At 42.4% G+C, this 228,294-nt stretch overlaps 2 protein-coding genes across 2 annotated transcripts; both read left to right on the top strand.

Moving 5' to 3' along the window:
* Positions 1 to 90,808: 90,808 nt before the first annotated feature.
* LOC126355424 (cytochrome P450 4d2-like) lies at positions 90,809 to 169,261 on the top strand. Its single transcript, XM_050005728.1, has 4 exons — positions 90,809 to 91,020; positions 107,543 to 107,744; positions 137,714 to 137,941; positions 169,070 to 169,261. The coding sequence occupies exons 1-4, from the start codon at positions 90,809 to 90,811 to the stop codon at positions 169,259 to 169,261; spliced, it is 834 nt and encodes a 277-aa protein (XP_049861685.1).
* Positions 169,262 to 171,507: 2,246 nt separating this feature from the next.
* On the top strand, positions 171,508 to 210,087 carry LOC126355423 (cytochrome P450 4g15-like). The gene is made up of 2 exons (XM_050005726.1): positions 171,508 to 171,606; positions 209,758 to 210,087. Exons 1-2 carry the CDS (start codon positions 171,508 to 171,510, stop codon positions 210,085 to 210,087), a joined length of 429 nt encoding a protein of 142 aa, XP_049861683.1.
* Positions 210,088 to 228,294: the final 18,207 nt, after the last annotated feature.

The following is a 228,294-nucleotide window of genomic DNA, read 5'->3' as shown; positions in this document are numbered from 1 at the left end:
ACACTGTTGCTCCTGGGGTATCGGCGAGGACCATTCGCAACCGTCTCCATGAAGCTGGGCTACGGTCCCGCACACCGTTAGGCCGTCTTCCGCTCACCCCCCAACATCGTGCAGCCCGCCTCCAGTGATGTCGCGACTTGCGTGAATGGAGGGACGAATGGAGACGTGTCGTCTTCAGCGATGAGAGTCGCTTCTGCCTTGGTGCCAATGATGGTCGTATGCGTGTTTTGCGCCGTGCAGGTGAGCGCCACAATCAGGACTGCATACGACCGAGGCACACAGGGCCAACACCCGGCATCATGGTGTGGGGAGTGATCTCCTACACTGTCCGTACACCTCTGGTGATCGTCGAGGGGACACTGAATATTGCACGGTACATCCAAACCGTCATCGAACCCATCGTTCTACCATTCCTAGACCGGCAAGGGAACTTGCTGTTCCAACAGGACAATGCACGTCCGCATGTATCCCGTGCCACCCAACGTGCTCTAGAAGGTGTAAGTCAACTACCCTGGCCAGCGAGATCTCCGGATCTGTCCCCCATTGAGCATGTTTGGGACTGGATCAAGCGTCGTCTCACGCGGTCTGCACGTCCAGCACGAACGCTGGTCCAACTGAGGCGCCAGGTGGAAATGGCATGGCAAGCCGTTCCACAGGACTACATCCAGCATCTCTACGATCGTCTCCATGGGAGAATAGCAGCCTGCATTGCTGCGAAAGGTGGATATACACTGTACTAGTGCCGACATTGTGCATGCTCTGTTGCCTGTGTCTATGTACCTGTGGTTCTGTCAGTGTGATCATGTGATGTATCTGACCCTAGGAATGTGTCAATAAAGTTTCCCCTTCCTGGGACAATGAATTCACGATGTTCTTATTTCAATTTCCAGGAGTGTATCTGTGGACTTACGAACCAGCTGCAGTGTCTTGTTGGCCGGAGGTGCGGCCGGCATGTGACTAGGCACCTTCCACTGGCTCGAATGTTCTCAGCAACTAGCTAGTCAGGCAGCGAGTTCATTCATGTGGGCCAGGGCCTTATGTTGGACGCAGCTTGTGATTTTTTAGAACTAATTGCCACTTACTTGAGTGTTAGTGTTCATATTATTTTCTTCTGCAAAAGTCTGCAGAAAATTTCGAAATATACAGGGTGAGCCAGAACTCCACCGACAAATTTTCAAAGGTCGTTCAGGATTACCCTCTGAGAATTCTGCTGTAAGGGACCCATGGTCTCCGGCACTTTGTTATGGAATAATATTGTAAATGACGATTTATTTTGTTTGCTATTGCAATCACCCTTTTTTGTATGAAAATGCCTTCACAACTGTGAACAACCGTACACAATGCAATAACCAAAATCTGGGACACAGAGTTACTTGTAGGTGAGTATGCAGATGTAAAAGAACTATGGTTGCCGTTGGTGCGGGAACAGCTCAGTGATATTTACCGAGGATTTAGGTGGAGAGGTAAGAGCCTAGGCCACAAAAATATTTAACGAAACTGAACAGTCACTTTATTGATCCTTGAGAATATTTAATACAGCTACAACAAGTAAATCAATGAACAAAGAGGACAACGTCTCATTATCAAAATTAACATTTAATAATGAGAAGAACACTTCAAATATAATTATACAGTGATGCATTTGCGACGCACAGGAAAAGGGTTCTCAGACTGGCCCCTTGGACAATTAAGGCACAACGAAAACAGAGAGAAGCTATACTATAAAATATTGGAAACATAAAATTTTAAAACCAATCACAATCTGCCACACATAGCCTAGATAGTAAAATTCTATGAATTCCTTTCAGCAACTGAGGAAGAAGACCTCAAATAATGAAACCTTTAAGTTTAGGTATATATAATAAAAAATCTTTGAAACAAGGTACCTTAAACTAAGCAACAAGTAAAATTTAAGACTTGAGATCGTAACTCTAGTTAACTAACTCTTTAAGAACATTCAAATAACTTTGACCTAGAAAACTTCAACTTCAGGAATTTAGTTAAGTTAAACTTTACAACAACTCAATATCTCTGTTGCTGCACTACAGCAGACTCATGATTTGCGGCAAATGGCTCACGTACTTGTGACAGCGCACAACAGTTCACAATGACATAAACAAGAAATCTGTGTTCCACAGCTTACAGACAATGGTAAGAATAGTGTTGATCAACTTAGAAGTTAAGCGGAAAGCAACTGGCTTTCAAGAACTAATGATTAAAACGACAAAAAATATATAAATGGTATTCAAGACGAATACTTAGGATAATAACACACAGAGAAAGTGGCCCAGACAAACTGTTTGCTTTCAAGGGAACAGTCCATGCATCAAAACCACGCGAAGCTCACCTTCCGCAAACAGCATCCTGCCAACCGATGAATCCTTCTGTTCGTGTCAACAGTTTTCCACAAAAGACCCCTCACTGCAGAGTGTACCAAGACACACCTCATCCGAAAATAACCAAGTACATTCGACTTTCTACAAATGACTCTGCTCTACCACAAAACCATCGCGTCACGTAAATCACAACTGATGCCAGACACGAGGACACACAGGTTACCCAGAACTGAGGTTTGCCCTTTGCAACTAGCAGACTAGGAAATCAGCGTTGCCACGGCTGCGCCTACACTCCGTACGGCCTCTGTCCGAAACTCCATCGATATACGTTGACAGATGCTGACAAGTCACAGCCATGGGGCGGAGCTTTACTGCTTCGCTTCATTGGCTGACTGGTCACGAGCGCCCCAGTTCACTGCTACATGACATTTCGCCAAAACCCACGGCGGCGCCAAAACAGCAGTACCTACCAACTTTATGCGAATGGCATCATCATCATCATTTAAGACTGATTATGTCTTTCAGCGTTCAGTCTGGAGCGTAGCCCCCTTATAAAATTCCTCCATGATCCCCTATTCAGTGCGAACGTTGATGCCTCTTCTGATGTTAAACCTATTACTTCAAAATCATTCTTAACCGAATCCAGGTACCTTCTCCTTGGTCTGCCCCAACTCCTCCTACCCTCTACTGCTGAACCCATGAGTCTCTTGGGTACCCTTGCTTCTCCCATGCGTGTAAAATGACCCCACCATCTAAGCCTGCTCGCCCTGACTGCTACATCTATAGAGTTCATACCCAGTTTTTCTTTGATTTCCTCATTGTGGACACCCTCCTGCCATTGTTCCCATCTACCAGTACCTGCAATCATCCTAGCTACTTTCATATCCGTAACCTCAACCTTGTTGATAAGGTAACCTGAATCCACCCACCTTTCTCTCCCATACAACAAAGTTGGTCGAAAGATTGAACGGTGCACAGATAGTTTAGTCTTCGTACTGACTTCCTTCTTGTAGAAGAGAGTAGATCTTAGCTGAGCGCTCACTGCATTAGCTTTGCTACACCTCGCTTCCAGTTCTCTCACTATGTTGCCATCCTGTGAGAATATACATCCTAAGTACTTGAAACCGTCCACGTGTTCTAACTTTGTTCCTCCTATTTGGCACTCAATCCATTTATATTTCTTTCCCATTGACATTACTTTCGTTTTGGAGATGCTAATCTTCATATCATAGTCCTTACACTTCTGATCTAGCTCTGAAATATTACTTTGCAAACTTTCAATCGAATCTACCATCACAACTAAGTCATCCGCATATGCAAGACTGCTTATTTTGTGTTCACATATCTTAATCTGACCCCGCCAGTCTATTGTTTTCAACATATGATCCATAAATAATATGAACAACAGTGTAGACAGGTTGCAGCCTTGTCTTACCCCTGAAACTACTCTGAAGCATGAACTCAATTTACCGTCAACTCCAACTGCTGCCTGACTATCCAGGGCGAATGGTAGCACACGTAAAATCAAATCGAGCTATTGCATTCGGGATCGAGCCAGTACCAAACTGGCTCACTCAGCATAGCATCGTAGGACCGCTCTTCCACTGCATTCACTGAAACCAGAAATCAGTTTCATATCGCCCAGCTCTTCATTGGTAAATCTATCGATAGTAGAGCTGTGTATCAATGTTGATGCACAACTGATACTGCCAGAAAACGAAACCCCAGACTCAACGGGGCAATACCGAATACAAATTTCAGGACAACGTGTTAAAGAGGGCTTTACAGCTTTGAATAGCGGATATTGTGAGCATATGGAAACAAGAGACACAGCACATACCTTCCACATTTCCACTCTTGTGCACTATTTTCAATGCAATATACACACTAAGCAAATTGGGCCAAAATTACAAACTAAGTGAAATAATTCTGCAATGAACTGCCGGAGACTGTGAGTCCCTCGTACCTAAATAGGCCGAAGGTATCTCTCAACAACCTCTGAATGTTCGTTGTTGGAGTTCTTCAACCTGTATGAACGTTTGTAGTAAAATGATATTTGATCAAAAATGGCTCTGAGTACTATGCGACTTAACTTCTGAGGTCATTAGTCACCTAGATCTAATTAAACCTATCTAACCTAAGGACATCACACACATCCATGCCCGAGGCAGGATTCGAACCTGCGACCGTAGCGGTCGCTCGGTTCCAGTCTGTAGCGCCTAGAACCGCACGGCCAGTCCGACCGGCCATGATATTTGATAGTGGAGGTAGATGGTGGGGGGAGGGGAGTTGATGAACCATCCTTTCTGTCCCTCGAACTTGAACAAAACTAAACTTTGATAGCGCTGGTGATGGATTTGTTTGAGATATGTCTCGCACAGTCTTTAACTGTAATCGTGCGGAGGCTGATACCCACGTAGACGAGCACCCACAATGGTATCGCACACGTGCCAGAGCAGCTCGTCTGGAGTGTACGGATGAGTGTGACGCCAACAGGTGCGCTCGGCTGACCTTGCTGGAGGCGCTGGCGCTGCGCGAGAGCACACCAGCCTGCCTCTCATAAAAAGCGATCGTGGCCCAGACACGTGTGTCACTTGTCAGCAACCGGTTGGGCAACCAGCAGCCGGCGTGCGTGTCTTGATCGGTGGCCCCACCGTCCCAGACTGCTTTTAAAAGACACAAAAAATGTGAGGACTCTCACAAACCTGTTGCATCAACCTCTGAAACCGGACGACCGGTTTCCTCACTGCGCAACTCCTACTGTACGCCGTGCTTGAGGCCCCTCGTTGCGCCGTCCTGCTGGTACACTTCCTCAAGAACCAAGACAATAGAACAGCCAGCGGTCGCATCTCGTGATCTAGCCTTTGTATTGTTCGTCATTGGATATCACTTAATATGAAATCAGTTGCTATTTCATTTGTATTTTGAATCACGCAATTGGAACTCGGGACTCGAATCCTGAACCTCACATTTCACACGCAGGGGCTCTTACTGACTTACTATCCGGGAACAACACCCACACCACAATAATAATGCCTCCCAGTGCCTTTCTCGAATTTTACAACGCTCCTCTACATACCATGGTGGATTACAACTCTCGACAGGGAGAATCTACTGACTGGTTTGATGCGGCCCGCCACGAATTCCTCCCCTGTGCTAACCTCTTCATCTCAGAGTAGCACTTGCAACCTACGTCCTCAATTATTTGCTTGACGTATTCCAAATTCCAATCTCTGTCTTCCTCTACAGTTTTTGCCCTCTACAGCTCCCTCTAGTACCATGGAAGTTATTCCCTCATGTCTTAGCAGATGTCCTATCATCCTGTCCCTTCTCCTTATCAGTGTTTTCCACATATTCCTTTCCTCTCCGATTCTGCGTAGAACCTCCTCATTCCTTACCTTATCAGTCCACCTAATTTTCAACATTCGTCTATAGCACCACATATCAAATGCTTCGATTCTCTTCTGTTCCGGTTTTCCCACAGTCCATGTTTCACTACCATACAATGCTGTACTCCAGACGTACATCCTCAGAAATTTCTTCCTCAAATTAAGGCCGGTATTTGATATTAGTAGACTTCTCTTGGCCAGAAATGCCTTTTTTGCCATAGCGAGTCTGCTTTTGATGTCCGCCTTGCTCCGTCCGTCATTGGTTATTTTACTGCCTAGGTAGCAGAATTCCCTAACTTCATTGACTTCGTGACCATCAATCCTGATGTTAAGTTTCTCGCTGTTCTCATTTCTACTACTTCTCATTACCTTCGTCTTTCTCCGATTTACTCTCAAACCATACTGTGTACTCATTAGACCGTTCATTCCGTTCAGCAGATCATTTAATTCTTCTTCACTTTCACTCAGGATAGCAATGTCATCAGCGAATCGTATCATTGATATCCTTTCACCTTGTATTTTAATTCCACTCCTGAACCTTTCTTTTATTTCCATCGTTCCTTCCTCGATGTACAGATTGAAGAGTAGGGACGAAAGGCTACAGCCTTGTCTTACTCCCTTCTTAATACGAGCACTTCGTTCTTGATCGTCTACTCTTATTATTGCCTCTTGGTTGTTGTGCATATTGTATATGACCCGTCTCTCCCTATAGCTTACCCCTACTTTTTTTCAGTATCTTGAAGAGCTTGCACCATTTTATATTGTCGAACGCTTTTTCCAGGTCGACAAATCCTATGAACGTGTCTTGATTTTTCTTTAGCCTTGCTTCTATTATTAGCCGTAACGTCAGAATTGCCTCTCTCGTGCCTTTACTTTTCCTAAAGCCAAACTGATCGCCACCTAGCGCATTCTCGATTTTCTTTTCCATTCTTTTTATATTATTCTTGTAAGCAGCTTCGATGCATGAACTGTTAAGCTGATTGTGCGATAATTCTCGCACTTGTCAGCTCTTGCCGTCTTCGGAATTGTGTGGATGATGCTTTTCCGAAAGTCAGATGGTATTTCGCCGCACTCATAGATTCTACACACCAACGTGAATAGTCGTTCTGTTGCCACTTTCCCTAATGATTTTAGAAATTCTGATGGAATGTTATCTATCCCTTCTGCCTTATTCGACCATAAATCCTCTAAAGCTCTTTTAAATTCCGATTCTAATACTGGATCCTCTATCTCTTCTAAATCGACTCCTGTTTCTTCTTATATCACATCAGACAAATCTTCACACTCATACAGGCTTTCAATGTATTCTTTCCACCTATCTGCTCTCTCTCTGCATTTAACAGTGGAATTCCCGTTGCACTCTTAATGTTACTACCGTTGCTTTTAATGTCACCAAAGGTTGTTTGACTTTCCTGTATGCTGAGTCTGTCCTTCCGACAATCATACCTTTTTCGATGTCGTCACATTTTTCCTGCAGCCATTTCATCTTAGCTTCCCTGCACTTCCTATTTATTTCATTCCTCAGCGACTTGTATTTCTGTATTCCTGATTTTCCCGGAACATGTTTGTACTTCCTCCTTTCATCAATCAACTGAAGTATTTCTTCTGTTACCCATGGTTTCTTCGCAGCTGCCTTCTTTGTACCTATGTTTTCCTTCCCAACTTCTCTGATGGCCCTTTTTAGAGACATCCATTCCTCTTCAACTGTGTTGCCTACTGCGCTATTCCTTATTGCTGTATCTATAGCGTTAGAGTACTTCAAATGCATCTCGTCATTAGAACTTCCGTATCCCACTTCTTAGCGTATTGATTCTTCCTGACTAATGTCTTGAACTTCAGCCTACTCTTCATCACTACTATATTGTGATGGAGTCTATATCTGCTCCTGGTTAATTACACAGTTAATTAATGTTCAAAGAAAAGTATTAGACAGGGTGAGTCACTAACTACTGCCACCAAGAATAACTCGGAAAGTATGATAGTAGCTGAAAAGTTTGTAGGACATATGCTGCATGGGACAACGGGGGCCACAATATGACGTTGGTTTATTTGTTGCTATGTGGGGTCGCATCACAGATATGAAGGTCAACTTCATTTGTTTGAAATGGGCTGCTATAGTTTGGTACTTATTTTCTGCTAGTTGCTATCGAGACGAATCCAATGATGTGTAACAGTAAGGTCTTTCAAGGTCAAAATGTCAAAAAAGTGGCTTGAACGTCCATTTACAGAAGGTGCTCGAGGTGATGACCATTTGTATCAATGCAGTGCTGCAATCTTCTTATCATGGACAGAGTGATATTCCTTATCACTTTGGCACTTATCGAAGCACATGCTCTGACAATTCTCTCTCGTATATCGTGCAAATAGTAAATATTCACCGAATATAGCGCATCCATCTAGCGTGCCATTGACATGTAAACACCATTCGACGGTTTCGCAATACAGCACTAATAGGAACGGTAAGACTAGTATCGCCGAATCAGGAGAATGTGAATGATGTATTCCTTCGAAGAACAAGTCGATACGCTTCTCATTTACGGATAATGTCAACGAAATTCAGTGAGAGCTAGAGACTTATACGCTGAAATATACCCTCAACTTATTCACATTAGACATAGAACATTTAAATATATGTATGATAAATTGAGAACAACTGGATCTTTAACGCATCGGAAACATATCCGGCAAAGGAAAGTTACTAACGAGGAAACGGAAATAAGTACTTTTTCTACTGTGGTTCCTGATCCTTGTGCTAGTTCGCGTCATCGCAAGGGAATCGGACATGAGCCAGAGTAGTGGTGTTCGTGTTCTGCATAGTCATAAATATCATCCTTACCATATCAGTCTCCACAAAGAATTAACTGGTACGATATGTAAGCGTCGCATTGAATTCTTCCGATGGGCTCAACTTCAGATTCAGAGCGATGACTCATTTATTAATTGGTTTTATTTACTGACGAGGCTACATTTACGAACCATGGAAATGTTAATTTGCATAACATGCATTATTCGGCAACTGAAAATCCATGTTTGCTGAGACAAGTTGCACACCTAAAACTGTGGTCGGTGAATGTATGGTGTGGGAGTCTGGAGGACAGAATTATAGTTCCTTATTCGATCGAAGGAAATCTTAATGGTAGGAAGTACACCACATTTCTGCAAGAAGTATTACGTCTGTTATTGGAAGAAATACCTTTAAGAACAAGGCACAGAATGTTGTATCAGCACGATGGGTGTCCGGCACATATTTCGCTGATGGCTAGAAATGAGTTGCAGAGACAAATCCCAAATTGTTGGATTGAACGTGGAGTAGATCTGTCGTGGCCGGTTTATTCGCCAGACTTGTCGCCTCTGGATTTTCTTTTTCTTGTGGGAATTCGTAAAAGAGTTTGTTTGTAAAGACATTGGAATTACAGCTAAAGATATTCGAGAAATAATTGTCAGATCATGTGCTTCGATAAGTGCCGATGTAATAAGGAATACCATTCAATCCATGATAAGATTGCAGCACTGCACTGATACCAATGGTCATCACCTCGAAATGGAGGTTCATGCCACCTTTGTAACCTTACTGTTACACATCATTGGATTCGTATCGATAGCCGCTAGCAGAAAATAAGTACCAAACTATAGCATCCCATTTAAAAATAGAACAAAATTGACACTCATGTCTCTGAAGCGACCCCACATAGCAACCAAAAACCAACGTCATATTCATTCAACACTCTGCAACAACACACTCTTCACTGCTTTAAGAGAACAGACACGTGTAGCAGACAGAGGTATACGCCACACAACCACCCACCCACCCACCCACCCACACACACACACACACACACACACACACACACACACACACACACACACACACAAACCGCACGATTTCCCTCTCCTTTGTTGTTGCTCGTCATATTGCCTCGCTTTGGTATGGCATGCAGTAGGGAAGTGTCAATGTTTTATAGTATCTCTATAGTTTGATGCAGAGTTTCTTCGGACATGCATGCATCTCCGAAGGAACTATGCATCGGACTATACAGACACTGTAAAGTACAGACACTGCCCAGCTTTATTATATATTTATCATTTATTTATTAACATATTTATTCAGCCTTACCCAATTAGGGCCATCAGGCTCTCTGTTACACCGAAACAGTGTTCACACGTAACCTTTTTTTACATAGTAGTTACCTAATAAATAAAAGTTTTTACTATCACAAATAATATTAAAATAATAAGTATGCCATGGCTACAAAGTAAAAAGCTACTATAAGGTTTTTCGCGCAGGTATCGGAAACCCAACAGTACGAAATACGTCAACGTTTCTCTTAATATAATATAACGAAGTTAATTTTCATATGCAGAATAAATGCAGCTACCGATGATGGCCACATTTCGCAGAAAATATTTTGTAAGATTAAAAACGAATGTTTGTATCAAAGTGGACCTGCAATCCTATAGCAAAAAAATTTGTTTGTTCAGGTTACTTATGTAGAGCGTAGGGGTGAATGTCAGAATAAAACATTTGCTCTGTTGCAACGCGTTACTTTGAAACTTCCTCAAAGTCTTAACAAAGTTTTGAGACTGTTTTAAGAAAGAATAGAGAAACATTAAGATGGTGATTTAATGGTTCAGGTGTTCTACATCGGCTCTCCCCGTTTGAGTACAGCACACAGGAACGTTCATAGTATCATGTGAACCTCGCAGAAAAATCCTTTTCTCAAATTTAGCTCAACTCGCGCGTCACTTTGGCTTCAATATTGGTTATGCCGTTGAACTGTTTTTGCTTAATATGAATTTCTGTGCTTCGTTTTGTGGTAGGTTCGAATTGATAATACCAAGTCTCGTCACCCATGACGATTTCTTCTTGAATAGACTTCTTCGCCTTTTGCATTTCCATTAATGCGCTGCAGGCGTCCGTGAGTCGTTTGCTATGTTTGGGAGTCAAATTGTGCTGAACTAACTTCGCACACATTTTCCTCTTCTTCACAACATTCTGAAGAGCATCTTGCACACTTGATTTAGAGATGTTGCCCCATTGCGATCTATGAAGGAACAACGTTAACACACTACGGTCGCACGTCCACTAGTTATTAGTGCCGGCTCACAGCTGAATGGTGGAATGCACATTTGTTGTTTACAGTTATTAGTTGAAGCTGTTACGATAGTTTCTGCGCTGACGTCGCTTATAGGCCTGGAGTGAAATAAGTCTAGGATATATTTGGAGGGGCTTGTGCATTAAAACTGTTTCAGATACCTAAGTGTGCTAATCCAACAAAGTATGGAAGAGAGCTTGTGTGAAGCTGCCATGAAGGAGAGAGGCTCTCTTAGAATTGAAGCTACTAGGGTGGAAACTTAGTCGCATCCCAACTCTGTTCACTCGATAAGATTATCGTTCTCGAGAAGCAACATGCACGTTCGACTCCCACTCTCCCATTCTAAGCTTCACAACAGTTCAGAGTGAAAGATTCATTCTGAAATCTGTATATGTCGAATAAACTGTGAGGTTGTGTGTGTGTGTGTGTGTGTGTGTTGATTTGCTTACATTCCGTGAAGCACGTGAGAGTTGTTACCTTTCGTAAAATTTGTGTACTGCTATGTGTTCAGCTCAGGTAGAAAACATAAATAATATTTTCTAATAAGATTAATTCTACGGATTCAACTGACGCTACTCGACTAATGCTACAATACTATAAACCATCACCACGAACTGTGTACCATCTGATGACGAGTCGCTAGGCGAAACTTAAAGCTGGTAGCACTAAAACAAAAATAAAAATAAAAATCGGACAAGTGCAAGTAGGACTCGTGTACTGATCGTTCCGTACAAACTTAATTATGTATACAGAGAATTAAAACATTCCGGAAATCGAGAATCTCAATAACTTTTGCCTGTTTTTGTCATTGTTTCTGGAAAGATATCGGTCCCAGGGATTCCAAGATTTTCGAGAATGTTTTAATTTCAGTAATAAAGATGTGCCATAAAACCATACAGGTCGACCGTAATTATAGTCATCAGTAAGTTTCCCATTCAGGAAGAATGAGTCACAGTGGTAACAGTCAAACATCAGGCAGGGAATGACTTAACGACTCGTAGATGTGACGTTTCAAGTTGCACGTGAAACACCATCTCTATTTGCAGTACTTGCAAATAAATTAGAAACTCGTCATATGAGCAAGAAAGTCATTTCTTGCCTGATGTTTGACTGATGTTTTACCTGTGCGACGCAGTCGGCCACAATGTACAACAACTGATTGTTTTAATTTCAAGTTTGAAGTCGGATAACAAATGACAAGAGAAACATGTTTGTCTCGTGATATGATTACAAATTAACAATTTTCTGATTTATTCCTTTACTTGTACTGTGAAACCGATCTTCTTGCCATATTTCATCATTCTAGACCAACGACTAGTGCTCTATACATTTCGATGAGTGAGTTTGTAGTTATTGAAATATGTGACATAAACGGACATATCTTTCATCTGCATTGATGCGCCAACCATCTCAGATTAGCACTTGCAACATACGTCCTCAATTATTTGCTGTATGTATTCCAATCTCTGTCTTCCTGTACAGGTTTTTCCCCTCCTCAGCTCCCGCTAGTACCACAGATGTATTAATAGACATCCTCCATGTCAGTGTTTTCCATATATTTCTTTCCTCTCCGATTCTGTGTAGAAATTCCTCATTCCTTACCTCATCAGTCCACCTGATTTTCAACGTTCGCTTGTAGGACCACATCTCAAATGCATCGATTCTCTCCTGTTCCAGTTATCCCACAGTCCATGCTGTGCTCCACACGTATGTTCTCAGAAAGTTCTTCATCGAATTAAGGTCTATGTTTGCTACTAGGAGACTTCTGTTGACCAAAAACACCCCTGTTGACAGGGATAGTCTGCTTTTGATGTCGTCCTTACTCCATCCGTCATTGGTTATTTTACTGCCTAGGTAGCAGAATTCTTTAACTTCATCTATTTCGTGACCATAAATCCTGATGCTAAGTCTCTCGATGTTCTCATTTCTGCTACTTCTCATTACTTTCTTCGATTGACACTCAATCCACATTCTGTACTCGTTAGATTATTCATTCCACTCAGCATATCATGTTATTCTTCTTCACTTTACTCAGGACAGCATCGTCATCAGCAAATCGTGCCATTGATATTCTTTCACCTTGAATTTTAATTCCATTCCTGAAGCTTTCTTTTATTTTCCATCATTGCGTATTCGATGTACAGATGGAATACCGGGGGAGAGAGACTACATCCCTGTCTTACACCCTTTTTAATCGTAGCACTGTGTTCTTGGTCGTCACTCTTATTACTATTTTCTCTTGGCTCTTGTACATATTATGTATTAGCCGTCGCTCCCTATAGCTTAGCTCTTTTTTCTCAGAATTTTTATTATCTTGCACTATTTTACATTGTCCATTGCTTATTCCAGGTCGAGAAATACTATGATCGTGTCTTGGTTTTTCCTTAGTCTTACTAAAATTATCAACCGCAACTTCAGAATTGCCTTCCTGGTGCCTTTTCCTTTTCTAAAGCCGAACTGAGCGTCATCTAGTAGATCCTCAATTTTATTTTCCATTCTTCTGTATATTATTCTGCCAGAAACTTGGATGCATAAGCCGTTAAGATGATTGTGCGATAATTCTCGCACTTGTCTGCTCTTGTAGTCTTCGGAATTGTGTGGATGATACTTTTCCGAAAGCCAGATGGTGTATCCCCAAACTCATACAGTCTACAAACCAATGTGACAAATCGTTTCGGTGCCACTACCCGCAATGATTGTAGATTTCTGATGGAATGATATCCATCCCTCCTGCCGTATCTGATCTTAAGTCCTCCAAAGCACTCTTAAATTCTGGTTCTAATACTGGATCCTCTATCTGTTATAAATCTAATCCTGTTTCTTCTTCTGTCACATCAGACACATCTTCCCCATCATTGAAGCCTTCAATGTACTCTTTCCGCCCATCTGCTCTCTCGCCTGCGTTTAATTTAACAGCGGAATTCCGGCTGCACTCTTATCGCTTCTACTCTTGTTTTTAAAGTCACCGAAGGTTGTTTTGATTTTCCTGTATGCTGAGTCAGTCTTTCTGACAATCATTTCTTTCTAGATTCCTTTTTATTTTTCATGCGGCCATTTCGTCTTAGCTTCATTTCCTATTTATTTCATTCTTCAGCGACTTACATTTCTGTATTCCTTAATTTATTTGCACATTTTAGTGCTTTCTTCTTTCATCGATCAGCTGACGTATTTCTTCTGTTACCCATGGCTTCTTCACTGGTACCTTCATTGTACCTGTGTTTTTCAGTCAAATTACTGTGGTTACATATTTTTGGAAATGTACATTCCTCTTCAACTGAACTGCCTAGTGAGCTATTCCTTATTGCTGTATCTATAGTCTTAAGGAACTTCAACCGTATCTCTTCATCCCTTACTACTTCTGTATCCCACTTCCTTGCACATTCATTCTATCTGACTAATCTCTTGAATTTCAGCCTACTTTTCATCACTACTACATTGTGGTCTGAGCCTATATCTGCTTCTGAGTACGCCTTACAATCCAGTATCTGAATTCGGAATCTCTGTCTGACCGTGATGTAATGCAACTGAAATCTTTCCGTATCACCTTTTCCAAGTATAATTCTTCCTATTGTGATTCATGTACAGAATATTCGCAGTTATTAGCTAAAATTTATTGCACAACTCAATCAGTCTTTCTACTCTCTCATTCGTTGTCCAAAGCTCATATTCTCCTGTAACGCTTTCCGCTACTCCTTCCCCTACAACTGCATTCCGTTCCCCGAATTCTACTAGATTTTCATCTCCCTTTAAATACTGTATTACCCTTTCAATATCCTCATATACTTTCTCTGTATTGTTAACTTAGAAGACTCAATATTATACATCACTAAGAGAGCATTGACTTCAGTATATTACTAGGATCGTTCAATAATTAAAGAGACAAATTGGTTGGAGAGAAAAGCGTATATTTTTACAAAACAATACTTTTCTACTTTTCAACATAATCCCCTTCAAAATTTATGCACTTGTTCCAACGAGCATCATGCTTTTTTATTCCGCCTTCAAAGAACTCTTTAGCTTGATGTTTGAACCAATTTCCCACAAACGTTCTCACGTTCTTGTTGTCCTAGAACCTCTTCCCACATAATGCCACCTTCAGTGGGCCGAACAAATGAAAATCACTAGGTGCTAAACCAGGACCGTAAGAGGGATGAGGCAGTAATTCCCATCCCATTTTGTCGATGGTAACTGGTTAGTTGAGCAATATGAGGTTGTGCGTTGTCTTGCTGGAGAATCACACCTCTCCTCTGAGATCCACGGCGTCTCTCTTTCATGGCTGGCTTCACCTTGTTTAAAAGCAAATCTGAGTAGTATTGGCTGTTCATTGTACCCTTCTCTTCGAGATGACCACAAAAATCTGGACCTGCAGCGTCCCAAAACACTGTCAACATGACTTTTCCTGCTGATCCCTGGGTTTTGAATTTTTTCTGACATTTGAGTTGATGTGCTTCCAACCCATGCTTTGTATTTTTGATTCTGGCTCTTAATAGTGAACCCTAGATTTATTACAATTTAAAATTTTGTTGAGAAGGTGCTCACCTTCTCTATTATAACATTCCTTTAGCTCTGTGCACTCTCTCAAACTTGGTTCCTTTCTTAGGAACGTCAGCTGCTTTGGGACCCATCTTCCACGTGTTTTATGGTACTTTCACTTGTTACAGAAAATGTTATGAACTCTACCAGTACTAACTTGAACCTTATCAACTATGATTTCCACAGTCACACGTCAGTCGGCACAAATAATGTCATCAGTTCGACTTTGAAGTGAGGGAGTTGAAAGTGCAACTGGTCGGCCAGAACGCTGTTCGTCAGTCACTGAGTCACGAACATTTTTGAACTGCTCTACCACTTGGAAAATTTTGCACTATTGATACAACCTTCACCGTAAGCTTTAACCATTCTAAGTGTGTATTCACTGTTTCTCACTTTCAGCTAGTAAAAGACGAATAACAGAACGTTGTTCAACTAATGTGGACGTTCTTGAAATGTATTTTTGTGGTTGTAAACAAAACAATGTTGATACATCAGCTGATCAGATCTAGTCCCAGTGATGCCAACTTAAAGCCATAAAAGTACCAAACTTGCCCTACTAACAGTTTTTCCCTAGACCAATTTGTCTATTTGATAATTGAATGACCCTCGTACATAAATTTCAGCTTGATAAATGTATCTGTTCCTGAGCAAAAGGGTTTTAAACTGTCGGACAGACAGACAGACAGGCTGACACACGGAGAACAAACTGATCCTATAAGAGTTCAGTTTTTACCCACATAGGTAGGGAACCCTATAAAGTTCTGCGATCACAAAAGAGGACTGGATATACTTATTTCTGAAAACCTTTATTCGTTACAGTCGCAGTGTTCCAAATCCGTAAAGAATGAATGGTTGGGTGGGGACGTCAACCACCTTCTTGCAAGCTGCGATTTCTGTACCTTAGCCACTGTGCAACTTCACTCTGAACATTCTTCAGCAGACAGCGTTAAACCGATACACAGATACTGCTTTGCTCCTGCGTTGAGTAAATACTGTATAGACGAAACCGTACGTCATGTTGCTACCATGGCATCATGAGGCCAGGTTCGGTTCCTGCTTATCATTGTGTATGACTGTCGTCCGTTCATCCACGATCACATACACCACTGCTCCAGCAGCGTACGGGGTACAAAACATAGAAATTGAATGGATGATAGAGGTAGAGCAAAGATTTCGCTTGGACTTACAAGCTTTTGGCGTCCTCTTCTGATGTATGGAGACTTTGTCGTTTTCCGTTGGATGGCACAAAGTACAAGCACTTAAAGAATGTAGAATTTCGAAAATATGCCGATGTTGGCGTTTGTTGAGTAAGAAATCGTCTGTCGGTTTCATCTTTTATGAAACAAGGAATACTTTCGTTTTCTTTTCACATTCAAGTGGCCAGCATGTACTAAGCGACAAGCCGCTTACTACAAGCCTGCAGTGTGACTGCGAAAGTCATGCACTTGGATTCTTGTAGTTAGTTTCAAGTAACATGAGTCACTGGTACAATAGACCATACTGATATGGAATGAATTATTTAAGAATAAGTGACATAATTCGTAATCAAAGGAAGGATTCTACGCCGCGGTAACTTCCAGTGTGTCCGCGACATTTCATAAGGCTTATGCTCTGATTCCGTCTTTTGGAGAAATTCCTGTGTTCCGTGCTGAGCGTCCTTGTACATTCAACGGCCGCTGCCTACACAGAACAAAAATTATTGAAACCGACAAACTCTAGGAGGTTCTAACACATTTTCTGTGAAAATTTTTTAAACCGATGCAGGGAGTTTCTCTGGATGAAAATTAATTAAGGTAACAAACTATCGGAGGTCTAATGGGACAACGAAAACACCTTTTTGATTTGTTTTCCTATGACGACAAAAAGTAACACAAACAAGTTTTAATTCTTTATTGCCAAGAGACAACATCAACACAACACAATTACTTCAATCACCCAAGGTTCAAAAATGCCTCCACCGAGTTGTAAACAGTACACCGGTGGGTCATGTTCTTCTAACACGGAAAGGAGGAATGAAGATTGCTTTTGACGTCCCGTCTACACAGAGGTCATTAGCGGCGGAACACACGCTCGGATTGTGTCAAAGAGACCACCGCGGCATTTGCCAAGACCGACTTAGGGACATCATGGAAAATCTAAATCTGTATAGCCTAACTTGGGTGTGAACCGCTATCATCCCGAATGCGAGGTCAGTGCGCTAACCACTGCCTATTTCGGTTGTCTAAGGCTACAGGAGTGTCAGTAATCCCTACTGCTGTTACTGCCGCTGCCGCCACTATCAGGGCAACCAGATCCTGTTACGACTCAACAGGGGTTTTGTAAGCAAGAGTCCACATCTCTCCACACATCAAATAGCCCAGAGGCGTCAAAACAGGGGATCGAGTAGGTCGTGGTATAGCAGCACCACTGACAATCCACTTTTTAGGGAACTGTCGGTCCAAGAATCGACGCACAGGACAACGGATATGTGCCAATATTCCGTCACGCTGGGAGCACATACTCTCTCATGTAGCCAGTGATACGTCATCCAGAAACTCTGGCGAAGAAATTGTAATAATGCCTGTCATTCAATGGTCTAGGTAGGACATATGGCCCAGTCAAACAGGCACCAACAACACCTGCCCGCATATTCACACTCACTTCCATGCCCGAGGAAGGAATCGAACCTCCGACGGAGTTGGGGGGAGGGGGGTTCAGGTGCGCGAACAGCGGCTAAACTGCGCGGCGCATATTATTCACTTAGAGCCGCAGCTCAACAATGTGGCATGTGATGTGAATTGTGGATGTTGAAAACCCCATCACGCCCGAACGTTGCTTCACGTGTAAAAGCACAGAGGACCGAAGTGTGAGATGCATCTGACACTGTTCCATCTACCAATGCGAGAAACGTTCTCTGAGAGGATGATCTTCTGGTTCGTGGTTGTGCACACGTTGCATGTCAAATGGATGAACGATTTTTCATAAGGAACGTTTCTTACATTTGTTTGATTCTTCCCCATGTTATGCGCAGTTACACGAGCGCTGAGAGCGGTATTCCCTCTACCGAATTAAAAAATGCCCCCAGATAATTATGACAGAGAATTTCTTATTTTGGTGCCCGTGCAACCTATTACATTTTATCGGTTTAAATAATTTTAACCCTGTTTAAGGAGACGGGACTTGGCTGACAGCAGAACTTTGCCAGACGATGGAAGGGGAGCTTACACCTTTCTAAACGTCGCGAACACCATTTGTGACATGACTTCGTGGCATCCTGAAGATGATCTGCGAAACAAACCGGCCGTATCGCAATAAATGCGTGGTAATTAAGCTCAGATGATTTTAATTAATAATCTGTAACAATGTAAACTGACACGGCAAGAAACCAGGGAAGATTTTATTACGTGGTCAGTGTCTAATTTCGTGACGGAAGTTATGTGGTTTTTTCCGTTACATAAGTTGCAACTCCGAAATAAGATTTCGGATATGGAGCAGAAGGAAATTCTCATATTATTTTAAAAACCTGCTTCGCCTTCAGTTGGCCTTTCCATACCACTAGATAAGTGATCGGAGATTTCGGTATCACTGCTGTAGTGAAAAAAAAAATCATGTTTATGGTTATGGTTGAGGGTAATCTCTTTTCTTCTAATACTGAAAAGTAGATGCAATTATTTCTTGTAATACATGTATTTTTAGATTAATAATGTGGGTCCGAAACGATATTGTTCAATAAGATCAGTAGATTTCTTCTGATGGCAACCATTATTGTATTATCAGCAAGCCAGACACTTCACTTAGCGAAGCACAACGATAAAAACGCTGCACAATAAGAATGGATAAAACACCGTCTATATCACTATTTATTTTATTAATGATTAGCAGTTTCCGTCTGACTAGCTGATAATCGTCACAGCTGGTGCTGCGTGATGCTGTTTGAGAGTAATTGTGTCCTTACCGCTACTATCAAACAGAAAACTCTCTGTAAGCAATGCCAGTAATAGTATTCTTACCACTACTAACAAAGTGGACCTTACAGCACCAGGTCTGAAAATGATTTGCTAGTCAGATTGAGACCGCTGTCCACTAATAAAAGAAACTGTGATCCAGTCGGTGTTCTTTCATTTATTGTAACAACGGATATCTCTGTTCCTGAAATAAGGCATCAGTTATGCTATATAGCTAATAATTGAAGTTCTAGTTGAAAACATTTCGTCAACTCAGTGATTTTCTAAATAACCTGGCCTACAACTGTGACGTGAGGTGTAGAGAAAGTTGGTGTAGTGATATTAATATTGCGCTTGCTTTCGGAAGAAGATTGGTCCAGAACGCGACCCTATGGTCTGATATCGGTGTGGCGCAATTTCTTTAATTTAATTAATGTCAAAAAACGTCAAAAGAGTTATTTCTTCCAGCCCTCCTATAAGTAACCAATTTTTAATTTTTCGCCACTCCACTCTCACTCTCTCCTTGCACAACACACACTCTTCCATCTATTTGCCTACGTATTCTCAGAATTAGCTTTATATCTAAATCTTTAAAGTAAGGGTTTCTCGATAATAACACTCGCAAGTCGACATACGGCTAAAATCTATAAAATGGCCTGAAAAAAGGAAGACTTTGACGTCATTTATGTAGAGGTATTGCAGCCGATAAATGCCATTTGTAATAGAGGAAAGAAATATTTGGAAGTAATGTCGCCTTTCCTTGCTTCCTCTTTTCATATTCACAGTTACGATACAAAGTCGCGCGAAAATCTCTATTTTTCTTAAATTAGGAAGGTTTTCTCTCTTGTTGATAGGCTAGACCATGTCACTGCCTGGTTAGGAGTAACAGGACTTTGATAATTTGGCTGTACCTATATGTAACCACAATGAGTAAGGCATGCTTGTGTGATGGCGCTAGACCAGTCGATAGCTGTTCGTGATGATGGATATGGGTTTCGCTGCCAGTATTTGCCCATTTATGGGAGTGAAGTGTGGTGCATAGTCCCCAGTTATTATTCTGTCGACAAGTATCCTCCCTTAAATAACAGGGTCTCAAACTGCCAGGGTACACATTACACTGTTGACGGGAAATTTGGGGTTGGCGGCAGTTTGATGCTATTAGGGAACAGTAGGCTCTATTTTCGCACTGGCATTTCACAGTCTAATTCCGTTTAACTTCCATAATCATCAATAATAACACTAACGCAGTTTGACACAGTAAAGCACACATCACATTTATCCGTATGACAAATCAGCACACTTGATACAATACTGAGGAAAGAATAGGGCCACATTTTTCAATATAAAGAGCTGTAACGTCGTGATTTGTAGTACTAATTCAGGAATGTGTAGTTCCAATTGTGGCATGTGGTGCAGGAAAAATCTATTTATTTTGTTTCGTATACTAATTTAATCATATTGTGATTAAAACAGTTACGCTCTTATTGACTGATACCCATTAACCTGTATTGTCTCCAAGCTACACTTCGATTTCTCGTTCTCCTTGACTATATTCACACGTTCTGATCTAGACAGGCGCCCCGTAAGCTTTGCCTCGAGATGTATAGGCGTCAGAGGCAGCAGCACGAGCTGTAGTTCCAGAGTCATGCGTCAGAGCCATGAGCCATGCGCAGGGACGCTTTCCCTTCTTTCACCTCGGCCTGGAGCTACTAACGCCGAACGCTTGCCGTGTACTTCAGCTAATGTACGGTACGCAGCTACCTTTCATCTGATAATGTCTGATACATACCTGCCTTGACATAATGTTCTGCATCATCGACTCGGGTTAGAGACAATTGGATTCAGATGTTTATTTTATAGATATTACGTCAGCGACCCGAAATACCAGCCTGTCCTATTTCAATTTCATTATGGCGTTAAGTTAGTTGAACTTATGGAGAAGGCTAAATTTTCTGAGCTTCTTATCTGTTGTGTGCACACTGTCTTCTCTTTCAGCCTCGGACGAAGAAAGATACAGACGTCCGCATCGTTCCTCGTGGCTGGAGATTAGGCAAACAATAGCAGATGCTAGTGGGTATATGCCGCTAAATTTACACATTCCACTGTCATTAGACATTGTGCAAGATTTGGTGCCAACCGTGTGAACCTCACTGTATGCGTTCTCGAATGAAAACAGAAAATGAAGGGGAAGAAAAAACTCACAGTAAGAAATAACAGTATGGCTATAGTTTAAAGGCAGTTTTCTTGACTAGGTCCTAGTACTGCTGAAGGAACTTGCTCCTTTTACGAATGACCGCAGATCAAATTCACGTCTAGTCTTTTCAGACATGTGATTTTCTAAAATTGCTTCCACTAGATGCCGGGATCGTCTGTTAAATAATCGCGGTCGGTTCCCCCAAACGCCACATCTGGTTATCCACTCATCTCCCCACATCCTATCTTCTACTAAAACTCAGGTTTACATATCTGTGCTCGTATTACACTCAACATAGTCATTATGTTTAAAAGACCGCTGTCTTCGTCAGTATCTGCTTTTCCCCGTTTTTCTCCATGTACGGCCACTTTCATGCCCAGTTAAAAAAAATTGTTTCTGGAAACATTATAATATGTCCCATTAACCTGTGCCATATTCTTTTACTCATAATTTTAGTATCTCGCACACGTCATCTGTCCTACCATATTTTAGGACCCTTCTGTTGAAATACATTCCTAATACTTTCAGTTAATTTTTTTGTTTAGTTTTTGACACGCTTTTTCATTTACTAATGGAGAACGTGCTACAACTATCTGGTTTAATTAAATAAGCTATCAGATAAACCATAAATCAATTCAGGCTCAGAATGCTGGACTGAAAACATCAAATGATAACAGCCACAGGTTTTTCTGTAATTCCGTCCATCGCAGGCCAGACTGGCTCTTAAATAGGTTACAGTGAGCTCCAACCAAATGCTCAAATCTATCAACATTCTGTAATTACGTCCATCGCAGGCCAGACTGGGTCTTAAATAGGTTACGGTGAACTCCGAGCAAATGCTCAAATGCCGGCCGCGGTGGTCTAGCGGTTCTACGCGCAGTCCGGAAACGCGTGACTGCTACGGTCGCAGGTTCGAATCCTGCCTCGGGCATGGATGTGTGTGATGTCCTTAGGTTAGTTAGGTTTAAGTAGTTCTGAGTTCTAGGGGACTGATGACCACAGTAGTTAAGTCCCATAGTACTCAGAGCCATTTTTGAAATGCTCAAATCGATCAACATTTTAAGCTTGTTAGCCAATCTGCTTTAGCCACCTGTTAAACTGTGAATGAAAATCGTTAGCAATGGCGGTCGACGACTTCCAGTATAAAATAGTCATCCTCATTTTGCCAATGGCCTTGTCAAAGAAGGCGGAGGAGGAGGCAGAGGTTTAGTACACTCTCTTGTCATCTAAAGGCGGAAGAATCTCCAATGACCAACATAATGACGTTGCAGAAGCCAATGGAAGTCACTGGATTGAAGACACATAATATGTACCCACTGGACACTTGTAATTAAAAAAGTGTCATGATTATCTCTCCGTTGGAAAAAGATTCGGGCTGGACCACAGTCGCATCTCCAGGAGGGAGCTACAAAGAGAGAGGAATCGCCAGCGAAAGAATAACATTCTACTATCGGGGCGTGGAATGTCGGAACTTTGAACGCATTAGGGTAGCCAGATAATCTCAAAAGGAAAACGTTAAGCCACAGTCTAGATGTGGGGAGGATCACTAATGTGAAATGAAAAAGAAGACGAGAACTTCTGGTGAGAGGAGTATACGGTGTATCAACAACAGCAGCTGATGGGATAACGGATGTAGGATTCGCTATGAATACGAAGGTAGGGCAGAGAGTAAGTTCCCGTGAATCGTTCTGTGAGAAGGCTATTCTCATCATAATCGACAGCAAAGCAACACCCACTACGATGGTTCAATTATACATGCCTCGTCGCAAGCAGAAGATGAAGAGAGAGCGAAAGTATATGAGAATATTGAACGGATGATTCAGTACGTAAAGAGAGATGAAACTAATAGTCATGAGGGATTGGAATGCAGCTGTTGTAGGGGAAGAAGTTGAAGAAAAGGTTACGGGAAAATATAGGCTTGGTACCAGGATTAAGAAAGGAGGAACACTAATTGAGTTTTATAATAAATTTCAGCTTCAGTTGCTAGATGAAAGAAGGAAGTTCAAGAAAGATCCGATAAGGTCAGGAATACAGCAACATAAAGCACTTCAGTAATAAAAAAAGTAGGAGTTGCAGGGAAGCTAAGGCGAAATGGCAGCATCAAAAATGTGAAGAAATCGAAAAAGAAATGATTATCGAAAGGACTGACTCAGCACACAGAAAAGTCGTAATAACCTTCGGTGAAATTAAAAGCAATGGTGATAACGTTTGTAGTCGGAGGGGAATTCCAGTGTTAAAGGCAAAGGAGATAGCGAATAGGTGAAAAGAACTCATTGGAGATCTCTATGAGGGGAAGACTTGGCCACTGATGCGATAGAAGACTCCTGTAGTCAATATGGAAGAGATAGGAGATGCAGTATTAGAATCGAACTTTAAAAAGACCTTTTTAAGACTTAAGATAGCTTAAGGCGGAAGGCATAAATAACATTCCATGAGAAGTTCTAAAGTAATTGGGGAATTGGCAACAAAACAGCTTTTCACATTGGTGTGTAAATTGTATGAGTCTGGCGATATACCATCTGACTTTCGGGAAAACGTGATACGCACTGTTACGTAGATTGCAAGAGCCGACAAGTACGAGAATTATGGCACAATATGCTTAACAGCCTAAGTATCCAAGTTTCTGACAAGAGTAGTATGCAGAAGAATGGAAAAGAAAATGGAGGATGTGTTAGCCGACGATCTGTTTGGCTTTAGGGAAGGTAAAGGCATCAGAAAGGCAATTATGACCTTGCAATAGATAATGGAAGCAAGACTAAAAGAAAATAAAGACACGTTGAGAGGATCTGTCGCCTGGAAAAAGCGCTCGACGATGCGAAAATCGTGTAAGATGTTCGAAATTGTCAGAAAAATTGGGTTAAGCTACAGGGAAATAGGGATAATATGTAATATGTACGAGAGCCGAGAGGAAACAATAAGACTGGAAGACAAAGAACGAAATGCTAGTATTGAAAAGGGTTTCACACAGTGATGCAGTCTTTCGCCCATACTTTTTGAACTATACATCAAAGAAACAACGACGGAAACAAAACAAAGGTTTAAGAGTGCGATTAAAATTCAAGCTGAAACGATATCAAAGATAAGATTCGCTGACGAGATTGCTATGCTCATTGGAAGTGAAGAAGAATTACAGAATCTGCTGAATGGAATCAACAGTCTAATGATTACAGAAATCTAAGAAAGGCGAAAGTAATGAGACGTAACAGAAATAAAAACACGAAGAATCTTAATATCAGGGTTGGTGATGACAAAATAGATTTAAGGAATTCTGCTACCTAGGCAGCAACATAACCCATGACGAACGGAGCAAGAAGGACATAAAAAGCAAACTAGCAATGGCAAAAAGGGCATCCCTGGCCAAGATAAGTATATTATTATCAAACATGGGCCTTAATTTCGACAAAGAATTTCCTAGAAAGTACTTTGGAGCACATTATTGTGTGGTACTGAAACTTGGACTGTGGAAAAACCGGAAAAGAAGAGAATCGAAGCATTTGAGAGGTGGTGCTACAAAAGAATGTTGATAATTGAGGGAACAGTAAAGGTAAGAAATGTGGGGGTTCTCCAGAGACTCGGCGAGGAAAGGAATATATGGAAAACACTGATAAAAAGAGAGGACAGGATGATAGGACCTATGATAAGATGTCAGGGAATAATTTTCATGGTCCAGAGGGAGCTTAGAAGAAACAGAGATCGGAATACATCCAGCGAACAATTGAGGATCTTGGTTGCTACTCTGAGGTGAAGAGACTGGTACAAGAGAGGAATTCGTGACGGGACGCATCAAACGAATAAGAAGACTGATGACTCCCAGAAAAAAAAAGCCAATCTGCACTGCGGTTAGAGAATAATTCTTTTGTCACCCAAAGGCAGCCTTACTTGTTCTGCCCACTCTCCAGACAATAACAGCACTACTTTGTGCTGTCATCCTGAAATATCACTCGTAGTCCATTTTAGCAAAACTGATGTCACCTTCCCATGACGACACGGGAATCAGTCTAAATATTCCATGAAGTGAACGTTTTCCTGTGTGCCACATATGGCCTGGACCTGGTAAATTTGTTCCACATTCCTAAGGCAATCTACAAGCGGAGTGCTCGCTGCAGCCGTGCCGTTGGGAACGTCTACCGAAAATCCCTCCCCCACTCTGCAGATTACGAACTTTAGACAGTATCTAACTTTCATAGAAAGTTTCTCTTGCATTACTCGAACTTTCCCAGTCACTTACACCTGACAGGGGTCAGTGGTTCCCCAGCTTGTCTGTGTGACACTCTTAGAAACTAAGCCATTTATTCTTTTCACGTGAGTGGTATCGATATCAGTAAATCAATTTTACAAGAGATTGAGCAAATTAAAAGACGAATTAATTCAATAGCATCATCACAAACCACTCTCCTACTTCAGAAAAATATAACTTACAGAGTAATATCGACTATATAGGGATAGTAAGTTACATATATGATTAAAGGTATTCTCGTGGAGAGAGTCTGTGCTATCCTGTGGATGTCACGCTTAATGTTTATTTTATGGAAACCTTTGTACAATCAGAAGATTATGCCACAATATCACTTACTGCATTTTTTCTACTGTTTACCTTCTGCTCCGCAATTATCTGAAAAGATTATACGTTTACAGTTACCATGACGTTTTGTTGTAATTACACAATTTTTAAAATAATCACTCGTAATAAATTGTCAAGTGCATGGTATGCACAGAAAATGCCAATTAAAAAGGTATCTCTTAAAGCCTATATACAGGTTTCAACTGGCATCAAGTTGCCTTGTCTTTAATTTAGTTGTTATAGAACTTTTCGATCATTATTAAACTCGTGGTTTCTATAACATCTTCCTGTAGGCTGTAGAGGCTGTTGCGTTACTTCCCGTCTCAACAGTGACAGGATTACTATATAGATTCTCAAAGGTGCGACATTAATGTAACAATGTGTGAATGACGGAATTCAGTGTACCATGACAGTTGCGACATGGAGGCAACGCGCGTTGACGACTGTTTGTTTATGCATAAGTGGCACGCTGCAGTTCAGCGTATCGAAGTTTCTATGATTCTACCTTATTGTAGTCCATTGTCTTATTTCTTCAGTCATTTGCGTTACGTCAGGACAAAGACTATTTGGGAAGGAGTCATTTCTCGGGAACAGAAGCCTATCAGATCCGCGTAATTCTCACAATAAATTATTGCGTATACCAGGAAAGTGATTGGATTAAATACATTAGGGGTTTTTGGTTCTTAACAGAAAGCAACGGATGCAAGAACACCAACAGCGAGCGAAGAGCCTGCCGCCAACCTCACCTCTTTTTTTTCCTGAGTCATACATAAATCAAAAAGTAAATGGAATAAATGAGAATAAATGAGAATTAGTGATGGAGTCGACGCAAAATGTATATATACAAATAGCATTTATCCACCATACATTTAAAACTCACGCAGCTTACATCTCTCAGCTTAAGGTATCAGGAACAAGAGACAACTTAACTAGCAGATGACAAAAGACAACACCTCCTTCAAATTTTTCACAGTTGCTTTATATACACCACCTATACAGTTTCTGGAAGTACCGACTTCTCCGATCATCATTAGTTAACAGAAGAGACACTAGAAATAAAGAAGAAATAAGAAATAATGCTTCAAGACCTTCGCCGAATGTCGCTTAGGTCGGCCTGGTTTTGTGCATGCTAGGTCAATCTGATCTGAGAATGTTATACAATTCTCACAGTTATTCTATTTGCTGGAAAACCGGAAAAGAAAGGAATCGGAGTATCTGCGAAGTGATTCTGTATCGAGGTATGTTGAATGTTGGGTAGACTGATAAGATAAGGAATGAGATACTCAGCAGAACAGGCGAGGAGTGGAATACGTGGAAAATACGGATAAGAATGGACGGAATGGACGGGACGTCAAGGATTTTGTGTAGGTATCAAGGAATAACTTCCTTGCCATCTAAGGTAGATGTACAATTTTTACTGTAGGGGCAGACAGATATTGGATTGCATCCAACAAATAATTGAGAACATTTGGTGCAAGTGCTTTACTCCACCTGTTGTCGACTCCAATAAGCACTCTGTCCTTGCAAATGTAAGCCTTAACTTCTGCTGTGTGGATCTGTGGTCGTTTTTCTTTATGGAAGTAGTATAACATTGCCATACTACAAGAAAGAAAACTAATAAAATAAGATAAAAGAAAACTAGGTATAATAATAATAATAATAAAACAGACTCTGTAATATGTGGCGTATGTCTGTCTTGTTTTGTACTTTCAGTGATTTTCGCAAAAAATGCCAGACGAGTATCATGAGAGTTCAATCATAGCATTCGCCTAACGCTATTCGGCAAAAATCACCGACATCCAGTGAGGTGGAGCACTGCTGATATACACTGACATAAGCAAACCACGGTTAACCCCAAACAGTGCTGTGTGTAAATGATCCCCTTTCTTTAAAATACAAGTCCTGTATCTAATTAACTTCACCAGGAAACCGCCTGCGCTGTTTCATACTCAGACATCCGAAGGAATAGCGACCAACACTTCCCGGTAGTAACGCCCACAGCATCTAACTATTTTGGGGGATCTCTGACTACGATGTACCAGCGTCTCTTCTAAGAGCCGACAGGTGAATTTTACCTGGTGTCCCGGCATATATTTGCAATTTAGTTTTTGCACTGTGGAGCTTGAGTCGCCCAAGCAAATATTGCTCATGATGTCTTTCATGCGACGCCCAGTGTCAACGGAAAGCGTCACATTGTTTCCCATGAGAAACAAAAATATTGTTAGAGGGAATTTTGCTTATCGATTCGGTAGAGCAGACGCATATTAGTCTAATGCGACATACACTTTATCGACATGTATAGACAGGCACAGTAAAATACGAAGAACTTGCCTAACGCGCCGTCCTGCCCCGTACTGCCTGTTACCGCCGTGCGGCTGCGGTACTCAGTAGCCGATGGAGCGCTGGTTATTCATCGTGTTTCACTGTTCCTATTAGTACACATTGGTAAACCGAATATCATACTACACTAATTTAGGACAGTTCTCTCGAATGGGCATATAAAATGTAGCTTTAAAAATAATTTTGTTTGCAGCAGGAAACGAACCGACGTTTTCTAGTGGCACTGGGCGTCGCATGAAAAACATCATGAACGGTACTTGTTTGAGCTGACTACAGCTACACATTGAAAAAACCAAATTGCACATATCAACCAAAATACCAGAAGAAATGACTCTGATGATTCATAGGATAGCCACTATAAATGCATATGTATGAGCACACAATTTTTCAATCGAAGTCGATAAACTTGCAAGGAGATAGTACTCACTGCCAAAATTAACTTTCTCGCCGTTTTAAAAGAAAATATGTACTTTTCAGGAAAACATTCTAAACATCAAAACCCGTCATACTCTCATCTGTTAGTTTCTACTAACACTTTTCCTAATACAAGCAGTCTTTCGAGTGACAAGTCAATAGTATCATCCAGGATGTCAATGAAACTCAGTCTGTTTATTACTGTAAGGTCTGTGAGGTCGTATCCTGAAGTAGCTTTGATTCTGCAACTTGTGGCAGGTGTTCTCGTATACATATGGCTCTTACTTATTATCTGCGGTAACTGAACTATTCATGATATTGCTTAGAACATTAACGAATAAGAAAGAGGCAATGGAGCAAATTCTACCTTTAGAACTAGAACTTGAGACAATGAAACGCGTTTCTTTCTGTAAGCGTTCGTTGTCTATTTAATCGTCCTGCTAGGTTTTAGTCTATTATCTAGGTTATAAAGAAGGCCATTTACAGTACGTAAAACTGTGTCAATACTCAATCTGAGTACCGGTGTGTTTCAGTATTCTGTTGTATATTGAAGAAAAGTGATATGGAAAGAGGAGAAAAGGAACTGAGCGACAGAGAACAAAAGTCAGAAAAAGAGTAATTGCAAGTAGGACAGCGTTGCCGGTTCTGGCCAGTAAACTGCTGCTATTAGCACTTTTTTTCCGGTACGAGCAAGCGTCAGATTGCAGCAGATGCAATGTTACCCCGCCACATCTCCTTCCACTCCCTCATTATCCATTCCTCCTCTCCTCTGCTCCTCCTCTCCCCCCCTCCCCCCTCTCCTTCGGCCAACTGCAACAGGGATTGACTGCTCTCAGCCGAGCCTTCACCCTGAGCAGGAAACAGAAAAAGGCTGTCTTTATTTATCCATCACTTGTTAATGATATTGCTATTATTCATTTCTAGTTCCTGTTGTTTTTCCCCAGGAACTTAACTTACCCCTGATCTGTTACTAGCAGAATTGCATCCATCATCACTGCAACAGCAGTCCATACACGTTCTTCCAGCTTTATCAGACCTGCTGCTGTTAAACTATTTTGCACAACTACCACAGTCACCGCAGCTGGAACTTCTCTATTGACCAAGTCACAGCTAAGTGCCAGCAGAATTCTGCTGTTTGCCAATAAATATAATTTGACTGCTTTTGGTCTTAATATGTGAATGTTTGCTACAACGTCACAGTGACTTTGATGTAGTAATTGAAGCAGAAAACGTTCAAACTGTTGGGCCTAGAGTCCAGTATTTGTGGTACAAATGGGACTATCTGTGCAGCATAAATGAGTATATAGAGAACAACATGTTCCATCCCATACTCCATTCTACATCAATATGTCTGGGAGAAGTGTTTCAGTAGTTGATATGCGTGTATAATATGTTCTTCATTTAACTTCAGGGGACACACACTTTTACGTAATATATTTGAGTGGATGATCTATACTGGATGTCAGTGATTGCTACAGACAAAGCCGCTGGCATCTGTGTCTCAGAGGTGAATGTGCATTAGAACAGTGTAAATATGGGTAATGAAGAATGTAAGTGTTGAGTCTTTACCATAAAATCAGTAGAGCAGGAATTCACAAATGGTGTACCTATGTACCTTGTGGTGCCTATGGGTTTGAGTGCTACAGAGCAGAATTTAAGACACATACAAAGCAATTAGAAATATATATATGTGTGTGTAAATAAAAAATAATAACAAAATATTCCTACTGTCCCACACCAGCTTGGCGCTAAAAACTTCTCTATAGCTGCAGCTTACTGGAGAGAAACAGTAACACAAGACATACATTAATATGCACCAGCACTGCTGCCACTGCTGGGGTGAGGCCGAGAACCCCTGTGCATGTATTGTCGCTGAGCAGTAATCGACTCTCCAGTACACAGTACTGCTGTCTCAGGGCTGGCAGGTAAGTCCCACGCATCTTCCATTCGGTTGGGCAAGAGGGAAACTCCGCCCCTGCCAGCCCATTCCCCTCAGGCTGACGTACCGGAACCCTAACGACGGATTTCACCATCACCACCATAGCCAGCACTGCAACAGCACCACGTGTGAGCCAGCAGGAGCCAGTGGGAGCCACATGCACAGGGCGAGACCACAAACAGACACATTCTGTCAACTCAGCACTCAGGTCATATGGCCGGAAATTCTACAAAGAGTACTCTACGACATTGGCTCCTTATCTAGCCCGCATTTATCACGAATGCCTCGCCCAGCACGAAGTCCCAAGCGGCTGGAAAGAAGCGCAGGTGACACAAGTATAGAAGAAGGGTGAAAGAACGGACCCACTTCGGTTTGCTACAGAAACCTTGAACATATTCTCAGTTCGAATACCATAAACCCTCTTGAGACGGATAAGCTTACATCCACTAATCAGCATGGATTTAGAAAGCATTGTTCGTAAGAAACTCAGTTTCCTTTTTTCTCCCACGACTGAAGTGGAAAGTCTTATGCTTATGGTAACTAGAAACACTGAGATGTTGACTGAGAAAATCAGGCAACGTGGACTATATGTCGATGAGAAAATAGAAGAAGTCAATGCAAGAGTAATGGATATGCTCGGCTTTACTCAGGAACAGATATGTACAGTGTGTCCCATCACCACCGAAAGTCTCCGACTGTGTATAAGTTTTAAGTTATCTCAAAACTGATTTAATAAATGGCAGTATGCAGAAAATATGTAAAGATTTTGAGTCAAAGGTTATTCAGCACAAATTACGACTGCCTAGAAAAGACAGCTGTAGCAAGAACGATCTCTTTCAGAAACTTTTAAGCCACTAACAGTAAGTATTAAACAGCTCTCTTACATTGCAGGTGGAGATAGAAGAGCAGATGAAAAAGAATGAGAAGAAGACGATGGATATGCTCTTCCTAACTCATCAACTATCACAGTGATAGTGAGTTAGACAGTACATATTAGGCTAGTTGGGTAAACCATATAGGCCAAGTAAGCACTCTGTGTGTTTAATGAAGCATGAAGTACAAATTGGGATTAAGGAATTTCGAAGAACACTAATTTCATGGAACGTAATATTCTTAAAATTTTCTATCTGAGGCAAGTATTCGCTAAAACAGTTACCTGTATCCTGAAGTACTATGTATGTCTAATGCACATAGCCAACACAATACCAAAAAATGGACGAATAAAAAACTCAAGAAGAAATAAATAGAAGAATGTTATTAAACCCATTAGCCACAGCATAGCATGAGCAAACTTCCAGTATAAAAGACTGAACACTCTACCTCTGGAGTACAGATACTACAATAAACCGAATGAAATCACAGAATTATTACGACTGCGCACAGCATCTGCTTCCACAGGGAATACAGCTCAAATGGATGAAATCCTATCTTTATTTCACAGCTTCGAGAAAGACGTATCATCGAGTAATTAAAGAGACGGTTGTTCGTGAGCTCCACAAATCTGCATGAAAAACATTCCTGCGTAGACATATCGTAATGTGAAGTTTGTACGATTTATAGCAGCCTGATCTGGTAGATATGACACAATATACATGATCGAATAAAGGTTCCAAATGCAATTTAATGTCCGTAGATACATATTCCAAATTTTCCTGGGTCTGCCTGTGAAGTCAAAGATAACTGCGTAGGTCTCTGAACAGATGGAGCAGTTGGGCATGAATTAGTCTACTGGTAACCTTCTTACCAGCATGGAGGCTAATTTTACAATAGACTTTTCACGTCGGTAATAACCTGAAATAAAGCACTACTCAACATTCTCCAAGATGAAAGTGCATAATGTGGAACATTTGATCAGGATGATAAAATACTTTGATGTGTATTATAATGGATTACTAAATACAGCACACAGTCTTTTTAGGATGGCGAATCCATACAAGCAGAAATTCAGTGTAGATGATATTCTGTATGTTTCGAAATACCAAAACGTATTTGAGATACTGTTCATGTCGAACTAGTCAATGGAGATAGTTACATTTTCCAAAGTGTAATGTAGGAACCCGAGAAATCACTTCGTAAGGGACAATGAAGGTGAAGAAAATGCTGGGGGCTTTTACACAGAACACAGAAGTGTGTCATAATCAGTGTCATAAGTTGTCATTGAATCAAGGTTTTAAGTGGATCACCTTCCCAGCAAAGCACAACAGTCTGATGAGCACTCATGATTTGGTATGTAAACAGGACACAAGAACCTCCAGGCAGAAAACTACACAGGAAAGAGCATGGGGTGCTTGTAATAAAAGCTGCTAGCCATGCTACTGGACACACCACTTAAAAATAGATACAAATGTGTATAAAAAGATATACCATCTACTATTTCGATTCATTCAATTATTTATGCCCACATGAGGATTCTGTCGTCGCTCTGCCAACAAGAATTCATATCTCTGTAGACATTTCTACCTAATGTTTCTTCTGGCGATTGCATAAAAACAAGAAGTATGTACTTAACTACATCAGTTAAGGTTTATATATGATGTACACACTTATTTGAAAATAGCGCTCATTGATACCAAGAGTGAACTATTTTCTCTCAGTCGACTGAATCAAAGGACAGTGAATTACTGTATTGATCACTGTGGGAACCAACAACAGCATACCAAACACTACTGATATGAACAATAAACTTCATTAGTATGTTGATAAGATTGTTGAAATACCTCCTGCTTCATGCGAAATTAATGATTTGAATGCACATATAAAACACCTTTTACACAGCTCTGAGTTCATGCACACATAATTAGTTTAAAACAGAGATTAAACCAATGGAATATAGTAGACTTTAGTCACAGTTTCACCAAGACCACCATTACGCTTCCTGAGGAGCTGAATGTTGCAGAATAATACTGATGAAATTAGTGTCTCAAGCCAATAAGTGAATATACTTTCGTTGGCAAAATCCGTGTCAAGTCTGATACTGCAACGTATTTGTACCTTAACAACAGGCTAATCCATGCAATGTACAGATTTTCTCCGACAGTGGGTCCAGGTTATAAAATTTTGGATGTGTCAGCAATGAAATATACTCTTCAGTGACTGTTCAGACACTAGACCATCTCGAGTTGAATATCATAGATCAGAATGGTGATCGAGTTTCACAATGAGTACCTTGTAATCCGAGTACACCTGGGTGTAAAGTATAAAACCGATACACACTCTTATCAGAACACCATTTCATAGTGGAAGCAGAGCGTGATAACATATGAGAATCATAATACCCTTAAACTGAATGTGTTGAATCTCACGACCGCTTCACTAAGTGTACCAACTTCATTTTAGTATGATGATTGGATAATTCATCAGCAATATTCCTTTTGCTTCAATAGCAGTTAATAGTAAAGTCAGCATAATAACTTCAGCAAAATAATTGTCACTCAACATTAAGACATATAGTATAGGGTCATTCAGATGCTAAGTTATGGCTTTGAGCACTATGCGACTTAACTTCTGAGGTCATCAGTCGCCCAGAAGTCAGAACTAATTAAAGCTAACTAACCTAAGGACACCACACACATCCATGCCAATTCAGGATTCGAACCTGCGACCGTAGCGGTCACTCGGCTTGCCTACTCTTCACTCTACCTCCCTCAGTATTCTGCCACGTACCCTTCCCCATCTACTTCCTTTATTTCTCCCCTCTTCCCTCCACCTCATCCTTCCTCGAGCCACCATTCTTCCTGAACCCGCCCTCCACTCACTATCCCCTGCTTTCCTCCTCTTCAATTTCCTCTTCGACCAACCCTGTTCCTTCTGTCCTCCTTTCTTCCAGTACCACATTTCCCCAGTCCTCCACCCTCATCTCTATCCCCTGCCTCCTTCCTACTCACCTCACCCTCCCTCCTGCCCATCGTCTTCCTCCACTCATGTCTGCCATTTTCATCCATTTCTACGAAATCTGGATTTTTATTGTGTATACTTCATCACCTCCTTCAAAGGATTAGGTGCAATTGCCCATTGCGGTTTCTCTCCTCCACCCATCCATCTCTTATGAGATCCACCTAGTTCTCTCTTTCCAATTGCCAGTCTGTTCTGTACCACTCTATCAACATGATCATTTCATTTCATTCTATTCTATCTTGTTAGTAAGTGGAAAGATTTTTGAAAGTGATCTTATTGTTTCATTTCTTATTTTATTCATTTCATTACAGCCACTTAGACAGCTCATGAACTTCATCTCTACTGGTTGTGTAAAAGAACTTTTCCTTTTTATTCCTGTCCATGATTCTGAGCCATACACAAGAGTAGTTACAGTAATAACTTTATAGAATTTCGTGTGTGTTTTTTTCATCTCACAGTTCTTCCAGTTGTTCTGCAGACAGCTTGATATATATTAACCTTCTTCTTTGTCTTTGACAGTGTTAAAACTAATATTACACCATAGGTAACTGGGGTGGGATACTTGGTCTAAAATTTTCTCATTGTTATTACTTTCAATCTGACTCGATTCTTTCCTTTGAAACCATTACTTTGTCGTATCTGCAGATGCAGTTAATTCGGAATGTATAGCGCTTTTGGTCCATGTATAACTATCTCATCATCATTATACAACAGTGTATTTAATGATATGCTAGATCTTATTTTAATTTGTGAGGATACATCACCTTTCTGCTTCATAACTGTATCTTCAATATATAAATTAAATAAAGTGAGTGATAGACTGCACCCTTGCTGAGCACCTCGATTTATTAAAATTTCATCTGACATTTTCACACCTGAACTTACAACCATTTTTGTATTTACATACAGACTCTTTATGGTATCAATAAGATGTTTCAGAAAATCTCTTATTTTCAATATTTACCACAGAAGTGGTATTTCTAGCCTACTAAAGGCTTTCTCAAAATCAATAAATGCTAAATAAATTTCTATGTCAAATTCCAGCCATTTTTCAACAATTCGTCTCGTTGTAAATATATTATCATTAAATGAACATCCTTTTCTGAAACCTAATTGTTCTACTGAGACTACTGCATCAGTTTGTAGCCTTTGATTACAAATTTTCCCATAACGTTTGTATCCTAAATTTAGTAACTTATTACCCTTTAATTTCCTGTGTATTTTCTGTCGCCTTTTTAAAATATAGAAATAACGTTAGCTGTGTTTCATTCTTCAGGTACACACATTCAAAATCAGAGGAAACAAAATTCTAAAACCGTTCCACTTTATTTAGGATTAAGGCCTTATAGGCTTCTAGGTAACCTATTTTTGTTCCATTTAAGGGTTATTTTCATTCTTTTAATTTTATCTAATGAGTTATTATCAATTTTTATAAAATAATTTTGTCACTGTTCTCATCATGCTATAAATATCTGTAATGGTCTATTTTATTATATTAACGTCTGCAGGATCTTTCTCCATTTTATTCATGTCCTTCGGAAGTTTAAACGTTATATTCTGTCTTCCACAAATATCGTGTTTAACATTATCAATGAATCTTTCCCATGATTCACTATGGTATCTTTTTTTTCTGTTTATATATTTCTCAGCCTTCATTTGTTCATGTTTATAAACTGGCATAATAGGTATTTTGTTTTTATTTAATATTGTTGGCTACTTCTATATTCCATATTTTCAAACCCCTTTTCTCGTTTGATACTTTACTTAGCTATTTTCAGGATTGCTGTTTTTGATATTTTCCATTCTTCTTCAATATTGTCGTTATTTTCAATCTTTGGCGTTTCCTGTTTGAGTTTTCACTGATATAATTTCCTTGCCCTTTCTTCCTGTAGAAGATGAACTTCATCTTTCAGGTTATGGTTATTTTCCTTACATTTCTTTGTTTTCTAAATTTTGTTCATATTTCAGTCTCCTAAGTAACTATAACTGGAGTCATGAACGATGGCATCACGCAATCTCTGAAAGCTAATGAGCGTTCAGTGATGTTTTGAGCATTGCTGTGAATGTCATAGGCAGTTCGGGATAAAACGTGATCGTAGTTGGTAATTTTGTAATTCCGTATTCCATTTATTGGTAGCTATCATCGCTGACTATGATGGTAAGCGATAAATCCTACATAAACAAGAACAAGACATAATCTATAGGACACACGCTTTCTTCGAGCGCAGATCACGTATATGAGCAACTGTCTGTTGGAAACGCAACAATGCAGTTCCTGTCTGTGCCTCGACCTGCCGAACCACCATCGCTCGTGAATCGGAATGTAGGAAGTGATCAGAGCCTATATCTTTACCTTAAACACATGAGTATCTCGGATCTGAGTGATTATTTTCTTGCTAGGTATCACATACTCAATTACTGAGTATGGGCCTCGTGCAGTCCAGGTCTACTTATTTATGTCTTTCTTTCTGAAGAAGGTACTTGCAATTTTTAACTGATTAAATGTAGCAAAATCTCTTAATGTCTTCACATTTTCATTTGAAGTTTTTTCACCAAATGTGCTTCGTGTGTCTACTATTAGTACTTTTCGAATTCTTGCATTGAAGTCTTCCAGTATCAACAAATGATCAGTTCCATTATATTTATCTACTTGTTTTTGAAGCTTCTCACAAATTATTTCAGAATCTTCATCGTTCCTCTATCAGTTCTGAAACTAGCACTTACAATCCTTTCATTTATATGCTCATAAAAATCTATCTTTCTTTTCCACTTTTTATCTATAAGAACGCCCACTCACTTCATGTTTCGTTTGTTTAACCCCACTGTAAGTTAATGTGTAATTATTCAAACCTTTTGTTCCTCTTAGTTCCTTCTACGTTTCTGTTATTACAGCAATGTTTATAATTCCTTGTTGCAAGTTTTCTATAAGCTCTAACTCCTTTGTATTAAATCTTATATTGCAGGTACTTAGACACAAAATATCTTTAATATCAACTCGTTTTCCATTACCATGGACTTGTCGTCGATTCTCAAAACTATCTGGCTTATTTCCTAGAGACTTATCAGCTACGTTTTTTTCTTCTTTTTGAATGGATGGGTGATGAGCTCATCACACAGCCCCCACCCTTGGATTGGGTTTTAAATGAGAGTACCTTCTCTTATGTAGAATGTTGATGAGGACTTACGAGATCTACCTACCCTTCTATTCTCTGTTAATGAAACCCCAGTGAAGGGTGTTGCTGCTTCCACTCTTCGAGTCATTTTAGGGAGCTCCTGCTTCCACGCTGACTTTCGACTTTTGCTGTCTTTGCTGTAATCTTGGCAAGGGACCCCCACAAGATTTAGATGACCTAGGCCAGGTGAACCAAGATACCTTTCTCAACTGGGCTTGTGTAGTTGTATGATTACTTTATGTTTCTGTATATTTTATGATAGAATAAACATTTTTCCGTAATTTCGTTCTTTCTGGACTATAGGTGAATACTCCTTACTCATTTGCCTTCATAACACAATTCCATTTGTAACTGGTTTTTGCTAGGATTATTTGTTTCATCATATATTTCATGACATGCTCCACTGAACTGTTTATGCATCGTTACTAACAATGTTTTAATTTTTTTATGGTTTCTGTTATCCAAAATAAGTTTTCATTGTTTTATTCATGATATAGAGCATTTGAACATACAATAAGTTAACAATTTGCTACTGTTTATGAAATGATTACATTTTTCTTGCAATTACAGTATTTTTACATGTGATGGTATCTGTACCACATATTAATGATGTACATTACTATTTTTGTAAGAAATTGGTGTAACTCTGAAAGTAAAACTATTTCAGTAACTGTAAACTTCTATGTCATTGTTTACACATTTCGCTTGTACGCTATAGTAAGTTTTTATTCATGACAAAAATATAAGTAAAAATTGATGTAACATAGTAATGGATATTTACGATTATGTTTCACAAACAGTAAACTTTACTTTGTCCATATAACATGGTTTTGGTCAGACATTAACGTCTATAGCGCCTTCTTGAGTTTACCACATTGACGAAATTGCTGCTAGTGGTAGTTTGATTTGCGATGCTTCATGGTTAACAGATTTTTGAAATTGCACTTAACTTGTATATCTCACATAAGAGTCTATGTTCTACTTGTACTGCTTGCTATTGTGATCATTTTTGACCAATTTTTAAGTACTAGCTTTTCAACATGAGTTTCTTTCTTGTTGGTGCCTGATTTTGTCATATATTCTAGAACATTGTGTTTATGACTTTTTATTATCTTTTTTAGCGACTATTTTCTGAAGATGATTTAGCCAAAATAAAGTAATTGGTCTACGAATTAGACCGAGCCATCACTTTATTACTTGCAAACATCAAGATGATTTAACATTTCCAAGCAACGGAATCCTACATTGGGAAGGAAGATTTTTGAGCGAGAAGAAGAATGGACCCCCTACAGCAACTTGACGACTTACATGTTATTGCATTCACTTTTCTGTTTCAAGAAATAAAGTACGAACGTAATGGTATAGAGGTCGACAGAACAAGAATACTGAAATCACACTGACCCCCGTAACACAGGCCTCTGCGTCAGCCTCCTACCTGAATGTGTTACAGTAAGCAGGATGATTCATAGCGAAATCGATAAATTAGTACTTCAGTGCACATAGGTCACTGAAAATGTAAATTGGGTTCTTTGAGAATAATAGCTATGTATGTATTTATCTGAGTGGTGGTTGTTCTGTCAGATATGTCAGATAGAACAAATACCACTCATAATGATATGGTTGGTGCTTACATCTGTATGACGTAGAGAACAGGGAAAAAATGGGAAAGGATGGGTGGAAACTCGTGATTTTCACCTACAGGGGACATTGTGGTAATGCAATGGCGGAAGTTGAAAATTTGTACCAGACCGGGACTTGAACACAGATTTATCGCTTCTCACGAGTGGTTGCCTTAACCAGTTTGGCCATCCGGTCATGGTTCCTAACCGACTAAAACTTGCAGTGTATCACACATCACAGAACAGTGTCCCTCGTCAGTTATCCCCATTCTCGCAAATTACTGATTCCCTAATAGTTTGGACGATATTCGTGCACTTGCTCTGAAATAAACGTTAAGCAGTCGCCACTCTCTTACAGACATGTACATATTTCAGTGGTGTCTGTTCTGTCAGACATGTAAAACACAACAATCAGCAAGTAGGCATGTACATTGCTGCAATAGTGCGACAACTCCTTAACGGTTGTTACACTACAGATGCACATTAGTGCATCTATGAACATCAGTCCTAGCTACTACAGGAATCAATAATTTGCGAGTACGGGGTTAATGGCAAGAGATACTGCATTTCAGTGTAGGATAAATTGGAAATTTGAGTCGGTACGGGACCATGTCTAGTTAGCTGAAACGGTTAAGGCAATCACTGGTGAGAAGCGGTAAATCTGTGCTCAAGTTCCGGTCTGGCATAGGTTTCCAGCTTTCGCCATTGCATTATCGTAATGCCATGTGTGGCTGGAAGTCGTGAATTTCCACCCACCTTTTACCTTTCTCTCCTCATCCTCTGTTTCATATAAATAAGCACATTACTATGAATGTCAAACTAGAACTGATTCTCTTTCAAAGTGCTGTGCTTAATAACCGAATAATAATTGAAAGAGTACAAGAAAACGAAAATAAACTTGTGTTACATCTATTGGTGTGGAACGTGCCCCATAGATTGGCAAGAGATGAAGAGCGTCTGAAACTTTTATGTGCGCCAACAGACATCAGGCGAAATCAGAAAAAGGATTTGAGCATACTGACAACTGTAAACTAACAAATGCTAGAGCGTACCTAAATTTCCAGTTTTTGCATTTAAGTAAGTAAGCTGTAAGTTTTGCACTGATAGATTGACTGGGGTAATAAGAGTGTCAGTCTGCTGTATGATATGAACACAAGGTTTTTCCCTCATTACCACGAGGGTGATGAATATCGACGCATACTCGATCCGCGCAAGTTTGAAGAATTAGCGCCCATAGCGGTGAGAGACTGTTAAAGGCAAAACAAGGTTGTTGAAACTGGAACTGTAAACATACATATTGAATTTGAACCACCACAAAACTTCCCTATAGGCAGCAAAGCATATGCGCCACAGTTGCATCACTGTCTCAAGAACTACTCACCTCTCACAGGAATAATTAAATACCTAACATAAATGTAGAGGTATTGTACCACATGCAAATTATTATATGATGACACCTCGGAGTACAAACATCATTGGAGCTATGCAGAGGCTTTATGATGAGTGTGGACAGTTTGTGATTGTGAATATTTCATTCATTGCATTCTCCAATGCTGGATGAGTATTAACAAGGTATTCCACAAGCACTGTTTCACTCAAACATTTTGGTACACTATGCTGAACTAAGACTTGACAAACCACAATGGGATTAACTCGCCTTTATCATGGGACAACCTGCGATGCTGAGGGATTTTTGCATGAATGAATGGTGGCTTCGCTCCAGAACTATTACCACAGAGATAGCACAGTTTATGTCTAAGGCAATGAAAGTATTGTGGCTGCATGAAATCTTCAAGAGTGCAATGTGAGTTGTTGGTTGAGCTGATTTTCATACCTGCAAGATGCTGTAATTTTATCTATAGCGTTCTATAGGGAAGTGAAGGTACCATCAGAAGAAGAAAATGTAAGAAAAATGGTGTTCAATCAAAATGTGATATTGAAGGAAAACTATGATGGATGACCCAATTATGAACAAAGGTGAATGAATATGATCTGGCTGACTCATCTTGCTTAAAAAAAAACAACACTGCAGCACTATTACAATTTGGTTTATTACTGTAAAACATCAAACAAATGAATTACCTACAGAATTAATTGTGTAAACATTTTTAATAAGTGGATAAAAGATCGTAATTATGAAATCTAACCTTGGGACAAGGGGGGTGGACACGTGAAACTATAATGTAAAATGCTATCACAGATATGGCCAATGGCTCCGAGAATGGTTCGCGTTTAAGGATACAAGGTACTTTTCCAGCTCAATATTATATAAAACTCAATACCTACTTCTTTCAGGCACTGTTTATAGTGTGTATATTTTACAGATTTTTGGTTGATATAAGATAATGCAGCACCCTTTCTAAAGGTATATTATAAGTATATTGAATATTTTTGAACCTGTTTAGGGTTATTAAAAATTACAAAGAAATTTATGCATTTTTTTCCAAAATACTTCCTCAAATTGAGGTACCATTTAATAAAATGTTATGCTTTTGAAGGAGACAAAATGTTACCAGATAGGCATGACATGATGACTGACATATTTAATTCCACCTATTGCTACTAAGGATAAAAAATATGACCTCTTACATTTTCATTTTTGTGTTTTCCTAATAAAAATATTATTGTTCTATAATTTAGTTGATTCTGCAATAAAGCCTAGGTCTTCTACATACGTACGGACTATTGCAAGTTACAGAAAAAATTAGTCCAATGCTTTATAAACTTTAGCAGATATTTGCACCTGAATCCTGAAAAATACAACTTGCGGGAAACTGCGAATGAAGATTTGAGTCCAATTATACTGAGCCTCAGAACATTCCTGAAGCGTAGTCTTCACCCTGCAGCATTTCCTCATCTTCAACCTTCCTCTTTATATTTCTTTTAGCACTTCTTGCTTCTTTGGTAACTTGAAGAGCGAATCTTTCAGCTTCATGTGCCTGTGACACGTAAGCAATTGATCTCCCATGTGTGAGCCACATGTTAGGCCTAAATTTTTCAGGACTTCCAACCTTTCTATCACTTCATCATTGAAACATATCACTACATCTAGTACACCAACTTTTAATGTATTTAGTCCTACAAAAACATTCTTGGGTAATCTTTCCGACATGCATTGGTTTAAACTTTCTTGTATTCTGAGTGCCCCCATGAAGACATTTGCTAAGAAAACGGGGTCACGCAGATCTCTAAAAATTGGTTTTATTTCATCCTGAACAGGCTCAGGAAGAGATTGCTTATGATGGTACATTTGATCAGTTTCTTTTGCTTTCTGATAACCGTACCAACAATCCGCTCCTTTAGGGCAAAGTCGGTGAACAGGGTGGTCAATTGTGGACATCTTATGAAAGCAAGTGGCCCATACAGCTTTTCTCATTGCTGTAACATCATTCAGAGGTGCAGTTCGTCTAATGGTCCGTCTATAATATCAGGAATTTCTAATTTCTCTGGCTGGAGGAGGGGCCAAGGCAGAGTAAGCAAATTTACTCCCCACTTTTTGGGCCCTTGTACCATCCTTTGTAATCTGGGTCCTGTTAACTTGCTGGCTAGGCATAATCAGTGTGGTATGGAGTACCGAGTCCATTTGAGCCAGGTTAAGCCCTGCGGTTACCAGCGCTTGCTCACCTTTAGGGGGGGGGGGGGGGTTGGGGAGGTTGAGCCGTAGTAGTGTCCGGCTCTTCGAAAAGCGCGGCAGGTGAAGTGTTTTCGCTTCGCATCTAATGTTTGCGGTGGCTCTTTCGGTTTGACGCGCTGTTTGGATCGCTACCGCCCTCTGGCGGGAGGTGGAGGAAGTGTCCGGTCGCGTGACGATCGAGGAGGACGTACTGGGCGGTGACCGAGAGAGGTGGTGGCGTGAGCGGGGCCCTGTTGTTTGGGGTCCTCAACTGCTCACCACGTGCTTTGGCTGACCTCCTGGCTGTCAGGGGCTAAGTCTGCCTTACCCGCATGTACGTGGCTTATGAAGCTTAGAAGCCGTGGGGCAGGAGATCAGCGCCCGGTACCGTATGTCTTCTTAACGGCCGTTGAAACCACTGGCAGTGGTTGGCTCTAACGAGCCCTTGGAAGTGCGACGTGTTCCCTGCGCTGGGTGGAGTGTGAGAAGATGAGTACTGTTTTTATGTAACTGAGAAGGTTTTCAAGTTCTAGTGAAGTGTATGAGTTTCTTCACAAGTGGTTTTGTTGTGGTCGTCCCACCACAGTTTTCGTTTGCCAGTCCGCGGGAATGTGGTAATTGCTTCTTGGTCGGACCGTTTCATTCACACCTCGATTGGGTGATTTAGGGTCGGTGTTGCGGGTCTCTGTGGTTCGGAGTCTGTGCAGGCACCGCACTTGCTACATCTTCTGGTTTTGAGTAACTCGGGGAGGTGGCGGCTTGTAATGGAAGTTTTGGGGCTGATCTGCTATGGCATTGTAGACCACCAGTAAGTATTCTGCCTATTGTGATTTGGGCCCCTTTACACGTGTCACTCCCTCACCGAGTTAAGGAATTTTTTTTTTTGGGAGGTGCCTTTAATGTGAAGATTTGTGTGCTTACTTATTCACTATTATCTTGTAACAACTGACAGGTGTAATATAAGTTGTGTAACTGTCGAGAGTCAGCTATTTTAGCTTGAGCACAAGCTAACTGCTTCAAGTTTTTTTTTTTTTAGTATTGTTCGGTTATTGACATGTTGTTGTTGTTGTTGTTGTTGTTGTGGTCTTCAGTCCTGAGACTGGTTTGATGCAGCTCTGCATGCTACTCTATCCTGTGCAAGCTTCTTCATCTCCCATTACTTACTGCAAGCTACATCCTTCTGAATCTGCTTAGTGTATTCATCTCTTGGTCTCCCTCTATGGTTTTTACCCTCCACGCTGCCCTCCAATACTAAATTTGTGATCCCTTGATGCCTCAGAACATGTCCTACCAACCGATCCCTTCTTCTGGTCAAGTTGTGCCACAAACTTCTCTTCTCCCCAATCCTATTCAATACTCCCTCATTAGTTATGTGAACTACCCATCTAATCTTCAGCATTCTTCTGTAGCACCACATTTCGAAAGCTTCTATTCTCTTCTTGTCCAAACTATTTATCGTCCATGTTTCACTTCCATACATGGCTACACTCCATACAAATACTTTCAGAAATGACTTACTGACACTTAAATCTAGACTCGATGTTAACAAATTTCTCTTCTTCAAAAACGCTTTCCTTGCCATTGCCAGTCTACATTTTATATCCACTCTACTTCGACCATCATCAGTTATTTTGCTCCCCAAATAGCAAAACTCCTTTACTACTTTAAGTGTCTCATTTCCTAATCTAATTCCCTCAGCAACACCAGACTTAATTCGACTACATTCCATTATCCTCGTTTTGCTCTCGTTGATGTTCATCTTATATCTTCCTTTCAAGACACTATCCATTCCGTTCAACTGCTGTTCCAAGTCCTTTGCTGTCTCTGACAGAATTACAATGTCATTGGCGAACCTCAAAGTTTTTATTTCTTCTCCATGGATTTTAATACCTACTCCAAATTTTTCTTTTGTTTCCTTCACTGCTTGCACAATATACAGATTGAATAACATCGGGGAGAGACTACAACCCTGTCTCACTCCCTTCCCAACCACTGCTTCCCGTTCATGTCCCTCGACTCTTATAACTGCCGTCTGATTTCTGTACAAATTGTAAATAGCCTTTCGCTCCCTATATTTTATCCCTGCCACCTTCAGAATTTGAAAGAGAGTATTCCAGTCAACATTGTCAAAAGCTTTCTCTAAGTCTACAAATGCTAGAAACTTAGGTTTGCCCTTCTTTAATCTCGCTTCTAAGATAAGTCGTATGGTCAGTATTGCCTCACGTGTTCCAACATTTCTACGGAATCCAAACTCATCTTCCCCGAGGTCGGCTTCTACTAGTTTTTCCATTCGTCAGAAAAGAATTCGCATTAGTATTTTGCAGCTGTGACTTATTAAACTGATAGTTCGGTAATTTTCACATCTGTCAACACCTGCTTTCTTTGGGATTGGAATTATTATATTCTTCTTGAAGTCTGAGGGTATTTCGTCTGTCGCATACATCTAGCTCATCAGATGGTAGAGTTTTGTCAGGACTGGCTCTTCCAAGGCCGTCAGTAGTTCCAATGGCATGTTGTCTACTCCGGGGGCCTTGTTTCGACTCAGGTCTTTCAGTGCTCTGTCAAACTCTACACGCGGTATCGTATCTCCCATTTCGACTTCATCTACATCCTCTTCCATTTCCATAATATTGTCCTCAAGTACATCGCCCTGGTATAGACCCTCTATATACTCCTTCCACCTTTCTGCTTTCCCTTCTTTGCTTAGAACTGGGTTTCCATCTGAGCTCTTGATGTTCATACAAGTGGTTCTCTTATCTCTAAAGGTCTCTTTAATTTTCCTGTAGGCAGTATCTATCTTACCCCTAGTGAGATAAGCCTCTACATCCTTACATTTGTCCTCTATCCATCCCTGCTTAGCCATTTTGCACTTACTGTCAATCTCATTTTTGAGACGTCTGTATTCCTTTTTGCCTGCTTCATTTACTGCATTTTTATATTTTCCCCTTTCATCAAATAAAATCAATATTTCTTCTGTTACCCAAGGATTTCACTAGCCCTCGTCGTTTTATCTACTTGATCCTCTGCTGCCTTCACTACTTAATCCCTCAAAGCTACCCATTCTTCTTCCATTGTATTTCTTTCCCCCATTCATGTCAATTGTCCCTTATGCTCTCCCTGAAACTCTGTACAACCTCTGGTTCTTTTAGTTTATCCATGTCCCATCTCCTTAAATTCCAACCTTTTTGCAGTTTCTTCAGTTTTAATCTACAGGTCATAACCAATAGATTGTGGTCCGAGTCCACATCTGCCCCTGGCAATGTCTTACAATTTAAAACCTGGTTCCTAAATCTCTGTCTTACCATTATATAATCTATCCGATACCTTTTAGTATCTCCAGGCTTCATCCATGTATACAGCCTTCTTTTATGATTGTTGAACCAAGTGTTACCTATGATTAAGTTCTGCTCTGTGCAAACTTCTACCAGGCGGCTTCCGCTTTCATTTCTTAGCCCCAGTCCATAATCACCTACTACGTTTCCTGCTCTCCTTTTTCCTACTACCGAATTCCAGTCACCCATGACTATTAAATTTTCATCTCCCTTCACTATCTGAATAATTTCTTTTATTTGATCATACATTTCTTCAATTTCTTCGTCATCTGCCGAGCTAGTTGGTATATAAACTTGTACTACTGTAGTAGGTGTGGGCTTCGTATCTATCTTGGCCACAATAATGCGTTCACTATTCTGTTTGTAGTAGCTTACCCGCATTCCTATTTTCCTATTCATTATTAAACCTACTCCTGCATTACCCCTATTTGATTTTGTGTTTATAACCCTGTAGTCACCTGACCAGAAGTCTTGTTCCTCCTGCCACCGAACTTCACTAATTCCCACTATATCTAACTTTAACCTATCCATTTCCCTTTTTAAATTTTCTAACCTACCTGCCCGATTAAGGGATCTGACATTCCACGCTCCGATCCGAAGAACGCCAGTTTTCTTTCTCCTGATAATGACATCCTCTTGAGTAGTCCCCGCCCGGAGGTCCGAATGGGGGACTATTTTACCTCCGGAATATTTTACCCAAGAGGACGCCATCAACATTTAATCATACAGTAAAGCTGCATGCCCTCGGGAAAAATTACGGCCGTAGTTTCCCCTTGCTTTCAGCCGTTCGCAGTACCAGCACAGCAAGGCCGTTTTGGTTAATGTTACAAGGCCAGATCAGTCAATCATCCAGACTGTTGCCCCTGCAACTACTGAAAAGGCTGTTGCCCCTCTTCAGGAACCACACGTTTGTCTGGTCTCTCAACAGATAACCCTCCGTTGTGGTTGCACCTACGGTACGGCTATCTGTATCGCTGAGGCATGCAAGCCTCCCCACCAACGGCAAGGTCCATGGTTCATGAAGGGGGGGGGGGGGGGTAATTGACGTAATAAGTTTAAAATCTTCTTATTGTTAACGTCAAACCTTGCTATATCCTTTACATAGAGCTATTTTTTAAAAAGAGTTTTTTAACTGTTGTCTTATATGTATGTCAAGTTAAAATCTCATTATTGGCAAGTTGTTAAGGTCATACCTGGTAACATCCTTTTCGTAATGAAAATTGTCAAGCTATTTGAAATTATTTTGAAATTACTTTTTTAAAGAAATGCCAGGCTTAAAAATTTATTACTGAAATAAAAGATAACCTTATCAATGTGTGTTTTTTCACCAGCACCTCCTGGCCCTCCTTCCACGATAATGTTTTTGGAATAACATGTGTACTTAAGTTGTTGTTTGTGAATCGACCTAATTGACGGTTCAAACCTGAAGAAGGGTTTTTTTCAGTTTCTGTCAATCTGCCTAGGCCAGACAGTGATTTTCCATCAGATAGCAACTTTCCTTTTATTTCTCTTCGTAGCTTCTTCAATCCAGCAACCATCATTTTTTGCACATGTCCACAACACTCCAGTTTTGTTACCAAGTTAACATCGAACTCAGTAATTTTATTTAAAGCTTTAGAGTGCCCAACGCTAAGGTACTTCGATATCTGACATTATGAACGGTCACCGACCCCTGAAATATTTTTATAGCTCCATCACACTCCATACCTCCACGGTAACCATCATAATTCTTACAACACTGGTGTTCAATATGTCCTTCAGTGTTACAATGGCAGGTGTGGCAGTACTTAGATAACCACTCAACATCAACAACTTTTCCATTCTCCAGAGAAGTAGCACTTACAACACCATTCAAGGAACGATTTTCTTGGCATTGCCATGTCCCATCAAGTACAACAGCAATATCCCTGGTTCCACTAAAATTTACAGTTTCGTCTACTGCACGTTTCATTCATTCTTTAAACACAAACTTCAAGGAACCTAAAAGTATTTTTGTGTACTTGCTGAGCCTACTGGGAAGATGAGTATGGTCCATCAAACCACAAAACGTTTGAGCAGCCTTTTCTCCTTTTCCTATTGCATGCATTGCATACACTAACTTCAAATTCAATCACATGAATTATGCACAATGTTCGAAGTCATTTTCGAGATAGATTTATTGCAGTATCTACACCGAACAACTAATTTTGACGCTAAACTCATCCTGCCACTTTGTTGGTCAGTTATTTCCAGACAGCCTATACCATCATATTGTTTACATTTCGCCTCTTCCTTTAACAAAGAAGATAAGATGCCCATATCAACAACAACAAATCCACCACAAACAGCATCATTGTTAACACAGAAATTTGAATCACCAGTAGGTGTGCCATGTGGGAATTTCTTCCCTGAGGAACTGATACATAGGTTACTTTGAACATTGTGGCTTGCTTTGTTTGTGAATTGATTACCACGGAATTTCCTTCTGTTGAATTTCTTGATGCGTGGCATAGTTCGTATTTGTTGCACATTAAAGGTCATGTACTTCCACAAACATATAGTGCACTTGGACAACAAATATTCAGTAACACGTGAACAAACTGATTCGTCTTCTTTGCCGACTAGGGAAAACAGACAAGTCAGCTGTGGCGGAACATGCTCTTCAGTCGGCTGATGACGTAGTGAAATTTTCAGAAATTGAAGTTTTATGTGCTATGACAAACTATCATAGACGCCTATATAGAGAATCCACCGAAATATATAAACAGGGGGATAATTTAACAGAAAGGAGAAGCTATGAAACTCAGCGATATATGGACAGTGGCGCTACAGAATCGATGAGAAGTTATTATCTTTGACATTCTATGATCGAAAGTTATATTTTATCATTGACAAGGTTTATCTCCGCTATCACCTGAAATCCAGACCACGCCCACTTTACACCGTATTTAGGCCGTTCTTCGACGTCCGACTCGTCAGTCGGCAAGACTTAGCACAGCCAGGAGCTCCTCCGAAGATGTCCAACATAGCTTTGGACGAAACGTCAGGGATAGAAGAGTTCAATGAACCACGGCCATATAACCCGGAAGAATCCTCGGCAGCTGAAAACATCCAGTAGTGAAAACCTTCATTGTATGACAATAGGTTTGCTTCTGACGGGTGATATGAACTTTGCTTTAATACTAGTTCATTGCGTAAGTGGGATGCTAACGACTGTCTACCTGTTCTTTGTAGCAGGAATACTCTCCTCACCTTCTTGACAGATTTATTAACTCCAGTAACCACTGTTGCAATGTTGACATCATAGTCCCTAATCCCTGTCTCTGCACTGGGGCCAGCGATTAGGTCTGGCCTGTTTGCAACTACGTCTAAAACAGTTCCATTATGTGTAGGCTGTCGAACTAGCTGGTTAAGACAGTTTTCGAGAAACATATCCAAAAGAATTTCGCAAGACTGTCTGTAGCCCCGCAGTGAAGTCCCAGTTTATACTCGGTAGGGTAAAGTCACCTCCACACTCATATTGCATGATCTGGATATTTCCGCACTACTGAGCGTAGACTTTCCGCCAGTCGCTGCAAAACCGTCACAGCCAAATCGAGTGGTTGATAAAAACATCCAACAATTAACTTGATTTCACCTATACCTGTTATACGCTTCAAAAATGGTTCAAATGGCTTTGAGCACTATGGGACTTAACTTCTGAGGTCGTCCGTCCTAGAACTTAGAACTAATTAAACCTAACTAACCTAAGGACACCACACACATCCATGCTCGAGGCAGGATTCGAATCTGCGAGAGCAGTGGTCGCGTGGCTCCAGACTGTAGCGCCTAGAACCGCTCGGCCACTCTGGCCGGCTGGTATACGCCTCGAGATAACTTCACTGACACATTCAAATTAGATCTGAGTAGAGACAATATTGTTTTCCAACTACAATGAAAACACGCCTCCTATGGCGCCTAACCTGTCTCTTCGACACACGTTCCGTGAAGCCCTAAATATCTCAGAGCTTCCTACTTTGGGTTTCAGCGAGCTCTCGATCCCAAGAATGATTTGAGCGCGAGAAGTTTCCTGAATAGCAGTAAATTCTGGAACTTTGTTACGGATAATTTAACAATTTACTGATAACATTTTGATGATCTAAGTGTCTTTACTCTGAAAGCGGTCTGATTTCGCTATCTGCGAGTTGTCTGGCGAGTGTTTATCAGAGAACCTATGGCCTAGTCTAGAAAAATCTCCACGTGCTCTACAGGATTAATCTGGTGCTTCCTTTGTATAGTGCACGCCTGATCTATCAACGGGAGTAATTCCACAGCCGATATTGCAGGTCCATAAATCTGCTGCCAAGACTGTGATAGAGTCTGCACAATTTGCAGACGATTGCATCCTACACGTGTCATGGAGCCCCTTAGGCAGATAGTGCTCAGTGCCGGAATGAAAGCCAATGTCCACTCGATATGTCTGCTAGGAGGGTTTCATCCGAGATGTGAAGAAGCAACGTGGATCTGAAATTTGCTTCCTGACACAGTTCTTTGGAATAACCTAAATTAGCACGTTCATTATATCTAATTCCCATAAATATTTAGAAACTTGTAAGCATTGCTGGCTTCCCACGCTCTATTGTGTCACCGAACAAAATACCTCTTAGAAGGCTACGTTATATGCCATTATTAGATTTCATTATTGTTCATATTGCATTTAGTATTATTTTGTACGAAGTTGAATTTTCATTTGCTGAATTAAATCTTTTGTGCAAAACGGGGAGAACTTTTTAAGATCTTTTGGGCGACGTGTATTTAAATAGTTTCGTGTTCTGTTCATCCTTCGTAACAGATATAAAAAAGTCCAAGGCAGTGGCAAATTACATGTTCTAATAGAATATCTGCCCCAAGGCCACTTCTTGTTCCCCGGTGCAGTGTTTTTCCAGACTGAGGGCGCTTTACACAACTCAGGAATCCTCGCTTCAATTTAAGAACTCTTTCCCTTTCCTCAATAAATGTGTCATACGTCTGCTCATCTAGAAGTTCAGAATTATGTTGTCTACAGTAGGCATTATTTTTATTATCTGTTAGAAGTAACATTTGCAATGTTGCAAATTTACACCTCATCTTGAAATAAATACTAATTGATTAATTCTGTTATTGTGAGTATAGAAGTTTTAACAATACATCGTGTGAGCTTTGGGCAGTTTGCAAACACGTTATCCTAGTATCTGAGAGGGGAGAAAGTTATATTCTATTTCAGAATTTTTACCGTTTTTTACGTACTTCTCCTAAATAACTTTAAGCGAATGCAGACATGCCTTTTATGATTTTTAATGAAACCAGTTACTGAGTGCTGTATCCTTGATGACGCCAGCGTAAGGAAGACGTTAAATTTTCACCTTCCGTTATTTTTGTGCCAAAGGTTTGCCGCTGCTTGCACCCGTATTTCGATTGAGAATTATTTGTGGCTTCTCTCTCTTTGCAATAATCCTCGCATTCCATATTAAGTAGTTTGCCGTGACAGACGCATGAAGTCGTCTCGTACTGGTTAATGAATCTTTTCGATCGTCTGTTCTGAAACGTCTTGACAGATGGAAACTGTTTGCTGAATCGGAACTCTACCTAGAACCATCCTCTTGCTTCCAGATAGTGCCTGTACTACGCAGTCAGTAAAACCAAACGTATGTAATCGAGTGCAGATACTTAAAATATTTTAGAACTTCGGGGAAGTTTCAGAATGTTCTTTGAGTCTCGTGAGGTTCCATGATCAAATAATTCATCCTCCATGTGCACTCTGTTGCAATTTTACGTCTTTTTTATTTAAATCAATGGGCGTCCGCATCATCGAACCTGTGCTTGTGTTTTCGCTTGATATGAACCGTATCGAGCACGACGGCGTGAAAACCTTCTGCACCTGAACAATAAATTCTATTGACTAGTTGAAGAAACTGACTTGCGGAGAGTAAAAATGGATACTTAGGCATGTTTGCAAATGTGGGTCTCAGACACTGCGTAGGCCAGCGAGCTACTACGGACAAAATCTGCTTTCTTTTCAGGCAAAACCCATCAGGACGGGCAGGGGTGGGGCTAGAAACTTTAGGGGCTTTGTACTACATAAACCAGTCATATTCTTATTTCTGCAGAATGTAGGGATCTCTTCACCTCTCTGAAAGAAACACTGCCTGGAACTACAACGGATTGTTGGAATAAATAAGAAGTTGTAAAATCAAATTAAATAAACATTTTTTAGGTTACTATACAGCATTACATTAAAAAAAAAGAAATATATATATAGGCTCTTAGGGAATGAGTACAAAAATATTTGATGTTACTGTTATCTGTTGGTGAAAGAAGACACAGCAACTTGTGTTTATTGTGACACTTCTAGATTTTGTTCACTGAGTAACCACCTTCAATGCTAGAAGTGCTATAGGAACCAATTAAAATATAATCGCATGCATACTATCACCAATGTACAATTGTATAAATTTCACAGTTAACTAGATGGCACATACCATCACACAGATTGAACACATTTCAACCGTTATTTGACATAGTGCCTCCTGGACTGTAACGTAAAGAGCTCAAACTGCACTGTAGCCGTTGTTTACAATTATCTCACAGCTGGCCTGAGCGAACATCATACATGACTATGGCGCCCTCTATACATGCGCCATGTTACAGAAATGCAGCTGCGCGGGATTAGCCGAGCGGTCAAGGGCGCTGCAGTCGGGGACTGTGCGGCTGGTCGCGGCGGAGGTTCAAGTCCTCCCTCGGGCATGGGTGTGTGTGTTTGTCCTTAGGATAATTTAGGTTAAGTAGTGTGTGAGCTTAGGGACTGATGACCTTAGCAGTTAAGTCCCATAAGTAAAAAAAAAAAAAAAAAAAAAAAAAAAAAAAAAAAAAAAAAAAAAAAAAACCACGGAAATGCATTGTATATACAGGAGTGTTTAAAGGTAATTTAAGTATCAAAATAAGAGTAAAATGTTGAGTAAGGTTTTGTGAGAAACTGCTTTATTTCTGCGTTATGATGCATAATGTCATTTGTGTCAGGCATTACATCATGGGCCAGTATAGGTTTTTGGTGCATCGTGTTCGCCTGAGTATCGACTGATGTTGCTTTGTCGACGATGCCCCAGCACATTACAGTCGGGAGGAAAGAGAATATTTCAAAGCTGCTCATCCCGATAAGTAGACAGGTTGTGCAGGACCCGTCAGATCTCCGTATCTTAAGACCCTGGACTAGCACAACTACAGCAGCGAACTGAAAATAGCTGTGTAACTTGTAACTTCCTCCTTTATAATGATTGATTGTTAATGAATGATGCTCAGGCTGCTTTAGTTCGCGGTAGAATGTTTCCGAGGAAAGTCACAAAAAAAAATTGTCTTGCTGCACTGTGTTTACGCCACGTGCGTGTTAGCTGTACCGGCTTACTCACATGAATATGCTCCCCGAGGAGTACGAGCCTAGCTACGCGTAAATGCATACAAACTGAGATATATACATCCAGAGTTTATCTATGGTAGGTTACAATTCGCGTGAGCTAAATAGTCTGAATCAGTACGATAGCCGGCGGGGGCGGGAGGGGGGGAGGGCGAGCTGTTATAGGCGCTACAGTCTGGAACCGCGCGACCGCTACGGTCGCAGGTTCGAATCCTGCCTCGGGCATGGATATGTGTGGTGTCCTTAGGTTAGTTAGGTTTAATTAGTTCTAAGTTCTAGGGGACTGATGACCTAATAAGTTAAGTCCCATAGTGCTCAGAGCCATTTCAGTACGATAGCTTTCTAGAGCGCCAAAGAATATCTATTAGTGCTGTGCTCTGTTGATAATCTATCATGTCGCAGGGATAAATGTTTCAAGAGCACGTAATATTAAATGGGTTGAAATTCACTTTATGTTGGTTTATTCTAGTCTATTATTGTCATTGTCTTAAAGAAGCAATCCTTCTTTCAGGTGGGTGGAATTAGTTAAGTAAATTCAGCTAAAAAATTTACAGGAAGACACAGATCGCGCTATTTACTTTAACGCAGTTTAGGTATATTCCCCACAGTTTACACTATTCATCACTTACTATCAGTTGAACTATTAATTGCCTGTCGCATCGGGTCTAAGTTCAATCTTTCGTTGCTAATGATCCAATTAAGACAATGTATTCGGTCATTTTCCTAGCTTGAATTACTTCAAAGATATTTTCAAAGTTGCTGATTTACCTCTTTCAATTTTTAATCATTTCTAGCAGATCGCAAATCTTCAAAATGTAACAAACAATCTCTTATCGCCTACCAATATCATGTACGAACGCACAACTTCATTTACAACACGACAAGGCCAGCTCCAGAAGCACATTAACAATGTCGCGTTCAGCTAAATTGGCGGCTGTCCGACCTTTGCTTAACGTGATTCAGAAGAATGAAGAACTTCAGTTCAGCAACAATAACTTTATTGCGAGCGCGTATCTGACGACGCCCGGCATGTATGGACTGATCGGAGTTACAAAATTTGCTGCCGGCCTCTACAGAAGGATCCTTAATCCCGGGAAAACTTCCGTAGTTATTAGAGAGAAAACAGTACTTGCCCACACAAGCCAGGAGGCACGGAACTACTACAACTCAAAAAACAGGGAATAATAATAATAAAGAGAACGTATATAAAAGCTAGAAAACACAGCGCCTCTAGAGGCTGGGCGCGGAACTACACAAACATCGTGTACAGCAGTTACGACCGCACAGCACTGCATTGACACACGCGCACACACCACACACACACACAAACACACACACACACACCGGCGAGCTTGAATTAGCGCACGGCAGCGTCGCTACAACAATGTACAACTTTAGCTTCAGTATTTCGCAGTGTCCTCAAAAAGACCTCCTTTGGAAGGAGTATCCTTTGAGGTCACTTGTTATACTCCGTGATCTACAAGTCTGCTACCTTGCGATCTACTATTATTTTGTCTTGAAACTAATGGATTCTGTTTCTTTTTTATTCTTTTTCAAAACATTAACTTACTTTGCTACCAAGATTCCTTTCTATTTCTTTTTATATAACTTTCTTTTCAGTCTATTTGCTACTAGTTGGTACAGAAGGACTTTGTTTTCCTTTTTATGAAATTAGGATCTTGGGCTTGGGGCTTGTATTGGGGTGAGAGGACTAGATTCATATTTCTCATTTTTGCGTCCAAAGGATAGCGGCGTTACAAACTGCGCAGAATGAAATGAACGGCGTTTGCAACATTCCGATAGCGGAAAGAAGTCGAGCACATCACTGGCATCGTCTACATGGACATCTTTTTGAGCAAGTCCTGAGATAAATGTACCGTACGTACGACTGAGCAACTGTGGAACAAGATCTTCTGCAAACAACACCCTGCCGAACGATCCGCCCAGCAGTCCGGGTCAACAGTTTTCGCAAACGACCCCTTCATCTGTGGCCACCACACTGCAGAGCGTACTGGGTCACACCTCATCTCAAAATGACGAAGTACATTGGACGTACATCAGAGGACTCAGGCACGAGGATACACGCGTTGCCCGTAGCTGAGTGAGAAAGAGGTTTGCCCCTTGCACATTGCAGTCTTAGAGATCCGAATTACACTGGCTGCGCCTACACTCCTTACGGACTCTGATAGTAACACAGATAAACACTGACTGATGCCGACAACAGGTTAGAGCCGTTAAAGACAACTTCAATTTTCGCCGCCGCTCACCGCTAGAAGAAACCTCGCCAGAAACTACGGCGGCGCCACCAGAGCGGCCGCTGTCAACCTCAAGCGAATGGCAGCACAGGTTATATGAAATGGAGCGAGCGCACACGCGATAGAGCCGGCACCAATGACGGATTCCTGACTGAAAATGAAGGAAGAAAGGTCCTACGAACATGTGTCTGGAAATGCATCGTTATCACGGTAGTTGGCGCTGACTAATGGCAGTTCACCTAACCGCGTTCCTTGGGTATTGCATGCTGTGTGACTGGCGCAACATACTGTAAGCAGAGAAATGATCCGACATTCGTGTCGGGAACAAGCCGAGATAGTGTTTCAAGCCCTTCTTGGTCATTTGAGACATAGTATAAGCTCCAGGCAAGTGGCTCGCCAACATGGTGTAAGCCAAAGTACGATTACGTGTACCCTGCATGACCACCACTATTATCCCTATCACCTATTGTCCAATGGAGGCCACTTTGAACATCTGTTGTGACGCGGATACGCTGCAGCTCTATACTTTCCGGGGACGATTTGTTGTCGTTGCACGCAAACCGTACATTTCTAGACACATGTTCATAGGACATTTCTTCCTTCATTTCCAGTAAAAAATCCGTCCCTACAGTTCTTCGGTTTTATTTATGTTCCCGCTGTATTTTATTGATTTGTTTCTATTACTTATTGAGAAATAAATAAATAAAGGAAATGAAAATGTTGAAGCTACAAAAACGCTAATAACTGTTACTACATTCTACCAATAAAAATTACAGTAGAACCTCTTACCCATTTACCCAACTACTAATAGCCCGAACAAAGGCCATTATCTGTTGGAATCCTTTAGTGTGGGGCAGTATCGTCCAAGATGTGCCCTACTGACTCGTTTCTCACTGTTGCTGTAGGATGAAGTATCATTATTGCCTGACGGCCATTACACAGCTCGTCTTCATAGACAGCACGGTCCAACCGTGTGCGCTCTGTATTTCCCACACCGTCGCATGGGCAACTACCATTAATCTGCCTTCTCATTTTGTACAGTTACATAGCATATGGGCAATGACGGGTCTAGTAAAGTATCAGTCCACTCGACGGGTTAAGAAAGCTCATTTTCAGTCTCTCCCTAGTGTTATAAAGAAATTTATATGTTCTCCTGCCTGTACCTGAAATGTGGCATTCATTTTGTCACAATTGCAAAAAAAAAAAAAGGTGAAATGTGTGTGTAATCGTATGGGACTTAACTGCTAAGGTCATCAGTCCCTAAGCTCGCACACTACTGAACGTAAATTATCCTAAGGACAAACACACGCACCCATGCCCGAGGGAGGACTCGAACCTCCGCCGGAACCAGCCGCACAGGCCATGGTTGCAGCGCCCGAGACCGCTTGGCTAATCCCGCGCGGCGCCACAATTGCAATAAGGGATCTTGTGTAAATTATGACCTCAGTTCCAAGTATCCTTTGTATATTCATTCTATTTTCTTTCTTTGAACAATTAAGTGCCCCCATTTTCTCGATTACCAATGGGCATATTCGTAGAACTGCTAACAACACATCATTCGAGGAAGTGCAGTACGCGCCTATTATTCGTAGTAGCACCCCTCGTTGAATTCTTTTACTAGTGAAGCTGGCTTCACAAAATTAAATCTATGATTTCAAACACTAGTACACGGCCTCCGACTGATGCAATTGTGGATTAGTGGGTTGTTCTGACTGTTTTCAAGTGAAGTCGAAATTACCTGTTTGCGATGGTTTAATTTTCTTCGTTTTCACCTCTTCAGTATGTGACTTCTACATTATGTGGAGAAGTACGACGTTTGTCAAGGATTTCTCCTAGATATCTCCTTGCTTCGCTTCTTTTAATCGTTACATCATTTAATCTGAGTTTAGGAGTTCTTGCTAGGTTTTCTTTCAGCAGGAGGTACAGAGTTTTGATAGTTCTACTGACCTTTAAAATCACTGGTAACGACGAACAAGCTACCAGTTCTCTTACATTACCGCTATCACGTAAGTTCTGTATTATGGAGTCCAATGCTACATTACAAAACTCTGGATATTCCAAGACACTAGACGACACACCGATCCTCTGTGGAGAGCATTTAGATATGGTCTTCTTCCTTCCCTTCCGTCGGCGTATAAATAGATACATTCTTCCGCTGCAACGATCTCTAAGGCGGTCGCACATCTCCTCTGGATGTTCCAGCTCCATTAGGTTTCCATAGAAAGAAGACCACCAAAGGTTATCTAAAGCGCCAGTAATATTTGCCATCATCACTGGAGCGTACGTGGAAGGATTGTGTGTCGCTAGCGAGATCGCCTTGCTACCTAAGTCTTCAGTTGATTTTCCTTTTCGAAAACATTACTGGTAAGGGCTCGTCCCATACGGCAGTCTGTTATCTTGTAATCTCTTGGGTAATACAAGGTGGCTCACAGAAAACAGTACATTTGTAATTGGCCACCCAGCTAAGATGTGATCGTGCCATTTACCGCATCTAACAGGACGCACGAAATATACCATTCCATTTCAGCGTTCCAGACAGAAAGACAAAATTCAGGTGGATAAAAAAATGGCATGAGATGGTTTCTATAATCATTATGAAGCATTAGAGACCTGAAATGACAGTTCAAAAGCCAAAAAATATCCGACGAGTTCGTGCGGCTATGCAACGAAGACCACAACGATTTCTTCGTGCCGGCCGCTGTGGCCGTGCGGTTCTAGGCGCTTCAGTCCGGCACCGCGTGGCTGCTACGGTCGCAAGTTCGAATCCTGCCTCGGGCATGAATGTGTGTGATGTCATTACATCTACATCTGCATGACTACTCTGCAATTCACATTTAAGTGCTTGGCAGAGGGTTCATCGAACCACAATAATACTATCTCTCTACTATTCCACTCCCGAACAGCGAGCGGGAAAAACGAACATCTAAACCTTTCTGTTCGAGCTCTGATTTCTCTTATTTTATTTTGATGATCATTCCTACCTATGTAGGTTGGGCTCAACAAAATATTTTCGCATTCGGAAGAGAAAGTTGGTGACTGAAATTTCGTAAAAAGGTCTCGCCGCGACGAAAAACGTCTATGCTGTAATGACTTCCATCCCAACTCGTGTATCATATCTGCCACACTCTCTCCCCTATAACGCGATAATACAAAACGAGCTGCCCTTTTTTGCACCCTTTCGATGTCCTCCGTCAATCCCACCTGGTAAGGATCCCACACCGCGCAGCAATATTCTAACAGAGGACGAACGAGTGTAGTGTAAGCTGTCTCTTTAGTGGACTTTTGCATCTGCGAAGTGTCCTGCCAATGAAACGCAACCTTTGGCTCGCCTTCCCGACAATATTATCTATGTGGTCCTTCCAACTGAAGTTGTTCGTAATTTTAACACCCAGGTACTTAGTTGGGTTTACAGAGTTGTAGGACTAGGGGACTGATGGCCTCAGATGTTAAGTCCCATACTGCTTAGAGCCATTTGCACCATTTTTTTTGATTTGTTAGTCACCGTTCCAAAATGTTACAGAATTCTTGAACTTTTTGCGGAGGATTGTAAAAGTTTCATCTTCGTTAGATGCAAGTGGCTCAACAGTTAGGGCCGGGAGATGAAGTGAGTAAGTGCAGTTTCTGCATAATAACGCTGAACAGAATTGACATCCATGACGCGTTGTGAAAAATCTAGTGATGTTTCATGGGAAAAACGTTCATCTGAATGGGTTTGTGAATAGCAAAACTTTTTGATATCACTAAGCCGTAAACCTGACCAGTCGTGAAGAGTAGGGCAGTCAAACAGGTTGCCGTCTTGTGTAATACAGGACTTTCCGTTGGAAGAGATTAAACATTTTCTTAAATACAACAACCGCAGGCCAGTGATCGTCAATTTGGATCGGTATTTGGTCATGATTAACTATTTATTCATTCCACAACTGCAGGGACATTGTCATCTCAGTGGAATATGGTTTCAGCAAAATGAGCCTACAGCCTATACGACCCACATTCAGTGACTATACCGAGGCGCACCTTCCCACATCAATAATTCTCCCACGAGTCTGTGATATCCCATGACCGGCGAAATTGATGATTCAGCCTCTAATTTTTCCCCTGTATTTATCTCTCATGAGTAGCCTTTCACAGAAACTCAGCAACGCTGATGTGTTGAAAGTCGCAGTATGAGACGAGATAGAGACCGTCCCTCAATAAATGATTGAGAAAGTAATGACCACTGCTTCGCCAATGGTGGAAGAGAGTTGTGTATCATTCGTTTTAGGAAATAAAGTGATGGTTGGCTACTCATTAAAGACGACGCGTGCAGAACAATTGCCTCTGTAAGTTACACTGGTGTAAATGCACGCTAACCTCTTCCCTCTTTCCTCGGGCCACCTAGTAGTTTCTTAAATATCTTCCCCAAAGCTCATAAGGTAAACTGATCTGTAAGGTTTGGGTATGATAGGACCCTTTACCAGCCCTTCACTAATAAGCCTCCACTCAGCGTTTTCCATGGTGCAAGAACACTTTCTAGCAAGAGACACCCTTGCACTAGTCATAAGTATATAAGTAGTTTGTCTTATAAGGTCTGTATTCCTTGGCCAAGAATTCCATCCGGTCCTGGAATTATCAGTTTTAGAATTATTTGCATAATTTATTCTTGTGTAAAAGGGTACATAAGCTTATTGTTTCTACACCCTTCGCACAACACTGTTCGTAAACTGCGCTGATCTTTCTCGCCCTTTTTCTCGCTGTCAGGAAGCAGTATTTCAATTAGCAGGGAAAACGAGTGCTACCGCTTTTCTGTTACGGTCCCACATTTCTTTCGAGCGAGGATAAGACTATTGGTGATCGTATATTTTCGTAGATTATTTTGTATTGTTTTCCCCAGTGATCAGTTTCTAAGTTATTCCCCACGAATTGTTTCAGTACTTTCATTTTTGTTTTCCATGACTCACTCTGAAAAAGTTGTTAAACATCTGTATCTGCAGTATGAAATCTTCGAATTCTTTTTCTAGGGTAGTGCTACTCTGTTATAGCTTCCTTGCTCTTCTTATTTCACATATTAATGTCTGCAGCGACTCGGTCCAGTAGCAAGATACTTCCCTATAGATGGATTTCTCCCACTGGGTATCGACTGCTCCACTACTCTGTATACAGCCACATCCAGTTCTTGTAGTTTAATGTACACATTGTAGCCAGCAATGTCCTAATCTGGACATTACGGTACACTTCCTAATTAACCTACCTGATGTTCTATTTGGGCTTTATGTTAACATTTCCTGTCATGTCTTGGATTTTGCTTCCAGTGGTGATGGAGTGTATGGTATTGTGATCGCTCTACACATTTCAGACTTTCACAATGAGCGGCGCTGGTGTATCCTAGTGAGGTCTATATTTGATGTCGCTCGGACTCTCCATTCGCAGGCTGCCAGGCTGCGAAGTGTATTCAGTACCTGTAACTTGAGTTACAACATGGCTTCTTCTAGGTCATTAATCAGACCGCTGATTTAGCATTTACATCCGTGCCGTGTACAAGAGGTTTAATTCCTTCTGGATGACTGATAACATTTTCTCTTAGGAGATACGGCAGACCATGAGGCAACTCTCTTTTGTAGCTAACATTTTCGCACAGATTACGTGAGGTGAAAAATACTGTGGAGATTTTTGTCACTGTAATGGTCTTGTTAAATAATACTATTGCTGTCGTCAGATGTTGCCCTGTGGTGACTATGTGGACAGATATTGGCGTAGCGGGGGCCTATCCTGCCATATTACACGGTTCTGGAGACACTTCAGTTTAATATTATCCATTATGGAAGTGAGGAAACGACTGTTATGTTTTTACGGCAATAATTGGTGGCATTCAACTATAGTTTTAGTCGCTCAAACAACTCAACAATACGTTTCTAAGGACATTCATTATAGGCAGCGCAATCTATCCCTCGGGTTACGTGCTGTCACAGTCTACGTAGAGTTAGCTAGTTTCTGTCACCAAATCCTGCTCGCCTGTATCGTATGTCCTAGTCCCAACTGTGCTATTGTTTCTCTGTTATTCCCCGTTATTCTGAACTTTCGCCGAAAACCTATTTCCTTCATTTCTGTTGGTGCAAAAGACTCCGCTCGGTCTGTACTTCACGCTCTTTTCTATGGCAGTTATTGCTTACTTCTTTCCCGAAATTCCTAGCTCTTTCAGCGTCCCTCCTCCTTCTCAGTTTTGATTTATGTTTTTTCTACCTAGGTGTCACGTAGTGGTGTCATTAAGGTCCTCATTGCTTTCGCTCTCTAGTGTTATTAAAATCTGCTTCAGGTACAGTGCTACTTACCTGCTTTTACTGCAGTCGTTTCTGAAACGGCCTTCTTCCCCACAGTGTCCAGAAGTTAGCGGTAGTTTGTTACAATGATCTGCGACATGAACAAGGTACTAGCCTTCTTCGCACCATCTCACCACCAGGTACTTTTAACCCGGTCTTATTTAGTAACCTGATGGATTTCTGTACCTCTCGTTGCTCCTGAGTCGTACTTTTCGAAGGTCCCCTTAGCCAGTTCTTCTTCAAGTTTTTGCATGTACGAGGACGTGCTGAAAAATAATGCCTCACAATTTTTAGTCTGTTCTCAATATTCTCGATCTCAAGCGTATTACTAGGTCGACTTCCCGGGTTCGCCGAAGCAAGTTTTACCCTCTGCCGCTAGAGACTCCGAGTTCTATCGTGTAACGTGATGGTATGTAACGTAACTATGTCGGTGCGTAAGAGACCTCAGAAAACTGAAAGCACGAAAACGACGACGGTCCGCCACAAATGGAGAACTCTCTGCTTCAGAGTAACAGCAGGCCACACACTAGCGCTGCGACATCTGCAACAATCCGACGCCTTGGGGTCGCTGTCATCAATCGTCATTCAGTACAGTCCCGGCTTGGTCCCATCAGATTTTCGTCTGTTTCCAAAACTGAAAGAACACCCTCCAGCACTTTACGTTGCTAGTGATGAAGCGGTGCAAGCGGAGGTGAGGTTGTGGCTCCGTCAAACATTCTTCAGAGACGGTATCAACAAACTGATCTCACGTTGAGAGAAACATATTCACCGCCAGGGTGGCTATGTGAAAAAGAAACATGTAGACATGAAGAATAAAGATTTAGAATATAAATAATGCTTGTTTTATTTGAAAAGATTTATGAGTTTCGGCATAAAAAATTCGGAGACATCACTTTTAAGCACTCCCTCATATATTGTGCGTTTCATTGTCTTTGCATCTGCGTCCTCTACAAGGGCGCCCATGCCTGGGGTAGCGGCAGAGCGGAGCGGCGTCCGTCCGCTGCCGTCTGGCTCCCCCCCCCCCCCCCCCCCCCTCTCACTGAAAGGAAAAAAAGTATAGTGTTGTCAGCTGTTTGTATTTCAAAAATTGATTTAAATCTGATATTATGCAGGTTTGTAGGAGTTCTGGAACTGGAACTTTATTATGGCTATATAACATTCGTCTTTGGTCTTCCAAAATATTAAAAATACTTCATGTCCCCTCGGCTGCGCCGCTACTCCCCCCAACAAATTATCGTATGGCCGCCCTTGATCCCCTCGGATATCGTATCGTATCGTTAAAGGTCTCTCTTTCTCAGGCTGGTCACATACCAGTGACTCTTGCACTTTCTTGTTGTTCTTCATTATTTTGTCCTGTCATTCCGGTAGCAGTTTCCCGGGTGACTGCATTATCAGTTATCTTGATCTAAACTTCCTCTTCTGTGGGGATTATTAAGGTCACTAGCTTTTGATGCACGAAATTTGTCTCTTCATTTGTTATTCACTTAATGAACAAAATATTTGGTTGCACTCTTAGCGAGCCTGCGATTTTAGCGAGAGGAGCTGTTTTGGCTGCATCTCCAGTAGGCGCCATCGTTAGCACTGTTATTATATATGTTTTCTCTGTTTCTGTGAATGTTCTCTGCAGTTCGCTATTTCTTTTCGTGATTGTTGCAACCCGCAAATAATCTTCGTTGCTCCATGCCGTATGTGATAATTAAACCTGTTAATTGATTTGCCCTTGCCTGTTTAGATTTTTGCCTAGAGAAAACATCTTGAATAAATACTATCAAGTCATAACATTGCTAATGTGCGTAGGCTGTTCAAAAAGTATCAGACCTAATTTTTTGTTGTTGAAAGCAACAGTGGTATCAGGACGCTCATGCTCTCTATGTCTGTTGGCATATGTAGTCTGCATGCCTCGCTATTTCGGCGACTGTGGAAACAAGTAGTCGCTGGCTAGCCGTTGGAAAGTGACCAAATGTAAGTGGTAGCCATCAGATGTTGTTTTGTGGGCAAAATGACAAAAAAAGTGGAAGATCTTTGTTGCATCAAATTTCGCCTTAAGATTGGCGGGTCTCAAGTTCCAATAATCGTCAAGATTCGACAAATGTTTGAGGAAGAAGCAATTGGCACTACACGTATAAAAGACTGGTGTAGCCGCATTAAAGACGGCCGCTCATTAGTGAAGAGTGAAGAACTTTCATGTAGGCTTTCAACATCCGCAAATAAGGTTGTTATTGACCACGTAAGTACCCTGGTGATGCAGGATAGACCAATCACGATTGGAGAACTTGCAGACGAGGTTAAATTAATATTGGATCCATACATTCCGTTGTAAGGAGACATATAGTTTTCAGTAGGATCTCAGAAAAATTCAATCAAAGTTGCTAGCAACTGAGCAGAAGCAACTTTTTTCCGAGATGACTGGTGTTCAGTGATGGATTTGTAGGGTTTGTAAGTACAATCCAGGAAAGAAGTTCCAGTCATCGCAGTGGAAGCATCCATTATGCTCGAGACCCAAAAAAGCGAAGTCATGTTGACCGTCTTTTTTGACTCCAGTGGCGTGGATCACACCGGCTACTCCCCAGAAGACAGTGAGTGAGTATTACGAAGAAGCTCTGCTTCGCCTTCGTTAAGCAGTGAGACCCAAATGGCCGGGTGTGTGGGTAGCGGGCAGTTGACACCCTCACCACGATAATGCTCCTCCTCATAACTCTCAGTTAATGCACAGTTTTTTGGCCGAACACGACACAGTTGCGGTTTGTCAGCCTGGCTTTTCAATAAACTGTAAAAGACACTGAAAGGGACGAGATTTCAGAACAGGGAAGACATTATCCAGAATTGTTGTGCAGAAAGGGTACAGCTACGGGTCGCAGGATGTCATTCAGGTATGTCAAACTGGTCACAATGCCCTGGACACGCACAAACTGTGATTAGCGGCTGTATCCAATAGCACCCTACCCCAAAAAGTCTTGGGCTGGTGTTGTGTGTCTTGTGCGGATGCAGTCACTGTGATGCCGCTCTCCTGTCTGCGGTGATTTTGAACCCGCCGGCTGACTTGGTTCAAATGCTAATCATTTCTGTAGAACATACTAATGTACAAGTCCTGTCAATATGAACGTCCTACCTCTAGTCATTCAAGGTGACCTATTATCCTGTACACGAGTGTACTTACGGCACCGTCAGCACTATGAGCATGCCACAGAAAGAGAACCGATCCAGCACATGTTAAAGAAGAACAGGAGGAACCAAACCTAAAATATTTCGCTGCAGCTACCCGCCGTCCAGTAAAAGTGTGCAGAAGTACGTACAGGGGCCTTTCCCATGGCGAAGGACCAGAGAGCCTGTTTTCGTACCTCCATCCTTTGGGTACTCATCAGCCTAGCACAGCAAGCGTCGCATTGCTGTTTTCTCTGTTTTCGCTTGTTTACTTACCACCCCATCTCGGCTTTCTATCGGGTTTGTTTTAGATTTGTTAGTTTTCAAGTTAACTCGTTTACATTACAGTTGCTAATGGCAGAACGCTGAAATAAACCTAGTTTTCGTGTAGACAGGACCAAAGGTGTCCGAGAATTTTCGACAGTACACGATTGACACACATGCCTCAGCGTTGCACAGTCACGTTATAGTCATAGTGTGCTTGTACTTTTGCGCATTCTTAGTGTCTGCTGAAATGGATAGTCATCGCGCAAACATACGCTAATGTAGAGAATGCTCATACGGAAAAGTGTTGATAAATAACGTGCTTCAGTTCCGTCCAGAAGAAAAACGGAAAAGATTCATTCGTTAAAAAAAAAAAAGTAAAAATAGGACTTTTCGGGCTGAGAAGGAGGCCATCGTTGCGTGCAATGCACACTTTCTTAGAACAATGAGAGAAAACGAGAACGATGCGAAGAAACGTACAACTCCAGTTATTATCGTAAAAGAACAGTTTTATTTTAATATCGTACACTTCTCTTTAGAAGAATGTGTTCATATTATATTATATTACACGTTCACTTCAGTTGTTGGACAGTAGCACAAGTTTCATTTTATATTTTTTCATCTCCTACGTTTTCCTCTAAAGTACATTAAAAGTGAAAATATCATTATCTGCTACACATACAGTTGCATTGTGCGACCGTAAAACAAATTTTGTTTTCCCGTTGCTCGTTTCGATTGTTTTTCTGTAGACGTATGTTAACGGAGTGTATGTTTGTTTTTGCACACTGAACTAAAAAGACAATTGTTACGCTCCAATGTACGAATATATTCAACAAGAAGGGTAACAGTGTTTCCTGAAACCAGGCAGCATATACTTGAAAAGCGTCATGGGATGATGACTTCCGGTATCTTTGATGTCGTTAAGTTTTCCTTTCATTTCCAGTTCGGTTGGTATCGGTAGCATACGAAGAAGAGAAACACGAGGCAGTTTCGCATTCCGCATACTAGACCACAGCAGGTGGCAATAGCCGTGCATGTAGCGCGTGGCTCCAACTTCGTCGCTGGCAATCTGTACTGAATCTCACGTATTTTTTCTCGAGGACGGAAACAGACATGAACCTCCTACCACCGTTAAAAACAATTTCGATATGTTACCTACATTTCATTCGCAGAAGACTATATCCTAAAACCAACGAAGCGTTACATGGGCGACGACTACATTTTTCACTGAAAACTTCTCAAAATGTGCGTGGTGTTGTACTTTACTTCGAAGTATCAGAAAGACTATGGGCCATAACGAAAAGAAAACAAGTTCGTTATCAAGCAGCAATGTGTGGCTATAAGATGCAGAAAAATGATGGTCTCTTGCCGAATGGTTTGCTCAAAATCGAATGAGGAAGACTACAGAGCGCAGAATACGTGCAAATTCCAAAACAGCTTTTTAATCTATTTTTTACGTGGATACCAAAAGTTTTACTGAGAAACTAACTACAGAAACGGTGAAAGGTGGCTACACTGAGTTACTGCTCCAGATATTGCGCCAAAGAGTATTATTCAGCCGCCTCCACTGGCAGTTTCCGCTGAGTTGTTGGTGAGTGCAGTGGTAGTTCTGAGGTAGGCGTGATCTGTGCTTGTTGAGACGTCGATAGAGTACTAGTTGTTCTGTTGGGCAAGACACCATATGTTATTCGATTGGGGATGTTGTAGTGATCAAAGTGTATTTTTTGTCAATATATATGAAGGTAAAGAAAATTTTTTATTTTTTATGTTGTATATAACAATACCTCCTTGTTGTAATTCTATTCAGTCAGATTGCGTACTTGTATTATTCAGGGCCAAACGGTTACGAGACTGCGTAACCGGACAAACAGCGACAAAAATTAAAAAAATATTAGCATTCTATTTAATTAAGCCCCCATGTACATTGTAAATTTAAATCTGAAAATTTTTGTACTATCACGCGATCTCTTTCTTCCTGTTCTCTATCCTGTTCCTTTTTTCTAATTTCTATTGCAATTAATCTATTATTGTGAGAATTCAAAATCGGTTGTACTTCTTCTCTAATTTCTTTCTTTAATTCATCTTTCATGTTTTTGAAACATGTCCCTATTCGTGAGACTAACCGTGTTTCCATTGTTTCCATCTCTGTTATTAACCATTGTTTCCATCTCTGTTATTAACTTACATCTAAACTGTGATCCCAAATTTAATATTGCACTCATCAATTGCTCCATATTAACTGGTTCGACATTCTTTTCGCCCCTAACATCTCCCGCAAAACAACTTCCTTCGGCATAGCCGTAAAGCTATCTGTGTTCGATACTATTTCAGAATCTTCTATCGTTAATGTCATATTTTGTGAATTTTTTGGTTGAGAAAAATTTTGAACTGATTCCGGGCTATTTTTCGACTTATTAAATTGTTTTCTATTTCATTATTCATTATACTGCTCTCATGTGTTGGCGAGTTCGCCATGTTAACAATTTCTCATTCTCACTATCCATCATTTTTGCCTTTTTCATCGATCGCGTAAACATATACAAAACATACAAAACTCGTCACAATACGAAAATTACACACAATATGACACTTTATCACCAACAATACCATTCACATGAAATGCTTCCCGACAAACGCGCCCAACAAACAATTAAAATCTTCATAATTGCACAAAATTGTCAAACTCCTATACAAAACATCAAGAATTAAATTTTGCCAAAATACCATTAAAAGAATCACAAGACAACTATAAATGTTCAATTACCAAATCTACACATGCAATATAGACTACAATTACTAAACTACAAATTACTACAACAATCCTAGTGTCTGCTATTTTTACTATCAAAAGAAATCTAAGGGACGATCCGAAGCAGCGGTCGCCACGTGCATGGGGGCTTAATTAAATATAATGCTAATAATTTTAATTTTAGTCGCTGTTTGTCCGGTTATGCAGTCTCGTAACCGGTTGGCCCTGAATAGTACTAGTACGCAATCTGACTGAATAGAATTACAACAAAGGATGAAATGAAATTTGCGTGAACAAAATTAATTAATTAAGTCCCCAGCAACTATAAAACTACGAAACAACAAAGTACAAATGTAACTGTTCTGTGTGTGAAAGTATGATTCAACGTACACATCTGGCACGGTTCTTCCACGATAAGACAAGATATTTTAAACACGATTTACACTGAATTAATTAAAAAAAACTAGAAATATCATAATTGCATATAGAAACCAGAATTACAGTCTAACACAAGAACACGAGCCAGATGCTTTGTTGACTGAACCTGTTAGCAAGAGGTATTGTTATATAGAACATTAAAAATAAAAAAAAATTCGTTAACCTTCATATATATTGACAAAAAATACACTTTGATCATTACAACATCCCCAATCGAATAACATATGGTGTCTTGGCCAACAGAACAACTAGTACTCTATCAACGTCTCAACAAGAACATATCACGCCTACCTCAGAACTACCACTGAATAATATTAGTACGCAATCTGACTGCATAGAATTACAACAAAGAATGAAAGGAAATTTGCGTGATCACAATTAATTAATTAAGTCCGCAGCAACTATAAAAGCTACAAAACAACAAAGTATAAGTGTAACTGTTCTGTGTGTGGAAGTGTGATTCAACATACACTTCTGGCACGGTTCTTCCTCAATACGATAAGATGATTTAAACGCCATTTACAATGAAATAATTTGAAAAAAAACAGAAATACTATGATTGCACATGGAAACAAGAATTACAGTCTAATACAAAAACACGAGCCAGATGGTTTGTTGACTGAACCTGTCACCAAGAGGCATTGTTACATAGGCCGTTAAAAATAAAAAAATTCTTTACTTTCATATATATTGACGAAAAAATACACTGTGATCATTACAACATCCCCAATCGAATAACATATGGTGTCTTGCCCAAAAAGAACAACTAGTACTCTATCGACGTCTCAACAAGCACAGATCACGCCTACCTCAGAACTACCACTACTTTCTCCAACTTCACAGCGGCAACTGCCAGTGGAGGCGGCTGAATAATACTCTTTGGCGAAATCTCTGCCGCTGTGACTCAGTGTAGCCACCTTTCATATGCCCCTCCTCCATGGGCTAGAATTTGATGGTATTTTTGCCAGCATTGGTGGTGAAAATACCACCAAATTCGTCAAAAAAATACAGACAAAAATAAAGGATAATATTAAATTAGTAGATACCAGATACATAAATAAATTTTAGCTTTGCACTGACCCTTCAATAACCTAATATATAAAATACAGTAAGGAATACAATGCTTGCATACATATGATTTTACATAATAGTTTACACAAGTATCTTGTGATTAAACAACTCAATCAATAGCGTTAGCAATGACGAATAGGTGCAGGTAAAAGTCTCATAACATTTCATAAACAGTAAACACACAAAAAATCAGTTTATACAAATTCACATAAAATCATTTCAATAGTTCAATAAACAAGTAGGACTCCTCCGAGTAGTTGACAGTTCCTGCAGTAGCACCCAGCAATGGTCAACAGGTGCAAATAGCATTTCATCGGCAGTATTTAAACAGCTCCAACAGTGACACCCAAAACTGGCAAGCAAGCACAGACACCAACAAGTGACATAATCTCAGTAGAAGCATTTCCATCAGTGGCACCCAGCAAGGTAGAGCAGGTGCAGACACCAACAAGTGACATCATTTCAAGAGAAGCAGTCCATCAGTGGCACCCAACAATGGTGAACAGGTGCAGGCACCAAGTGAAATCATTTCAGTAGAAGTAATTCCATTAGAGGCACCCAGCAATTCCGTACAAGTGCAGACAGAACAAGTGACATCATTTCAGTACAAGCAGTTCCATTAATGGAACCCAGCAATGTTGAACGGGTGCAGACACCAACAAGTGAAATCATTTCAGTAGAGCAGTTCCATCAGTGGCACACAGCAATGTTGAACAGGTGCAGACAGCAACAAGTGACATCATTCCAGTACAAGCAGTCCATCATTGGCACCCAGCAATGTTGAAGAGGTGCAGACACCAACAAGTGACATCATTCCAGTAGAAGCAGTCCATCAGTGGTATCCAGCAATGTAGAACAGGTGCAGACACCAACAAGTGACATCATTCCAATAGAAGCAGTCCATTAGTAGCACCCAGAAATGTTGAACAGTTGCAGACACCAACAAGTGACATCATTTCAGTAGAAGCAGTCCATCAGTGGCACCCAGAAATGTTGAACACGTGCAGACACCAACAAGTTACATCATTCCAGCAGAAGCAGTCCATCAGTGGCACCCAGCAATATGGAACAGGTACAGACACCAAGTGACATTATTTCATTAGAAGTAATTCCATCAGTGGCACCCAGCAATTCTGAACAGGTGCAGACAGTACACGTGATATCATTTTAGTAGAAGCAGTTCCATTAGTGCCACCCAGCAATGTTGAACAGGTTCAGACACCAACAAGTGACATCACTTCAGTAGAAGCAGTTCAATCAGTGGCACCCAGCAATGTTGTACAGGTGCTGACACTAACAAGTGACATCATTTCAGTAGAAGCAGTCCATCAGTGGCACCCAGCAATGGTGAACAGGTGCAGACACCAAGTGACATCATCCCAGTAGACGTAATTCCATCAGTGGCACCCAGCAATGCTGAACAAGTGCAGACAGCACACGTGATTACATTTCAGTAGAAGCAGTTCCATTAATGGAACCCAGCAATGTTGAACAGGTGCAGACAAAGACATGTGACATCATTTCAGTAGAATCACTTCCATCAGTAGCACCCAGCAATGTTGAACAGGTGCAGACACCAACAAGTGACACCATTTCAGTAGAAGCAGTTCCATCAGTGGCACCCAGAAATGTTGAACAGGTGCAGACACCAACAAGTTTTATCATTCCAGCAGAAGCAGTCCATCAGTGGCACCCAGCATTGGTGAACAGGTGCAGACACCAACAAGTGACATCATTTAAGTAGAAGCAGTTCCATCAGTGGCACCCAGCAATGCTGAACAGGTGCAGACACCAACAAGTGACATCACATCAGTAGAAGCAGTTCCATCAGTGGCACCCAGCATTGTTGCGCAGGTGCAGACAACAACATGTGACAACATTCCAGTAGAAGCAGTCCATCAAAGGCACCCAGCAATGGTGAACAGGTGCAGATACAAAGTGATATCATTTCAGTAGAAGTAATTAAATCAGTGGCACCCAGCAATGCTGAATAGGTGCAGACAGCACACGTGATATCATTTCAGTAGAAGCAGTTCCATTAGTGGCACCCAGCAATGTTGAACAGGTGCAGACACCAACAAGTGACATCACTTCAGTAGAAGCAGTTCCATCAGTGGCACCCAGCAGTGTTGAGCAGGTGCAGACACCAACAAGTGACATCATTTCAGGAGAAGCAGTCCATCAGTGGCACCCAGCAATGTTGAACAGGTGCAGACACCAACAAGTGACATCATTTCAGTAGAAGAAGTTCCGTCAGAGGCACCCAGCAATGTTGAACAGGTGCAGACACCAACAAGTGACACCATTTCAGTAGAAGCAGTTCCATCAGTGGCACCCAGAAATGTTGAACAGGTGCAGACACCAACAAGTTACATAATTCCAGCAGAAGCAGTCCATCAGTGGCACCCAGCAATGGTGAACAGGTGCAGACACAAACAAGTGACATCATTTCAGTAGAAGCAGTTCCATCAGTGGCACCCAGCAATGTTGAACAGGTGCAGACACAAACAAGTGACATCATTTCCGTAGAAGCAGTTCCATCAGTGGCACTCAGAAATGTTGAACAAGTGGATATACCAACAAGTTACATCATTCCAGCAGTAGCAGTCCATCAGTGGCACCCAGCAATGGTGAACAGGTGCAGACACCAAGTGACATCATTCCAGTGGAAGTAATTCTATCAGTGGCACCCAGCAATTCTGAACATCTGCAGACAGCACAGTTGATATCATTTCAGTAGAAGCAGTTCCATTAGTGGCACCCAGCAATGTTGAACAGGTGCAGACACCAACAAGTGACATCACTTCAGTAGAAGCAGTTCCATCAGTGGCACCCAGCATTGTTGAGCAGGTGCAGACAACAACATGTGACATCATTCCAGTAGAAGCAGTCCATCAAAGGCACCCAGCAATGGTGACCGGGTGCAGAAACCAACAAGTGAAATCATTTCAGTAGAGCAGTTCCATCAGTGGCACACAGCAATGTTGAACAGGTGCAGACAGCAACAAGTGACATCATTCCAGTACAAGCAGTCCATCTGTGGCACCCAGCAATGGTGAACAGGTGCAGACACCAACAAGTGACATCATTTCAGTAGAAGCAGTTCCATCAGTGGCACCCAGCAATGTTGAATAGGTGCTGACACCAACAAGTGACACCATTTCAGTAGAAGCAGTTCCATCAGTGGCACCCAGAAATGTTAAACAGGTGCAGACACCAGCTAGTTACATCACTCCAGCAGAAGCAGTCCATCAGTGGCACCCAGCAATGGTGAACAGGTGCTGACACCAACAAGTGACACCATTTCAGTAGAAGCAGTTCCATTAGTGGCACCCAGCAATGTTGAACAGGTGCAGACACCAACAAGTGACATCACATCAGTAGAAGCAGTTCCATCAGTGGCACCCAGCATTGTTGCGCAGGTGCAGACAACAACATGTGACAACATTCCAGTAGAAGCAGTCCATCAAAGGCACCCAGCAATGGTGAACAGGTGCAGACACAAAGTGATATCATTTCAGTAGAAGTAATTAAATCAGTGGCACCCAGCAATGCTGAATAGGTGCAGACAGCACACGTGATTAGATTTCAGGAGAAGTAGTTCCATTAGTGGCACCCAGCAATGTTGAGCAGGTGCAGACATAAACAAGTGACATCATTTCAGTAGAAGAAGTTGCATCAGTGGCACCCAGCAATGTTGAGCAGGTGCAGACACCAACAAGTGACATCATTTCAGTAGAAGCAGTTCCATCAGTGGCACTCAGAAATGTAGAACAAGTGGAGACACCAACAAGTTACATCATTCCAGCACAAGCAGTCCATCAGTGGCACCCAGCAATGGTGAACAAGTGCAGACACCAAGTGACATCATTCCAGTAGAAGTAATTCCATCAGTGGCACCAAGCAATTCTGAACAGGTGCAGACAGCACACGTGATATCATTTCAGTGGAAGCAGTTCCATTAGTGGCACCCAGCAATGTTGAACAGGTGCAGACACCAACAAGTGACATCACTTCAGTAGAAGCAGTTCCATCAGTGGCACCCAGCAATGTTAAACAGGTGCAGACACCAACCAGTGACATCATTTCAGGAGAAGCAGTCCATCAGTTGCACCCAGCAATGTTGAACGGGTGCAGACACCAACAAGCGACATCATTTCAGTAGAAACTGTTCCATCAGTGGCACCCAGCAATGTTGATCAGGTGCAGACACCAACAAGTTACACCATTTCAGTAGAAGCAGTTCCATCAGTGGCACCCAGAAATGTTGAACAGGTGTAGACACCAACAAGCGACATCATTTCAGTAGAAGCAGCCATCAGTTGCACCCAGCAATGTTGAACAGGTGCACACACCAACAAGTGACATCATTTCAGTAGAAGCATTTCCATCAGTGGCACCGAGCAATGTTGAACAGGTGCAGACACCAACAAGTCACATCACTTCAGTAGAAGCAGTTCCATCAGTGGCACCCAGCAATGTTGAGCAGGTGCAGACACCACAAGTGACATCATTTCAGGAGAAGCAGTCCATCAGTTGCACCCAGCAATGTTGAACAGGTGCAGACGTCAACAAGCGACATCATTTCAGTAGAAGCAGCCATCAGTTGCACCCAGCAATGTTGAACAGGTGCAGTCACCAACAAGTTACATCATTCCGGCAAAAGCAGTCGATCAGTGGCACCCAGCAATGGTGAACAGGTGCAGACACCAACAAGTGACATCATTTCATTGGAAGTAATTCCATCAGTGGCACCCAGCAATTCTGAACAGGTGCAGACGGCACACGTGATTTCATTTCAGTAGAAGCATTTCCATTAGTGGCACCCAGCAGTGTTGAACAGGTGCAGACACCAACAAGTGACATCATTTCAGTAGAAGCAGTTCCATAAGTGGCACCCTGCAATGTTGAACAGGTGCAGACACCAAGAAGTGACATCATTTCAATAAAGCAGTCCATCAGTGGCACTCAGAAATGTTGAACAAGTGGAGACACCAACAAGTTACATAATTCCAGCAGAAGCAGTCATCAGTGGCACCCAGCAATGGTGAACAGGTGCAGACACCAAGTGACATCATTCCAGTAGAAGTAATTTCATCAGTGGCACCCAGAAATTCTGAACAGGCGCAGACAGCACACGTGATATCATTTCAGTAGAAGCAGTTCCATTAGTGGCACCCAGCAATGTTGAACAGTTGCAGACACCAACAAGTGACATCACGTCAGTAGAAGCAGTTCCATCAGTGGCACCCAGCATTATTGAGCAGGTGCAGACAACAACACGTGACATCATTCCAGTAGAAGCAGTCCATCAAAGGCACCCAGCAATAGTGAACAGGTGCAGACACAAAGTGACATCATTCCAGTAGAAGTAATTAAATCAGTAGCACCCAGCAATGCTGAATAGGTGCAGACAGCACACGTGATTACATTTCAGTAGAAGCAGTTCCATTAGTGGCACCCAGCAACGTTGAGCAGTTGCAGACATAAACAAGTGACATCATTTCAGTAGAAGAAGTTCCATCAGTGGCACCCAGCAATGTTGAGCAGGTGCAGACACCAACAAGTGACATCATTTCATGAGAAGCAGTCCATCAGTTGCACCCAGCAATGTTGAACAGGTGTAGACACCAACAAGTCACATCACTTCAGTAGAAGCAGTTCCATCAGTGGTACCCAGCAATGTTGAACAGGTGCAGACACCAACAAGTGACATCATTTCAGTAGAAGGAGTTCCATCAGTGGCACTCAGAAGTGTTGAACAAGTGGAGATACCAACAAGTTACATCATTCCAGCAGTAGCAGTCAATCAGTGGCACCCAGCAATGGTGAACAGGTGCAGACAGTGAAAAGTGACATCATTTCAGTAGAAGCAGTTCCATCAGTGGCACCCAGAAATGTTGAACATTTGCAGACACCAACAAGTGACATCATTCCAGCAGAAGCAGTCCATTAGTGGCACCCAGCAATGGTGAACAGGTGCAGACACCAACAAGTGACATCATTTCATTGGAAGTAATTCCATCAGTGGCACCCAGCAATTCTGAACAGGTGCAGAAGGCACACGTGATTTCATTTCAGTAGAAACAGTTCCATTAGTGGCACCCAGCAATGTTGAACAGGTGCAGACACCAACAAGTGACATCATTTCAGTAGAAGCAGTCCATGAGTGGCACCCAGCAATGTTGAACAGGTGCAGACACCAACAAGTGACATCATTTCAGTAGAAGCATTTCCATCAGTGGTACCCAACAATGTTGAACAGGTGCAGACACCAACAAGTGACACCATTTCAGTAGAAGCAGTTCCATCAGTGGCACCCAGAAATATTGAATGGGTGCAGACACCAACAAGTTACATCATTCCAGCAGAAGCAGTCCATCAGTGGCACCCAGCAATGGTGAACAGGTGCAGACACCAACAAGTGACATCATTTCAGTAGAAGCAGTTCCATTAGTGGCACCCAGCAATGTTGAACAGGAGCAGACACCAACAAGTGACATCATTTCAATAAAGCAGTTCCATCAGTGGCACTCAGAAATGTTGAACAAGTGGAGACACCAACAAGTTACATCATCCCAGCAGAAGCAGTCCTACAGTGGCATCCAGCAATGGTGAACAGGTGCAGACACCAACAAGTGACATCATTTCATTGGAAGTAATTCCATCAGTGGCACCCAGCAATTCTGAATGGGTGCAGACAGCACACGTGATATCATTTCAGTAGAAGCAGTTCCATTCATGGCAGGCAGCAATGTTGAACAGGTGCAGACACCAACAAGTGACATCACTTCAGTAGGAGCAGTTCCATCAGTTTCACCCAGCATTGTTGAGCAGGTGCGGACAACAACGTGTGACATCATTCCAGTAGATGCAGTCCATCAAAGGCACCCAGCAATGGTGAAGAGGTGCAGACAAAAACTGACATCATTCCAGTAGAAGTAATTAAATCAGTGGCACCCAGCAATGCTGAACAGGTGCAGACAGCACACGTGATTACATTTCAGTAGAAGCAGTTCCATTAGTGGCACCCAGCAAAGTTGAGCAGGTGCAGAAATAAACAAGTGACATCATTTCAGTAGAAGAAGTTCCATCAGTGGCACCCAGCAATGTTGAGCAGGTGCAGACACCAACAAGTGACATCATTTCAGTAGAAGCAGCCACCAGTTGCACCCAGCAATGTTGAACAGGTGCAGACACCAACAAGTGACATCATTTCAGTAAAAGCATTTCCATCAGTTGCACCCAGCAATGTTGAACAGGTGCAGACACCAACAAGTGACATCATTTCAGTAGAAGCAGTTCCATCAGTGGCACCCAGAAATGTTGAACAGGTGCAGACACCAACAAGTGACATCATTCCAGCAGAAGCAGTCCATTAGTGGCACCCAGCAATGGTGAACAGGTGCAGATACAAAGTGTCCTCATTTCATTAGAAGTAATTCCATCAGTGGCACCCAGCAATTCTGAACAAGTGCAGACGGCACACGTGATTCCATTTCAGTAGCAGCAGTTCCATTAGTGGCACCCAGCAATGTTGAACAGGTGCAGACACCAACAAGTGTCATCACTTCAGTAGAAGCAGTTCCATCAGTGGCACCCACCAATGTTGAGCAGCTGCAGACACCAACAAGTGACATCATTTCAGTAGAAGCAGTTCCATCAGTGGCACTCAGAAATGTTGAACAAGTGGAGATACCAACAAGTTACATCATTCCAGCAGAAGCAGTCCATCAGTGGCACCCAGCAATGGTGAACAGGTGCAGACACCAAGTGACATCATTCCTGTAGAAGTAATTCTGTCAGTGGCACCCAGCAATTCTGAACATTTGCAGACAGCACACGTGATATCATTTCAGTAGAAGCAATTCCATTAGTGGCACCCAGCAATGTTGAACAGGTGCAGACAACAACAAGCGACATCATTTCAGTAGAAGCAGCCATCAGTTGCACCCAGCAATGTTGAACAGGTGCAGACACCAACAAGTGACATCATTTCAGTAGAAGCAGTCAATGAGTGGCACCCAGCAATGTTGAACAGGTGCAGACACCAACAAGTGACATCATTTCAGGAGAAGCAGCCCATCAGTTGCACCCAGCAATGTTGAACAGTTGCATTCACCAACAAGTGACATCACTTCAGTAGAAGCAGTTCCATCAGTTGCACCCAGCAATGTTGAACATTTGCAGACACCAACAAGTGACATCATTTCAGTAGAAGCATTTCCATAAGTGGCACCCAGCAATGTGAACAGGTGCAGACACCAACAAGTGACATCATTTCAATAAAGCAGTTCCATCAGTATCACTCAGAAATGTTGAACAAGTGGAGACACCAACAAGTTACATCATTCTAGCAGAAGCAGTCCATCAGTGGCACCCAGCAATGGTGAACAGGTGTAGACACCAAGTGACATCATTCCAGTAGAAGTAATTTCATCAGTGGCACCCAGCAATTCTGAATAGGTGCAGACAGCACACGTGATATCATTTCAGTAGAAGCAGTTCCATTAGTGGCACCCAGCAATGTTGAACGGGTGCAGACACCAACAAGCGACATCATTTCAGTAGAAGCAGCCATCAGTTGCACCCAGCAATGTTGAAGAGGTGCAGACACCAACAAGTAACATCATTTCAGTAGAAGCAGTCCATCAGTGGCACCCAGCAATGTTGAACAGGTGCAGACACCAACAAGTGACATCATTTCAGTAGAAGCAGTTCCATCAGTGGCACCCAGCAATGTTGAACAGGTGCAGACACCAACAAGTGACACCATTTCAATAGAAGCAGTTCCATCAGTGGCACCCAGAAAAGTTGAACAGGTGCAGACACCAACAAGTTACATCATTCCAGCAGAAGTAGTCCATCTGTGGCACCCAGCAATGTTGAACAGGTGCAGACACCACAAGTGACATCATTTCAGGAGAAGCAGTCCATCAGTTGCACCCAGCAATGTTGAAAAGGTGCAGACATTAACAAGTGACATCATTTCAGTAGAAGCAGTTCCATCAGTGGCACTCAGAAATGTTGAACAGGTGCAGACACCAACAAGTGACATCATTCCAGCAGAAGCAGTCCATTAGTGGCACCCAGCAATGGTGAAAAGGTGCAGACACCAACAAGTGAAATCATTTCAGTAGAAGCAGTTCCATAAGTGGCACCCAGCAATTCTGAACAGGTGCAGACGGCACACGTGATTTCATTTCAGTAGAAGCAGTTCCGTTAGTGGCACCCAGCAATGTTGAACAGGTGCAGACACCAACAAGTGACATCATTTCAGTAGAAGCAGTTCCATAAGTGGCACCCAGCAATGTTGAACAGGTGCAGACACCAACAAGTGACATCATTTCAATAAAGCAGTTCCACCTGTGGCACTCAGAAATGTTGAACAAGTGCAGACACCAACAAGTTACATCATTCCAGCAGAAGTAGTCCATCAGTGGCACCCAGCAATGGTGAACAGGTGCAGACACCAAGTGACATCATTCCAGTAGAAGTAATTTCATAAGTGGCACCCAGCAATTCTGAACAGGTGAAGACAGCACACATGATATCATTTCAGTAGAAGCAGTTCCATTAGTTGCACCCAGCAATGTTGAACAGGTGCAAACACCAACAAGTGACATCACTTCAGTAGGAGCAGTTCCATCAGTGGCACCCAGCATTGTTGAGCAGGTGCAGACATCAACATGTGACATCATTCCAGTAGAAGCAGTCCATCAAAGGCTCCCAGCAATGGTGAACAGGTGCAGACACAAAGTGACATCATTCCAGTAGAAGTAATTAAATCAGTGGCACCCAACAATGCTGAACAGGTGCAGACAGCACACGTGATTACATTTCAGTAGAAGCAATTCTATTAGTGGCACCCAGCAATGTTGAGCAGGTGCATACATAAACAAGTGACATCATTTCAGTAGAAGAAGTTCCATCAGTGGCACCCAGCAATGATGAGCAGGTGCAGACACCAACAAGTGACATCATTTCAGGAGAAGCAGCCCATCAGTTGCACCCAGCAATGTTGAACAGGTGCAGACACCAACAAGCGACGTCATTTCGGTAGAAGCAGCCACCAGTTGCACCCAGCAATGTTGAACAGGTGCAGACACCAACAAGTGACATCATTTCAGTAGAAGCATTTCCATCAGTTGCACCCAGCAATGTTGAACAGGTGAAGACGCAAACAAGTGACATCACTTCAGTAGAAGCAGTTCCATCAGTGGCACTCAGAAATTTTGAACAAGTGGAGACACCAACAAGTTACATCATTCTAGCAGAAGCAGTCTATCAGTGGCACCCAGCAATGGTGAACAGGTGCAGACACCAAGTGAAGTCAATTCAGTAGAAGTAATTCCATCAGTGGCACCCAGCAATTCTGAACTAGTGCAGACAGCACATGTGATATCATAACAGTAGAAGCAGTCCAATTAGTGGCACAAAGCAATGTTGAACAGGTGCAGACACCAACAAGTGACATCACTTCAGTAGAAGCAGTTCCATCAGTGGCACCCAGCAATGTTGAGCAGGTGCAAACACCAACAAGTGACATCATTCCAGTAGAAGCAGCCCATCAGTTGCACCCAGCAATGTTGAACACGTGCAGACACCAACAAGCAACATCATTTCAGTAGCAGCAGCCATCAGTTGCACCCAGCAATGTTGAACATTTTCAGACACCAACAAGTGACATCATTTCAGTACAAGCAGTTCCATCAGTAGCACCCAGCAATGTTGAACAGGTGCAGACACCAACAAGTGACATCATTTCAGTAGAAGCAGTTCCATCAGTGGCACCCAGAAATGTTGAACAGGTGCAGACACCAACAAGTGACATCATTCCAGCAGAAGCAGTCCATCAGTGGCTCCCAGCAATGGTGAACAGGTGCAGACACCAAGTGACATCATTCCAGTAGAAGTAATTTCATCAGTGGCACCCAGCAATTCTGAACAGGTGCAGACAGCACACGTGATATCATTTCAGTAGAAGCAATTCCATTAGTGGCACCCAGCAATGTTGAACATGTGCAGACACCAACAAGTGACATCACTTCAGTAGAAGCAGTTCCATCAGTAGAACCCAGCATTGTTGAGCAGGTGCAGACAACAACATGTGACATCATTCCAGTAGAAGCAGTCCATCAAAGGCACCCATCAATGGTGAACAGGTGCAGACACAAAGTGACATCATTCAAATAGAAGTAATTAAATCAGTGGCACACAGCAATGCTCAACAGGTGCAGACAGCACACGTGATTACATTTCAGTAGAAGCAGTTCCATTAGTGGCACCCAGTAATGTTGAGCAGGTGCATACATAAACAAGTGACATCATTTCAGTAGAAGAAGTTCCATCAGTGGCACCCAGCAATGTTGAGCAGGTGCAGACACCAACAAGTGACATCATTTCAGGAGAAGCAGCCCATCAGTTGCACCCAGCAATGTTGAACAGGTGCAGACACCAACAAGCGACGTAATTTCAGTAGAAGCAGCCACCAGTTGCACCCAGCAATGTTGAACAGGTGCAGACACCAACAAATCACATCATTTCAGTAGAAGCATTTCCATCAGTTGCACCCAGCAATGTTGAACAGGTGCAGACGCCAACAAGTGACATAACTTCAGTAGAAGCAGTTCCATCAGTGGCACTCAGAAATGTTGAACAAGTGGAGACACCAACAAGTTACATCATTCCAGCAGAAGCAGTCCATCAGTGGCACCCAGCAATGGTGACCAGGTGCAGACACCAAGTGAAGTCATTTCAGTAGAAGTAATTCCAACAGTGGCACCCAGCAATTCTGAACTGGTGCAGACAGCACATGTGATATCATTTCAGTAGAAGCAGTTCAATTATTCAATTAGTGGCACGAAGCAATGTTGAACAGGTGCAGACACCAACAAGTGACATCATTTCAGTAGAAGCAGTTCCATCAGTGGCACCCAGCAATGTTGAGCAGGTGCAGACACCAACAAGTGACATCATTCCAGCAGAAGCAGTCCATTAGTGACACCCAGCAATGGTGAACAGGTGCAGATACCAAGTGTCATCATTTCATTAGAAGTAATTCGATCAGTGGCAGCCAGCAATTCTGAACAAGTGCAGACGGCACACGTGATTTCATTTCAGTAGAAGCAGTTCCATTAGTGGCACCCAGCAATGTTGAACAGGTGCAGACACCAACAAGTGTCATCACTTCAGTAGAAGCAGTTCCATCAGTGGCACCCAGCAATGTTGAGCAGCTGCAGACACCAACAAGTGACATCATTCCAGTAGAAGCAGTTTATCAGTGGCACCCAGCAATGTTGAACAGGTGCAGACACCAAGTGACATCATTCCAGTAGAACTAATTAAATCAGTGGCACCCAGCAATGCTGAACAGGTGCAGACAGCACACGTGATTACATTTCAGTAGAAGCAGTTCCATTACTGGCACCCAGCAATGTTGAGCAGGTGCAGACATAAACAAGTGACATCATTTCAGTAGAAGAAGTTCCATCAGTGGCACACAGCAATGTTGAGCAGGTGCAGACACCAACAAGTGACATCATTTCAGGAGATGCAGTCCATCAACTGCACCCAGGAATGTTGAACAAGTGCAGAAAACAACAAGCGACATCATTTCAGTAGAAGCAGCCATCAGTAGCACCCAGCAATGTTGAACAGGTGCAGACACCAAAGAGTGACATCATTTCAGTAGAAGCATTTCCATCAGTGGCACCCAGCAATGTTGAACAGGTGCAGACACCAACAAGTGACATGATTTCAGTAGAAGCAGTTCCATAAGTGGCACCCAGCAATGTTGAACAGGTGCAGACACCAACAAGTGACATCATTTCAATAAAGCAGTTCCACCTGTGGCACTCAGAAATGTTGAACAAGTGCAGACACCAACAAGTTACATCATTTCAGCAGAAGTAGTCCATCAGTGGCACCCAGCAATGGTGAACAGGTGCAGACACCAAGTGACATCATTCCAGTAGAAGTAATTTCATAAGTGGCACCCAGCAATTCTGAACAGGTGAAGACAGCACACGTGATATCATTTCAGTAGAAGCAGTTCCATTAGTTGCACCCAGCAATGTTGAACAGGTGCAAACACCAACAAGTGACATCACTTCAGTAGGAGCAGTTCCATCAGTGGCACCCAGCATTGTTGAGCAGGTGCAGACATCAACATGTGACATCATTCCAGTAGAAGCAGTCCATCAAAGGCTCCCAGCAATGGTGAACAGGTGCAGACACAAAGTGACATCATTCCAGTAGAAGTAATTAAATCAGTGGCACCCAACAATGCTGAACAGGTGCAGACAGCACACGTGATTACATTTCAGTAGAAGCAATTCTATTAGTGGCACCCAGCAATGTTGAGCAGGTGCATACATAAACAAGTGACATCATTTCAGTAGAAGAAGTTCCATCAGTGGCACCCAGCAATGATGAGCAGGTGCAGACACCAACAAGTGACATCATTTCAGGAGAAGCAGCCCATCAGTTGCACCCAGCAATGTTGAACAGGTGCAGACACCAACAAGCGACGTCATTTCGGTAGAAGCAGCCACCAGTTGCACCCAGCAATGTTGAACAGGTGCAGACACCAACAAGTGACATCATTTCAGTAGAAGCATTTCCATCAGTTGCGCCCAGCAATGTTGAACAGGTGAAGACGCAAACAAGTGACATCACTTCAGTAGAAGCAGTTCCATCAGTGGCACTCAGAAATTTTGAACAAGTGGAGACACCAACAAGTTACATCATTCTAGCAGAAGCAGTCTATCAGTGGCACCCAGCAATGGTGAACAGGTGCAGACACCAAGTGAAGTCATTTCAGTAGAAGTAATTCCATCAGTGGCACCCAGCAATTCTGAACTAGTGCAGACAGCACATGTGATATCATAACAGTAGAAGCAGTCCAATTAGTGGCACAAAGCAATGTTGAACAGGTGCAGACACCAACAAGTGACATCACTTCAGTAGAAGCAGTTCCATCAGTGGCACCCAGCAATGTTGAGCAGGTGCAAACACCAACAAGTGACATCATTCCAGTAGAAGCAGCCCATCAGTTGCACCCAGCAATGTTGAACACGTGCAGACACCAACAAGCAACATCATTTCAGTAGCAGCAGCCATCAGTTGCACCCAGCAATGTTGAACATTTTCAGACACCAACAAGTGACATCATTTCAGTACAAGCAGTTCCATCAGTAGCACCCAGCAATGTTGAACAGGTGCAGACACCAACAAGTGACATCATTTCAGTAGAAGCAGTTCCATCAGTGGCACCCAGAAATGTTGAACAGGTGCAGACACCAACAAGTGACATCATTCCAGCAGAAGCAGTCCATCAGTGGCTCCCAGCAATGGTGAACAGGTGCAGACACCAAGTGACATCATTCCAGTAGAAGTAATTTCATCAGTGGCACCCAGCAATTCTGAACAGGTGCAGACAGCACACGTGATATCATTTCAGTAGAAGCAATTCCATTAGTGGCACCCAGCAATGTTGAACATGTGCAGACACCAACAAGTGACATCACTTCAGTAGAAGCAGTTCCATCAGTAGAACCCAGCATTGTTGAGCAGGTGCAGACAACAACATGTGACATCATTCCAGTAGAAGCAGTCCATCAAAGGCACCCATCAATGGTGAACAGGTGCAGACACAAAGTGACATCATTCAAATAGAAGTAATTAAATCAGTGGCACACAGCAATGCTCAACAGGTGCAGACAGCACACGTGATTACATTTCAGTAGAAGCAGTTCCATTAGTGGCACCCAGTAATGTTGAGCAGGTGCATACATAAACAAGTGACATCATTTCAGTAGAAGAAGTTCCATCAGTGGCACCCAGCAATGTTGAGCAGGTGCAGACACCAACAAGTGACATCATTTCAGGAGAAGCAGCCCATCAGTTGCACCCAGCAATGTTGAACAGGTGCAGACACCAACAAGCGACGTAATTTCAGTAGAAGCAGCCACCAGTTGCACCCAGCAATGTTGAACAGGTGCAGACACCAACAAATCACATCATTTCAGTAGAAGCATTTCCATCAGTTGCACCCAGCAATGTTGAACAGGTGCAGACGCCAACAAGTGACATAACTTCAGTAGAAGCAGTTCCATCAGTGGCACTCAGAAATGTTGAACAAGTGGAGACACCAACAAGTTACATCATTCCAGCAGAAGCAGTCCATCAGTGGCACCCAGCAATGGTGACCAGGTGCAGACACCAAGTAAAGTCATTTCAGTAGAAGTAATTCCAACAGTGGCACCCAGCAATTCTGAACTGGTGCAGACAGCACATGTGATATCATTTCAGTAGAAGCAGTTCAATTATTCAATTAGTGGCACGAAGCAATGTTGAACAGGTGCAGACACCAACAAGTGACATCATTTCAGTAGAAGCAGTTCCATCAGTGGCACCCAGCAATGTTGAGCAGGTGCAGACACCAACAAGTGACATCATTCCAGCAGAAGCAGTCCATTAGTGACACCCAGCAATGGTGAACAGGTGCAGATACCAAGTGTCATCATTTCATTAGAAGTAATTCGATCAGTGGCAGCCAGCAATTCTGAACAAGTGCAGACGGCACACGTGATTTCATTTCAGTAGAAGCAGTTCCATTAGTGGCACCCAGCAATGTTGAACAGGTGCAGACACCAACAAGTGTCATCACTTCAGTAGAAGCAGTTCCATCAGTGGCACCCAGCAATGTTGAGCAGCTGCAGACACCAACAAGTGACATCATTCCAGTAGAAGCAGTTTATCAGTGGCACCCAGCAATGTTGAACAGGTGCAGACACCAAGTGACATCATTCCAGTAGAACTAATTAAATCAGTGGCACCCAGCAATGCTGAACAGGTGCAGACAGCACACGTGATTACATTTCAGTAGAAGCAGTTCCATTACTGGCACCCAGCAATGTTGAGCAGGTGCAGACATAAACAAGTGACATCATTTCAGTAGAAGAAGTTCCATCAGTGGCACACAGCAATGTTGAGCAGGTGCAGACACCAACAAGTGACATCATTTCAGGAGATGCAGTCCATCAACTGCACCCAGGAATGTTGAACAAGTGCAGAAAACAACAAGCGACATCATTTCAGTAGAAGCAGCCATCAGTAGCACCCAGCAATGTTGAACAGGTGCAGACACCAAAGAGTGACATCATTTCAGTAGAAGCATTTCCATCAGTGGCACCCAGCAATGTTGAACAGGTGCAGACACCAACAAGTGACATGATTTCAGTAGAAGCAGTTCCATCAGTGGCGCCCAGAAATTTTGAGCAAGTGGAGACACCAACAAGTTACATCATTCACGCAGAAGCAGTCCATCAGTGGCACCCAGCATTGGTGAACAGGTGCAGACACCAAGTGAAGTCATTTCAGTAGAAGTAATTCCATCAGTGGCACCCAGCAATTCAGAACAGGTGCAGACAGCACATGTGATATCATTTCAGTAGAAGCAGTTGAATTAGTGGCACCCAGCAATGTTGAACAGGTGCAGACACCAACAAGTGACATCACTTCAGTAGAAGCAGTTCCATCAGTGGCACCCAGCAATGTTGAGCAGGTGCAGACACCAACAAGTGACATCATTCCAGTAGAAGCAGTCCATCAGTTGCACTCAGCAATGTTGAACAGGTGCAGACACCAACAAGTGACATCATTTCAGTAGAAGCAGTTCCATCAGTGGCACCCAGCAATGTTGAGCAGGTGCAGACACCAACAAGTGACATCACTCCAGTAGAAGCAGTTTATCAGTGGCACCCAGCAATGGTGAACAAGTGCAGACACCAAGTGACATCATTCCAGTAGACCTAATTCCATCAGTGGCACCCAGCAATGCTGAACGGGTGCAGACAGCACACGTGATTACATTTCAGTAGAAGCAGTTCCATTAGTGGCACCCAGCAATGTTGAACAGGTGCAGACACCAACAAGTGACATCATTCCAGTAGAAGCAGTCCATCAGTTGCACCCAGCAATGTTGAACAGGTGCAGACACCAACAGGCGACATCATTTCAGTAGAAGCAGCCATCAGTTGCACCCAGCAATGTTGAACAGGTGAAGGCACCAACAAGTGACATCATTTCAGTAGAAGCAGTTCCATCAGTGGCACCCAGCAATGTTGAACAGGTGCAGACACCAACAAGTGACATCATTTCAGTAGAAGCAGTTCAATCAGTGGCATTCAGAAATGTTTAACAGGTGCAGACACCAACAAGTTCCATCATTCCAGCAGAAGCAGCCCATCAGTGGCACCCAACAATGGTGACAGGTGCAGACACCAAGTGTTATCATTTCAGTAGAAGTAGTTCCATCAGTGGCACCCCGCAATTCTGAGCAGGTGCAGACAGAACATGTGATATAATTTCATTAGAAGCAGTTGCATCAGTGGCACCCAGCAATTCTGAACAGGTGCAGACGGCACACGTGATATCATATCAGTAGAAGCAGTTCCATTAGTGGCACCCAGCAATGTTGAACAGGTGCAGACACCAACAAGGGACATCACTTCAGTAGAAACAGTTCCATCAGTGGCACCCAGCAATGTTGAGCAGGTGCAGACTCAAACAAGTGACATCATTCCAGTAGAATCTGTCCATCAGTAGCACCCAGCAATGGTGAACAGGTGCAGACACCAAGTGACATCATTCCAGTAGAAGTAATTCCATCAGTGGCACCCAGCAATTCTTAACAGGTGCAGACGGCACACGTGATTTCATTTCAGTAGAAGCAGTTCCATTAGTGGCACCCAGCAATGTTGAACAGGTGCAGACAACAACAAGTGACATCACTTCAGTAGAAGCAGTTCCATCAGTGGCACCCAGCAATGTTGAGCAGGTGCAGACACCAACAAGTGACATCATTCCAGTAGAAGCAGACCATCAGTTGCACCCAGCAATGGTGAACAGGTGCGACACCAAGTGACATCATTCCAGTAGAAGTAGTTCCATCAGTGGCACCCAGCAATGCTGAACGGGTGCAGACGGCACACGTGATTTCATTTCAGTAGAAGCAGTTCCATTAGTGGCACCCAGCAATGTTGAGCAGGTGCGGACAGCAATAAGTGACATCATCAGAAGTAGCAGTTCCAACAGTGGCACCCAGTAATGTTGAACAGGTGCAGACACCAACAAGTGACATCATTTCAGTAGAAGCAGTTCCATCAGTGGCACCCAGCAATGTTGAGCAGGTGCGGACAGCAATAAGAGACATCATCAGAAGTAGCAGTTCCATTAGTGGCACCCAGCAATGTTGAGCAGGTGCAGACATAAACAAGTGACATCATTTCAGTAGAAGCAGTTCCGTCAGTAGCACCCAGAAATGTTGAACAGGTTCAGACACCAACAAGTGACATCATTTCAGTAGAAGCAGTCCATCAGTTGCACCCAGCAATGTTGAACAGGTGCAGACACCAACAAGTGACGTCATCTCAGTAGAAGCAGTCCATCAGTGTCACCCAGCAATGTTGAGCAGGTGCGGACAGCAATAAGTGACATCATCAGAAGTAGCAGTTCCAACAGTGGCACCCAGTAATGTTGAACAGGTGCAGGTAACAGTCCATAATACTCACTATCACTAATTAGACAATTCATTAGAGTTCATCACCAGAAAACTTTTTCAAGTGGCACCCATCATTGTTGAACAAGTGCAGGTAACAGTCCTTAACACTCACTATCACTAATCAGACAATTCACTGAAATGTGGATGAAAGGTGAATGAGTGTGTTTTCATTTCCCAATCCCAAGTAATTGGTACCGACCTACCTCCTAATATTATTTTACTTTTTTGTTGTGGCTTGCACTGACACCCATCAAATTATAGGTTTACTGATATTTGTGTATTTGTAGTAGTTAATATGACAATTATCTGATATCATTTGTGTGTTTGCTATAATTTGTATGTTTAGTGTAAGAGCATTGATAATTATTTTGTAAAAGCAATTGTATGTGCATTCAAACTATTGTTCGTGCTTACACGTATTAACATTGGTGGGTGCCACGTGGAAATGTTTAATTTGTGCTGATGAACTCTGATGAACTGTCTGATTAGTGATAGTGAATATTATGGACTCTTACCTGCCTTTGTTCAACATTGATGGGTGCCACTTGGAAATGTTTAATTACTGCTAATGAACTCTGATGAACTGTCTAATTAGTGATAGTTTGTATTACGGACTGTTACCTGCACTTGTTCAACATTACTGGGTGCCACTCTTGGAACTGCTTCTACTGAGATGATGTCAGTTGCTGGTGTCTGCACCTGCTCAACATTGCTGGGGGCCACTAATGGAACTGCTTCTACTGAGATAATGTTAATTGTTGCTGTCTGCACCTGCTCAACATTGCTGGGCGCCACTGACGGAACTGCTTCTACTGAGATGATGTCACTTGTTGCTATTTGCACCTGTTGACCACTGCTGGGTGCTACTGCTGGAACTGCAAGTACTCTGAGGAGTGCAACTTGTATATTTAACTATTGAAAGGATTTTATGTGAATATTTGTATAAACTGATTTTTTGTGTGTTTACTGTTTATGAAATGTTGTGAGACTCTTACCTGCACCTGTTCGTCATTGCTGACGCTATTGATTGAATTGTTTAACCACATGATACTTGTGTAAACTATTATGTAAAATCAAATGTGTGCAAGCATTTGTATTCCTTACTGTATTTTATATATTAGGTTATTGAAGGTTCAGTGCAAAGCCAAAATTTATTTAGTTATGTGACAGTTACTTATTAATACTATGTTTTATTTTTGTCTGTATTTTTTCTGGACGAATTTGGTGGTATTTTCACCACCAATTCTGGCAAAAATACCATCAAATTCTAGCCCATGGAGGAGGGGCATATGAAAGGTGGCTACACTGAGTCACAGCGCCAGAGATTTCGCCAAAGAGTATTGTTTAGCCGCCTCCACTGGCAGTTACTTCTGAGTAGTAGGTGAGTGCAGTGGTAGTTCTGAGGTAGGCGTGTTCTGTGCTTGTTGAGACGTCGATAGAGTACTAATTGTTCTGTTGGGCAAGACACCATATGTTATTCGATTGGGGATGTTGTAATGATCAAAGTGTATTTTTTGTCAATATATATGAAGGTAAAGAATTTTTTTTTATTTTTAATGTTCTATATAACAATACCTCTTGCTCACAGGTTCAGTCAACAAAGCATCTGGCTCGTGTTGTTGTGCTAGACTGTAATTCTGGTTTCTATATGCAATTATGGTATTTCTAGATTTTTTAATTACTTCAGTGTAAATTGTGTTTAAAATATCTTGTCTTATCGTGGAAGAACCGTGCCAGATGTTTACGTTGAATCATACTTCCACACACAGAACAGTTACATTTGTACTTTGTTGTTTCGTAGTTTTATAGTTGCTGCGGACTTAATTAATTAATTTTGTTCAAAAAATTTCCTTTCATGCTTTGTTGTAATTCTATGCAGTCAGATTGCGTACTAGTATTATTCAGGGCCAACCGGTTACGAGACTGCGTAACCGGACAAACAGCGACTAAAGTTAAAAAAATATTGGCATTCTATTTAATTAAGACCCCGTGCTACGGATGTAGCTTTACTGCGTCAATGTGAAACTTTTTTTTTTAAAGGCAAATCCAATTATACTAAATTTCTCTCCCCGCGAACCGTGTGACACTCCCTGGGCACCTTGCGATACGTTTTGCGTGATGCGATCAGTACCTTAGTCGTAATGGATACCTTGAAGGAAGGGGAAACTTGACATACCTCGTGCGACCACTTGACATACCTCGTGCGACCTGAAGGCCACTCTCTTTACTTCTTCGTTCTGTTCGTCCAGTTCTTTTTGTTAGCGCTCGAAGATGAGTGCCGTGGCCACTCTGTGCGTCATCGTGGCCGGAGCGACTGCCGTGCTGTTCGCAGCGGCAGGAAAACTGTGGGCCAGCCGGCTGCGTACTGGTGTGCCCGGACCACCCACTCTCCCCATACTGGGCAACCTGCTGTTCTTTCGGAAACTGCCTGTTGTCTACGAACACTGCAACAAGCTGCAAAGACTGTACGGAAATGTCTACAGGTAAGTCGAGAGAGGTATTTCGTCCTACATATCTATAGGCTGGTCGTTTATTTCTTGGTGCAACGTAGTAAGGACAGTACTTTTTCTGCTGCTACTTCTTAGTGTCTTACATTCTCTTTAATCAAAACACTGTTTTCTTGGTCTAACAGTCTTATTGTTCCCTCTTGGCTCTTGCACACATTGTGTAATACCCCTTTCTCCCTATAGCTTATTCCTGTTCTGTTCAGAATTTCGAACACTTTGCACCTTTCCACATTTTCGAACGCTTTAGCTCTCACACGATGCGACATGATAGCAAATCGGACAATGATCCAGAAAGTGTAGAATCAATATTTTTATTTCCGTTCATGATCACCAAATGTTACGTTCTCATACTACCGGTTTCGGTTTTTCTAGGTCGTCAAAACCCTATCAAAGTGTACTGATTTTTCTTCAGTCTTGCTTCTGTGAACAAGCCCAACCTCAGTACCGCTTATCTATTGCCTTTACCTATCGTAAAGCCGAAATGATAGTCAACTAACAGATCCTTAGGTTTCCTTTCTATTCTTCTATATAATATCCTTGTCAGGGGAATGTATGCATCAGATGTTAAGTTGGTTGTGCGATAGTTTTCGAACTTATCTGCCCTGGTTAACTTCAGAATTCTGTGGACGAATTTTTTCCCAAAGTCGGACGGTTCGCCACCAGTCTCATACCTTCTATACACAAACTTGAATACCCGTTTGGCTGCCACTTCACACAACGATTTGAGATATTTCGATAATTTGTTATCTATCTCTTCTGCCTTACTTAATTTCAAGTCTTCCAGATATCTGTTAAATTCTGACTCTAGTACTTGACCCCCTCATCCCTATCTAATTCTGTTTCTTCTTCTGTCACATCATCAGATAAGCTCTCCCCGTTTTCAGCGTCCTCTTTCTACCTTTGCTTTTAATTTCGGTTTAAGGTTCATTTGACTTTTCTACAGACTCAGTCAGTCATTCCGAAAACCATTTCTTTTCCGATTTCTTCACACCCTTCATGTAGCCATTTCACCTTAGCGTCCTGGATTTCCTATTTATTTCACTCCTGACTTGTATTTCTGTATTCCTGAAGGTATTTGGAAATTTTTTTTCACTTCCTTCTTTCGGCGTTCGCCCGAAGTATTTCTTCTGTTACGCTTGATTTCTTCGCAGTTACCTTTCTTGCACCTAAATTTTTCTTTCCAATTTCTGTGATTACCCTTTCAAGAAATGTCCTTTGTTCTTCAGCTGAACTGACCGCTGAGGTATTCACTGTCGCAGTATCTAAAACCTCAGAGAACGCCAAGCATCTCTTGTCATTCCCCAGTATTTTCGTATCTCACTTCTTTGCGTACTCTTTCTTCCTGTGTAGTCTCTTAAAATTCAGCCTACTCTTCATCATCACTAAATTGTGATCTGAGTTTATACCTTCTCCTGGGTACACCTTAAAATCCAATATCTGATTTAAGAATCTCTACCTGACCATGATGCTTTCTAATTGAATCTTCCAGCATCTGAGGTCCTATCTCAAATATATCTTCTCCTTGTCTTGTGATTCTTGAATAGATTATTCGCTGTTAATAGAAGATATTTGTTGCAGAGGTCAGTTAGTCTTATTCCCTCTCGTTTCTACTGTCAGTCCCATGTTTTCTCCCAACCCTCTCGTCTACACCTTCCTCTACAAACGCATTCCAATTATTATTAGATTTTCATCTCTCTTTACGTACTGAATTCACCCATACAGTATCCTATATACTGCCTCTCCCTCTCTTCGTCTTCTACTTGCGTCGTCGGCATGTATACCTGAACTATTTTTGTCGGTATTGGTTTGCTGTCGTTCGTCTTAAGAACAACCATTTCACTGAAATGTTCACAGTAACTCACTGCGTGCCCTACTTTCCTATTGGCAATGAATTGTCCTCCAATTGTAGTATTTTCTGCTGCTGTTGACATTACCCTATACCTTATATGACCAAAAATCCTTGTCTCCTTTCCATTTAACTTCACTGACCCCCTTTATATCTAGAGTGAGTCTTAGCATTTGCTTTCTATCACGCTCAAACTTCTGGAGCTGTAGAGGGTAACAGCCGTAGAGGAAGACAGAGACTGGAATGTACTCAGCAAATAATTGAGGACGGAGGCTGCAATTTCTTCTCTTAGGTGAAACTGTATTCGTAGTGCGACAAACCTGCAAAGTTTATTTTCCAGGACGCAGACGATGACTACATCAATGACTTCAAACTGAGTGTGCAGTTCTGCAGATGGTTTGCTGACCAATCGTTAGTAATAAAATGTCGTACTTGGCGAAATATACACTACTGGCAAATAAAATTGCTACACCAAGAAGAAATGCACATGATAAACGGTTATTCATTGGAAAATATATTATAATAGAACTGACATGTGATAACATTTCCACGTAATTTGGGTGCATAGATCCTGAGAAATCAGTACCCAGAACAACCACCCCTGGCCATAATAACGGCCTTGATACGCCTGGGCGTTTAATCAAACAGAGCTTGGATGGCGTGTACAGGTACAGCTGCCCATGCAGCTTCAACACGATACCACACTTCATCAAGTGTAGTGACTGGCGTATTGTGGCGAGCCAGTTGCTCGGCCACCATTGACCAGACGTTTTCTATTGGTGAGAGGTCTAGAAGAGAATGTGCTGGCCAGTGCAGCAGTTGTATCCAGAAAGGCTCGTATAGGACCTGCAACATGCGGTAGTGTATTATCCTGCTGCAATGTAGCGTTTCGCAGGGATCGAATGAAGGATAGAACCACGGGTCATAACACATCTGAAATATAACGTCCACTGTTCAAGTGCCGTCCATGCGAACAAGAGGTGACCGAGACGGGTAACCAATGGCACCCCATACCATCGCCCTGGTGAAATGCCAGTATGGCGATGACGAATACACGCTTCCAATGTGCGTTCACCGCGATGTCGCCAAACACGGATGCGGCCATCGCGATGCTGTAAACAGAACCTGGATTCATCAGAAAAAATGACTTTTTGCCATTCGTTGACCCAGGTTAGTCGTTGAGTACACCATCGTAGTCGCTCCTGTCTGTGATGCAGCATCAAGGACAACCGCAGCCGTGGTCTCCGAGCTGATTAGCCGTGCTGGTGCAACCGTCGTCGAACTGTTCCTGCAGATGGATGTTGGCTTGCAAACGTCCCCACCTGTTGACTCAGGTATCGAGACGTTGCTGCACGATCCGTTACAGCTATGCGGTTAAGATGCCTGTCATCTCCACTACTAGTGATACGAGGCCGTTGGGATCCAGCACGGCATTCCGTGTTACCCTCCTGGACCCACCGATTCCATATCCTGCTAACAGTCATTGGATCTCGACCAAAGCGTGCAGCAATGTCGCGATACGATAAACAGCAATCGTGATAGACTACAATCCGACCTTTATCAAAGTCGTAAACGTGAGAGTAAGGATTTCTCCTCCTTAGACGAGGCACCACAACAGTGTTTCACCAGGCAACGCCGGTCAACTGCTGTTTGTGTGTGAGAAATCGGCTGGAAATTTTCCTCATGTAAGCACGTTGTAGGTGTCGCCACCGGCCCCAACCTTGCGTGAATGCTCTGAAAAGTTAATCATTTATGTATCACAGCACCTTCTTTCTGTCGGTTAAATTTCGCGTCTGTGGCACGTCATCTTTGTGGTGTAGCAATTTTAATGGCCAGTAGTGTACAATCATCACTGATTGCTTTGGCGAAGATCTCTACATTGATCGTGAATCCCTAAACAGTTTCTTTGGAGGTGCCGTTGATACGAAGACAGGCGGATTTCCAAGAATGAAATTTGGGCTCTGAACCTATGGAGAGATGGGATTTTTTCACGTTGAGATGTTGAGGGTAACGAATATTATAGAGTTTTTTTTTTATCCGGACCCAAGAGGAGCAACAAGGGATGTGCGATCGGTGGTTAATTGTAAATTTTTAATCCAAAAAATAAAGTGGTGATTCGTTGATAGTTTCGTTATAGACAAATTGATTTGGTGTCAATCAATATGTTGTTCAGACCCATTAGGATTTTTGTGGGAAAGAAAAGCCATGTGCCATTTTGTGAGATATCGGCGTCAAAGATGATATGTTTGGTGGGATAAAAAAGTGCAGACAGGGAGCCTTTTAAGAGCTGCTTTTAAGGCATGAAATGCTACCTGACAGACGTTTACCCCAACGAATCGTCTGCTTTTTATGCGTAAATTACAGTATTTCATGATGTAGCAATCTCGGACGCTTCTAATATGAACTAGAAGTAATAATTTACTTTTTCTAAGACTTCCATCTCCGTAACGTGGACGTAAGTAAATATGAACTTCCACATCCTTTTGCGCCGCTTTAAAGTTCCACTACAAGGATGTGCCATAGGTGTTACACTTGAGCGTGGATGAACTTACAGTTATCTAACCAGCACTTTAGACTATGCGTTATATATCAGAGTACATCAATTGCCGACTGGTATCGTCAATCTCATTGCGTTTTCCGAGATGGACTTCCACATCCTTTTGCGCCGCTTTAAAGTTCCACTACAAGGATGTGCCATAGGTGTTACACTTGAGCGTGGAAGAACTTACAGTTATCTAACCAGCACTTTAGACTATGCGTTATATATCAGAGTACATCAATTGCCGACTGGTATCGTCAATCTCATTGCGTTTTCCGAGATGGAAGTTAGAGAGCCAGTTAAAGCATCCATATTCATGTCTATGGATTTTTAAATCGAGGGTCCAGTTATATCAAACTCCCTAAGGATGTAGCTGATAAGAAGGTGTTTTCTAACATCCAAAAGGGACAAGATAAAGCTTGTTTTTCATGGTCAATTCTGATATGTGAATGAAAAATGATACAGAATCCAGAGCGCACATCTCGATACCGAATAGATCTTAATGGAGGTTATAAGTTTGGTAGTATAGAGTTCCTCGTAAAGCTTCAGGACAAAATCTTGGAATATTGGGTCACGTTTATGGTCTGAAGCAGAAAAACAAGCCAGATGAGCAGGACAAGCACACTGTAATTGAACTACTCCATTTTTCGAAAAATGCAGGTGAGAGTAATCTTCATGTAAACACACTTCTCTTCCTGGAAGGTGATAAACAGCATTTAATATGAATTAAAGACATGTCCTGCCCCTTTACAGTCGATTGTCGTAACGTGAACATAAGAAACACATTTTCTTCAGATGTCTAAATAGCTTTTCAGAAGAAAAGTGTTTACAAAGGCGTCTGGAGGACTGTGAATTCAAGGAACCGGTACATGTTGTTATGCATGCAGAAGAAAACAAGTTCATGAAATTCAAGAATGCTCACCACCAGGAATGATGTCCGTTTATTGTATAAGCAGACTTTGAATGTTTCCTTGCCCCTATCACCCTCTGGGAAAGGGTACCCCTTAGACTCACATACCACCTGCATGCAAGTGTACCAACTTGCATGTTTGTATGATTCAAGTCTAAACCGCTATGAATCTCACGTCGCTGATAATATTGCTGTTTGGTTGCTCACTGAGCTTGAAAATCTCTCATGAGATGTTAATAGGCTTTACAGCACAAACTTCCCCATGACTGAATTAGAGGAGGATAAAAAATTATACAATGATGCAGTTAACTGTTATATTTGTGGGCTGTCGTTGGACAGAAAAGCTGGGACTCCCCATAGGAATCACTGTCATCTTACGGGGAATATCTGTGATGCATCTCCCAAAACATGCAGCGTAATGTATCAGTTACCACGACACATTCCCGTATTCTTTCATAATGCACCCTTTCTAGTTCGGCAACTACTTAATTTTGGTTGGTACAAAAATTAGGTCAATGTCCTGCCTAAGAGTAGTGAGAAACATATTTTATTCTCTCATTGACACGCTACATTTTATGCAGGCGCCACACCAGAAACTCATTGAAACTCTACCTTGGAGGAATATGCATATCACACAATCTGCATAACCTGATGAGGAATAGTTTAGCGACTAGGAAAGGTGAAACTCGACGAAACCAGGCTACCTTACATATCTGAATTTATCTGCACTCTTACAAACGATTCCGTGACTAGTGCAGATTATGAGCATAACGTCAATATGTGGCGGAAAATCAACATTCCAAATATCGGTGAATAGCAGGTCTGTACATGGATACCGACGTGCGGTTGCTTGCGGATGTTTTTAAAAACTTCCAGAATGTTTTCATGGCCACATACTCTCTGGATCCAACCTTTTATTACACAGCACCTGGGTTGTCCTGCGATGCAATGCTGAAGAAAACGAGGTGCAGCATTCCACTTTTGACTGATGATGACATGCTTCTTTTCCCGCCTTGGTGCAGGTCTTATTACATTTGACGCCACATTGGGCGACCTGCGCTCTGGGTAGGGATGAAATGATGATGAAGACAACACAACACCCAGTCCCTGAGTGGAGGAAATCCCTGACCCAGCCAGGAATCGAACCCGGGCCCTTGGGATTGACATTTTGTTGCACTGACCACTTATTTTTTTTGGATTCGAACGCAGGATCACCAGCTTAATTTTTTATTTTATTTTATTTTTCTTCTTCCCCACTTTTTTAAATTACTTACATAAATACATTTTTCATGTCAATATTTTTGTATGGAACAGGAAGGCAGGCTAAAAAAACAATCTTTATTCATACAATTGCGCTGTCCTAGGTATAAGAAAAGTATCGAGACAACAAAAACAATTTGGAAACCAAAAAATCAACATAAAGGCCGCCTTTTTTGTACATGAATAAAGTAAATGACAATTCTAGTCACGGGCGGGAGGAAAACGAAGTTACCTTCTGCGTCACCATCCCTACAGCACGCGGTGTCGCATCATGAATCTGGCATCCAGCCGTATAATCTTCACCGTATCTGCCATTGTGGGCGGCATGTATTTCTTCTGCACCGAACATTCGAAGGATTATTATCTGAGGCGGTTTCGGTGTTTACCATCGTCTTTTTTTTTTTATCACGTGAACATAATCCAGTCATAACTGTCGCCAACAGGTGGTGACCAGTTGTCTTCTCAGTGCGCAGTATGCCAATATATTTGAACTGTGCACTACTGTCTCTACTCGTTCTGCTGCAGGAGTCTTCTCATTTCTGGACACCCCAGCTTTGCGACAGGCTGTGAAAAACATTCTTAAAAAATTGGAAAAGTAAGTCCTGTATTTCGTATGACTCCGTATGAGCTCGTGTTGTTCTTGTAAATACATTCAACAATCCATCACGGACTTAATCTTACGAAAACAAATATTTCGTCGCATGTCCAGAGATCCAATTGACCACCTAATGTCTTTTACTTAGGGAAAAAATTTTTGTCCGGTAGAGGAAGTACATCAGATGTGATCTCTGTGTAGTTAGTGCACTGAGGGAAGGCCAGCTAAAAAAAAAGCCTTATGGGACTTAACTGCTAAGGTAATCAGTCTCTAAGCTTACACACTACTTAACCTAAATTATCCTAAGGACAAACGCACACACCCATGCTCTAGGGAGAACTCGAACCTGCGCCGGGACCAGCCGCACGGTCCATGACTACAGCGGTAAGGCCAGTATTCGACGCGTCAGCATCGAGGTGTCCCTCGCTGCACCACACACTAAACCATGTTCTTCAGTTGTTAACAGTCCACAGTTTGTGCAAAGATGAGAATCGACCATATGAATTATATGTATATATGACTCCTGGTCACAAGTTTACGGTTTATAAGAATATACCACATAGATCTCGTTGCTGTTGTCAATAATGGACTATGCACTGCACACCAAATGTGCTTTAAAGTTCTCGTTTGGTATTTGAATTCCATTATGGTGTGGCCATGGTGATCCATCAAGCACCGATAGATCTCCCGAGTCGTGGGTATTCTAGTTGAAGGTACTTTCAGGCGAATATAACTATAATCAACAAGAAATGAGACAATGTGTGCAAGAGAAGGCAAATGTTTCCCACTGCTATCGGGGGTTCGTACGAAGGCGAAACAAGTACTTCTATCAGAGCTGATGTTATGGTATGCTTTCGTTGTTGGCAATTTCGTATCATCGCTCGCACGTAAAGCACCAAAGCTTTGTTTCGCATGTTTGTAAGGTTGAGGCCACCGTTCCGGACCTGTAGGGTTAACGTGTCATATTTGATCTTAAATAACATCCCTGTACTAACATAATGAGTACACAGTATGGTTTGAGAGTAAATCGGAGAAAGACGAAGGTAATGAGAAGTAATAGAAATGAGAACAGCGAGAAACTTAACATCAGGATTGATGCTCACGAAGTCAATGAAGTTAAGGAATTCTGCTACCTAGGCAGTAAAATAACCAATGACGGACGGAGCAAGGAGGACATCAAAGGCATTTCTGGACAAGAGAAGTCTACTAACATCAAATACCGGCCTTAATCTGAGGAAGAAATTTCTGAGGATGTACGTCTGGAGTACAGCATTGTATGGTAGTGAAACATGGACTGTGGTAAAACCGGAACAGAAGAGAATCGAAGCATTTGAGATGTGGTGCTATAGACGAATGTTGAAAATTAGGTGGACTGATAAGGTAAGGAATGAGGAGGTTCTACGCAGAATCGGAGAGGAAAGGAATATGTGGAAAACATTGATAAGGAGAAGGGACAGGATGATAGGACATCTGCTAAGACATGAGGGAATGACTTCCATGGTACTAGAGGGAGCTGTAGAGGGCAAAAACTGTAGAGGAAGACAGAGATTGGAATACGTCAAGCAAATAATTGAGGATGTAGGTTGCAAGTGCTACTCTGAGATGAAGCGGTTAGCACAGGAAAGGAATTCGTGGCGAGCCGCATCAAACCAGTCAGTAGACTGATGACAAAAAAATAAAAATAAAAAAATAACATAATAAGCAAAGACAACCATGAGGCGGTCCGCAGTACCCTTCGGTATTGGTAGGATCTGCCTTAAATGGGGGAGTCTTGACGCTACGTGGAATTTGATGTATGCCACGCGTTGGGTCATGCCGAAGGCTCTCAGTCAGCTGTTGCTTATTGTCAGACGAACATTCTGCAGAAGCCTCCAAGAACTCGCTGACCGCCATAGTGAACGGGTAAATGTGATCCCCAGACATCTCAGCGATTCCATCGTCTGAAACGGTCCCGGTATGTCTTCCAGACCTCGTCCAATGTGCATAATTTTGGATTTCGTCATGTGAACGACATTGTCTGCCACTGTCCCGTAAGAGTCTAGGCGTTCGACAGTCTGACGCACTTCATGTCCTGATCTGACAAGAAGGATCAGTTCGTCCGCATATGCGCGACAAACGAAAGAGTTCTCACTAAGCGCTATCCCCGTAACTGAGCGCCTCGTAACGTGTATCAGCAGCTCGAGTACTATCGCAAACAGCATCATGCAGAGTGGGCACCTTTGTCGAACCGAGCTGTTAATGGGAATCGAGCCTGCTTCCCGACCGTTTACATTCACCTTTCATGTAGCCCCTCGTAGTAGCCTCATAACGATGGAGATGTAAAGAGGTGGAACCGCCATTCGGCTCGTGACCGACGCTAAGAAGTTATGGTTCATCCTGTAGAACGCGCGATCGAAGTCCACAGCTATCATAGCTGCTCGCTTTCGACACGTTTCCGCAAGCGCGATAGAGTCACGGTATTCACTTAACGCCGAGGAGATGTTGCTTCGCACCCCTAGGCAAACCTGATCAGGGGATATTGTCCTAGATATCGCCAGTTTGAGACAAGGCATTAGTAGTCGCGCAAAGATTTTATAGTCGGTGTTTAGCATAGTGAACAGGCGATATTGATTAACACTGCGACTCCCCGCCATCTTTGGGATAGGAAGAAGAAAGCCCCTCACAAAATCCGACGGTAGGCGTATGTCAGGACCCATCGCCTCATTGTACATCGACACTCACTATGGCATCATCATGTCCACTAATTCTCTATAAAACTCTAACGTAATCCCAACTGGCTCTGGTGATTTATGGGGCGCTCCTTTTTTGAGTGCCACCTTTATATCGTCTTCTGTGAGTGGCTCCATAAGTGCTGCCTTATCCGTCTCTGTCTGTGTCGTCTGTCCGTCGGTGTTCCGGCATATAGGTGGCGGAAATGCTCTAAAAATTAATTTGCAATGTTCTGTTGTGTTGTCAGTTGACGGCCATGTAAATCGTGGAGCACTGAGACCAATGCCCGGCAGTAACGTTTATGTTCCCGCGATACATGGTGCATCGAGGGGAGGTACGTTCCCCAGTGCTGGTGTGGAGACCTCTAGCCCATATTGGGATGCCACACAGTCGTCGTCAAGTGATCGCGATAGGATTTATGCCTTAACACGATGAACTTCTGCGATGATGTTCTGCAGACGGCACCTGGAATGACAGTTCACGAAGCATGGTGCAATAATCATCAAGAGTGTCTCTTTGCCATCTCGTCTTATCCAGGCCGTACTGTATGAGAGCTCTTCTTATTGCTGGCTTAGTACAGTCGAGCCACCATCGAAGCACGAAGGCATATGTTAGTAGACGGCGTTGACATGTGGCCAATACCACCTAGACTCTCTGACGTCATTCGGGGTCCTCCAAAAGTGACGAACTGAGCTTCCGTGTCCAGCGGCTTGTCCGCACACTTTGCTGAGGGAGTGGTATGGTACAAATGTAAGACAGATTATCAGTAAATTCCGCAGGCCCTCGTTCCGCGTCGACCACCTTATCCTGTAGGCCATCCGAAACATTCGATCAAGTCTACTGGTCGAATGACTGGTAAAAAAAGGATATCCCTCACAGTTCCTATGAATCCTGTCCCGGGTATCGCATAACTCCAGGTCCCGGCATAGCACTTGCAGTTCACGACAGGTATTATAATGTGGAGTCTATTTTTTTTGGCTAAAGCACAATTGAAGTCACCACCTATAATAAAATGATCTAATTTGCCGGTAAATAAGGGCACAATCACTTCCGAATAGTATCTCGCACGTGCCCGTCTGTTGTCTCTGCCGGAAGGGGCATAAACATTGAGGATACGAATTACATTAGCAGTCCTCGTGCCGAAGGCACATAAGCCAGGTCACGAACCGGAATCCCCTCCCGGACCAATATCGCCGTTCCACTGTCGTTGTTAGAGTGAGGCGAGGAGTAGGAGATGCATCCATGTACTTCCTGGAACTCAGGAATGTAAATTTCCTGCACCATCACTACAGCCACATCCGACGCGTATATCATGTCCCTAAACAATTGCTGTTTCACGGGCGATTTAATGGTATTTATGTTACTGTCCCTATTTTGAATGCCTGGGTTCGAGTAACTGTCATCTTCTCATGACAATGAACTGACGAACATTTACTTTATCCCTATTCCCTTTGCACATCCGCAGAGGGTCGCCCGGTGGGGTCCGCATAGGTGATTTCTTCGTCCTGCGCATCCCATCTGTTATTTATTATTGGGGTGTTCCAAACTGCCCTGTGCGGCACTGATATGTGGAATCTGTGGATCTTACGCAGCTTTAGACTTCGCCGCAGAATAGGTGTCGGGCCCCTGAGCGGATGCGTCGTCTGAACGACATGACATCTTTTCACTGCCGGAATTCGTATGGTCAGCGACATCCGAAGCTTGTGGGTCCAAGTCAGACGGCTCCATAGTAATAGACTCATGAGGGCTCCCAAGAAAAGAAGGGAGCGTCTCCGCAGAGTTTAGTCGGCGCTTCTTGCGGCGCTTCGGCGAGCGTTGTTTGCGGGTCCGACCCTCGGCCACTGGTGTTGGCGTATCTTGTATCTCCTGCTGTCTTGCCACCGCGAAAATGCCCTGAGGCTGTTCCACTTCAGCTTCCATGCCTTGCGTGATGCTGTATCCACCACCTGCAGTGTCTGGAGTTGGAGAGTGGTCGGAGCCATTCCTTCTTCAGTGGAGTCCAAAGGCGCCTCGATCAATGGCGGCGCTGGTTCGGTAGTACGCTCCGACCTAGGCGTAACCTCCCCGCGAGGCGCCGTCATGTAAGTCACCGGCAGTGACGTTGGTGCAGCCAGATTCTGGAAGTCTCCACTGGGAAGTTGCACGAGTCTCCTCTGCATACACGCAGATCGAAGATGTTCTGCACCACCACACCCGGAGAATCTACGGGGCTGTCCATCATAGATGACAATATCTCTACAGCCGCCGATGTTTATGTTCGATGGCACATGTTTCGTAAGGGCAATTCGGACTGTCAGACGCCATTGAGCACTGGATACGAGCTAAAACTTGCCCAACGCTCGGTCGTATGACTAATAACTCTGTTGTATGACTGGAGTGATTAAGTGACCAATGATTCGGGTAACTCGAAAGGCAGCTCGAGGATTCGAATCGTACGCACGCCAAGGCCCGAATGAGCTACTAAAACTTTGCCAATATGACCATTGAAGTGTCGGAATTGGAATCCTTGTTTGGTGGCTTCAGTAATTCAACCATCTTTACATAAAGAGTGCTGCTCACGACTGATAAGTGAATTCCAATAATTTCGGTATACTTAAGATGCACTTCGTCCCTCAAGAAACGTTCGATTTCGAAAGCCTTCGGTCTTGCTTACCCGTTATAGAATGTGAGCTGTATCGTCGTTTTTCGAAAATTGTGTGCCATTCCGTTCGATTCAAACAGTAACACACGCGAGTAACGATGTTGTAAACACCGCTTCTTCCGAGAACGTTCGCAGCTGGGTCGTAAACAAGTCCGAGCTGCTCCGCAGACTGCCCATTCAGCAATCGGGGCGGACGAAGTGTGAGGTGAAAAATATTTGGTATGTAAAGTATGTGGTGGAGGCAGACCTCACTTATCCTGTTAGTTTGCATGAAATGACAAGCGACTTGCCGTTACGCCGACAGTAACAAGTTCCTCGAGGAAGCACTATCCCTAAATTGATGACCTTAGCCGAGGGGTCTACGGCGCTGCAGTCATGGACTGTGCGGCTGGTCCCGGCGGAGGTTCGAGTCCTCCCTCGGGCATGGGTGTGTGTGTTTGTCCTTAGGATAATTTAGGTTAAGTAGTGTGTAAGGATAGGTACTGATGACCTTAGCAGTTCAGTCCTGTAAGATTTCACACACATTTGAATATTTCTTTGACACTGTGGATCTCGAAGTATTGGATTCTCCAAAAATTTCTGAAATGGAATGTCGATTGCCGATTGTGGAGATTGTGGGTCCAAGATCCAAAATGTGTGCATTTCGTACAATAGATGGAGCCACCTAGAGGTGGGCTAAGGTTGTGCGGCGTGCGGCATCACGTATCCTCACGATCGAAGACTGCTTGCAATGCCTGTACGGTGGTGTTCGCGGTGCTCTGCCACAACCTCCGCACTTGGTACAGCAAACAAGTATTCAATCGCGAGGGTTGGAGGTGTTCACTGAGCTGCACTCTAAAGCTGGATTTTCCCATCATGACGATAAAAGAGTAATTTTTGATGACGGGGTTGAAATCCTCGCGTACTCAGGCAGCTGAAATAATTTAATAATACAATGGAGCGGAAAGCTCTAAAATGTTCATCCCCAAAAACTGCAATAAAATGAACTTAGTGGAAGTCACACTTAAAGCAAGTATGGCTGGACAGGCAGGTAAAACTTAAAAACTATTGTATTTACTCATGCACTCACACAATCACACACGCACATGCACATGCAGTGCACTTTTTGGTGATTTTAGCTCATTTTTTTAATCTTTCCAAAGAATCTGGTGTTGGCATGCGTATTCAAATACAAGCAGAATACGGCGCTGCGGTCGGCAACGCCAACCTTTCCACAAACTGCAGCAGATTTCAAAGCTGGTCCATCAACAAGTGTCAGCGAGCGAACCATTCAACGAAACCATTGATATGGCTTTCAGAGCCGAAGACCCACTCGTGTATCCTTGTTGACTGCACGACACAAACGTTTGCGCCTCGCCTGGGCCCGTCAACACCCGAATTGGACTGTTCATGACTGGAATGTTCACAGACACTCAGTTCAAAGCAACAATTAAGTCTTCTGTTTGGGTGGAATTTTGCTAGTGATAGTATTAGTGTAAGAGAAACTATACCTTTGCAATAGCTGTAAACAGTACTGCGATGTAAATTGAAAATTCTTTCAATCACAACTATTATTTTTAAACCCAAGAACTGTGTTTACAAATTTTCAAACAGTAACAAGAATTGTGAATTACTTCGTGTATTGTAAAAGCAACAATATTTGTGAATGTAAAGCTGTATTACTACTGTGAATATCTATGTCTGAATAGAAAGTTTTTATTCGTTACCATATGTCTTTGTTGTTATTTCACAAATCCCTACCGTTACAAATGTACATCACAGCTGTGCAATACGGACAAGATATTAGTTTAAAGCATGAGGGAGGTGACGTTTAAGATGGAGGAAAACAAAATACATGTAATGATTGGACGGGATTTCGCCTATCGTGCTTCACATATAGATTTTTGGAACAGGCGACGAGTGATCGTGTCTGCTTCCAAAGAAATATAGCAAAAAATGCTGAAATTAAATCTCCTGTGGTTGAACAGTCAGAGACGTAGGATGTGGGCAAAGCTGCATACTATCTAAGTAGGAGCTAGGTGGAAATATAGAGGAACAAAGAATGCGAGGTAATAAATTCATTTCATTAATCCAACTTAAGAGTAATACATAACATTATTTTCACACGTCTTCTTCTTGTGATGTTGGATAGCAGGGAACCCACAGAAATCCAGGTCTTGAATAGATGCAAACTTGAATATTCACTACATCCATGTGACCTTCTCGTCGCCGTAGATCATGGTCTCAGGATGATCAAATATTCGAAATGACGTGATCGTTTCTTTATAAGGTATACCGGGAGCGTCCCAGTGGAGACCATGAAAGATACGTGTTAGCCACTTCGCACTCCTGCGTGTTTTAGTACAATTCATATCCTTGAAAGGCGGTGATAATCTTGATAAGAATGTCTCTATTATATCAGCATCTTGTATGTATGCTATGAGTGCAAAATCTTTAAGTATGAATTATCTACACTCGTCATCATAGAAACCTTGAATGTCGGCAGCTTCGTTCACACTGCAAGTTGTCATTATGAAATGCACTGAGTATGCCATAGCACTTGGTCACTTATATAGCTCGCTGCACAGCACCAGTAAGTGGGCAATAGTTAATCACATGGTCATGTAGAAGTAGAACGTAGGCAACAGTGTATTCTGGGAAATTTGAAGAATTCGATTCGTACATCTATTGGAGCTGATTTAACTACCTCATTCTGCTTAGAACTGTACCTTACGATGATTGGTGCCTGCTCCTTGAATTTCTGTGGACTGAGTAGGCATCACTCCACTTCAACACCTTCACAGTAAGAAGTACGGAATCTTGCATACGTGTCAAATGCAAGACTGTATACATTCTGGTGTGTTCGAACCCCAAGGACTCCCCTCCTCCCGCCCTCGCAGCTACGTCCTTGCCGAAAGGTATAATTATTTGCACACGATTTGTATTTTCAACACAGTGCAGATTTCCACAGCAAAAAAGACACTATTTCGTGTTTCTCTCATTCCTTCCTACAGTGAAACATTTACTGGAGTTACAATTGTTCTGCTGTTTATAGTCTACTAAAAACCATAGGATATCAACGTGACTGACGTTTCTCCTTTATCAAATGCCTTCATCTCTCGATTTGATATCTCTGACTTCAACTCTGTCTGTCTGTCTCTCTCTCTTTCGCTTCTCGATTTGTCTCAGATATTAGAAACATCAAATTAATGTCTTTTGTTGGTATCTGAAAAACATCTTTACGAGTAAGTCTTACACTTTGTACAATAGGCTTACACAAACTTACCAACATGATACATTTAAGTATTATTACATTTAGTAATCAGACTACCAGAGTACTAGAAATGCCTACCGTTATGCCATCAGTAATGTGACGCTAAGGTGATGGACATTTAACCCTCGCAATACCAAAAGGGGCAGGGAGGGGTCACTTTATGCCCTGCTGTTGAATATAGTGTAATCCAGATAGTCACTTATTATTTTAAAATTAAAAAAGGCCATTCATTGTTTCTGATTAATTCTTCTACCTGATTCGATACAAGTAATAATTTTTTCAATTAAACTATTGCGTGTCACTCTCCACAGTGAAAGTCATATCCAACTTTCCGGTTCAGAACATTACTTACTATACAACAGTTACGCTTTAAAAAGTTTGTTATTAAAAGTCAACAACATCTAACGAAATTTTCATTTTTTAAACTTTTTGTGGTAGGCATAACGCACCATCAGCTCGGTAGCATACGTTATTGAAAACACATTTAAATTGCGAATAGTGTGCTAAAAATATTTTCAGACTCGGAAGCCTATTTACACATGATTATCTCTCTATAAAGTATGTTGTTAACACAAGTCAACAGCAATAAACGATTTTTTAGACTGATAAAGGTTTGCACAATGTATCCCCCATTAGCAATGTGTGTTATTGAAAATGTGCTGATGTTGCTAGAGATAATATGTGCTTGTGTTCTGTTCATAGTAGAGGTACCCTGAATCAAGGGAAGATACTGTCTTATGTGCAGGTTTTATATAGGCCCAGTGCTCATTGTGGTGGTGACACAGTTGGAAGACGCGCAGAAGCTACTGGCAGGCACGAAGTTGCGAGACCGGGGCTCCTACTTAATGCGGCCCCTTTGTCCCTTTCTGGACAATGGCCTCATAACCAACAGCGGTGAGACGTGGAAGAGTCAACGGAAACTTATCGAGCCTTGCTTCCATTCTGAGGTCAGTGAACAGTGGCAATGCTTTGTGTCAAACTTCCGTACTTTACACTCCAATATTTTGTGTTTGTGCCCTTCAGATATTCATGTACTGCCTATTTTTATCCCACAGACAAAAACTGAAAAAAGTTGAAGAGACCATATAGAGGATACCTCGTCAATAGTCTTGGTGTTTCAATGCGAAACAGACAGGGAAAAAGTATTGTTAGCCAGCGATTCAGGTGCATTAACACGGCAACTACACTCCTGGAAATTGAAATAAGAACACTGTGAATTCATTGTCCCAGGAAGAGGAAACTTTATTGACACATTCCTGGGGTCAGATACATCACATGATCACACTGACAGAACCACAGGCACGTAGACACAGGCAACAGAGCATGCACAATGTCGGCACTAGTACAGTGTATATCCACCTTTCGCAGCAATGCAGGCTGCTATTCTCCCATGGAGACGATCGTAGAGATGCTGGATGTAGTCCTGTGGAACGGCTTGCCATGCCATTTCCACCTGGCGCCTCAGTTGGACCAGCGTTCGTGCTGGACGTGCAGACCGCGTGAAACGACGCTTCATCCAGTCCCAAACATGCTCAATGGGGGACAGATCCGGAGATCTTGCTGGCCAGGGTAGTTGACTTACACCTTCTAGAGCACGTTGGCTGCCACGGGATACATGAGGACGTGCATTGTCCTGTTGGAACAGCAAGTTCCCTTGCCGGTCTAGGAATGGTAGAACGATGGGTTCGATGACGGTTTGGACGTACCGTGCACTATTCAGTGTCCCCTCGACTATCACCAGAGGTGTACGGCCAGTGTAGGAGATCGCTCCCCACACCATGATGCCGGGTGTTGGCCCTGTGTGCCTCGGTCGTATGCAGTCCTGATTGTGGCGCTCACCTGCACGGCGCCAAACACGCATACGACCATCATTGGCACCAAGGCAGAAGCGACTCTCATCGCTGAAGACGACACGTCTCCATTCGTCCCTCCATTCACGCCTGTCGCGACACCACTAGAGGCGGGCTGCACGATGTTGGGGCGTGAGCGGAAGACGGCCTAACGGTGTGCGGGACCGTAGCCCAGCTTCATGGAGACGGTTGCGAATGGTCCTCGCCGATACCCCAGGAGCAACAGTGTCCCTAATTTGCTGGGAAGTGGCGGTGCGGTCCCCTACGGCACTGCGTAGGATCCTACGGTCTTGGCGTGCATTCGTGCGTCGCTGCGGTCCGGTCCCAGGTCGACGGGCACGTGCACCTTCCGCCGACCACTGGCGACAACATCGATGTACTGTAGAGACCTCACGCCCCACGTGTTGAGCAATTCGGCGGTACGTCCACCCGGCCTCCCGCATGCCCACTATACGCCCTCGCTCAAAGTCCGTCAACTACACATACGGTTCACGTCCACGCTGTCGCGGCATGCTACCAGTGTTAAAGACAGCGATGGAGCTCCATATGCCACGGCAAACTGGCTGACACTGACGGCGGCGGTGCACAAATGCTGTGCAGCTATCGCCATTCGACGGCCAACACCGCGGTTCCTGGTGTGTCCGCTGTGCCGTGCGTGTGATCATTGCTTGTACAGCCCTCTCGCAGTGTCCGGAGCAAGTATGGTGGGTCTGACACACCGGTGTCAATGTGTTCTTTTTTCCATTTCCAGGAGTGTAGTATTTAACGTATTTCTTAACAATAACGAAAACATCATTAATCTCCATCTGGGTGTCATACACATATATCGTGTCTCTGCACATATGTTGTAGATTCTAGAAACAATTTTCGATTAAAAATGTTAATAACGTCGATAATGATGACTTTATACACATGGTAATAATTTTAGTGAACTCTTCTCATTATCTAGAGTTCAACGCAGTCTTTAGAATTTGCGTAGCATCTGTACACTACTGGCCATTAAAATTGCTACACCACGAATATGTCGTGCTACAGACGCGAAATGTGACCGACAGGAAGAAGATGCTGTGATATGCAAATGATTAGATTTTCAGAGCATTCACATAAGTTTGGCGCCGGTGGCGACACCTACAACGTGCTGCCATGAGGAAAGATTCAACCGATTTCTCATACACAAACAGCAAAACTGGTTCAAATGGCTCTGAGCACTATGGGACTTAACTTCTTTGGTCATCAGTCCCCTTGAACTTAGAACTACTTAAACCTAACTAACCTAAGGACATCACACACATTCATGGCCGAGGCATTATTCGAACCTGAGACCGTAGCAGTCGCGCGGTTACAGACTGTAAACAAACAGCAGTTGATCGGCGTTGCCTGGTGAAACGTTGTTGTGACGCCGCGTATAAGGAGGAGAAATGCGTACTATCACGTTTCCGACTTTTATATAGGTCGGATTGTAGCCTATCGTGATTGCGGTTTATAGTATCGCGACATTGCTGCTCGCGTTGGTCGAGATCCAGTGACTATTGAGAATATGGAATCGGTGGGTTAAGGAGGGTAATACGGAACGCCGTGCTGGATCCCAACGGCCTCGTATCACTAGCAGTCGAGATGACAGGCATCATATCCACATGCCTGTAACGGATCGTGCAGCCACGTGTCAGTCCCTGAGTCAACAGATGGAGACGTTTGCAAGATAACAACCATCTGCTCGAACAGTTCGACGACGTTTGCAGTAGCATGGACTATCAGCTCGGAGATCATGGCTGGGGTTACCCTTGACGCTACATCACAGACAGGAGCGCCTGCGATGGTGTACCCAAAGACGAACCTGGGTGGAAGAATGGCAAAACGTCGTTTTTTCGGATGAATCCAGGTTTTGTTTACAGCATAATGATGTTCGCATCCGTGTTTGGGGAAATCACGGTGAACGCACATTGGGCGTGTATTCGTCATCGCCCGGATTGATGGTATGTGGTGCCATTGGTTACACGTCTCGGTCACCTCTTGTTCGCATTGACGGCACTGTTAACATTGGACGTTACATTTCAGATGCGTTACGAGCCGTGGCTCTACCCTTCATTCGATCCCTGCGAAACCCTACATTTCAGCAGAATAATGCACGACCGCATGTTGCAGGTCCTGTACGGGCCTTTCTGGATACAAAAATTTTCGACAGCTGCTCTGGCCAGCACATTCTCCAGACCTCTCACCAACTGAAAACGTCTGGTGAATGGTGGCCGAGCAACTGGCACGTCACAATACGCCAGTCACTACTCTTGATGAACTGTGGTATCATGTTGAAGCTGCATGGGCAGCTGTGCCTGTACACACCATCCAAGCTCTGTTTGACTCAATGTCCAGGCGTATCACGGCCGTTATTACGGCGAGTGGTGGTTGTTCTGGGTACTGATTTCTCAGGTTCTATGCACCCAAATTGCGTGTCCAATGAATACCCATTTATATTCTGCATTTCTTCTTGGTGTAGCAATTTTAATGGCCAGTAGTGTAGACGGCGGTTTTGTGTTATCAGTGAGTATTGGAAGTTTCAATTTCAAACACGGTCGGTTTCTGGCCATATTCTTTCACTTTCCTTAGCACGCAGCCATCCAGGCCACTCCCCAGCTCGCTGCAATCACAGAGGTAACCTGCCCAAGGCCCGCTCTGTTACTTGCCCTGGCCACTTACGGCAATTTTGCAGCCACTCAACACTCATCCAGATACTCTGTTTTGAATGTAACAGCTTAGGGGACTCGCCACTGATCATGCCACAATTGCCTGTTAGACGCACATATTGCTCTCAGAACCCTCTCAGTGACATACTGTAATGTACCATGTACGGTACGTATTAGTGTCTCAATATCTCCTCTTCTGTGTTTTTTATCACTTGCATCAAATGCAACAATTAACGTTTTGCTAATAATAACAACAACAATAATAACTTGAAATGACACTAGACAGGCTGACCCCTGGACATGAAGTTGGCAGTGAGTTGCCAAGAGCGGGAAGGTGCGATAGTAACGTAGACGGAAGGTATATGGATGTGGCATTTGCGCGGGAAAACTGAGAACATCGCGATAAATATACGGGACAGTACCTAATGAGCTATATTCCTCTTTTCCATTTTGCAGGCTTTCATTCATTTTGAAAAGCGAGTACATCTCATCTAATGTGACTCACAAGCACGGAAATATATATTCTGTGGAGGAGAGGGGTGGGGGCATTTCTGCCCGAAACATAGCTAGTGCGCTGCCGTACTTGTAGGACACGTAAACTAACAAACTGCAAAAATGTTAGTTTCCGATTTAAGTCGGTAATTTCGAAGTACTATCGCTTTTCGGACACTTTTTCGACTGTCTGAAACAGCACCCGAGTAGCGACTTGTCACTCTACATTAATTAGACACAAGTATTGGGTACGTGTAAGAAGTGACTTTGAATGTGTGTGCAAGCATCATTTGCAACTGCGATGACCTTTAGAACGACGATAGGACCTTGTTCACGAGTCATTACACTGTCTCACTACGATGGTTAAGTGTATTCGGCGAATGGCTTTGCAATTGAGAGTGTTGCCGATGTTGTGTCAGCAGGATTCAATGACGCACCTGGTCAACTGGTTGCACATTAGAAGTGATGAATTCTGATATTTACTTCAGCGTTAATATTAGCAGACGGTCTATACCGTATTTTAGAATCATCATTGAAAGACCAGAGCAGTATTTAGTGGCCGATTAATTACATACATTTTTTTCATTGTTATACTTATTTAAATTCCAGAGCGCATAAGGTACATGACTGGCGTTGAACGATTGGCTATCTTGCGTAAAGTTACTCTGTGTAGTGAGTAATTGACACATGAAGAGAATTATATTTAAAATGATTGTTGGCCATATCATAAAAGGTGCGCAAGGGAAGGCGTTCTCTACAACTTAACCTGAAATATTTTGCAATTATAAATCAAAAGATTCTCTGATAACGGAAGCATACAAATAAATAAATTGAGTAGAGTCAGTCATGTATTATCAGTCTTGGATTTTGGTGTGCTCTCCTCTTAAAGGAGAGTTGCCAAACTCAACTGTAACAATCAATTCCTTGCAGTGTAACTGTTGATATTATAAGGAAAACATGTCTCCCAATTATATTTTACGAATTACTGCTTTCCGACCAGTTTATATGTGGGTGATACATAGTCCTAGTTCCTATGTCACCTGAAGTTAATAGGATAACCTGTAAACACTTTCAGTTTGTACCTACGGCAGCAGAAAAGCAGGGCTGTCCTTGAGTGCCAGTTGACAGGATAGTAAAATATCGGGGTTTCCTGGTACTCGTGACATCTTACAAATGGAAGATGGCCGTTGGTAAGCTGCTCGCCCTGGTTAATGACGACAATGGCACCTATACACTCAAATAACTAGCCACAGACATCCAACCGAAACCTTTCTGACAACTGTACGTTTAGGTTTCGTTGATGTAATAGCAATCTTCCAGATATTATGATAGTCAGATGGGGTTAATTATAGCTTCTGCAAGCAGCCACCGTTCCAAAATGGATAGAGGTCAGCAATAACACCAACAACTTACTATTCCTAGTGCCTGCCCAGCTTTTGATATCTGTTTTCCTATTTAGACAACATTTGTTGAGAGAACGGTATAATCGGCACTGAAAAAGTTCCAGTATTGTGCTGTTGCCTGGAAATTTCTCCACCTGTCCGCAAATGCGCTGGAAAATTGTAAATTATTAGCAATATACTTAAGGAGACGGTGAATGCAAATGGAATTAGGAAAGTTACAAGAATGCGTGGTGTCTGTTTTTTCATTCACCTCGATAGGTCATAAAACTACCTCTTCAGTGCGGATGCACAATACTGTTCGACATCCGGCTGGAATCTCAATGTAGCGAGCATGGAGGCCATGGACCGGAACTATGGATAGGTAGCGCTGGGTGAGAATGTGGATCGGCCGGGAGGCGTTTCCGGATAGTCAGCGCAATAGCGATAAACACTGTGTCTGGGTGGCTCAGTGGTTAACGCAATTAATCTAGTAAGCAGAAGATACCAGGTTACGATCCTGTTTTGGCTCGTCGGCGCTGCTTCCGCATAAAGTCCCCATACACCTGGCGTCAACAGATTCTTCTCTCCCACTTCCTTTCTCCTCCTTTCACCTTCATTTTACACAATAATTTGAAACGTTAATGGAAGATCTTTTATGTGAGAGGAGCAGGTACGAAAAAGGTTGTTTAAAAATAAAAACAAAATGTAATTATTAGTGATTGGGAATTAGTGAAGACAAACAGTGGACTCAGCAGTGCAAGCCAATGCACGGAATCTCTATCCAAGTCATGGAGCACGTCGAGTGCGACGAGCTATGCACATCAACTATAACGACCAGGACGTCGTTTCAGCGCTTCGCCATCAATCGCTGCAACAGAAAGTAAATTGATCGAAAATTGTTTTGTTTGCTGAAAAGAGCCCTAGTAACGAGTGAGAAAATGACTGAGCAAGCAGACAAGGATAGATTTCGATCTCCTGATGAGTCAGGCGAACCATCCAATAGCTTAAGCAACATTAAAATTAAACAAGAGCCGCTTGATGATATTTTAGAGGGTGAGGCAAACAATAAAATGTAGAGTGTATAGACTGAGATCACAAAAGTCATGGGATACCTCTCAATATCGTTTTCTACATCTACATCTACATTCATACTCCGCAAGCCACCCAACGGTGTGTGGCGGAGGGCACTTTACGTGCCACTGTCATTACCTCCCTTTTCTGTTCCAGTCGCGTATGGTTCGCGGGAAGAACGACTGTCTGAAAGCCTCCGTGCGCGCTCAAATCTCTCTAATTTTACATTCGTGATCTCCATGGGAGGTATAAGTAGGGGGAAGCAGTATGTTCGATACCTCATGCAGAAACGCACTCTCTCGAAACCTGGCAAGCTACACCGCGATGCAGAGCGCCTCTCTTGCAGAGTCTGCCACTTGAGTTTTCTAATCATCTCCGTAACGCTATCACGGTTACCAAATAACCCTGTGACGAAACGCGCCGCTCTTCTTTGGATCTTCTCTATCTCCTCCGTTAACCCGATCTGGTACGGATCCCACACTGATGAGCAATACTTAAGTATAGGTCGAACGAGTGTTTTGTAAGCCACCTCCTTTGTTGATGGGCTACATTTTCTAAGGATTCTCCCAATGAATCTCAACCTGGTACCCGCCTTACCAACAATTAATTTTATAAGATCATTACATTTCAAATCGTTCCGCAAGCATACTCCCAGATATTTTACAGAAGTAACTGCTACCAGTGTTTGTTCCGCTATCATATAATCACACAATAAAGGATCCTTCTTTCTATGTATTCGCAATGCATTACATTTGACTATGATAAGGGTCAGTTGCCACTCCCTACACCAAGTGCCTATCCGCTGCAAATCTTCTTGCATTTCGCTACAATTTTCTAATGCTGCAACTTCTCTGTATACTACAGCATCATCCGCGAAAAGCCGCATGGAACTTCCGACACTATCTACTAGGTCATTTATATATAATGTGAAAAGCAATGGTCCCATAACACTCCCCTGTGGCACGCCAGAGGTTACTTTAACGTCTGTAGACGTCTCTCCATTGATAACAACTTGCTGTGTTCTGTTTGCTAAAAACTCTTCAATCCAGCCACACAGCTGGTCTGATATTCCGTAGGCTCTTACTTTGTTGATCAGGCGACAGTGCGGAACTGTATCGAGCGCCTTCCGGAAGTCTAGGAAAATAGCATCTACCTGGGAGCCTGTATCTAATAATTTCTGGGTCTCATGAACAAATAAAGCGAGTTGGGTCTCACACGATCGCTGTTTCCGGAATCCATGTTGATTCCTACATAGTAGATTCTGGGTTTCCAAAAACGACATGATACTCGAGCAAAAAACATGTTCTAAAATTCTACAAAAGATCGACGTCAGAGATATTGGTCTACAGTTTTTCGCATCTGCTCAATGACAGTTTCTGAAGATTGGGACTTCCTGTGCTCTTTTCCAATCATTTGGAACCTTCCGTTCCTCTAGAGACTTGCGATACACGGCTGTTAGAAGGGGGGCAAGTTGTTTCGCGTACTCTGTGTAGAATCGAATTGGTATTCCGTCAGGTCCAGTGGACTTTCCTCTGTTGAGTTATTTCAGTTGCTTTTCTATTCCTTGGACACTTATTTCGATGTCAGCCATTTTTTCATTTGTGCGAGGATTTAGAGAAGGAACTGCTGTGCGGTGCTCCACTGTGAAACAGCTTTGGAAAAAGGTGTTTAGTATTTCAGCTTTACGCGTGTCATCCTCTGTTTCAAAGCTATCATCATCCCGGAGTGTCTGGATATGCTGTTTCGAGCCACTTACTGATTTAACGTAAGACCAGAACTTCCTAGGATTTTCTGTCAAGTCGGTACATAGAATTTTGCTTTCGAATTCACTGAACGATTCACGCATAGCCCTCCTTACGCTAACTTTGACATCGTTTAGCTTCTGTTTGTCTGAGAGATTTTGGCTGGGTTTAAACTTGGATTGAAGCTCTCTTTGTTTCCGCAGTAGTTTCCTAACTTTATTGTTGAACCACGGTGGGTTTTTCCCGTCCCTCACAGTTTTACTCGGGACGTACCTGTCTAAAACGCATTTTACAATTGCCTTAAACTTTTTTCATAAACACTCAACATTGTCAGTGTCGGAACAGAAATTTTCGTTTTGATCTGTTAGGTAGTCTGAAATTTGCTTTCTATTACTCTTGCTAAACAGATAAACCTTCCTCCCTTTTTTTATATTCCTATTAACTTCCATATTCAGGGATGCTGCAACGGCCTTATGATCACTGATTACCTGTTCTGCACTTACAGAGTCAAAAAGTTCGGGTCTGTTTGTTATGAGTAGGTCCAAGATGTTATCTCCACGAGTCGGTTCTCTGTTTAATTGCTCTAGGTAATTTTCGGATAGTACACTCAGTATAATGTCACTCGATGCTCTGTCCCTACCACCCATCCTAAACATCTGAGTATCCCAGTCTATATCTGGTAAATTGAAATCTCCACCTAAGACTACAATATGCTGAGAAAATTTATGTGAAATGTATTACAAATTTTCTCGCAGGTGTTCTGCCACTAATGCTGCTGAGTCGGGAGGTCGGTAAAAGGAGCCAATTATTAACCTAGCTCGGTTGTTGAGTGTAACCTCCACCCACAATATTTCGCAGGAAGTATCCACTTCTACTTCATTGCAGGATAATCTACTACTAACAGCGACAAACACGCCACCACCGGTTGCATGCAATCTATCCTTTCTAAACACCGTCTGTGCCTTTGTAAAAATTTCGGCTGAATTTATCTCTGGCTTCAGCCAGCTTTCTGTACCTATAACGATTTCAGCTTCGGTGCTTTCTATCAGCGCTTGAAGTTCCGGTACTTTACCAATGCAGCTTCGACATTTTACAATTACAATACCGATTGCTGCTTGGTCCCCGCATGTCCTGACTTTGCCCGCACCCTTTGAAGCTGTTGCCCTTTCTGTTCTTGCCCGAGGCCATCTAACCTAAAAAACCGCCCAGTCCACGCCACGCAGCCCCTGCTACCCGTGTAGCCGCTTGCTGCGTGTAGTGGACTCCTGACCTATCCAGCGGAACCCGAAACCCCACCATCCTATGGCGCAAGTCGAGGAATCTGCTGAACCTTTTGAGCTTCTGATTCAGACCCTCCACTCGGCTCTGTACCAAAGGTCCGCAGTCATTCCTGTCGACGATGCTGCAGATGGTGAGCTCTGCTTTCATCCCGCTAGCGAGACCGGCAGTCTTCACCAAATCAGATAGTCGCCGGAAGCCAGAGAGGATTTCCTCCGATCCATAGCGACACACATCATTGGTGCCGACATGAGCGACCACCTGCAGATGGGTGCACCCTGTACCCTTCATGGCAACCGGAAGGACCCTTTCCACATCTGGAATGACCCCCCCCCCCCCCCCCCCCCCGGTATACACACGGAGTGCACATTGGTTTCCTTCCCCTCTCTTGCTGCCATATCCCTAAGGGGCCCCATTACGCGCCTGACATTGGAGCTCCCAACTACCAATAAGCCCACCCTCTGCGACTGCCCGGATCTTGCAGACTGAGGGGCATCCTCTGGAACAGGACAAGCAGACATCTCCGGCCGAACATCAGTATCAGCCGGAGACAGAGCCTGAAACTGGTTCGTCAGACAAACTGGAGAAGCCTTCCGTTCAGCCCTCCGGAATGTCTTTCGTCCCCTGCCACACCTCGAGACGACCTCCCACTCTACCACAGGTGAGGGATCAGCCTCAATGTGGGCACTATCCCGGGTAGCCATAGTCGTAGTCCGATCGGGGGATGCGTGGGACGAGCTGGCCGTCCCCAACAAACCCCCATCCGGACCCCCACCGTGATGCCCATTGGCAACAGCCTCAAGCTGTGAGACCGAAGCCAACACTGCCTGAAGCTGGGAACGAAGGGATGCCAACTCAGCCTGCATCCGAACACAGCAGTTGCAGTCCCTATCCATGCTAAAAACTGTTGTGCAAAGAACGTCTGAATTAATCTACAGAGAGCACAAACAATTCGACACAAAATTTAAACGGTTATTAAAATACAAGAGTGCCTAGTAAATGCAGTAATGCTGCTACTTGCGCACTGCTGACACACTGCTTGGCGGCGGAAGGAGACTACGCGATTTTACACTATTCAGGTACTAAAAACGCGATGCTACAACTCTCAAGTACTATAATATGCCCGAAATTTATGAATTAAACAATGCAAGTACCAAAAACACTCAAAGAAATTAAGAATTAAACTATGTGACAAATTAGTGAGCTAGGAGTATACGACTTGCTGCTGCAGCTGCTTATACAACGGCGGCAGGGAGCACACATCATTTTGCCCAGCGTAGTGTATCAGCTCAACATGACATGGATTCCTTTTCAGATACATTGAGCCATGCTGCCTCTACAGCGTTGCATAATTGCGAACGTGTTGCCGGTGCATGATTTTGTGCACGATTTGACCTCTCGATTATGCCCCATAAATGTTCGATAGGACTCATGTCGGGCGATCTGAGTGACCAAACCATTCGCTCGAACTGTCCGGAATGTTCTTCAAACCAATAGCGAACTGTTGTGGCCCACCTATATGACACACTATCATCCGTAAAAATTCAATCGTTATTTGGAAACACGAAGTCCATGAATGGCTGAAAATGGTCTCCAAGCACCCGAACGTGACCTTTTCCAGTCAATGATCTGTTCAGCGGGACCAGAGAACCCAGTACATTCCATGTAATCATTATAGGGCCAAAATCAGCTTGCAGAATCCTTTGTTGACAACTTGTGTCCATTAGCTCTTACCATCTGAAATGGGGACTCATCTGAACAGATCACGGTTTACCAGTTGTCTAGGATCCAGCTGATGTAGTCACGAGCCCACGAGAGGCGCTGCAGGTGATGTCGTACTGCGTGCAGTTAGCAAAGGCACTGGCATTGGTCGTCCGCTGCCATACCCCGTTGACGACAAATATTGTCGCACTGTCCTATAGTAGTGCTGTTAGTAAAGGCACTCGCATCGGTCGTCTACTGCCATAGCCAATTAACGCCAAATTTCACCTCAGCGTCCCAACGGATACTTTCCCACTTTGATTTCTCCGGTTATTTCACGCAGTGTTGCTTGCCTATTAGCACTGACAACTGTGCGCAAATGCCACTGCTCTAAGAAATTGGGTATTTCCGGCAAACTCTTGCACTTTGGATCCAACAATTTCTGAAATGGAATGTTCCATACGTCTAGCTCCACCTACCATTCCGCATTGAAAGTCTGCTAATTCCAGATGTCTGGTCATAATCATGTCGAAAATCTTTTCACATGAATCATCTGAGTACAAACGACAGGTAATGCACTGCCCTATCATGCTTTGTCTACGCGATACTACCGCCTTCTGTATTTGTACATATCCCTGTGCCATGACTTTTATCACCTCAATGTATGTATCTGAACCCAGCATGCAAGTTAAGAAGTAAGTAATTGAGTCGTGGACAACAATGTCAATGGTCAGATGATATAGACCATTGTCATGTTGAAAGTGCTATGATTCTGGACGATCCAGAACAACCTGTTTTCTGAAAAGATACTCGCAGGGGATGGATATCATCAGCTTATCCCATATCTAAGTGCACTGAGCACCAAAGTAACTCTTGTAAACAGTAATATTGCAACTGTAAATTCAAGCCAGCCGGAGTGACCGAGCGGTTCGAGGCGCTACAGTCTGGAACCGCGCGGCCACTACGGTCGCAGCCGGCCGCGGTGGCCGTGCGGCTCTAGGCAGTTCAGTCCGGGACCGCGCGACCGCTACGGTCGCAGGTTCGAATCCTGCCTCGGGCATGGATGTGTGTGACGTCCTTAGGTTGGTTACGTTTAAGTAGTTCTAAGTTCTAGGAGACTGATGACCTCAGTAGTTAAGTCCCATAGTGCTCAGAGCCATTTGAACCATAAATTCAAGTGCAGAATTGAAAGTGGAATCTGTAAAAGCGTCTGAAAAAACCGAGTTGGAAAATGCAGTGAAACGGGTAATTGAAAAACCGGATTAGATAAAAGTTTTGTTGGAACTCTAAAGAAATCAAAACTGAATGAGAGTCAAAATATTGAAAATAGGTGAGGAACTACAGATACAGATAAAAGTTGTTCGTGATGAATGCGGATAATTGCTTACTGATTCCTCATCTGTAGTGTCGAAAGATTTAAATAGGCATTCGAAGAAATGTGATTAATTTATACAATTAATTATATCTGAATAAGTTACCTAACGGCAGGCTGTTGGGGATGAATAAATTTGCATACTAAAATGTCGGAAAAAACGCAAAGGTAATTAAGGGAGCAATGCTGGAAATTACTCGCACACTTGGTTTAAAACGTCAGGCCTGGGATTCGTTTCAGGGCGCACAGGTAGCTCATACTGAAAGGGCAGAGCAGCAGATTTCAGATCTTTCTGAGGAAACCAGTAAACTCTTTCGTAAAGTAATGGATAGTTCAACTTCTGGATAAGCAGATTGTCATTAACGATGTGTATAAAACTTCATTACTTTGTTCCTAAGGGACAGTTGCAGCCAAAAGCACTCATTCAAAGTTTTGACAATGTTTTACCAAAATCCTGATACATAAGTGAGCAAATATTCTTCATTATCAAATACTTCCGAGAAGATAACATATGGAAAACCGGTGTCACAAATTCCTGTAAAACTGTAAAGGAATTACAGGAAAAGTTTTTGCCGAAATTCTGTTCTACCCAGGATGACTTAGAGATTTTTTAATGGAGGATATCAGTCGAGATATGCCTCTTCGGTTGATTTCTGTGAACGTTGATGAACAAAGGTAAAATCAGTAGTGGTGGGCATGGACGTGACGTCATTCAGCTGCAATTTACAGCGGCCTTGTGCCGCACAGGAAGCTTTACTAGTAGTACTGCGTGACACGAAGACTATCTGCGTTGTCTTCGACGGGTAGAAGGTCAACAGGTGTAGGACAGCCGACTACGAGATTGGCAGCCATCGTGGGAGTTGTCTATCAGGCAAACATGGTGTGTGCGCATACATGGCGCACCTACAGGGTCCGCCGACGTCACTGGCCACTATCTGAATCGCTGTCTGACTGACAATTCTGCATACAACATTGAACTGAGCTAAGGAATTTCCCAGTGCTAGATTGACTAGACGCGACATGGGTATCTGAGATCCCACGAAGTCATACACAGTCTGTGAGTGAAACTGAAATATCGCGCTGGTTGGAGGCCGTAACTGGGGATGGTGACGAGTGGAACACGGTATAATGCAGCCGCGTCATAACTTGCTGGGGGCGACAGTGCAGCCCTTTAGACTATTCCACTCGCAGTACATGCAGCAAAACTCGTCCACATTAGCTGTTAAAGGGAAAACAGGTTTCAGACAGTATTTACGGCCTTTCTGATTGATTCAAAGAACCGGTAACAGAAGAATTATTTTTTACGTAAATTTAAAGGACAACGTGGTGAGTACAAGTAATTTCAGTAAGGGGGTATGGACCATATGGTCTCCTGAAAATGAAGAACAACTGTGAGAAGAACGTAAAAAGGTGTGTGGTGTTGATAAGAATGTGCTTAATGTGCATGAAGTTAGTAATAAGTGCCTGTAAGTCATAAGGATAATATAAGGGAGTTTGTTTCTGGAGAGGAAGATGGTAATGAATATAAAAATGTTTCTGAGAGGATAATTAATGATATGTGAAGATGATTCGGATTTGCCCGAAAGAACAGATACCATCTTCAAATAGCTAACGCTAACCGGCCATTGACCTTCTTCTGGAGTGTAGATGCACACGTATTGCCCGAACTATTACGGGACTCTGTAAGATTGTCTGCCGTGAGTAAATAGTGAAATGGGCAGGGGCACTACGAATGTACTGTGAGGACATTAAGCTGGGAATGTTGGTCTCACAGGGAGCGTGCAGAAGACAAATCCCTGCAGTCGCACTATCCTCAGTGCCCTCGGTGGCTCAGATGAATAGAGCCTCTGCCATGTAAGCAGGAGATCCCGGGTTCGAGTCCCGGTCGGGGCGCACATTTTCAACTGTCCCCGTTGATGTATATCAACGCCTGTCGACAGTGTAGGGTCTTGATTTAATTATCATTACAATTAATGATATGGAGTGTCAGAGTTGGACGCACAAGAGGTGTGGCATCACATATATAAAGTATACAATCCAAGGCTTCACTAATAATAATGAATCAAGCAATGCTTCTGATTTTGGTAGAAAGGAAATAATCAAGAATATTTTGGAATAGGAGGATGATAATGAAAATGCTATGAACTATGTAAATCCTGTAATTACGAACCATTTAGTAGGTGCTAATGGTGATGGTTTAGTGATTCACCGGTGTCTGCTTTGCCTGAAGAGTTCTATGAATCCGTCCCAGAGACAGTAATTTTTCCCGTTTTGCCTAATAAGGATTGATAATTTTAGATTCAACTAGGAATTAAGAATGAATTATTGTTATTTATGGTGCTGTGTGGGAAGAATATAGAGCAAATTTTTTTGATTATAGCCAATTAAGTGCAAAATTGTTAGTAGGAGTAGCTTTCTTGAATTAGTTATAATGCTCTCTAGATTTTGAGGTTTAAAAACTGTCTGCATAATGTCAAGAGATAGTGATTTCATTACAAAAAGTTTGAAAGGGGTAACTCCAGGATGAGAATGTAGAAGACAAGATAAGCACTAAAAACTTCAGAGAAGTGAAAGGAAAAAATAGTTTAGAAGAAATGAAGGTTACAGTTGCGAAAATTTAAGTTTTGTCTCATAGCCACGAAGAGGATTCACGGGAAGTTATCATGACATACAAGAAATTATTTTCGGCATCTCCAATGCAGGTTAAGAACTTTGACTGTCGATGAACTACAAAGACATGAACGAAAATATATATCGTTCCAAATGCAAGAAGAGAAGCAGTTAAGATGGTATTAGACAGGATGTTACCTTGAAGAGTCAGAGAAGCAGTTAAGAGGGAATTAATAGGATAATACCTTGAAGAGTCATTGAGCAAAACAGGAGTGTGTACATAAATCCACATTTAGTTGTTTCTAACTGCGATGGAAGTGAATGCTTAGCTTTGGGTGCAAGAGCCTCAGAGATACAGTAGAAGGAGAAAGTGGTCGCTCAGTGCTAGTGGATCAGTTGCACCTAAAGTTTCATGGTTCTAAATTTCTTCCTCGTTGGAATTCATATACGGATAGTGGAATTTAAGACTGGCTCCTGTGTATAGGAAATACAGTGCATTTGTGCACAGTGGTATGTGATACCAGTTTTGTGTGGTGCCATTTGTGCTCAACATCGCTGTATGTGCTTTTGTTAGGGCTATGAAACAGGTTTTGGTTACTGAACTAATGGAACAGTTGCCTGTCAATGTATATGATATTCTTATAGCTACTCTCTTTTTTCCAATGGCTTTGACACAGTGGTAACACCATTCCTCATCAAATTACGGATATTAAGCAGTCACGGGCTTGGCTAACACTTGGGTCTGTGACTGTCTGGGTCTGCAGAGTGCTGTTTGCAAGTGCGATGCACTGAGCCCAAGTGAGACCAATTGAGGAGCTCCTCGATTGAGAAGTAGTGGCTATAGACACGAAAACTGAAACGGACAGGAGAGCGGCGTGCTGACCACATGCCCTTCCATATCTGCATCCAGTTATGCCTATTGGCCAAGGTGGTCGGTACCACTGGACCTTTCCAGGCTTGTTCAGAGGGAGACTCTCCCTTGGGAACACTACTGCCAGTTCGTTGCTGAGCAAGACAGTATTCATCAAAACAGAAATAAAGTTATTATGGCATATTATTAGGCCAGAGGAGGAAATTAAAATCCATGCGACAATGCCTCAGCTCTAAGAATAAGAACAATTTAAGAGATATATTCAGTTTATCCGGTTTTTACCGCAAACTTGTTTAGAACCAAAAGTTTAATGCTCAGTACTTAATATTCTAAACATTTTGTGGCTCTGCGCTCAGCGACTGTGTATGCAATTACATAAACTTTAAGTCAGACAACCAGTTGCACACAATTAAAAAAAAAAAAAAAAAAAAAAAAAAACACGTTAGCCAGGTTTCGATATCTCTGAGGATATCTTCATCAGAATGGTCGGGTTACATGCGTCTAGTCTGATATCTCTTGCGCTGTGTATGTGACGGTCTTAGATGGCAATAACAATTATATTGTGCTGCCGCTTTGAATTCATGTAACTTTTACCATTCTGACGAAGATAGTCTTAGAGCTATCGGAAACAGATTTTTTTTTGTAATTGAGCTCAGTGCTTGCGTAATTTTCTAAAGAAATACGTTGTATGGGTATGGAGGGAAGAATATGAGGAATCCTTCCAGTGCTTGAAAACGGAATTAGCCAGTAGAAAAATATTGTACAAGCCAAATTTTTGCATGCAAGTTTTTACGGCAACTGATGCATGTGGATATGGGATCAGTGTTGAGATTTTCCAGAAAACAGAAGAGGAACGTGTGAGTGGGCAGCACACCACGTCTTTTGCCAATGGGATTCTTAAAGCAAAAGAACCTGGTCACTGTGTAGCTGAAGAGGAGGGTTCGACAATGATATGCCGTTTTCAAGCGCTTGAAGGTACTTGCTGGGGAGAAAGACAGTCATATTAACTGATAACATGGTATTAAGTTTCCTCAAATGATGTTATTTGAAACATCCAAGGTTAGCCTGCTGGACATTGTACCTTCAGTCACTTGACATAGAAACAAGAATTAAGTATGAATGCATGCTCTTGCAGCATTATAAATAAATAAAACCCTTGGTCTAGGGGTAGAGTCTTTGGTTAGCAATGAAAACGTCTTCGCTCCTGGGTTAGAGACCGCCACCGCTTAAATTTTGATCAACAATTAGCATTCGGGCATAAGACGTTACCCTTATTCTGCCAACGGAGTTGTCAAATTGGGCGGAGGAGCGGGCACTCTCTTGTCCCTGGTGGAAGGCAATGGAAACCACTGCATTAAAAACGCCTAACGTGTATCCACAGCACATGTGGCCTCTAGTTGAAAAAGTGTCATGATGATCTTTCCATTGGCAAAAAGGTTCTAAACTAGCCCCAATACGGATCTCCGGGAGGGGACTGCCAAGTGGGAGGTGACCATGAAACAAACATGGAAAACCAACGAAAGGATAACGCTTTACAAGTCGGGGCGTGGAATGTCAGAAGCTTGAGCGTGGTAGGGAAACTAGAAAATCTGAAAAGAGAAACGCAATGGCTCAATCTAGTTATAATATGGGTCAGTGAAGTGAACTGAAAAGAAGACCAGGATTTCTAATCAGATGAGTATAGGGTAATATCAACAGCATCAGAAAATGGTGTAACTGGAGTAGGAAGTTAGAGCAGAGAGGGTATGTTATTCTGAACAGTTCAATGATAGGGTTGTTCTTATCAGAATCGACAGCAAACCATCACCGACAACGATAGTTCAGACATACATGCCAACGTCTCAAGTTGAAGATGAAGATACAGAGAAAGTATATGAAGATACTAAAAGGGTAATACAGAAACTAAAAGGTTATGAAAATCTAAAAGTCAAGGAGGAATGGAATGCAGTTGTAGGGAAAATTGCAGAAGAAAAAGTTACAGTAGAATATAAGCTTATGACAAGGAATGAAAGAGCTAAAAGACTAATTGAGTTCCGTAATAAACTTCAGCTAGTAATAGTTAGTACCCTGTTCAAGAATCAAAAGAGGGAGAGATATATTTCGTAAAGGTCGGTGATACGGGAAGATGTAAGTTGAAACTTCCTGGCAGATCAAAACTGTGTGCCCGACCGAGACTCGAACTCGGGACCTTTGCCTTTCGCGGGAAAGTGCTTTTCCATCTGAGCTACGGAAGCACGACTCACGCCCAGTACTCACAGTTTTACTTCTGCCAGTACCTCGTCTCCTACCTTTCAAACTTGACAGAAGCTCTCCTGCGAACCGTGCAGAACTAGCTTAGTAGGCAGTACACTTAAATACGATTGGACATCTCCAAACAGGGCAATCATAGAAGTTGGAAAAAAAGCATAGGTACAATGAATGTAATTGCATAGAAGCAGATGAAATACTTCAGTTCGTCGATGAAAGAAGGAAGTACAAAAATGTCGAGGGAAATTCAGGAATACAGAAATACAAGCCGCTGAGGAATAAAATAAACAGGAAGTGCAGGGAGGCGAAAACGAAACGGCTGCAGGAAAAATGTGAAGAAATCGAAAAAGAAATGATTGTCGGAAGGGCTGACTTAGCGTATAGGAAAGTCAAACTATCCTTCGGCGAAATTAAAAACAAGGGTGGTAACATTGAGAGTGCAACGGGAATTCCGCTGTTAAATGCAGAGGAGAGGGAGGATAGGTGGAAACAGTACATTGAAGGGCTCCAGTAGGGAGAAGATTTGTCTGATTTGATAGAAGAAGAAACAGGAGTCCATTTGGAAGAGAGAGTGAATCCAGTACTAGAATTAGAATCTTAGAGCGCTTTGAAGTACCTGAGATCAAATAAGGGAAAATAGATAGATAACATCATAATTTCTAAAATCATTGGGGGATGTGGCAAAGAAACGACTATCCACGTTGGTGTGTAGAATGCATCAGTCTGGTGTCATACCATCTGACTTTCCGAAAAATAGTCATACACATAATTACGAAGACTGCAAGAGCAGGTAAGTGCGGGAATCATCGCACAATCAGCTCAACAGCTCATGGATCCAAGTTGTTGAGAAGAGTAATGTATAGGAGGATGGAAAAGAAAATTTAGGAAGTGTTAGTTAAGAATAAGTTTGGCTTTAGGGAAGGTAAAGGTACCAGACAGACGATAATGGAAGCAAGACTAAAGGAAAATCAGGACACATTCATACACTTCATTGACTTGGAAAAAGGGCTAGACAACGTCAAATAGCGCAAAATGGTCGAAATTCTGAGAGAAATAGGATAAGCTACCGGGAAAGACGGGTAATATACAACATTTGAAAAAGCCAAGAGGAAATAATAAGAACGGACGACCAAGAACGAAGTACTCGGACTAAAAAGGGAGTAAGAGAGAGCTGTAGTCCCTCGCCCCTACTGTTCAAAGTGTACTTCGCAGAAGCAGTGGTGGAAATAAAAGAAAGGCCAAGAGTGTAATTTAAATTCTAAGTGAAGAGGTATCAATGATAGGATTTGCTGATTACATTGCCATCCGGAATAAAAATGAAGAAGAATTACATGATCTGAATGCAATGAGGGCTAATGAGTATAGAATATTGGCTGAGAGTAAATCGAAGATAGACGAAAGTAAAGAAAGTGGCAGAAATGATTACAGAGAGAAACTTAGTATCAGAATTGATGGACACGAAGTAGATGAAGTTAAGGAATTCTACTACCTAGGCAGCTACATAACCAATCATGGACGGACAAAGAAGGACATGAAAAGCAGACCAGCGATGGCAAAAAGGGTATTCCTGGCCAAGAGAAGTCTACTAGTATCAAAAATAGGCCTTAATTTGAAGAAGAAATTTCTGAGAATGTACGTCTGGAGCACAGCACTGTATGGGAGTGAAACATAGATTGTGGGAAAAACGGAACAGAAGAGAATCGAAGTATTTCAGATGTGCTACAGCAAAATTTTGAAAGGTAAGGGATGAGAAGACTCTGCGCAGAATCTGAGAGGAAAGCAATATGTGAAAAACACTGAGAAGAAGAAAGGACAGAATGATAGGACCTGTTAAGACATGAGGGAATGACTTCCATGAGAGCAAAGAGAGCTGTGGAGGGTCAAAACGGTAGAGGAAGACAAAGGTTGGATACATAAAGTAAATAATTGAGGACGTAGGTTGCAAGTGCTAGTCTGAGATGCAGGGGTTGCCTCAAGAGAGGAATTTATGGTGGGCCACATCAAACCAATCAGAAGACTGATTACTAAACAAAAAAACAAAAAAGAATTGTTGTCGGGCTTCAAGCCGCATCACGTGGTTGATTGCCCACGAGCTTTGAAAGAGATTTCCTCTGCCATTGTCAAGAGGTTGACTGTGGTGTAAAGGCCCCTGCCGTGCTTATATACACTCAAGTACATAAATTAAGGATAACTGCAGAATGTGGTGCCACACAATGTGGCACTACACAAAACTAGCGCTAATAGCATAGACACATAGGGAAAACACACGACACTGTTATGTGTCCACGGTATTCATGATAAGTAGAGAAAACCGTCCCGAAACACATGCGCTACTAAACGCCACTGCTTCCTCCGCATGTACTCCGACATCAACATGGCATATGATCCCCATGCACACGTACTCAGACCGCAAAACGGGTTGGCATACTCTGGATCAGGTGGTCGATCAGCAGCTGGGGTATAGCCTCCCATTCTTGCACCAGTGCCTGTCTGAGCTCCTGAAGTGTCCTAGGTGTTTGAAGACGTGCAGCGATACGTCGACAGAGAGCATCCCAGACGTGCTCTGTGCAGTTTAGGTCTGGAGAACAGGCAGGCCACTCCATTCGCCTGATATCTACTGTTTCAAAGTACTCTTCCACGATGGCAGCTCAGTGGGGCTGAGCGTTATCATCCATCAGCAGGGATGTGGGACCCACTGCACCCCTGAAAAGGCGGACATACTGGTGCAAAATGACGTCCCGATACACCTGACCTGTTACAGTTCCTCTGTCAAAGACATGCAGGGGTGTACGTGCACCAGTCATAATCCCTCCCCACAACATCAAACCACGACTTCCATACAGGTCCCCTTCAAGAATATTAATGTGTTGGAATCTGGTTCCTGGTTCGTGCCAGATTAAAACCCGGGGAGAATCACTGTTCAGACTATACCTGGATGAACATAACCTGGAACCACTGTTCCAATAACGGTTTACTGTGTTCTTGACACCAGGCTTTACGGGCTCTCCTGTGACCAGGTGTCAGTGGAATGCACCTTGCAGGTCTCCAGGCGAATAAACCATGTCTGTCCAATCGTCTGTAGACTGTGTGTCTGGAGACAACTGTTCCAGTGGCTGCGGTAAGGTCCCCAGCAAAGACTACCTGCAGTACTCTGTGGCCGTCTGAGGGCATTGACAGTGAGATATCGTTGTTCTTGTGGTGTTGCACACTGTGGCCGTCCAGTACTGTAGCGCCCGGACACTTTTCCTATCTACTGGAATCGTTGCCTTAATTTTGAAATCATACTTTGTGGCTCACGGTGGGCCCCTGCTACGACGTGCTGTGTTTGACCAGCCTCCACCCTCCTAACGTCATCAATATGTGTTATTTGCCGGCCTGAGTGGCCGTGCGGTTCTAGGCGCTACAGTCTGGAACCGATCGGCCGCTACGGTCGCAGGTTCGAATCCTGCCTCGGGCATGGATGTATGTGATGTCCTTAGGTTATTTAGGTTTAATTAGTTCTAAGTTCTAGTCGAGTGATGAACTCAGAAGTTGAGTCGCACAGTGCTCAGAGCCATTTGAACCAATATGTGTTCTTTGAGCCAGTCTCAACACAGTCACCATTAGCACATTTGAAAACGTCTGCATACTTACTCTCTGCATCGTACTCTGACATGCACCAACACACCTCTGCGTATGTGGACTGATGGCAGCGCCACCATGTTACGACCGCAGGTCAAATGCACCCGATGGTCATACCCAGAGCGTTGTTTCACCATGTATGAGCATTATCCTTAATTTATGAGCATGAGTGTAGTTGCGCCGCCGCCAGAACCGTCACTGGTGTCCAATCCTGCAAAATATATGGCAATGTTTTGGCTGCGCTATGGCGGCGGCTGCTTCAACTATCGAATCACAGGATCCCTGAATAATCGGACTATAGTAGTAATTAGTGTACGTTCCAGGTAAGTTTTTGTGAGTTAGTGAACGAGCGAGTGAACTAACTTGCAAGAACTACGGTAGCAATTACACCTAATTAACCACTCATAGTATCGTCTCCGTTTATCATTGTGGACACACCCATAGGTAGTCTTATCTTGTCTGTCACCAGTATATAACCTGATTCCCAGAAGTTATAGTGAGGGTGTTCATTTATGAATCGTATCTACCGTTGTTCGTTCTTATGCTTACGAAGTTCTTTGTATTTCTGTTTGGTTTCGTGTATTTACTGTCGTCTGTCACTCTCTTCAGCACCGGCTGATTTCCTCCAAAGTTTTCTGTGTTGACTTTTCTTAGTGTTGCACACCGTTTTCTCACGACTGGTCCTCCAGGAGTTTACCATATGATAGCAATTCCCGAACTTGACGCTTCTGGTTCGCTCATATGATTTTTTGTGCTATCTTATCTGCGCAACGAAAGTTGTAATGTTGAATCCGGTTCGCCTTTTTGAAGTTTGGAACCCATCTTAATGATCTACACTTTTAAACATAACGAATGAAAAGAAAATGTATGTGACTATAATCACATTTTAAGACTTTCTCCCACTGTCCACGACACTATCTTTCTTCAGTCATTCTGGTTTGCTAACGTTACGTGAAAATTTTTGTGAGTTCCTGATCTGTTGTGATCTGTGGGAGAGTGTAGAGGTCTTCTTAATTGTTTATAAACCTAGGTCCTATATTAGATCTTGCAGTTCTAATCTTCTGTCATATGTTTCTTTGCTGATGAAAAGCGATAATTTTACATTTTCATCTATTGTTATAAAATGATTAGCTCTTCATTCTGCAACTACTTTTTATTCCAGAACATTTTATTACTCCCAACGTATTGATATACCTTAGAGAAGTAGAAATAAATATTAAAATTAATATCCAAGTAGATCCCATACTTCTGTAGTCATACCACGACTGATGCAGAGCGAATAGCCATTATTTTAGTGCCTGTTCTAAAAATTATTCCTCTTGCTATAGGTCCTCCTGTCATGACCTGCACAGATTCTGGCTTTACAGTGTTTGAATTTTCCTTAAGAAGGGCTCCAAAGCATACATATATGTATGCTATTTTACGAAGACACGTCGTTGGTTAAGTTACTAAAAAATATCGAAAAATACTTTACCGATTTACTTAAATTTTCTTCACGATAGTCTAATGAACATTTGGAGGAACGCAGGCTAATATATGTAATACATAAGTATATTTAAAAGTTGTGTGTAATACGTAAAGAGGAACTGTTGTAACCAAATTGGAAATTTGCAAATTTGTGGTAAGTTCCTATGGGACCAAACTGCTGAAGTCATCGGTCCCTAGGCTGACACACTGCTTAATCTAACTATCAGCTAAAGAAGGAGAACACACACGAACACACACACCCACCCATGACCGAGGGGAGGACTGGAACTGGAACCTTCGACGGGGGAGGGGGGGGGGGGGCGGGGGGGGGGGGGGAGCCGCATGGACTATGGCTAGGCACCCCAAACCGCGTGACCGCCGCCCGGCTGTTGTAAATAAAAATCTCGAAGAGTTCTTGAGCGGTTGCATTAAAATTTCTGAACGTAAGTGTAACGAACATTCAGGCAAACACAGGCTAAATTTTTTTTTTAAACTACAAACTACGAACAGCTACGAGCTCGCGTAGTAGCTTTAAAAGAAATTATCGGTAACAGGGTGGTAGGTGTCGAAGAAATTGTTGTTTCCAAGTGTGAATTTCTCGGTGGGTGTCTTTCCTTCAGTATCATTTGACGTTACTGCTCTACTGTACAATATAGGTTTTATAGTCTGTCTGAATTTTTATTGTACACATACATGCGTTGTTTTCACATCTTATATACTACACTGATCCTCCTGAGTATTATGACCACCTTCCTGATACCCGGTATTTCGACATTTGGTACGGATAAGAGCGGCGACGGGTCGTGGCATGGAAGCAATGAGGCCCTAGTAGGTTGCTGGAAGAAGTCGGAACCGCATCTGCAAACACGTCACCTACTTCCTGTAAATTCAGGGAAGGGGGGTGATGAGCTCTGACGCCACGTCAATCACATCACAGATGTATTTGACTGGGTTCAGATCTGGCGAGTTGGAGGGCCAGCATATCGGTTGGAACTCCCACTGTGTTCCTCAGACCACTCCATCACACTTCTGGCCTTGTGACATGGCACATTATCTTGTTGAAAAATGCCACTGCCGTCGGGAAACATGACAGCCTAGAAGGGGCGTACGTGATCAGCGACCAGTGTACGATACTCCTTGGACGTCATGGTGCCTTGCACGAGCTCCACTCGACCCATGGATACCAACGTGAATGTTCCCCAGAGGATAATGGAGTCGCCGCCAGCTTGTCTCCGTATACAGCACAGATGTCAAGGAGCTGTTCCCCTGGAAGACTATGGATTCGCAACCTTCCATCTGAGTGATAAAGAATGCATCGGGATTCATCAGACCCCGCAGCGCTCTACCACCGCGCCAACGGTCTGTGTCGACGGTGACCTGTCCATTTCATTCGTAGTTGCCGATGCCATGGTGTTAAGACTGGCACACGCATGAGTCGTCAGCTGGAGTGACCGATCGCTAGGAGTCTTCGGTGTACTGTGTATTGAGACACACTTGTACTCTGCCCAGCATTAAAGTGTGGTGTTAGTTCCGCTACAGTTCGCCGTCTACCCTGTTTTACCTGTCTGCCCAACCTGCAACTTACGATTTCCGTAATGAGGGGAGGCTTCCCAACCCCATGACGTCTGGACGTGGTTCGTGGTTTCTCGTTGGTTTCGCCAGGTGTTGAAAACACTCGACACAGCAATCATCCAACACCCGAAAAGTCTTCAAGTTTTTGAAATGCTTGTGCTGAGCCTCTGGGCCATCAAAATCTGCCCTAGGTCAAACGCAGACACGCTCGTAGGTCGCACGTCCTCCCCATTCCGTTCACGGACAGCCTGCTCACTGATACTGCATGCACCGTGCGTGTGTCTGACTAACGGCCTTTTCTCGCCAGTTGATGCTGCTACCGCCTGCCCTGGATTATATTAAAAGTACCCGGTGACCATAATGTTCTGGCTGATCATTGTATATAATATGTACGTTTCTATCATATTTATGGCAGTTTCTAGAACTGCTTGAAAATAACATTGATTTAAAGACCGGAACTGGCAGTGGAGTTCGTAGCATTCTCAAGAGCAACTGAAGTGGTTTTCATTCATTGAAAATACAGTTGCGGAATCAATACGCCGCCGGAAATGGAGAAACTAATTACTAGACTGCCCAGCCAGGCAACAAAAACTGTTTTTACCTTCAAGAAATTTCAGACAGGACTGACGTTTGTTGTTGCTCATATGAAAATAAGGAAACATGTTTGCGACTGACTGTTATTCTTAATTACATCAATGTTAGTATAAAATAATCTTCGGATGCAGCTAGCTTAACACTGGGAAATTATGCAATTATTCCGAAAGTTCTTTAAATTTAAGTTTATACAACGTACATTTAAAGCCGTGTACGTTTGTCACGTTTCTTACAATTTGACCATGTGTACGAAAACATAAAACTGGGAGTGCTGAGGCATCAAAACATCTATCTTCCAATCATAGAACGAAACTTGGTAAGCTCTTTGCTACTCAAAGACTGGCTACAAGAATGAGATTGAATCAAATTAAAAAAAGTTTCAATTTTATGATAGAAACATTAATGAAACCACAATTGTGTCTAGAACAATGAACAAGCTATTTTCAATAAAGGCCGGAAAATTTGCTCTCAATACTTTATGGCATACAAATAAATTAAAAGCTTATTAGCTCAGGACAATATGGCAATAGATTCAATGAAAGATAATGAAACAGAACATGCAGGACTAACCATAAAACAGAGCCTCAAGTGACGCCACAAATCGACCTGCAACTAACGTTTTTGAGCTGGATGTACGTTGCGACATTAATGAGAAACCATATCAGCATATCGCCTAGGTCACTAAAGCAGATAAAGCGAACCTCTTGGTTGTTACATATACACGTGATTGTACTGCTTAATCTGAAAAATTGTTTTGAGAAGATAATATTTCAGAAATTAATTACAATCCGACAAAAACGTGAAACAGAAATCAGAAGAGCTATAGATCGTAATTACTTTCTATTGAATGATAAAGAAGAGAAAAGCAATCTCAGAATGCCTGCTCTACCGATTAAAACGCACAAGAATAATACTTCTAGATCAATAGTAATGTTGTACTTACAGGAGACAAAAATTTAATGAACTACTGAAACAATTAATTTATAAACTGCAGTTACTAACCTGAGTGAGTAGTTATACATATCTTATACCTGTAGTACGTGGTTCACTTGTTTTGATAAAAGACATATGTATAATAATATTCCTGTAAAAGAAAACATTACAGTAATGAAAAAGAATTTGCTAATGCACAAAATACTTCCTCTGGGGGCAATTATTCATCATCATCATCATCATTTAAAACTGATTATGCCTTTCAGCGTTCAGTCTGGAGCATAGCCCCCTTATAAAATTCCTCCATGTTCCCCTATTCGGTGCTAACATTGGTGCCTCTTCTGGTGTTAAACCTATTACTTCAAAATCATTCTTAACAGTATCCAGGTACCTTCTCCTTGGTCTGCCCCGACTCCTCCTACCCTCTACTGCTGAACCCATGAATCTCTTGGGTAACTTTGCTTCTCCCATGCGTGTAACATGACCCCGCCATCTGTTCGCCCTGACTGCTACATCTATAGAGTTCATTCCCAGTTTTTCTTTGATTTCTCCATTGTGGACACCCTCCTGCCATTGTTCCCATCTACTAGTACCTGCAATCATCCTAGCTACTTTCATATCCGTAACCTCAACCTTGTTGATAAGGTAACCTGAATCCACCCAGCTTTCGCTCCCATACAACAATGTTGGTCGAAAGATTGAACGGTGCACAGATAGTTTAGTCTTGGTACTGACTTCCTTCTTGCAGAAGAGAGTAGGTCGTAGTTGAGCGCTCACTGCATTAGCTTTTCTACACCTCGCTTCCAGTTCTTTCACTATGTTGCCATCCAGTGAGAATATGCATCCTAAGTACTTGAAACCGTCCACCTGTTCTAACTTTATTCCTTCTATTTGGCACTCAATCCGTTTATATTTCTTTCCCACTGACATTACTTTCGTTTTGGAGATGCTAATCTTCATACCATAGTCCTTACATTTCTGATCTAGCTCTGAACAATTACTGAAACTATTAAATCACAGGAAATTGTGATAAGGTATAAATACTTTACTTTTTTGAAAGAGATCTATCTTCGAAAAGACTTACTACCTATGGGATTTCAGACAGCAGGTACAATGGCAGATATTTTCGTGAATCATGTGGAAAGGAAATTCTTGAAATAACACTCTGAAATCAACGTTTGTACAATGCGTCACAAAAGTTATATTGATAACGTCCTCGTTCTTTTCCGTGGCTCATAACAAGAAACTGATTACTTCGGAAATCTTTTTGTAAAATACCCACAGTCGAGCACTATTAATATTTTAGATCTTTTCATTACAATGAATCAAAGCACACGCCTTCCTATCTCATTATTTCAGCTTCATCATGTCTTCTCGCTAAAAATAGAAAAGGCCTTATCTCATTCTGACATAAACAGGTTCTTTAAATTGCTGCTATATGCTGATGACGGTGAAACGTAATATCACTGGTCCCCAGGTATAATGGCTAGTCACAGAACCTAAAAGGAATCACTTGACATAGAAAATTAGAAATATACTCTCACCTGAAAAAAATCCGAAGAAAAGAAAGTCATCGAACAATGCACACTTACAAATACTGGGTTGTTGGACATCTGCCGCCAATTAAGTAATAATTTCCTTTAAAATTACTCCGAAGGAAGTTTGTAAACATACTCTGTAAGCCGTCCACGACGCGTCCAAGGTTCAATGACGCCCTACACAGTTGCTTGTGGTTCATTTGCATGTTGGAGAACATAGCTTTATATTCGTGTTGGATACCTGATCCACTACAACAGTCTTACGCTTTTATTAAATCTACACATTATGTTTAGTTCTTTCTTTGTAAAATAACTATTCAGAATTTTTGAATATCAGGACACAATTCCTCTCACAGGGAAAGCATGCCAGTACATTTAATGCAATGAATTTTACAGTATTTTAGCAATACTGAGACGCCCATATTTATCAACATATCATTAAGCAAATAACCTTTTAAATCCACCTTACTTACATTTTTTTATCATTTTATCATTCGCTACAGCACAAAGTAAGATTCATATTAAATCTGTATTTATAATGTACATGCTCAAGCCTTATTTTCTCAGCGACTCTTATATACAATATTTATATATCTCTTCTATTTATAGAAGATTTCAGTACCACCTGAAATTGGCCTAATATAAATGCCGAAACTTTGATGTTGTCAACAGTAAGTGGAGTGGTTTTCATAAATTAACCTAGCATAACGGTCGTCTATCTCGTACCATTTATCTGTTTTTAATTCAGTGGTGGATACCTGGTGAGTATGTAACACAAAGATAATGTTACTCTAAAACGGAAATGATTCCGATCATTTTAACACATTCACTGTAAACATTTTTGAGCTCGAATATTCGCCACGTCTATGAAAGACTTTTCTCAACAGATTCGAGAGGTCACTTAATTCTGTAGGTAAATAGCTTGCATTTAATTGAATATTGTGAATGAACTTTGGAGACGGGAAGGTTATTACAGAGTTGATCCTCAAACTGCGAATCAGTTTCGTAATACTTAATACGGCTGTCGATCGTCAGCAGTCTCTGTTCAAATAATCATATGCATCTGAAGAACATTGTATAAGGGCATTGGATAACACAGACATTGCAAAATATGGATAGGTTATTTTTCTGCCTTTCGCTTGTTCTGTTCATATCTGCTGTATTTGCCCCTTTTATTTCCGTTGTTATTTCCACATTCCGTCATGTAGTCTTTCAGTGACTCGCATGAAAGTGTCGACGCTGACAGATCTCCATCAACTACTGTTCTACAACGTGGAGGTAACACTGAAAGAAAAGTGTGGCTTGCTACGCAGCTGCCATTCTGAGTTTTAGTGATGTTGCTCGGTCCACCGTCCGCTGTTCGCTATGTGACGTCAGCCATCTGGATGCCAGCACCACAACCCTGCTCTGGCTATTAGTCACACACGCACCACTGTCGTTGCACATACCTTGCACAAGAATAAATACGACACTGCGACAAACATATTCCCCAAAGACAAATCATCCTTCTTTGGTAGAACTCAAGCACATTAAGATAATTTTCTTTGTCTGTACTTTCCATATTGTTTCACGGCTCTTCACGGGCTGAGCTTACTCTTACGGACAAAGATGAGAGAATCCTTCTGAGCGCGCATCAATCATACATTAATAGTATACTGTTCTACACATTCATCAACTCTGGTCTCATTCTGGCTACTCGTTCTGAGTGTTGCATATTTTTCAGTTAGAAGTACAGTTGCAATAGGGAATTGTTATGCTTACTATAAAAGAGATAAAGTAAAAGAGACACAAAAAATCGTGTACGCCTACAAGTCGTTTTCACAGAGACTTTGTAATTGACTGTACCATGATAATAGCTCCTCTGTTACAGTAGCAGCGGTGTGATTTTCCCGTGCAGGTACTGAAAGGGTTCTCGATCGCCTACAACGAGGGAGCTCAGTACATCTGCGACTACCTGAAGAGGGCGGGAGGCTGCCAGGTACAGCTGTACGAACCGGTCTGCCTGCTGTCGATGCGCACACTGGCCGCGTCCGTGTTCGGACTGCCGTTCGAGGAGATGGTGCAGGACCAGGACACGCGGGATCAGGTCACCACTGCTTTCATGGAAGGTTTGCGTATTATCCAGGTAAGCAGCAAAAGATAGGCTACATCAGGCGATTTCCATGTCGTTAGGTGTATATCCCACCTTCAGAAGGTGGCAGGGCTAAAATACAGGGAGCGAAAGGCTATTTACAATTTGTACAGAAACCAGATGGCAGTTATAAGAGCCGAGGGACATGAAAGGGAAGCAGTGGTAGGGAAGGGAGTGAGACAGGGTTGTAGCCTCTCCCCGACGTTATTCAATCTATATATTGAGCAAGCAGTAAAGGAAACAAAAGAAAAATTTGGAGTAGGAATTAAAATCCATGGAGAAGAAATAAAAACTCTGAGGTTCGCCGATGACATTGTAATTCTGTCAGAGACAGCAAAGGACCTAGAAGAGTAGCTGCAGAGAATGGACATGGCCTTGAAATAAGGATACAAGATGAACATCAACAAAAGCAAAACGAGAATAATGGAATGTAGTCGAATGAAATCGGGTGATGCTCCGGGAATTAGACTGAGCAATGAGACGGTTAAAGTAGTAAATGAGTTTTGCTATTTGGGGAGCAAAATAACTGATGATGGTCGAAGTAGAGAGGATATAAAATGTAGACTGGTAATAGCAAGGAAACGTCGAGTATAGATTTAAGTGTCAGGAATTCGTTTCTGGAAGTATTTTTATGGAGGGTAGCCATGTATGGAAGTGAAACATGGACGATAAATAATTTGGACAAGAAGAGAATGGAAGCTTTCGAAATGTGGTGCTACAGAAGAATGCTGAAGATTAGATGGGTAGATCACATAACTAATGAGGAGGTGTTGAATAGATTTGGGGAGAAGAGGAGTTTGTGGCACAACTTGACTAGAAGACAGGATCTGTTACTAGGACATGTTCTGAGGCTTCAGGGGATCACCAATTTAGTATTGGAAGGCAGTGTGGGGGGGTAAAAATCGTAGAGGGGGACCAAGAGATGAATACACTATGCAAATTCAGCAGGATGTAGGATGCAGTAGGTACTGGGAGATGAAGAAGCTTGCACAGGATAGAAGAGCATGGAGAGCAGCATAAAACCAGTCTCTCCACTGAAGACCACAACAACAACAGGTCTATATGAAGAACTATTGTGGAGTAATGATGAATATTTCTGATGGCAGACATGTTTGACTTTTCAAGACTACGAAATATATGAAAATAGGCGAATTGCGGGTGGTCATAGATTAGCAGCCGTTTAACGTTACCGGAACCAAACCGCACAAACAAATTTAACAATAAACAACCAACTTTTATTAACGTTTCGTTGATGCAAAACCACAAACGTAATTTCAGCTCACGCTATTTGTCCACGAGACCCTGAAGTCAGATATCGGCCCTCAGGTAGATGTGTATCTTTAATTCCGGGAGCCCTTGGAAACAGATCCGTAATGTCGCCCAGTGGACAAATCAGAAGCGTACGGAATATCAGAAGACCTCTTCTGGCGGATTGAAATTCCCAGCATTTTATTCATAAAGGACAAAATCTGTAAATATAAAAGTAATTTCGGGTGTAGTCCAGTGGACTGTTACTAGACCATTTCTGATCACAGTGTACACTCGTGGGCCAAAATATAAGACGGTTTGTTTAGCAGTGTTTTGATACAATAAGGCAACGAGTTTTCCTGGCATCGATTGTGTTGTGGACTGAGTGCGTCAACTTTGTACTGGCCACGCTATTCCCATAAACAATGGTGAGACGCCCTGCTAAACCTGCAGGACAGGACAGGTAGTTTAAGTTGTGGAAAGGGGCCAAAATAAGCGGCTGTCAGTTACAATCGAACATGTTGTTGTTGTTGTCTTCAGTCCTGAGACTGGTTTGATGCAGCTCTCCATGCTACTCTATCCTGTGCAAGCTGCTTCATCTCCCAGTACCTACTGCAACCTACATCCTTCTGAATCTGCTTAGTGTACTCATCTCTCGGTCTCCCTCTACGATTTTTACCCTCCACGCTGCCCTCCAATGCTAAATTTGTGATCCCTTGATGCCTCAAAACATGTCCTACCAACCGATCCCTTCTTCTAGTCAAGTTGTGCCACAAACTTCTCTTCTCCCCAATCCTATTCAATACCTCCACATTAGTTACGTGATCTATCCACCTTATCTTCAGTATTCTTCTGTAGCACCACATTTCGAAAGCTTCTATTCTCTTCTTGTCCAAACTAGTTATCGTCCATGTTTTACTTCCATACATGGCTACACTCCAAACAAATACTTTCAGAAACGACTTCCTGATACATAAATCTATATTCGATGTTAACAAATTTCTCTTCTTCAGAAACGCTTTCCTTGCCATTGCCAGTCTACATTTTATATCCTCTCTACTTCGACCATCATCAGTTATTTTACTTCCTAAATAACAAAACTCCTTTACTACTTTAAGTGTCTCATTTCCTAATCTAATTCCCTCAGCATCACCCGATTTAATTTGACTACATTCCATTATCCTAGTTTTGCTTTTGTTGATGTTCATCTTATATCCTCCTTTCAAGACACTGTCCATTCCGTTCAACTGCTCTTCCAAGTCCTTTGCCGTCTCTGACAGAATTACAATGTCATCGGCGAACCTCAAAGTTTTTACTTCGTCTCCATGAATTTTAATACCTACTCCAAATTTTTCTTTTGTTTCCTTTACTGCTTGCTCAATATACAGATTGAATAACATCGGGGAGAGGCTACAATCCTGTCTCACTCCTTTCCCAACCACTGCTTCCCTTTCATGCCCCTCGACTCTTATTACTGCCATTTGGTTTCTGTACAAATTATAAATAACATTTCGCTCCCTATATTTTACCCCTGCCACCTTTAGAATTTGAAAAAAGAGTATTCCAGTCAACATTGTCAAAAGCTTTCTCTAAGTCTACAAATGCTAGAAACGTAGGTTTGCCTTTTCTTAATCTTTCTTCTAAGATAAGTCGTAAGGTCAGTATTGCCTCACGTGTTCCAACATTTCGACGGAATCCAAACATACAACCTTTTATTTGATCAAACATTACAACAGCCAAGAAAAAAAATTATAAAAAGCACAGCTTAATTTTGGAACTTAATTAGTGTCTGAATCCGCCGTACAATCTCATGCCTTAAGGGGGGTAGGACGTCGAACGGGCCGACTTGGAGCAGGAGAGGCACCACAGGACATCTTATTTTCTACTGTTTATAATTTTACAAATAAATTCATAAATCTTTGTGAGCATGACCAGGAAGGATTCAGGATTCACACTCATAGCAGCGAAAGTGCAAAAGCATAACAAAAAAAAATTTTTTAGATATGAAATTTCATCTTTTTTTCACTTACTGTTGGCTGCAGTTGTTGCTATGAGTACAATTTTCTTCACAAGTAAGAGAGATTCTTTGATGAATTTTTCACAACATACAAACCATACTTACAGGTGTATGAAACTCTAGAATGTTCCAAATCTATTAAAAACTATGTTAAAAGTTGAGATAATTAACTACAAAATTTGATTTTTTTCTAAACATAAAGTTTAAAACGTAACAGCTCATTCATTTTTTCATAAATTAAATAGATTCTAGAGTTTCAGACACCTGTAAGTATGGTTTGTATGGTGTGCAAAATTCATCGAACAGTCTCTCTTACTTATGAAGGAAAGTGTACCTATAGCAACAAATTCAGCCAACACTAAGTGAAAAAATGATGAAATTTCACATGTAAAAAAATATTTTCTTATGTTTTTGAACTTCTGCTGCTGCGAGTGTGAATCCTGAATCCTTCCTGGTCATGCTGACAAAGTTTTATGAATTTACATCTAAAACTATAGACAATGGAAATTAAAATTTTCTTTGGTGCCTCTCCTGCTCCAAGTCGGCCCGTTTGACGTCCTACCTCCCTTAAGGGCAAGACCACTTTAATTTATAAAACGGCTGAAAGCCAATAACTTAAAGCTTAACCAAAATCAGAAATTTAAAAGGCAAAGCCTTATCTTAAAACAGTACCTTAATTAGGCTGAAGGTCCAAAGAATCTGACACTTTAACAGCAAACAACTTAAATTCAAAATCAGTTGAAGGTCCAACACTTAAGACTCAATACAACTAATTTTAAGCCTTTGAGTGCTTCACCGGCGCTTGCAGCTGGCCGTGTCAAGCCTGCCCTTGGGGCCGCCTAATCCGTGTACCTGTCCTGGCAGCCACTTCCACGGACTACTGTGTGTGCCTCAGCTCTCTGGCCGGCCGTCCTCGCACTGGCCACAGTATTTCTGGAACCACAGCGGTCGTGCAGTCACGCAGTTAGTGTCATCGCCGACGTTACAAATAAATGCAGGATATCTGGACACTTACTCCACAGCTTTGAATATCGAGATGAATTGCTCGACTGACCTAATGTACACTGAAATTGGTGACACTTCTAACATGTAACACCTCATCAAAGGCTTTCTTTCACTTGCAATTAGTTCTTGAAAATCGTCATAAGGTCTCAGTGAACATCTGTGTTTAATTTGGCTTACTGATACTTAATTATCAGATATTTGTAAACGCTGTAGAATCCGTGACGAACAAACTTTGACGTTCTTCTGTACGAGCGCAAAAATTCGCCAGCAAACAACCTCCGAGAGAGCGTCCGGATGCCGAGACACACTTTTGAAGCTAATCACTATATTTTGAGAGCAGTAACCCAATAAATTATTCCCAAGGAAACGTCAAAATCAAAAATTAAACATTTCTGAATTCTTTTCATATGGGACGCAATTGTTACTGCACAGTAGAAATAAACAATGATTTACAACTTTTGCTTAAGAATTACACTACTGGCCATTAAAATTGCTACACCACGAAGATGAAGTGCTATAGACGCGAAATTTAACCGGCAGGAAGAAGTTGCTGTGATAAGCAAATGAGTAGCTTTTCAGAGCATTCACACAAGGTTGACGCCGGTGGCGACACCTACAACGTGCTGACATGAGGTAAGTTTCCAACCGATTTCTCATACACAAACAGCAGTTGACCGGCGTTGTCTGGTGAAACGTTGTTGTAATGCCTCGCGTAAGGAGGAGAAATGGGTACCATCACGTTTCCGACTTTGATAAAGTTCGGATTGTAGCCTATCGCGTTTGCGGTTTATGATATCGCGACATTGCTGCTCGCTTTGGTCGAGATCCAATGACTGTTAGCAGAATATGGAGTTGGTGGCGTCAGGAGGGTAATACGGAACGCTGTGCTGGATCCCAACGGCCTCGTATCATTATCAGTCGAGACGACAGGCATCTTATCCGCATGACTGTAACGGATCGTGCAGCCACGTCTGGACCTCTGAGTCAGGAGATGGGCACGTTTGCAACACAATAACCATCTGCACGGACAGTTCAACGACGTTTGCAGCAGCATGGACTATCAGCTCGGAGACCATGGCTGCGGTTACCCTTGACGCTGCATCACAGGCAGGATAGTCTAAGATGGTGTATTCAACGACGAAACTGTGTGCACGAATGGCAAAACGTCATTTTTTCGGATGAATCCAGGTTCTGTTTACAGCATCATGATGGTCGCATCCGTGTTTGGCGACATCGCGGTGAACGCATATTGGAAGCGTGCATTCGTCATCGCCATACTGTCGTATCACCTGGCGTGATGGTATGGGGTGCCATTGGTTACACGTCTCGGTCACCTCTTGTGCGCATGGACGGCACTTTGAACAGTGGACGTTACATTTCAGATGTGTTATGACCCGTGGCTCTACCCTTCATTCGATCCCTGCGAAACCCTACATTTCAGCAGGATAATGCACGACCGCATGTTGCAGGTCCTGTACGGCCCTTTCTGGATACAGAAAGTGTTCGTCCAGATTTCTCTCCAATTGAAAACGTCTGGTCAATGGTGGGCGATCAACTGGCTCGTCACAATACGCGAGTCACTACTCTTGATGAACTGTGATATTGTGTTGAAGCTGCATGGGCAGCTGTGCCTGTACACGCCATCCAAGCTCTGGTTGACTCAATGCCCAGGCGTGTCAAGGCCGTTATTACGGCCAGGGGTGGTTGTTCTGGGTACTGATTTCTCATGATCTGTGAACCCAAATTACGTGAAAATGTAACCACATGTCCTTTATGGTATATTATATTTGTCCAATGAATACCCGTTTTTCAGCTGCATTTCTTCTTGGTGTAGCAATTTTAATGGCCAGTAGTGTAGATTAGGGAACTCTCTAGTTTCTGAGCTACCTAATTAAATATCACCTTTAATTCGTAATGACCTTTTGTGCTTCAGAAAAGGGCGAGTGTGTGCAACTGATCAACATGTGCCAGGATGCCTTTTCCAAGTGTAGGCCTAGAATTTATTCACTAATCCAACCTCCTGGAAAAAAAGGACAGCAATCCGTTACTGAGTATTACTATAAAACTGTAGGCTGGGTTGCGCTAAAGATATTTATTTAAGCGGCGACTAGTTTCGGGTGAAGCCCATTTTCAAACAATCATGTCAAAAAGAAATTTGACAAAACATTATATCTGTTAATAAAACCATAAAATATCGATAGCAAACAACCATGTCATAAAGGAATGTGACAAACACATAATAGCTATCGATAATCTATGGCTTTATTAACAGCTATAATGTTTGAAGAATGAAATTTTAATTCTGCAGTGGAGTGTGCGCTGATATAAAACTTTCCTGGCGAATTAAAACTGTGTGCTGGACCGAGACTCGAACTCGTAACCTTTACCTTTCTCGGGCAAATGCTCTACCACCTGAGCTACAACTCACGAGCTGTCCTATCTTCCAAACTTCAAAGAAGCACTCCTGCGAACCTAGCAGAACTATGTGTTTGTCACATTCCTTTTTGACACGGTTGTTTGAAAATGGGCCTCGCCCGAAACTAATCGCTGCTTAAATAGATATCTTCTACCGCTACCCAGGCTACAATTTTGTTGTAATAATAATGCTAGAATTTTTTGTTTAATTAATAGTATTTCCACTAAGTTTAGGGTTTAACTTCTTGGTAGAAGTTATGGAAGAATCGATAAAGTTTTACTAAGTTTTTATTTTTACACCTTCTGTACGAACAGTTGAAGCATCTAATCTATGTATGTCAGCAGAGACCAGATGTTTTACATGTACATATGGTGTTTGTCAGCAAAGTAATTCATCTGAAGAGGCTCTTCAAGCTGAGATAATACGGTGTTTTTTTTTGTTTTTTTTTTTGAACTGTTATGTTTCCCATCCTCCTTTCTCGTCTGGCTAAGTTAAAAATATTTATTTTTAATTTTTGTAATTTTTTAATATATTTTTTATTTTTAAGTAATTTTTTCAGAAGTAAGGGGTTTATTTCATCTTCCAGCTCTACCAACTTGGCTGAAAGTCCTTCTTTGTGCGGTATGTTGTGAAGCCACAGGAACAAGGCAGGACTTGGATACCAATTGTCGACATACAGGGTATGTCCACGTTCAAGGTATGGCTTCATTAGTGTTGCCACAATATCACCAGATTATTCCAAATTATGGACTTCAATTTCTGTTGTTGTACCCGGTTATACAATGAAATCCAAGACGTATCCAATTTTACAGTTGCACAACACGAATGTTTTGATTCCAAATCTATTCGAAGAAATGTATTGCTTAATAGATAAACGACCTTTGAACAATAATAGGCTTTCATCGACACAGAGTTTTCTGTATGGATTAAATGCACTGCGGAACGCCACAGGAACTGTATCAATTATTTTCCCAATTTTAAACAAACTGTCATCTTCACGACTGGCCGAGTTGTCACTAAAATGAAACATTCTCAAAAGTAACATAAAACCGTCACGGGACATAACTTCACTAAAAATTGGAGTAATTAGAAGTACATCTCTGGACCAATATTCCTTTATTCTCAATTTTTAAAACGAGCGATGAGAAGCCAAATACCAATGAAAACCTCAAAAATTGTATTTTTCTGGTGGATAGTCGAGAACGAACTGATTGCGACATGTTTGCCACGGTGAAAGTGGAAAATCAGTTCCTTTCAATTGCTATAAATTGCAACAGATCTTCTGATAGATATAGCATGAAAAAGGATAGAACGCTTGAATCAGGCGCTAGTTGGCAGTTATGTCCTGAAGATGAGTCATCAAATGCATGAAGTGCTGGACTGAAATCAGGTTTTTCCCGATCAAATTTCTCATTATCACTATGGCGTGGCCTTTTACGGATCGATTCGTCTTCACTTTCAGAATCTGAAGAAGAACTGTCCTGGTGAGCTGTACTAGGTGAAGTACGTGGAGGTGTATTACTACGAGATTCTTCAGATGAATCTTCATCGTTACTACATTAATTGACGATGCCCCACCCACTGTCACTGTCACTCCTTGTCAGCATCTCTAGTATCTTTTCGTCAGTGCAACGACACGGATGTGCCATTTGTCTGTGGAACTCAAAAGCGACATCACTGTAAAAATCCTGATGAAACGGCAGATAGCTAAACGACACCACAGAAGCAGAATGCAGAAGATCACATGAACCGCATAGCACGAATGTCGAACAGCAACTGCGAAATCCGCAGCAGCACGTTTCCCAGATAGTAGGGACAGCGGCACAGAACAATAAATAGGATACATCCACTCCAGGGAGTGCACAGGACAAAAGAACTTGCGACAGGCCGGCATACAGTGCTGAGCGGCCTTTGACGTCCGCAGGCCCACAGGCAGTAGAACCGGCTGCGGTATAAGCCGTCATTAGCACTCAAGTATCGGCCAGGCCGCGCGGCGAAAGCACGTGCCCTTAGCGCTAGGATTTCACCCGGAACATGTCCCGCGCATTCACCCCCCCCCCCCCCCTCCCTCCGCGCCTATCCATAGTGTAAATCCCTCCCCGAAACAGCCGCCAGTTCCGCAAACTGGAAGCTACAACAAAGTTGTTATCGTCACAGTCTGACACATGTTATACTGTGATGAAATTCAGTAACGATAAGAAATTTATGTTTTTCTGGATAGTAATGTAATATGAATCTGCATTATTAACGAAATAAAAATATTTATAGAGAATTGAAAGCATCGCAGGCAATAGAAAACAAAAAATAACGTGATGTTATTTAAGGGCAATAAGGACAAATTTTCATTAAGTAATTCACTTATTATAATACGTTTATTTGAGGGAAACAGCAGAGCAAACATAAAATGCGAAAAAAATTTTCTTGAATCTGTCATATCGGTAGCAAAGCCACGGATGTAGTCGAATAACTCTGTTGTCTAAAATCACCGTTATATAGAAATAAGTGAAGGTTGTTTTGTTTATGTAGGCCCTCATAGCAGCTCACGAAAATTAAAGAATATAAGAATGTCATAAAGTAGAAATGCCTAATGAAAGCAGTAAGATATTTGCATGGGCAGTGGGTGAATTTTAAGTTGTAAATTCTTCCAATGCCATACCTGCACATTATAAACGAGGTTACAAAGAATTGTGGCTGTTTCTGTGTGATGAGTGACCTAAATGCTGTTGCAAACGTCTCAGGAAAATAATGTGCCGTTATTCTTTGTCCTATCTGTTTTTAACCAAAAGATTTTTCGTAAATGTCATTGAAACCATTTTAAAAAAAATAATGTGATGTTTATGTTTGTCACAGAGCAGATATGGAGGAAATAAATGCTGCGGTGTTTCGCGGCTGTAAAACGTCCTTCATGATGTACTAGTTCTTCTTTCACCCCTAAAATTTCTCAGCAAAACTATTCAGTGAATAGCACGCAAAATCAGCTTGGATCGATCTAGCAAGAACAAAGTAATTTTGATGCCCTCTGGAAGTATAGTGAACATTGGTGCTTGTTTCACATATACTGTCTGAGTTCTGAAACTTAAGTGTCAAGTATACTGTGGTTCCTCTTTCTGCAAGCAAATGATTCTTTGAGGGTAGGTTTACCCTGTTTTAGCTCTGGGTGCTTTTCCTCTCACAGAAATATGTTTCTTCATAGGCTATTCATCTGGATACTGAGTTCACGTATGTAAAGAATTCAGTGCTACATTGTTTTCTGTTATGTTTGCTGTGGAAGTACCTGGCACAGCTGAGGCCAATTGTGCAAGTTTTTTTGTAATATGTATCAACTACCTGGGAAAATTTAAGACCTAGCAAGATATTAATGTAACATTCACTCCAAGCCGAACGCGGTAAACCACGTGGATCAACTGAAACGATGCCCAGGTGCCGAACAAAGACCGGGAAAACCGGGGTTGAGTGTGCGGGACTCGCTCCGGGTGAAATCCTAGCGCTAAAGATTTTTGGCGAATGCCGCCTGCAGGGCCCACGGCAAGCCAACTTCAGCGGCAAACAAAGTCCGCAGGCCCCACTGCAAGGTAAAGCGCCGCGGCGTACCACATCTGCACTACTCAAAGTGTTAAAAATGCCAAGGGCCTTACGTAAAACCGTTTAGGCTGAAGGCCCAAACGATCTACCACGTAAAGAGCAGAACAACTTTAATTCAAAATCGGCTGAAGGCCCAACACTTAAGACTCAATAACATTGATTTTAAAAATGCCAACGGCTTTGTGTGAAACAGTTCTTAAATTAGGCTAAAGGTTCAAACCTTCTGACACTTTAAGGGCAAAACAACCTTAATCTAAAAATCGGCAAAAAGCCATACAAGTACAAAGAACAAGAACAAACAAGATAAGGCAGTGCACCCAACGGTGCTCAGAAGTTCCGAGGCTCATCCTGGAATTCAAGCACTAACGCTTGCTTATATGAGACAGGCAGTCGGCCCAACCATTGTCAATCCTACGACCGCCCGACCGACAGACAGTCAGCGGACCCACCGACAGGATAACCTCCACTTCACCTGACCAGTATTCAACAGAGAGTTCAACGGAGCAACGTAGAAAGTATTGGCGTCCACAACCAATTATACATTGTGCTGTCATACTACACACCATGCTGGACAGCGACAACATGGTGAGGAAAATACATTACCTGAATTTATGTCAATGGCCAGGGCAGGTGACCAGAACGTTAACGGCCACAAGGCGGAAGGTTCCGCTATTGCACTTCAATTCAGATAACCAAGTACAGTGTAACTCCACCGGAGGGTGGCTAAAATATGCCAACTTGAAAACACACGTTGTTGCTTGCGGGGATATCCCAACAACGAGCTCCAAACGACACGATATGAACAGTCGTGACTTGCTGGTAGATTAAGTCAGAACTCAGCTTTCATGCCCAGGATCTGTGAGCCACGAATCTCGTAGCAATGGAACAGCACCACACACTCCGACACCGACTAGGGGTACCCAGCAGGCCCAGCCAAACTACGCTCCGCGGAGATTTCCTCGCTGCTCCATATCAACCGACCAACAGCCCAGGCCTGGAAACGGTGAAAGGACCAAATATACGTCGGCCGATGAGACGACCAACCGAACGACCAACCAACGGTCGTCCTGCTCTAATCTCCCTCCGTCGGACGTTCATGTGTGTCGCCAGCGGTTGGCCAGCACTGGCTGTTGGTGCCTCAGCAGCGCTCCCTCCCCGACTTCACTGCTGCTGCGTCACGACTGCACTGCTGGTCCATCTCCAACTGACTTCCTGATACACCACGACCTGGAAATGCTATTGATGGCTCCAGAAATGGTAAGACAGTGCACTTATCGATACGCGCTGCTGCTGCCACTCACGGGCACGTAAGGTAGGAAGTTACTGACGCCCCTAAGTGGAATAAGAAAACGAGGCGGCAGTACCGTACTAGAAGATGACAAACAGTAAATAGGATCAACGCGAGCCATGCGCGACTCAAGTGGGTTTGTGGTTTATTGTTGCGCACTACCGACAGATAACGTCTCGCACTTGTTTCCTGCATTTCAGATCAGACTAATTTGGTGACCAGGGCGTCATTATTAGGCCACTGCCATGCTCCTCTGGCCACTGTAACACAATTATGGCATTATGACGTGAACGGTTAACATGATGGAAGATACCACCACTGTCGGGCTCAAATGGCTCTGAGCACTATAGGACTTAACATCTGTGGTCATCAGTCCCCTAGAACTTAGAACTACTTAAGCCTAACTAACCTAAGGACATCACACACATCCATGCCCGAGGCAGGATTCGAACCTGCGACCGTAGTAGTCACGCGGTTCCGGACTGAACGCCTGAACCGCTAACCACGCGGCCGTCACCACTGTCGCAGAAGACATCAACCATGAAGGTTCCACTGAAGTTCAGGATTGTGCCCGCCATAGGATAACACTGCTCCAGTGGCCGATGTGCATGATGTGATGCAGGGTTCAGGAAGCATTTCTCGTGGACGACGGGATATCTCGACACGAAAATTGACCTAGCGTAACGAGAAACGTTATTTATTCTGCAAAGCAACACGTTTCCCTTAATCCATGGTTTAATGTCGATTATTAAGTGCACTTGCTATCATATCTGACGATGTCGTTGGGTCAACATGGAAACACATAGAGGCGTTTGCTGTGGATATCGACGCTCAACAATTAGTGCTGAAAGGTGTGTTCTGAAACACCAGCATTCTACTCCGTCGTCAGATATGTCACAGATCACCACCTACTCTGCGTTATGTAGCGGAGAAGCCTGCTACCTCCACGTTCTGTGAGGTGTGACGTCCAATACCTTGACACAAACTCATGGTATCACCATCCTTCACCAACTTCCCGTAAATAGTCACGACAATAGCACGTGTTCAGCTGACCAGCTCTGCAGTTTCCGATGCGCCCGTTCCCAGGTGGGACACAACATTGTGCTATTTTTTAGAGCCGCTTATGATAGTGGATTTCCCGATTTTTGGCCCATTATGATTACTCTTTCGTTTCTGCTCTGCTTATGCACTTTACTTATCGTTTCCCTTACCCGCAACGGCACCAGGTGGCATTCAGCCTCAAAGTGGCCAGTGTTCATGACATTCATTTTTGCTGAGGTAAGTCCAAGAGAACTGGGTGAGACGAACCAGTGACATATTTCAAAAATGCACTGCTGGAGAGCAGCTTCCTCTACTTGCAAGTTCGCTCTTTTGTGAAAAAATATGGTGCAGAAGTGTTGCTGCCATTTTCTTGTTATTCCTGGAGAAAAATCATACTGTGTATGCTGGTAAACGGATAAGGTTTATTTTGTGGTTAGTTTTAGTATTAAGGCTTAGTAATCACAGTAATGGTGCAGAATTTTTCATTGCGAGCTTGACAAATGTGTAGGTATGAAATTAACCTAAAATGGCCAGTGAGTTCTCTGCCTACAGAGAGATGTCGGGGCGGTCCGACCCTCCCAGAAAATCGGGAGAGATGAACTAGTGTTATTTTGGAGACATGGACCACTTGTTTTAATGTGAGGGATACGAAGCACAATTAAATTTAGCTTCAATGCATTTGCAGTAATGCCACTGAAGATGGCCGCAGTCTCAGACTGTACTTGTTTGACGAAGATATGTCTGTGCCAAGACACGGAAGAGCAGAATCTTGTACACAGGCCAAACGGCCACTTCAAATCTCATCAAAATACCTACTTACCCCAACCACACCAAAAGAGCAGAGTTATCTGCATAAGTCACATTGCTTCACCGACACAACTTCGGATTCCACTCCTACTAACCCTAAAACTTTCAAGATCACCACCTTAAAACTGACTCCTCCTAAGCCAGAACAGACAAAATTTGTCGATGAAACTTAGTCTGTTCCAGCTATTGACAAAATCATATATTATAAGAGGAAGACAGCAACTGTATCCAAATGGCTAAATTCTGCTGAAAATATTGAAACTGTAAAGAAAAGGAGGGATAAGAAGAGAAAGGAAACAGGAAAAAGGCACAAAAAGATCACCAAAGGAGAATACTAGTGATGAGAAAAACTGACTGAAGAAGCACAGTAAGAAAAATACTGCTAAAACTCACCCTGTTAATTCCCCGCACAGGCGTTACAGGAGATTGCGAAAATATGTTTGATGAATGAGATGAGAGTGAACACGTTGTCTGTGATGAAATCTGTTACGAAAGTAATAAAAATACGGTTGGAATCAGTGTGTTGCCCATGACGATCAACATTTTGAAATAATTACCGCGCACTGCCATAGTGAGAGAAAGACGGGCTAATGCTAGAACAAAACGTATAACTCATTAGAAAAGCTAGTTTTCTGTCAAGATTTATAATAAACTGATAAAATCGTTTTGGACTAAAATATTTAATAGCATACTTCTGTATTCATTGGAGCATGTTCCAAACGAAAAATATGAAATTTTAATCGACTCATTTCTTCTTGTGTAGCCTTTTTATATGGTTCATTTATTCCTGTACACTGGCCCTTACATCTATGCTGAACAAAAAAGTGGTCTAACTCTCCCAGCTTCACCCTAAATGACCTCTCAGATTACGTCGGGCATACCTTGAAGTTATTCTCTGTTATGTCTGATATGTACGGAGATGTGGCAACGCTGCAAAATGTACTGAAAGGAAGGAAGAGCTGCAGAGGACCGATGGTTGGTGCAAGGATTGACAGCTTACCATCAATAAAAAAAAAAAAGACAGGTCGTTGGAATTAATAGGCGAATCGAATATGATTTCATTAAAGAGCTGTGTAACATGACTCGAATCACACCCGGTACTTATCTGGGAGTTAGCTTGCGTAATGACTGAACATGGAACGATCACCTAAAAGAAAAAGTAAAAGAAGAAAAGAAAACATAGGAAATGCAGATACCAGACAGAGATTGATTGGATGGTTTCTCAAAACTGCAGTCTTACCATGAAGCAGCAAGCATCGCTTGACTAACGCATTTGTGTTGATATTCAGTCGGTACACAAAGTTCCATCTGACGTGGTTTGCGGACTATATATGGAGTTATAGAAGTTTAGACAATGGTTATCAGCCTTCGGACACTCTTTATCACTATATTTTTTATATTGTATCCCTTCCAAAGAAGTCTTGTCATGAGTTTATTACAATAAATTATAAAAGCGACTTACCATTCCACCTTTTGTTGCCATTATCATGCGAAACAAGACCCACCGAGCCGATCCATCACCGGTTTGCTTCGCTTCACTGTCAAATTGCACGACAGTTTGTGACTTTGAGAGTGAGGTACCTCTGTATTATCTGCACAGAAGTACTGAACTTTTCAGTCTTAATGTTAAATGACCTAGCTCTTCTAATAGCTTAAGGTTCCTCTAGGTTCACACGGTCTTTTCACATGGTCTTCTAACGAATTAATTATACGTAGCACGCACTGTCCTTTTTGTTCCGTAACAGGTGCGTCTGGTATGTGTAGCTCCTTCACTACATCCTACTTCGACATAATCATTTCCTTCTCTTTTTTACCGTAGTTGTCGATTCTTATTATCATTGATTCCTGTGAGCTTATTTTCCTTCTATTTTTCGATATGCTGAATATCGTTATACACTGAATCTCCAAAGAAACTAATATAGGCATGTGTATTCGAATACAGAGATATGTAAACAGGCAGAATACGGCTCTGCGGTCGGCAACGATTACATAACACAACAAATGTCTGCCGCAGTTGTTGGACGGTTAATGCTGCTACTATGGCAGATTATCAAGATTTGAGTGAGTTCAAACGTGGTGTTATGGTTGGTGCACGAGTGATGGGACACAGTGTCTCCGAGGTAGTGATGAAGTGGAGATTTTCCCGTACGAGCATTTCACGAGTGTACCATGAAAATCAGGAATCCGGTAAAACATCATATCTCCGACATCGCTGAGGCCGGAAAAAAAATACTGCAAGAACGGAACCAACGAAGACTGAAGAGAATTGTTCATCGAGACCTTCCGCAAATTACCGTTCAGCGAAACATCATCGATATGGGCTTTCGGAGCCGTGTACCCTTGATGAATGCACGACACAAAGCTTTACGTTTCGCAAGGGCCCGTCAACACCGACATTGGACTGTTGATGACTGGAAACATGCGGCCCAGTCGGACGAGTCTCGTTTCAAGTTGTATCGAGCGGATGACGTGTACGGGTAACGAAACAAGCTCATGTACCCATGCACCCTGCATGTCAGTAGGGGACTATTAAAGCTGGTGGAGGCTCTGTAATTGTGTGGAGCGTCTCCAATTTGAATGATATGGGACCCTGATACGTTTAGATACGACTCTGACAAGTGACACGTACGTAAGCATCCTGTCTGATCATCTGCATCCATTCGCGCCCATTGTGCATTACGATTGACTTAAGAAATTCCAGCAGGACAATGCGACAACCCACACGTCCAGAATTGCTACAGAGTGGCTCCAAGGACGCTCTTCTGAATTTAAACACTTCCGCTGGCCACCAAACTCCCCAGACTTGTACATTATTAAGCATATCTGGAATAGCTTGCAACGTCCTGTTCAGAAGAGATCTCCACCCTCTCGTATTCTTACGGATTTATGGACAATCCTGTAGAATTAATGGTGTCAGTTCCCTCCAGCACTTCAAAGGTTAGTCGAGTCCATGCAAGTCGTGTTGCGACACTTGTGCCTGCTCGCGAGGGCTGTACACGAGATTAGCCAGGTGTACCAATTTCGTTCGCTCTTCAGTGTAGAAACAATGACATCTCTTCGTCCTGTATTCACAATGTCTTCCCAGAAGACTCCAATTCTGCCTGACGACGCTTTAAAAAATCCATCAGACGTCACTTTCTATCACGAATATCTAGCTCAGAGTCACACAAACGGAATTTGTGTCCCACTTTCCTCATGCAGCTTATGTTGGGATGTACACTCCTGGAAATGGAAAAAAGAACACATTAACACCGGTGTGTCAGACCCACCATACTTGCTCCGGACACTGCGAGAGGGCTGTATAAGCAATGATCACACGCACGGCACAGCGGACACACCAGGAACCGCGGTGTTGGCCGTCGAATGGCGCTAGCTGCGCAGCATTTGTGCACCGCCTCCGTCAGTGTCAGCCAGTTTGCCATGGCATACGGAGCTCCATCGCAGTCTTTAACACTGGTAGCATGCCGCGACAGCGTGGACGTGAACCGTATGTGCAGTTGACGGACTTTGAGCGAGGGCGTATAGTGGGCATGCGGGAGGCCGGGTGGACGTACCGCCGAATTGCTCAACACGTGGGGCGTGAGGTCTCCACAGTACATCGATGTTGTCGCCAGTGGTCGGCGGAAGGTGCACGTGCCCGTCGACCTGGGACCGGACCGCAGCGACGCACGGATGCACGCCAAGACCGTAGGATCCAACGCAGTGCCGTAGGGGACCGCACCGCCACTTCCCAGCAAATTAGGGACACTGTTGCTCCTGGGGTATCGGCGAGGACCATTCGCAACCGTCTCCATGAAGCTGGGCTACGGTCCCACACACCGTTAGGCCGTCTTCCGCTCACGCCCGAACATCGTGCAGCCCGCCTCCAGTGGTGTCGCGACAGGCGTGGATGGAGGGACGAATGGAGACGTGTCGTCTTCAGCGATGAGAGTCGCTTCTGCCTTGGTGCCAATGATGGTCGTATGCGTGTCTGGCGCCGTGCAGGTGAGCGCCACAATCAGGACTGCATACGACCGAGGCACACAGGGCCAACACCCGGCATCATGGTGTGGAGAGCGATCTCCTACACTGGCCGTACACCTCTGGTGATCTTCGAGGGGCACTGAATAGTGCACGGTACATCCAAACCGTCATCGAACCCATCGTTCTACCATTCCTAGACCGGCAAGGGAACTTGCTGTTCCAACAGGACAGTGCACGTCCGCATGTATCCCGTGCCACCCAACGTGCTCTAGAAGGTGTAAGTCAACTACCCTGGCCAGCAAGATCTCTGGATCTGTCCCCCATTGAGCATGTTTGGGACTGGATGAAACGTCGTCTCACGCGGTCTGCACGTCCAGCACGAACGCTGGTCCAACTGAGGCGCCAGGTGGAAATGACATGGCAAGCCGTTCCACAGGATTACATCCAGCATCTCTACGATCGTCACCATGGGAGAATAGCAGCCTGCATTGCTGCGAAAGGTGGATATACACTGTACTAGTGCCGACATTGTGCATGCTCTGTTGCTTGTGTCTATGTGCCTGTGGTTCTGTCAGTGTGATCATGTGATGTATCTGACCCCAGGAATGTGTCAATAAAGTTTCCCCTTCCTGGTACAATGAATTCACGGTGTTCTTATTTCAATTTCCAGGAGTGTACGTTCAACGTACAGAACATGGTCACAGTCTCTCTGGTGCTCTGTTTTCCCCTCGGGATATTGCGCTAAATTTCCGTTTATTCCAACATTTACAATAATAATACTCATATTCAGTACAATAGCTACACTGCTGTATTGGAAAGTAGCCTAATTAGTTTCTTTGAATGTCGGCCAGTATATTGTAAGGGCGCCATTGTCACACGAGGACGTCCTAAGAAGAGGAAAGCCGGCTCTTGACTGAATAAATATAATTTTACAGAACATCTGAAAGATGTTTGATAATTAATACTGTTGTCTTGCTCTGTCAGGTACACACGGAAAATGCATTTTGCACCGTTCTTCGTAGTATAATCTCTTCTATGTATTTATTGTTGGCTAACCTACGGTGAAAACGCCTGCCTGTGCATCTTTGATTCCTTACCAAGCGTTGGCAGCTTAAGCAACTTGCGCTTTGTATTCGGTTGTGTAACGTCTTAGTTTTCGGATTTCGAACATACAGCCGTCTAAGTTCTACAGTCGGTTGATCTCACAAAGTGGCCTCGTAATATACAACTGAAATATTTCTATCTTTTACATTACAAGTATAATGCCATCGGATTATGTGCCATATTAAAGGTCAATGCTTCATATCTCTCCAGTCCAAGAAACTAATAAATTTAATTTTGCCTGGTACTTTTTAGAAAACGGACCTTGACGGGTTCGACTGAGAACACTCATTATCGAAATCACAGACAGTGTGATGTATTATAGAAACTGTCACTCTTTCCAAATATTTTGACAGCACTCCAGTTTTCGTAACGTCTCATGCCCACACTAAAACTTCACGGCCTTCAAAATGTGGCACAGCTTATCATACTGAATCTGTTACTTCCAAAAGCATGTTTCATGCGAGCGCGCGCGGCCAGTGGCGGCTCACTCATACAGTCTGTGCTCGGCAGTCCTTGGTCTGTGCTGAACTACCAGACAACAACGCCTAGTGCACACCCGAAGCAACAACAACAGTACATTCAAACGCACTGTCAGTGGGCGACGACTACTCTCAAATCACGATTCAGCGGTAGCTCTTGTAGCCGCCACTGGTCGCACGCGGTCGCGTCAGACATGCGTTTCGGAAGTAATAGATTCAGTATGATAAGCTGTGCCACGTTTTGAAGGACGTGAACCTGCGATGAAGATAAACGACAGATGCCGATAAATTTAACAGATGTATCGTCACCGGAGGGTTAGTATCCAAAAACAACCCCCGGAGTTAAAACATATTTAACTTAGAAATTTATGGCGACAAAAAACTTCATTGTGATATTAATCAATAAAGAAAGGCCCCAGTAGTTACCCAAGAGAGTAGTTAAATACTTCAAAATGGTAAATTAACAGGCACATGAATCATATACACTTCATAGACGTTACCACTAGAAAACAGAATTTCAAAGAATAAGTACATGTGACATCACTGAAAAATATCCCATACACTGTTCGATAGAATTTCAGTGAAAAATTGAAAAAAAAATTAAAAACTTACAGAAAGTGTCCATTACGTAAAACTTTATAAATTGATGCGAATGTAACATTAATTAACAGGCATATTAAGTGAAAAGTCTCTACCAGTTTTTTCACAATATACATAAATGACCTGGTAGATAACATCGGAAATTCACTGAGGCTTTTTGCAGATGATGCTGTGGTGTATCGAGAGGTTGTAACAATGGAAAATTGTACTGAAATGCAGGTGGATCTGCAGCGAATTGACGCATGGTGCAGGGAATGGCAATTGAATCTCAATGTAGACAAGTGTGATGTGCTGCGAATACATAGAAAGACAGATCCCTTATCATTTAGCTACGAAAAAGCAGGTCAGCAACTGGAAGCAGTTAATTCCATGAATTATCTGGGAGTACGCATAAGAGTGATTTAAAATGGAATGATCATATAAAGTTGATCGTCGGTAAAGCAGATGCCAGACTGAGATTCATAGGAAGAATCCTAAGGAAATGCAATCCGAAAACAAAGGAAGTATGTTACAGTACGCTTGTTCGCCCACTGCTTGAATACTGCTCAGCAGTGTGGGATCCGTACCAGATGGGGTTGATAGAGGAGATAGAGAAGATCCAACAGAGAGCAGCACGCTTCGTTACGGGATCATTTAGTAATCGCGAAAACGTTACGGAGATGATAGATAAACTCCAGTGGAAGACTCTGCAAGAGAGATGCTCAGTGCTCGGTACGGGCTTTTGTTGAAATTTCTCAAACATACCTTCACCGAAGAGTCAAGCAGTGTATTGCTCCCTCCTACGTACCATGAGGATAAAATCAGAGAGATTAGAGCCCACACAGAAGCATACCGACAATCCTTCTTTCCACGAACAATACGAGACTGGAATAGAAGGGAGAACCGATAGAGGTACCCTCCGCCACACACCGTCACGTGGCTTGCGGAGTATGGATGTAGATGTAGAAATGGACATTTTTTTATTAGAAGGCATGTTTTAGTGTAAAACCCTCATTGTTTCTTCACAACAAAGACATCCAGAATTCCACTCTTAAGAAATGTTCTAAGCAGAATAAGGAAATGTGTGTATGATACTAATAAACTATTTAATAAAAGCAATTAAATGGCTTTACAGAACAAATTAACTCCCCACATCCTAGTTTATCTAGTTAGACTTTCTTTAAGCTAGCTTCATTACGTTCAAAGGAATGTGTATTGAAGGCAACAAATCCTCTCATTTATGTTATTATTGCAGGCAAATATCACTTACCACACGGTCATATGTGTGCCGTCAGGTCATTAATAAAGTGTATACTCAAGGTAGGCAATATTTCGTAGTTAACACCTACAGATTAATAGTATATTCAGAAATGACGAAAGAAAACAGACAATGGAGCAAGATTTGTGGCATACAGTTTCTGTGTATAAATCTCTCAGAATTTGAAAAATCCGGATGAAAACAAATTTTACGCATCATTATTTTATCTCAGTCACTCACTACAATCGCGGATGCTCTGCTTTGTAAAGAACCTGAACGGCACTTACCGGGTCACACGCAGGTGAGGACTCGCCAGCTTCCTTAGCGGTGTTGATAAAGTAATCTCTTCCAAGCCACCAAGCGAGGTGGCGCAGTGATCAGCACACTGAACTCGCATTCGGGAGGACGACGGGTCGAACACTCATCAGGTCATCCTGCTGTAGGTTTCCGTGATATCCCTAAAATGGCTTTAGGGAAATGTCGGGATCTTTGAAAGGGCACGGCCGACTTCCTTCCCCATCCCCCCCTAATTCGATGGGACCAAGGACCTCGCTGTTTGGTCCCCTCCCTCTAATCAACAAATGCAACCGTCTTCCACGCCGGCTGCCGTGAACAACATAGGGTGCAGCCCGTTCGAGTAGCACCGACCAACAACGCCACTCGACGGCAGGTACACCAACTGCTCGACTCGTCTGAGGTGACGTAAATTCCCTCCCATGAATCAAATTTCTGCATAGGATGAATTCGTGGAGATGTAACATCGCTTGCTGGAGCCCCGCGAACAGATAGATAAAGAACAGACAGCAGAAGAAATGCAAGACATAAGCCACAACACCAGCCAATTAAAAGCCACAATACCGCCCAATGAAACAATTGAATAATTATTACAAGCACATTAGTTTGACGCAGTACGAAGACGTGTTTTAAATACACTGTCAGCCAGCCTACTACATATTGCCATTCCTAAGAAAATTTATTTGTGGACAAAATATGTTTACTCATTAATTCACTCAATATGTGTACAGTTCATTAACCTATTCACAAGAAGCAGGTTCAACCAATTCCTACATCACTCAAAAAGACACAACATCAGTATGTCGTAACCTCATAGAAGAACAGTATGAAAGTTTCATTCCGACAACACTCTATTTTCATTCTCTTCCATACGACTATGGTAAACTTAAACATTCTACACATGATGAAGTCCAAATTATTTTTCCATGTTGAGCCTCTCTAACTTGACGGGACTGGTCCCATGTAATAATGCAGATATTTCTTGATTTCATCCATTGCCACTGAGGACTTAAGATGTAATCGTATCAGAACATTATCTACGACTTCATGCACTATGTGTTTCACCATACGATCACGTTTTAATTTTCTAGCCACTGAAATCTTCTCCATTTGCAATAATGCCACTTGTCTTCCTTTGCCCATCAGTTCATGACGGAAAGTCAATAAGCTCAGGCCGCACGGGGTAGCCGCGTGGTCTAAGGCGTCTTCTCATGGCCCGCGCGGCTCTCCCCGTCTGAGTTTCGAGTCCTCCTTTGGGCATGGGTGTGTGGGTCATCCTTAGCGTAAGTTAGTTTAAGTTAGATGAAAATAGTGTGTAAGCTTAGGGACCGATGACCTTAGCATTTGGTCCCATAAGACCTTAACACAAATTTCCAAAAAAATTCCAATAACCTCATGGAAAATATTATCGAGCTCTTTGAAGTGTAACCCTGTACAGGGTGGCAGACTAGTGCTCCTATGAGCTAAACTGTTCATCAGGTATTCAGAACTGGAGAACGTTTAACCTGGCTCTTACGATTTTTTTATGCTTGGACCGATCTCCCTGGCTTTTCCATTATATAGGAGCAGTGTGTATGTAATCCACAGCTGCTCTGCTTTGTCGTCACATGGAAACCTGTCAATTTTTGACTCTCTAACCAAACCTCTCGTAAAATTAATCTTTGGCTCTCTGTCACGTGTGTCTCAATGCAATAATCTCTTCATTGTTGGGGAGCACGCGACAAAACATCAGGCACCACATTTATTTAATCAAGAATGTAGTGGATCTCAAAATTAAATTCACATAGGGCGAGGGCCTACGTTGCGAGTCTTCTATGTATTGATTTTCAGTGAAATATGAAGGCTAATGCACCGTGATCTGTCTGTACAATCGGGTTCTGCCGAGTGAAAAATAGCGGAATCGTTGAGACCCATAAATAATCGTGAGTGCTTCATACTATGTCATGTAGAATTTCCTTTCCTATGCTAACGAAACTCAGCTTGCTACCGCTATTGTGTTATGTTGTTTCTAACCACTTTAACTGGCTACTTGATGTAAATCAGCTCCTAGACCAAATTCGCTGGCGTCAGTCCCAAGATAAAAATGGTTTATTAAGATTTGGTAAACTCAGTAGTGCAATATTTAAAGTTGGTTCTTCATCTCATCAAACACATCGTTTTAACGGGTCCTCCATGGACAGACAGAATACTTCTAAATGAATTGCAAAGCCGGCGACAGTAAGAAACGTCCTTTAAGAAAATACTGATAATGATAACAGAAACCGAAGTAATAATGAAGTTGTATTTTTACGAGTTGGTACTATTAATTTTAAATTGCTATCAGTTTCTTCTGATCTGGCTCACTCCCTGCAGGCGAAATGGCATGTCATCAAAATTGTATGCTCTTCCTCGCCAATCGATATTTGAAGACCGAGAGTGACTCCAGCCTATTTAAATGTAGTTAAAACTTTATCCTGCGTGTCACATTTCACTTCTCAAAGCGTAGACGCAATCAGAATATCATCCGCGTCTAGTATTACATGCTACAGATGTAACTCCCCAAGAATCTTGTTCAAAGCTCGAACAATTGCTGCTGAGTAAATGTTTTAAGTGATGGCAACATCTTTTGTACAGGAATGCGATGAACTTTCAGCTTCTCTCTTCCTGCTCCAACTGCCAATAACTACTTGTCATATCCTAACTACTAAGTTAAAAACTGCCATTGAATTTCTGCAAATTGTTTTCGGTCCAATCTCGGTAAGGCAAAATAACACGACTAATAACTGAAGCTCCCACAGCAAATGTAGCTGACCGATTCTTTTTCATTACTGTACATGCTGGATTACAGTATGCGCTGGCTAAACTCTCAACACTGTCATATTCTCTCATACACTTGATCTCCATTTCTACAGTTTCTTTTCTAGCTAGCCGTACAGGATATAGTTTTATTTTTGACTGTTGAAGTGGTCGCATCTTAATTTGATTTTGATTTTCGGCGCGAGGAGTGGACTGGCGGTTTGAGGCGCCATGTCACGGATTGCGCGGCCTCTCCCGCCGGAGGTTCGAGGCCTCCTTCGGTCATGGGTGTGTGAGTTGTTCTTAGCGTTAGGTTACGTTAGGTTCGTTTAAGTGATGTGTGGGTCTGGGGACCGATGACCTCGGCGGTTTGGTCCCAAAGGAATTCACACACATTTGAACATTTTTGATGTTGATTTCCTTTCATCAGTTCAGATTTACCTGATAATACCTCTGTTAGCACATGTAAAACTTCTCGCAATTCTTTCCTGTAAGATGTGGGCAAGTTACCAAATAATCGATCTTTATCCCAGTTTCCGTGAAAACTTCGTGAATATTTCTTCTCTTCCTGTGGCTGTTTTATGTGTCACGTATAGCTCGCGCAGGATACGGTTTCCAATGTGCAGTGACAAGTTTTCGCCCAAAGCGCTGTCCGAGTTCTTTCGTTTGTTGAGAAGGAGAGTCCGATAAGCATTTTCCACCTTTCGACCTGTCAGCGATGACAGAATCGAGGTGTGCACCCTGCAATCTTTCTCAAAGGATTTAACAAAAACTATTCGGTATAAAAAATCATTTTTGCTTTGCTTATGGCGTTATATGTCAGGTTCATGATCATTTGCCCATCATTTCGTTAACGCTCACAGTTATTGTGATATTTACGTAAAACGTAAGACACTGTGCGGAATTCACAAACGTATTCAATGAAAAACAGAGGTCTTTATGATTTTGCGTTTCGTCCATATTACATAATACGTTATTAAGTATGAAATTTAGCTAACATATTGAATTTTTATTTTCACTTGGATAGAGCTACCTATCTGCGACCAATCTAGAGAAAACTGATCTGATGTAGCACACTCATTTGCGATCGCGCCACGCCATTGATAAAGACAGAGTGAAATATCCTCAACATTCCTCGTATTTCATAAACAGTTTCAGATATCGAAATGAGATCTCCCAAAACCATAGAATGCAAAGAGGAGAGAATTTTAACATTTCGTTATTAAGTAGAACTTCACTATCTACCGTGTTAGCCGGCCGCGGTAGTCTCGCGGTTCTAGTCGCGCAGTCCGGAACCGTGGGACTGCTACGGGCGCAGGTTCGAATCCTGCCTCAGGCTTGGATGTGTGTGATGTCCTTAGGTTAGTTAGGTTTAAGTAGTTCTAAGTTCGAGGGGACTGATGACCACAGCAGTTGAGTCCCATAGTGCTCAGAGCCATTTGAACCATTTTTTCTACCGTGTTATTCCAATAACTACAGACTTTTTCGGTGATAGAATGTAATGTTTAAAGGCCACCGACGTCTGGTGAAACGAGAAATGTTATGCTTTTTAGAACAACATACATGAATACATTACACGTTTTTTTTTTTACCGAAGATGTGCCTTTGCATAAGCTACTGACTTTGCTTATCTGCAGTTCCTCACGTAGTAAACTTAACAAACGACCGATCAGAATTCTCTCGCAGTTGTGTCCTCACAACATGTTAGTGTCGTGAGAGAGTGTAAACTCCGCTGTGTTTTGGCAAAAGAAGAAAATTTTCACATGGCAACCAGAGAAATGTGTAGATTTTACTCAAAATTCGCCACTCATGACGCTTCTCTAAAAGTTACAATTACTTAACAAGCCAGGCGAAAATAAATCGCTGAATTTTCGGTGGAATTCAAAAAATGGTCCAAGTGGCTCTAAGCACTAAGGGACTTAACATCTGAAGTCATCAGTCCCCTAGACTTAGAACTATTTAAACCTAACTAACCTAAGGACATCACAACCATCCATGCCCGAGGAAGGATTCGAACCTGCGAACGTAGCAGCAGCCTGGTTCCGGACTGAAGCGCCTAGAACCACTCTGCCACAGCGGCCGGTTTGGCGGAATTCTCTTTGGATACTAACGCAAGTGACAGTAGAACTTTTTGGATGGTTACCTTGCAAGTGTGGGCGTGGACGGGTCCCACTTTACAAAAAATGTGAGAGTAGGCTTCATTTTACAACATCACTTCCCCTCCAGCGAGCGGCACTACTCCAATACCGATCTGAGCGACCCCCGCCACTGCCGCTGTTCCCATGCTTCCCTAGCCCATTGAGCACTGCATTGGCTCCTTACTTAGCTTGCATTTATCGCGAATCTCTTGCCCAACGTAAAGTCCCGAGCGACAGGAAAAAAGCGCAGGTGACGCCTGATTAGGGTAGAAGGATGGATCCTCAGAATTACAGACCAATATCCTTAACATCGGTTTGTTGCAAGATTCTCGAACATATTCTCAGTTCGAATATAATGAATTTCCTTGAGATAGAGAAGTTGCTGTCCATGCATCAGTAAAGGTTTAGAAAGCATCGCTCCTGCGAAACGCAACTCGGCCTTTTTTCACATGATATCTTGCGAACCATGGATGAAGGGTATCAGACGGATGCCATATTCCCTGACTACTGGAAAGCGTTTGACTCGGTGCCCCACTGCAGACTACAAACTAAGATACGAGCATATGAAATTGGTTCCCAAGTATGTGAGTGGCTCGAAGACTTCTTAAGTAATAGAATTCCTGTACGTTGTCCTCGATGGTGAGTGTTCATCGGAGGTGAGGGTATCAACTGGAATGCCCCAGGAAAGTGTGGTAGGTCCGCTGTTGTTTTCTATCTACATTAATGATATTTTGGATAGTGTGGATAGCAATGTGCGGCTGTTTGCTGATGGTGCTGCGGTGTACGGGAAGATGTCGTCGTTGAGTGACTGTAGGAGGATGCATGTTGACTTGGACAGGATTTGTGATTGGTGTCACGTAGATTAAATATTTGGGCGTAACATTGCACAGCGATATGAAGTGGGGCAAGCATGTAATGGCAGTTGTGGGGAAGGCGGATAGTCGTCTTCGGTTCATTGGTAGAATTTTGGGAAGATGTGGCTCATATGTAAAGGAGACCGCTTATAAAACACTAATACGACCTATTCTTGAGCACTGCTCGGGCGTTTGGGATATCTATCAGGTCGGATTGAGGGAGGTCATAGAAGCAATTCAGAGGCGGGCTGATAGATTTGTTACTGGTAGGTTTGATCATCACGCGAGTGTTACGGAAACGCTTCAGGAACTCGGGTGGGAGTCTCTAGAGGAAAGGAGGCGTTCCTTTCGTGAATCGCTACTGAGGAAATTTAGAGAACCAGTATTTGAGGCTAACTGCAGTACAGTTTTACTGCCGCCAACTTACATTTCGCGGAAAGACCACAAAGATAAGATAAGAGAGATTAGGGCTCGTACAGAGGCATATAGGCAGTCATTTGTCCCTCGTTCTGTTTGTGAGTGGAACAAGGAGAGAAGATGGTGGATTGCGGAGTATGTATGTAGATGTAGATATGGATGTATAGCATCTAGCGGCCACGGAATTTTGCACGCACTATAAACTGGCGCTGCAGTTCCATCCTCTGTCTTCTTCTTAGTAACTGTAACCCCTAAACACATCAAAGTCTCTCCTTCTTTTCCGACTATTCCGCTGAAATTAACCTCCATTTCTCCATTCTTATCAAGAATACTTAAATACCCTCTCCAAGAATCAATTCTATACCTTCTTCCGGTTACCACTCATTACCAAAAGATTTTAACCGGAGTTAGAGAGTCAGTAATCAATACAGTCACATCAAAGTATCTTCCCAAGACTTTGCAGCCATTGATCATTTTTCCCGTTAAAGCATGACTTCTGTGACCAGTGGCTGTGTCTGCATGCACACTGTTTCCAGGAAGTACAGGTACCTCATCTGTTTCACTAAGGTGTTCAAATAAGTACTGAGACGTAGCAGCTGCATCAAGTCTAAAACTGACGCAACTTTACGACAACATACACTAAGTTCAATCACAGGAATCAGTGTCATTCACGGGCGGATACAGAACTTTTTTCTGCGTGGGAACAAGGATTGGAAGGGTGAACATGTTTCTATAGTATTTCGTAGTGTAATTAAAAAAAAAAAAAAAAGATGCACACCACCCGCCCACCCACCCACACCCACCCACCCACTCACACTCACACACACACACGCACACACATACACACACACACAAATATGTATGTCTGTGTGTTTGTTTGTGTATGTGGATGTGTATTAGAAATTAATTTTATTAAAGCCATTATCACATGTATGGCCATATTAGAAATATAATTTTAGTACATTCATAATTTTATCACAGTCATTATTACATATGATGCAATGACAGTTTCCTACAGAAGATATCGAACACTTCCTCAGCGTTTATTATTGATACAATACCTTGATGTGTATGCGCCAGTGCAAATCCATTTAAACGATTATCTGGATCCTGTTGAGAAGATATGTCTTCAGAAGGCGTAATCTTGAGAAAGGTCCCTCCACAGAGCCGGTTGTTACAGGAAATGTGTGAAATAACTGGCACAAGACTCTAATATTTGGCAGCACCCTTGCTCTTCATACGCCTCTGTCTTTTCCATATTTTCGTTAATTTGTTGTCAGATTTGTACCTCTTCCTTTGCAGACAAAAAACAAGGAAGGTCGTCTTTGTATGGTTCAGCAGTTTGCAAAACGTGCACTGTATTGCGACAGCAATTTTTGTAGATGCCGGATTCGTTTTAGCTGAGTTATCGTACTTTACAATCTGACGTAGCACTTATCGCCTGGGCAACGAATTGTAAAATAGTGCATTGCCGACAAATATTTTGCTGCCTTGATTCATTATTATCACTTCGCCTACTTATTCAGTATTTTTTAAGCCGGCTATGTTCTCTTTCAGGGTTTAATCTACAGCCAGACCAAACTTCACGAAGTTAGAGAGTGGTTCTACCTTGGAAAGGTGACAGACAGACAAAGTTACCATTAAATTTGTAATATTGGTGACTGAACTAGCTGATGTCTGATAAAACGGCAATAAGGTACTATTTACCAACAAGAGGACTTTAGCGAAATGTCAAGGCTCGGTGGCAGTACTACTTCTTACTATCGACGAAAAGAATCCAAAGAGATCAAACATTTACCGGAAATATCTGAATGTGTAAACTTGAACGCAGCCCTAGAAACTTATAGTTACTTCGCAAAGTAAAAGATTTAACTTTACTTGAATAACAAGGGAAACTTGCCCTTAACTCATTTATCTGCTACGCAATGACGAAACGATAAAAGGCACCATGTTACTGTAAATTCTGACAAGAAAAGAAACAAAAAGGCATAACAGAACCAGCCACCCTGACGTTCTATTAATTCCAGGTTTTCAGAATTTTTTAAACTCAAAATTACATTCTGCCCGTATGTAATTACGCCCAGATTCATCGTCTCTCTCTGTCTCTCTCGGACTGTCCTGGGTGAGGGGCACGTGCCCCCGTGCCGCCCCCCCCCCCCCTCCCCACCCCGCCCCACAATCCACCCTTGCTGTCATTTACAGTTCGTACTTCGTCTCTTAATAGTTCGACTTCAAAGTATTCAGTACCGCGTTGAGTCATTTTATTTCTCGGATATAACCCATTAAATTGTACATATGTTCAGGAGCAGACCCGTCCAAAACTAGATTTAGTTTACTGGCATTCGTTCGTTTTGTCTGTGCCTGTCGTCCGTATCTCGGAGAGTTGATCCAGGAATGTGTCTTGTGCGGCATGTTAGTGCCCTATTACAGAATAATTTTCCCTCCTCTCGTCATTTATAAAGCAGTTATCATTGTCATGTCATTGTATTGCAAACGATTGTCGTTTATGTGAATCCTCAGTGGGCTCCCAATATCGTTTTGCCGCAGTGCTTCTAGTCGTTGAAATTATTGATTGTGCCTTGTTCCTGCTCACCGCTTGTTCCTTCACTGCCAGTCTGTTCTAAACGACCTGAACCCAACTTCACAAACTTTTTTGTGAACAAAGATTAGACAATCAGTACCAAAGAGATTACAATCGTCCATACCAGTGCATCCAGCATTCTACATAAGTTCACAATCGATCTTCAATTTATGTGTGCATCAGCCACATCATCCAGGCACCCCTCCCATTTTTGTGGGGGGTGCTGTAGTTCAGCCATATTTGCTAATGTTCACAGTGGTGGGCTCAGAAAGACAAATCATACTATTTGAATGTTGTGGAGGAAGAAGTGTTATGAACACAAAACAATTCAGAATACAAGAAAAGCTAGAGATATTATGAGAGCAAGGCAACAGCCGATAAAAGCATAGTTATCAAGTAACTGTTAACACAAGACAACACACACTGAAACAAACAACATAGACACTTAAGTAATGTATATCCTGCAACTTGCAGAAAAAGACAGAAATTGTTTGTTCAGAAATGACTTGTCCATTAATTTTCGTGTGAAAACCGGGTGGACCGGGAATCCATGGAAATGTGCTCTACACTAGCCTGCTGGAGCGTGTCTGCACTGCTTGTGGCCTAGCCTGTGAAGGGGAAGGAAAATCTAAACGCACAGCTGAGGGACCCCTATGACTAGGGGCAAACAAAAACTCATGCCAAAGGGCAGACTGTTCATTTGTATTGTATGCTGGTTTAAGGCAGTCAGCCGATATCATATCCCCCTTTCCATTCCTACCAACGCTGAAAGAATTTTTTTCATTTATCCCAGTCAACCATGAAATACTGCCAAGTTTGGGCAGTGTTTCGAAGGCAGAAACGCATAACATTGTGTTGGATAAGACAGATGGCGTTGTCACAGCTGTCTTATGTTTGTCTCGATCTGCCATCGGAATCTGTGCGAAAGTTTGGCACAATCAGTGACACTAAGGAACAAGCACAACTCAAAATATTGTTGAAGTCAGACATATTTGGAACTGGGTATCTGTCAGGGAAAGTGCGATCGTTGAGATCCCTGTAATCCTCACAAATGCACCACGATCCGTTTTTCTTTTCTATCATTTGCAATGGCGATGCCCAAGCACAGTGTGAACTACACACCGTTCCATCTGAATCTGTTTCATGAAACGCATCGTTAGCAGTGTGTAATTTTTCAGAAGGTAAGCTCCTTGGCCTTCTAGCCATGAGCGGGCCAGAAGTAGTGCTTATGAGGTGTGTACTAGAGTGCCCCTCACAGTAACGTGGGCCATAACAGGACCTGTCAATGCCGGGAACTCTCCCAGAAGCATCTGACCGAAGTCGTTGTCCGCTGGCGGTGAGTCGAAGGAGAGGCGAGCAGAAGAAGGGGCAGTTGTTGCATCATTCAGGCGCCGTAGCTCCGGGAGCTTGTTCTCCAACTACTGTTCCACACGAGCGCTCAGCATTCGGACGAAAACGGCGCCAGTGACAATTCACGCGTCGCGGACGACCAGGAAATCTTCACGGGGCCGAAATCGGTGGTGTCGCGCAGTAACAACCCGGCGCGGTAACGAGCTTAGACAATTTTGGGAATTTGTCGTACATTACTATGGGACCAAACTGCTGACGTCATAGGTCCCTATGCTTACACACTACTTAATCTAACTTAAAACTAACTTATGCTAAGATGCTGAGGATAACAAAGACACCCATGCACGAGGGAGGACTCGAACCTTGGCAAGGCCTCCCAGACCGCGCGGCTACTCCATGCGACCCGCGTGTTTAGAAGAAACAAGTACATCCATCAGGCAGCGGTGTACCAAATCAGGTGCTAAAGAAAAGTCCTTGAGGAAGTCTGCTCCTAATATCGGGCCTGAAACATCAGCAATCGCAGATGTACACTTAGGAGCAAACTCGTCGTCAAATGTCAACGTTAAAATCTTTTTGCCTAACGTGGGAATGTGCGAATTATTTGATACCGTCAAAAAATCGAAGTTGCAAGTGAATCAGAGGATTTCTGGTAGATGTCCATGCCTCACTGCAGTAAGTCAGAATTAATAAAATGCATAGATCGTAAATGTTGCTGTTTAGGAACATCAGAGACTTTGTTTTGGAAAACTGCAGGCCACAGTGGCCGAGCAGTTCTAGGCGCTTCAGTCTGGAACGGTGCGACCGCTACTGTCGCAGGTTCGAATCCTGCCTCGGGCATGGATGTGCGTGATGTCCTAAGGTTAGTTAGGTTTAAATAGTTCTAAGTTCTAGGGGACTGATGACCTCAGATGTTAAGTCCCATAGTGCTCAGAGCCATTTGAACCATTTTTTTTCTTTGGAAAACCCTTTTAGTTTACCCAAAACATTCAGATAATTTTTACCCTTTTGTTTAGTTATTTCACTGTATTTCTTTTAGTAGGCTGAATCAGTGGCATGATTCTGAACAGCTGTTTTTATAGGTTTCGTCGAAAGTGAGTCATATTATTCCTCAAACCAATTAACTCAGTCAGAGCGACAATTCACACTCATTACTTAGATCTATAGTTCCGCTGACGATTTCCGAATGATATGTGGTGCTATATCCACTTCTAAAGCATGCTATGTCCTGTCCTTTTATTAATTTAAATGTTTTTTCCATGAACATATTTTTTTGTGAATACCATGTTTATCAGTTAAAAAATTGGTTCAAATGGTTCTAAGTACTATGGCACTTAACATCTCAGGTCATCAGTCCTCTGGAACTTAGAACTACTTAAACCTAACTAACCTAAGGTCATCTCACACATCCATGCCCGAGGCAGGATTCGAACCTGCGACCGTAGCGGCCGCCCGGTTCTAGACTGAAGCAACTAGAACCGCTCGGCCACCAGAAGCCGGCCTTGTCAGTTAAAAGAAGATAAGTAAATAGCTTTTTATGTCAATTCTCTTCCTTTCTTGTAAAAGAGATTGATTACATTAATTTTAATACGTCCCTAAAGTAATGGAACGGAGCTTACAAGCGTCTTAATATAACAAATTGGCCGCGCGGTATTAGCCGAGCGGTCAGGGCGCTACAGTCGTGGACTGTGCGGTTCTTGTATAAATTTCACAGTTAACTAGATAGCACATACCATCACACAGATTGAACACATTTCAACCGTTATTTGACATAGTGCCTCCTGGACTGTAACGTCAAGAGCTCAAACTGCACTGTAGCCGTTGTTTACAATTATCTCACAGCTGGCCTGAGCGAACGTCATACATCACTATGGCGCCCTCTACACATGCGCCATGTTACAGAAATGCAGCCGAGCGGGATTAGCCGAGCGGTCTTAGGCGCTGCAGTCAGGGACTGTGCCGCTGGTCGCAGCGGAGGTTCAAGTCCTCCCACGGGCATGGGTGTGTGTGTTTGTCCTTAGGATAATTTAGGTTAAGTAGTGTGAAAGCTTAGGGACCTTAGCAGTTAAGTCCCGCAAGATTTCACACACATTATAACAAATTGCGTGACGAAACTTAATATATATTGGAAATTGGCGGATCACTTGGCCTACTTTCCTGTAGGCTAATGAACTCCAATTATTTAAAAATGAATTGTCTTTCTATGGCTCGTTACTGATGTTAATCTCTTTGTTCCAACAGAAAGTTCTTTTCCGACCGTGGTTTCACTCAGAATTCATCATGTGGAGCACAGGATTAAGTCGTAAGTTAGCATCACATACGTCTGTCATCAACAACCTAGTCAGACGTGCGATTGCATATAAGAAGATGAACAAAGCCAACTCGTCTTTCAACAGTAGGAAGGCCCTGATGGACACCCTGATGGAATCCGAGATACAGATGAGTGACGAAGAAATCTACGATGAGGTAAGTGGCCGAAATTCAGATTTCATTATGCATATGTAGCAGCTATTGGTTCTAAATCGATGTTTCAAAAATTTACTCACTTTACCATTTAAGTTACGCTCCTGCTGCAGATTCGGCGAGTACACTTTCGTTTGAGAATTATTTTTATGAGAGTCAAGCACGACCAACTTATCTGGAGTTATCTGTGTTGCTACTAGTTTAATTTTTAAACTTATTGCGTGTTTGAATGCATACTAGGCAAAGTCTTTCGTTGTAACAGCAGTGTACTGTGAAGTAGCGCCGCCTGCATGACGCTTGTATCGACCCTCGTATCGCTACCGGCTCTTGTTTATTGCGTCAATGCATAAATTGTTTTCCATATTGGCATTCGGTTACTGTGGGTTTATTTATCGATTGTCATTTTTTATTAGTAGTCCACTCTTGCTATTTAAGTTTACATATTGTCGTTTTGTCATTTGGAGATAGTAAATGGAGATCTGGACGCTAGAAAAGGGAATGTCAAGTGGAAAAATCATATTTCCAAAATATTCTTCTGTTTGAGTTCAGCAGAGGGATGGAAGCAATGGCGGCAGTCACAAACATTTGTGTCGTGTATAGGGGTAATGCCACTGGACAGAACATGGCAAGAAAAAGATTTATTCGTTTTAAGGAGAAACGTTTTGACGTTACCCTCTGCGATCAGGGAACTTCTTCCAGATTTGATGATCGTCTAAACAAACTGATACACAATTATCAACATCAGTGTACTCGAGAACTGGTAAACGTGAGGAGCTGTGATGATTCCACCATCGTGCGACATTTGCATAGAGTGGGAGAGATTCAAATATCGGGTGAGTGGGTACCGCAGGCTCTATAAGCCAAAATCACGAAACTCTGCGGATGGCCATATGTGTATGTCTGCTGCAAGCAGACTGGCTGGTGAACAACACCGACCATTCCCATTACGTATCACTACTGGAAACGAGAAATGGTGCCTTCATGCTAATATAAGGAAAAGAAAGCAATGGTTGATCCCAAACAAAGCAGCAGCTCCCCATACACAGATTTGCACATATCATTTATCGATAAAAGATAATGTTAGATGTGGTGGAACAGCAACGGTGCTGAATTGCTTTCCCGAGATGTAACCCTTCGCTGTTGCATTTATTGTCAACAACTGAGACACCTTGCAGACGCAGTCCAAGAACAGTGACCAGCAAGACTGCACGAAGTGTTGCTACCCTATGATAACTCTAGCCTGCATTCCGCTAGACCAGCAGTTGCGTTGGGAAGTCCTATCGCACCCACATACTCCACCCGAAAAGTATCCTGACCCTCGGCTGAATATGACTTACAAGGTGGTGGTGTCCTCGATCAGTAATGCTGGAAGTCAATACAGTGTTGGCTCACACTTAGTCTTGACGATAGCTTCCACTCTCGCAGGCATGCATTCAATCAGCTGCTGGAAGGGTTTTTAGAGAACAGCAGCCCATTCTTCAAGGAGTTCTGCACTGAGGAGAGGTATTGATCTCGGTCGGTGAAATCTGGCACGAAGTCGGCGTTTCAAAACAACCCAAAGACCCAAGGTGTTCTATAGGATTCAGGTCAGTACTCCGTACAGGCCAGTCGATTACAGGTATGTTATTGTCGTGTAACGAATCCGCTACAGGCCGTGAATGACGAACAGGTGCTCGATCGCATTGAAATATGCAGTCACCATCTCCGAATTGCTCCTCAACAGTGGGAAGCAAGAAGTTGGTCAAAACATCGATGCGGGATTGTGCTGTGATAGTGCCACGCAAAACAACATGGGGTGGAAGCTGCCTCCATGAAAAACACGACCACACCGTAGCTCCATCGCCACGAAATTTTACTGTTGCCACTACACACTCTAGCACATGACGTTCACCGGGCACTCGCCATACCCACATCCTGCCATCGGATCGTCACTTTGTGCAGTGTGATTCGTCTCTCCACACAACGTTTTTCCACTGACCAATCGGCCAATGTTTACGCTCCTTACACCAAGCGAGACGTCCTTCGGCATTTTACGGCGTGATGTGTGGCTTATGAGCAGCCGCTCGACCATGAAATCCGAGTTTTCTCACCTCCCACCTTACTGTCATAGTATTTGCAGTGGATCCTGATGCAGTATGGAATTCCTGTGTGATGGTCTGGATAGATGTTTGCCTATTACACATTACGACCCTCTTCAACTGTCAGCGGTCTCTGTCAGTCAACAGATGTTCTTTTCTGCCGTACGTGTCCCTTCACGTTTGCACTTCACTATCACATCGGAAACGATGTACCCACGGATGTTTAGAAATGTGGAACATTCGCGTGCAGACGTATGACACAAGGGACACCCAATCAAAAATGGTTCAAATGGCTCTGAGCACTATGGGACTTTACATCAGAGGTCATCAGTCCCCTAGAACATAGAACTACTTAAACGTAACCAACCTAAGGACATCACACGCATCCATGCTCGAGGCAGGATTGCAGCATTCGAGCCTGCGATCGTAGTAGTCGCGCCGTTCCAGACTGTAGCGCCTAGAATCACTCGGCCTGCCCGGCCGGCGACACCTAATCGCCTGACCATGTTCGAAGTCCGCGAGTTCTGCGGAGCGCCCCATTCTGCTCTCTCACGATGTCTTACGAATGCTGAAGTCGCTGATATGGAGTACTTGGCAATTGGTCGCAGCACAATGCACCTAATATGAAAAACGTATGTTTTCGGGGGTGTCCGGTTACTTTTGATCATGTACTGTAGACCCAAAGCATCTGGTACATCAGCCTAATATTGTGTAGCGCCCCATAAAGCGCGCAGAAGTACCGCAACACGTCGTGCCATGGACTCGACTACTGACTGCATTAGTAGAGGAGGGAACTGACACCATGAATACTGCAGGGCTGTCCATTAATCTGTAAGACTACGACGGGGTGGAGAACTCTTCTGAACAGCACGTTGCCTGTCAGAGTTGTGTCTAGAAGTATTAAGTGTCCCTGTTTCTCCAACTGCACACGCCCCACGTCATTACAGAGCCTCAACCAGCATGAACAGTCCCCAGGTTCCATGGATTCATTAGGTTGTCTCCAAACCCGTACAAGTGCGTACGCTTGATATAATTTGAAACGAGACTCGCCCGAACAGGAAACATGATTCCAGTGATCAACAGTCCAATGTCGGTGTCGACGGGCCCAAACGAGGCGTAAAGATTTGTATGGTGCCGTCATCAAGGGTACTCGAGTTTCGTTGAGAGGTTCGCACACTGACAATTGTGGATGGCCTAGCATTGAAATCTGCAGCCATATGTGGAAGAGTTGCACTTCTGTTACACTGAATGATTCTCTTCGGTCGTCGTTGGTCCCCTTGCTGCAAGATGCCGGAGGTTTGATGTTTTAGCGGATTCCTGAAATTCACTGTCCAAACCTGGCTCTGAGCACTATGGGGCTTAACATCTGTGGTCATCAGTCCCCTAGAACTTAAAACTACTTAAACCTAACTAACATAAGGACATCACACACATCCATGCCCGAGGCAGGATTCGAACCTGCGACCGTAGCAGTCGCGCGGTTCCGGACTGAGCGCCTAGAACCGCTAGACCACCGCGGCCGGCTCACTGTACACTCGTGAAACATTCGTACGGGAAAATCCCCACTTCATCGCTACCTCGGAGATTTTGTGTCCCATCTCTCGTGAACCAACTATAACACCACGTTTAACTCATTTCAATCTTGATGACCTGTCATTGTAGCGGCAGCAAACGATCTAACAGCTCCTTCATACTGTGTTGTCTAATATAGGCTTTTCCGACCGAAGCGCCGTATATATACTTATGGTCTGATGCGGCCTACCTCGAATTCCTCTCCTGTGCCAACCTCTTTATCTCAGAGTCGCCAATGCAATTTGGTGGATGTATTCGAATCTCTGTCTTGCTCTACAGTTTTTGCCCTCTGTAGCTCCACTTAGTACCATGGAAGTAATCCCTGACGTCTTTATGGATGTCCTATCATCCTGTCCCTTGTACTTGTCACTGTTTTCTGCATATTCCTTTCCTTTCCAATCCTGCGCCGAACCTCCTCATTCCTTACCTTATAAATTTACAATATTCGTCTTCGGTCCCGGGTTCGATCCCCGCCACTGCCTAAATTTTGATAAATAATCAGCATTGGCGGCCGAATACTTCCGGCATAAGAAGTCAGCCTCATTCTGCCAACGGCCTTGTCAAAGAGGGTGGAAAAGCGGATAGAGGTTCAGGGCACTCTCTTGTCCTAGGGGTGGGAAATTGCCCCTAAAGGGGGAAGAATCATCAATGATCAACGACATGAGGATGCAGAAGGCAATGGAAACCACTGCATTAAAGACACGTAACGTGTATCCACAGGACATGTGGCCTGTAGTTGAAGAAGTGTCATGATGATCTCTCCGTTGGAAAAAGATTCCGGAATAGTCCCCCATTCGGATCTCCGGGAGGGGACTGCCAAGGGGAAGGTTACCAAGAGAAAAAGATTGAATAATCAACGAAAGGATAATGTTCTACGAGTCGGGGCGTGGAATGTCAGAAGCTTGAATGTGGTAGGGAAACTAGAAAATATGAAAACGGAAATGCAAAGGCTCAAGCTAGATATAGTAGGGGTCAGTGAAGTGAGGTGGAAGGAAGACAAGGATTTCTGGTCAGATGAGTATCGGGTAATATCAACAGCAGCAGAAAATTGTATAACAGGTGTAGGATTCGTTATGAATAGGAAGGTAGGGCAGAGGGTGTGTTACTGTGAACAGTTCAGTGACCGGGTTGTTCTAATCAGAATCGACAGCAGACCAACACCGACAACGATAGTTCAGGTATACATGTCGACGTCGCAACCTGAAGATGAACAGAAAGAGAAAGTGTATGAGGATATAGAAAGGGTAATGCAGTATGTAAAGGGGGACGAAAATCTAATAGTCATGGGCGACTGGAATGCAGTTGTAGGGAATGGAGTAGAAGAAAAGGTTACAGGAGAATATGGGCTTGGGACAAGTAATGAAAGAGGAGAAAGGCTAATTGAGTTCTGTAACAAGTTTCAGCTAGTAATAGCGAATACCCTGTTCAAGAATCATAAGAGGAGGAGGTATACTTAGAAAAGGCCGGGAGATACGGGAAGATTTCAATTAGATTACATCATGGTCAGACAGAGCTTCCGAAATCAGATACTGGATTGTAAGGCGTACCCAGGAACAGATATAGACTCAGATCACAATATAGTAGTGATGAAGAGTAGACTGAAGTTCAAGACATTAGTCAGGATGAATCAATACGCTAAGAAGTGGGATACGGAAGTTCTAAGGAATGACGAGATACGTTTGAAGTTCTCTAACGCTATAGATACAGCAATAAGGAATAGCGCAGTAGGCAGCACAGTTGAAGAGGAATGGACGTCTCTAAAAAGGGCCATCACAGAAGTTGGGAGGGAAAACATAGGTACAAAGAAGGTAGCTGCGAAGAAACCTTGGGTAACAGAAGAAATACTTTAGTTGATTGATGAAAGGAGGAAGTACAAACATGTTCCAGGAAAATCAGGAATACAGAAATACAAATCACTGAGGAATGAAATAAATAGGAAGTGCAGGGAAGCTAAGACGAAATGGCTGCAGGAAAAATGTGAAGACATCGAAAAATATATGATTGTCGGAAGGACAGACTCAGCATACAGGAAAGTCAAAACAACCTTTGGTGACATTAAAAGCAACGGTGGTAACATTAAGAGTGCAACGGGAATTTCACTGTTGAATGCAGAGGAGAGAGCAGATAGGTGGAAAGAATACATTGAAAGCCTGTATGAGGGTGAAGATTTGTCTGATGTGATAGAAGAAGAAACAGGAGTCGATTTAGAAGAGATAGGGGATCCAGTATTAGAATCGGAATTTAAAAGAGCTTTGGAGGACTAACGGTCAAATAAGGCAGAAGGGACAGATAACATTCCATCAGAATTTCTAAAATAATTAGGGGAAGTGGCAACAAAACGTCTATTCACGTTGGTGTGTAGAGTATATGAGTCTGGCGACATACCATCTGACTTTCGGAAAAGCATCATCCACACAATTCCGAAGATGGCAAGAGCTGACAAGTGCGAGAATTATCGCACAATCAGCTTAACAGCTCATGCATCGAAGCTACTTACAAGAATAATATACAGAAGAATGGAAAAGAAAATTGAGAATGCGCTAGGTGACGACCAGTTTGGCTTTAGGAAAAGTAAAGGGACGAGAGAGGCAATTCTGACGTTACGGCTAATAATGGAAGCAAGGCTAAAGAAAAATCAAGACACGTTCATAGGATTTGTCGACCTGGAAAAAGCGTTCGACAATATAAAATGGTGCAAGCTGTTCAAGATTCTGAAAAAAGTACGGGTAAGCTATAGGGAGAGACGGGTCATATACAATATGTACAACAACCAAGAGGGAATAATAAGAGTGGACGATCAAGAACGAAGTGCTCGTATTAAGAAGGGTGTAAGACAAGGCTGTAGCCTTTCGCCCCTACTCTCCAATCTGTACATCGAGGAACCAGTAATGGAAATAAAAGAAAGGTTCGGGAGTGGAATTAAAATACAAGGTGAAAGGATATCAATGATACGATTCGCTGATGACATTGCTATCCTGAGTGAAAGTGAAGAAGAATTAAATGATCTGCTGAACGGAATGAACAGTCTAGTGAGTACATTGTATGGTTTAAGAGTAAATTGGAGAAAGACGAAGGTAATGAGAAGTAGTAGAAATGAGAACAGCGAGAAATTTAACATCAGGATTGATGGTCACGAAGTCAATGAAGTTAAGGAATTCTGCTACCTAGGCAGTAAAATAACCAATGACGGACGGAGGAAGGAGGACATCAATAGCAGACTCGCTATGGTAATAAAGGTATTTCTGGCCAAGAGAAGTCTACTAATATCAAATACCGGCCTTAATTTGAGGAAGAAATTTCTGAGGATGTACGTCTGGAGTACAGCATTGTACGGTAGTGAAACATGGACTGTGGGAAACTCGGAACAGAAGAGAATCGAAGCATTTGAGATGTGGTGCTATAGACGAATGTTGAAAATTAGGTGGACTGATAAGGTAAGGAATGAGGAGGTTCAACGCAGAATCGGAGAGGAAAGGAATATGTGGAAAACACTGATAAGGATAAGAGACAGGATGATAGGACATCTGCTAAGACATGAGGGAATGACTTCCATGGTACTAGGGGGAGCTGTAGAGGGCAAAAACTGTAGAGGAAGACAGAGATTATATGAGGACGTAGGTTGCACAGAGATTGGATATATGAGGACGTAGGTTGCAAGTGCTTCTCTGAGATGAAGAGGTTAGCACAACGTTTCACATTCTCAGAAATTTTTTCCTCAAATTAAGGCTTATATTTGATACTAGTAGACTCTTCTCTAAACCAAAAATGCCCTTTTTCCAGTGCTGGTAAGCTTTTGATGTTCTCCTTGCCTATTCCTTAACTTCATCAACTTCGTCACCATCAGTCCTGGTGTTAAGTTTCTCACTGTCATCGTTTCTGCTATTTCTCATTACATTCATCTTTCTTCGATTTACTCTCAATTCATATTCTGTACTGATTAGAGTGTTCATTCCAGTCAGCATATCATGTAGTTTCCGAAGCACATCTGGAGGCATTCTGAAATGTGTGGACATTCAGAGTGTTGATGAAACACAGAAATTGCATCGGGATTGAATACAACAGGCACCATGCTGACTTTTCTCGGTGGGAGTAATGTCTCAAACTGTCTACGCTTTGATCGTTCCCTGGATGACCAGTAGTAGTTGCCGAAGCACATCTGGAGGCATTCTGTAATCTTTGGACCTTCAGAGTGTTGATGAAACACAGAAATGGCATCGGGATTGAATACAACAGGCACCATGCGGACTTTTCTCCATGGGAGTAATGTCTCAAATTGTCTACGCTTTGATCGTTCCCTGGATGACCAGTAGTAGTTTCCGAAGCACATCTCGAGGCATTCTGTAATCTGTGGACCTTCAGAGTGTTGATGAAACACAGAAATTGCATCGGGATTGAATACAAAAGGCACCATGCGGACTTTTCTCCATGGGAGTAAGGTCTCAAACTGTCTACGCTTTGATCGTTCCCTGGAAGACCAGTAGTAGTTTCCGAAGCACATCTGGAGGCATTCTGTAATCTGTAGACTTTCAGAGTGTTGATGAAACACAGAAATTGCATCGGGATTGAATACAACAGGCACCATGCGGACTTTTCTCCAAGGGAGTAATGTCTCAAACTGTCTTCTTCACGTTCACTCAGGATGTCATCAGCGAATCGTGTCATTGATATCTTTCACCTTCAATTTTATTTCCACTCCTGAAACTTTCTTTAATTTCCATCACTTCTTCTTCGATGTACAGATTCAGCAGTAAAGGGGAAAGATTATATTCCTGTCTTATACCCTTTTCAATTCAAGCACTTCGTTTTTGGTCGTCCACTCTTATTATTCCCTCTTGGCTCTTATACATATTGTATATTACCCGTTTCTCCCTAACGCTTATCCCAGTTTTTCTCAGAATTTCGAATACCTTGCACCATTATCAAATGCTTTTTCTAGGTGAACAAATCCTACCAACGTGCCTTGATTTTTCTTTAGTCTTACTTCCATTATCAGCTGCAACTTCAGAATTGGCTCTCTGTTGCCTTTACCTTTTCTAATGCCAAAGTAATCGTCCTCTATCAATTCTCAATTTTCTTTTCGATTCTTTTGCATATTATACTTGTCAGTAACTTGGATGCATGAGTCGTCAAGATGATGGTGCTATAATTCTCGCATTTGCCACCATTTGCAGTCTTCGGAACTGTGTCGGTAATAGTCTTCCGAAAGCCAGATGGTATGACATCAAACTCACACATTCCACACACCAACGAGAATAGTCGTTTTGTTGCCATTCCCCCTAATGAGTTTAGAAATTCTAATGCTATGTTATCTGTACCTTATTTGATCTTCAGTCATCCAAAACTCTCTTAAATTCTGATTCCAAAACTGAATCCACACTCTCTTCTAAATCTACTCCTGTTTCTTCTTCTATCAGACAAATGTTCTCCATCATAGAAGCCATCAATCTACTCTTTTCACCTATACGCTCACTCCTCTGCATTTAACTGTGGAATTCTCGTTGCACTCTTAATGTTACCAACCTTGCTTTTAGTACCACCGAAGGTTGTTTTGACACCTGTAAGCTACGTCAGTTATTTCGATAAGAACTTCTTTTTCGATTTCTTCACATTTTTCGTCGTAGCTTCTCTGCACTTCCTACTCATTTTGTTCCTCAGCGATTTATATTTATGTGTTCCTCAACTTACATGGACGTTTTTGTACTTCCTTCTTTCATCGATCAACTGAAGTATTTCTTCAGTTACCTATGGTTTCTTCGCAATTACCTTGTTTCTGCCTATATGTTTCTTTCCATCTTTGTGACTGATCTTTTTAGTGATGTCCATTCTTCTTTAACTGTACTGCCTACTGAGCTATTCGTTTTTGCTGTATCTACAGCCTTAGAGAACTTCAAGCCTCTCTCATTATCCCTTATTACGTCAGTATGCCATTTTTTGAGTATTGATTCTTCCTGACTAATATCTTGAATTCTAGCCTGCTCTTCATCATAACTCCATTGTGATCTGAGTCAATATCTGCTCTCGGGTACGCCTTTCAATCCAGTATCTAACTTCGGAATGTCTGTCTGAGCATGATGTAATCTAACTGAAATCTTCCGGTATCATCCGGTGTTTTCATATTATAACTCCGCCTCTTTTGAATCTTGAACAGAGTATTCGCTATTACTAGTTGAAATTTATTACATAACTCAATTAGTCGTTCTCCTCCTCCATTTCTTGTCCTAAATCCATATTCCTCTGTAACCTTTTCTACGACTTCTTCCCCTACAACTGAATTCCAGTCCCCCATCACTACTAGCTCTTCATCTCCCTTTGCGTACTGTATTACCTTTTTAATATGCTCATATACTTTCATTATTTCTTCATCTTCAGCCTGCGACGTCGGAATGTATACTTGAACTATAGTTGTGATGCAGGTTTGCTGTCGATTCTGATACGAACAACGCGATAATTTAACTGTTCGCAGTAACACACCCTCTCTGCCCTAACTTCCTATTCATACAAAATCCTACTCCAGTTATACGATTTTCTGATGCTTTTGATATTATCCTATACTCATCTGATCAGAAATGCTGGTCTTCTTTCCAGATCACTTCACTGACTCATAGTATATTTCCTGCATACCTGTACTATAGTTGTTGGTGTGAGTTTGCTGTCGATTCTGACATGAACAATCCTACCACTGAACTGTTCACTATAACGAATCCTACTCCTGTTATACCATTCTCTGTTACTGTTGATATTACCCTGTACTCATCTGACCACAAATCCTTCTCTTCTTTCCATTTCACTTCATTGACCACTACTATATCCAGACGGAGCCTTGCAATTCCCTTTTCAGGTTTTCTAGCTTCTCTACCACGTTCAAGGTTCTCATATTCCACGCCCAAGCTCATTGATTATTCAAGCTTTTTCTCATGGTCACCTCCCCTTCGCAGTCCCTCCCAGAGTTCCGAATGGGGGACTATTCTAGAATCTTTTGCCAATACCATCATGACACTTTTTCAGTTATAGGTCACGTGTCCTGTGGCTACACATTATGTGTCTTCAGTGCAGTGGTTGCCTTCTGCATGCTCATGCCACTGATCATTGCTGATAATTCCGCCTTTAGTGGCAGTTTCCCGTCCCAAGGACATGAGAGTGCCCTGAACCTCTATCCGCTTCCTCCGCCCTCTTTGACAAGGCCGTTGGCAGAATGAGGATGACTTCTTTTGCGGGAAGTCTTGGGCCACCAATGCTGATTTTTAAACGAAATTTAAACGTTGGTGGATTACGAGCCTGGGACTGAGTAAGTTTTGATTACAAATCGAAGATACTGTAGCGGCACTACCGTCTGGGATAGAAAAAGTCTGTTTTGGTGCAATATTTCTGAGTGCCCAAGTTAAAGTCCGGCGTGTGCCTGTTAACAATGAGTTATGCTCACCAGCATTTGCGAAGTAAAATAGAGGCCACAGGAGCGTAGCACTGCCGGAAAAGTTCACACAACAGTTTGCACGGCGCAAGTGACAAGCAGAAGGGGTCCACTTGCAAAACTAAGTGTTATGAGTAGGTGGCGCAGAGCAGTGAGTTTAGCAAAGCAGAGGTGCATAGCCGCATATAAATAGGTGCCAGTTCACTAACAAAGCATTCAAGTGTGGCAACTCACCTGGATGGCAGGGCGAGTCACACCACAGGCTACACAAAGCAGAAGATGGGGCGCCAGTGTTCCAGTCCAGGGTGGGTCTCTGGTTCGGCCCTGTGAGGTCAATGCAGGGTCAGTAGCCAGTCAGCGGTGGGCCACTCCATGGCTCGCTACTGTGGGCAGTTGTCTTGGCTCCCAATACACACCAGAGGTGTCCAGGGCGAGGGCTGCAGATTCAGCTGCCGGATCATGGACAGTTGTTGCCAGCGCAACCCAAGCCATGTCAGTGAGGACACTCGGTGTGAGCCACCTTGCAGTTGTCAGCAGGTGGCGCTGAGGCAGCGCAGGACGAAGGCTGCTAAGTTGGCTCCCTGTGCAGTCCTGATGTCGTCATGTCAATGCATCCATACAAGGCCGACACATTAGCAGAGCGCTTGACAGGTCGCTGAGGTGGTGTCCTCAGCATTGAGGGACCCAGTGATGCAGACCGAGGGGAAGGCAGCACTGTAGTTCGAAACAACCAATCACTTGGAAAGCTCACATGAGTCTTAAGGCGGTGCCTTCTACCTCTTCCCATTACTATTGCTGTTGCTGTTACATTTGGCATCAGAAGTTGTTGCTACATTTGGTGTCAGAATAGCGGGCATCGTCTGTACAGTATGACTTTGGAGTCTACCACCTGCATTAGAGGCACAAGATGTGGTGAGTTTTGACAAGTTTTCTTTCGGGTGTTGGACGTTTTCTTTCTTTTTATGTTTTTGAGTATGGCTCATGGCAGGCCATTATAGATTTTTTGTGTAGGCAAAGTATTTTTTGTTGTCAGAGCAAGTTTTAGTGTATTTGGTACAATAAGACTTTTTTTCTTGTCATTTAATTACTTTTTCATTGGTTTGAGTATTACGTTACTGAGTATGATGATACTGAGAGGTTGGGAGTTGGGTTATTTTTTACTTAATTGTGTTGTTTCACGATTAATGGGAAACGAAAGCTATACAGTGGCAGTCAGAAACGCAAGGTGACTCGGAAACAGATACAGCTACAACGATTACCGGAAGTGATATGTCCATTCTCTTTGTTGGGTATTGATGTCTTAGGACCTTTAAGGCGAACACCGTCGGGGATTAGATTTGTTCTGACAATAATAGACCATTTTTCGTGGCATGTGGAGATGATGGCTACGCCAAATCAACAGGCAGCAATGGCCATGTAAGCATTAGCAAACAACTGGATTTTGAATTTTGGTGTACTGGAGACAGTAATTACTGACCAAGGAACCAACTTCATGTCGGATTTACTGATGGAACTGTGTAAATTGTTGAACATAAAGAAGGTGAGGACGAGTGCATTGCATCCATAGGCCAACGGAAGGACAGAATGGGTGCACAGAACAATCGTGAAAATGCTGAGTTTTTATGTGGATTCTCATTACCATCAGTGGGATGAGTGTGTGAAGCATATTGTATGCACATATAATGCAAAAATCCATACAAATACCTGCTTGTCTCCATATGAGGTAGAGTACGGTCGACATATGCCATCACCATTTGATTTAGAGAGATTACAGAAAGGAAGGACCGATGAATCTGTACGTCAATTTCCAAGTACAGTTCGGGATGTTTGGAGATGGGTGCAAAAGGCGAATATGAAGGCTTTGGAAAGGCAGAAAGGCGCAGTGAAACAGAAAGGAAGTTTACTGCAGTATAGAGTGGGGCAATGGGGAATGATATCCATCACCTACACGTAAAATGCGGAAAACAAAGAAGTTCCTCGCGAGGTATCGCGGACCATACCAAGTTATTGCAACCACATCCCCCATTAATGTTTAACTTCAGCTGCCAACTAGAACAACGATAGTACACATCGGGTGGTTACGGCCATTTAAGGGTTGCCCAGATGTGATTCCAAGCGTGTCACAGAAAGGAAAGAGGAAGAAAGAGAGAGGGAAGTGAGGTGCTAAGCACAGAGCAAACCAGGAAGATAGAGTACAGCACGAAGTACCGTATGCTTTGTGATCCAGAAAGTAGTAGAGTATTTGTAGTTTTTTTTTGTTTCCTTGTTATGGATCATTGGGTTTGCGTAGATTAATTAGTAATTGTATTTTGTATAAGTATTTTTGAGTATAGCCTGCAGCACACAGCAGTCGTTTGGAAGAGGGAGGAAGGTTGATGGTGATCCTTGTCCTCACGTCACTGAAAGGGGGAGCGTTCGCAGTGATTCATCTCTTCATCATTGGGGTGCAGCATTTGGAAGGGGGTGTTATCTACTCAAGGCAGGAAGATGTGGTGGTGTCGAGTCACCAGTGGGCATTAGGGTTGGTATGGAATGTATGGGAAATGAGTAATGAAGAAAGGAGGCTTGAGGAAGTGCTCGAAGAGCTTAGGCAATGTGCAGAGGACTAGAGAATGCCGAAAGGAAGTTGCACGGGAGTATAAGAAATTGCAAGAAGCTTACGAGACGCTACGTAACCAGGTAGGACGGATGGAGCAAGTGGTTCCATGGGTAAGATGGAAACGAAGATGGCTGAACGCAGGGGTAAAAATTTTAAAGACAGTTTTTGGAACCAAAGACGAAAGTAATATTAAAAAAAAAAAACAGCTGAACAACACGGTGGAAGCGGTGAGTCATCCCACAGAGGAGAGTAGAGCAACGGAAGCTTGGCATGCAATGCAATGGGAACTGGCAGTTGCCAAGAAGGCAGCTAGGAAGAAGAGGTATTCAGACAGTTTTACTTTGCATACATGCAATTGATACGACCAACTGTCAGAGTTGAGTGGAGAGGAGCCTCGTGTAGCCATAGATGTAGGTAACTTGCAGCAGTCCTCAGCAATTAGGAGGCCTAGGTTAGTTGCAAAGTCTAGTAGAAAGAAGGTTCTGCTGCTAGGCAGTTACCACGGTAGAGGTGTGGGCCAGCAGTTGCAGGAAATGTTGGGGAGTGAGTACCAGGTCACCAGCATTGTGAAGCCTAGTGCAGGGTTGGCTCAGGTGACTGAAAGCATAGGGGAGTTGTGTAAGAATTTTACGAAAGAGGATCAGGTAGTGATAGTGGTTGGAGCAGGGAACCGTATTGATAGGGAAGGGGCATATGATGTCAGTGGTGATTTGGTTAAGATAGCTACTCAAACTGGTGGCAGTAATGTGCATTTCGTGCAGCTGTTTCAGCGTCACGATCGACCTCACTTTAATGTGGCTGTTAGGCGCGTTAATGTGGGGCTGGGGAGGCCACTGATGGCGGAGGGCATGAATTACATCTCAGTGCTGCCAGTTGGGTCTATCAGTAGATGGGGTTTCACTAGGCATGGCCTTGCACCTCAATAGGTATGGGAAGGGGAGGCTGGCTAAGCTTATAGGTGACAGTGTGGTGATAGTGGTATCACTCATGGAAAAATTCCTGTAGTAGTTGGTGTTAGAGCTGCACCTTTTTTTAGACTGAAGTCAGCTGATAGGTATGCCTCTTAAATGGAAGTGACTCTAACTAAGGACTCACCTTCATAGGATGTAATGTTTCCAAGTAGAGAAGGAATTATCATATTTCATCAAAATATAAGAGGTATTAGAGATAAAGTTAGTGAACTGCTAATAGATGTTAACTCTGAAATTATTGGTATATCAGAGCACCACTTAAATAATTTGATAATTCAGAGGCTTCCTTCACTAGGTTACAGATTAGCTGGCTGTTTCTCAAGGAGTTCCTTGCGGGGTGGGGGGAGTGGCTCTGTACGTAAAAAACAGTATTTCATTTGAGTACATAGACGTATCACGACACTGCACTAAACAGATATTTGAAAGTTGCGCAGCATTAGTTGAATTTAGTGAAACTAAACTCCTAATTGCTTTTGTTTATAGGTCCCCTAACTCAGACTTCAGAGCATTTTTACTTAAGCTAGAGAGGGTTCTTGATTCACTTTGTAGGAAGTACCAGAAAGTAGTTATATGTGGTGACTTCAATATTAATTTCGTACATGATTGGCTCTCTAAAGTACTGGAGGGGACTAGGAAATGCCATTAAGGTCCTAGACCCGATGAGGGGAAACTCCTGATCTACACCTCCAAGCGGTAGAGAGTGGGCAACATCACTTCATATGATGGCTAACGTAGACAGGGACCGAAGGATGACCGGGATAAGTCATCACCCCAGCATCTGCTGGACAGGGCACCCTCTTGCCCTGGAAATGAGAAATCATTTCCAAAGACGGAAGAACCAGCTGATGGTCAACGGCATAGGATGTGGAAGGCAACGGGAAACCACCACATTAAAGAACTACGGTTATCCCAAGCATCAGCAGTAAACCATGTCAGTATCTTCTGTAAAATTTTCCGGAGATAAAATAGTCCCCCAATGGGATCTCCAGGTGGGGACTGCAAAAGATATAGACAACGTGAAGGAAATGAATCCCAATTTTAACATAGCCACTTAGAATGTGAGAACACTGCTTCAGTGTAGCAAGCTAGAAAATGTAAAACTTGAAATGGAGCGACTGGAAATCGATATCCTGGGCATATCGGAGATGAGATGGCCCCAACCAGGTGATTTCTGGTCTGGAGAATACAGAGTCATTCACACCGGAACTGACCAAGATAGACCGGGAATGGGAGGAGTTGGAATAATTTTGAGGAAAAACTATGGCTCACGTGTCAAGGGATATGTGCAATATAGCTCTCGAATAATACTAGTCAAACTTGAAACTAAACCAAAGGACACTGTGATAATACAAATATACATGCCAACATCCAAAGAAGAAGATGCAGTCATTGACGAAATATACGAAGAAATAAGTGATGCGATGAGAAATGTTAAGGGAGATGAAAACCTGATTGCCATGGGGGACTGGAACGCGATTGTGGGTGAAGACCCGGAGGAAGGAATTGTTGGCAAATATGGACTTGGAAGAAGAAATGAAAGAGGTGATCGACTGATCGAGTTCTGCTCAAAGCACCAACTAGTTGTTGCAAACACACTTTTCCAACACCACAAACGAAGAAGATATACATGGAAGGCCCCTGGAGACCTGAGGAGACAACAGATTGACTACATTTTAGTGAAAGCACCTTTTAGGAACCAGATAAAAGATTGCAGGAGCTATCCATCTGCAGACATAGGCAGCGATCATAACCTGGTCATGATGAAAAGTTCACTGAGATTCAAACGTTTGAAGAAGAAGCCAGTAAAACTTAAATGGGAACTAGAAAAACTGAAAACTGAGGGACTGGCAAAGCACTATGCTCATGAAACAGACAACCTAATTAAAAATTTTCAACATGGTGGAGTAAATGAAGACTGGAATCAGATTAAATCTGGTATATACAAAGCAGCAGAAAAGATAGTTGGAAGAACTGAACCCAAAAACAAGAGGAAATGGATTACAGCAGATATTATTGAGCTTATAGAAAACAGAAGATTATACAAAAATGCAACTGAGGAACAAGGAAAAGCTGAATACAGAAGACTAAGGAATTTAGTTAATAGAGAAGCTAGGAAAGCAAAAGAAAATTTTCTTGGAGAAATGTGCAGGAAAGTAGAAGAAAATATGCAAAACGGAAGAACTGATTTAGCCTACAGAACAGCAAATCAATTTTTTTTAACAAACGTAAAACAGTACTCTCAGGCACAATAGAAAATAAAGAGGGGAAAATGCTGTTTGGTGAAGACATGCTGAAGAGATGGAAAGAATACATAGAGGAGTTGTATGCTGGAACACCTCTTTCGGAGGAAGTAATAGGAAGAGAAGAGGAAGTAGACGAAGATGACAAGGGAGATGACATTCTGCAAGAAGAATTTGACAGAGCTCTAAAAGAACTACAGGACAACAAAGCAACGGGTATTGATGACATCCCTGCAGAACTAATAAAGAATGCTGGTGACGGCATGAAAATGATGCTGCTTAAACTTATTAGGTCCATCTATAACACAGGAGAGATACCGACAGACTTCCAGAAATGTATCATTGTTCCTATACCAAAGAAGGCAGCACCTAAAAAATGTGAACAGCACCGAACTCTTAGCCTAATATCACATGCATCAAAAATTCTCATAAAAATAGTTCTGAAGAGAATTGAAGAGAAGGTGGAGGATATGCTGAGTGAAGATCAGTTTGGTTTCAGAAGGGGATTGGGAACAAGAGAGGCGATTCTGGCACTAAGACTCATTATCGAAAAGCAATTACAGAAAAATAAACCAACTTATATTGCCTTTATAGACATGGAAAAGGCATTTGATAACGTTATCTGGCAAGTGATGTTCAGAGTGCTGAGGAAAATTGGAATAAAGTACAAAGACATCCGCGTGATACTCAGTTTCTATAAGAATGAGGTGGCAGTGATTAGGAACTGTCACCAGGAACAACAAGCAAATATTAGAAAAGGGGTAAGACAAGGATGTGCTCTCTCTCCTCTTATATTCAATGCTTACATCCAGGAAGCTATAGACCAAGTTCGAGAAACTACTGAGGTGGGGATCAAAATTAATGGGCAGAAGATAGACATGGTACGTTATGCAGATGATATTGCTATAGTCACGGAGACAGAAGAAGATCTAGAGGAAGTCCTCAGAACAACGGAAAAAATTCTATACAATCAGTATGGAATGAGAATAAACAAGAAAAAGACTAAAGTAATGGTATGCAGTACAGGAGCAGAATATGAACCTCCGAGAATTAGAATTGGAAGAGAGGAGCTGGAAGTGATACAGGAATTTACTTACCTGGGAAGCAAAATCATAAGGGATGGTAGAAGCCGGAAAGAAATTGCGACCAGAATACAAAAGGCCAAAATTGCATTTAATCGGAGAAGGAACTTACTCACCAGCAACAACATCAGTCTGAAAATAAGGAAACGCATCATGAAAGGTTTCGTTTGGAGTGTGGCCCTATATGGATGTGAAACTTGGACAGTTGGAAGAGCAGAGAGAAGACGGCTAGAGGCCCTGGAGATGTGGTGCTATAGAAGGATGATGAAGATCAGCTGGACAGACAAAGTAACAAATGAAGAGGTGCCTAGAAGAGTACAGGAAACCAGATCTCTGTGGATGCACATCCAAACAAGAAGAGACAAACTTGTAGGGCACATCCTACGACACAACAATATCATTGGAACAATAGCAGAAGGAGTTATTGAGGGAAGGAATCGGCGGGGGCGACCAAGGATATCATACATGCAACAGATCATGAATGACGTTGGATGTAACACATATGTGGAAATGAAGAGGAAAGCAGACAGAAGAGAGGAATGGCGCTCTGCTGCAAACCAACCTCAGGGTTGAACACTAAAAGAAGACATGATTGTGCAAGAAAAAGGATGTTGGTAGATCTCCTAAATTCATATGATCTGTTGCAAACTGTGTTTTTTCCAACTAAGGTGCAGGGGAACAGTAGCACAATCATAGACAATATTTTTATTCATTCTTCATTACTACATGGGCATTCTGTTAGTATATATTTAATTACAAACTATGTAGGAAAGTTAATCCAACAGCAATAGAGAGTTTTTCAAAACTTGTCAAGGAACAAGAGTGGAAAGATCTTTATAGTGCCGATAATATAGATGATGATAAAAACAAGGTTTCCATAACACATTCCTCATGCTCTTTGAGAGTTGCTTTCCATTAGAACATTCTAAACGAGGTACTAGCAGTAATTGACAGCCCAGCTGGCTGAATAGTGGGATAAGGATATCATGTAGAACAAAGTGGGAATTATATCAAAATGTTAGAAGTAGTCACAATCAAGCTACAGTAGCCCATTACAAACAGTATTTTAAGGTGCTTAAAAATGTTATTAGCAAGGCAAAAAGTATGTGGTATGCAAATAGAATAGCTAATTCACAGGATAAAATTAAAGCCATATGGTCAGTTCTGAAGGAAGTGTCTGGTCAGCAGCACAAGGTTGATGATATAAAGTCAGTTCGCAGTAATAATATTTCTGTCACTGATAAATCAGGTGTATGTACAGTATTTAACAACCATTTTCTGAGCATTGCTGGTGAATTAAATAAAAATTTAGTTTCTACAGGAAGTCATATAAATTTCTTAACAAATGCCTTTCCGATATTGACGTCTGAAATACTCCTCTGTGATACAGACAAGAGGGAGATTGAGTCAATAATTAAATCACTGAAGACTAAAGACTGTCATGGTTATGATGGAGTGTCTAGTAGAATATTAAAGTACTGTGCTGCACATGTAGCCCTTTATTTAGCCATATTTGTAATTTTTCCTTTAGGAATGGTCAGTTTCCTGAGCGTTTAAAGTACTCAGTAGTAAAGCCGCTTTATAAGAAGGGAGAAAGGGGTAATGTAGATAATTTTAGACCTATTTCTATGCCATCAGTGTTTGCAAAAGTTATCGAAAAGGGTGTGTATGTTAGGTTAATTGATCACTTTATATCACACGATTTGCTATCAAATGTACAGTTCGGCTTTAGAGGTCACTTGACAATTGAAAATGCTATATTCTCTTTTCTCTGTGAGTACTGGATGGGCTACACAAAAAGTTCCGAACGCTTGGCGTATTTTTTGATATAATAAAGGCATTTGACTGTGTTGATCTCACAATATTGCTCCAGAAGTTGGACCATTACGGAATCAGGGGAGTAGCTCACAATTGGTTCACCTCTTACTTTATTCACAATGCTGATAACGGCTGTGATGTGGGATCTGAGTGGGGTACTGTCAAGTAGGGGGTGCCCCAGGGATCAGTGTTGGGGCCGCTCCTGTTCATTATTTATATAAATGATATTCCCTCTAGTATTATGGGTAACTCTAAAATATTTCTGTTTGCTGATGACGCTAGCTTGGTAGTAAGGCATGTTGTGTGCAACATTGACTCGGTTTCAAGTAGTGCAGTACATGACCTCAGTTCATGGCTTGTCGAAAATAAACTAAATCACAGTAAGACTCAGTTTTTACAGTTTCTAACACAATTCAACAAAACCTGACGTTTTAATCTCACCGAACAGGCATATGATTAGTGAAACTGAACAGTTAAAATTCCTAGGTGTTCAGATAGATAGTAAGCTGTCGTGTAAAACCGACGTTCAGGATCTTGTTCAAAGACTTAATACTGCCATTTTCACTATTCGAACGGTATCGAAAGTGAGTGATACTTCGACTCGTAAATTAGACTACTTTGCTTATTTTCATTCACTTATGTCGTATGGTGTTATGTTTTGGGGTAACTCTTCCCATTCTAGAAGGATATTTTTGGCTCATAAACGGGCGGTTCGGGCAATAATTGGTGTGAGTTCACGAACCTCATGTCGACCTGTGTTCACGAGTCTGGGTATTTTGACATTGGCCTCTCAATACGTAGATTGCTTATTGTCCTTTCTTGTTACCAATATTAGTTTATTTCCAACAATAAGCAGCTTTCACTCAGTTAATACTCGGCAGAAATCAAATCTCCATTTGGATCGGACTTCCTTAATTCTTGTGCAAAAAGCTGTGCAGTTTACTGCTGCATCCATTTTCAATAAGCTGCCACTCGAATTCAAAAATCTTAGCAGTAATCCACGCGCTTTCAAATCGAAACTGAAGAGTTTCTTCATAGGTCACTCCTTCTATTCCGTCGAGGAGTTCCTTGAAAAATTAAGCTGATTCTAATTATATTGCTGATAGCGTTTGCTTAAACTTATGGACTGATTTTCTTTCAGGTTCATGAACATTTACTTTTATCTGTTATTACTTTTATGTTGTAAGTTCATGTACTGACACGTTTATGACGTTGGAGATTTGCTCCTCAATTTGATCCTACGGAACTTGACATGTAAATAAATAAAATATAAAATAAACTCAGATAGGGACATGAAGGGGAAATCGTGAATAACACGCGGTTGCTCTGGGCATTAGTAGGGCAGGTAGTGGAATACGCCAAGGTGCGGGAGACGTAATAAATCGTAACCTGGGAACCTTACAGGGGCGTTTGGAAATCCTAGACAGCAAGGTGGTGTTAAAGAGGCTTCTGCAAGGAGCAGCTGACTGTGTAGGATGTACAGGGAGTAATAACGAATATGCAGGAAGTGCTGCATCGCGCATTTCAAGGCCAGATAAGCACCGGTTTGTTACCGCCGGACCAATATTTTTTGTGGGTTGCGCAAGGCACAGAAGGAACTCCGTCAGGGTTTTATATAATAATGGAGCCCAGCGAGCAAAATGTACCATGTTGCAACAGTAAGGGTAATAACCGACCACTCACGAGTGTATATGTTGGTCCTATTGCCGGTTATGGGGAAGAATGCAAGGTCTCAGTGTTACATGGTCCATCCGTATCCAGTGAAGTGGGGAGCATTGAGCAAGTCTGTGGAAGTGGAAGTGAAAACTAAGGAGGTATTGTTGATTTCAGCAGCTAGCTGAGATGACTAGGGAGGATTTACGAAGCTGCCATAGAGGGAAGGTAACGGTATGTCCAGCCAGGATGATAAGCACCAATCCAGACACGTGCACGGTGCAGTTATTTTTAGCTTGGGGGAAAGGAATGCACTGTCCAAGGGACATCGTGAAGCCAGAATTGAGCTTGCAACGGGTCAGGTTGCATTGGATCTTCTCCACCTACGAGAATGTGGTAGTAGTAGCAAGTTGTTTTGAGGAGGGAGTATTTGCAGAAGCAAAACGTACATAGCTCGAGGGGAGCGGCATTTTGATCAGTGGAACTTCATGTAACATAATAGGACCAATCTTCACGTGCTAGTGTCAATTTCAAGAGTCCGTCATCGAATGTTACGCAACTACAGCTGTACTGGCCAGAAGCCACTTTAGGCAAAGTCAGAATCTGACCTTGTTAAATCATACTCTGGAGCCAGGTCTGTTGAGATTGGTAAACCAGTTCATTTTTAAGAAAAAGGGGTGCATATCAGCCGAACAGCTTGTGCAACATGTCTCTCACTATAAGGAAAGGTAAGGGCAAATAATGATAATTTTTAGCACCTCTGTGCCAAGCGTCTTTGCAGCCTTAACTTCGTTATATGTTGTTTTCATTCTTATCGGGCAGAGAGCCAATTCTAAGACAGTACGAAGGGTAGTCCAAGTCCCAGTGGATTGGATACCGAGGGCGTGAGACGAGTAGCTAAGGGGTTGAGCCCGCATCTCGTGGTCATGCGGTAGCGCTCTCGTTTCCCACGCCCGGGTTCCCGGGTTCGATTCCCGGCGGGGTCAGCGATTTTCTTTGCCTCGTGATGGCTGGGTGTTTTGTGCTGTCCTTAGGTTAGTTAGGTTTGAGTAGTTCTATGATCTAGGGGACTGATGACCATAGATGTTAAGTCCTATAGTGCTCAGAGCCATTTTTTTTAAGGGGTTGATCGAGCAGTGGTCGTCCAGTAAGGAATTTTTACGTTTTGTTCAAGTCACGTGTTTCAAGGCGCACTAGGCCACATTTAAGTTTTCTAAAAGTAAGGAAACCTATCATAGGTGTCGACCCAAGCAAGTTAACAGATACTTAAAGGTTGAACTCGGGACTGGGTCTTTCCAAATGGGGGAATAATGTAGCGACACCACCATTTTGGATAGTAAAGTCAGTTTTGGTGCAATATTTTTGAGCGCATAAGTTACAGTCAGTCTGTTTACAGTGAGTTATGCTCACCAGCATTAGCGAAGTAAAATAGAGGCCACAGGGGCGCAGAACTGCAGGTAAAAGTACAAACAGTTGTTTGCATGACGCAAGTCACAGGTAGAAGGGGACCACTGGTCAACCTAAGTGTTATGACTATATGACATGGAGTGGCGTGTTTAGTAAAAAAGAGGCGTGCAGCCGCACGTAAATAGGTGACGGTGCACTAATAAAGCACTGAAGTGTGGCAGCTCACCTGGACGGGAGGGCGTGTCACGCCACTGGCTACACACAGCAGCAGATGGGGTGTTAGCGTTCCAGTCCACGGTGGGTAGCTGGTTCGACTCTCTGAGGCTGATGTGGGGTCCGTAGCGAGCCAGCAGCGGCCACTCCACAGATCGCTACAGTGGGCAGTCATCTTGGCTCCCAAAACGCACCAGACACATCCAGGGCAAGGGCCGCAGATTCCACTGCTGGATTGCACGTGCTCGTTGTCGCCGCGACCCAAGCCACACCAGCGAGGCCACGCGGTGCGGGCCACCAGGCAGTTGCCAGCGGGCGGGGCTGAGGTAGCTCAGGACAAAGGCTGCTGAGTCGCCTGTCGGCGCAACCCTGACGTCGTCATATCAACTCGGCTGTACAAGGCCGACACATTAGCAGAGCGCTTGGTGGGTCACTGAGGTGACGTCCTCAGCATTGCAGGACCCGGTGACGCAGACTGTGGGGAATGCGGCACTGTAGTTGGAAACAATAAATCACTTGGAAAGCTCAGACAAGTCCTAATATGGTGCCTTCTACCTCTTCCCACTACATTTGGAGCTGCTGTTTAAATGTGTTCAAATGTGTGTGAAATCTTATGGAACTTAACTGCTAAGGTCATCAGTCCCTAACCTAAATTATCCTAAGGACAATCACACACACCCATGCCAGAGGAAGGACCCGAACCTCCGCCGGGACCAGCCACACAGTCCATGACTGCAGCGCCTTACAACGCTCGGCTAATCCCGTGTGGCAGAGTTGCTGTTACATTCGGTGTAAGAAGATGCTGCTAGAATACTACCACCTTTTTTTTTTCTTTGCGGTATCAGGTCATGGGTTGGCAGAGGAAGGGTGGACAGGGGTCGCAACTTGCGGCCTGACCATGATGTCTCCTCCGTCCCTTTTGTGGAAATGTGGTCCAAATTATGAAATGATTTTTTTAATTTTTTTATTTTTTAATTTCATTGAAGGTTAATGTGTGGTTATTGAGTTTTGCTGCTTTTTGTTATTAATGCGGTCCTTAGTCCAGAGACTGGTTTGATGAAGCTCTCCATGCTGCTCTATCCTGTGCAAGTTTCTTCATCTCCCAGTACCTACTGCAACGTACATCCTTCTGAATCTGCATAGTGTAGTCATCTCTTGGTGTCCCTCTACGACTTTTAACCTCCACTCTGCCCCCCAATACTAAATTGGTGATCCCTTGATGCCTCAGAATATGTCCTACGAACCGATCACTTCTTCTGGTCAAGATGTGCCACAAACTCCTCTTCTCCCCAAATCTATTCAATATCTCCTCGTTAGGTGTCAGAGTCCACATCTGCCCCTGGAAATGTCTTACAATTTAAAACCTGGTTCCTAAATCTCTGTCTTACCATTATATAATCTATCTGATACCTTTTAGTATCTCCAGATTTCTTCCATGTACACAACCTTCTTTCATGGTTCTTGAACCAAGTGTTAGCTATGATGAAGTTATGCTCTGTGCAAAATTCTACCAGGCGGCTTCCTGTTTCATTCCTTACCCCCCATCCATATTCACCTACTACGTTTCCTTCTCTTCCTCTTATCGAATTCCAGCCACCCATCAGTACTAAATTTTCGTCTCCCTTCACTATCTGTATCATTTCTTTTATCTCCTCCTACATTTCTTCAATTTCTCCATCATCTGCGGAGCTAGTTGACATATAAACTTGTACTACTGTAGTAGGCATGGGCTTCGTGTCTAGCTTGGCCACAATAATGCGTTCACTATGCTGTTTGTGGTTGCTTACCCAATTTTTTTATTCATTATTAAACCTACTTCTGCATTACCCTATTTGATTTTGTATTTATAACCCTGTATTCACCTGAAAAAAAGTCTTGTTCCTCCTGCCACCGAACATTACTAATTCCCACTATATCTAACTTTAACCTATCCATTTCCCTTTTTAAATTTTCTAACCCACCTGCCCGATTAAGGGATCTGACATTCTACGCACCGATCCGTAGAACGCCAGGATTCTTTCTCCTGGTAGCGATGTCCTCTTGAGTAGTCTCCGCCCAGAGATCAGAATGGGGGATTGTTTCACCTCCGGTATATTTTACCCAAGAGGACGCCATCATCATTTAACCATACATTAAAGCTGCATGCTCTCGGGAAAATTTACGGCTCTAGTTTACCCTTGCTTTCAGCCGTTCGCAGTACCAGCACAGCAAGGCCGTTTTGGTTAGTGTTACAAAGCCAGATCATTCAATCATCCAGACTGTTGCACGTGCAACTACTGAAAAGGCTGGTGGGCCTCTAGAGGAATAACACGTTTATCTGGCCTCCCAACAGATACCCCTCCGTTGTGGTTGCACCTACGGTGTGGCTATCTGTATCACTGACGTACGGAAGCCTCCACACCAAAGGCAAGGTCAGTGGGTGGTTCGTTGGGGGTGGGGGGTGGGTGGGGGGGGGGGAGGAGGGCGGAAGGTGATACAAGCTACGTAATATATAACAGCTACATCAAGTCAGTAGTATCAGATTGTGGTGCTCAAAAAGATCTAAATGAATACGGTGGACCAATAAAGATAATTTTCGTCTTCTGAAGTCACCCGTTTCGGCAACAACAAAACAGAAAAGGATTGATTGTTACTTTGCTATGAAAGATAAATATATGCTCTCAGAGAGTGTTTTGTAGGTTTTTGAGGTCTATAATTCAATACTAAATCAAGTAGTCTTGCCCTACTAGTTCAGACAGCCTATTGCAAGAGAGCGCATGGCAACTTAAACTAACTTACGCTAAGGACAACACTCACACAAATGGCCGAGGGAGGACTCGATCCTGCGACGGGGAAGTCGCGCATGCCCTAAACCACGCGGCAGTCGCGTGAGGATACGTGTCAATGATTAATAAATACTTAGACTCAGCAGTCTAATATTGTTGTTCTGATATTTACCTGCGTTACCCAGGTAGCTTACTTGTATTAATGTTTCATAGTTTATTGGTTTTAAATTATTCCGTTTTCACTTTATTTACTAAGCAGTCCACTGACGCTAAGACGCTTGGTTCAAACTTTTACCACTTATATTAAACTTAAAAGTAGGCAATACATTTTTTTTTACTTTTTACAGGCCTTCTGTGTAGTAGTGTGTAGGCTTAGGGACCGATGACCTCAGCAGTTTAGTCTCATAAGATCTTACCACAAATTAAAAAAAAAAAAAAAATCCTTACGCGACAGCCCGTCCGGGTCGCCGTACGCCCCGCGCGTCACGAAATTATTGCGCACCACGCTACTCGCGCTAACGGGTTTAATGAAGCATGAGTTAGTATGCTATCATCTAACCACTGCAGGATGTAGGCCCCATAAGATAGATTAATGCATGAAACTAAGCTCATGCATAATTATGTAAAACTATGGTATAAAATAAATAGGTATGTATTGATCTAAAGACCTAGAAACGACGGAGAGGCTTCGTCCCCGCCTTAGCCCGCAGTGGTACAGAACCCCACAACAGGCTACAGCAGTCCACTCACCCCACCGCCGCCCCACACCGAACCCAGGGTTATTGTGAGGTTCGCCACAGAAAGGCGCTAGTGCTCATCCTCTACTGACACTGGTTGTGAAAAACAACTGTTGTATACGTACCCAAGTTGTTAAAATGTTATATCAATAGTATTAAGTCTCCATTACTGCCTGTAACTCTGTCTATCCCTTTATTACTTCACATTCTCTTTGCGAGTAGCTTCTGTACCTAGACTGTGTGTATGTTTTGTGTCACCGACATGGCACCTAACACAATGGGGTCTACGCAGTGGTCTCATAAATGCAAAAACTAATGTGCCCACACTGACGACGCTTACACTTTTTTCTGCAATGAAACTTCCACGGTCTCATACCGTGCCGACACATGTATTCGTGTCAGTCGATAAATTGGCGATCCTAAAGTTTTTCACTTGCAGAATCTCAAAATAGAGATCGACGGATCAGGAATTACGTAAAGTTTAAGATATTACTCTTTGCAAAAGTTTACAATGAGCTGTAGGCGAGCAAGACAATTTCAAGGAATATTTGTTCGATAAGTCTTCACAGCCAAACCGATATGTCTCCAGTCAAACATATTTGGTACACTAGTGCCCAAAAGATAAGCATAATCAAAAACAAGGAACTGTCAAGAGAAACGATTAGCAATCACCCAACATCATCGTAAATATTTACCTACAACCGTACTGTGCTGTGAATAGCAGCGTAACCGAAAGGTAAAGACAGACAGTGACGGAGACCATTCATGTCTCAGTCTCGTTCATCCATAAAAGGGAGAAGGGTGTAGTCTCTTGGTGAAGTTGACAACGTAATGCCACAAAAACGCCATTTGGGCCGTTTTGCAGGTCAACAGGCCAGACACAACCGACATTTCCGTATCCTTAGTTGTGTGTCATTTCGTGACTTTGGCGACGGTATCGAGACACAGGAGATGTTCTTTGTAGGTCAACTCCAGGTCGTTGGATTAATCACCCACAGCCGGAGCGATATCTGGCCGTGGCTGCCCGACTAAGTCGGAGTGCACCTGTGAGGCAATTTGCTGCCGAGCCTGCCGCTGCCTCAGGAGTTGCGGCAGTGTATCGGAGATCGGAACAGCAGAGCTGTAACCCAGATGTCTGGTTGTGTGCATCCTGCTCACACCATCAAGGACAGGATCGTGTGTTGTGGGGCCGCCAACGTCAAAATTTGACCAGGAATGAACGGAGGAATGTGCTATTTAGAGATGAATCCTGCTACAGTTTTGAAAATGATCCTTGTCGCACATTACTCTGGAGAGCACCTGGTAGCCGATACAACCAAGGGAATATTGTGGAAAGAGATCGAATTCGTGCTGATAGCGTCATGGTGTGGGGAGGCACCATGTTAAATGGCTGTACGGAGCTGCAGATCTTCGTTGGTGGTAGGAGGAATACTGTAAACACTCCGACGTGGAGAGATGAGGCACTGCTTCCACATGTTTCACTTTTTAGTGGTGCAAACGATCCAGACTTCCTCTTTATGGGCGATAATACCCGCTGGCACCTAGCTGTTACAGTAGATGTGTTTCCTAGAGGTTATGAAAGTAAAAAATGATGCGCGATAATTCCGTCGTTATCTTGTTTCCTGTGTTTGCAGATTGTTAGGGAATCAGTGTTAACGATTTCAATACGCGAAAACTGTTCACAGGTACGCACATTTATGATGGACGGTACAGAAATGACCGCCTGTTCAATTGGTTTCGCACTGGTGTTTCTATCGCTGCACCCCGAGTGGCAGGATGCAGCGCAAAAGGAATTGGACACTGTTTTCGGTACCGGAGAAGACTACCTGAGACCCACATCGCCTGAAGAACTAGCTAGCGCAGCTCCCGGTCATCGAAAGCATTATTAAGGTAGGCAAGAACAGGAATTTCGTATTTGAGCTAACTGGTAAGGACTACGAGTAGTGAACACCTTAAGAAGATGATTCAGTAATCAGTAAACTAACGTCCTCAGTTGTTAGCTGGATGTATTCAAATTTCTGTCGTCCCCTGAAGTTTTGCCTGTTACTGCTCCCTCTAGTATCATCGAAGATATTCCCTGATGTCTTAGCACATGTTTTGTCATCCTGTCCCTTCTTTCTGTCAGTGTTTCCTTCCTTCGCCGGTTCTGCGGAGTACCTTCTCATTCCTTATCTCATCACCTCACAATGCTGCGCTCCAAATGCATGCCTATATTTGAGACTTATAGACCTCTCTTGGCCAGGAATGTCCTCCTTAGCAGTAGTACTCTTCTTTTTATGTCCTCCTTATTTTGTCCGTCATGGGTTACTTTGCTTCCAAGTTAGCAGAACTCGTTCGTCTAATTCGTGATCATCAATTTCAATATTAAGTTCCTCGCTTCTCTCATTTTTGTTGTTCTTCATTACTTTGGTATTTTTCCGGTTTGCTCTCATTCCATATTCTGTATAGATATTCGATTCAACACATTCTGTAATTCTTCACTTTCATTGAAGTTAGCAATGTCATCAACTAACTTATTGTTGATATCCTTTCACGGAGAATTTTAATGCTACATATGGAACTTTCTTTCATGTTGCTTATTACTTCTTCGATATATAAATTGAACAATAAGAGTGAACAGCTGCATCGCTTTTTCATTCCAGCACTTCGTTTTTGATCATAGAAACTTACTAGCTCTTCTTGGTTCTTGTACGCCCTGTATGTGTCGTTCCCTATAGCTTACTCTAACTTCTCCAAGAATTTCGAACATATTGCCCTATTTTGTATTGCCGAATGCTTTTGCAAGCTCGACAAATCTTTTGAGCATGTCCTATTCTTGCTTCTTGCGTCCATTACCAAACACGTAGTTAGAAACGACTCTCTGGTATCTCTAACTTTCCTAAAGCCAAACTGACCGACGTCTAGCAGATCCTCAGGTTTCATTTCCATTCATCAGTATGCTATTCTTGTCAACATCTTGTATGTATGAACTGTGAAATTGATTGTACAATAATTGTCACACCTCATCTCTCCTTGTTAACTCCGAATTGTTTGTATCATATTTTTCCGAAAGGGTGATGGTACGTCGCCAATCCCATTTCCCCCACACACCAACCTGGACAGTCGTTCGGTTGCCTCTTTCCCTGCTGATTTTACGAATTCCGATGGAATGTTACGTATACTCCTGGTATATTTGATTTCAAGGCTTCCAGTGGAATTCCCATTGCGGCCTTGACATTACCACCGTTGCTTCTAACTTCTCCGAATGTCTTTTTAACTTTTCTATGTCCTGTGTCAGACCTCCTGAAGATCATTTATTTTCTGATCGCTTCGCAACTTTCTTGCAGCGTTTGGCCTCGGTTACCCTGAACTTCATAAGAGGTCTATGTGTGGGGTGTATTCCTGTCTTTCCCTAAGCATTTTTGCACTTGCTTCTTTCATCGATCAGTTGGAGTATTTCACTGATACCCAAGGTCTCTTCGCAGTTTCCTTTGTTGTACCTATATTTGTCTATCTCACATTGATGATTTCCTTTTTTTTTTTTTTTTTTTTTTTTTTTTTTTATATATATATAGATGTCCACTCCTCTTGAACTGAACTGCTTACTCGGGTATTCCTTATCGCATTATCTGCGTCCTTAGCAAACCTCAAACACATCTCATCATTCCTCAGTACCTCAGAAGTCACCTCCTTCCACAGTGATACCCCAAGATAGGGTATTTACAACGTGCTCAGCTGTATTTTGCGCCAGTGGCTTCTGTGTGGTGTAAACTGTTGTGTGACAAACAGAGCAGCTGATACGTTTAATTTAACAGTGTTCTACAATTTGCCTACCTGCACAATACGATTACACGAAAGTTGACTGCCGTACAAATAAATCTTCTAAATAACAGGAACTGAGGAAAGACTTTCTATCTGCCTATAGTTTAAATTCTTTACCCGTAATCAATGTGAAAATTGCGAACAGAAGCAAGAGCAAGAGGAACATAAGTCTTATTTTCAGATCTGAAGAAAGAGAAGCAATGTGTAAAACGGATTTAAGCCATTTTCCTATTAAGATATTATTCCCGTGATTGCAGCTAATATGTTATGTGTACCAAAAGAAAATTGGAAGTGGATGTTTGTCGAAGTCAACGGAAAACAACTGGAGAATTTCCGGAAAACTATTGCCTTGAAAGAAGAATATAATCTGCCATAGTAAAAAAGATCAAGGCGTTTAAGATGCACAAACAAGGCTTAAAAATTGCTTTAAATACTTTATACGAATTTCAGTGTGTCTGGGGGTCACATGAAATCACCGTGACAGTAAATACAATGGGAAGCGCTTCTACGTCGGGGTGAACGGAAAACCTTTTTTTTATAAACCATTCGCGTTTGTATTATACTGAAATGAAGTGGTCCCGACATTGAGCATGTGGCAAAAGGAAAACCATCTGTTGAGTTTAATACTGATGGTTCAGCTAAGTTATTACGAAGCTAACATGCGATATTTGCTGATTTTTCACAGTAATAAATTCAATTTAGCACTGAAAGACCTGAGTCGAAACAAGGCCCCCGGAGTAGACAACATTCCATTAGAACTACTGACTGCCTTGGGAGAGCCAGTCATGACAAAACTCTACCAGCTGGTGAGCAAGATTTATGAGACAGGCGAAATACCCTCAGACTTCAAGAAGAATATAATAATTCCAATCCCAAAGAAAGCGGGTGCTGACAGATGTGAAAATTACCGAACTATCAGTTTAATAAGTCACAGCTGCAAAATACTAACGCGAATTCTTTACAGACGAATGGAAAAACTGGTAGATGCGGACCTCGGGGAGGATCAGTTTGGATTCCGTCGAAATGTTGGAACACGTGAGGCAATACTGACCTTACGACTTATCTTAGAAGAAAGATTAAGAAAAGGCAAACCTACGTTTCTAGCATTTGTAGACTTAGAGAAAGCTTTTGACAATGTTGACTGGAATACTCTTTTTCAAATTCTAAAGGTGGCAGGGGTAAAATACAGGGAGCGAAAGGCTATTTACAATTTGTACAGAAACCAGATGGCAGTCATAAGAGTCGAGGGGCATGAAAGGGAAGCAGTGGTTGGGAAAGGAGTGAGACAGGGTTGTAGCCTCTCCCCGATGTTATTCAATCTGTATATTGAGCAAGCAGTAAAGGAAACAAAAGAAAAATTTGGAGTAGGTATTAAAATTCATGGAGACGAAGTAAAAACTTTGAGGTTCGCCGATGACATTGTAATTCTGTCAGAGACGGCAAAGGACTTGGAAGAGCAGTTGAACGGAATGGACAGTGTCTTGAAAGGAGGATATAAGATGAACATCAACAAAAGCAAAACGAGGATAATGGAATGTAGTCCAATTAAATGGGGTGATGCTGAGGGAATTAGATTAGGAAATGAGACACTTAAAGTAGTAAAGGAGTTTTGCTATTTAGGAAGTAAAATAACTGATGATGGTCGAAGTAGAGAGGATATAAAATGTAGACTGGCAATGGCAAGGAAAGCGTTTCTGAAGAAGAGAAATTTGTTAACATCGAATATAGATTTAAGTGTCAGGAAGTCATTTCTGAAAATATTTGTTTGGAGTGTAGCCATGTATGGAAGTGAAACATGGACGATAACTAGTTTGGACAAGAAGAGAATAGAAGCTTTCGAAATGTGGTGCTACAGAAGAATACTGAAGATAAGGTGGATAGATCACGTAACTAATGAGGAGGTATTGAATAGGATTGGGGAGAAGAGAAGTTTGTGGCACAACTTGACTAGAAGAAGGGATCGGTTGGTAGGACATGTTTTGAGGCATCAAGGGATCACAAATTTAGCATTGGAGGGCACTGTGGAGGGAAAAAAATCGTAGAGGGAGACCGAGAGATGAGTACACTAAGCAGATTCAGAAGGATGTAGGTTGCAGTAGGTACTGGGAGATGAAGAAGCTTGCACAGGATAGAGTAGCATGGAGAGCTGCATCAAACCAGTCTCAGGACTGAAGACCACAACAACAACAAATTCAATTTACGAAAATACACAGTTAAAGTGATACACGACATTAAAGATCTCTTCATCCGCAGGCCAGTGATTGATATTTAATGCGTAGTACAGAAATTCAATACTGTATGCAACGTTGTCCAAAGACATTACTTTTCCTGAGGCTCATAATACTGCAGTAAACCTTTCAACTGCTAACTGCAGTTGTATCCCTCTTGGAGGTTATAGGTGACGTTGATTTTGTGAGTGAGACGTGGAAATCGCGTTTTGGCACTTCATGGGTTCATTGTGTCTTGCAGTAACTGTGTACAAAGGTTGAAATTCAGACAGGTTTTGGGTTCTTAACGTGTAAGTGATATTCAAGTTTTGGTGTAAAGATGGATCATTCGTCCATGCGTCAGAGATCCAACTTTCGTGTACTTTATAGAGACTGAAGTATGAGAACAATATTGAGGCTCTTGGGTACATACTGGCTTGATGTTTCATTTTTTTCCGGCTGTAAAATACAGGGTTGTGATTCGGATAGCAAAGTGTGAGTGCTGACAATGCATCCCACCTTCGCTCTTGTCCCCACAGCCCTTCCGTCGCCATCTGCCACAGTTTGAGGAACAGCCAGAGAGCATAATTTGGCTCCAGTGGTACTTTACTTTCCAACTGTTTGCTTGGAATTTTTCAGTTCAGTCATACAGCTGGTCTCACATTATGTACGCTCGTGTTTGCTTCATCAGCTACCAGTGAGGAACTATATTGAACGTCTTCTGGAAGTCAAGGACCACGCATCAATCGCGGCGCCAGTCTTTCTGTTTCTGGATCTCGTGAACGAATATCACGATCTCGTTTTATACAACATTTGTTTGTAGAATCCATGTCGATTCCTATATATATATATATATATATATATATATATATATATATATATATATATATATATATATATATATATAGCTTAAACGTTACCGGTAACTACGACACCATTTTTGAACATCAAATGCATGTGGCTCATGAGCAGAAAAGTGCGCTTTCCTTTCGAAAAGAAGTATTTGTGGTTTCCGACGACGACTGTATCGGAAAATTCACACGAGAGAATCTAGCACGGCGCTGGTCTATAAGGCTGCCGAGTGATCAATGGGATCTCAATTTATGGGTGTTTATGACAGAACCAAACAAAAGAGTAAAATATCAGGAAATACGTCAAGGTACGGGAGTGTTTGTCGAGAGCTGGCAGTAGGTGTTAAAGTCGTGTGAATGGCCCAAATGTGAGTGACATATGAGGAACACAGTGGGAGCCTACAGAGGCAATGAGTAATTAACAGGAAAGAAGAGATTGGTAGTTGTATCCCGAGAGGAAGAAAGCGATGAGATGAATTATTTGCCGGGCAAGGTAAAGCGCAGGAGTAAACGCGATGTCTTTGATTTACAAGTGTCGTGGGGTGGGGGGGGGGGGTGGGGGGAGGGGAGAGATATTCTGGTCGGCTGGTCGGTAGCAGAGTGGTGGAACGAGTGGTTCATCCATAGAACGATGTCCCATGCAAAGGCTCGTACCTCCTTACAGCACCACAAGTAAAGAGAATCGATGCCAGAAGCGTCAACAAACCGGAGACGTCTGCGCAGACACGCCCACAAGTGTTTCATTGAGTGGTTCAACCCTGAAATTTGTTGATCCCTGAGCGCAGTGCCGCTCACCTCAGTCCCTATGTGACACCCCTGTGTTTACGTAATCAGCCAGTCTCTACGCAAACAGCGACCACTTTATATCATCGCTGACGATGACAGCATCGTCTTAGCATAGATGCGGCTGCGTGTAAGTACAGCAGTCATACGGATCTTTGTATTAAGTTATCGATGAAACTGCCATTCTTCAGTAAGGAAGTGCTAAATGTTGTAAGCATTGGTGACAGCATCAAATACATATCTCTGTGTGAACGATAATTGTTACAAAATTTTTACCAAGCTCATATTTTAATAAATTACTAATAATATTTATCATGCTCAAGTTTTAATAGATTAGTAATAATTTGTGTGCGTTTTGTAACATCTCCTCGAGTTCCTCCTGAAGTATTCTAGTTGGTGGAATACACTATAGACCAACAGTTTCAAGTTACTGTTTCTAGTCTTCAGTTCGGGCTCAGAGTTTCAGGGGTGTTACTCTGAGTTAGGTAACGTTATGCTTCAACGTGAATGAGGATACGGAGACAGAATGTACTGGATATTAATAAAACAGCTTCATTTTTATTCTATGATTGCAGGCGCCTCAAAATCTTTTACACACTGTGTATTTTCGGGTATTTCAGTGTGCTCTGTAATCTTTCAGTGTTGTAGTATAAGTGAGCAGAAGAGGTGTTCCTTTAATTCTAGTTATGGCTGAAAATTTTCTGAGTGTGCTAAGCCTACAGGTCTCTGATTACTATGAACGAATACTGGGTCTTCGATAATTGAGCAGTAAGAGAGGACTGATGATTTTTATCTATGATATTATCCTTGTCGTCTGAGGTGAACATTTTATAATGAGAAAGGTGATTCAATTAATTGCAGTTAGCGATGTTGGAAAGAACGTGGTAGGGTGGATTGGAAGTTGCTGAACACAAACTTCCTTATTTAGGTAAGGAGGTAAATGGGCGAGAGGAAACGGGGATTGGGGGCTCTGTACCTCACAGACTTGCGTTTAAGTTTCAACAAGCGAACTAATATGGTGTTTGAGATACTTATCTGATTTTCAGATTCAAGTGTTAACTGATTTTCAGATTCAAGTGTTACCGGAGAATTCGACTGTGTTAACATGCATGTAATGGAAATGTGTGAAACATTCGTTACTATAATTACTCACCTCTTTCTGGTTCCAGGTGAGTAGTTCAAACGACATAAAATAGTGTCCTCATGACACGTAGCACGACTGACATTTACAAATGTTTCAACCTCTGAAGAACACTGGCGATAGAAACAATGTACCTTGCCGGCCGGTGTGACCAAGCGGTTCTAGGTGCTTCAGTGTGGAACCGCGCGACCGCTACGGTCGCAGGTTCGAATCCTGTCTCGGGCATGGATGTGTGTGTTGTCTTTACGTTAGTTAGGTTTAAGTAGTTCTAAGTTCTAGGGGACTGATGACCTCAGATGTTAAGTTCCATAGTGCTCAGAGCCAATATACCTCAGTTACAAGGAGTAAATAATCTGAACTGATCCAAGCTCGCGTTTGCAGTACGTTGTTACTGTCGCGTAAATTAATATAAAGTTACAGTTATTTTCGAACATGTTATATATATATATATATAATGACTTTTCAACACTATTAAAATAAATACATTGTTTTTTCTGTCTCAAAATCTCTCATTTGCTAACTATGCCCATCAGTAGTTGGTGCCTTCAGTAGTTAGAATCAAAAAAATGGTTGAAATGGCTCTGAGGAATATGGGACTTAACATCTACGGTCATCAGTCCCCTAGAACTTAGAACTACTTAAACCTAACTAACCTAAGGACATCACACAAGACCCAGTCATCAGGAGGCAGAGAAAATCCCTGACCCCGCCGGGAATCGAAGCAGGGAACCCGGGCGTGGGAAGCGAGAACGCTACCGCACGACCACTAGCTGCGGACGAGTTTGAATCCTTTATTTAGCTGGCAGTTTTGGCGCTCGCTGTATTGAAGTAGTTCGAGTAACGAAGATTTTTGTGAGGTAGGTGATTCATGAAAGGTATAGGTTATTGTTAGTCAGGGCCATTCTTTTGTAGGGATTATTGAAAGTCAGATTGCGTTGCGCTAAGGTATTGTGTGTCGGTTTAGTGATGATCAGAATAAGTAAAGAGAGAAATGTCTGAGCACGTTCAGTTTTGCTCAGCTGTTTGAAAGTCAAATAACGTAAGGGGTTTACCAGCACAGTAATACATTAATCTTTTTAAGGGGATGTTTCAATTTTTGTGAAGACGAGCAAAGAAACATCAACAGAAAATTTAATGAATCATGGTTTTGTGAAAGTTATTCACTGGTTTTCTGCAAATGGGCTAGTGTTAACCCTATCAATACTAGCAAATTGTCAATAACATTTGTCGACGACGGGTTGGAGGGAGGGGTTCAAGGCGCTTCCGTCTGGAACCGCGAGACCGCTACTGTCGCAGGTTCGAATCCTGCCTCGGGCATGGATGTGTGTGATGTTCTTAGGTTAGTTAGGCTTAACTACTTCTAAGTTCTAGGCGACTGATGACCTCAGAAGTTAAGTCGCATAGTGCTCAGAGCCATTTGAACCACCCATGAACAGGATGGAGAAAGGAATGTGTCATGTTTTTAAAAGGCTCACTATTTTGCACATGTTCTCCGCATTTCAATTACGAAATTCGTAACCTAATTTGAAAGCATTTCATGACAGTAGTACCCATTTTAACTCAATGAAGAGCAAAAATATATCGTTTATTATCACAAGTTACACCAGATGAAGAACTCACAGGATCCGAAATGCATCGTATATTTAACAAAATACGAAAACTTGTGACTGAAGGCGATTTTTTTTAATTCATAGTTGCAGTGTATTGAATACAGCCACGGTTGAAGCTGCAAAATGTGGATAAAATAAATTAATACATTTAAGTTTGATTACCATAAGAATAACTGCCAAATTATAGTAATACAGAAGTTAGTAAGTTAAAATACTTTGCATATTTTCATTCACTAATGTATTATGACAACATTACGGGATAAAACCAACTTAGGGAAAAAGTATTCATTGGAGATTAGAAAGTAATTAGAATTATTTTGGGATTCACACATCTACATGCCCTAGGTATCCCTTTAAGCTGCTGCAAATATTACCAACGGCCTCACACACATTTATTCAATTGTGACATTTGTTATCAACAATCCATCTGCGTTTAAGAGTGACAGAGATATTCATAAATTACGAACTACAAGGACCAATAATGTACATTACATGTTCATGCATTTAATTTGGGCTCGCAATGGAGTAAAGTGGCATTTATATAACTCTTCGTCAGTTAGTCATATTCATGAATAAAGAACTACAAGGACAAATGTTGTGTATAACTACTTGATGAATTTCATTATGGCACAGAAAGGGGTAAAAGATGCGTCTACATAATTCGTCGACAGTTTACCTATGAAAGAAAAAATGTTATAGAAAACAGAAGTGTTTTGGAATTTAAATTACATCTGTTTCTCCTTAACAACGCCTACATCAAATAGCAAATTATTAAAAAGAAATAGTCATTTTTACAAAGAATACCAAAAAATGGCAAGCATATTTTTGTGTGTTCACATTCCATATCAGAAGGTTTATCACGTACATTATCTGTGAAAAAAGTAGCTAACTAATAAAGTTCCACTGAGAGATCACTATAATGAGCGATTAAATTCTGCTTGATCCACACATTTCCTAATAATTCTTGTTTATAGGCTTCGGTACACATTATGGGTAAGAAAGTCGATTGGCGAAGATATAATTACTTATCTCTGTACCGTAATGAGGCACGTCTCTCAAAATAACGGTCAAACAGGAGAAACAGTGTTTCCTCTTTCTTTACCTTATGTTCCTTGGAAAAATTCGTAGCCAGCACGCGAGGAACGTAACACACGGCTGGGCTTGCGATGTCTTAGGGTTTTGCTGTATGGTGCTCAGTGGGCTGCGCTGACGTTGCAGGAGACGCTGCGGCTGTACCCGCCGGCGCCCAACGCTTCAGTCGTCCTCTCTGAAGACACGCCCCTGGCCGGCGGTCGCTACGTCGCACCGAGAGGCGCCTGCGTACTGGTGGCGCTCCACTTGTTGCACCGGCAGCCGGACGTCTTCCCGGAACCCGAAAAGTTCGACCCGTCGCACTTCCTGGAGAACGGAGGGCCTGCGAGGAGCCCTTACGCCTACCTGCCGTTTGGCGCCGGAGCCGGCAAGTGTGGGGGAGTTCACTTCGCGATGCCCGAAATTAAGACGGTGCTGGCCGCCGTTCTGCGCCAGTTCCGAGTGCTGCCCGGCTGAACGCGGAGGCAGCTGGACCAGGTGGGCATCTCCACCACAGGCGTGCCCCTCAACGACTTCAAAGTCACATGCATTCCACGAACTGACTTCCCACATAGCCAAGCAAAGTAATATTTTGTATTTTCCACATTGGACGCAGAAAATTTCGTTACGTGAAATAATTATTTGCTGGTGATCTGGAAATTCAATGAAAAATTATGTTTGTATCAAATACATATGTACGGACAAAGAGGAAGATAAACTATGAAATTGAAAGATTCTGGACGTTCATTTCCGTTCCACTCTAAACACTCTAAATAATACTATTGGTACTACCCTTATTTTAGCTAGGGGAATTTCATAAAACACGATGATATAGTTGATCCTTTCTCATCTCTCGAGCAAATCAATCTCCTCTTTTGTCCTTAATAGATGGAGCGTAACTGAGCCCAAAAACACTTGAACACTGCCGCCAGAAAAGGTTGTAATTCATAATTTTGAAACAGCTATAACGTGTTATTCTCTTTCGGTTAGCCTATTCATGCTTTCTCGAAAGATGAAATAATAAATTCACACATGCCGGTATCAATACACCTTCCTTTTTGAAGCCCCATGCTATTGGCACTTCTCCACTTTCTGCGGTTACTGTATGTTTAAATAACATTGCTTGTCCTTAAGGCAACTTTATAGATAAAAATCAGGATGGAATTGAAGCATAGAAAGTACTGATCTCAGGGTTTTGAAAAACATATTGGTACTGATTGCTTTTTGGTTGGGTGCCACAATCGTATTATACTTCTTGAATGAACTCACTGCTGCTATTTGTGCCTATGTTTTTATAATACATTTATTTCACTATCGCGATTTCTGCTCTAGAGCCTTTGTCTAGTGCCAAGGTAAAAACGGAAACGAATGAAACGTATGGATATGAAAGTGCTAGATGTAATAGGATACCCTTACTTACAAAGTCAGTAAATATCCGACGTGTCTGAATGTCACGTCTCGTCGACGCACTACAACACACATGTAGACATATACCAGTGTAACAGTCGTTTCATCATAAGAACTCAGTGCGAATTACATACAAGGATTACAGCTAACATTACACATGGATAACGCGCTTTAAACGTACTGCTCTATGATGGCCAACACAGAGCTGTACCAAGCAGCAATCGTGTCCAAACATTAACGAAAATGGATATTCGTCTGCCCCACTTCACAGATTGTCACTATCTTAACAACCACTTTGTGAGCTACATGAGTTTTAGTAGTACCAGAGCTTTTAATAAGGAATGGGAACAGGTTATTTATTCCACCTGGGATTCTACATACTCTTTCAAATTCGCAACCATACCAATATTTCACAGTATCTCAAACCATAAAAAGGCGACCTTAAAACATAAAACCTTTAAAACATAATCTTCTTGAAATGAACATATCGTACTTCCGAAATAGTAACCACACACGCCATGTTATTAAACCCTAAAACGATATGCTCCAGTTAACATACGTAACTGAAAGGACATACGCATATGGCAAAAGCAACAAAATATACTCCGCCTCGCTTTCCGCATCCGTTTAGCTTTCCCCACATGGAACTCTCATCAAATTGCCACCACTCACCACTCACACTCAGCACCTTAAACCATACTACACCATCCACAAACTTGACTCTAATAATGCTACTGTTTCGTCTAGAATATTCAATCTTAGGACGCTGCCGTGTCTCTACCTACTGATCCCACCAACCGTCACCCGAACATCGTCCACATTCTCTCCCAGCGAAATGGAGTCTGTCTCCGTCTCATTGATCACGAACTCCATCCTGAAATTTACCCATCCTACCAACTATAAATCCACCCCATCCATCATGGCTCCTCGCTACTTGCTCCCTACCCCTTTCTCTCTTCACCCCTTCGTTCCATACTCAACTTTACCATTTCAAACGTTGTTTTTAACAATTCTCACCACAGCACCTTCCCTCGTCTTCCAACAACTCATAGACTGTTGACGCTACACATCAGTCCGCCATCGTATACACTCTCGTTCCTACCCTCCTCAATGACCAACCTTCTCCTCTTCAACAAGAGACGGCCGTCCCCAGTGCACATTTTTCACGTTTTAGCAAGAGTGGATTATTTCTTTTTCAGATTAGTGTTTTACATCGTGTTTTCAATGTACTCTCATAACTGTTCTTCGTTTTACTGGTCCCCTGGCTGAAGAGTGGGTTGAAACTCCCGCTGAGAGCTCAAACAACCCCACTCACTTTTGGGGAGGAGGGATGAAATAATAATACAGATGAAATATGCACTGCGGTGGTACAGTCATTTCTACTTTGATTCCATGTAAAGTTACAGCAATGATACTAAATTCATGTTAACAAAATTAAAAATTTCGAAGGTAAGATTACCACCTAGACCCTGTAGGATCACGCAAAGTGCTCTGCCTCATTTAGGAATTCTTTCTGATCTTCCTCGATTCCATCATTTTTTCTCCGTGGAGTCTCCTTCCATCTTCAGTCCACTTTGTCCCTGGCTTCTTTGGTACTCCAGTCTCTGATCTAACTTTTCACTTGTGTACTTTGTCTCCGTATATGTTTCTGTCTTCAGTGTCCAATGGATCTATTTGTGAAATAGTGAAGATAATTAGTCACCTTTGCGCACTCCAGTTTTGATAATGAAGGGATAAGCGATTTCTCCCACGAATTTAACTTTCGATGTTGTGCCAGTCATTGTCTGTTTGATTAGTCGTAGTAATTTTGGGTCGAGACCCTATTCTTCTAAAGTGTTTGAGCAAGGATTGTTAGTAAAAAGAATCTTATGCTTTCTTGAAATTTATGGAAGAGCATATTATTGGAGAACTCCTGATACTCTGGTATTTTAGACTTATTTTCAGTTGAAAATATGTTCTATGCATACTTGCAGCAGGGAGGTTTCTCTGTAGTTATTCACATTCGTCCTATCTCCCTTCTTGTGCAGCGGATGGATAAGTGCACATTTCCAGTCGTCAGTAAGGTTTACTAGTTGCCAGTCGGTTGTGATTATTAGTGTAAGTTCCTGTAAAGACTTTGGTGCTTGGTTCTTTAGTAGTTCTGCATGATTTCATCTTCATCGGATGTCCTCTTGACAGTTCTCTCGCTTACATAATGCGAATTTTCCGTCTCGTTTTCTGCAGCATAAGTTCTTAGGTGTGGTACCCGCGGATCTCCCTTGCTAAAGCGTCTACATGCCCCTTCATGTAGTTTCTCTAGGAGTGTCTAATGAGTTGTGCATACTTTTTTCTAAACTCATTAAAACGATGCCGGCTTTCCGGGGATTTTTTACTGTTGTATTCCTGGGAGGCTTGATTGTGCCTTTCTTGCGCAGTTTCCCATTGTGAGCCCCTTCATGGGTCTTTGGTGTTCTATTGCGTGGTATCAGCTACTTCGCTTTTTGTATGATCTTTCCATAGAATTCTTCTCATGTGACTTCTTGTTGTCTATCCCATTCTTGCTTTGTGTTGGGTTCATTGATCCTTCTCTACGTGTGTTCTTTTCTGAAGAAATTTCTTAGGCGTAAATTTCATCTTGATTCGAGTTAGGTGTTGGTCCAGATGAACACTCGCACGTCTGCGAGCTTGAATGCAATACATCTCATTGTGGACTGGGTAGTAAATCACTACAAACTCTAATTGGAATTCTCTCATCTGTTCTGTAGACGATCTCCATGTTTTCTGGTCTCGCAGGGATTTCTTGAAGGACAATAATCTTCAGGTTGTTCTTCTGGTTCTAGCGTTCTAACGTTCTGTGGTGACTCTTCTGCGCCTGTTTGTGCTGTGAAATCTTGTATAAAATTTTTTAATGTATTCTTAGGGGATCTTCCCTGTCATTTTCTCTAATGTTGCCCAGAATTTCTCTGTTTTCGTTATCTCCATTCGTGGTGGCGTGAGCGTTGATCATGGTGGTATTAGCGTACTGTAGGAACATTGTCATTAACTTGTTGTAAGGGGGTTACGTCTCCGAGTCAACTATGTTCTTGAGTACCACGAAGGCCATGCCTTCTTCGTCTGTTATGGGCGTTTCCTGCATGGCAAGTATCTTTATCTTTTTTTTCTTTTTTTTATCGAGCTCTAATTTTAGGTTGTGCAGTTTTACTGGTTTGATGAGTGTTTTTATGTTTCAGGTGTTAAGAACTGTAGAAGTTCTGTGTGCAAATTTGCCAGAGAACTCGGACTCTCTGTGATCGTGTGTGTCTGATTCTCCAGAATCCGAGTTCTTGGTTGCCGTCAGTAGAGAGGTGGATTGGTTTCCACCTGGGACATTATTCTTAAACCTCGCACTAGTCATGGTTGTTTGTAATCCTGTTGAAAAATTAAAAGCACGGTTCATGGAGTGTGACTAGTTTGATGTGACCCCCCACAAATTCCACTCCCGCGCCAATCTTTGCAGTACAGAGTAGTACTTCCCCTACCTCAATTATTTGTTGGATATATTCCAATCACTGTCTTCCTCTACAGCTTTTACCCTCTACAGCTCCCTCTAGTACAATGGAGGTATTTTCCTGACGTCTTATTACACGTTCTTTCAATCGTCCCTTCTTATTGTCACTATTTTCCATATATTCCTTTCTTCGCCGATTCTACGCAGAAACTCCTCATTCCATATCTTATCAGTCCATCGAATTTTCAACATTTTTCTGTTCCACCACATCTCAAACTCTTCGATTCTTCCATATTCCCGTTTTCTCACTATCCATGATTCACTTCCATACAATACTGTGCTCCAAATGTACATTTTGAGAAAATTCTTCCTGAAAAGGCCAATGACTGATACCAGTAGATTACATCTACATCTACATCTACATTTATACTCCGCAAGCCACCCAACGGTGTGTGGCGGAGGGCACTTTACGTGCCATTGTCATTACCCCCCTTTTCTGTTCCAGTCGCGTATGGTTCGCGAGAAGATCGATTGTCGGAAAGCCTCGGTGCGCGCTCGAATCTCTCTAATTTTACATTCGTGATCTCCTCGGTAGGTATAAGTAGGGGGAAGTAATATATTCGATACCTCATGCAGAAACGCACCCTCTCTCAACCTGGACAGCAAGCTACACCGCGATGCAGAGCGCCTGTCTTGCAGAGTCTGCCACTTGAGTTTGCTAAACATCTCCGTAACGCTATCACGCTTACCAAATAACCCTGTGACGAAACGCGACGCTCTTCTTTGGATCTTCTCTATCTCCTCCGTCAACCCGATCTGGTACGGATCCCACACTGATGAGCAATACCCAAGTATTGGTCGAACGAGTGTTTTGTAAGCTACCTCCTTTGTTGATGAACTACATTTTCTAAGGACTCTCCCAATGAATCTCAACCTGGTACTCACCTTACCAACAATTAATTTTATATGATCATTCCACTTCAAATCGTTCCGCACGCATACTCCCAGATTTTTTACAGAAGTAACTGCTACCAGTGTCTGTTCCGCTATCATATAATCATACAATAAAGGATCCTTCTTTCTATGTATTCGCAATACATTACATTTGACTATGTTAAGGGTCAGTTGCCACTCCCTACACCAAGTGCCTATACGCTGCAGATCTTCCTGCATTTTGCTACAATTTTCTAATGCTGCAACTTCTCTGTATACTGCAGCATCATCTGCGAAAAGCCGCATGGAACGCCCGACACTATTTACCAGTTCATTTATATATATTGTGAAAACAATGGTCCCATAACACTCCCCTATGGCACGCCAGAGGTTACTTTAACGTCTGTAGACGTCTCTCCGTTGAGAACAACATGCTGTGTTCTGTTTGCTAAAATCTCTTCAATCTAGCCACACAGCTGGTCTGATATTCCGTAGGCTCTTACTTTGTTTATCAGGTGACAGTGAGGAACTGTATCGAACGCCTTCCGGAAGTCAAGGAAAATAGCATCTACCTGGGAGCCTGTATCTAATATTTTCTGGGTCTCATGAGCAAATAAAGCGAGTTGGGTCTCACACATCGCTGTTTCCGGAATCCATGTTGATTCCTACAGAGTAGATTCTGGGTTTCCAGAAATGACTTGATACGCGGAACAAAAAACATGTTCTAAATTTCTACAACAGATCGACGTCACAGATATAGGTCTATGGTTTTTCGCATCTGCTCGACGCCCCTTCTTGAAGACTGGGACTACCTGTGCTATTTTCCAGTCATTTGGAACCTTCCGTTCCTCTAGAGACTTGCGGTACTCGATTGTTGGAAAGGGGGCAAGTTCTTTCGCGTACTCTGTGTAGAATCGAATTGGTATCCCGTCAGGCCTAGTGGACTTTCCTCTGTTGAGTGATGTCCTCTTTGTCTTTGCCAGTCTGCTTTTAATGTCGTCCTTGCCTTATCCATAAATGGTAATTTTGCTTACTATGTGGAATAAATCCTTAACTGCATTTACTTAATCATCGTCGATTTCTGTTACCTCTCATTAATTTTGTCTGTTTCCGGTTTACTCCTTGTACGCATTAGACCAGTGAGCGTCATACTGTGGACCTCGGGCCGCATGTGATATACCTTTTGTGTTTCTCGATTTTATGTTTTCTTTCTTTTTAAAGAAAAGGCGAAGCGGTAGCCCAGCGTAGAGCCTGCATCTACCGTAACGTATTTTTGATTTTCAAATGTTATAAAACATAAGATGTTTTTCCTGTTCCTCGGTAAGAGAAAGGACTCGCTCTCTGCTAATGAACGAATGTAGTCTACGTTGTTTTAGAGCATAATCGGTGGTAGCCATTTTGGTTATGAAGATAAGTGAAAATTCTGTATTTTTGATGCATGTGGAAGAAATAATACATTTGTATTTCGTTAGTGAAAAATTTAGTTAATATTCCAAGTAGTATTGTAGTATAGAAGAATTGAAGACCATCTGTGTACTTTAGAGTTTTCACAGAGATCCAATTACCATATCATGCACATGGTCAAGATTTTGCAGGTGGATATAGCGATCGGATGTAGTATTATCAGTTGTTAAGCATAAATCTACAGCAATAGAAAGTCTATTTCATTCATGCAGAACTAACATGAACTAATATGAACCCATTTTCAAACATAGCCAAGCTTATTGTGCTTGTCCGAGCGCTGAATAATTTATCTCGTGATCCCCATATATCTAAACATTTTTTACTATATATAATAAAGTGGCGACAGTGACAGGATGTTTGCACATGTCGCAGTGATGCAGGCACCGTGTGAGCACCAGCACTGCCTGTGCATCCGTTGTAATGTCGATCCAAGCATGTGTAATCGGTGTTGTGTATGCCCTCCAGTCCAGAAACCGGATAGACGGATTCAGCTACACCACTCAACCCGAAGAACACCAATACCCCATCTCACACCTGGATGAAGTTTTCTGCCAGTGAAAATGAAGGTAAGGGCCACACTGCAGGATTCGACTTGTCTTCCCTTTTGCACTGTACTTAGATGGTCACACATAAATTAGTGGTTATATGGATTTCCCCTGATTTATTAGTAGACCTTACTATTTTTATATCACTTCACGCATGAGAGTATTTTACTCAATCCATCGTGTTGCACTTCACACACATACATAAATGATTCTATTTAAAATTTCACATAAAATTGAAAATAATATGTACTTTTTACATAGACATAGACATTGAAAATAATAAAGTTGACAAATAAATGTACAATTCACATTCACATTCGATGTATCTTACACAATAATATGTAAATTAGAAGGAATCTTGCATTTAATCTGAATATTTGCTGTTTGTTTTCTTGTCTTGCACTACCAGCCTCCTGAGCATTTTTACCTACACAACTACACGTAGAAAATGTTCCAGCACTACTCACTACATGGAGTATTTTCTAGGGTCTGCTTCAGAGATCAAGCTACTTGTAGGATTGCTACTTGTAACGCGTCGTTAGTATGCTTATTCTATTCTTAGCATTCGCTAAATCTTCGTACTATGTACAACAATGACTAGTGCTCATTTGTGAGCGAGTATGGAGAATGTTTTATACCTTGACAATCCTGACTGCTTGTTAATCGTTGTAATATTTCACATTCGTGTACCCATATTTCAAGCCATATATCTGCCTTATTATTATATACATGTTTATCTCCTTAACGTGAGGCCGGTAATTTTACTGTATTGTTGTTATGAGTTATTCCACTCATAATTCATTCCCGCTATAAAAGAAGGTGCTTAAGCTAAATGTACGGTCATCGTCAAAAGTATCCGAACGACCTGAATTGCATTTCGCCTGATTCGCATGCAACCCACATGATGCAGCTGTCTAACAGGTCCTCTAATCGCTCCTCGGTACAGTTGTTTGACTATTGAAAATGGTTCCAACAAGTCACCGCTAGAAAACACTGCTCTGTATCGCAATATCTCAAGACGTAAAGTAATACTACGATAAGCAAAATATCAGGAAACACCTTACCACAGATAAGACTGTACTTAAGGCTTGTAAGCTCACATTTATTATAATAAGTGATTGATATGGAAGATTAATCAACTGTGACATATCGGATTTTTTCGCCAGTAGCTAGATGTTTTAACTGAAATGACGAGACGAAACATTAATCTTTTTCCTTCCCAGGATTCCAACCCAGCACTTATCACTGTTATATTCTAGAGAAAACGAACGTTAATTATGGGTTTCTATCACCAGCAGCGACATGTGAGCGAGTTTGAACTAGAAATTAGATGACGAAGAGTTCAGTGGTGACTGGGAATCGACCCCACACGTTGACTACACACAAAGAGAGGCGAGCTACAGAATTTTTCTCTACCAGCAGCTCGGAATAACATCCTTGAACATACAGTGATCTTTAAAATAGTTCTGTGTCTCACTGGGAGTCAAAAACGTCAGATATCGTTAGTATTGACAACGAAAGAAAATACATTAAAAATATAAATTATTATCCACCAGCAGATAGGTGTTCTCATGCCAGAGTTTGATAATACATAATGAAAAATTTAGTGCCGGGCAAGGATTCGAACCGATTCACGCACAATAAGTGGAGATGTTGAGGAATCTGCTGTTCTGAACAAATTTTAGTTTAGCGGTATTGTCACGAAGGGATCAAATTCCGCGTTAAGGGCTATCTGAGTTGCATTCTCAGTTGAGAACCAATTTTATCGACATACACAAGCTCCAATAAAAGATGTAATAAGTGTCCTGTGACTCTTCATAGCGTCTGTTTCGTCACTACAAATAAATAACTAGTATAAGAAAGGTTACTGGTGATAGAGTTTCTACATGTCGCTACTCCTGATTTTGTGGTTCAATCTAGCGTTTACTTGGTATAAAAGTAATATCATGTTTAATGTGAATTTCAGGCCACGTTGTCATTATACCTTCTTCACTTGGCGTAGCCAGAAGAGAATAGAATCTGTCTCTCCCTATCAAAAATCACAGAGAGAAGTCGGAATCGAACGCGGACCGTAAGTATACGAAACAATCATCAGTCCAACAGACCACCAAACCGTGTTCTCTGTGGCTTAATTTTTCACTGTAGCGCCGTTGCGCCACACTGGATGAGAATTATGACACACAGGCTCCCTGTACTGATTTGCAGCATGTTCAGTACATTCATTTTCTTGGTTGACCGAATCGCCATGAACTATCTGCCTTGGTTACCCAGTGCATACATTAGACTCTATCTTGTAATCACCGAAATAAAATCACGTAACTACCACCTACACAGAACTACCAACAGTGCGGGATGCAGAAATTAAATAGGAAGAGTTCCTTTCCCCTTGAGCTACTCTATTGCGATGTCTATTTGTTGAAAACGTCATGCAGTGCAAAAGAAGAGCTATAACTGTCTGTTTCCCAGAAGTCCAGATCCGGCCATATGCGTTATCCTACAGCACTATGCAATGCCGAAGTTCTGGAGGACTTGTTCTTGACTTCTGGAGGTGATGCCGTCGTGTGTTAGCTAGTAGCGTAATGGTAAGCGTCACCCGCTGTAGATAAAAGGTCCCGAGTGCGAGTACGTTCACTGCCACTTTTTTTTTTAAAAACGCAATTCTGCTGTCTGCTGAAGTTATCAATCGAATGGAACTTTGAACATAATTCCCTTCACTTCTCAATCCAAAATAGTCGCATGTGGAAAAAGGGCAACCTTCTGGGACAATTTGTTCTTTTCAGGTTTAATAGACGGCCAGGCAGCAGATGCATCTCGAAATTTTTGCATTATGTATGGGGAGAGCCGTAGAGTGCCAAAATAGGTCATAAAGGTATTTTCTACATTAGCTGTCGTGTGGTAGTGGCATTTTATTCTTCTTCAAATGTTGATTGTCAGATGTAATTCAGCACAAGTTTCCTACAAGCATGTGATCAAAAAACTGCATGCAAATGTTAAAGATAACATCAGAGAATTCTCATATTTCGTTGATGATTAGTTTCACTCTCATGGCTACTATTGTTTTAACAACACTAAAAGAAACCTTACGAAAATTGTGCACTCTATTATAAGAAATGAAATAAAACTTCCCACGATAACCTTACAACGAAAGTCTGCTTTCATAAAACTGAATATCTGTTCACAAATATGCCTCTATCGGCACGTATTAATAAAATACTGCTGACTTAGATTTCGACTGGGTATGTTGTGTCCTGCTCAAGAGGCACGCAAATGTGGCATGTCATAAATAAAGTTGTGTATTCCTAGAAACCCAAAATTTGCATGTTAGCAGAGGAAAGAGGCGTTACCTGTTGTGCAGCATTGTAAGTTTTTCACCATTGCACTATGAGCCGAAAATATTTTCTTCCGATTTCCTTATTAAAGTTTGATCTGACTGGTGGTAGCTCTTTCACAGAATGGATAAAAACGTTACAGTTATTGACACTGGAACCGCGAGCCATAACAGACGGTTTATACAAGTCAGCACGTTACCACAGAGCTAGCAAAAAGGAATTTGTCTTGCTTTCCTCTTACGAGGACAATAGTGGCTAGAACTCGTAAGCTGCTATTTAAAGGACGAGATTAGTTGCGATATCCACATGCAATGACTTTTCTGTGCTGAAAACCTTAAATTTACAATCTTTTGTTACACCTCAAACGTTAATAACTCAGATTATTCAAAGGAAATTACAAGAAAAATTAAGTGAACTTTGAGCTTAATTCCGATAACAGGAAGTAACTCGTCAATCTCAAGAGTTGCCAAACATGCCTTGCCTTGTTGACAAATCTCAGTTACAGTACCAGCAGGAAGAAGATGGACCGATGTGATTCTACAGCGGGCTGGAATGTCTCAAGACGCGGCTGCTACTGCCTGGGATACGTAATGCGTCTGATTCGCATTTCTGTTACTAGGTTTAGAGACTGGAGCGCTGTTACTAATAATACTCAGAATTGACTGCAAACTAAGCACCATAAGTCAGTACTCTCATAGTTGTTTTTATATTTCTTTCGTGAGTGATCTCAAAACTAAGAAACACATTCACGGACGTTTCCGTGCCTCGCTGATAGTCGAGAACAACAAACAAATACAAAAAAAAAGAATCTCTGTGTGTGTGTGTGTGTGTGTGAGTGTGTTAGAGAGAGAGAGAGAGAGAGAGAGAGAGAGAGAGAGAGAGAGAGATAAAAATAGAAAAAAAATGAGGGAGAAATATTTTGTAAAGAAATTGAATCATGGTATCATGGTGTGTAAAGAAATCTTTCATTTAAATGACACGTTCCACATCAGTAGGAAATGTTGTGTTCATGATCTATGGAACAAGTATTAATCTAATCTAAACTAATGATATTATATTGCTGACTAGCCATGATGAGTCATGAATTACCGACATTTTCGCCAATATCAGTAACCAAATCTAAACTTGAAAATAAAAGAAGACAGTTTTTGTAATAAACTGGTATTCCTATCAAGACCCTTTCGTCCCTGTTAACTAACCACGAAAGATGTCTGATATACCTCCATCAGGAAGTAACAAAGTGCATTACCTGTATGACGTAATTATGACAATGGTAACATTTCAGGTAGGTTATTTATTGTAATAAATGCGAGCTTACAAGCTTTAAGGACAGTCTTATCTGTGATAAGGTGTTTCCTGATATTTGTCGTATCGTAGCATTACTTTAAGTATTGAGATATTGCGATACAGAGCAGTGTTTTCTAGTGGTGACTTGTTGGAACCATTTTCAATAGTCAAACGACTGTACAGGGGAGCGATTAGAGGACCTGCTGGACAGTTGCGTTATGTGGGTTGCATGAAATTCAGAGGAAATTCAGGTCGTTCGGATACTTTTGAGTAAGACTGTACATGGGCTCTGTATCGCAATAACTCAAGATGTAAAGTAATACCAAGATACTACAAATATCAGAGAACCCCTTATCACATATAAGATTGTCCTTAAGGCTTGTAAGCTCACATTTATTACAATAAATAACGTACCTGAAATGTTACCACTGTCATTATTACATTAGATAGGTAATACACGTAATAAGTCCGTCATATTCATGATTTCCTCTTCAAAGTAACATACTGTACTTATTATTGAACACAAAATGACATCAAAAATTTTCACGAGCTGCTAGTTGAGAATACGTATGAACTTCAAATGACACGACGAACCGCACGTTCTGTATATGGGCTCAAACCCCTGGTCATGCAGCCTAAGCAAAGATTTCGTGGCTGACGGAAACTATCAGTCATTCCTGACTAGGCATGCAAAGAGCGATATACCTCTATTTTAGACAGTATCTGTTAGGAAATATCAACTTTAAATTACACAACATAAACATTTTAAATGGACGTGAATTCCTACCCAGCATCAATTGTCCCAGTTAAAGATCTACGAGAGATGTTAAATATTGCTTCTTCACAGGTAACTTACTTGAAATTGCCAACATTCGCAATAAGTGTCGTTGTTTTTGGTCAGACACGCGCACATCTTACTGTCGGTGAGTAGCCAATTGATACTTAAGCCATATACGAGGATGATAAAGAAGGACGGTAGGTGTGCAGTTCGATTGTCGCTCAGGCACAAAAATTTGTATCCTTATTTCAGATTCAAACACCTAGCAGCTGCTAAGAAAAACCGATATTTAACATTTCATTTTGCTTAGTTAACAATCCGATTACGTGTTGGTTTCGAATATCCGTCACAGAACTTCTCATCATGCGCTTCACCTATTAATGCATGCACACTTTGTTACTTCTAAATGGAGGTATATCAGACATCTTTTATGATTAGTTAACAGAGACGAAAGGGTCTTGGTAGGAGTCCCGGTTTATTACAAAAACTGTCTTCTTTTATTTTCAAGTTTAGATTTGGTTACCGATATTGGCGAATATTTCGGTAATACATGACTCTTCATGGCTAGTCAGCAATATGATATGATTAGATTTGATTTGATTCGGTTAATATTTGTTCCATAGACCATGACTACGAAATATGGTAATAATGTGGAACATGACATTTTAATGAAAGTTTTCTTTTACATAGCATGACTGAATTTCTTTTACAATAATATTTTCTCTCTCTCTCTCATTCTTTTTTCTATTTATCTCTCTCTCTCTCTCTCTCTCTCTCTCTCTCTCTTTCTCTCTCTCTCACACACATACACATTGTTTATATTTTTCTTGTTTGTTTTGGTCGACTATCGGCCAGGCACGATTACGTCCATGAATGAATATCTCAGTTTTGAGTACACTTACGAAAGGAATATATAAACAACTATGAGAGTTACTGATTTATGATGCTTAGTTTACAGTCAGTTCTGAGTATTATTAGTAACAACGCTCCAGTCCCTAAACCTAGTTACAGAAATGCAAATCAGACGCATTCCGGGCCGTGCCAGCCGCGTCTTTGAGATGCCAGCTATGATCACTTCCCAGCCCTCTCTAGGAACACTTCGGTTCGTCTTTTGCTGCTGGTACTGTAACTGAGATTGGGCAACAAGGCAAGGTATGTTTGGCAACTCTGTGATCGACGAATTACTTCCTAGTGTGCACGGAATTAAGTCTCAAAGTTCAGTTGACTTTTCCTGTCATTTCCATTGAGTAATCTGAGTTATTATCGCTGGAGGTGTAACAAAAGTTGTACATTTACGGTTTTCAGGCCAGGAAAGTTGTTGCGCGTGGAAATCGCAACTAATCTTGTGCTTTAAATAGCGATTTACGATTTCTAGTCAGTATTAGCGTCGTAATAGGAATCCCTCATACATACCACTTCGCTGGCCCTGTGCCAACAGTTCGCCGGCGGACGGCGTGAAGGTAGGACGTAGTGTGCTGTGCGCTGCGCCGTCTGTGCTTCCGCGTGGTAACTCTTGCGCTTGCTGCGGCTCAAAACTGTGTTTATCGAACACTTCGAGAAGTAATGAGTAGCATGCAGTGATGGCTCAACCAAGTCGAAAAGAAACTTGCCTTTGATCCTTGATATGCCAGACCCAAGTCGTTTGAAGTAGAAAATTGGTTACAAGAAGAAAAAACGGTTCAAATAGCTCTGAGCACTATGGGACTCAACTGCTGTGGTCATTAGTCCCCTAGAACTTAGAACTCCTTAAACCTAACTAACCTAAGGACATCACACACATCTATGCCCGAGGCAGGATTCGAACCTGCGACCGTAGCAGTCGCACGGTTCCGGACTGCGCGCCTAGAACCGCGAGACCACCGCGGCCGGCGGTTAGAATAAGATGTGAAGATCTCTTTTAATGATGTAACTGGGATCCACCTGTCGATTGTAGCTTGTGTCGTGTTTGTAAAAATGCTAGTCCCGAGTTGTGCGAGAAAATAGTTGAGTCTTCATGAGGTGTCTTGAAATTTAAGCACTCGGATGGAAACGTTGGTGAAGCCATCGTTGCACATGCAGGTTTTGGCATTCGCACAATTCGAATCTTCGAGTTGCCTTTTGAAATTACAACAGACCAAATTAATGCTGTAATTTCACCCTTCGGGAAAGTGCTCAGCAACTTTGCCGAGAAATGGTCAAGCGCGCATAAATTCCCAGTACTAAATGGTGTACGGCAGCTTCTAGTAGAGTTACAAAAGCACATCCCGCAGAACATAAATGTCTGCGGATATAGAGGGATTGTAATTTGTGACGACCAACCACGAACCTGTGCCGCCTGTAACAAGACTGGGCACGTTCACGCAGAATGTATACAGCGGCGGGTTGCACAGCTCCCGGCCGGCGAGGCCACCAGGCCACCGGCGATGACAAAACTACCAGGAACTTACGCCGCCGTGGCACGCGAACGGCCGACTGCCTCCTCAGCCCCTGAATCGTGTGCAAATACAAATTCTCCAGACACTGAAATTCCAATGGACGTCAGTGCCGTCATAGATGACGACCTACAAAAGTCCCGCCAATCTACGGAAACAGTTGAAGTTCCCCCGATACAGGCACCTGCAACTGTAAAGGCAGCAGATCCGCCGGAAGTTGAAGACCGACACACCTTGCAGGAAAGCGACACTAACTTGGATACTGAAGAAAGTCCATCGAGAGGCAGGTGCGAGAGGCAGGCAGCTGGCGTGCAAAGGTGCAGATGAGACAGCTCCCACACTCCGACAAAAAGCGAAGAAAATAGGTAATACCTTAAGCCAACAGATCTATAGCAACACGAAAGCGAAACCAGTTTCTGAGGAGCGTTCCCCTACTGCGCTGGAAAAACGAAACGTCCAAGGAAAGCCAACAAAGAAAGCATCCAACCACCCCCAAGAAACGAGGCACTCTCATGAAGCTGCACTCGTACCACCCATGACGACAACCTCAACCAGCTGGGCAGACGAAAGCGACCATAACAATGCCGACGCAGAAATGACAGAAGATTCAGAAACTAAGACAGACTGTAAGCTAGCCCCACAAGTGGATGATTTCTTCAACGAAGACGTCTCCGCGAACGAACATTCTAAAGAACAAGGACACACCACTGAAACGTTTGCTACCGGTGAATATTATTAAGATGCGTTTAGAGCTGACGTTTGCGAGGCAAAGCAGAAGAATGTTTTTTAAAGTTAGATCAAGTGGAACGAAGAATGTCTGACATACAAGCATACAAAATCGCGACAGTAAACCTTAATAAGATTCATAATTCCTTTAAGCTACAGAACTTAAAAGATTTTATATATGCTTCTGAGAGTGACATTATACTTTTACAAGAAGTGACAGACATTGAGCTTGGTAACGTACCTGGCTTCAACGCCATTACAAACCCAGGGCATGGAGCAGAAATAGGCACGGCTCTGCTCACAAAGGAGGGCATAGTAGTCCAAGATGTAGTAAAACTACCAAACAGTAAAGGCATAGCGGCCACAATAAACAAAATACGACTCATTAATGTGTATGCCCCTTCAGGATCCAGTAACAGGCACCGAAGAACGGAGTTCTTTAAAGAAGAAATTGTCCCACTATTTGGAACTCGATATGAACACCTTATCCTGGGAAAAGATTTGAACTGTGTTTTGCGTGCCAAAGACCAAACTCCCAATTTCAACAAGTGTACTGATCTGGAACGTATAGTTAATGACTTAAGACAAATAGACTCATGGGAACATATGCACGGTGCAGCCCCTGGCTTCACCCACGCCGCAAGTCACTCGGCGAGCCGTCTCGACAGGATATAAGTAACGCACAATTTGAAACACCTCATTTTGCAGTCCAAAGTATGGCCTACCGTTTTTTCGGATCATGCTGCATACATATGCACAATCAATTTCATGAAACAAGGGACCTTTCGAGGTAGAGGCACATGGAAGCTCACCGTGTCACATCTGGAAGACCATGCTTGTCAGGAGGCATTTTACAAGGTATGGAGAGAGTATGAAAGCAAATTTAGCTCGTACAACTCTGGCACTGACTGGTGGCTGAAACATGCCAAACCTAAAATACGGAGGTTTTTCATAAACTACTCAAAAGACGAAAACTTTTGGTACAAATCAACTATAGAATTTTACTTTCAATGTCTAAGGGATATGTACACGTCCGAAGCAGCAGTTGTGGACAACTACGAAAGAATTAATAAAATTAAAGCAAAAATTTTAGCACTACGGCGTAAACAACTGGAAGGCTACCAAATAAGGTCACGTGCCCAGAATATAGCACAGCACGAGGTCACTTCCATTTAACATTTCATTCGTGAAAGCAAAAGGGCGTCTCGCAAGATATTATATGAAATAAAAACTGATGGTAAGAAGCTGAAGGAGAAAGAGAGGTTAAAGAGGCAATCGTACAGCATTTTGAATCCTTAATGTCTAGTCAACCGGTTGACGAACAGTTTCAAGATGAGTTAATGATCAACCTCCAGGGGAAAGTATGCCACGGGGAAGCACAAACTCTCATGTCGCAAGACGTCGAAGAAGCTATATATGGAAGCACGAAAAATAAGGCTCCAGGGGCAGATGGAATTCTGGCAGAATTTGATCGCAGATTCAGTGGCCTCGTAAAAGGCAAGTTTACTCTCATCTGCAACGAACTGCTAAACCCTGAAAATGACATCTCGAAAGAATTTCGTGAGGGACTCGTCGTGTTAGTGCCAAAAACTACCAATACGAAATCTGTAAGCGCTCTGAGGCCAATTACGCGTTTAAACAGCGGTTACAAAATCTTTGGCAGCATCCTCGCTCGCAGGCTGCAAACCACAACGACCATCGTCACTGGCCCTTATCAAACAAGTGTGGACAAAGACAGAAGAATTCTCCAGACCCTCTGTGATTACAGGGACCTAATCTCACCGTCGACGTCTGAAAAATAAAATGTGCACTCATCTCACTGGACTTTGATAAAGCCTTCGACAGGGTTAATCATAGTTTTCTCCTCCGCACCATGGGTGCAATGGGCTTCCCACCTAGCTTCATTGCGGTAGTAAGAAATACATTAAGAAACAACTCAGCCAGATTTGTCATCAATAGACACATTGGCCGCCCGATTGACGTCACCAGCTCAATTAGGCAAGGGTGTCCAATGTCAATGGCACTCTTCGCCATCGCCATCGAGCCCCTGCTTGCCTCCTTTATGAAACATCTACAAGGACTACAAATACATGGAGAAACGATCGTGTGCAAGGCGTACGCTGATGATGTTGGCTTCCTAGTCGTGAATGGCGCTGAAGTAGAGAGCGCACTACGAACAGTAACAAAATATAAACAGGCATCTGATGCAAAACTTAATAGAACAAAGTCGGGGATTTTCAACATCGGCCGAGGAGTTGGGATGCAAACGCAGGATCTGTTAAGCGAGCTTGTAACCATGAAATGTAATGGCATAGATTTTAACAGAAATATCAAGCAC

Source organism: Schistocerca gregaria, chromosome 3 (assembly GCF_023897955.1).
Source record: "Schistocerca gregaria isolate iqSchGreg1 chromosome 3, iqSchGreg1.2, whole genome shotgun sequence".
Classification (NCBI taxonomy): domain Eukaryota; kingdom Metazoa; phylum Arthropoda; class Insecta; order Orthoptera; family Acrididae; genus Schistocerca; species Schistocerca gregaria.
This window is presented reverse-complemented; position numbering and strand designations above follow the sequence as displayed.

Bases quoted from the DNA above. Each gene is read 5' to 3' on its own strand.
- LOC126355424 (XM_050005728.1), top strand. From the start codon at position 90,809: ATGAGTGCCGTGGCCACTCTGTGCGTCATCGTGGCCGGAGCGACTGCC. The intron at 91,021-107,542 runs GTAAGTCGAGAG...TCTTATGTGCAG, and splicing joins CTGTACGGAAATGTCTACAG to GTTTTATATAGGCCCAGTGC. The intron at 107,745-137,713 runs GTCAGTGAACAG...TTTCCCGTGCAG, and splicing joins AGCCTTGCTTCCATTCTGAG to GTACTGAAAGGGTTCTCGAT.
- LOC126355423 (XM_050005726.1), top strand. From the start codon at position 171,508: ATGAACAAAGCCAACTCGTCTTTCAACAGTAGGAAGGCCCTGATGGAC. The intron at 171,607-209,757 runs GTAAGTGGCCGA...CTGACGTTGCAG, and splicing joins ACGAAGAAATCTACGATGAG to GAGACGCTGCGGCTGTACCC.